Genomic DNA, 243,793 nt, shown 5'->3' on the forward strand with positions numbered 1-243,793 from the left:
AAAAATGCATTTTGCTTTTAGTCCCTTTCTTTTCAGAAAGACACACTGCAAAGGGAAGCTGTATTCTTCTTTCATTTATTATTGCTACGTGAGACTGAATATGGATTAGCACAAATTCACGTGAAGGAATTTCTCAGAAGGAAGTTATCCCACGCACTGACAGTTGTCTGATAAATTTATCTTGATTTAGACAGTTTGACACTGGCTCTTAAAATATCGCAGTTTTAGAGTGCCAGGTTTTTTTATCAGCACAGCTCTGGGACTTCACTATTCTAATCTCTATTCACCAACCTTTTTCAGTTATACTCTTTCAAATCCTACAATTTAGTGCACAGAGTCATCAGTATACTCTGCCTGGCATAATCCTGCCTAAGCAACCAACTTTCTGGCTAGCACAGTGCAGAAAAGAAAAGAAAACTTTTCATAGTGTAAATTGGATTTAAATCAGCCATAAAGTTTTCAAAAAAGTAGTGAGTTTACGAAGCATGTGTTGCACCTTCCATCACAAGGTTTATTTTTCGTATCAAGTAATCTCCTATACAAAGTTCCATGTATTATTGAAAGGTAGAAAGGAACATCTCTGCACACAATTTCAAAACAGCAGATTATGTCACTAGCATATTCAGCACAGAGCCAACAGAGCTGCATTTCAATACCCCAGCTGGCTGTGCTGGTCAGCTGGAAAACAGCAGCTTTGAAGCACTGCACTTGTACATGCTAGAAAAACTATTAATAGTAAATGGCAGCAGTCTGCACTGGTAACATCACCTAAAGGTGAAAAAGCAAAGCAAAAGGGAGAGATTTAGAGGAAATAGAGGGGAGTGGTACAAGTAAGAACGAAAAAGGCATCAGAGAAAAAAAAAAACAGAAAAAAGAAACTGAAAAAAAGACTAAAAATACAGTCCAGTATAAGCAGCCACATTTACAGTCAAGCTGCGGTGCCTCGAGAGAAATCCCAGTTGCAAGGGACGTGATCAAAGCTACAGAACTACAGACTGACAATGAGCTCAAAACCAGATCGTTTTTAGACAGGCTGTCTCAAAGCAGTGTGCGAGGCACCCAAAGGTCACATGACAAATCCCGAGACATTGTTTAGGGACATGAGGAATCTATACTGAGGTGAACATTATATTTAAAAGGGCAAAGGATACACAGGATCTTCTGTGCCACATCACATGAATCGTTTAACTCCAATATCCTTTTCCAGCAATGAAAGATGTGTCAAAAAGGGTTGTAATAAACCTCAAAATACCCATTTATGGTAAAGCTACCAAAGGCAGATTTATTCCTAATCCCCTGTACAGACCAAAACAGCTGATGTGTTGGTAACATAAGCTTCCTTGTGTAAATATCAGTATCTCAGGAAACAATGGCATAAATAACTGATTCCAAAAAAATGTTACTAAAAATAATATTAAAAGAAAATTAAAAGACCATTATCTCTGTTAATATGAGCCGCTAGAGTAGCTGTATACACAGCAGCTTGGGGGTCTGACCCAAAAATCTAAATGAATAAAATCATACAGATGGATCTGTATACAAACTCATCTGAAATGTTTCAAATCTCAAGGTCAAGGGTTTGAGTCTGCTGCCAGGCTCTCCGGAGGCAGAGCAGCCTCCTGCAATACAAGGCTGCAGGATCAGACTCTGCAATGCCTTCATTCAGTTTTACAAAACGCTGACATTGAGAAACTTCTGAGTCAGAGTGATCCAAGGAAAAAGGTTCTTGCTTTGACTTATAGCCCATCTATTGGAAAGCTTCTCCTCTAGAAAGTTCTCTTTAAATAATACTTTTAATCTCATCAAGGGCAGGCAGGTCTATCATCACCTGTGTCCATGCCTGCAGTGTCACTCAGTGAAGGAGCCGTGCTTTGACGCTGCGGTCGCTATCTGGGATCGCTACGTTAGTCCCCTGCCACCAGGAAGATACAGCCTGAGTACATGAATCATCAGCAGACAGCTGAGGCCATTCAACATCCTCCAACAGCAGCATGTCATGCATCGATCCATCCCAGGATACTGGGAGTACAAACTACATCCTTCACCTTACTCCTCAAGAATCACTCACTGGTTTCTCTGTGGCATTGTAACATTATCCCTTTAGTAAGTTACTAATCTGTGTTGTCAGTCCCTTTGAGTAATTTAATACCTATGCAGACTGCTTAAATTGCATGCTAAAATTAACAACTGTTTCTGATCCTGCTGAAAGTCGTTAAAAGTTTGGTCATACACTTCAAAAGCCAGGATCATGCAGTCTGGCTTAAAGTTTAAGGTTCATGAAAGAAACAAAACAAAAAACCCCAAACCAGGCATCCAGAAACCATAACATATAAAGGAAACTGAGTAATTACAGACCAAGCACAAACTTTGAAAATCCACTCATTAATAACAACCATATAAGCCTGTTTCTCCATCTATGATTTCCATACTCTTACACTTGACTTTAAAATCTTTGCTTTACAAGTCAAATCCTAGTTGGTAACCAGAACTTTTCCCCTTCCTCCATCAATGCATGCTCACCCAGCAGTGGATCATGAACATACCTGTATTCTTCTTCTTCTTTGGAGTTCTTTTTGGGTTGGTATTTCTTTGAAAGATTCCTAAAATTAAAAATACATATATATAAAATTAAATTTAACATCTCCTTTAAATTAAGTGGATAATCTTTGCATGCACACACATTCTGCGGGGCTTCAGTTTTTATTTGCAGTGACTAGACACCTTGTCAGAGTACAAAGGTAATTAGGCTTTGATTGCATTGTAGTAGCACTCAAAGAATGGGCCACACAGTGCTTCAGTCTCTATAACTGTGATAAAGTAGCAGATTCTGAACCCAAGAAGCTTATAAATTAAGGTCATGAAGTCGTTAGGCTTGAGTTCTGGTTCTGCTGATGCACAAGTCTCCTTCACCTGATCCAAGGGAGAGACCCTTTTACAGTAAAACCACTCATCCTTAGATACAGGAACATACTTTACAAACGCCACCCAGTAGCAGGTGCTACTCCATACCCAAAGGTCAGCCAGCCCGTTAAAGTGCCATTTGCTGCAGCAGATGACACTCATGGCCAGGCAAGTTTGCCTGCCTTTAGCAGGATGCTTCCAAGGAAAATAAAAATCTTCATAAAACTATGGGAAGCTGCAGTGAGATGACAAAAGGAGGATCACTTTATGATTATCAACTGATGCTGGGAGAAACGTGAAATTTGATTATCCCAATTAGCACAGATGATTGCATCTCTCATTAGTCCACATCCTACTAATGATTTGATTTTAAAATATTGATATGCTCTTCAAGTGATCATGTCTTGAATAAGAAAACTGTTAGCACATTTGACAGTGATTATATAGTTTTCATTGTCCTGAAAGCACTGACTGCAAGCCCCTAGCCAGCAGCAAACCAAGGTTTAATGAACATGTGCTGTCCACCTGACACCCAGTGCACCTTGCTGATACCTAAAGCTCAGCATTATGATGCATACTGCACATTACAACACCGTGCATCCTTTAAACAATGCAAACCAGAAAGCTGACAAATTTAATTTAGTAATTTCAAGACCTTTTCAGTGCTGCAGTACTAGGATGTCCTCGGCTCTAAACTCAGCCCTATTACTCTATGCCTCCCTGCAGTCTCTGTTACCCTACTGTGAAATGGAAGCCATTTGTTTTAGCCTTACAAGGTTGTTTCAGTGATAAAAATAACAGACAAGTGGTATTGATGGAATCCTTGTCTGAAGGACTACCAGGTGTCATTGACCTATCTGTGCCAAGCTCTTTGGGGGATTCCCAGAATGAAAAAAACCCTGCTTTTTCAGAGGTGTAACCCACTCCCTGTTGCATGCTGGTTTTACTGCAGGGCCTCGTCTCACATTTCTTATTCTTTTTGTTCTCCTTAAGGAATTAAGAAGCATCTGCCCAAACAGAGTGGTAGCCAGAACCCTGGCAGATTTGCACAGACAAACATGTGTTTCTCAAAATGTAAGTATCCCTACTGGAAGGGATCCAAGTGAGCATCTCCCTTCCAGTCTCTGCCTTCTCTGAAAAGAGCATGCTCTGAAACAATGAACTCTTCTCTAGTTCTGCATACAGCAGCTTGAACCAAAGAATAGCAGCATGGGAAGAATTCTGCAAACTGTTCTGAATGATTACAGTAAGTCTTACAGCACTCTTCTTGTGCCATGGGAATGCCTCCTTCCATACACCTGCTTAGAGGAAAGGAAAAACCACAAGAAAACATGCACAGAAGGCTACACTAATAAGGCATTTTCACACACACTCTAAATGCACATCTCCCTGCACTGTCATGCTGCCCAATTAATTCTGACATACACAGCTACTGCCTTCTTAGGAATCTTTAAAGGTGTAGAAATGCTACAGAGCTGGCATTTCAAAATCCAAACAGTATGTGTTCACAGAAAAAAAAAATATTCTGAGAGCATGTAACAAGGATTAGCATTTGGGTTAAGTGTTTTATTATTTTTCTATGTACTTTATAAAACACATAAAATATAGAGTCTATATATTCGAGTTCTTTGATTGTTTCCCCCCCTTTTTTTAAAATCAAAAACATACATAGGGTTTTAACCAGGATACACACAAAAATACCAGAAGTGATACTGAACCCAGAAGTGTTGCTGAAGTTCAGCTTTCAGTCATGCAGTGTCATGACCAGAACACCAGCACTTCCCAGGTTCAAGCTCATGAAGCAGTGACATCTTCAGAGCTAACAGTGATTAAAGAGGGAACTAACACATAAGAACAAAGACCATCAGTAAAATGGCAATTCTGGAAAGATCCTGTGCACCTGTTTCCAATTCATGCTTCTATTTGCTTTTCACTCTATCATTTTTTCTGTCTTTATAGCTTGCTTCTTTGCTCCCTTATTTTCACTTCTTTAACATCTTGCTCTTTCTCTCACATTTATCATCTACCAGAGGTTCCAGATTCTCAGATTATTCTGTTATCTTAAGCATTTTTTTTTTCCAGTGTCTTCCTCAAGGCTGTCTATCCATCACCACATTAGGCAAGGCTTTTGACACACTTTGTGATCAGAAGTAAGCAGTGACTAGAGAAGGACAACAACGAAACACTGCTTCAGCACCCAGAGCACAGCATCCAGCATGTCAACATCCCAGGGAAGTTCAAAACAAAATGCAGGATCAAGTAAACACTCGACCATAGTTTCTGCATCCCTTCCTTCCCAGCCTAGCCTAATGACCAAACAATGATAATGTAAAACAACTAAGAAAACAATCATGTCAAATCTGAATTAGACTCTCAAACCAGGACTGATTGTAAATGGTACAAACAGGACTCAAATAGCACAGGCACCATGTGTAAGGTAGGGGACACTGGGGAGTTTCTTCCACTGGTGTAACCAGATAAATTTGATACTTCCTCCAAGTATGTAGATCTAACTTAACACTATTTAAAAAAAAACCCTACATGATATATCTGCAGAATTATAAAGAGGAAGGACAGAAACATTTGTAACTAGAAGCCAATTAAGCTTCAACAGATGACCAAGCTGAGATGTAGATAAGTCAGACAGGAAGAATAGCTAGCAAGGGGCCCCAAGACCAAGCGGAAAACACAAGTTTCACAGAAGAAAATAAAGTTCAGCAGCTTTAGTTACACTATAAATAAAACTCAGTTAAATCCACAGGAGTATCTTGTGTTAACTTGTCCCCTTTTTCTAGTACGTCTGCATGTTATGACATGCAGTGATGTGCTGCAGCCCTTTTACACCAAATGGATGTGATACAAGAAAGGTTTGAACCAGGCTTGAGGAGATTTATTAAAAGCAGATGCATGATTTTTTTTTTTTTTTTTTTTTTTAATGTCCAGCACTGCTTTATCTCAACATTTGACAAGCCTACATTTTTGGTTTTACTTTTATACCTCTAATTTCTTATATGACTCCAGCCATCATTGTGTTTAAGAGCTCCCCGTGGATGAATGTATTTGTCCTCAAATCACACCCGGGGGCGGGGGGGGGGGGGACGACATGGACAAATGCAGCTATGTGTGGGGAACTAAAATACAGAGAGAAGAAACAAATTGACTAAGTTTGTTTTGGAAGTCTAGGACAGAATAAGAACTAAAACTCTACATAGTTTTACCTGTGACTATCACCCACTTTCTTTAAACATTTTGTTTGTGTGTTTATTTTCATAATTACGCTCTTTACACCTGAAATTTGTCATCATAAGAAATTCACTGAGTCTAGCGTGTGATTCTTTGTAAGACTGGCCTGCCTACACAGATACTCTGCTCTGGTTTCCCAGTCCAGTCATACTCTTTCTTCCGGCTCGTTTTGCCTCTGTAATTCAATCTCTTCTCATCTCCATAGGATGTGAGCAATTTGTTCCTGCACAAGTCATTTTCTATTTCCTGCTTGTCTATAGCAGAAACCCTGGGGAATCCTTGTGGCATTCCCCTGAGAAAGCACATAACCATAAAGGCAGGGTTTGATCAACTACCAGCTCCTTGTAGAGAACAGGCTGTTGTGCATCTCCAATCCATTCTAACACAAGCATCAAGAATTTTGGGTGATTTTTTTTTTTTTTTTTAAATAGACACTGTGCTTTAGATGCATACAGATCAACTAGAACCTCAGATCTCAATGTCTATAAATACTAAGATGAAAGGAGTTCTAATATGTATTATATAGTCATGCAAAAAAAGTTACGGATTTACTAGAGGGGTTATGAAGCCCTGCACTCCCTTCCCAGTTAGCTCCAGCACCTCCAGTTTATGACCCTGGACACTAGTGGCTGCCAACACCAGTGCACCACAGCCTCTCTGGGCAGCACAGGACTGTCTGTGTGTTGTACTCCCTTCTAACACCTGTTCACCTCTCATTTTTTCTACCCTACTGGGAACAGCAGGGTAAGAGCTACTCGTTGTGGGAGGGTTCTTTGTACTCCTCCCCCATTCACACCGGATCTGACCTCAGGGAATATGTTTTCTGGGTCTGGTTCACATACACTCATCTCTATGTACAACCTGATGGTCAAACCAGACATGTAGAAAGTACCTAGCAGGAATTTCCAGTAATTTAGCTATTTGAGACAAATTCACAGGGTCTCTGCTCTGCTCAGGAGACACAACACAAGAACAGTGGCAAGTTTATAATACTGTCAAAACTCAAATGTCACGCTGCAACCTGTCTAACTACATAGATAAAATTTCCAAGGGCTGAGACTTTCTGACCTGCAGTTTCTCCAACTCGCATTCAAAAAGAGCCTATCTTATGAAAAGAAACCCTAAACTTTGCCCTACAACAAATGATCATTATTCTGCTGAATTCTTCAGCATTTACACACAGCAGTCCTAATTTCATGGAAAACATTACAATGCTATCCTCAAAGCCTGAGACATTAATCATGCATAAATTGTGAGTAAGCGCTAGTGTGCTACTCGGTCACGTAAATAACCTTTCTTTTTGCAAAGCATATGACTTTCAGCAGAGATAATGAAACAGTATCTTAAATTTTTAGCCTTCCATTCCCTAAATTAAAGCTATTCTCAAAAAGCCATTATTACAAACCAAATTACCACCACCAAAACAGTAATCATCTGTTAGTTTACAGGCTCTGAACAGATGCAACGCAAAGTCCAGAACTTTATGCATCAACTTACCTAAGCTGCTTTGCATAGCTGAGTTCAATCTCTGTTCTTTCTTTTACAAACTTGATGTACTTTTCCAGAACATCAATACCCCATTGCGTGTGTTTTTCTAAGTTGTCAAACTGGTCCTGCAATGAATCAAAAAAATAGTTTAGTCCCGTTAAACATAGAGATAACTAAAAATAATTTCCAAAGTGCATACCACCATAAAGAAAGTGTTATGAATATTTTCCATTACCACAATTAGACATTTTTGTAGCGACACAGGTTTTTAATCAACGGAAATCTGTCTTTTAACATGAGACCAATTCAGTAACATTCTTCATTCCTGATTTCTGAATCACTTGCATTTCAGAAATCCTGGCAATTCTACTGAAAACAATCTTCTAATATAAAGACACACTTAGACAAAGGGTAAGAAATATATTTTACTCTGAAGAATTAAATAGAAGTTCCATGAATTTGAAGTATATTCCTAATTAATAATTCTGATTTTCATCTGAAAAATATAGATTTAGACGCCAGCTTTGTCAGTTATGAATTTAAAGGATCATTTAGAAGTTAATCTTTTTACAGAACAGAATTTACTTCCCCTATAGCGAGCTCTGTTCTAAAACAGAAGACATGCTAACAAATGATGCGACAAAAAAATTTCATTAGCTACGTTTACGGTAAATTTTCTTGTCTACCTCCATTTATATAACAGATGCTACTTTGTTCTTCAAATATTGTTGCCCTCAAAAACAGTCACACATGTTTTCAATAAAATCAGTTCCAATCAAGAACATTCCACAAGTCAGTTTGGGATTTTCAAATGCCAATAGAAATTAAGCAACTCTAAATCCAAATTCATTATCCAAGCCAGCTTATTACTATCTGCGGATTTAACCTAAAATTAACTTATTTTTAAAAATTTGGTTGCTTCAGCAATACTCACATTCCATAATCATCCATTCCACACAGTATTTCAGAAGTTAATGTTTCTACAAGACTGGAAAAATACTTTTAAAAACTGTGATACACTGAATACTTATCCTGACAGAAACACAGTGTAAACAAGGTCTTTACTATCAGCCTGACTTACATGGCACCAGGTTCTATTATGGTTTACATGAGAAATAGAGAAAAAGTTTGTACGTCTGCAGTAGAAAGGTTAGATTTACAACATTTAAAAAAAAGAAACCTGTACACAGCAATAGATTTGGGTCAGATGCTTAAGCTGCCACAATTAAAGCTTCTGATAGAAATAATCTGCCAAAGATTTGGTCTTGTGACTTTCCGTTTGTAGAGCTATCATCAAATGTTATCAAAGCAATACAAGCCCGCTTCCTTAGGTGCACAGACTAGAAAAATAACATAAAACTACTATAGAACCTAGTTTATGAATATGTCGCTTTTAAGCAAATACCACTTTCTGCTTCGTAGCATATCTGCTTCTGACAGTAAATTAGATCACCATCAGAAGAGATTCTTCCAGCATTGAACAAAACAGTCACGTACACAGAAGCTGCTATAAAACTGTTTTAACCGTATTTTGAAGGGGAGAAATAGAAACTATGTTAGAGGAGGAAATTTTCAAAACCCTCACAAGAAGCTAGTTAAGAGACCAGGTAATATGCATGGAAGAGGACACACGGGGTTTGTGCATCTGCATACTTGCTCTGGTTTAGCATAAGGTACTACTTTGAACCAATTCAGCCAAATTAGACTAGGCTTCAATTTAAATTACATCAGTTTTAGTCAATTAGATGCACTGGGGGCAAAACAGCAAAAGGGCAATAGTATAAAGTTACGAAAATAGTAAAGAACTTCTAGGCCCCGTTCTCCAGGAACTAAGAAAAAGTAGTTAAGGGCAACTGAAAAAAAATTAGTTTCAAACTACAAAGAATAAAAGCCTAATTTGCAGCAATATAAATCACCCTTAAGCCAATGTAACATCATTCACTCAAAAAGAGGATGTATGTATTCTGCAGAAACGTAAGATGTGGACTAAGCCAGTACATATTTGCATATAGAAAAATCCTTATTTCAGACAATTTCACAGCTGGGAGAACACAAAGATGACACGGGTAACATCACAGACCTCTCCTCCTCCCAGAGGGCTCAGATCAGGAAAGAACAAGGTGTGCTGCCTGGAGCACGACACCAGCATAACCAGGCACCTTCTGCTTTGCTGCAAATATCCACCCTCTGAAGCTCCCAGATTATGCTGGCATCAAGAAAGTAGTGCAAACATAGCCTTTTTAAGGTTTCTGATAAAGATGTCTTATAGCTATCCCACACCCTACTCTTCCACAACTTACATTATTTAACATAAACACATGCATAGAAAATAAATACCCTACAAGGCAGCCCATTACTCACAAGTTTACAGGCATCCACACACACTCCCAACTTTGAGAGGAGAAATCTCAGGGAGGGAAATCCCCTAATCCCTGTAAGCAAATTAAACCAACTTTATCAGATAGACCATCCTAGTAGCAAGAAACTAACTTAGCAACCTACTGCAACCCCATCCAAAGAGGAAAGGTCATGGTTTCCCACAGGAAAGAATGCCTTTCAAGGAGATCCTGCCCTCCAAGATAATTCAGACTGCTAACAGCACAGAAAGATAAGGTTCACCCTGGAAAGGCAGTCTTGACAGTGGCTTGTCCAAACCTCTTCCACCACCATCATGACTCAATTCTCAGTGTCATTTAGATCAGAGTATGAATAAAAACCTGAAAATGGCTCCAGGTAGCTACCTCAGTCTGGTCTATCATCCCATAGATGGATCTGCTGGACTGTTTCAGTGGCCTCACTATGTCAAGTTTGGCGAAAGAAAACTCCATGATGTGCAGTGCAAAGGCGACTACACTGCTGTGCAGCTGTCAGACAGACCAACTGTGTGAAGATGCTAACCTTCTATTTATAAAGTGAGCAGGAACACTTCTACGCTGAGCTGTAACCAGAAGAACCTCAACCAGATAAACTACAAGCACTGACCTCCGCCATCAAGAAGCTTTCTGGAGACTTTGCTAAAGAGAAGAGTTTCTGTCCTTTTCTGGGCATGGAACAGTTTTGGCCCCAGTGTCATTTCACTAAGCAGCCAACGCCCCACAACAGCGTGTTACACTGGGATCATGTATTCCATTATCCGTTCTCTTTTCTGTTTTCCTTAAGGATGAAAAAAAGTCAGTAAAATTGGCAGCACCATCGCTTGCTGAGAATGAGTCCCAAGGAAAGGCAGTGCAGCTAGAGGGACCCAACACTGATAGTCCTCCTTGTCTCATGGATCTGCTCAGCAAGCTGAAGGTAAGCAAAGGCTCTGTGTTAAAGCTAGTGAATCGTAGGGATGACAGAGTACAGAGAATGCTTTGATCATAAAGCATAACCTTTAATTCATGGAAACCCAAAGTCTGGGGATACATGCGATCAATGCAAAAACAACTTATAAAAAGCAGATTTTTGAGAGTAGTTAACAGCATCATGCATTCAAACAATCAATATTGATTTTTTTTAAAAATTTGATTTAGTATTTCCAAAGTTCATTACAAAAATGCATTATCACATGGAATCTGAAGAGTTAAAAAATCTCAACTATTCTGCAGCAAATTTGGTCTAGTTTTAATATCCTTAACAATGAGATTTTTCACCCTTCTCCATTATAGACTGCCTCCCACAAAAGATTTCCCAGAAGCAGACTACTAGAAAAGTAAACTCTTCAAAAGACTCCCAAACTCCAGTATTATGTTTCATTTCAGTTTGCACTGAACTCCAGAATCATTTTATAGCTTAAAAATAAAAGCTCTTCAGAGTCATTAATCCCAGCAAAAAAAAGTTCTCATGAAGGAGGCAATGTAAATTAGTTGTACTAATATTAGGCAGTACTTTGGTTAACTTAAGCACTCGTAGCACTGGCTGTAAGCAGCTTCTCGTATCCAAACAGTAAAACTCAGCGAGGATTTTCAAACACAGAGATCAATAAATGTATCAGTGTCTCACTGAAACCAGTAAGAAACTGGTGGCTGGGAAAGCATCTACCTTACAAAAAGAAGCAGGAGTGCAGCTTGGGAGGATTTATCTATCTTGGCTCTGAAGGAACTTGACTCCACAACCAGGAGCAGTTTAATGAAAGCAGCACACGGTTTCAGCACAAAGGGCACCATCCCTGCCAGAGATGGATCCAGGTTTAGCAGGTGAAGTGTGCCACTACAGCTGTGGAGCTTCAGTCATCAGCTGGAAGACGGCTCAGGTACCTCCATGAGCTTCTGTTTCAGCTTTCAACTTCAATATACAGACTCTTCTGGTTTTGCAGTCTCCTCACCCTTCCAGTTAGGGATAACATTGGAAAACAATAAATTCCACAAGGCTTTAGCATTCTTCAAGAAAAGCAAGAAAACAACACAAGAAGCATGACTCAGTGGTCAGTGAGAACGCTCCCACTGGACCACAATGCGGGGGGGGGGGGGCGGCACAAAAGATCACTTTGCACCTGTTTTCTCTGAAAAAGAAACACCAAAATATTTTCTAGAAGCATTCACTACTTTCCTCTGACTCAGCCTGGTGTCCATCTAAGAACACTCCTGAGCAAAATACTGCACTGACGAGTTGTGTAACACAGCATGCTGCCACCACAGCCTTCACGTTATTGTCTACGTCCTTTGGCCTTTCAACCTGACAAATCTCATGTTCTCCCATTTCAAGTCCCTATACTTATTGTGACATCAACAGCTTAACAAAAAGAATAGACTTTTGCTTAACAATCAAGATGTGCATGTAATTAACCTACTCATACAGTTGTAACTTACTTCTCTTCAACAGATTCCACCAGCTTCCCAGTGACAGCAACCTGTGCCAGTATAAACACTTCATGCCTTCCCCGAGTGACGGAGAAGTTTGAATATACGAGCTGACCCACTTGACTTCACATGAGTGGGAAGACAGAGCCTCTGCTGCAAGCTGCTTGAAACAGCATCTTTATATTTGTTCTGAGCTTAACACATTCTTGAGCATGCACACAAAAATCACAGCTCAAAAGAGGAAAGAACTTTAGTCATTAACTTCAATGGGAATTGGACATCCAAGTACCCAGAATGCTTTGAAATTTTTATCCCTAAGGCAAAGTGTGGTTCTAACTTCATTTCTGTTTCCATTAATTCTCTCCCGGCATTTTTACCACTGCCCAAATAACCTCACATTCAGGCATTCTTTCTGAAACTCGCCTGCATGCTTGCTACACTGACAATGCTTAAAATGGAAATATAGTGCTGCCTATTTGCTTTTCTTCATTTTAACGGATACTTTAAGCTGTCAAATCCCCTCACTTCTCAACTGTTCTCTCCTGAAGTCACATTCCCCAGCTATGCAAAATATTTTGGGAAGAAGAAAGTTAGCCATTAAAAAAACAAAAGAAAGAAAAACTTTCTTCCCATTTCTAAGCCACATAACATGGAGTACAACCAATTATTGAGCAATAAAGAAAGTGTTATTCATGTGGTCTTTGAAGATCAGCTCAGTAAGATATTCCTTCCTCTTTCAAGAGTGCTTCCACCTATTGCAAAATAGTTCAACAAAAGGCTAGTTCAGACCCAGCGATGGATCGGACCTTAATTTGCCACCAAGGGGCTTCAGCATTAACATCTACTGAAATAAAGGGGCTGTCCTCACTCTTCTCTTGAGTTACAGTCTCATCTCTCTGCAGCCAGACAACACTCACTCAGGTCACTGTACTGCATGTGCCTGGTAAGCACTTGTCACAAACAGAAAGGCTGATGACATGGAGCCCAACTCCACCATACCGCTAGGCCACAAGTCCTGGGATTTCTATTTGGTTTCCAGTGTGAACAAAACATTAGATTCTGGGAGACCTGACCAGTTAATTCTGCAATTTTAATCATTGTGTCAAACCTGCTCAGCTTAGATTTACGTGGCACCGTTTACTACACCAGTAACTAGACTGAGCTGTCACACTCTGTCACTCCTTCTGTTGTTTTCAGAGATAGTGGTGCAGGGGTGTGAAATTAAGAAGAATGCTAATACAGAGACAAGTAGTGAAGAAAGAGTATGCTGAAAATTCAGATGCTAATAACAGAAAAACAAAGCCTTTATATTTAGCATATTCCTCCTATAATTCTAATCCGGCAGCATGATAAAAGACCTGTGATTCTTAAACCTCAAGAATATTTGAAGACTTTCTACTGCCTCATTCTCCAGAGATTTCAATTCAGTTTCATCCCAAAATTACTTGTTTATCCACTGTCCTAAAAACTTAAGTAGGAATAGGGGAATTAAACACTGATTTTCATCTCTGGTTCATACCTTCTCCTCCCACATCCCTCTTTTTTTTTTTAAACACTCACCCATTTCCATAGGCAAAAAGGAATTAAAACGAAGATCAAGAGTACATTACATTGTTCAAATCCTAAATTACATTTTTAGATTCCATGGTTTAACAATTTCAAATTATAAAAATAATTAACAAGATGATGAGAGCTTCATAGGCTTGGTTAAGTCCCATATGGCACTACAGTGCTAGCAGAATAGTACAGAATTCAGATCACAGATCCTCAGAGACCTACAATAAAGCTACATGCAAATGTTAATAGTATTCAGGCAAATTAATAATGAAAGAAAATGCATAAAGTACAAGCTACCACTGCAAGAGCCTTCCAGAAGAGATGAGAAGAAATTATGAAAGCGCCTCAGCATCTGTTGACTCAGCCACTACTGATGAGAGACAACTTCCCCCACAGAACTTGTCACTACAGTCAGTGAAATCCTCACTTAATGACAACTAAACAAACATCCATGTTTATACACATTAAGTACAAAACAGAGTACAGGACACTAACCTTTTGCTTCACGCAGCACAGACAAGGAGGACTAAGAGCACCATGGAAGACATACCGATGGGACAGGGAAACCATCTTGTTCTGGTTTACATTCAAATGATGCTGTGGCTTTACCAGTTGTATGAATCTACCCTTCCATTACCCCTGTATACGCGGTTCTCGGTCACAAAACTGTTTATCATCATGCACATTTTTCATGTGGATCTCCTATTCATCCATATGTTTAATTCCATTTTACCCTTTAAGTATTAAAAAAATTCTTCCTGACCTTTCACCTTAAATAGGCATATTTCCACTTGAGCTGAATAATAAATACCCCAGGAAAAAAAAATGCATCTTACTTTCTCACTTTCATTTTCCATTCATAGCCATCCCCTAAACTCATTTTTCCATAAAGCCCTAAAGGTTTTTAACTATTCTTTTACCTCTGATTCACCTCAGAACTTGATCTAGTTAGGAGAAAATAAACACAAAAATAAGATTCTTTGCTGCATCATTAGGCAACTGAGTGCGTTTCAAACTTGGGGGGGGGAATCCCAGAAATCAGGAGTGGAAACAGACTATGTTTTATGTTGAAATATCTTTTATGTTGCTAGATAAACTCACCTCTAGTTGTCCTACTTGTTCCAATAAACATTATGAATTAAGCAGTTTCTGGTCTATATTTCAGCCTTGAAATGCTTACTCTCTTCAGCATCTTGCTGAAGCTGTAAAGCAAAATAAGTTCTAATGCTATGCCAATTTTAATTTGGATTTAAAATAATGTTGCCCCAGTATAATAGCAAGGCCCTTTGCACAACAGGGAGTAATCCTCTTAATTGCTCCTGAGACCAACCACACTCATCCCCACCCAGAAAACCACTTTCCACAAACTCAAGAGTGACCCCTCCTGCTAATTAAGCAGAAGTGCTGTCTCATAGGCAGGTTTCGGCCATACCCTAACCCTACCTTAATGGAAACCTGACTGGAGTCAAACAAGAAGCACTTCTGAAAAAAGCCACCTAAGCAGAGGCCGGCACCTGGAGAGCAAAGCGAATATTACTGCCACCCTGAGGCAAGGCCAGTTCTGGGAGTACAACCAGCTCGTCAGGGTTCACCAGGAACAAATTCAATTGCAACACCTAACAAAAAGACCCATCTACAGTAAAGCTGCATAGGTACATCCCCCACTAACAAAAATGCTGAGTTCGTCTTCATACTCGTGTAGCTTATGGCCTCGTTGTACAGAAGATGATGCACAACACGAGACTCTAAACCACAGTAGCAGGTTACAGAGACCACAAGGAGCAGCAGTGCAAAGCCAACCAGCGAGCTCTGAAAGCAGGGAGGGAGAGAGAGCGGCTCCTCAGCAGCAGCACAGAGCATCAGGTCGGCAGCAAGACTCCTCCGCCTTCCTGACGGGTCACCGGGAGCACTCGTGTTGGTGACCCACTTTAACACCTATTATGGAAGCCTTGCAAAACCTGACACGTGGTTCACAGGAGGACGCTTCCTTGTGTGAGTACAACCAGTGTCATCAACGGCCAAGACATTCACACACACACACACTCTTAATGTCTAGTTGTCTCTGCTGACAGCTTAAACTGTGAACTGAAACTGCTCCTTCCTGCAGCAGCCAGAAGCCTCTGAGTCACTGCTGCTGCCCAGCCATGGGTGCAGGGGTGGTGGAATTCCAGGAGAAGCAGGTGCTCCTGCAAGAAACCTCCTGGTCTCGGCTCCAGGGGCTGCTCTTACCAGCACAGCAAACAGCCTTCCTCACCAGAGTCCAAACCTTTTGGAGTCCAAACCCTCCACCTCTGCCATCCTGGTGGCAACCCAAGCCATCTCCTCCCCCTTAGCCTATTGTATCCTCCAAAGGATGTGGTAAAGCAGAACTTGTGGTGCCTCTATAGCAACAGGGCAAGTAACAGTGCTAACACAGCAGCCAGGAAGGGAGACGAGAGAGGACGTGCCACACGAGAGAGGATGTGGTTGCTGGTACTGCAGCAGCTTAGAAAGATGCTGCAAGAGGTAAGACAACAGGGAGGAATGATTAATTCTGGGGAGTGGGAAGGCAGGAGGATGTGAACAGCTCAACTGAAGCAAGGCAGAGATGATGAGCAATAGGTGATTAAAAGAAACAGCAACTGAATCAAAGGATACTGGATAGTTAGGGACAATAAGACAGTTCTTTTGCAGGCAAAAGGCTAACAGGAAGCCTGGTTCTCTTGGAACAAGGGAGATTTTGATGTGAAATTATGTAGGTTACATGCCGTGGATGGCATACGTGGAAGAACATAAGTCCATCTAGTATAGAGCATTATATAGGCCTGTTTCTTTTTTATTCAAGCCATTACCTGAAAAGGCCATAAAGAGGCGTTAGAGACTTGACAAGTCACCTGCTGTTATAAGCGGGAGATGCTTCTAAGAAAGTTGTGTTACATCTATTGAAAGAGGAAATGTGCATCTTAGAGGTATCAAAATTTCATGCTCTTGAAAATGAATTATCGTCATCTTCAAATAAGGAAAAGGTAAGGCTCAAAAAACACTGCAGTGTCCAAGGATACCTTTCATAGATGGCCATGCTGCAGCAGCAATTCATTTCCTTCCAATAAGTTTATACATTTTGAGGTTTGAGGCACTGCATGACTTTGCCACAATGAAAACCATCTGTCATAAGCAGATCATTCAGAAATGAACACTTCTTTTCAAGCATACAATTCTGCTTATAAAATACATGCAAGAAACCCCAGAATGGGACATAGTTTTGTTTCAAAATACATTATAATGTGCAAATTACAACCCAGGATATAAGAAAGCTCTTAAAGAACAAGATAATAAGAGAGAAACCTCAACTAATGCCAGATGTAAGGTCAGAAATACCAACTTTTTTTTGTTTTTTTAAGGACTGAGTGCATTTCAATCTTTTTCTGTACGTGTTCAGTTGTTTAAACTGAAGACAAACATGCACATGCTGCTTCTCCTTTTGGTGATACTAGCACAATTCAACCTATTTAAGGAACTTATTCCTACTAGGTATGGGGATAAGCAGCAGAACCTAGACCTTAAAATCCAGACTCATTAGCTAAGCAAAGGCTCATAACTACTAAATTCTATGGGGGCCTAGAGAGATGATGCATCTCTACCATTAGCATTAATGATACCCACAGAACTCATTTAAAAAAAACACCAAAGAAACAAAACAAAGCAATCCTAACCTCTTCCTTCTGCTCATCCTGGGGAAACTGGAATAGGACAAGGATTTGGGGTTTGCTGACAGTATCCAGAGCTGCAGACTGAAAGCTGCAACGACCCACAGGGATTCACTGTTCTGTTCTGTGTGTTATAAACAAAAGCTCGGAAAATGAGCAGATTTTCTGGTGTGTATCACTCTGCTGCTGGGATAGTATAAATCATGAGCCACAGCAGAGCTCCAGATCCGAGCTGCCTCCCTCAGGAGTTGCAGCATGGTAACAATGCTAAATATATGTTGTTGCTGTTCCAGTAAGGTTTTTCAGTTGACAGTGTTGCAACTTTTCACTGTTCCCCAGCACCATCCCACTTCCCTGATTTAATACACACCCATTCTTTTACTCTGAAATAATTTGAACAAATGCAATTCTAGAACTAATTCCCAGTAAATCTTTTGGTGCCCGTTGACATCTTTGGATTAACTGTTGACTGATTTTCATCCTCTTTTTTTCCATTCTGCAATGCTCTCTCCTAATAATACCAGCTGTTTAAACAAAGATCAACAAGATCTCTTGCCCACACAGTTTCCCCTTTGGGCAGCTGTGTACTAATTATTAAAAATGAACCATACAATGTTCCTGCTTATTGCATGGATAACTACAATAGAAAAACAAACAAGCCTGCTGATCCATTTAAAAGAAGACACACACAAAAAGGCAATTCTGCCCTCTTATCCAAAACCATACCGATTACAATAGTAGAATCTTAGCCACAAGAACAATACTTCAAACTGTAGTAGTCTGTGGGAATGTATTTTGGGGAAACTAGCTTTTTGTCCAACTTCTTTGTAAGCCAACACCATACTGGATTCATCATGTAGAATATCCAAGCAGTCCTACGCATCCTCAAAGTGCATGATTTTGTTGTTAATATCAAACCTTTCCAATACGATACTGCTCTAAGCACACAGCTGGAGTTTAGGAACTCCTGAATTTCAATCCTATTCTGTTGAATTCTTTGGGGGAGTAATATTTGGGTGAGTGATTTTTTTGGTTTGGTTTGGGGAGGGATTTGATTATTTTTATATAACCACTTAAAAAAAAAATCAGCAACATTGTTAAACTTTACAAAACTTACAAAATAAGAGTCCTTGATTCCCCCTCTATGTAGCCCATATGGGCTACATTAAAAAAGGCCTCGCCAGGTATGCCTGGTATTCTCAATAGCAAAACTTCTGATCTTCTAACCTCCATTAAATACATCAGATGTAGAATTGAGCATGTGTGCAAATCTCCTTTCTACATAGATGCTAATGCAAAGATGTATGTATTTATTAAACAGAAGAGAACAGCCCTTCCTCCTCTGACTCATTTTCGCCCCCTCCTCTGGCTGTGAAGCACTGAGAGTTGACTACCAAACTCCACTGCAGGCATGGTGTCCTTATGGGATGTTCATGCACACACTTGGAAAAGGAAAATGCTGTAAAAGTCACTGTAATTCTGCTTAGCTGGAAGCTGCCTCCTAGAATCACTGGAGCAACAGCAATACCTAGGGTCAAAAAATAGCCACCCCCCAAGCATGTCCAAAGCCCTGCCCTAAAGTTCAAACAAAAAGTGAAAATCTGTAAATTGACTGTTCCCTCCTCTTTTCCAAATTAAATGAAACTAACAGCTGAAAAAGACTAAAGTACTCCTTTGCACTTGGGGTTCAAAAACCATTTAATATCTTAAATACCATGACACTACAAATACAGTCCTAGATTTTTCAAGGGTCACTTCACACTCAGGGCCAAATAAGATTACTGCTATGCCTTAAGTATTTCTACCTGCCATTGCATTCCATTTTTAACCCAGAAATTAGATTTGGTGCTTCTGCTCTGATCCAAGAAATAGTTATGTTTCAGAAACAGGAGACTTCTCAGAGATTTATACAATTCAGGAAATCTAATGCAATAAATAGAACAACACTGTGGTTCTGAGTACGTAGCATTTTAAATGTCTGCAAACGTAGGCATAAAGTCAACTTAAATTTTAAACACAAAGTTGATCACTGCAAAATTGGTTAACAAACTCTGTTTGAAGTGCATTTCATAATTCAGTATTATCCACTCATACACTCCACTCTGTGGAGTCAAGCAACGCTGGAAAAAAAAATAGATTAGTTCTGGAACTAGGCCAGAAATAGTAAATAAGCAAAGAGCTGAAGAAAAGCTGAAGAGACACTATTCCTTAAATCCATCTATTGTGGTTTGTCACACTGCTTTTTTTACTACAATAAGACCCAACTTTTCCTAGAGCTATGAAAATGGAAACCAAGACACTCAGCTAACAGCCTGTTAAATATTGTCTTATTACCTTTCTCATCTCCACTTCTCAGCTGATAAACGTTTCAGAAAATGGGCTAACACTAACCCCTTTGCACACACTGTCCTACTTGGTAGAGTCAGGCCATTTGTCTCAATTTTGACAACCTTGTTTCAGACTGACCCCACTTGCATAAAATGCTCAAACTTTAAGCTGAATCTTGCCATGCCCCTTCTCATCATGCAAAAGATGAGATCACCTGTATGGCACAAAACTAATCTACGATTAACAAACTAAATTATGGTCAAACCAAAATATTGTGGCAACTGTATCACTGACACAGCTTGCTCATGATCTGAAACATCCACCTGTGCATCAAGGATTCTCCGAAACTTGTTTCTTTTCCCTTGGAGGGAGAGAGCATATACTCATGTTCTCACATGCTCAGTTCTATTTCATGTCTATAAAGTTTATCCTCAGGTAACAACTCCCATTAATTATAGTGTGAGCTTGTGTTAAATCAAAGTTTAAATCTGAGGAAAAGTAATCGCATTTCCCTTCATCAAATAATCACTGTATAAAGCCTCTCTGAAACTCCACTGGGTCTCCCCCCTCCTCCCAACAGAAGCCTCTCTCAGTTCTCAGTAGTAAGATCGCAGCAAAAATAAATGAATGCATTAAAGTAGGTGGAATAAAGAAGGGGAAATATTGTGCAAAATGCTGACCCATCAAAAGCACACAAAGCATTTGTTCAGCAGTGACAACGAATAATTTAATCTGAGGCAAATTACCAAACAAACATCAATTAAATTACATGCTAGAATACAAGAGAAAGTTCTCCCACACACATTTCAGGTTCGCAGAGTCAACGGAGCAGCACACACAGCCAAGCACAACTCTCACACAACTGTGCTGGAGCCATCCAAGCTACTCACTCAAGGATACTTAAGATTCTCCACAGAACACAAGACAAGTACAAGCATCTAAAAAGAAAGAGGTAAATTTAACTCCGTAACACTAAACATACATTCATACAAGAAGAATAGAGATCATGTGTCACTAAGCATTGTAAAATGGGAGGAAATCAGTGTTTCTGACCCTGTAAACATGACATTCATGAACACACAGAACTTAAGTTTTATAACACAATTATCTCTACTACCCATAAATTTTAAGTGCCCAACCACCTGACTGGAGAGCATTTGAAGCAAGTTGTAGCAGCAGCAAAGATCCTCCAGCTCTAACAGCAGCCCCGTTGTGCTAAGTGCTGCCTATGTACCCGACAAATCTGAAATAGGTACCAGTTCACAGAGAAATCAGAGACAAGTGGGGAACCACAGCACAGCGAGCCAGACACAGTGGTTTGCTGACTGTCCCACAAAGATGCTGTAGCAAGGCCACACTCTGAGCCCCAGCCAACAAAGCTCAAGTTCAGTGTGCTAACCATACCGTGTCAACCAAGATAACCTAACATTATAGTTTCTAGAAAGTAGGGCATGTACTGACTGTACAAACCTTCTAAGCCTGGCTCCCTACAAAGCCTCCGGCCTCTCAAAATAAAATAGTCAGAACATTTTATGGAAATAAATCAACAATTACACTCGCTTTTGACCAATATGACTTGGAAACCTAAGCATGAGGAATAAATAATGTTTCACCATCCTGAGCAAGAGAAGCAACATCCTTTGATCCTTTAAGTAAGGACTGCTTCCCTCCGCAAGGGTATTGTGCTCATAAACTGGATAGGTGAGTCTAGCTGAGCAAAAGAGGTAATGCTGTTTTCTTGCAACAACAGTCTTATGTCCTTGGGTTCCAAAAAACACATGAGTATTTTATAACTCGTGCTATAACAATGATGATGGCCCCATGATATAGATTTTAAGCCTTCACAATGCTTGAATAAGAGTGAATCTTCACAACTCTAATAGGAATTACATCAGTAAACATTCTTCTATTAATCTAGTTTTTAAACAGTTCTGAAGAAAAGCACTACCTAACTTAAAACAGTGCTTATCATAGCTAAGATTAAAAGCCACACATAGTCATACCAGTCTGTAGTTTTAAAACTCCATTCATATCCCTCTTCCCCAAGAAGTGCCAGACAGACTACTGTATTGGGGGGAAGAGGATGTTGGTTTACTACACAAAGAAAAATGGTTTGATGTCATATCAGTTCTACTCTGGCATTTAAGTACCAACTTACGAATCTAAGATGGAACACACATGAAAAAATCAGGTTGACTCCATCCAGCCTCATTAAAGCCACATTTACTTAACTGTAAAGGCAACTATTTTTTCAACATAACTCCTAGACTGCTCATTGAGATTAAACGCATACCAAAACATGCAATAAATGTATCCATTGGCATCTAGATAAAAGCACTAATAGGAGCCTCATATAATAATGAGCTACACAGTAAAACCTAGAGGACAATGAAACTCCAAGACAATTAATACTACCAGAGAAAGATTCTTACTAACTTTGCTAAGGCCAGGACACACAACATTTTTCAGAGACAGACCTCGTAATTCTTTATAAAGCTGGTAAGGCTACGGCAAGCAGACAAGAATTTAAAACTCTCTTTTAAGGAGTTTAGAGCCAACAAAGCTCCTGGTATTTTAGTGACATTGCAGGCTCTTGTAACACTGCAGGCATTTAGAAGTGCTAGCAAATTAATATGCTGCACGGACTCATTTGGTGAACAATCTCATTCAGATCTTAAGCTGCTTGTCTTGTGTTCTGAATGTGTTAGCAGGCTGAAAAAAATCTGAGGTGCCAAAGATATTTTCTGAAAGGGTGCTACAGTTTTTCCAAGCGTAAAGCTGCTTGCTGTACTTTGGACTCATTACTGGGACAGCGATAAAAAGAATTCTGTCTTGAAGACAAACAAAACCAAGACCACCACACCACATAAATCATGCCATTATTAGTTAAAGGACTAACACAAACTATGGTTCAATGTTATTAAAATGTTCATAATAGAAGTAATGGAGAGCAGCTGGTCAAGTTTTGAGTCAGTATTACAGCACAGTGTGTTTTACAGGAATATTTCTTAACTAATCCCTTTCCTAAGACTATGTCACAGAAAAGTGTGCTGTGCACAGAGCACATGCAGTGAAATTTTGTGAATAAAACTACACAGCTACACGATCCCAATTTCCACTCTTCTCACGTTCTTGGAAGATCAAGTCGAAGGCTACCACAACAAAAAAAAAAACAAACAGAGGGAATGCTTACATTATAACGTGCTACTTGTGTTTTCCTATCACAGCAATAACAAACTATGAAGTATCAAAAGAGGATGGCAAGCACAGTGCTGTGCTTTTCTACCACTATTGTGGGAGGAAATCTAGCAAATGTTGCTTTGCTTCCAGAAAATAATGGATTCCCCGACTCTACAGGTCTATTTGGAATAAACAGTGCCCACAAATTGTATGAAAATCTGTTACAAATTCACTTCTCCATAAGCCTGTCATCCAAAATAAGCAGCTGATAACGTAGCAATAGCAATGAATACAGCCAGTTAAGAGTATAAAAGTACTGCAAACAGCTCAAAAGTAGACTGGCGTCTCGCAAGAGAACCACAAATTTAGGTCAGCTTGTAGCTGTGCTGTTCCGCAGCAGAACAGGAAACAATGTGATGTGCAGAATGAGATGTCGGCCACTTGAGCTCACTCTTTCCTGACGCAAGAGAAAAATTGCAGCCCACTTTCAGTATTAGTTCTGCACACTTGCTTCAACTGGAGGAGTCTACCTGCTGAGAGGTGGAGACCAGCTCATCCCACTGGGGCAACAGAAACTCTCTTCGTGGTAACATCCAAATGGGTATTCACAGTGCAAGGGTCTACAAAGAGAGATGAAGCCTACGACCCATTATTTTTGAGCAGGGCCATGTAAGGCATCTCACAATTACATCTTTAACGAGTAAATAATTAACTCCTTAAATGAAAAGAAAATAGACACACACATTCCATCCTCTCTTTATCAGGGATGTGTGAATATCACCCCCACGCAACTTCAAAAGTCTAGACCGGGAGTGTTTTAAGCAGATGCCATTAAATATTGATGATGTTGCATTTCATTCTTTGCGTGACTATTTAAAGGGAATTAATACATATATTGGAAAAATAATCCCTTGAAATGTGGCTGTCTGACTTCTTATAGCATCCAGTGAACACTGCAATTCTAGTATAGAGAATCTATTTTGGGTATCTATCAGCATACTATATTGATTTTTCAATGTAAGAAGATGCAATAAAATAGATACCCTTTATGTTGCTTTTTAACTTTGTCTCAGATTACAGTAACTATTCGGTAGATAACAATTTCACAACACAGAAACTTTCATAACAAACATGGGTGCAAGAGAAATTACTATCTTTTTCCCCAGGCCGGAAGAGTCATGAGATAGGGGAGGTTTGAGACCTGCGTACAGTTTTCACATCCCTGAGTGACATGTGCCCCATCCTTCCAATCTTGCTCGTCTTTGATTCACATTACACAATTTGCAAGACGGGGCCCATCAATGCCTGGATTACACAACGCCTACCTAGCCCGATGGGGATGGGATTTCCAGCAACAGCTGCTATGACAACAACCCCTAGGTTCATAAAATTAAAAAGTGGGACTTCTGGGACAGCACAAAACTTTAAGCAATGCACTTATTAAAACAGCATCTGTCTATGCGCTGCAAGGGTTGACATCCTATAAATTACACTGAGGCACTCCTCAAAAGCCTTGCTAGATGCACTTCTAATTTATTTATTACTGGAATGAGGCAGTATTAGAGCATTTACTTTCAAAGCTGAAGATATTAAAGGCAAAGTTCATATTTTTTGTGGAAGAGATGTTTGGCTTTGGATATTACAGTTCATCAGAGCAAGTATAACCTGGGAAAACTCCCCACCTCAAAACACTTTTTTTTTGGTCCCCAAACTCTTGCCATTTTATTAAATTACCAAGTCACTATCAGCAAGTCTCCTTCCAGTGCTCTAGTGTCTTATACTCAGAGTAAGTTATTTGCTATTTTCTACGACACTTGGTGTATTCAATTGATCTAAGACACCTTCCTTCATTAAACATGACACTTCCTGACTTGGCACTCAGGCCTGCAAGGGGTTATCACACTACACTTTTGTCAACATTTTTGGAAACGTATGTTGCAAATTCTAAAGTACATGGTGATATGAGTTAATCTTATGGGTAAGGCAAGAGACAAACAAAGAACAGTGTCTTTCAGTATAAATAATCTACTCATGGAAAGTAAGACACATGGGGGGCAGAAGAAGATAATGGGATATTAAAACAACTTGTCCTGCTGGACAACATCAGAAAAGAGAAAATTTACTTTACCAGAGCTGAAGACTGAAGTGCAAGGCACCTGCATGTATTGGAGAAGAATTTCTTAGTTGGGATGCTAGAGACACAAATGTTTTAGAAAAACACGTGCCTGAAATGAGACCGAAGGTTCTTTGCACAGACATTGATGCAAACCGAGTGACAAGACATTTGCAGAGTCAGCATTACTAAATTAAGCACAATGATCTAAATTTCTTATTAACCTCAAAAAAAAAAGCCAAATACCTATAATGCAGACAGACACAATGGATGCATAGACAGAAAGTCCAGGGCTTCAGTTCTTATTTGCACTGAAATAACTGAAATTACTTATAAGGGTAAGGGCTGAAGAATAAAATTCAGTCTTACAAAATGTGAATTAGTTGAACAATGGTACAAAATACAAGCAATTTCTAAAATAACTGATACACTAATAAAGATAAGTAGTCTAAGCAACATTTTACAGCAGTGCAAGAGCTTTGCAAGATGAAGCTTGTCATAAGGACTTCATATTGGAAGTTACAGTGGGGGCAAGGTAAAAATAAATCTCATGAGTTTATCCTCTAATTAAAAAGCTGTACTTTAAGCAAAAATAATCAATTTCACTACAGATAAAAATCCCTGAAGTTATATAAACTTCATATCTTTGCTTTCTTGCATCTTTATAATTCCTATTCCATTGTACTTTTCTGCCTAGGCTGAAGAAAATCACATGATTTACACTTTAAATCGAGTATTTTGAAACACAGCTGTTAAGCTACCATACACCATCTCGTTTATACAACAGTAATTAACATTTTACCTTGGGACGGGAAGATGGAAAAAATACTCCTTGTTCTATTTTCTTTTTAATGTGAATGCAAAATATAGGGTAAATATAATCTTCAAAATCTGGACTTAAATACAATTCTTAGGCGAACTGAACTGCCTTAGAAAAAGAGACCAAAAAATCCAAACCCAAATCTTCAAAATACTCATGCTCAGAAATGCTTACCCAGAAAGCAATTTCAAGAAATAAGAGCATCCTCCATACCCAAAATAAATAAATCATTATCATAAGCATCCAGCAAGATCATCACAAGCAATTCAGAGCAGTCACATAGATTAAACTGCTCTGCAGGACTGACAAACAGGAGCTCGGATCTTTGTAAACCTTGCGAGAGGAAAAGCACACAGCTGGAGGGTGACTGCTGCAGCAATCCCACACGACCAAGGATCCCCAAGTGCACCTAGAGACTCTAATCTCAATACACAGCTGCTCCTTCTGACAGAAAGTCTACCAGTCCCTTGGCAATCTGTATTAACTCCTGCTATTAAAAATAACAACGTGCCGGCCTTCCTCCCCTTCCCCTTTTACTCTTCCTCGTACCTATGCTCTGCTTACTTCAGCTTTCATCCATTACATTGCTGCAGTTTTGTCTGCTGGATTAAAGAGCACTCAAACACAAAAGAAATGCCTTTGAATAAGAACAAACAGGAACCTCCTGTCCAACCTTCGACTTGGATGGATCTGAGCTACTGATCTTTATACAGCAACTGGAGCTTCTGGGCACAGCTCCCTGAACATCCCATGACTCCCCAACTATTTTATAACACAGGGATAGACCATTTGCTTGATGAGCAGTTGAATCATCTAAAAAAATATGAAAAAGGATATTGACTTGAATCTACTAGATGCTTTATGTGCCAAGCAGGGAAAACAAGCTTGGCCTCTGAACCAGACTGATATAGAGGAGGGGAAAGAGGAAAACAAATGTGTGCTTCCCCATGTACACAGAGGATGAGGGAAAGAAAAAGAATTTCTCATAATTTGACAAGAACATCCCCTCCCACAGCAAGGGCAACGAGGTCATTCAGTGCTCTTCAGTTGTCATAATGACAATAACTTCCACTTAAAAATAGTTTTTGGAAGCTAAGTCTGGTCCAAAGGTTGACTGAAACTGCTACTGTCCTCAGCCAAAAAAGTGAAAGCAAAGACTTCATTTTTCACAAACCCTAAAGTTTAAACCCATCTCCCCATATAATGGAGTTTTGGCTGCTAACACAGACTGGTGGGCCATGAACCAGTAGGAGCAAGGAAGTTTATGTTACGGAGTAGGATACTCTGGCAAAGCGTCTCTGAAGCCAGAGGTCTTTAAAACAAGAGCATCTGCCAACTTCTACAAGGGACATTCACAGACATTGTTACGACGAGTCACCCTAAAACATTCCAGCTTTTATAAAGTCCTCAAGCCTTCTGGATAGATTTGTCCTCTTATGGGAAGGACCCCAGTGTTCTGTAAGAGGAAGATTCCTGTTTACCTGACTCAGTGTGCAGGCTGAGGGGGAACAAGACAAAGTAGCTAAGAACTAAGAGCAAGACTGAACAAACCTTATGTGGTCTACGCCACCGTTTTTGTGTTTGCTTAGTACTCCTGTGAGTGACATCCGTAACCATCAGTAAGCGTATCCAACAAGGTTACTGACGCATCATAGCTAGTTCTTGCTTACAAGCACTTGATATACAGACTAAAGCTCAGTCAATGTTTCATTCCTTGTCCAAGTTAATGAAAGGATTTCCAGAAAAGCTGAATGCAGCCACATTTTTATCCTCAAGAAACTAATGTGTAATTGTAGACTCTGTAAATACACACAAGTAAACAGAATCTTAAAATTTTGCAAAATTAACACATAATACAGTATGCATAGGAACCAACATTTCCTCAGTAGTGACTGTTAAAAAATGGTGTATTTCCTGGCTTTAAGATGCTTAATTCTACCAATTTAATATTTGTGACCATATCTATTTTCAGAACGGCTATGGAACACATACATAAAGGAGAGAAAACAAGTTATAAATGCAATGCCATGAATAGAGCTATATGGTCCATGCATTTTTTCTTTCCTTCCCTAAGAGAATCTAAGCATTAAGCACTGTACCACACAAAAAAGATGTATTATAGGCTCCCTTTTTAAGGGTGACTTGTGCCTGCAGCTTTTTTTCTTTCAGTTTTGGGTTCATCTTCCCATTATTTTCAAAATTCTCCCTATCCAAGAAAGCCTCCTGAACTGCATTAGGGCTTACACATTAGTCCCAGACTGTTTAATTTAGCCCTAATACCTTGAGGAAGCTTCAGGATGGATTGTTGCTATTCTGATTAAGGAATCAATCTCACCCCCTGCTGGGAAGGTTAGATGAATGCTTTGTCCCCAGAGGGAAATCAGTATTGCTCCACTGACCAGCAACTTCCAAACACTGCATGCGTCAATGTATCATGAAGAAAAAAGCATTTAATTCTTGCATTCTAATTATAAAATAAGTTCTGAATTTCCACTATTTTGACACCTGTTTACTTGTTCAAGTCTTGAAGTATGAATTCTAGATTTTTACTACTCTGTCAACATTTCAGATTTTCTTTGTTCCCAGAGATTAATCCCCAGGCAAACCACAAAAAATAACTATACCAAGCCAACAATAGATTCATCATTCCAGTCAATACAAATTGTTATACTCATATGCATGAAAACCACACATATCACATGAAAGGAAAGACCTTCTGATCTTTGTATGGACTACACTAACTTTGTGATGTTGTTCCTAACCATCAAGTACTTCAACTCAACTGCTGGTAACCAAGTGAAATATTTATATTTGTACTGTTTAGCTCGGCTAAGGCTTTTGTTAGCTGGAACGATTCAATGCACTCCCACAAACACGAAATGCTGGCACTATGGTACACAAGCTTTCTGTTCAAGACTAAGTATTTTTGAAGAGCGTCAACAAGTATGAAGAACCAGTCTCCAAAGATGCCTAAATTAGGTGCATGTGTTTCACAACAGCACATTTCTTGCAAAAATTGTCATCTTCAACGATTACAGCTTTCCCATTTCAAGATTGCTTCATGTGTATCATACTGAACCTCTGGAAAAGGAGCTTTCAACAATTTTATACATAATACAAGTATAAGGATGATGCAGGTAAGAATCAGAGCAAAAACCACAATGCAGAAAGACAAAACAGCCCACAGTGATCCAGAAGAGGAGGTGTAGAGGTGCTCACAGTTCACACTGTGCATTACCAGGAGGGATGCACGCTTCTACCCTCCCAGGGTTGTTTCCTGGGCTACTTTGCTGCATGTCAGAAGACTGGATGTAGCCACACAGCCAGAGGAACATTACTTTGCCTTTATAAATAGAGTTGGAACCTAGCTACCCCCCCCTCCTCCATTCCAAAAATAAGGCTGTAAATCCCCAGGGCACTGATGTAAATAGGAACCGAGTCACACATGTCATGTGATACGCATTCTCATTACCTAAAGGATAGGCTGTGCATTTGCCTAGGTTACAATGTCGGTTTTCAGGTAAAGCATGTAACAATAATCTTTAAGCATCAAATGCCTTGATCACTGCGGGTAGGCTGTCTGTCCTTCAGGAGATTGTAGCCTCTCTGGTCAGCTGATGACAGTGCCTTTGAGCAAAGTAACAAAGTGGCTACCACACAACATGTACAGTACTGAAATGCTTGCTTTGGTTTTTTACAGACCAAAAATGGAAGTAAAGCCATGCTACACAGTTTTTCAGCTTTTCCATGCTAAGTTATGAACCTATGTCAGAAAGCATCCTCTGTGAAACACAGATGTTTCACAACTCCAAAGAGTTGTAAGGAAATAAAGGTTCTTGACCAGCACATACAACCCTTTCCTCTCATCCTTTATTTTTAGGCTTTTCCAGTGACAGCACACGAGCAAAAGTATCCTGGACAATTAGAATTGGGAGAGAGGGGCAGGATAGGTGAACAATATTTATTTAGTTCTCTATCACAGCTCTCCCGGTTCATCCACTGCGTTTTTCTTCTACTACAGCAAAACCTTAGTTACACATTCTTAATGAATGCCACTCCTGTAAGACCCACATTTGACAGATCAACAGCCCTCAAGAGGGCAAGAATATTTCCCTTCCCCATTTAACTTTTGTTTGAGAAAACACACTTCCCATTCACTCACTACTGCGTGCCAGTAATTTTTTTCCTTTTGTAAATACAAGATAGTAGTGTTAAAGCATGTACCTCTGCATAAGAAAAAGCATCATGCAGAGTGAAAAATATTATCTAAAAGCATTTTAAACCTATTTGCTAAACAACTCCTCAAGGCTTTCTCCACAGAACGAGTGGATGAAAAACAGCAGTGCACACACTTCTGGATAAAGCTGTCATTTGGGGATGTGGTCAAATATTCTTCCACAGTGAGTAAAGATGCAAAATGCAACCACAAAAACAACATACATACATTCAAACCAGTAAATCAACTCTACTTAAATATTACATGGAAAAAGCCACATAAAAATAGCAATGCTACAAAGCCAAGCATGCAAAAGAGGACTGCTAGGTCCCTTCACTGCTTTTCTGTTTCACTTATCTAATCCTCGTCCTTTGCTCCATGCTTCTTCCTTCCCCTTGTGCACCCACTATACTTTCTCCCGATCCCATCAAACTCTTGACTTGCCATTCCTAATGCACTAATCCCATTGCACATCCTGTCTGACCACAAGTCACAGTCCCACCTGTCCTACCCAGAGTCCAACCCTGCTCTTCCCCTATGCTCTTTATCCAAGCTGGTTCCTTGCTTTTTTTGTTGAAACTCCCTTTCTCCTCCTGAGCTCATTTTCACCGTTTCCTTTTCGCAGTTAGTCCCATAGTCTCCTTCTCCCCAAGTTCGCTATCAGAACTGCCAATCTGAGTTGTCTCTCCTCCAATGACCCCATTGCCATAATTCTTGGCACTCCAATCACATGAACAGGTCCTAGTTTCTGTAACTGGATCCTACTCTGATCTCTACTCCTTCTTCCCCACCACATTTGGTCTCTGGAATCAGCTAGTTCCTCTCTAACCACAGCCTCTCTTCCCCCATTCCTCACTTTCGGGTGAGTAATAACAAGAGAAGAACCAGTTTGCTACCATCAAGGAAGTGTAAGTGCTCAGATGGACCTTTAGCATGACTTGGTGCAACCATGCTTTTCATCCCCTCTCCCTCCTAGCTCTAAGTCCACTTTCTGCCAACTCCCTGACCCACACTATTCTTCCTTAATCCAGTCCCGACCCCACTTGTGCAGGACTGTCTTCCAGCCGGCTTCTTCCTCCGCACCACTGGGTGCCTACAAAGGAGTCCGAGAGCAGAAGCGGCTGCCTGACTCCACCCTGGCCTTGAGCAGCTGTGACACGGAAAGTCTGGCTGCACTTTTGCAAGGACCCGACTGAAGCACATTCAATTATTCTGTGGGTGACTGCATCATCTTGCCCCACAAAAACCCCTCCAAGGCCAAAATGTACTCAGCACACATTGGAACTTCTGAAGACTTCAGCACTAATATCTTCACTGAGTACTTCCAAAGTGGTATTTTTCCAAAAACTTACAAGTTTGCCTAATTTGGGCAGATTTTCTCAAGAACAGCAGAAGGCATATCCCTGTTCAACAGCTATTGTCTGCCAAATTTCAAAACCTTGCTCCAATGACTGGCAGCACTACAGCCTTCCAAAACTGAAGAGGCATCGTGTTTAGTATGTGCAAGACGCCAGCCCTGGTAACAACTGAATAATCCTGCCTAATCTGAAATAGAAAAAAATGTGAGACAGGCATGGAAAAAAACAAAACTGCAGTGTGAGCACACTCACTTGGAAAAAAAAAAAATAAAATCAAGCGGCAGCAAATAGATAACTTCAACAGAAAGTGTTAAATAATCTTCATAATAAGAGATAACAACTCAGTCTACAGTATAGGCTGAAACAGAGAAAACTGTCCAAGGCACCCAATAAGCAATTTCTCAGAGTTAATCGGAGCTGAACTGAACTGATTCCAGGAGTCCAGTTAGTCAAAAGCAGTATTCTCAATATCTCTGCAGGATGACCATTCTGCTGTCACATTGGTAATACTACTTTATCTGCATATCCACAGACTCAGTTCAATAAAAATTAAATTTTTGAACTATACAATGAATAACTTACGAGATAAATTGTACTTGCTGTTCACAGAGAAGTAAATCTAAACACTATAAACTACCCTTCCCCTTCAGGTACACAAACGCTACCAGCAGCACTGATACCAGCCTCACTAAAATAGTAGAAATCAAGGATCTTTTAGGTACCAAGCAGAAGCACTTGAAAAATACTGAGCAAGAGACAGTCAAGTGACACATTTAAGATAAGAAACCCATGTTAATTCAGCTACAACAAGAAGAATTTCTTCAGGATTAGGGACTATCTGGATGACTTGGCAGCTCGTTGGGGACCATCTTTCTAAAGCAGGCATTAATTCCCGAGAGACTCCGTTTCAAGTTTTATTGCTTTACTGGGTTTCTGAGGGTGTCTGGGAGATTGCTGTTGTTCTTTTGGTTGTTCTTCCAATTAGGTTGACTCTTCCCCAAATAAATGAAGGACAACATTGCAGCAGAACTGCTTCTTTACGTGCTTTACAGCATGAATGTCTGCTTCAGTGATCAGCAATGAACACTGGGCAATCAACATTTCATTCTTGCACTTTAACTGCACTGTTCTGTGCTGTAAGAAATCTAGAAACCCCATCTGCATTTTTTCCATTTTTAGATGCAAAAAGAAATATTTTATTTAATAATTCCAACAAGCCATCCTTAATAAACTGAGCTAAAAGAAATTATGTACCAGCTTAATAAAGTAAATCCAGCCAACACAGAGGCAAGGCAATCATGTAAAAATTCCAAAGGGATCCAAATCACCCCTACCAGACCTGCTTGAGAACTAAAACCATCATATGCTGTATGTACATGTGTGCATACAACACACATACTACTTTTTCCTATTTTGTATTTTGGAGCCAAAGCCATTGTTTGAAAAGGACAGACTGCACTATGCCAAGAGACAACTGTTTTTTCCTCTCACCAACTGTTTAAAAAAAGTGAAACAGAAAAGCAGAGTTTCTAGGGGTGGAAGGAAGAAGACAAGTTTCATCTGAAAAGCACACGATTATACTGAAGGGGGAAGTTATTTTAAAACGTTTATATGAACACTAAGGAAACTCAACAGAGCACTGGGTTTTGACAGCTGGATTGGATTCAATGCATAACCGATCTCAGAAGCATTATTTCAAACAGGATGAAAGTGAATTTCAAAAATTCATTAGCAGGTTACCTTTCCAGCAATCAACAAAGGCAATAACGTAAAGCATCTTATTAAGTTACAGTGCAGTTGTGGCTCCTACTCTTCATGTGGAATATGGCTTTTGAAATTCCGCTTTAAAAGAATGTTTCACAACATGAGTAACACTAATGAGCTGCAAAGAGTCCAGCAAAACAGAGTCTCCTGTTTGACTGCCTTCCCATATGGTTCAAGAAAGCGGGGGATCCTGAGCAGCCACAATACAAATGGGGAGAGTCTGCGACTGAAAGTGAAAAAAAGATTTTCTGCAGTCTTGACTCACACTGAAAGATCGTAAATCCCCCATTCTTTAATGAATAGGTAGGAAATACAAGAATGGGTCGGTGACAATGTTACAGAAAATCTCTTTAGTAAAGCAAAGCAGAATTGTAAACAAAATTACTCAGACATTCATACACTGAATACCCAGCAACTCCTTCAGAAACTAGAACGGAGTCTTTCTACTCCTGGAAGAGGAGTGCCTGGAAGTACCAAGGAGTGTACGCAGGGACCTCGCACATAACCCCATTCTCCTACCAACCAGCTCCTGGGAGCAGCAGAGGAGTTCCCACACAGCACATCTGAAGGTTTAAAAAACAGCTACTTTCCAACTAATGAAAAGGACTACGATAGCATCAATTTTAAAACATAACATCCTTACAGGCTGCAGCAGCCTGAACCACCATCATGGGATGGGCGAATGCACAGAGGTGTGCGCTGCAGAATTAAGATACTGTGTAATGATTCAACTTCTATAAACAATTTCTCACTCGGTAATCTGCATATACAGGCTGACCACTTAAAACAGCGAGAGATCCACTCTGAAATAAGGAGAAGATATTAACGTCAGACAATTTTGCTACCTCAAAACTGTCCAAATAATTATGCAGAATAATTAACTAATGAAAAGCGTATTTTGCTTTGAAGTGCCCATCTCCAGCACTCTGTATACAACTTTTACTAAGAGCCTTAGAACAACCAAGCCAAAATTATGAATATGATGCCTTTATTCCCTCACCTTAGCTTCCCCCCCCCCCCCCCCCAATCTCTCACTGTATTTGCTTTTAGGCTGCCTTACTCTGGGAGTGTATTTTTGTGCGTGAAATTCCAACCTTTCGGAAATATACAGAAGTTGTAACATGCTACTAAATAGAAACCAAGATTCTACTAAATACAAAGAGGCAGGGCTCAGAGATACACAGCTCTGCCTCTCAGAGGCATTCTGTCTGAATGATGCCAAGTAGGTTTCAACAATTCACAGCCAATTTACAATAAAACACACTTTTCAGAAGAGCATTTGCCATCACTACAAAAGATTTTCTAAGCTGCAAACAATTCATCCACCCACCTTTGAAGGCCAGGCCCATTACCTTATATAATGGAAACTCTAACTCATAATCAGAGTTAACTTGTGATTTAGCATGCAAGACTAAATACTTATCTGTGTCCTTGTCCCATCAGAAACCAGCTCCTTTCTTTACAGTCTTGGAGAGTAACAGTTAACACCCAAAACCAAAGAATTGTCAGGGGGTAGGAGGTGTGAAAATGGGATGGGTGGGATGACACACAGATTTCTATTGTGCTCAACTACAGTGGTGCATACACTCAAACTAGATGTTGGCTTAAGAAAAGAATCAATATATCAAACCTAGATTCAGCTCTGCAGATCCTCTGACAGGGAACAAGCTGACAAGAACAGAGCCCTCATTTAAGATCACATTTGACTACTGTGCCCAGATAACACCACTATGTAATGCCACCAAGGTCAAAAGCACCTAGGTACTCCAGAGGGTTTCCAAATGTGAGTCACCACTATATGCAACACCCATACATTATGCATACTCTTGAAGAACAATCCTGCTGCCAAACAAATTTAAGAAACGCAGGATTACAGCTGTTTAAACACAAATTCTGCTGATGAGATAGACCTAAGTACCGAAGGAGGAAATGATTTATTAGTTACAGACAGCAAGGGGAGCTTTCCTGTTCTGAGTTGCACCTATGTTTCATCCTCTGACAATGAGGATGTAGTTAAGATAACATGGTCTACAAGAATCCCACCTGCTTTAATACTGTGAAACAAGAAATTACTATTACTGAAAATAGTAATTTTCTAAATCATAACAGGTTTAGAGACAATTCGCATTTACAAGTGGAATTAACTTTATACGGCAAATATAACACAAATGGTATTTTTTCATACTAAAGCATACTGGAACACACTACAAAAGGCGCTGTCCCCAAAGTATCAGTCACATGAGGCGTTGGTCAACAGAGCCCCTTGCGTAAGGATGGCAAATTAAGTTCTTTGGAAATACACAATATTGACCTTCTCACAGGCTAAAAGGACAGTGACAGCTGTTAGCAGACATCCAGCTTTTCACAAAGGTCAAAGAAAAATTTGGTTAAACCACCTTCCTCCCCAGTCTTTTTTTAAAATTTTTTACATTGAACATGAAAAAGATACAACAACAAACCCACTGTGTCTGCACCTCCGAAACAGTCATAACAAAAAGATGAATCTTCCCACATTTAATCGCTGTACCACTTGCACTTGCCATGTGGTGACAGTGTTCTGAAGAGACAGTTTTTCCTGGACCACTTAACCACAAATTTATACGTAGCTCCCCCAAACTACATACTGTACCAAAACTCATTACCAAGAAACTTAATTCCCTTCAATACACCAACCATGCAGCCGCAGCCTTTTCCACTCAAAAGACAAGGACCAAAAGTCAGTTTTAACTCTGTTTGCTATGTAATTCCTACCACTTGCTTCAAGGGCTTCATACCACACAAAAGGACATTGGTGGGAAGAGTAGCACACACTAACATTTTACTCACTAAAGCACCCTCCAGAATAGCTCTATGTGCCATGCTCTATGTTCTTCTCCATTACACAAGAGAGGAGAAGAGTGAAAGAGATCTGAGTATACTTTTACAGCCTATTGTACCCAAATTGTAGTTGACTGAAAGTACAAGCTGGGTCTGTACACCAGTACACATAATCTTTCCTCGCCACTTACATTGTATTTAGAACAATGCCAAGTATTTAGAAAACATTGCCAATTTCAAGAATTGGACATGAAATAAGTATCTCTTACACCCTCCTACCTGCTAGCTCTTAATACCACTCTTAAACTGGGGTGAAAACCAAAACGGTTTGGTCCTATGATTCTACTTTATCCTTTAGCCACTGCTTCTTCCTCCAGCTCCTGAATGTTTCAAGTATAATGAGCAGAAAGACCTCTGCTGGGGTTGGGTAGACTGACAAACCGCAGAGCAGCCGCTGCCCTGTACAGCGTGCTTACACACAGGGAACTCGCAGATGGTTACAGGAGACCTTCAGGTTTTCCTCTAATGCTGGATTGCTTAGAGGCCCCAAATGATCTCATTATCCCAACCATTTAGCCTCATACATGATAGAAATGCTGCATTAGTACCCCTAATAATTCTGCTGGTTATGGGTCCATTCACACTCACAGGGCCGATCTTAAGATTAAACTCAAAAGTCTAGAATCCAGTGAAATATCAACAGCAACTTCGCAATAGGATTTGCACAGAATACACTCACATCACAGCACAACGCTGAAGTCTGTCTTGGGAATAACTTACATGTTGCCGAAGGGATTTTATTGCTTCTGAAGTATAAAGCTTTCTGCAAGCGGCTTTTTTTTTTTTTTTTTCAGGAATGAGCAGAAATTCTACATATATCGATGCACATTAATATTCTACATGCTCTAAAGAACAAGCTCGATTTTACTTCTCCTTTGCTACATTTAAAGGGGTGAATCACGAACACGCATTCAGTCTGGTAGATCAGCACATCAGAGGTGCAGGGTGCAAGTCAAGCCTGATCAAACAACACCGTATCTTCCTAGCAATTTCAAATTTCCAAACTACGTTGAAAACACTTGCCTCAACTTTTCAGTCCATCAAATGGTTGCATCCAATCATACACAAGTCACATCAAAAACCAAGTATTTATTGCTTACAACACCTGTTCCTAAATACCCATTCCCTTACTACTAAAAAACAAAGTTCTAAGGTAAATTGAAGTTTAATTTTGTTTAAACAAAAAGCATGCTATAATCAACAAAAGGAGGTAGCATATATTAAATACAGGTTGTTTGTGTAGCTTCCTTTCCCAGTGAAAGGGAGAACATGGAGAGATAAATCAGTGTTTTGGCCTAAATACCCAGAGCACTAGAAACCAATGCATTTCCAAAGCTCTGCCCAATTTAAAATAAAGCAACTCCTACCAATTTTGTATCTAGAATCATTTAATCTGTTGGTCCAACCCTTTTCCTTGGTAACCTGCCACACTTCTCAGAGTTACTACATTGAAGACATGAAAAATAATACTTTGATCCTGCTGAACCCAATAATTTCACCAACAAAATTTTCAGGGGAAAAAAAAAATGTTACAAAAGCAGTTCGTAACTGTTACAGAAGACAAATATATGACTGCACAACACCTGCAAAATTACACAGAACAGAAATAACTATTTATAAGCACTACTCCGCTACTACTGTTCTTGTCCAGAATCATCTCAGTATCACTTGCACACTTTTAAGAATGCAAAAATAACTAAGTCCATCTCGAGAATTCAGAATTTTCCTGTGTCTTAACTTACTTTAACTCCACTCAAACTATTTCATCTCCCCCCAAAGCATCCAAGATGCAGAAAAAGAAGGCAACTGCAGATTTTCCCAGAAACAGTCCCATGCAGCAGAGCTGTTTATATATTGATGAATCAATACAGCATCACTACAATATTTCATCAGTATGTACCACCTTTCTTTCTCTGGAATATACAAACATACCATAATAACCTCTCAGTAAGCATTTGCTCCCTAATTTACTGTCTAGTTCTAACCAGATCTAGCTATATGCGACTACAATGTCACAGCAAAATGGGATGCTTACTTAACTGTCTGCCAGAACAGGCCAGCATTGCATCCAGAAAGGACAATTAGCACCTCTAAAATAACTAATTCGATACAGAGACAGTTGAAAAGCTTAGATATGTTTACTCGCGCTGGTTACTAGCCACAACCCAATGAATACAGGAGCGAAAACCTGCAGTGCTTTGCAATCCCGATGACCCTCTGCCACTCATTCTTGACTTCTCCATTCAAAACACTATTTCCGTTTTCCTCTTCCCCCCCCTCCCGAGCACAGATTTGTCCAAAGATGTTTCATGTCCCACCATTAAATTACCAACCGCTTGCACCGTCTCCTGTCCACTCCTACAAGCCCTCAATAACAGGTTTTGCTCCATGCTCCACCATCACGCTGCAAACATGGCTGCATCATGTCCTCTTTGTGACTGAATATGTATATCTCTTCTGCCTTTCAAGACTTCTTTTATCTGCCTACCCTTATTTTCCCAGATGAGCAAGGGACCATTTCAAATCGCTATTACCCACTTCTCCTTCCTTTTAGCAGTTTGATATTTTCCAGTAATGTTCCACCGTAAACCAAATGCATTTATACTTTCCAGGTTCACTTCAAAAACAATCAAGGAGGCTTTATACATTGAAACCCTCCTCACCATTACAACGTACTTATTCACGAACAGAAAACTCTTCTAATAAAAACCTCCGTCCTTCAAAACAAGCGTGGAAAGAAACCCCTTAGCAGCAGCGAAAGGAAATTTTATCATCTGGCTTTTCTTCCCTGCAGCTCCCTCTCCTGAAATTGGACCCCTTGTATATAAATCCACCTCGGAGCCTCTCCCCCAGCCTCCTGCAGAAGCCACACAAACACCCACCCCAGTCTTTGCCTGAAAACCTCCCTCCGCTCTAGAACCGCCGTCGCTTTTTGTGCTCTTGAGCGGGTTTTTTTGGGGTTTTTTTCCATTTTACTGAAGAAAATAAATAAAACTGTTAAGTCTCCCCTGGGATTTCCCTGCGGGCTACATGTAAAAGTTTGGAGAAGGAGGCGGGGGGAGACCCCCCGGAGAGAGCAGCCCGCGGCCAGAGCTCCCCCGCCGTGCCCCGCACAGCGGAGCCCCGGCCCCTCCGCACGGACCGTTATGACACGGGGCGGGCGCGGCGCCCCGCGGTAACCGCCGCAACGGCGGCCCCGCTGCCTCCCTCGCCCCCCCCCCCCCGCCTCACTCACCCACAGCTCCGTGCCCCAGCTCATGGCTCCGCCGCGCCGCCGAGGGCCGGCGCTGAGGGGCGGGCGGGGGGCGCTCGGGGTCTCTCTGTCCCCTAGCTGGGCTTCCTTCCCCTTCGCTCTCCGCACGCGGCGGGGCGAGGCGGGGGCAAGCGGTGCGGAGAGGAGCGGGACGGGGCCAAGCGCTGCTCACCGCCGCTCCCGCCTCATCGCGCCGCAAAATGGCCCGAGCGGCGCCGCGCGGGGAGGCGGTGGCGGAGCCGGGGGGGGGGGGGGCGAGTGACAGCTCCGGCGCACTGCGCAGGCGCGGCGCGGGGGGGGGGGGGGGGGGGGGGGCGGCACTGCGCAGGCGCAGCCGCCGGACAGCGCGGACACGGTCCCTGCTGGCACCGACCCCGGCCCCCCCAACACCCCCGGGGGTCCCCGCACGCAAAGCGGCGCGGCAGGCGGCCCCCAGGCCGTTGCGAGCACCCGGCAGGGCGAGGAGGGCGCTCCCCGCCCGGAGGGCAGCGCTGGCCGTGATCTCCCCCCCCCCCCCCCTCAGGTGTCCCTTCCCCATCTCTTACCGTCCTCTCCCCGAGCGAGGTGAGGCAGTTCTTTGGGTTTTTTTAAAGCAAATGTTCCGATTTCGAGCATTTGGAAGGGGGGCAACCGCCCTAGAGAAAAAGGACACCCACACCCTTAAAGCTGACTGCAAGGGCTGACTTCTTCAAACTCAGCTACCCAAATATATATAGATGTACACACACCCAAAAAACTACCCAAATCCAGGAGTATTAATACCACCATCTGTCACGCTCAACGAGCAAGCAGAAGAATAACCAAATTATCTGCTTTTGCATAAATGTGGGTTATTGTAGCAATTATGCAGGCCTTGCAGAAAATGGCTCATTTCCTTGCCAGAGAGAAATAAGATTTATTTTGTGCTTGTCTTCCTCTACAACAGCGTTTATTTGAGCTGTGCAATCTGACTTTACATTTCTGCTTTTCAGCTACAAGAAACGTAAAAAGAGCTTTGGAGTGATATTTTGTATTTATCCCTGCAACTGTTGGTGAAAGGTTTACATGGGGGAAGAAAAAGGGAAGCACATTTATTCACCTGAGGAAAAGGTATCTGCTTATAGAGGGTGGGGATCCCTTTGATGTCAGAAGATAAAAATTGATCAGCTGCTACAAGCGTTATCTCCTTTAGATTAATGCACTTCTTTCACCGATGCTTGGCTATTAACATACATGAGAAAGGACAAGAATAACTTATTAAGCAATCCAACATTTAGAACAACAATGAAGACAAGTGTTATGTTAATAACTGAATGGCATTTATTTTTATCCTAGTTCAATTGATTTGAACCTTAGAACGCTGCTCCTCACACAGCTGTCTTTGAAGACAGACAGAGAACAGGCCACACTTTTAATGATGAACAAAAGTTATTACTTTTAAGGACTTTGTAACAACTAAGAAACACACTGTTCAACTCATTTTACAGAGTACTTCTTCCTGCTCCTGCCAATGTATTTAAATATCTGAGCCTGCCATGCTGCCTAAAGCACAACCACAATCTTCCAAGGGTTTGTACTTCCACCGACTCTCAGAGAAGGGACACCAAAGCATTGACCTCTGTCCACCCAGAACGCGTTGCAAAACCAGACAACGTGGTTGCATCACGACTTTTTGAGAGTTTAATCCATAAATACTTGAGTTAAAAAAAATGTATAGAGACCAAACAGAAAGCAGCACTAGTATCATCTGAGGTAAATTTGCTGTGGAATTTCCTTTTGCACAAAGAGCTGGGAGGGGAACAAGGCAAACCTGTTACACCAGCACAGGCAGGGAAACCTGTCCACACTGAAAGACAGAAATGCTTAACCAGTTACAGAAAGATAAAGGCCAGAAATGCAAGTTTTGTATTATGATAGTACATTAGAATCAACCATGCCAAAACCTATGAAAAGGTATTAAAATTCGTGTGGACAGATGTTCAAGGCAAACACTACACAAAATTAATTCCAGATATTTCTGGAAGGGGACTTTTTCCTATTTTTGATTGCCTTTATTATTTAGCCTGAAACTCTTTAAGACGGGGACTGCTTTGACATTATTGCTTTCAGTTGTACAATGCCCAAAACAGCAGGGCCTGCAGCTTGGTTGTTCCCTAATTACTAATGTAATTAACAATGGCTCATTAAGAGCCATTTATACTGAAGCATGATGCTGGAAAGCTCAGTCCGTCCCAGCCTCAAAAGAATAATTCTAAACACTGCTTAGAAATTATTTTATCTATCACTTCATTACTTAATTTGTACAATCCAAATCTGAACAACACAGAAGCTGATGGGAGTTTTTCTTTAGCCACACTGAGAACAAAACCATGCAGAGCTGTTATCTAGATTTGGGCCTATTCCTGTAAATTCTCTGTGTTTTCCTCTCCCCTTGTTATGATGCAGAGCACTCCCAGAGATAGATCCTAAACCCAAGTAGAAGCAATTCGCTTTTAAGAAGGCTAGGACTTTGTTTAGGAGACCCCAATCCCATGTGAAAACAGCCAGATTAGCTGCTGAATGATTCAGAAGGTATCTAAAGAAGAAAAATAAACTACATTTCAATCTAAACCCTTTTCTCTAGGCTTGTTTATTCAGGCAAAGCAAGGAAAATCACAACTTTCAGAATGCATACAAGCATTTCTGGCTTCCAGCATACAAGAGGAAGAGGACCCACCTTTCCCCCTGGATTTATCACCCTTGCAGCTGCTTCCCTTTTATTTTTATAATTCTACCCAGATCATCCACATCCAAGACAAGGAACATAGATATTGCTTCTAACCTCTCATACACTGGGACTAAAACAGCACCAGGAAAGCAAGAGGACACACCTTTCCCTAAGGCCATCACAGCTGTTTCCTCTCTGCTATTACAACACTACACAGATCATTCAGACACACAGCAAGGGCCCTTGGTTCTCTTCAAATGCCCTATCAGGGCCCAGAGGGGTCTAATTAAGGCCTGATTAAAACCTGATAAACCTTAATGGCCCTGACCAGCCTCACCTGTGGCTTCCCACCCCGTCTACCCATGGAGTCGAGGGGCCCCATTTAAGCTTTGGCCTGAGTATTCAGTCTGTTGGAGTAGTGTTGTGGGGGCATTGGTCTCTGGCTTAGCTGTAGCTATGCCTAGCTAGAAACCCTGTTGATATGGAGCCAGGCCCATCCCTGTGGACCTGTCCATCCATTGCTCGACTGTGTCTGACCTTGGTTACCATCACCTAAGTTGATTTCTCAACTCACCCTTGCCCCTGTCTCATTGCTACAAGCTCATCTGATGACACAGACTCTTGGCTGCTCCCAGCTGCCACTCCTGGGCCTGCTCTGCTTGTCTCACTCAGGGAGTGTGGGACTGGACTGTGAATGGTGAGGCTTCTGCTCTGCTGTCCATGTTATCCTGCTTATCTCTCAGCTCTGCGTCCCTCAGGGAAAAGCCAGCCCTTGCTACTCCTCAGCATGCCTGTACCTCAGCTCATGGAGTATGTTAACAAATGGACACTTCACCAGTGGATATCTGCCTTGCTCTGTATCTGTAGGCTCTCCCTATGCTAAGATTTTTCTGACACTGCTGATACTTTCCATCTAATCTCAATAGTTGCCCATGATACACTTCAAAAAAAACACGGAAGAAAAATCTGTGAGGAGTTCTAACTAGGTGTTTGGGTACAAGGAAGGAATAAAGGAAAGAGATATCCAGGCTAAATATGGTTAACCACAGCTGATAATAACTGTACTTGCTAGGAACAGCACATTTAGAGAAAAGCGAATCTTGTCTGGAAGCTACAGTAAAACATATCAACGTAATGATGAGAGTTGCTGTTCTAGCATATTCACTACAGACAGCAGCCAGTTTGCATATTGATAGGAATGTAAATTTAAGTATAGACATCTTTTAACATACACATTCTTAGAAAAATGCATAGCCAAAGTAAACATGTTATAAATTCTAACTTTGATATTATTTAGTCTAGGTAAGTGGGAAACTTAAGAGTTACTACAATATCCTAATAGTTGGTAGAGAGTTACACAGAAAAAAAATATTCAGTCAGTTTCTAGTTTGTGGCATAGAAATCCCTGATTGCTATTAGGAAACATCTTCAGACTAAGAGAGGCTCTTCAGCTGAACCACTCCCCAGAATTGGAGGGGAAAGCCTCGAGCTATTTGACCACTGAGGTCACATAGTTAAAGTGTGCCTGATACTCAGTAGTGGAGCAAGGCGTGAAAGCCTGTGCTGCAGCTGTGGTTTCTCAGGAGTCAAAAGTCTCTAGGTGTCCCAGGTGGTCCATGACAGAAATTATAATAATCACAACATAAAAAAAATACTAATTCCAAGAAAATTTCTGGACCAGAGTTATCTTTTCAGAATAAATTATCTGATTGTAGTGATGCAGGCTTCTTACACACTGTGGGGTGTAGCTACGGGCACTACAAGGCCTGATGCTCCCAGGACATCTAGCGGCATGTACAAGTTACTGCCCAGAGAATGAACCCTACTAGAAAAACAGACTGATTTTTTTTTCATGCTTCCAGATATTTTCTGGTACCAGTCCAGGTTTCTTTGGCTGATGGCGAGATTATTGTGTTTATTTTATTACCTAAGAATATAAAAGAAAAAGAGGGAAATTAAACTATAAGAAGAAACGTACAGTAACATCTGAATCACCTCTGTACGAAGACGGGGCATTCTACATAATCTTGTTAATATAAAGGTCAAGACTATTGATTTTTCTCTGCCTTTTCACCCTCACTTGCATTTTACTACTCACCTGGTCAAATCCAGCTGTTTATCTGGCTCTAGGTGAAGAAACTTGCACAGCTGTTACTCCATACACTGAAAGGGAAGATCAGAATGTTTGAGTGCCAAGAGCTGACAGCACAGGACTCCTCACTGAAGAATTAACATTCATATACATTGATGGCTTCCCTTTGCATAGTCTTTCAATTATTTTTTTAGCAATGTGTCGGTCTAAAAGCCATTTTAATTGCCACTATTCATGCTCATTTTGCTTCTTGTCTTACTCTCAGTTTGAGCAACAAAGAAGTCATGGAAGCCAAGCCCAATCTGCTTATCATTTCACTTTTAAGTGGGACTACAGCTACCAGTTTCAAATAGTTCAATAGCTGCAAAAATAATTCAGTAAGAAAGCAGAAAGCCCTTTGGTTTGTTACATATTTCTTTGGTGATACTTAAAATTAATACTCTAAACCCTGCTTTAGACAGAGAGGCAGTTTTTCAGCAGTTTGGGCTACTTCATACTCAGACATCTGCTCTCACTATAACTCCCAAGAAGAAGCTGAAACCTGCTGGCTGATCCACGGCTGAGCTGGAAGCACCAACCCGAAACCTCCCTACGAACTCTGCTGTGTGGCTGAGGGCTGAGGCGGGAAGAGCTCTGGCCTTTTTCTGTGGGTAGAGCAGCTCCGTGTCACCTCACCCCAAACCAGGGCCTGGCTAAGTACAGAGGCCGGTCTGGGGAAGGGTCAGGGGGTTCGCTTTGCCCAGTGTCCCCCCTGTGAGAGCGGCGGGGCCACCAGCCAGGTTGCCCACCACAGGTCCCCGGCCACTGCCATGGCCCTTACTGAGGGGCCCGGGCCAACCCGGAGGGCAGCATCCGGGCGGGGGGCAGCCCGGCAGAGCCCGAAAAGGCCCTAGAGGGAGAGAAAAAGGCCGTGAAGCCACAAACCCCCTGATGACAGGAGACGAGCGTCTGTGACAGGGGACACCCAGCGGGGACGGGCGTGAGGGGCAGCCCCGCCCCGCCCCGCCCCGCCCCGCCCCGCCGCGGTCACGTGCCCCGCCCCGCCCTTTGACCCCGGAAGTGGCTCGGGAAGAGGATGCTGATGCTGGAATAAACATGGCGGCCCGCGGCGCTGGGGCTGCGCTGTCGCGGGCCGCGGTCGTGCTGGGGTTGGTGCTGCTCTGGGTGGGCCCGGCCGGTGCCCGCGTCCATCATCTCACCCTCAAAGTAAGGTCTGCGCCGCCCTCGTCCCTGCTGACTCGCTCTCTGGGTCGCCTGAGGGGAGCGGCGGGGCCGGCCTGGCCCTGTCTGCCTCCCGTGGGCCGGGGCTGTTCTCCCCGCGCCTCCAGCTTTGTCTTGCCTTCTGCTTTTGACTTTTTTCTTCTTCGTTTCTTTCTGAGCTCTTCCCCTACGCTTCAGCCTTCCCGGTCCTCGCTGTGTTCTGATTTTCCTGTTTATTTTCTCCTCCCCGCATCCCTATAACCCGCATCCCTGCTTTTTTGGCCGTCTGTTTCTTAATCGTGGGGAAAACGTGTGAAGGGGCCTCAGAACCGTGGTGGCTTGAAAGCGCAGGTGCTGCGTGTCCTGTTAAAAGCGAGGTAGAAAGCTGTGGGTGATAAGACAGGGCTGAACATGAGCTCAGGGGAGGTTTTTGAAGGGTGGTTGGGGTTGCTTTGGCTTTTAATCTGCACTCTGCAATAGTTTTCTTGTCCTGATCAGCAGTCGCTTGACTCTGAAAGGCAGCGTGGCTGTCTTACTGGCCTTCCAGATGTAGTTTCTTTGTGCTAATCAAGTGATCAATAGAGGTAGAAGAAAGCATTGATGCTGACTGCTCTCTAGTTTGGTTTCATAGGCTGCTGGTTGTGAGTGTTGAAAAGAGTGTTGTTTCATCCTGTGACTATATTTGCGAAAAGCTAGTCATTCAGGGCCGTTGATGGGAAGTTGTGCAGATTGTGGCAAAGATCTGTAGCTCCAGAGTCCTGTTGTCTGTTGTGTTTCAAATGACAGGCTGCACAGCTGTTCAGTGTTAGAGGAACTGTGCATTTGGTGTGATGTTTTTTAAGGGCTTCTATATAGTTCGTGAAGTGCTCTGTAAATCTTCAGAATGATGTTAATTTTTTGTTGTCAACAACATGCAATATTTTCCCATTAGAAACAGTGGAGAAAGTTTATAAAGTGGTATATGACTAGGACCAGCATTACTGCATTCTAGTAGAAGTTTAGGGAGAATGCCAAAACTTTGCAGGAGCTCCCCTTCAGCCTTTGGGATACAGTGAATGCTACGGGGACACTAACGACTTATTTGTAGGGAATTGTGCAGATTATGTAGTTGTCTAATGTGCAACTGTATCACTATTGTTCTGCTTCAGGAAAAGTAAACTTTTCTCTGAAGCAATGAATTAGGAGGTTTGTGCTGGTTACATTATTGTTTTGAGGAATTTGTGACCAAAAATTGAGTGCTGGAAGAATTTTTCCTAGGCTGGTACTCTTCTGTTACATAGAAAACTTTCAAACTGGCCTCAAGCAGATGTTCTCAGCAGCAAACGTTATGGCTTCTAGTTCCCATTAGGGTGTGTCTTAACCACCTGGATCAATTACTAAACTGTGTTTGCTGATTTTTATTTTTTTTTTTAATGGTCAAAGTGGGGTATGGTTTTAGTTTTGTAGGTATTTTGTGTGAATTGCAACACTGACCTACCAAGCACCATGGAAAGTAGAAGTGTGTTAATGCCTTTGTCCACCTCCTGTATAAACATGAGCTTTATTGTTAGAGCAGTCTCTCCCTTTCTACTTCAGCCACTGTTTTACAGCATATCTGTAAACATCAGGCTCCAATAACTGTACCCTTTCACAATGAAATTTCCCTTCTAGTGTTCTTGCCCTTGGCGCCTTGCTTGTAAGTGTGCTTTGACACTGTGCCAATCTAGAGGCTGCAGCTTTGTGTGAGTGTTTGATATTAGGTTTCCTCAAACAAGCTGTTATTGCTTAAGTTAGAATAGCCTCATTCTTGTATCTTTGTAATTAGCATGTTAAGGTGAAACTCTTCTTGTTGTCAGAAAAACAAACCACAGTCTGAGCAGTTTCCTGTTCTGAAAATAACCTTTTATCTTTATTAAAGCATACAAAATGATTTATTTCCTCAGAGTTAGAAAAATTATTTGTTTGAATCTTGCTGTTAGACTAGCCTCGTCAAAGGAGACTCTCTTCCTTAGTAGCAATTGTTACTAGCTTTATTAGGTTAATGGGATATGTTAAAAACCTGCAAAAATTGAAGTTATAGGAGACTGATGGAAACAACTTTCAGAGGTTTCCAGAAGTAGCTGGTAGCTGGAATGTTTCTCTTGACCAAAGATAAGATTTTTGTTGTCTTAAAAGTTGAATGCTATAGTATTGAAGCTTTATGTTTTGCATAATGCAATGGCAAGCTGAGAGAATGAGGAAGTTGGTCTAAACAAGGCCTTTGTCAGGTACGTGGTTAAGTTTAACGCAGCGAATGGCCAAACGTACGGGTTTCAAGAGGAACCATCGAACTGACAAGGCTGTGTAGCAGCTGTGGTGTTAGTTTCTGATTAAAGCGAGTTATCTTTCCAATTAACTGGCTCCCAAAAGGGAAGTAAAACCTCTCCTATTTTATGATATTGTCAAGATTGAAGTTTCATGTTAAATTATTATTTGGAAGATGTTATTTTTCAGTGGTTGTTTGTAAATGCTTGTGGACTTATAATGTTGGTACGTCTCAGACTTCAGTTGCTCAAGTTGAAAATACCTTTTACAACAATTCATTTAGTCTTACACAAATTATAAGTCTTGCTATTAGTTTCACACCAATAATAAAATTCCTTCCACATAAGGGTAAGCACTCTAATGAAACTTCCACTGTGTGATCCCAATTAGATTTTGGGCAAAATGTTAAAGAATATTTTTCTGCCTGTTCTAGGCTACAGGATCTCGGATACCACTTTCATGTAATCTTATTCAACTGTTGCAGGATCAATTTTTATCCTAGAGGAGTGGAAGAAGTCAGGAAGATTTTTATGGAAATAAGCTGAGAACTTACTGTATTGGTTTGACTGTAACCTCTTGGTCATTAGTCCCAGATCATCTCTTCTCAAAGGGGCAGGCTTAACCGTTAAATGCATCCTATGTAAATTAAAATAATGTGTATGCTAACAACTCAGTTGCTTAAGTGTTCACTTGTATGGGTTCACACCTTTGTTGTAAATTTACAATTGAACATTTCTGAAGTCAGCAGCTGATTAATTATAAATAAAAGCTGGGTTCTTCCAACCTGTTAAACCTCCTGTGAGAGGTGAGGCAATTGTTAGTAACCCAGTATCTTTAAGCTGTCAATATGTGGAGCAGTAGATGCTCTCAGAGAGCGTGCCGTTGCTTGGTGGCAACTGGTGACAGAGCGTGTGGGATCACGTAAAGCTGAAGGATTTGTGAACTAAATCTGTAAACTCTAAGCACTCAACACAGATAAAATCAGAGAGGAAAGTGTGTGTGTATTAATTATCTTTTGTTGGTGTGGAACATATTAATGAACTAGCAGAGTAAATAAACTGAAGTTGAACTGAACAGCTTTTGCAAGTACTCTGAATTAAGCAGCTGTCTCTGGTCATGTTTACAAGGCATAAAACACCTTGTGGCTGGATGACACTATCCCCCTTCATACTCCCCTCTACCCGATCACCCAAACGCTTATGTGTCCAGATGTGGTTAAATACGCATGATGTGCCATGTGAAGAGCTAGTATTCATCTTCCAGTCTGACTGGGAAATTATATTGAAAGCGGTGTTAAATGAACCAGATGGGCTCTTGTTCAAGCCTGTTAAGTGACCTAGAACCCGAAGACGGCACAGCTATAATGCTCTGTTGAACAAAGCATCTGCTGTGAGGCATGTGTCACTAACTTTTTTCCTCTTCTGAGCATTAAGGGAACCATCTGGTTATTTGCCAGGTTAACTTGATTCTATTAGAGCAATCTTGTTACAGACAGATTACAAGTTAGCTGCGTCAGGATTAGTGTCCTGCTATTACAGGGAGTGATATTTATGTGTCGGGACTGTTAAAGAGATATCAACATTAATACTGGGAGTAAAGAAAGAGAGAGAATGTATTGTGCTTCTATATTTCTTAGCTCAGTCTTCCAGTACCTTGTCCAGAACAGTTTGTTTCGCGTTAGCAGGTGACTTCTCTGCTTAGAGTATTCTGCAATGATTGTCTTTTCCTAGAAGAAACAGAAAGAAGAAACAATTTTCTTATTTTTAGTGACAACTTGTAGAAGTGGTTTAAATCACATTTTAAACTTTCTTTTTAATTTTTGTGGCTCTGTTTCTGCTTTTTGTTGAATTAATGATCCTGTAGGGTTGAGGGTCCAACTGCATATCTATTTATTGATTTGTGAATGCAAGGTGACAGGGATAGGACCTTTCCTCATCTGATGGGGCAACTGTGTGTAATGTTTACTACTTTTCATGTAAGGTCCTTCATGACCTCCTTATTTAAAAAAACATGACCACTGTACTTGAACACTTATCAGCTGAGCAAGGCATGGAAAAGGAACAATTTCTACAGTTTCCTTGACAGACTGAGAGGAAGTAAACTGGTCTGCAGCTAAGACTGGAAGCAGAGGAGGGGACTGGAGTTTTCCTGTTAGAGAAACTAAGCCAAGTGATTCCGTTTGAACCCACATACCCAGTTTTCTGTATTTATCCTACTTATTAGATGCAAGGCCTTGCTAAAAATCACTTGTAGGAATGGGACTACACAAGAAATATTCTTATCTATACCATACACATAGTTTTCCAGTGTGTTAGGTGTTTGCCTGTCCAAACAGTGACCCTGCCTAACATAGGAGATCTGATGGGATGACAGTACACTGTGATACTTATTAAACACTTGGCCAAAACCCAGCTCTCGGTTAGGTAAGATCACTATAGTCAACTAATTCCTCTTCAGTCTGTTGCAATGGCAGTAGCTAGTGTTCAAACAATAGTTGTCTTGATTTGTGTACAGTATTTTTTTTTTCCTAGCAATATTTTGTTTAATCAGTGATGCCAGGTATTTAATTTCTTCCAGACCTTTTCCTTGCATATTTCTCAGTCGTATAGCCAGGTAATTAGCAAAGACACATTTATTTAAAGTTCTTACTCTTCAGGTTATTGGAAGAGTTGGCCGATTCCAGTGAAATTGTTTATGTCTGAACGTATCCTAAAGAAATTTGCATTTGGTATGATCAGATAGATGTTGTGCATGAATACTTGTGTCTGTCTCTGTCACCCTTCTTCCTATTTGCTCCTGTAGACGACTGTGTATGTGATTTGTAAACTCACTTTCCTTTCTTACAGGATGATGTGAGGCAGAAAGTACACCTGAATACCTTTGGCTTCTTCAAGGATGGTTTCATGAAAGTCAATGTCAGCAACCTTTCATTAAAGCCACCGGTGGGCTCTGATGACAAGAGTAGCTTATCAGTAAGTTACTTTGAGTCCAATTACTGTATTGAGCTCCCTGTGAATTGCCATTGCCCTGAATGCCTTAACTTATGTGAGGTGTCAGATCCTACCTGGTGGTGCTCTTGGCTTTGCTCCCCACTCTGAGCCGTTTATGAGGATATGTATTTGTGGGACTTAGCCTTGACCTCTATCAGTTCTGCTTTAAGGATAAACTTTAACTTATTGGATCCTCTACTGAACTCAATGCACACATCTATAGCCTCTATTGAACACAGGTTTCCTAAGCAGTCGTCTGATGTGAGGTTTTCACAGTTGTCCTGTTACTTTGCAAGGCATTTTGTAATCATTATATCAGTAGGTTTCCAGAGCAGCAACTGTCTTATTTTTAGAGGACTCTAACATTAAATGCTGTATAGCACATTATATTAGTGACTTTAATAGACTGAAATACTAGGGTAGAAAGCACACCTGTGTTCTTACTCTTCTGTTACTAAAAGTATTAAATGTCTTCCTCAAGAATATATGGAAAAATACTGAAATAAGTTAAAAGGTTCAGGGACAGAAGGTACTCTGATTAGTTTGGGGTTGAATCGGTATATCTTGTATTCTTGGTGGATATGGATGAAGCAGCAGGTTTATTATATTTGAACAATTTTTCTGTCTAATTAGATAATGTGAAAAATACCTGGATTCTTCCTTAAACATAGGTTAATTTATTTAGAGAGCAGTACCTTTGACTCTTTCAGTGGTGGTTTGGCTTCTGATACTTAGGGGAACCCGAGCTGTTTTAATTTGACAGATTCTTCTAAATTGTCTCATAGGTGGGGTTCAGTTTGGATCGAACAAGGAATGATGGGTTCTCCACTTACCTGGTAAGAGATGCGAACTTACTTTTCTAAGCTGGGGATATCTCAGTCCTACCTTACTGCAGGAATAGTCAGAAGAAATAATTTTAAAAAAAAGGGGGGGGTGGTGCTTTAGACATGGGCAGGTTGTTAAGGGCAATTCAGTTTTACAGCTTGCTGAACTAAGAGTCATAACCTCTACCTGGTGGGGAACATGTCCCATTTCTTGTAAACAGGGGGGCATTTCAAAGATGTTTTGCTTCTATTACCAGGATGAAGAAATGGATTACTGTATCTTGAAAAAGAAACCAGAGCAAGATGTCTCTGTTGTAATCTTACTTCTGGACTTCAAAACTGAAGTGTGAGTAAATAGCGTACACTGCATTTTGAAGTTATTTCTCTAGTTGAAGCTAACATAACACTTGTGAAAATTATTTGAGGGCTTGGAAAGCTGCTGTGCATGTAGTTTATTTTTTAACGGGTTACATGAGAATTGAGGGGAGGTGAGAGAAGAAAAAAAAATCTGTCATGTAAAATGGTCCAAGAATTCTTGCTGTATGTTGGAGGGATAAGGGGACATGGGGCAAAAGAATCATACCTTAATTGTGCTGAAGGCACGAACCTGAAGTCTTGAGTCACTTTTTCAGCCATTTTATTGTTTGTCTTATGTATTTTATAGAAGTACCTTCAAGGATGCATTGCTTTCTTTTGCAAGAACAGCTGTAACTGGTTTTGTGGAAATGTACTTTCTAATGAGACTCTGGTTATCAAAACTGAATAAACTTATTTTTCTACAGCTGCTCTTGGTTTTGATGTAAATGTAGTGTGACTTCTCCCATGGTGATCAGTTCAGTGCCAGGCTTGCCTGTTCTCTGTGGTAAAAAAAACAAGACAAGTTGATTTTCCTTTACTACATATATGTAGGCTATGACAGACTCTTTATGAATGTTGATTTGATTTCATTTTGTATAAAAACTCTTTGTTTATTTAGTGTGAAAGTACGGTTCTCTGCAGAAGCTGCTTCTTTGTTACCTAAAATTTCATTCATGTCCGAGGAAAATGTTACTGCCTTAAGTACAAAGCCGCTAAAAACTTCCCAACAGAGCAGTGATTCTAGTAAAAATCCTACAAAGACCAACCAAAATACAGACAGCAAAGGTAAGCCTGCTAAGCCTGACCTATACAACCTCTTGCTGCTAGTTCTGTGTTGATATGCATCCAGCAGGGTGTTGTGGTCACAATCTGGGGTCCGCTTCGGCTAGAACTTGATACAGTCTTGTGTAAACAAACCTGTGTGTAGAGCTGCCTGCTGGGCTGGAGTCTGTCCTGCTCAGTGATTTGTGTTAACCAGCTCCGTCAGAGACCCAGCAGGACTGTTGGAGACCAACAATACCTCTGAGGAGGGGTTGAGGTACTTGGTTGTGTTGTCTGGCAAAAAGAAGGCTAAGGGGGAATTTGGTAGCCACCAGCAACTGGTTGAAGAAAGGTTAGAAGGACAGTGATGCCAAGCTATTCTTGGTAGTGGCACACAATGCAACCTGTGGCTGTTCCCCCTTACTAAGTCTTGGGTGTCTCAGATTGGAAGTTGGGAGGGAAAATAAGGCTTTCCTACGTAGGTATTCCAGTATTGTAGCAGATCATTTGTGGAAGCTGTAGAACCTCCATCCTTTGAGGTTTGAAACACTGGAACTAAACAAACACTTGACTAACCAGGGCCAATGTGATACAGTGTTGACACTAGGCATGGTTTGAGTCAGAAGCTGGATAAATACTTCCACAGGTCCTTTCCAGTCAATGTTTGTATGAGTTTGTATGTATCTACAGAGTTGAAATCTAGTCTGTCACTTAGAAGCTATGGGATGGAAAACTGACTATACCAGTAATCTTTCTTGGAGGCACAAATCTTTCTCTGACTTCCAGGCCAGCAGATGAAACAATTTTGTAATCTCAGCTCTGATGGGATTAGCTCTAGACAGTTTGTTATCCCTTCCTGGAAGACTTCAGATCAGACTACTCAGCAGTCTGATCTGAAGTAGTCTGAGTCTGTTTTGGCATGTCAAGTTCACAAGCTTTGATATTGTTGAAAATTTTGCACAGCTGTTCTAACAAGTCAAGAACTAAAGCTGGATGGTGCTGAAGAGAATTGATCTGACAGCTCTAGTCTTGCTTTTTCCTCACATTGAAAAGTGTGGCATGTACATTGACAGTGCACTGAGGTGTGGAAGCTGAAAGCAAAGCTTAAGTGTTGAACTCTTACTTCCTGGTAGAATAGGATGACCTTATGTTTGAAAAGCTTCTTGTAGGAGTGGAATGAAACTGTGAATTTGACATGCCGCTCTATTGAGGTCTCCTGCCAATTTAAGTTTCTCAAGTTCAGAACAGATATTTACTTGGCAGATCACCTATGCTTTTGGGTTTTGTTTGGTTTTTGTTTGTTTGCGTTTTTACTGGGGCCTTGCTTAGTAGAGAGCTGAGAACTTTTTCCTTCCCAAGAGCTAAATAGGACTTCCATATGTTTGTCAGGCCCTATAGTAATGTCCAGATTAAGATTAGTCAGCAAGATTAACAGTACTCAATCAGAACATTAAAAGTCATAGCTGTATACTGTATGAAACAAGGCTGTAGCCTGCATCTGGTATAGGTCACCTGCCTCCTGCATCACTGTAATTGGAGGGGTTGGAAGGACTTCTTGGGTAGGCTTTTGTAGAAGGTATAATAGTAGAGAAGCCTATCCCAGCATTTGAGGATGCACTCAGAATGAATGCTAGCTGTAGGAAGAGTCCTGGGAGAGTAAGGAGGAACTGGGAATGAATCTCTGTTAATGATTATTTAGGCAACTGCCACACAGGCGAGTGTAGGAAGACTTGAGTAAGGTATTGGCAATGTGCAAAAGGTGGTAGTCTGTGAGGATGTCTAAATGCAAACACTCTAAATGTACTATTAATACTTTTATCTCTAGATAAGAAGTCCAAACGAAGTACAACATCCTCCCAGGTAAGAAACTATCTGCTGTTCTGTTTCAGAAAGAACCCAGGGGAATATTCCAGTATAAGCATAGCCAGAAAGTGGAGAGTGTTATTTTCTGTTGCTCTCACCTTCCACTGTAAATGTACAGAATGCAGTTTTGATTGTCTGGATGATGTAGCCAAATGTCATAATTATCTGCTTAAAAAAATAAATCTAATAGTCTCTTTTCCTTTTCCCAGAGCATAGTAGAACAAGAACATCCTGTTCACAATGACAGAGGAACTTTCTCATTTCAGGTAGGGTGTCTGTCAGTGTCTAGTCTTAATGTGTGCAGACAGTTCCTTCACTGTACTACTCTGTGAAAAGTAAAAGTCTGGTGTAGATGCCTCTCTGATAGCTCAGTAAGTTTTTGAGTGGACTCTTGTTAAGAATAAGTGCTGGAAATCTCTTTCTTCATAAGGCGTGGCAGCTGTTTTAAACGGTCTTTGGTATGATGCAGTTCTCAGTATCTTAGTCTGTGAGCCTCAGCACAGTAAAGTTTACGGTGGTGTAACTAGTGCATACAGATTTCTAACAGCAAATAGCTATGACCTGACTGACTCACCTAAGAGGAAGATATTCTGTATGAAACCAGATTAATGCTTTGTTTCAGCACCCTGATTCACTTGTGGTTGTTGGTTACTATAAACCAAACACATTTTATATTCTATTATGACACAAATCTTATTTCCATAGCTATCATGATTTGTACAGTTGGGGGAGAAACAGACTAGCTGCTTATGCTTTAGAGCAAGTATGATCCAAATTTTAAGCTTTACCACATTAAATATATGACACCTCTTGTTATGTTTTCTCTGTCATGAAGTAAGTTGAACACTGATACCTAAAGGTCTTCGATTAGCGGAGTGCATAATCATAGATAGGTGCAGTGATTTTGCATCTGGAATTCTGTTGAAAGTTGCAGGTGTGCTCGTGTCCTCAGAACAGTATGCTTGCTGAAAGGAGCCAGCTTGACCCTAAAGGAGTGACATTTTTCCTGCTTCAGTAGAGATAGCTTCTTACCAGGGCAACCCTGTTAATGAGAAGAATACTGACTATCTTATTCCTTGTTTTCAGTTTTTTTTTAACATCAGCTCTGATAATCAAGAAGGTCTCTACAGCCTTTATTTCCATAAATGTGTTGGCAGTGATGGGCCGACCAATGATCAGCGGCTATTCAGTCTCGATGTGAGTATAGCTTCTAAATTATAATTAACTCATTCACTTAGACTGAAACATACAGCTTCCAATTCTAACTTGTGTACCAGGCACACACTGTACAGAGTGTATAGATGGGGTGGGAAGTGATTCAGAGTTGTGCATTTAATCTTTGTAGTGCCATTCCTGAAGGAAGCAACTACAGTAAGAAGAACTAAAATACTAGTTTTGGGGAAATGTCTGGAAATCTGGAGGCTGCGTGTGGGCTGGGTTCAGTCTACACAGTTGTGACTAGATGCTGTAATGAGATGGGAGCTAAAACAGCTGTTTGTGTTTTGCTGTGCTCAAAAATCACCTTTTTTTTTCTTTACACAATTAAAGATATTAAGGCTGTTGCTGCAATCTAAATTGTTGGTATTTGTGATTTCAGTGGTTTTGCTTTTTCTGGCCTAATTAAAGATGCGTTTTTACAGTGTTAGATGCACATCTTAAAGGCAATATGTTATAGGAAATGTCTTATCTCCTTTAACATCCAAGGGTTCAGTCCTATGCTCTTTTAAGCCAGAGTGCATTATCACAGCTCAGGCTTTCCCTTTTTTCTCTTTCTTGTGCTCATGCTGGCATCCACGCTGGTGTATGTAACAAAACTGTTCTGTAATGAATCCTTCACTGACTGAGGTAATGCTCAGCCAGGTCAGACCCCTGAACTGCTTTTTACATGGTTGTGCTGATGCTACAGCAAGGAAAAAGCACGGGAGCATGTAGGTGATAAAACTTAGCAGCCCTAACTCAGACTAGACTACTTTAAAACTGCTTCTGAAGTTGTATGTTTAGAAACCAAGTTGTTGAATTGCTGTTTGTTGCTTTGACCCACTGAAGAAGTTGGAAGGAGAAGAAAACCAGCATAACTAACCTGCTTGGTTGTATTTAGAGATGCAGAACAGTTTCAGTACTGCAAACTAGTTGTGATATGTTATTTTAATAAAGTCCTAGCACATATAACCAAGTTGTTTAGGGGCATAAATAGGATGTTAAAGCTTCTGTTTTCTCAGTCACAGGGTAATAGGCTTGCAGCAGAGTGCTTCCTTTCTCTTGGCAGGTGAAGAAATCCACTGTAGTAAACCTAAGAGTGAGTTTTTCAGCTGTGTATGACTCTCCCCACACCTAAAATCGGGACTGTGCTAAAAAACCTGCTTGTTTATGCAAGGTTGTAGATACTGTTTCTGAATCAAAGGTGGGCAAACTCTATGAAGTTTGGTATAGAGAACAACTATTCTTTGGGAAAATTACTTTGCCTTTCTGAATTACATTGCATAATTGAAGCATTGGAAGGAACCTCTGTCGTCTTCTGCTTTTCAAGGAAATTACGTGGGTGTAATTTTGCAAAATGTTTTGAGATTCTTGGGGATGAAGAGTTGCTTTTATTTTTTTCTTTAAGAGTTATAACAGTCACCGCTTCAGAAAAGCTGCTTTTAACTGCACAAATTTGATTGTGAACTGTAATTGTTAACTCAGTGCTTTAACAAAATGTGTTTTCAACTGTACACATAACGCACTTTTAATATTCAGATAGAAATTACGGAGAAGAATCCTGAAAGCTACCTCTCAGCGGGTGAGATCCCACTGCCAAAACTTTACATTTCCATGGCTATCTTTTTCTTCCTGTCTGGGACTGCATGGATTCACATACTTCGTAAACGCAGGTAAGCGGATCAGCTTGGTGTCAGTGACAAGTATAGGCCTATCTTGTTTGACTTTTATTTTTTTATTCCTTCTCTTAATGACCAATTCACAGTCAGATTAATCACTTGAAACTCCAGATTTGACTCAATATTGTATTCCCAGTACATACAGTTTATAGTTGAAAACAGCTGCTTCCGTCAGTATAATTTTTGCAGACTGTTGTTCTAAAGTTATCTAGTCTTATGTTAAGAAATTCTTTGTGTAGTGTGCATATTAAAATATATTGTGGCAACAAATAAACAGGAAATTCCTGTAGTTTATGACAAAAGGTGAATGCCATTTGAAAATAAATAACAAGAAAAACATGATCAAATTTTTTTCATGTGGGGAATGGCAGCTTACGACAGTGGAGAGCCATAAACATTTTGATTATAGTTGAAAGCGGTAGGAATTCCTAATTGAAAAGCGTGCTTCTTAATATTTAAAGCATAGCAACAGAAGCCAGGAGCACCTGTTATTCCATCTTGGCTTTACCTTTGGCTTAGTCTGAAGTTCACTTGGTAATCAGGTTATTTGGTAGTCTGGAGTTCACTTGGTGATGTGGTGTAGTGACTTGGAGGTGGAGGGTGATGTAACACATGTTTGAATCAGGTTTAGCAAATTTTCTAACAGTTATGGTCTATATATGCAAGATGTTCCTATGAATTACTGTTTTTAATTAAACCAAGTATTAAAAATCAGAGTTGTAGAACATGTAGTTGAAATGTTCAGGATGTTGCAAAAACCTGGGCTGCAGCATTAAGGGGTATCCTTTTACACTGGTAATCAGCTCAGCCTGGGAGTTACTGTTTGACATTTGTAGGTTTTAAAGGAATACCCTTGGGAACTGAAATTTTTACTGCTGACTTTTAATTGATGCTCTTCCTTCTTTTTTTTTTTTTCTTCCCAGAAATGATGTCTTTAAGATTCACTGGCTAATGGCAGCCCTGCCTTTCACAAAATCTCTGTCCTTAGTCTTCCACGCGGTACGGATGATGTCTCTGCCTGAAGTTGTTTAGCTAGGAAGTAGAAACATGGATCCAGAGCATGCTGTTAGAGAAATCTGCTTTGAGGGGGGAGAATGGGGGAGAGAGAGAGAAGTGTCTTTCATATTGAAGCACTGGAACTGAACTGCAGCTGTTTGGTGGAAGTGATTCAGTTTTCATCAGCAAATTCTGACTTGAGATCGTGGCCTGAAGTGGTGAAGCAGCAAGCGTATAGGAGGGTTGAATGAGTTCTGTGAATCCTAATGTTTTGGCCATCTGTGGCTGGCCTGAAAATTTGAGCTGTGGTGCTGCTTTGGCTACACAGCTTGCAATAAATGTTAATAAATGGAACCCTTGATGAATGTTTGTAAAATTCAAGGGCACTACTTTAGATGAAGTATTATGGTGTACTGTAACAGACCTAACATTATAAGCTTTAACACTTTCAATACATAAAGTCCCTGCTGAATTGTATTGACTTTGCCTTTCTACTGGAAAGATTTCATAAACAAAGGTAATGAGAAGCATTTAATCCTTCAATGTTTGTGCCAGCTGTGATTTTTCACCTTCATGTTCATGATAGGATAACTGCTACAAGTGTTTTTGGGGTCTAATGAATCTGGTTTCCACTGAAATTAGAAAGCCTGTAGTAACCTAATGCAACTGAACTTGAACAAGGAATGAATAAATAGGTTACAAATGCAGTTGTTTATCTATAGTTAAGTGTGGGAAGGATGTAGATTGCATGAGATATATCCACTAACACTTAGGAAATACGGCAAATGGAAATGATGTCACTGTTGCTGAACAAAACTAGAACACATTGGGAGGGAGTGTTCTCTAAGATATAGCAGAGCTGAGTTTGTACCCGCTGATTGGAAAATGAATCTTGAAGTGGCTGTCAAGCAGACCTATTTTATAGACATGGGCGGGGTGCTGATGAGCAGCTTGTAATACGTACTGTGTTTTCTGCTTCCAGATCGACTATCACTACATTTCTTCTCAGGGGTTTCCTATTGAAGGCTGGGCTGTTGTTTATTACATCACTCACCTGTAAGTATGTCAGAAGATTCATGTGATAGATTCAGACAATGAAACTGAATTCCCTTGGGGGGCTGCCCACCTCCCTTCCTCCTGAGCAAACTGGAAAATTGCTGATTCTTTGGTACTACAGCCTGAATGACAGGACAACAATCAGCCCTGTGTGAAGGGGAAAGCTCTACTTATAGAGAGCAGCTGCAGAGAATTGGTACTTATCTGGGTGGAGGAGTAAAAGGAGAAATGCTTTGCTTTTCTTTGTTCATACTAATATTCAAGTATCTAATTTGCTCTTGGTGTGAATGGTAAGAGGGTACAGCTGCCAGTGTTTTCTCCTGTTCACTGTGGTGAATGGATGACTCCCCCAGGAAAAGACTGTGTATATTGACAATTGTGAATGAAGTGTAATATTGCTATGTGATACACAGTTGTAAGCAAGTACATCTGCTTCACTGTTGTAGGATAAGCACTTGCCAAAATTATGAATAGCAAGGCATTTGTTTGGGTTTGTGACTTTGCTGACTGTAGGAGAGAACCTGGGCAGAAGAGGAAGTGTGATAAAGTCTCTCACTGCAGTATCTGTTTCTCTTTCAGACTGAAGGGTGCTCTTCTGTTCATCACTATTGCCCTTATTGGCACAGGCTGGGCTTTCATTAAACATATCCTGTCGGATAAAGACAAAAAAATTTTCATGATTGTCATCCCACTTCAGGTGAGGACTGAGCTCTGTCAATACTTACTATCTTGTGGGAGAGCTGCTTGTGGAGAGTGTAAAAGACTGAATTCTGCACAAAAATACTATGTAGTTACTGCTTGTATAAGCCTATTGGTTACAATTTCAATTGAGCTGGAATATCCTGGGCCAGAAGTTACTTCTGTAATTTTCCCCACTTCTCCCTATACTGAGTATGAGGTAATGATAATCAAATAGCATCAGCAAATGAACAACTAGCTATAGAGTAGGTATATTCATGCTGGGACAAAGCTTGGGCTGCAAAACAGCACTAAACTGTTAAGCAGAGAAGGTAAATGAAAGTTTTCATTTCTGAAATGCTTGCTGAACGGGCTTAAGAAAAAAAAAATAAGGAGAAAACAGAGACTTGTAGGTTCATTGGGTCTGAGGGAAATTTTCCCAGTGTGTTTGAAGCGATCAGTGCTTGTCTCCTGCTCTAGGAACTGAAGTAAATAGGAAGGCAGCACTTCTATTTGTTGTAGATAGAACAGCTTTTCTGCCTTTCCAGACAGAATCCCTTACCCAGACAGAATCCCTTACCCAGCTGCAAAACCAGAAGTATATAGTTAGTGTCTGAGGCTCTTCTAGAGCTCAGGTATGGAGTACAAAACATAGTCGATGACCAGTCTGAATTATTGGTTTAATTTAGAATAATGCATTTAAACTGTTTGCTATCTGTCTGTATGTGAAGTCCTGTTTCTGTATTTTTATAATTTTGCTATTTTTATCTCTGCTGATACAGTAGATTCAGCATAGTATATAACAAAAAGGACTACTTTCTGAATGCCAGCAGAAATAAGTTCCAGTTAGTTTTATTTCTGTAAATCCTGTGAAGATGCTGCTGAACGTGTGACTCTCTTGACATACAGCTGCAGAAGAATTGTTGATGTTACTGAATGGGCTGTTTCTGTAACCATGGGACAGCTTTTGCTGAATTGGCAGCCCACATCTAGTACCTCCTTGGAAAGCTTCTGAAACCATTAAGCATATTTTGTCCTGTAGGTACTGGCAAATGTGGCGTACATCATCATAGAGTCAACAGAAGAGGGCACAACTGAATATGGACTGTGGAAAGAAATCCTTTTCCTGGTGGACTTGCTATGTTGTGGAGCCATCCTATTTCCAGTGGTATGGTGAGTCACTGCATGTGTTGTGTGGTTTCTATGATAGTTTGAGCAGTTTCTGAACTAATGGGTATTGACTGCTGATTAGAGCTAAAGATACTGCCAAAGCAAAAAAATGTCAGTCCTTTGGAGTCAAATGTTCTGTTACTTTTTTTAAACTGTCAGTCTTAACACTTCAGTCTTGTGTTGTGGAAGATACCTTATCCCCAAAACAAGTAAGGTGGGTGGCGATTTAAGTGTGGCCAGCACATTGCAGACTAGATGCTTTTGAAACTTGGAATTTTGCAGATGTGCTGATTCTTACATAGAGAAACAGGGTTTTGCTTTACTGCCTTAGGTTGGAAACTAGGCTGCTAAATTCTAAAACAATAGTGCTGTCTAAGATCAGTGCTGCCTTCGACCAGAGTAGCTGCATTTTTACTTGACTGTTTAGAAGAAATAATCCCACAGGGAGCATTTCCCTGCCCTTCCTTCCACTCTACTTGGCAAGGAATAATGTTGGTTATATAAAACTCAGCCAAAACACAGATAATTCAGTTAAACACTATTGTTGCTTCTTGCCAGTTAGAACATTTATCTTCTAAATTAATCTTAATTGAATAAACAGATGGATTTAAAGGAGGAGCTTCTGGCTCCTTGCTTAGTAAACACAGAATATTCTTATTTTTCTCCAGCATCTCCAGTATATTCTGAAATGCAGAGTGAATATAAATGTCTGTCTAGTAAGCATGTCATCACTCTAGAGCATCTAACTCCTGAGCTTGAGAACTGTTTTGTAATGTATATGTATGTGTGTAAAGTCACACATCCATGTTGCTCAGTAGATGGGCGTAAGCTTCAGCTTGGCCTGTGAGGGTGGGTTTCAGCTGTCCTTACCTTCCCAGTCATCTTCCGTGTAAGGGAAAAACCCTACACGGTCTTAGTGGCCGTCTGCCAAGGCTGGGAGATGTTTTCCAATAAATTTGCAATACCCATTTGTCCCTTCCCCTATTCTGTTCAAATGCTGCACCTCTTCTGAGGTGAGAGCGTTTGGGTGTGGCAAATAAAAGTGCAGGAACATTAGCCTTAATTGTAGAGAAACTCTGATTTCCTGCATTAAAGGTGACTTTGACAGTCACAGCCCTTAATACCTAATGCCAGAATCCATATGTCCTATGAAGTGATATGCTGGTACCAAACTTGCTTTCCATAAAGGAACTGTATCTGAAGAACAAATGCTTTTGGCTGAACTGCCCTGTAACTGTTTAGAGCGTGCAACCAGTTTTCCTGCATTGTCATGGTATCAACACAAACTGGCAGTGGAGCCCAGGACACAAAATCCTGCCTCTTTTTCATCTGGGTAGTGTCACTGCAGCTGGTGGGATGATTCATGCGAGCAAGGTGACTAAGACTTGGCCCTTGGGTTTACATTCCTGCAGGGTAGCTTCTGTTACATAAGTTGCCTATGTAGACATGTAAGCTGTAATCAACTATTTAAATGAAAAGGGCTTAAAAGAGCAGTAAGATGCCAGATGCTTGGCACTAGTCTCAGTAGTAGCTCAGTTTAATTGTTCAAGTGGAAAGCATTATTCTGGAAAATGCCCCAGTTTCTTACTCTGCTCCTTCCCTCCCACAAAGTTTTCTGTAGGCTGAAGTAGGCTTTAGCAATCGGCTTTCTTAATCACAAGGAGATACAGATACTTGAACTAACTGCCTGAGCTGGGGAGATGGGGGTGAAGTGAAATACATGCAGTGCTAAGCACAGTTAATTACGAACGTAGCTCAGCCATAAAGAGCTAAGGAAACTTGTCGGAGTTCTAGAGGGCTGCAGTAAAAAGGGAGTGCAAAAATTACAGCTAATCTATTTTATTTTTCAGGTCAATAAGACATTTACAGGAGGCTTCAGCAACAGATGGGAAAGGCAAGTAATCTGTAACTTTTCTGTTTTATGCTATATGCCATAAGATAATGCCAGAATTTCAAACACATGATGCTAATTTAAAGTATGTAAACTACGACTATAAATCTATACTATGTTATTGTCACACTGCTGCTTTTCCTCAGTGGGTTTGTGGGAATAACTTTTGGAAAATTACTTTTTTTCGTGTTGCTTTGACTATCAGAACTCATATGTGGAACTCATTCTCTGGTACTTGCGCAGCTCTGAGCTAGACACGACATCTAGAGGAAAAAATCTTGATGGATTTGCTGCCTTTTCTCAGACTCAAGTGTTCAGAAGCAGAACTAGAAACAAATTTCAGAATTGCTGACTATTAGTCAAAATAGACCCCCTTATTTCCTTATCTTGATTTTTGCAGAAACCTGTTCCTGCCAGAATAGAGGCAAACAAACCTCATTATGAAATTGTCCATAAATTGGCATTCGATGTAACCCAGTTCGTGCCTTGTCCATGTTTGTACAGCAGCTTAAAGGACTGCTTGTGTGAAGTTGAGTTATGTCTATTGTAGCAGTGAAAATGAGATGATGGATGGAAAGCCAACCCAAATATATCTACTGTAGTGTGTGCTTTTCCTGCCTTATCCACTCACTACTTCTGCATTAGTTCCTCAGTTGGCTGCAGATGCAAGCCACGGAGCATAGTGCTGGCTTCCTTGGAAGCAGGCAGCCATTTCAATATTCTGTCATTTGATGGCTTACTCTTCTTGAAAGCTGGATTTGCGGAAGGTCCTTTGGGCTGAAAGGACGTTGCCAACAGTCTTATCCCTTAACTCCTGTCTCTCCCTTCTGCAGATGGCCTCTTAGGTCTGGGTATGTCTTCCAGCCATTTCCTTGCTTCCATGGAGACACTTGCATTTCAGTGCAGATTGCCTCTAGTCTAGTAGGTGAAGTGTAAAGCTGGGTTCTGAACTCAGCTCTGCAGACCACAGATTAGGTCTTGTCTTGCCATCTGTTAGACTGAAACAATACTTAAGATGAGCCCATCTTTTTTTTTTTTTGAGATTCCAAGCTGTTTAAAAAAACCAAACAACCATACACACACAGAGGAAAAAACCCAAACCTAAAGGGGGGGAAAATATTAATTTCTAATATAAACCAATGTGAAAGAGGTTAGTGTTGATAATGTAACATGAATGTTATTAGGGTAGCTTTCTCATCAGTGTGTTCACATGGGTTTAGTAACATTCACTGATTAATTTGCTTTACCTTGCCCAGTGAGCATATGTTCTGGAGTATTCTTACTGTTAAAGTCTGCTTAAATTTAGATACTCCTTGAAGCAGTCTCTTCTGAACTAAGGACTTCATGTATGTAAGGCCTGGTTCTTAGCTGAAGCCACCGTGTGTGACTGCAAATAGGTCAGCTTTCCTGTAACTAAGACGGAACTGCTGGGTGGCAGCGCAGTCTGTGACTGTTCCTACACTGAGCACTCAGCAGCTAGTGCCTGAAACTGAGACACAAAACCTCTAGATCTGTGTGGCCTCGGGTGATCACCCCGTGCCTACCTTGCACTTAATGGTTCTTATCACAAGATGGTGCTATGGAGTTTGCTTGACATTGAGTGAGGGAGAGAAGTGGCCAACATCAAGGATGTTCAGCATAAAGGCTGGACCTGTCCAGTCATCATTGTGATGGGTGGAATCTGGATCTGAGTAAAACCAAGCAGTTCTGAAGGATGAGCTCTAGTGTATAATAGAGGGAAAAGAAAATGGTGATCTGGAAAAAACTGGTTGTGTCTTTATAGCTAGTCAGTACTAGGCACAATAGTCCCTAAGGACTGTCTTTAGTCCTGTTTCTCTTTGTGGTGTTCTCCACAGGTAATGGCACTCTTTATCTTGAATGTTGCTTGTGGATCACCTACTGCTGCTACCACACTTTACCTACTGATGTTACCATCTGGTTGTGCAGATCCTGCAAATTCAATAATTGTGTGTTGAGAGGAACATAGCAGCTGTGTTATGCTACACTAGTAATAAAAGAAGCTAAGGGAAAAAAATTTCAGAGGAAACGGGCACCAGATTGTGACCAGGATGGCCACAGTGCTGGGACTCACTTGTGAAATACGATGGGATTAGAGTGTTTAGAGGCTGTTGATAGGAGCCCATGGGGAGCAAGAGAATGGCAATGTGATGCCAGAAGCAGAATGTTGCCTAACGATGTCGTGCTACTAGTGTGCCTGGTTGAGAAAACCAAAAGTGATATGGTTGCACTGTAATAAGGTAAAACCATTCATATTAGACCTATATAGTTTTGTCTAGCACCACATGCTCTTAACTCTGTAGGCTTCCCTTGGAGGTCCTGTTCTGCAGAGGTGCTGTGCAGTGTCTTAGCTTCTCACGAGAAAAAGCGGACCAGTGTTAACTCTAAAATCACCAGCATTTTTTTTCCACAGATGAAGATAGTTTTCTCCTGAAGTGATGAAAAATACTGAATCCTTTCCTAAGCAGTTTAACTGCTGCACTGCCTGTCTTGTGGTTAGAGCTGACTGAATCTTGTGCAGACAGTTCTGGTTGGACTGCCTATTGCTTGCTAGGATTTATTGTCTAGTATTACCTCAAAGGCTGCTTTTCCTATTCTCTCACACAGACTTCATTAACTTGTAGGGTGTCTTGGGGAATTATATGCTATAAATTCAATAGCTGTTTTTCTTGGTGCTGAGTTTTCTGGTCACCTTCCGGCTGGTGAGAAAGATCTAAGGTAATTTTTGCTTCCTTGTATGTTTTGGAACTAACAACTCTAGGACTTCATGGCTTGTTATCCCAGTGGTGTTTCCTGACTGTCTGTCTGTCCTTGTCCTTTTCCAGCTACTTCACAACCTGTTTATTAGATAGCACTCCCTTGGGTCAAGTGCAGCCATGACTGCAGCGTGACTAGACTAGAAATGAAGCAGAAGGCTGGTTGGACTACCAGTCTTTGAGTCTGTTACAACTGTGCCTGCTGTAGGCCTTTGTATTAGCAATGTACAGTTATTAAGAAGGCTTTTTTTTTACCAGCAATGATTTGGAGTCACTAGCTAATGGTCATTTAAACTTGATTTTTTTTTTTTTAAAGATGATTTTCTAGAGTGGGAAAGCTAGAGGAATGGGTCTAAAGCCATAATTATCCTGGGAGACCTTATATGCACAGATGCTGTGGATTGTTAGTGAAGAGTAGGCATGGTACAGTGATACAGCTGACTTTGAGCTGTCTGGTTGTTTTCTTTTTACCCTTGAAGGTGATCCTTAAAGCAAAATATCTGACCTACACAGGCTTCTTACCTTGCACAGCAGTGGGTGTAGACATCCCATTTTTAGAAGCTTTTCTCTTGCCCTTTTAAAATCGCCACCTCCAGACTTAAGCAAGCACATAGCTGCAGCTCTTTGGTCTGTCGCTGTATCTTCTGTCAGGTGGGAGCCTGTGCTCTCTGTCCGTTTCTAGATTTGCATAACAAATATCTGCAGATTTAAGGAAATGAGCCTTGCAAACTGAGCTAGAATTGTTTGTGCTGCACAGCTGCTCAACTACCACTACCTTGTTTACAGGTATCATGAGAAAAGGCAGAGAGGGAGTATGTTGCAGTAAACTTGCTTATTTTTGCTTGAAACTCAGAAGTTCTTGGTCACTGGACCTCTCAAGTCTCATAACTCACTCTTGTGTATCATGTCATCTGTTGTTTGAGGGAGGAATGGAGGGCTGGAAACACCACTGCAGTTTTTGTTCTGCTTGTACCTGTGTGTGTGTGTGTGACGAGAGATGTGAAACTCGGTGCAGTCTGATCACGAACGGTTAGCAATTTTCCTGAAGCAATGCAGCATGTCATAGTTGGCAGCAGAATTAGGGGAAATACGTTGCAGCGTGTAGCTCCCAGGCAACATTCCCTGTGTGCCGTGCAGTGGGCAAATGATGATTAATGCTCTCATGCTTGCCCCCATGTCAGGAAAAACCATTTGCCGTATTCAGTGTCTTCCTGCTTCTGTACCATGAAAATGCTGTGAACAAAGAGGCTCCTGGGTGGTGCAGAACACCCTCTGCTTAGCTGAGCTCAGCAGACGCTGGAGGCGATGGCTCTGTGGAGACCCGTGCTAAAACACCTCCGCAGCTCTCCAGCGAGGAGGGCGTAGAGCAGGGGTAAACATGTTCCAGGCAGTACATGGGCATCTCAAACCTTGAGATAAAGCTTAGTGATCTAAGTGTCGAGACCTCAGTGGATAACACTGATGAGCTGGGAAATGTTGAGCAATGAAATAGGCCTATTCTGTGCCAGTGTACCACTTCCAGGCACCCTGGATAGCTGTCAGGGTTGATGTAGCAATTACGTGTTGGAGATACATTGCATATCCTGTACTTTGGACTTCCTTCTGACCCTGGTGGGCAACTCTTGTGCCAAATGGCTAATACGTTTCAGAATATTCAAGATTAACTAGTCTGTGCTGCCTTCTCTTGTGTGACACTGAGAGTTGTAGCTGTTTGCTTGACCTCTTTCTAGCATAGGAATGCTTTTAAGCAGAGTGCTGTAGAGATTATAGGGCCATGCTCCTCAGAGTTACTCCTGGAGTTGCTTTCTGAGGTCTAGATCTACATGCGTGCCTTCATTCTGGGGGAGAACAGAAAACTTCCATTTACTATTTGGTAATGGCACAGATTGCATCTCAAATGCACCAGAGTTAGTACAGCACACAAAGCACTGTAGAAATATTCTTAACTGTACTTCAGCGTGATCACTTAAGATGCATTATAGTTTGCCCTTGCGTACCATATTGTCTGGACTTGAGCTCCCTATGCCCTCAGCTTCAGTCCTCTTATTGTTATTGCATACATATTCTAAAAAGGTCAGATTTATTCATCAAAAAGCTATTGTCTGATGGTGTGCAAGGCTGTAGTGGATGGTCTGACTTTTTAGTCTTATAGGCTGTCTTAGCATTTGAAATGAGCACAGGGAGCAATCAGAGAGACTGATTATCAAAATACCGTGGTATGCTATGTTTTAATTGATGCAGATCAGGCTATTGCAGGCACAAGCTGTTGAAGTAAATGGTGATAGAGAGGCGAAACTGAGGGAAGCAAGGTATAGATGTTATAAACCTTTCTTAGAGGATGGCTTTTATCTTTTTAATTACTCTATGAAAGAGATGGAACGCAAGTATGAATTCATTTGTAAAACCTTTGGTAGAAAGTCTCTACTTCCCCCCCCCTGCCCCCCCTTCTCTGCAGTTAAGTACTGTTGCTTGAAGAATGGTTATCATACTTGAAACATAAATTTACCCAGCCTTTACTGCATGCTGTGATTGCTGCTGTGTTATCACAGCTTTACAGGTTGGGGCTGCAAGTGATTCAGGTTGTAAGCGACAGCTGCTGGCCTCGCCTCTCTCCGTGCAAGTGTTGCTGCCAGTGTCTGGACTGCCAAGCGAAGGTGAATCGAAGTCTTAGTGTCCAGCATAACAAGACTCAAGTGTTACTGCTTGGAGCACATTCAGCCTGTGAAAAAGCAATTCACAGGCTGCTGATGCCAAGCAATGATGATTTTAGACTTTCTCCAGAACAGTGTGTGCTGTAACTTTGAGCTGTTTAAAAAAACTGGCAGAATTTCGTAGACGTGCATTAATACTGACTTTAGTGTCTCATAGTGGAGAGAAGTATTCCTGAAGTTGAGGCAGGTAGAGGAGAGCACCTAGTTGTGATAAATGAGCAAGCCAACTTCCAGAGGTGGCTCTTCAGTCCTTCTGTGGTTGTCTCTTTTACCTTCCCTCACCCTTCTTTCCCACGCTCAGCCGTTCTAGATATCGGGATGTGCCAACCCATGACTCTTTGGTATTGATTATCATGATGAGTAAGTGAGATCTTGAGCTGTGCTCTGTCAGCTGGGAGAGGTGGCATTGTGACATTTCAGTTGGCAGCCAGATCTTTGGCTTCACTGTCCTTTCCTCTTATGCACTGCATGAATCCAACAGAAATGACTCCCCAGCTCACTCAGTTGTTGACTGTAAAGCACTGATGGACTGGCAGTTTGAATCACAGCTGTTGAGTTGGTGTTCCTTTAACTACAAAGCCTGGTAATTCTCATGGCCTGTCATTGCACCAGTTGGTGGCAGTTCTTGAAGATGAATGCATTGAGTTCAAAATAGATCCTTCTGTGTACAAACCGGTATGTGGTAAATCACAAGATCTTCATGGTCACACTTAATGTAGCTCTAATTTAAATAAGACAATATTGCTTCTCTGCTTCATGATTTAATGAACTTGCCCTGCATATTTACATGCTTTAATCTTTTTCCAACTGTGTTATGAAAAGCTTTTAACATTAGGTTATCTGGTAGAGCACTAGACCAATGAAAATCCATAAGTTTTTGCTATTTAAATGTGGGGAAACTAGCTTTTGTGAGGGATGGAAATGAGGGAGAAGTAGCTAAGCCAATGTCTCAGGGCTGATTTAGCTACCAAGGATTTAGTTAGATTCTTGTTCTAACAGTTCCAAGTCTTGCCATCTGTTGCCCAGTGAAGTGCTCTGTGCTTCACTGCTGGTACTCTACAGATGCAAGTCTAGAGCTTGGGCATTGCTTTCTGGAGTCCAGAACTGTGTATTGTGAAGTAGATGCTATTCTGTGTTTGGTGTTTCATATTGCAGTCTGGAAAGGAGCATCCTCCCAAAACTGAGAGCAAGTGTTCCTCTGACAGACTGTGCTGTAAGATTGCCCCCATGAGCATAGTCCTGCCCAAAGCCAGCCCTGTCTGACCACCAGTCAGATGAGTGTTGCACAGTACGAGCTTTAGTTGCATGGAAACAAGCTTGGTGTTCCTTCACAAATAAGGTTTGCTTTTTTCTTCCTGAGCTCTGGCTCTGTTTTCTCTTACTGACATGCCCTGTGCTCTGTCAAAAGTTACACATACCATCTGGAAATGTGTAGAAACCACTAGTCAGCACTAAATCAAAACTGCTCTTAGCTTAGTTTTATCTACCTGTCAGTCAGTTTATGCCTTGTGTAAGTCAGGTACTGTTGTCATAGTATGTCTGCTGGAGGAGGGTTTATATCTGTCTCAAAGTGTCCATAGCTTTCAGTGGTTCTCCTGGAACACTAAAGGTAAGTTTTGCAAAGTGAGTCTTGATCTCTAGATTATACAAAGTAGGTTTATATAGAACATTGGCTGTCTTTACTGTAGCTTACGTAGTGGGAACCCAGAACAGTTTACTTTGGGTGATGCATTTGACATTTACCTTTTCATAAGAAAAGCTGCTTTTTTTTTTTTTGGGCACAGGAAGTGAAACAGTTCTTTGGTAGCTGTTAGCCCTCTTCTTCCTGATGTATAATACTGTATTTTGTGCTGTTGTGAACCTAGGAAATATGAAGTGCAAATACATGCAACCTTTAATAAATCAGCTTTTTGCAGTGGATGATTTCTGTGAGGGAGTGTAGGTGTGAACTTAAGCACATGATAAGGAGGGCTTGGAGGGAATACCAGTATATAGGTGGCACTACTTTTCTAACTGTCAACTTGTGTTCATTTGCTCTAAATTTCATCTCTGTATGCTGTCAACATATCTTGGACTCTTTGCCTCTGCTGTTGTCACAAAAGCATCAGGAGTCTGTATTTGTAATCCTGCTGCACCTATAAAACCTGACTCTCAAACCAGAGTTGACAGCTCTTCCATCTGTTGGTGACCTCTGCTCGTTCACATGAATATCTGCTGTGTTCCTCAAGAGCTGATGAAATCTGTCCAATAAGCACAGGTTAGCCTGGGGCCTTCGCTTACACAGTTTGTGACTGAAACGCACACATTTGCTATGAGAACTAGTCAGTATGACTTCCTGTTTCACTTGTAAGTTGTGACTGAGCCATGAATGATAGAGGATACTACTTAGATGTTAAAATACTTCTGCTGTTCAACAAGATGCAGTGGTTCCTAGAGCTGCAATTACCTCGAAGTTGCTCAGGTCAGCTGAAGGCACAGAGCAGGTCAGGAAGTACTTGAGAAAAGATATAAATTTTCTAGGACGTGTTGTCAAGTCTCACGTGGCCCTTCTGACAGGATTGAGGTGACAGTAGTTGGCTACATACAGGTAAGTATTAAAAGAAGGTTCTATATTGTTGAGGGTGCGCATACAAAATTTAGCGTAAAAGGGATCTCTCTGAGTTGCCTTTAGAGAGCATTCACCCCAGCCTAGGAGTTGTCCAGTGCACAGCAAACCAGACTGGCACTCCTCAGAGTGCCCACTGGGCGGTGGGACAAACCCTTCTAGTCTGGGATTACCCTAGTTCTTGACTACTTGCCCCTTGCAGACAAGCATCAAAAGAAACTGTCTCATTTTAACGCTTTTCTGATGGACTTTTGTGTTCTCTTGATAGCTGCCATTAACCTAGCAAAGCTGAAGCTTTTCAGACATTACTATGTTATGGTAAGTAAAACCCTGTACCCATGCATACAGAGCACTTAGAAGCCATTCAAGCCTTTTGATGGATTACTTGTTGGAAGCTACTAGAGCTGGTAGATGTGGTGGAGATGTTCCTGTGGCAATGCTGTGCTTTGGCATCTTGGTCAGTTGGATTACAATCTTCAAAACAACTTCCTTTCTTTTCCTAGGGGTTGAATCCTTCTGTCTATCTTTAAATTGGTTCCAGCTATTTGTAACACTTAGTGATTTTCTCTGGAGACAGCTTGAGCTGCCAGTTGAATTGATGGGCTTGAATAACGTACTGTAAACTTGCTAAAAATTAAACTTGGGACCAAATGGTGCCTTAAGATGCATGTGTGCAGTTTCTGATTAAGTCAGTGGGAGCCATGAGCATACCTCCCAAGAGAGCATAGGCTTCTTAATGATTTCCAACAGCCTCATTTCAAACTCTTAAGTGGTAAGACTAATAAATTACAGTCGTGATTGTTCAAGTTCTACAAAATCCTAATACTTAAAGTATTTCCTTCTGTAACTTAAATATGTTAGCAATAGCTCAAGTCATTTGGATGTTCAACAAGCAGTAGAGCCCTCAGCCTATATCTTCCATGTTTATTGAGGAGCAAGATAAGGCTAGTCTGACATAATGAGTTGTCTGGGAACTGCTTGAGCTAGTTCTCTGGAAAAAGAGTCCTATAAGGATTGTGCTATTGTTCTCATCGTGCTTTCTCTTCTTCCTTCCCAGATTGTGTGTTACATTTACTTCACACGGATCATTGCAATTCTCATAAAGATTGCTGTTCCATTCCAGTGGAAATGGCTGTACCAGGTATTTGCCACGGAAGGAAAATACATCTGTTCCTTGATTACTTTTTTCTTTTTCCTTAAATATGACTGCACCAAAAAAAAATTCCGTAAGTTTTTCCCCATGTTGTAGACATCTCGAAGCACAGTGCTGCACCCTGTCTCCTCCTGATTTTTATCACTGATCTGCTTAAGGTGGCAGGAATATATTTTTAGTTTTATGTTTGTCCAGCAAGGCTGCTGGATTATACATGAGATGTCTGAAAGTAATTGCATTATTGATTTTTAGTCTTTCAATTTAAAAATGTCTGAAGGAAATTAATCAAGAACATACAAAGGAGAAAAAAGCGAGTCAGGTTTGCCCTGTGTAATTGAGGCCCCAGGGAGCCAGTGAAATAGGCTTTTGCTCTTCCATCTACAGGTTTTATTTGCCTAGTGACTTTTAAATACTTGGTTTCTTAACATATAATCCAAGTAACTGTGCAGGGAGTCTTTGGAATACATTAACTGTTGAAAATATCAAACAATGTATGGATGATTTTTTTTCCCCCATCATTTAAAAGCCAAGTCTTGCCATAGTTATTTAAAAGCACTGGAGTGATGGCTAGAACTGTAACTGTATTTAAAGTGACAGAGAGAGATGAAAGAACAAAGGGCTTGACAGCCTTTAGCCTGGGATTAATGATAACAGAACAGGAATTGCTTTGTTATTTCTCCTATGGCACAGGCTTCTTGGCCATTAAACCTTGAACCTTATGAATGAGGATAAATGTTTCATGACCATGTGAAGCCTTACAAGACTGAACTTCCAATTTTGTGTTTTCACTTGCAGCTGCTGGATGAAATGGCCACACTTGTGTTCTTTGTCCTCACTGGGTACAAGTTCCGTCCAGCATCAGACAACCCTTACCTACAGCTTTCTCAAGACGATGAGGATGACTTGGAGATGGAAGCTGTGTAAGAACACCTCCCCCACTTTTTTACCTCTACACTTGATTTGAGAAAAGTAATGTTTAAAAACAGTTTACTTTAATCTCTCTAAATCCTCTTTTGAGACAGATTAGGATCTGCCCACACGTTTCAAGATGAGGTGTCTACTTGGTGTGTGTTAAACTAACAGAGATTTGTGATACTCATAGGAGCCTCTGAGCTGCATGTTGCAGTAGTGTGGAATAAGCTGGTAAAGCTTTTCATGGGGCAAGAAGACACCCGTGAAAATACCAAGTGAAAAAGCTTTTGTGTTTAATCTATGTTGCTGAACACCAACAAACTTTACAGTTTGTCATTAATGCTTCATATTTAAAAAAAACCCAAGCAACTAAACCAATAACAAAAATGAACTACCAATCTAGAGAATGTAAATGAGCATGGTGTTAAGGTCCCTTCTACCTTATCCAGCCTGTAGCTTTGCAGAAATTTATCCTGAGTAGCACTGAGCTAAGGAGATGGATTTTTACCAATACTCTTCCCTGGTTTATTCCTTGTTGCTAAACCATGAGGCACCACAAAGGCAGCAGGACCTGAGTTAGCCTGGAGAAATTATCGAGTAGGTCTGCGGGGGGCTGACCCTGGCTGCATGGCAGGTGCCCACCAAAGCTGCTCTATCACTCCCCTTCCTCAGCCGGACAGGGGAGAGAAAACAAAAGGCTCCTGGGTACAAGGACAGGGAGCAAATCACTCACCAGTTACCATCGTGGGCAGGACAGACTCAACGGGGAAGAATTTGTTTTAATTTATTACCAATCAAATTGGAGTTAGCATAATGAGAAATAAAACCAAATTTTAAAAACGCCTTCCCCCCACCATTCCCTTCTTCCTAGGTTTAACTTCACTCCTCCCTGGGCTTCAGGTGGGTATCTGCTCCACCGTTACCCTCCTTGGGCTGCAGGGGACTACCTGCCTCACCATGGTCATCTTCACGGGCTGCAGGGGAATCTCTCTGCTCCAGCGCCTGGAGCACCTCCTCCCCTCCTTCACTGACCTGGCTGTCTGCAGGGTTGTTTCTCTCTCATATTCTCACTCCTCTCTCCGGCTCCAATTGCCATTGTGCAGCAACTTTTTCCCCTTCTTAGATAGGTGCTACCACTGTTGCTGATGGGCTCAGCCTTGGCCAGTGGCGGCTCTTGGAGCAGACTGGTTGGCTCTGTTGCACATAGGGGAAGCTTCTAGCAGCTTCTCACAGAAGCCACCCCTGTAACCCCTCTGCTACCAAAACCTTGCCACACAAACCCAATACAAGGGCTCAGCCTAAGTCCCTGTCACTTCCTTTGCAGTGGTTTTCTGAGGACTTCAAAAATGAGTGGCATTTTTGGAATCTATAATAGAAACTGCCCTAAGAAATTCAGCATTCTGGAAGTGTTGGATACAGCTCTAATTGCCACAGATTCTCTTGCCTTAATAGGAGCAGAGCAAACCTAATGTCTTTAGTAGTTACACATTTCATGCATAATTGCAATTCAGGTGCAGGCTCAGAAGCCTGCTCCTTAGAGTTTTTTCATTTTGGCAAATCTCCTTTACCTGATCTTGGGTGAAACAAATCAACACTTAAATTTTTATTGAGGGGGCAAAAAAGGTCAGAATATGTTTGCCCTCAGTTATCTCAAAGAAATGGATCTTAATGGGGAATTTCTACAAGGAGGCTTGAGATAAAATCCAGCTTGAAATGTCATGCAAGGAGTTTAATTTGTCAGAAATACCTCTTGTAACAAAGATCTTCTTTCCAAATGCTTAGCTATTTTTGCTTTGGGTCCATAAAATCTGTCATTGTTGTAAGTGGAATCCAACTAGTGGGTAGTGACCTTAAAATCAGTATCGCTTAGAAGTGTTTAAACCGTTTAGGAAAGAAGCTGGTTTCAGTTCGGAAGCTGAACATCCACGTTAGGAAGGCACTGTCTGAACTGGAAGATGTTGCAGGATTTGTGTACAGAAATGAGCTTTTTTCCTTTTTGCCTGTCAGAGTGGATTTTAACTTTTAATTACATGTTTAATGAATTTTTACTTGGGTTTTTTTAGGACTAATAATATGGCACCTTTTCATATTTAGTGTTTTTAATAAATTGGAGAAGCAGCTAAATTTAGGAGAATCTGCTAGAAATAAGCTGGAGAAAGTTTAATGAACTAATTCAGTGATTTACATCTCGCCATAGCGAAACACGCATTACTAGCGACTCGAGGATCGGAATTCCTTGTGAGCCTTTTCCTAGTAAGGCATTTTCCTCTTTGCCTTGGGAGTTTCCATTGTTGTGCTTTGTGGGTTGTTCCTCTTAGCCTTGCTTGAATTTTTCTCATCTGATTCACCAGAAGACTTACTCCATTTGGGCACTTGGCAGGGCATAATCTGTAAGTGTCTTGTTCTCCCTTCCCCAGCTGCATCAGGGAGGTTAAGTTTGCACGTATTTGAAAAGCAGGGTGTATACATATTCTGTGACAGGTGAAGCACTGCAATGCAAGTGTATTAAATTTCTTGTTGACTTGGTCTTGCTGGTCCTATTTTTGCTTTTATAAATATTAAATGTTGTTTCTGTGGGGGAAAAATACCAAGGCTTATTTGAGCAAGTGACTAAGTGCCTGACAGCATCCTGACTAACCACTGCATGAGTGTGTTTTGTCTTTCATGTGATGAATACCCACTTGTCTTCAGAGGCTATGGCAGAAGTTAAAAGCCTGCAAACTTCAAACTTCACAGTATTCTGCCATGTCTTATTGCCAGGTTTTACAGTTACTTCCTTCTCCCAAAGGGGTTTTGTTAAAATCAGGCTCTTTAAAACATTTGCTGCAGAAGCATTCAGTTTCTTCAGACTCAACATTTCTATGAGCCAGCGGAGGGGAGGGCCATGAGGTCATCAAACCTATTTTCCAGGCTTGATTGTCTTCCAACAGAAAATAGGACATTTTAAGTGCAGTGCTCTAGCTTATGCATGTTTTCATGCAGTGCAAACTATACAAAGCTCAGTGTGGCAGTAAATGTAAATATCGCTAAGGACTGTGGAAATCTGCAAAGCTTCAAGAAAAATCCAAAGACTAGGTGTCTGATAAAAGCAACATAAGGCACAAATCCTCCCTTTGTAAATTCTTGTAACTCAACAATAAAATATAAATCAAGAACAGCAAAGGTAACTTGTAATAAGTCTTTTCAACTAGCATGCCTCTATCTTGGGAGAAAGCATCCACAAATGTTATAGGACTTTCTCTTCAATTATACCAGGCTCAACAGAAGTTGTCCCGGTGAAGAGGAGAGTGTGACTAAACCTGAACTAAGGACCAGTCTGTTCTTTTTCAAGTAGGGTCGATAGCCATTCATCATCAACAAAGTGGCTTTCTGTGTATTCCGTGCTGGGCAGGCTCTTGAGCCCGTTCTGTCAGTATGTGGGCTTGTCGCTGACAGTTCGTTAGATTAAAGTACTCTGTTTGAAAAGGTGCAGCCACACTTGGCAGAAGGAGTTGTCAGGCTTCCAGTCCTGATGCCATTTCTGGGGCATGAACACAAAAATATAAACAGTACAGTAGACAGGGTGGGGGTGCAGAAGGGGAAAAGAAGCTGTTTTGGTGTATTTTACTCTTGCAGTAAGTTATTTCATTAGCTCTGTAAGTTTGCTTTAGATGTTAAGTACCAAAGGGCTCTTCTGCAGATCTTGGTGGAGAATGATGTTCATAGATGCACGTGGGGTTAAGGTATTTCCACTGGAGGAGGAATTGCAGGAAAAGCCATGAATGGCTTTGTTATCAATTTGGTAAATCCATTTTAGTGTGTGGAGACTAACTGTTTTTCCTTAACACCCAAAACAACCTCAACATAATGAACTGTTGTGGTAACACTGACCTACCTTTGCTTATACCTAATGATCTGGAGTTTCTCACTGTATCATGAAGCGACCTATTCTATGCTGAGACTTGGAAGTTCTGGTTGGTTGCTTTTTTCTGCTTTCTCTCAGGTTGTGCTTCATGGCAGACTGATTCATGATGTTCTCCAATTAGAGGTGATTTTCTTCACCTAACCCATCTTTCCCATGCAGAGATCAGCTTTTTGCTCAATGGCTGATCAGTTTTCACCCTGGTTTGCAATAGCTTGTAAAAGCTGGCTGCTGCCATTATTGCAGTGTTTCTTGTTTGACTATAAAACAAAAAAACCAGGAGAAAAGACAGCTGAGATCTGCTACTGTGAAGGGCTGAAGATGCTTCTGAATGTTTAGCCATTCCTTGATGCCTTGGATACAATGCAGGGCGGGGGGGGGAAATGAAAACTGAAATTTCCACAGCACGTACCAGTGTGCAGTGAAGTGTTCAGGGAACTCCCTTAGTGCCTCATTTGTGACGGGCATCCCTCTGACAGCCGCAAAAATTCTCTCTGGAGAGAGACGGTTTAGTGAGAAGGATCTGTTGCATTTTAACTGCTGCTAGTTTGTGGGCTAGAAATGCAGTTCAGCAAACTTAGGTGAGGAACATTTACTTGTAGTATTGCAGGTCAGAGCTGAAGTCCTGAGACTGCTCAGAGGACTAGATTGAGAATTGCAGTGTGCTTGGTCTTAGTGCTGATACCCTTATTTTATTGGGCACTAAAACGTGTTGACTGAACTGATTTTGAGAGGGAAAGGAATTGCCCATTGTACACAAACAGTCTGAGAAAATGAGGGCTCAAGAGCTACGCCATACACTTGTTGTAAGACAAGGACAGTGCTCATCAGATGGTCTTTAGCTTTTGCTATTGAGGAAGGCACCCCAAAATCTCTCCTAGTTCTTTGCTGTCATTGCAAAGGGGGAGACAATAAATGGCCTCTGTGGTAATAAATGATGTGATGTGACGTGACCCAGTTGCAATTTCTGTATATAGCTGTTTGTCCTGTCCCTCCATGAATGTGAGAAGTGGCTCATTCCCTCTTAGCCGTAACTTCTCATCGCTTTTGTCATCATCTTAGTGTGCAGTGGGTTTGTAATTGTGTTAGAGTGCAGTGCTAAAATCTGGGCTGTGCGCCAGGTGGGATCTTACTAGCTGTGAGTCAAGTGTTAGGACCACTTGGGTGTCATGTATGTGTAAAACACCTATTTATATATCCCAGTAAGTCTGCTGTTGCATTGCTATGTTAGTTGCTCATTTTTGGTTTGTAGTCTGTTGTCCAGCTCCTCCCTGAAGAATTGATACTCCTTATTCTGTAATTGCAAACTTTATTATTTCTGAAAAGTAAACTTTGTAGCTGTCTTGCTGCATTGTCCCATATTTTTCAGACCATTACTTCAATTTGCCAGAATCTTTCTGCATTCTAGTTCTGTTCTCAAATATGTAGCTCTTAGTGTCTTCTGCAGATTTAATGAGCAAATTCTCTGTTCCATTACTCAGGTAATTACTGAAAATACTGAATAGAAGTGAGGCCAGAACAGACCTCTCTGGAACCACACTCAATATTCTGTCATTTTTGACAGGAAACCATTAAGTACATCTCAGTGCATGCTTTTCCAATTAGTTATGCATCTATTTTGGTTTTGCCTAGCTCATGTTTCCCCAGATTTTGTCATATGTGACTGTGGGAAAACCTTTGTCAACAGGGAGAGCTTAGGAGATCTACATGTTCTCTGTGCTGATAAGCTTGATGTGATCTCTTCCAGGCAAATGTTTACTAATTCCATCTTTCTCCTTTAAGCATCCTGCTTACTTTTCTCCCTTCTTTTTTTATTTAAATAGGGAATAAAGTTGCTATTTGATCTGTACTCTTCTGATCTTTTCCCTATTCCCTTAAACAGAAGCTCATCTAGGCCCACTTTAAAGTGGCTGAACCACTGACCATCCCAGTACTGCCACTGCTAGAGAGTCACTGAACACACCAGTTCGAGTAAATTATTTTTACAGTACATGAACAGAAGCTGATATCTAATGTGGAACTAAGGGCATCATCAGAAGACTGTATCTGAAGATTACTTCTCTTGAGTGATACTGTGAAAATGTTGTTGGCTAGCCTGATCAAATAAAGAATTCATCTATGGTAAACAGGAGGTGAAAGCATACAAAGGCTGAAGTGGCACCTTTGAACAGGACAGGTTTATGTATGCTTCCAGGCATCCCTTGTGAATGCATTGAGCTATGGCACTCGTACTTTCAGCATCCAAAATAACCTTTGTAGCACAGTCGTGGGGAAAAAATACCTGCATTGAATGAGAATCGTGTTGTGCAAAAGAATAAAGCAAATGTCTTGTGCATGTGAATAGCCTGGTTTGTATAGTGAGAGAAAGCTGCTGGGCTGAAGAGCTTGTTGGATAGCGAAGGTAGTTGTGAGAGGAGTGGTGCTGTTCTGGCTGGACAAACAGTACAGTCTGCCTGATGTTTGAACGGTATTATGAGGCTTTGCAGTTCAATGGTGAGATTGCTGTGACAAATCCAGACTTGGATGGTATAAAAAGGATGACCTCTCTTCGGTTTTGTTGCTGTTCATAGAGTAATTTTGATATTAACAGGAGTTGGTGTGCATTAAGCTGATAAGGTTCATCTAGGGCACTGTCCACTCTGTGCATTTGTATAATACGTTGTGCCTATTAAGAGCATTGCAAGTGCAGAAGAAAGTCTTTAATGCACAGAATTAAGAGTATTCAGCTGTATAGCAAAATGTTTTTTAAGCAAGCTGCTCAAACTTTAGCAAATAAACACCTGGTTTAACTGTTTAACCACCTCTGTTACCTTCTTTCAAGTACGAGCAAGTATTATTTGCTGGCTTAGTTTAATGATAGATGAGGAGGGCCTTGAGGCTCTCAAGGACAGTGGCCTTGCTCCCAACGCCCATCAGTGTTGGGTCCGAGATGATACCTGGCCTGCAAAATGGTAGCAACAGGAGAGACTGAACATCAAGACTGCTAGGTCTTGGTAAAGAGACCCTTGAGAAATGTTGTTTGATATGCACAGGAAGACAAACATGGGCTGTTGGGGAAATGGATGTTACAGTTCCAGTTCTGTTCTCTGATGTTTCTCCCTTCTCTTCCAGGGTGACGACTTCTGGAGTAATGGAGGGCATGAAGAAGGTCAAGAAAGTGGTGAATGGTTCAGCAGAGCCACAGGGCGAGTGGGAAAGCACGGCATGATGGACTGGACTAAGGCAGCACTTTCCGAGAAACTTTTTTAATTTATTAATATTACTCTCAGTGGAAAGGGAGCAACTAGCACTTCCCAACACTGAAACTGCAGAGTGGGGTGTGCCTAGGGGGAGCAAAAGCAGTGCAGAAATATAACTATTCCTCTGATCATAAGAAAATGGGATCTCTTGGTACCTGCAAGGAGTGTGAAGCTTTCCTAGGGATTTTGGGTAGCTTATTCTTTTTTCCCCTTTCTGGATCGGTTAGGTATTCAGAATTGTTTGCAGTTGCGTTCTTCAGAATGTATAATGCTAAGGTGGAGAGAGACCTTTAGTGTGTATGTAAAGTATATATTTTACATAATGCATATATATATATATACACACTTGCTATGTAACATGTATGCTGGGAATTACAAAGCGTGTCAGAAGGTGGGAAAAGAAGATAAGAGATGTAAGTATTGGTTTTTTTCTTTTTATAAACTTTTCTTTTGGCTTGGACAAAACATTGCAAAACAGATGAATAGAAGCAACTGCAGTTATTTGAGAGACTAAATGGGGTACTGCATCAGATGACTTCTGCCACTACTCACATCAGTGGGAAAGCTGATGAGTATCTTCTTGTCTTATCCATGCAGGTATCCACTTGAACATGTCAGGTTTTCAGATATATTGCTATACAGGAAGCAAGTGAGTGTTCTCCATCAAAAGCACTAGCCCGTAGTGCAATAAGCATTAATGTAAATTCTCCACTGTTCATGGAGTTGCTCTTGATTCACACCCACCTGGCAAGAAGTACACAAGAGGTGTAAGACTGACGCTTGCTTTTTAGGGATCTGCCATGCTATCTTAAACATTTAATGTCATGCTGTGACCCAGAGCACTCTGATCTGCTTTATCAAATATTTTCAAGGTATTTCAAAAGAGACTCCTTTCTGGCACAGTATAAACAGTACCAGAATCTCCAGGGGAAATCTGTCCAGCAGACGTAATGCAGCACAAATCTGTGGTTCACCATTATCCTGAGTTCCTTAGTCTCTCTGGATGGCTACTTGTACCTCTCTGGCTATGTAGGATCAATGATAACTGCTGCTTGAGATGAGCTGAACTGCTCAAAATGGTATTGCCACCAAAACCAGACAACTGCAGCTCCCAGTCCTAAATGGTTTTTGTCAGGAACGATGACGATTACTGGAACCTCAGTGCAGGGGAACATGGGAAGTCTTGACTGTTAGCTGCAAACTTGCAGTGGAGTCTTTAGAGACATGTTACAAATGCCATGTGCGTTTTATCTGTAGTACTCTTGTTAGTAAGGCGAGCTGGTGCCCGTAGTTGTAGTAGTAAGGCATAGCAAATGATTGTTAATTTGGGGGAGGACAGAAGTGGTTCACTGATGTAATGAGGATAAGCTTTAAGAAAAATAAATTGAGTATAACTCACTGACCCATTGAAGCCTTAATATTCATGTAGAGACATTGACATATGGTGCTGTTGAGCAAAGTGCTTCTGTCAGGGTGACAGGGACAGGCATCATCGCAGAGCTTTGGATGTGCCAGCATCTTTCTACAAACTCATTTAGGAATTACTTTTTGACTGAAGGGACTACATCTCTGGGTGCACAGCTGATGAGAGAACTACTAGCCACTAGGTTTTTTTATCCTTTACGTTTAGAAGGGGGATTTTCTTTGGAACCTGGAACCACTTTTTCCTCAGTCTTGAACAGGGATTGTAAAACTCCTAATTAAATGAGCAGTCCGTACCAAGACTTGCAGTTTGAAGAGCAGCATTGTTTTCTCTGGTTGCCACTTCTTTTCCCAGGTGTTGGTTCTATGCATCTTGAAAATGGTAGAAATGAATCCACCTGCTTTGATACCTGCAGCTGGTTTCTCTTCTGCTAAAGCATGAGAATTGCCCTCTTCTCTGGGTACAGAGTCCTCTTCTGTGTTTCCCTCCTCAGCTTTAACTACATAGTAATCACAGCAGTGATAGTTTGACTTCTGCTGTCGTTGTCTTGCAGTGATACAATTTTAGTGGAAACAGAGCCTACACAACTAGAAAGGCTGTTGGGTGATCCATGAGCCTCTTAGACCTTCTGTATCTTAAGGATCTTTTTAGACCTTCTGGATCTTTTAGACCTTCTGGATCTTAAATCTGCATACGAAGTAGCTGAGGTGTGGGAAATTGGACTATAAACAAACATAGGCAGTGCCAGCTCATCATACACTTACATACAGTACTCAAAATTCATCCTCTCACTCTGCACAGTTACTCTGTCCCTGTGGAAGTGTCACTGTCTGTATCCAAAGGGCTACTCAAACAGGCTTTTACTTTGTTCAGAGTAGTCACTCACTGGAGCCTTGAAGTCTGTCGGTGCTGAAGTATGTAAGGGATGAGGGTTTGCTGTCAGGAACACAAGTGCAAGAACAGTGTTAATCCGGACATGATGCTATTTTAGAACCTGTTAATACCTTTTGCGAATGAGATGTGGAATTCTGCTGGGTGTGGCATTTCACCCAAAAACATGAGGGGCTGTGCTGGGATCCAGCATGTGCTGAGCGGGCTCCAGACAGCTGCCTGATCCATACCTCAGCGTCAGTGGAGCTGCCGATTTGGCAAGTGCTTTCACCTTAGTCTCAGGTTTCTTTTTTTATATGCACTTTTGCGCTGAAGTTGCGTATAGTGTAGGTTTATCTGCCAAGTCCCAGGCTTACTAGTCAAAGTCCAAAAAACGGGTGATTTTGTCTTGGCATGAAAAGGCACAACAGTACTCTGAAAGTGTTTTTAGAAGGGCTTTTTCCGAGTTCAGACCTGAGCTTCAGCAGTCGGCTATACAACCAACTTCAGCTGGCACTTAATGCAGGGTGCTAAACCCCAGGACATCAGTGACTAGTCAGACTGAAGCATTAGTAAAGAAAACGTGAATGTAGAAGTCAAAAAGCAGAGTGATAGAAGGCTCTTACTGCAGCCATTTACAAAGTGAATTTCCCCTTTCTCTGGTGGAGTTCTTGGAACAGGTCAAAAAATTTGTCCTGTGGGGTTGTGTGATGGATTGGACGGTGGCTGGGGTGTTGGAGGATGAGGAGGTGGCTGCAGTTGTGCTCCCCTCGCAGCACGAAAGGCATCAAAGGGAGGGCTACCCCCTCCCCTGCCTTCCAGGGGAGCCCACATCTGCAGGACTGGCAAGTGCGCGACTGTTGCTAGTGAAATGCAGCAGCTTAGAGCTCACCAGGCAGGATAATCGCAGTGCTTGCCTTTCACATGCTGACGGCTGGCTGGCTGGGAGGAAGCTCTGTCTTTCACAGGGAGGCAAAGCAGAAGAGCTGTTTGTGGCTTACAGGTCATTTTGGTATACAGCCTTACTCTCCTGTCTCTGCCTTTTACTGAAGTGAGCAACTAAAGCAATCACCCTGCGAGTACACCACGGTGTAAGGACAGGAGTCCTGAAAAAGCAGGTCTGGTGCAATTCAGAATGAACAGTTTTGAATGCATTCACATTCGTTGCTGCAGCGGAGTACTCGGCACCCTCTGCAGACAAAAATGAGGTTGGTTCAGTCCTCAGTTGTAATGCAGGTTATGCCCCAATAAATCCCTGTTGATGATGACATGCAAATGCCACCAGTGCACTCCTTCCAGCTGTAACTGTTCAGCAAGCTGTCTTCCAGAGGAAACCTTGCAATGCAACTGCCAGACTCTTGCATTCTTCAGGCTTGGAAATGTTTTCCTTGATGGCTCATCAAGACACATACTAAAAGAAAGCAAGACATAATGGGGTCATCTGGAACGTTGCTGCTGCTTGCTCAGAATGTAGCAGTTCGACTTGAAGAAGCCACATGCTGTCCTATTAAGATGCTCTTTCATGTTGTCATCTAGCTCAGCATGTCATGATCTGTGCAGTGCATTGTTCAGTGTTTCTCTCCAGCTGAGTGCCCTGTTCCTGGATTTCCATGCTGGCATACCCTGGGAGCATGTTGTAAAAATTTGCTGCATTGCAGTATTTTGTCTTGGAGCTAGTAATGTGGAAGAAGTATTTTTCTAAGCTAAGTGGACTCTCTCTAGCATGAGCGTGCATCCACCATGTATCCTTAAGCACTGTAACATTCCTTCTGGCCATGAAAGGGCATGTCCTAACCACTCCAGTGAGCACACTTGGTGAAAGTCCAATGGAAGATTTTTAGCGTGTTAAGTCTTTTTTTTCCTTACAGTACACACCTCTTCTCTAAGAGAAATGCAGTCTGGCCAGTGACAATCACATTGGCAAGGAAGGGGGGTTTTTTTGTTGTCTGTCTGAAAATTACCCGGCTGCATTTGAAGCAAATATTGGATATTTGTATGTTCGGTTGAGCTCTGAGAACTGAAGTTGTTTAGCTATTAAAAAAAACCAAACAAACAAAAAAACCCCAGAAAACTGGATGGTAGAGCAGCTATTGAAGGGAAGGAAATCCTTCCTCCTTCAGTCTGCCTGGTTTGTCTCCTTCAGTTTGACCTGTCATGATTGCTAACAGGCTACTGTTTCTTTAAAGCAAATGTGTTTTATTGATTCTGTGTTATGACCTCTGATTCAATCACAAAACATTTCCCCATTTTTCACCTGTGTAAAAAGAGCATGGAGCTGTGGTCTGCAGTAGATGGAAGGTACAGTGATATTTGAAATGGGACTTACACTGTCTAAAACCAGTGACCTTGTGTGTAACTTCAGTAACCTGAATGTTTCATGAAAACTGAGGTGGTGCTGCCCAGAGGCACTTGACCAATGTTTCCTTATGTTCCCTGGGGTTGATTTGCTGGAAAACATTGTTCTAAATTGGATTAATTTTCTTGTAGCCGCTGGGTATGATGCTGTTCTCAGCTTATTAATCACTTCACTTAGCAATATTGGGAAGCTGTGTATTTTTCCCCTTGTTTCTCACTTGGATATAGCAATGATCCTGTAAGAACTGCACGTGGTATGTACTTGCAAGTGGCTGGAGTGGGATTTAAGAAAAAATACTGAGATACTTAAGTGTAAAGTGCCGCTACTGGAAGAAAGTGGCTGAGAAAAGAGTCACTCCTTGTAGGTTGACTGGCTCAAGAACCCATTTATGTTTTGACTGCAGCAATCCTGTAGAAAGGACAATTCTTAATAAATATTTCCCTGTGGGATTTCACTCAGTGTTCTGCTCTCTGTGTAATAAAGTAGAGCCCAACCTCCACATTATCAGAAGCACTTCGTCTTGTAGCTAGGATACTGGAGCACTGGGCTGGTACCTGTTCTATCAAAACAGAGTATGGGTCTGAATAGCTTCCCTTTCCCTTTAGTAACTATTAATAATTAATTCTAGATCCTCTTGTGTCATTAAGCAGCTTTAGGGCACCTTGTACAATGTCGCTTCGAATTCGTTTAGTAACTGGCCTCCAAAAGAACTCAAAGACTTGCCTGGGTACAGCAAGGTCCAGTTCAAGGGGTTTTGGTGGCCTGTAAATATCCTATTCCTCAGTTCATGTTCAGATGTACAAATAGATTTTTTCAGTATTTTTTTAAACTTTATTAAAAGAACAACAAAAGTATTTGAAGAGAAGCAAGGTACATACAAATCAGGATGGTCTGTGTAACTTGGTTTTCCTGCTGTCACGCAAATGTGTAAAATAAAGATTGACCAGAAAGAAGTTTTAATGCATCTCATTTTCTGCTTCGGAACTGCTACCAACCAAGCTGCTTCCTAAGTCTGCATTTCCCCATGCCTGACTTCTATTTGCAGCTGTTAACATCTACATCATGGATACTGGGCCAAATCACAAAAACCTGGTGTGGAAAAACTTTTCTAGGGGAAAAGCTTTCCTGTCAGTGGCCCACGTTGGGGTTCACTGAGGTGCCTTGCCTTCCCCGTACTGCAGCTGTGCTTGTACGTGCCCAGCTCCTTGTTCAGTTTTGTAAGCTGAATTTCTGTGGTAGTTTGTGGACCAAGTCTCCAGTGACTGGAAGTGAAGGGTCTGGAGCACATGTCATACGAGGAGCGGCTGAGGGAACTGGGGGGGTTTAGTCTGGAGAAGAGGAGGCTGAGGGGAGACCTCATGGCCCTCTACAACTCCCTGAAAGGAGGGTGCAGAGAGGGGGGATGAGCCTCTTTAACCAAGTAACAAGCGATAGGACAAGAGGGAATGGCCTCAAGTTGTGCCAGGGAAGGTTTAGACTAGATGTCAGGAAGTATTTCTTTACAGAATGGGTTATTAGGCAGTGGAATGGGCTGCCCAGGGAGGAGATGGTGTCCCCATCCCTGGAGGTGTTTAAGAGCAGGGTCCACATAGCGCTGAGAGATATGGTGTAGATAGGAACTGGCAGTGTTAGGTTGATGGTTGGACTAGATGATCTTCAAGGTCCTTTCCAACCTAGTTAATTCTGTGATTCTGTGAAGCATTTCTCGTAGCCCTGGGTCTTCTGGCCTTGCAGTCTCGGGCAGGAAAGCAGGCACAGCCAGGGCTTGTTGCTCCTAGCCAGCGTGGTGGCTGCCTCCTTCCACAGTCCTTGGTGTCCGCTTGCTGTGTGAGGGAGGACAAGGAGCTGGTGCTTTGAACCATCATGACCAGATACAATTTGAGGGTGGAAACCTGTATTTTAAGTAATATCCTTTGTGGATCTGGCCACATGATCTCAAAGGGGCACGTCCTTGACCGGTTTGTTTTAGGCTGGACTGAGGGTGATTTAGGACTTTTGTAGCTGTTCTCTTCCTGAGATGTCAGGGTCTAACCATGCATTTCGGTTCTGCAAACTGGTTGGGTTGGGGAGGGATGAGGAGGGCAAAGTATTTCTGTGAAGTGCTCTTCCTGATAATCCCCAGCCCCTCAAAAACGTATGTCCTTCGTCACAAAATGTAGGTCTTAAAGGTGTTTATTACAGTTTAGCCTGTAGTTCTCATCCTACCACAGAGGGGTAATGCCAAAAATAGCCTGTGTTCTCTACCCTGCAAATCCCAAGCAGCCAGTTCTGCATTGCCTCAAGCCTTTGGGTGGGTGGTGTTTTGCCAGGAAACTAAACTATAAAAAGTACACGGGCTTTGGACTTACTAATACCCTGCTGTAGAGTAAAACTAATTTCATGTGATGAAGGTGATGGCTGATTGTTGCACTGGGGTAGCCTACATGTCTTTCAAGCAGGTAGTTCTTGGCTGTTGGGTTTCTCCAAAGTGAACATCCTCTGCATTTTCTGTCTGTTGTATATTTGGCCTTAAAACATTCCCCCTTAAAGTGACAGCAGCTGAACTCATCCCTGCTTTAATTGCCTGGCACTTCAGTGGAGTGAGCTGCCCTGGGCTGAAAAACGGCTCAGCAACAATGAAAGGTGAAATGTTGGGGGTGAGGTGTGTAGCGTGGGACTAAATTGTGGGAAGACTCACTTGAGATTGAGACCTCGTGTAGGTTAGGTGGGAAAAAATCTTGATTTCTGATTATGTTCTCTGAGGAGAAACAAAAAGCCCTTAGTTGTAACAGAGTACTTAGTTTACTGCAAGCAGAGATGGTCTGGTAGATTTACATAGGGGGGACAATAAACAAAACCAGAGCCCTAAAAAAGCTTTCCTCAATGTCCTGTGTTTGGATGCAAGTTTGTAGCATTTTCCTGTCCAGGGGAGGTAAATGGCTCTACCTGCTTTAAGGATTTTTCTTCTAGTGTCTGAAATTCTGAGTGGTCTTGATCATTTGCTGCTCCTTGTTGCAGTCCAAGCTGCCTGCTGTCAGTGCTCTTGCTCTAGCAAGATTATCTTCATGACTGCAGAGAGCTGCCTTCTCTTTAAATCTTGCTTTCACCTTCCTTTGCCTTCTGACTGACAGACTCTAATGAGCAGGAGCGTGTTGTAGTGCCCTGTATAGTGAATGGTCAATAAAAACAAATTGCTTCGTACAGAAGAGGTAATAACACAGCTTGTATTGGCACAGCTGATCCTGATATCGGGGTCCTCTGTAAGAAGACAAGGGCTTCTATGTGTCTTAAGTAATAACAAATGCATGTCATCCCTTTCTTCTCTCTCATCCGTGGAAAATAATGTAACTTGGGGTGACACTGCTTTCTCCTGACTCTTTTCGCCCGTGGAATATTTTTAGTGGAGTGGCTGAGGTATAATGCATGAGAGAGCTCTTATTTTACTGGGAAAAATAAACAGGCGTGCAAGGTGAGGCTGTTGCGGTGGTGGTGGGTGGCATAGGTGGGGATCAAAATGGAGGGGATGGCTTAAAACTCCTTTTACCGCTCCCTCTTGGAATGATCATGCTGAGCTTAGCAAGACTTCCAGCATCCTCCACGAGAGGAGCTGTTAACAACATGGGTCTCCTGCAGCAAGGATAAATATATTAAGGTGTGTTTTTTTGTCCCTGAGGACACTGTTCTGGGGCACTGATCTTCTATACTGTCTCCAGTCCTGAGTCATTTTTGTAGGGTGGCACGATATCCCGTTGGCAGCCTATTGCCCTAAGAATGCCACTTACTGCGGGGAGTAGAAGAGCAATTGTTAGTGCCTCAGCTGCCTCTTCCCCGAGCTGCTCGGGGTACTTTGTTCTGCAGGAGCTCTGTGAAGCGGGAAGGAATCCCACAGCCGCCATGGCTGTGAAGGTATTCATCTACACCTCCTGGGAGAAGCCAAACTTGTTCGTTTTGGGATGGATCTCATACCAGGAGGTGGTAGCCAAATTGGAGGGGCTACAAAGAACAGCTGCAGTGACTGAGACGAGAGAATTGGGCACAGACAGAAGATTACAAGAATTAAAGCTGTAAGCCTGACTAAGTGATGATTAGAGAGAGCCAAGGCCAAGAAGATGTAGCACGCTACGATATGGCTGCATGGGGGGAAACTGCAGAAACGGGTGGGGAATTAATTAGTGTAGCTTAAGGCTTGAGCTGGGGAGAGGTGAGATGAAATGAAAGCAGAGGAAAACAAGATGTCAGGAGAAACCTTTTGCCAATGAGATGGGGTTGGCTGCAAACGATCTCCTTGGAGGAATGGAGGCAGTTCTGTGTTGTTTTAGATGATCAACACTAGACTGGACAAATCACTGCTAAATGTACTGCAGGGAATAACCCCTTATTGGCTGTGAGATGGACTAAATGCCTGACTCGGTCTTTTTCCATTTGCTTATCTCTGTGTGAAGTATATTGTGTGCGTAATTTCTGGTTTGGGGGTTCCTTTTTGTTTTACTGTTAAACCTTGTATATGCCTTGAGTGAGCTCGGCTGCTCCATAGGAGGAACATGATACAACAACGTTAAAAGGAAGCTGGTATGTGTGTGCCCTAATCTGTATTCCTGGTAAATCAGGGTTTTTAACTGTTGTTGCAAAAACTGAGCAGAAATATCTGCTGGGATTTACCAAGCACACAATGCCTGTGTGTTGCCATGAATCAGAGCAGCCTTGTGGGAGGCAACGGTTCAACCTCTTACGGCAATGAAATTGGAAAAATAGGTACAGGTCGATTTTGTATGTTTGAAGGTTTTGGTGTTTTGGGGTTTTTTTCCTGTAACGATTGCAGGGTGGGGTTTGGGTGGACAGACATCACTGCTGACAGTGCTGTTTGCTTACAAAGAGCAAGAGGCTCAAAACCAGGCCAGGTCAGTGGTGCCCAGCCCCGGCCGCTGCTCCTTGAGCGGCTCCGTGGCAGCGCCGTGGCGGGGTGGTGTGTGCAGCAGACAGGCTCCACGCACCGAGAGGCTGACGATCTAACACGACTCATGAGTAATCTTTGAAAGAAGCTGACTTCTGGCTGGCTCGTGGCGTGAAAACCACCACCGCAACTGTTCCCCTGTGCCCGCTGCGAGTGCTCGCAGCTCAGCATCGAACGGACAAGAACACCGAGCTGCCTTCAGAGAGAAGGCTTGGGCAGGAAAGCAGACAGCTGGCAGCCGCATTCCTTCCTTTTATTTTGAAGGTTCTTGCGTATATATATTTTGTAAAAAAGGCTTTGTTCTGCTCCCAGCCCCAGTCCTGCAGTTTTAGGTACACTTGTCTTAGAGCTTTGGGGGTTTTTTTGAGTAAAAACAGCTGCTGAAGGTGGGCAGCAGAACTGGTGAATGGTGCTCAAACAACCTTGGACAGTGCATCTCACAGCACGGAGAACAGCCTCTCCAACCCCTCGTTCAGCCCTGACAGCGCTGGGGCATGCTGCGGGGCGTCTTTGCTGCAAAAAGCTGCTGCTACCTCTGCGACTGTGATCTTATCTCACGCAGACACAACTGCGCCGCACTTGCTTGGTTGTCGTTATGAGGAGTCTTTTATTTTCTGTCCCTGAACAAATGTGCTGCCTGTTTCTTGTATCAAGCCTCGTTTGAAGGCACAAAGCGGCTGGGCTGAGCTCTGCGGTTCCTGTACTGCAGGATGAGTGTGGCAGGAGCAGAAAAAGAAGGTGGTTTCCCAGTTGCCAGCTGTGATTTGTGATGTGCCACGAAGGAAGATCGCAACACCTCCTCCAGCTTGGCTTTGTCTCAGCCAACTGCTGCCTGCACACGGCAGGCAATGGGAGAACAGCTGACAGTTCACCACAGCCACCCTTTCCAGGTTCCCACATTAGCACAACAATTACAGCCCCAGAGGCTGTAAAGAGAATAGTCTTTTAAAAAATACACTAGAATTTAAGGGAGAAATTAATAGCCTAGCAAATTGTAACGCTCAGCACGTCGGCTGCGTGTCGGTCTTGAACGACAGCTGTACGTGCAGCCTTGGCACAGTTGTGCTGATTTCCAGACCTTCCTCTGCATTTAGCCATCATTTCGACATCAATTCTGTTTCCTGCTGCCATTTGCCCAAAAACCTGGTATGTTTTGTTCCTGTTGTGTTTTCTCTAAAGCCGCGCTATGTATTGGCACTAAAACGCCATGCTATCTGAAATTAATGTATAATGGGCATAGCCAGTAGGGCTGCTAGAGTTCAAGTCTCGGAGTGTTTTGGGTTATAAATCTTGATTTCTGAAGGCTTTCTTATTTAGTTGTATATAGCTCAGCTATCAAAACAGTTACAGTGGTAACTGCCAGCGCTTGGTGCTTGCTGTGGCCCGCAGTGAAACCAGGGGCGAAGCATGAGCAGCACCACTTGCATCTTGTCAAGCTTAAAAGAGCTTCAGGAACGCTCTGGTTGATGAGCTCGAAGCTGTGGAGTCCTATTTAAAGCTGCCCGCAGTCTTGAAGTCATACATGTATGTAAAATTGTCAGCCCTGGGAAGCCGAGGCGCGGGCGAGGATGTCCCCAGGACTAGCTGATGCATTCCTGTGTTCCCTGTTTGTGACTGTGGCACCAGGATGTTGAACTCACTCTGCTTTTTTCAAAACCCCTCAAAAAGCAACTATTTTGGTGGCTCTCCGTGCCAGCAGTGACCGTGGCTTGCCTAGTAGAGCAGCCAGCACCGATGCCAATAATTTCTTTGGCTCTTTTTCTGACTGTCAGATCACTTAGGCATTAACCTTAAAATAGCCACTACTTTTGTAGTTGATATAATTAATCTCATGCGTGCATATTTATGTTCCTTTCCCCTCCTAGGCTTTGAGGCTTCACCACTCCCCTGTTGACCAACTCCTCGCTTTGGCACAAGAAAGCTCTTAGCAAAACTTGGCTTTTTCACAAAAAAGCACAAAGTGCGGGCTGCGTGCGCTCTGCTCGGTGAGTTCACTGCTGGGCAAAGGCTGTTTGCTGCTGCCGTCTCCAGCGACAGCTTCCTCGCTCGCATGGGCGGTTGTTTTTGGAGCACCTTCTCAATCTGCTTTTGCATGGGTGGATGTGGAAGGGGGATGTTCACAAGTCGACAGGTCTTGAGGGTAATGCTGGCCACAAAGACGGCAGGAACAGATGGATGGATGTGTGGGTTTAGCGATGCACTAGGAAAAAGGGGGTTGGTGAAGCTTGAAGCATAAGTGGACTCTGTGTGGGGCCTCAACCAGCCCTGGGAAGGGGAGGAGAGAAGATCCACTGCCCGGCTCAGCTCAGCCCATCCCCTGCCTCTCTCCTCCCCTTCCCCGGGCAGCTCCTGCATCAGTGCAAGTGGGGGGTACTGGGTACCACCCCACCCCTGATTTCCAGCCCCACTCATGGCTCCAGCCATGCCCGAGGTGGGGGCCAGAGGGTGCTGTGCTTTGGCCGCCTTATACCACTGATTTTTCAGGTCTGAGCACAGCAGCAGCGGGGAGAAAGGGAGGAAAGAAAAGACCTTTTGCGATGAAGTAAAGCGGGCGAGCGCCCGGGAGTGGGGGGACCGAACCTCACTGCTTGCACGCAGCGCTATTCCCACGAGGTGCCTGTAATCCTGACAGTTAAATCAACGAGGACACGCTGGGGAAAACCCCCGTGATGGCGTCTGAGGATGCTTTATTAAATGCACGCAGCGTGGCGAGCCCACGTGGAACAAAAGGCTGCGTGGCTCAGCCTGACAGACTTGCTGTGTCCTGGGGAAAAAGAGCTCAGTGGTTTTATTAAACAATTTTAAGTAAATACCCAAGGAAGGAACAGCTTTCTCGTGACACAGACTCGGCTGCACAGCCCACAGCTCCCAGCTTTTGCAGTCAGAGCATGGAGCATCCTCACATCCCACCCCAACCTCCGGCGCTGGCGTGGCAGGAGGGGTAGCGGCTTCCTTATAAGCAAGACCCCCGCTCCAACCGTGGCGGCGACAGCAAATATCGCCCAGGGAATGATCATTTCCATGGCAGCACGTCGCAATATGGTGAACAGACGGCGGATGCACGGCGAGCAGCACACGCAGTGGCTTAATAAAAAAGCCAGCCCGGGCTGGGGCTGGGCAGGCTGCAACCTCCTGCTGCAATTGCTGGCGGCAGGGAGCTGTGAGCGCTGCCCGGGCTGCTGAGATCTGCCTTGGAAGAGAGACGCAGGGGGATTTGCAAAGTAAAACTGCTCTCAAGGGCTGGCCCTGCCTTGGATTTTCCTCTCTGAGCAAACAACCCGGCTCCTTCCCTGGCGCACTGACCACATTCAGCTGGACAGGATTGTTTTGTGCCCCAGTCACTGTTCAGATTTCAATCCCGTCGGCCCCAGGAGTTTTTCCGGGCTGGGGCTGTGTTCCTCTGGCTGTAGAAATGTCACTGCATCCCAAAAAATGCCACTAGTGTTGTTATTTAAGCAATAATAGGGTTTAAGCTAATAATTAGGAAGAGAAAGTGACTGGCTTGCACAGTTTCCGATTACTTTTCTCCTCTTGTCTGTGTGATCTGAGCTCTCTCTTCAGCGTTCCCTGTGGTGGAGGCAGGGTAGAGTTTTAAATAGAATTAAATCCCTTTAACATCGGTTTTGCATCAGCAGAGCTTGTGCTAAAATGCCTGTGCTGTTCAGGGAAGCCTTGCTCATCCCCCCAGCCAGGCGTGGGACAGGTCGTGCTCTGCACGCAGCAGGACCCCCCTGCTGCAACGCCGTTACAGCCCCGGGACCACAGATGGAGGGAAATACTGCAAAAATTGGTGTTTTGCTGATGGGCAGCAAAGGAAGGGGCTGCACAGGCCATTTTGCATCAGATTTGAGGACCAAACTGAAATCTGGTGGGGCTTGTGCCTACGTTGCAGGCAGGCCTTTGTCCCTAAAAGCTGTACAAATACTGGCAGCGCCTGGGAGGGATGTTGGAGGGAAGACACCGGCCGTGTGCTGCAAATCCCCCGCTGCCCAGTGCTGTTCCTCCTGTTTGTCCCCCGGGGTGTGCCGCTGCTGGGTGCTTGAGCTGGGACGTGGTGATGGTGTTTTTTATACTCTTCTGCCTTAATGAGCTCATTTCTGGAAGGCTGGGTAATAGAGGACTATGCATTTTAGAAACATCTACCTGGGGAATGTCTCCCTGGAGAAGTGTCAGGCAACCTTTTCCTGGTAAAAATAAAAAAAAAGGGGCAGAGACCAGTGTCGTATCAGCATCCCCTTTGCCAATACCCGGTGCTTTGCGTTGGGCTCCCTGCAGCCTTGCAGACAGGTTTTACTGTATCCAAGTGTGAGATTTTTTTCCCTCCCTGGCTGCTACCACAGAAGTCCAGGCAAGCCTGGGCAGCTCCGGCGGGGCCTTCGTTGCAACACAGGCGGGAAGAAAACTGTATTTATCGTGTGCATCGGTACAGCTAATGAATGTGTGCAGACATACACAGGAGCTTTTGTAGAGGCATAAAGCCCTGCCTGGTTTTGAGGTGGAGAAGAGCCGAGTGCCACTGCTTTTAGCACTCGTATGGTTTCCTGCCGGTGCCGCAAACCCGCCGTAGGTTGAATCCGTGGGGTTTTTGAAGGGATTGAACTTGGTTTCTATGTGCGCGTGGCAGAGAGTGGAGGAAGGATCCCGGGGTGAGAGGCTGGGACCTGCCTTCAGCTGGGGGCAGCCCGCAGCGGGAAGATGCTTTTCCCAGGGAAGGTGTTGGTGTCCCACCAAGGTCACCCCGGTCCCCCCAGGCCCTGAGCTCAGCTTTGCTCCGGGCTGCGTCTTCTCACGGCCAGTTTCCCTCTGTCCCCACCCTCCAGCTGCCCACCGGCCCCACGCAGGACCGCGACCCCCAGCCCCGGGCTGAGCATCCCCCCCTTTTCCTCCTCCCGCCATTTCGCCCCGGTTTTCCCCGCTGATCCGGGGCGGGGGGGGGGGAAACATCCCCACGGCGGAGGCCGGTCTGGAATCCCCCTCCCACCGGGGGCCCCCCACGATTTGGGGCGGCAGGGCCGTGCCGGAGCCCTCCTCCCCCCCCCCCCCCCCCCCCCCCCCATCCCGCAGCGCGGGGCGGGGCGCGTCTCCCTTCCGCGCCTCCGCAGCGCGGCCGCGGCCGCTCCGCGCTTGGCGGCGGAGGGCGGGGAGGGTGCGTGTAACCAGGGACACGCACACACACACACACTCACACACACACACACACACACTCCCGCACACGCAGGGCCGCCCTGCAGCGCCGCGCCGCTCGCCTCTGCGGCCAAACCCCGGCAACAAAGACACCCCCCCCTTCCCTTTTGTCCCCTCCGCGGGATGTAGCCCGGCCGGGAGCGGCCACCGAGGCACCGCGGGGTCCCCCCCCGTGTCCCCCCCCCCGTCCCTCCATGCCCCCGCAGTGAGGCCGGGAGGCGGCGGGCGAGCCGGCGCTGGGCGCTGTGCCGGGGCTGCCGGCCACCATGGGGAAATCCAACAGCAAGTTGAAGCCTGAAGTTGTGGAGGAGCTGACCAGGAAAACGTACTGTGAGTAAACGGGGGGGGACTGGGGGGGCTGCGCGGCGGGGATGCTGCCGGGGCGGCCCCCGGGGCTGGGGGAGGCGATGGGGCCGTGGCCGGGGAGCGGGGCGGGGGGGGGTTTGCTGGGTTCCGCGGCCACCCCGGAGATGCGGTGCCGGCCCCGGCCTCCTCCTCTTCCTCCTCCTGCCCCCGGCTCGTCCCTGCGTTTGCAGCGGGGAGCTGGGATTTCTGCGGGCGTCGGCGCTGCCGGGGCCGGTCCCCAGGGGAGGGCGCAGGCTCGGCCGGGCTTTGTTGCAAGAATTCAGAGATTAGCCTGGGAGGATAAAAAAAACCCAAACCACAAGGCAGCAGAGACGAGGAGAGGGGTAGGGAGCCAGAGAAACACTCTGTTTTCTTACCAAAACAATCCTCCGGGGCCTATTCCTAAGCCTCCAGTAACTGTGGGACAAGGGCCGCGTCCTGCCCTCCCGGAGCGATGCGGTTGCCTTTTCCTGACCCCCCCCTGCCCCCGCCCGGAGCATCCTTTCTCCCAGGGCTGCCTGGCCCTGGGGTTTCGCTGCCAGGCCGGTACCCAGGGACTGGCCGTGCTGGTTGTCCTCCCCTCGCTGCCTCCCTGCAGCCAGGCAGCTGCTCCCTGAACGGCGAGCCAAACCGTCTGGGTGGCTTTCAAAGTTTGGGTGCGTTAGTTGGAGGGGGTTCCTTTGTTATTATGCTCTGAAGTAGAGAGAAGAGCCCGACACCAGGGAGTTTGGTATTTTTCTACGAGTATCTCAGTATCAGTTTAATAACCTGATTTTCTAAGTGAGTGGCTTTCCTGTCTGAATCTCCACCGTAATCTTATTAATGTGGCTAGTGGCTGAGCCATCCAGTTTTAGCGAAATCAGGGTTTTTTTCCTGAATGATGCACAAAGGGAACAAAGGCTTTGGTGGTTCAAGTTTGCTTCCTCGCTCGCAGGTCGGAGATATTCCCCTAACATGCAGCAGACCTGTGAGCTCTCCCCACTGTCATTGCTGCAGTCCCACGGCAGCGCTTACCCAAAAAGGCAATAGATTAGGATGCAGCAAGTTCTCCCATATGGAGAAGAGGCAATACTGGTGCATTGCACAACCCTACACGCGGGGTTGCTCTCTCTCGTCGTGGCACAGCCGGCAGCAGGCAGGTTGTGGGGGGCATGTCTGCATAGCTGAACCGTGAGCCATGGTAGGAGAGGTTGGGGTACCCGGGCTGGGCTTCCTTGAAGTGGCTGGGGAGAAGAAATAGTGAGAACGTGGCAGTGCTGGCTGGGCACAGACCCTGGCTGCAGCTGAGCCCTGGGTTTTGGCGTCCTCGCTGCAGCTGTGATCCACGGTGGGTGCAGCCAGGTCCGGTTATTGCCGTGCTGCAATCGCCCGCTCGGTTTGTAGCCGCCGTGACCATCCGATCTCCGATGGAGAGGGATCTGGGAAGAGCCGGCCCCGGTGCAGCCTCATCTGCTGGTGATCTCCTGCGTGCCGGGCTTTCTGCACCCCTGGGGTGGCTCCTTTCTGCGTGGGGAAGGTGCCAACCCCAGTGGGGCCGACGGCGGGACACACAGGCAGCCATGCCCCGTGTCTTACTGGCAGCTGATGCCAAACAAACACAGCGCTGGTGAAACCATCGTCTGTGGGCACGGGGATGTCTCTTTTGCTAGATGAGGCCATCAGAGGGTCATTGCCTTCCGAATCACTTTATTCCAAACTTTCTGTTCCTTTCTCATGGGTGCCCTCCCCTTTCCACTGCACCCCCTCCAAGAAAGACTCTGGTCCTCCGATCACTCCCTCCATCAGTTCCCGGCCTGCCTGGGGTTTGCCTGCCCACTCCAGGCCTCTTGCTGCCTCTTTTTCAAGGCGCACCAGACCCATGTACCTGTGCAGGTGAGGCAGCAGTGCCTGGGCAGCCACGTCATGGGGCAGCACGTGGCCCTTCGCGTGGCCGGAGCCCGGTGCAGCATCCCAACATGCCCCGGCAGCGTGCGACCGGCGGTGCGATGCCTGTCAGGGAGAGCCGTCGCTAATACCAGGCTCTGTTTGTTGAGCTCTGCTCGTTCCACCTCTCGTCTCTGGGATTAATTACTTTTGCTGAGTGTTTCTGCCCCTTTTCTGCAGCTGTCAAGGCGAGCGCGCGTTCCCTTGTCTGGCGAAGCACTTCACAGGGCCCTCCCAGGCACGTCTGAAAGCCTCTGATTTATCTTCAGACCCTGGGAGATTGGAAAGATATTAATTGCCTTCTGCATTTCGGGGAATCCAGGCAGAGGAGATGCAGGTAGGAGGGCAGGGTTGCACTGACTACAGGGGGAGGCACTGATCCACATCCCTGTGCCGTGGCTAGTGGCCAGCTTGAGCAGGGGATAGTCATATCCACAAATCCATGGCAAACTCAAGAATTGCTTGGGGTCTGCTTAGGAAAGGTTTTACTCCACAGCACTGTGGTATTTTGGCACCTTTTTTCTGGGCTAGCGGTGTCCATCCTTCTCAGAGCATCCCCAGGACGTGGTGCCCTTCCCATGTGCTGGCTGCCACGAGCGGGCGCTGGCCCTGCCTCCTGCGTTTCTGCTGCTGTTACAGCACATCTGGGGAGATGTTTCCAGGAGCCTGTAACTGGCAGCTAATGATGGGGACCCTGCTTTTGTCCCGGGGAGGTTCCTGTGGCTGCGTGAGCCGTGGCTGCGGTGCGTGAAGAGTTTCTCCCACGATGGGATTTCCTTCCATTGCATCATTTTCTGTTTGTGTGATTTCCAGCCAAAACAAAGCAAATAACAAAAAGCCCCTTCTCATTTCTGCAGGATCAGAGGGATGGGGACACGTCTCCCTCTTTCCCTGCCCCACGCTGCTTTTCTGCAGATTCACCTCATCCGTGGGACACAGAGGACCTGCAGCCCATGCTGTGTCCCCTCAGTGCTCTTCCAGTGCCTGGTGGCTTCTTGTGTCCCCTGGCCACCGTCCCCTGTCCTGTCTGGTCTCTCCATTTCCTATTTGTGGCGTTTTTCTGCTCGTACCTCGGTCACAGCAATCTTGGGGCAAGCAGGCACTGGGAGCAGCTGGGTGAGGGGCGTGGGACTGCTCACGTGCCAGGCAGGCGTGGGCACGGTGGTCGTGCCGAGGATGCCGCGGGGTTGCCGTCAGCAGCCTCCGTGAGATGCGACAATTATTTTACTGTGGGCATTCAGAGCAGGTTGTCCTGGACCCTGCTGGGAACCGGACACGGAAGGGCAGGAGCCTGGAAACCTCGTCGCTTGGCTCCCCTCCCCACTCCGCTCCTGCCTTACGGTGCGTGGGGCCAGATTTTAATGGCACTTGGACACCTAAAGGCGCAGAAGGACATCCGAGGGCTTCTTCGAAGTGCTGGCTGCCCAATTCCTGTTGATTTGGACCCATCACCGTGTGCCTTTCAGCATCTCCGGGCACCTGAGTGCCCAGGAATATCTGGCAGTGCCAAGCTCACCCATCTGCCAGGCACTGGAGCAGTGCTGGCAGGGAGACCCCGGCTGTGGGGCGAGGGTTTAACCTTCCTCAGAGGCCAGGCTGGTGCCATATAGGAGCATGTGGGAGAAGCCAACACTGAGTGATAATAATAATGAATAATAAATTATGTAATTCTTTGTACTTCCATAGAGCCTTTCATCCAAAAGCTCCTAAAGTGCTTTATAATCATTAATTTATTAATCTTCCTGATGCGTCGTTGAGGTAGTTTGGAGACGCAGTTTTGGCTCCTGTGTGTTTTGTCCCAGGAGGTGATAACACCCGAGGCTTGAAGGATCCACCGTCCTCCCTGGGTCGCGTCTGCCGGCCCCTCTTTGGCAGGGATTTAAGCCTGGGCTTAACTTGGGCCAGGTGCTTGCGGCTCAGGGCCGCAGTGGGATTTGGGATGGTGCTTAAGAGCTTTGTGGGGCCACGGTCAAAGGGTTCTGCTAAGCTGGAGATTTATGAAGGTCCTGGGGTATTGCTGCTCCCTGCAGCTTGCATAAAGTCGTGCGAAGTGCCCGTGTGCAGTTGTGGGCGCAGAATATGTGTTGTGGGTGCAAATGGTTCGATGTGGACTCCAGGTAGAGGAACTGGGAGAGGAATGCAGTGCCGAGTATCCCTACTTGTAGCAGCACTTCACGCTGGCCAGCCTGGCCACAGCATTGGCAACCCTTAAAATCATGAAACAGGCTTAAAAATATGAGGTTGTTTCAGAAGTGCACATTTTAGCTCTTGTTTTTAGTCATTTTGGGGGGGATTGGATTTCAGGGCTCGCTTTTCATAGCTATTGCCCATGTCCAGAACTACTAACGCTGTGTTTTTCTTAATGCCAGCTGCAATAGCCGTGCAATCCGACGTGCTTGGAGCCATGTAGGTGCAGGGGCATCGCTGCTGGGACCGGGCGCGGGGTCGGGATGATGGTCCCGGTGCTCCAGAGGCCGCGGCGAGGCTCCGGTGAAGGTGTGGGCGCCGCCGTGAGGGTGCCAAAACGACGCCCGCGGCGCTGGGAGGCCCCGGCTGCGGAGTGGGTGCGGGGAGAGGAAGATGCTCTTTTTCCAAGAACCGTGTCCCACCCACTGTGATCTATTTCGTGGATTTCAAACTCACTCTGGCATCATCATTTTCTGCTCTTTTACAATAAGCCACAAAATTGGCTCTGTTGCTCGACAGTAATGCATTGAATTAATGGGCATTAATTTAAGAGCAAACTACAAACATATTGATTTGTAGTTACAGGGGTACGTCGTGGCGGGTTGAATTCTGCGGGAAAGGAAAGAAAATTCTCCGATTGCAGCAGTTTTCAGCCAGGAAAATGGGTTGGTTCCTTGCTGGGAGAACCAGGTTGGGGCTTTGCTCCCCGGTGCTGGGGAATCGTGTCAGTCGAGGCGGTGGGCAGGAGGGGGAACCTCGGGTTTCTCTGCCAGGTTGGTTTGTGTTGAAATCCCTCCTGTTGCTCATCGGGCAGAAAGCAGGGCAAGCCAGCCAGGCAGGGCAGCCGTTATCCCTCGGCAGCAGACGCTGGGTGAAATAAATACCTGAAGTGTGGAGCACCCTGGAGATGTGCTGGAGCGGGGAGCAGAGCGGGTCCACTGTCCCAGGGGGGCCCCAGGGGAGGGCGATGGGCAGGACGTGCCGGAGGGATCCCAGGGGCTGGCTTTTGTTTGGGGCCTGTTTTTATTGCAGCCACGTGTAAGCCAGAGCTGCGGAGGTGGCAGCTGCGGTGCAGGGTCACTGCGAGCTCCGTGGGGACCTGACATGCTGCCTCTGGAGGGCTGTGGTGGTCTGGAGGCATCTCCAGCCCCTTCCCCAAGGAGATCCCCACCTGCTCCCAGCAAATCTCATGACTGGGCATTCCACGTGCACATGGACCTGGGGCTCCATGGGTAGATGCAAGCGAAGCAAGTTTTGAGGTGTCAGAAGCAAGCTTTGAGGTCCCTGGGAGGTGCTTGGAGTGCTGGGGTGGGAAGGGGAGGACATGACCGAGGGCTCCCTCTGCGGCAGAGCGGAGCAGCCGTCCCTGCCAGCCACGCTCGCGCTGCTGCCGGCTACTGCTCAGGCATCAGAAGAATCACATTTCATTTATCCCCTGACATGTTAATGGATCTGCTTAACCACTCTTCTGACCTTCGCTGCTGCCGCTATAATTAAGGGTGTGAAACAAGAAGCTCTGAAGACATCAAAGGAAGCGGCTGCTTCAGGGAGGAGCCTGCGGACGCGCTCGTGCCGTTATCGGGGTGACATTTGTGGGGTTGCTTTGTTCCTCCCTCCCCTCCTTGTCCTCCCAGGTCATCTAGGGAGGAAAGAGAGCCAGGATCCATGCCCTGCACCCCTGCCTGCCCTCCGGAGGGCAGGAGGGCCGTGGGGGTGTTCAGCCCCAGGGTATGAGTGTGCTGCTGCCATCACCACCGCTCCTGTGGGTTCCCCAGCCTGGTGGTGCCGGCACGGGACACGCTTCCCACACCTCCTGCACGTTGTTCTCCCTTCAAGGCACGTTTTTGGTTTCTGTATGGAAGGAGGGCTGCCTGTGCTTTGTCTACCTGTGTTTCTCCAGCATCTCCTGATGGGTGGCCGGGCCCTGTGGAGATACCCTGGGTTACTGTGTTATCCCCTGTGGAGGAGCGGGTGTTCTGCACCTCCAGCACCCTCCGCTGTGGCAGCCCTGGGTGCAGTGTGGTCCCTGTGTGGTGCGGCCGACATGCTGGAGGGAAGGGATGTGCCATCCAGAGGGACCTGGACAGGCTGGAGAGGTGGCCTGTGTGAACCTCATGGAGTTCAACAAGGCCAAGTGCAAGGTCCTGCCCATCGGTCAGGGCAATCCCAAGCACAAATCCAGGCTGGATGATGAGTGAATTGAGAGCAGCCCTGCAGAGAAGGACTTGGGGGTATTAGTGGATGGAAAACTGACTGTGAGCCAGCAACATGTGCTCGCAGACCAGAAAGCCAACCGTGTCCTGGGCTGCATCAGGAGAAGTGTGGCCAGCAGGTCGAGGGAGGGGATTCTCCCCCTCTGCTCCGCTCTCGGGAGACCCCCTGCAGTGTGTGTCCAGCTCTGGGGGCACCAACATCAGAAGGATGTGGATCTGCTCGAGTGAGTCCAGAGGAGGCCATGAAGATGTTCGGGGGGCTGGAGCACCTTCCCTGTGAGGACAGGCTGAGAGAGTTGGGGGGGTTCAGCTGGAGAAGAGAAGGCTCCGGGAAGACCTTAGAGTGGCCTCCCAGGACTTAAAGGGGCTACAGGAAAGGTGGGGAGGGACTCTGGATCAGGGGTGTGGGGATAGAACAGGGGGGAGCCGTTGTAAACTGAAAGAGGGTAGATTTAGATTAGATCCAAGGAAGAAATTGTTCCCTGTGAGGGTGGTGAGGCCCTGGCACAGGTTGCCCAGAGAAGCTGTGGCTGCCCCCTCCCTGGAAGGGTTCAAGGCCAGGTTGGACGGGGCTTTGGGCAACCTGGGCTAGTGGAAGTGTCCCTGCCCATGGCAGGGGGGTGGGACTGGATGATCTTTAAGGTCCCTCCCAACCCAAACCATTCTGTGATTCTATGAGACGGGGAGGGTGGCAGAGGCAGCCCCGCTGCCAGCGAGGCTTTGCCCTGTAGCATCCTATGACCTTCCCTTGGCTCCAGAGTCCAATGGCCGAGTCAGAGACACTTCCCTTCCCCTGCCAGCGCTGTGTGCGGAGGAGAGTTTCCTCCTCTGCCCAGGGCAAGAATCACTCCATGGGTTGGGGACAGCACCTTGGAGTGCCAGGCCATGCTGAAATCCCTGTAGCCAAGGGCAGGATTGAGCAGGAGGCTGAACAGAGCTGCCCCCCGCCCAGCCAAGGCAGGGGGCTGCTCCATCCCTGCTCCTGGCAGCACTGGGGATGCTGCCTCGGCTCGGGGGGAAGCCAGGATTAAATCCAGCCCAGGATAGACCTGCTGCAGCCACCGACTCCTGCTGTGGATGTGTTTCAGTCTGATTCATTAATTTCCAAATGAAGGCACTGTTCTTTGCCCTTCCTCTGCTGCCTTTGCTGCAAAGAGCGACTGCTGCTTCTTCCCCGAACCCAGTTTCCAAAGCTTAATGTCGGGCCCTTAAATATTTAATAAAGTCTAAAAAGGATTTTAACTGCATATTGGCTTTCCTGTTGGTATCAGCCCCGGGGGAGATGAGAACAGAGCTGCTCATGGACCTGTTTATCCAGTCTGGGAGCAAGACAGACCACTAATGGCAACCGCCAGCCAGAAGAGTGCCAAACGCACATGCAGTTCTCTCCGCATATTGCTTTGAATCTCAGCAGTAACAAATGACACCAATAACATTGTCAGGCTTGTGCTCTGAATGTCTCGGAGGCTCCTGGACCCGCCGTGATGCTGGTGATGTCTGTGTCTGATGGGGAGAGAAGCCAGATTGGGCAAGCGCACGGGGAGATGGGCGAGCTGGGATGGGGATGCCCTGCTCCGACAGGTAGGCAGCTCCGGCTCTGTGGGTGAGGCTGCTCTGACATCCCTTTGTGATGGGATGTTGCAGGGATGGGTGCCTGCATGGGGACGACCCCGGCATGGGGACACCCCCAGCGTGTGGGTGATGTGGCCGGGATTGGGGCACGGGGCTGAGATGGGGGCACAGTGCTTCGGGCGAGCTGCTGCCGGTCATCTCCAGGAGCTAAAGAAAATGTCATCGCGCAGGCTCTTGCCGTGGTTCTTTCCATGGGGGTGACCCGGTGCTGCAGCTGGGTTTTACGGGGGTCGTGTTTTAACGCTGCTTCCCCAAAGCGAGTGGGAGCAAACCCCAGCCCCGGGGTGTTCTGGTAGCCCCGGGGTGTTCTGGTAGCCCCGGGGTGGGGGCTGAGCCCTGACGGAGGGCAGGAGGACCCTGTGCTCTGTAATGTTTAACCAGGACTTTGGTTACGTAGTTAAATCTGAATTTTAATGAGACTGCATTGTCAGGGCCAAACAACCTGAATTTTCAAAGTGCTGACATGTGCCGTATCTTAAAAGATACCATCATCGAATGGGACCCGGGTGAGCTCTGTGGTGCCCCAAGGTGGGGTGATGGATGGCCCCGGGGGAGGACTGAGCCCGTGGCAGCCTGGGGGGTGTTTTCACCCCTTCCCCCCACCCCACAGTGCAGCTCCTGCAGGCTCTGGGCTCCGTGCCGGGGCTCTGTGCTGGGCTTGGGGAGTGTGTTGCTGGGGAGTCTCATGGCCACACTCCAGCCGTCCCCGGGGGCCAGTGGGTCCTTCCCCCCCACCCACGGCCTGCACAAAGCCACCCAACAGCCCAGGCTGCTGGAGATGATCCCGGAGAGCCCCGGCATGCAGCAGGTCCTGCCCATGGGGCAGCCTTCCTCTCCCTGCATGTGCTGCACCAAGCAGATGCTGCCCAGTGCCAGTCTGGGGGCTGGATGAAGCCCCCCCATCAGTACCTCCAACAGCTTGAGCTGCTGCCGTGCTCTTGGCTATGTGTTTTCTAGGGAGGAGGCCTGAAATTGGTAATGACTGCTCACGTTATGATGCAGTTACCCCGGGGTAAGGTGCTCTGCAGGGCCAGGGGCTGGCGATGGGTCCATCTGTGCCGACTGAGGGGACCTTCTCGGGTCTGTGTTTGCAGGAGCGAGATGTGAAGTCTGCACCAAGTATCCATTTGGACAGCTGTACCAAGCCCTGTGGTCGCTCAGAAGGGACCAAGGGCTAATTCTGTGGTGGGTGTTGGTTCGGGCTGTGATGCTGACCCCCAAATCTGGGTTCCAGGGGCAAGGACTGAAATCTGAGCAAGAACATGCACACACTGCTGAGCCCCTGGCGCCCGCTCGGCGGGGAGGGAGGGGGGAGCCCGTAATTGGTGAATATTAACGTTGTGATGATGTTGAAAGTGGAGTTTGTAACAGATTTATGTTCAGCCAGTTCTTAAATATGTGTTTCACAGAGGCGAGGGGTGGAGTGTGTTGGGCATAAATTGCAGGGTGTGCGGGGTTCACCCCGGAGCACCGTGGTGTTTTATGCACAAGGGACCGATTAGCTCATGCATGAGCACCCCAGTCATTTCCGCATCAGCACCCAATAAGTTCACGCATGAGCACCCAATTAATACACAGACAAGTGCACAATTAATTTACATATGAGCACCCGGTTGGTTTATGCATGGGTGCCCAGTTAATTTGCGCTGGATCGCACACCAGTCCGTGTGTGAGCACCCTGTTAGTTGATGCATGGGTGCCCAATTAATGGGTGTATGTGCTCCCAATCAGTTCATGCCCGCGTGTCCAATTAATTTATGCATGAGCACCTGATCTGTTCACACCTGAGTGCCCAATTAGTACACACACAAGTGTGTTATCTACTAATTACACTAATTTACACATGAGTGCCCAATTAGTTCGCGCAGGAGTGCCCAGTGAATTTACGCTTGAGTGCTCAATTAGTCCATGCATGAGCGCCCCGATAAATTAACGAGTGCCCAAAAAATTTATGCATGAGCACCCAGCTGGTTCATGCATGAGCGCCCATTTCATTCACGCCTGAGCACCCAGGTAGTTCATGCATGAGCACCCGATGAAATCATGCATGAGCACCCAATTAGTTCACCTAAAAGCACCCAAATAATTTATGCACGAGTGCCCAATGAGTCCATGCATGATCACCCGATTTATCTTTGCATGAGTGCCCATCTCGCTCAGGCATGGGTGCCCAGCTAGTGCGTGCATGAGTGCCCCATTAAGTTGTGCCTGAGCACCCACTTTGCATACACGTAGGTGCCCAATTTGCCCTCATCTGGGTCTGCGCTGAGCATCCGCAGCCCCAAACCTGGATGGGAGCCCCAGTACGGGGTGATGTGCCGGGTCCCCCCACCTGGGATGTGTGGGGACCTGTGGGGACCCCGGGAAGGAGCCGCGGCGAGTCCCTGGAGGAGATCAATGCTGCGGGGCCAACACTGCCACACCTCGGCGGGTGATGCTGGACCAGTTGCCTGTGGGTTGGCCACGACCTGGCAGAGCTGGAGAGCCCTGCAGCAGCGAGGGGAGCCGCTTTGTGCCTGGAAATCATTAACCCTGGTTTCCCTGCGAAGGCGGCGGTGGCCGTGGGATCAAGGTGCTGTGGGAGCAGCTGGAGCGAGGGGGGACGTGCGGGGGTCAGTGGGGACGGTGCTTGCTGAGCCTTTGGGAGCCTGAGCCCACACGAGGACAGAGCTGTGGCAGACGGGGCCAGGCTGAGTGTGTGTGCTCCTGCTCAGGATCCGGCCCTGCGGCGGTGGCTGAACCCCTGCTCTTGCTCAGACCGGTGAGGGGACAGCAGCACAAAAAAAGCCCTGTGGGGCTGGAACATCATGTCATCTCACACATCCCACCGTGGCCAGGGGGTCCCCAAACCGTTCTGAATCCGGCCACCTCTCCTGCACTCCTTCCTGTCCCCGCTGCAGTCCAGCCAGCAGTGAGCTCCCCCGCGGGCAGAGCGATGGATGGGGATTCGCAGTCCTGGGTCCCTCCTCTCCTCACTGCCTGGCAAACACAAATTAACGGGCTTGAGCACTGATTAACCAGAGCTGTTTCTTGCTGCAGTGGCAGCTGGGTGGTGGGAAGAGAGGGGGCACACGAAGGGCGGGTGGTGACAGCGCTGTCAGTCCTGGTGGGGAGTGATGGAAAGGTGGGGGTAGAGGCTTGGGGGTTTTTGGGTACTGGTAGCTGGGAGGAGGGGGCTGGGGGCTGCTTGCAGTGCAGCCCCACCACACAGTCTCTGTCCCTCAGTGCTGCATGAGATGCGTGGCCCAAACCCTCCTCCCAGCTGAGGTGGGAGCGGGGATGGACCGACCAGCGCTGTGAAGGGGCAGCGAGGGCCCGTGGCTGCGGCTTGGCCGTGTGGGGCAGCTCCTGCGCAGCTCCGGGGTGACTGCCCCTGCTGCCTGCCCCTGCTGCCTGCCCTTGCTGCCTGCTCCTGCCCGCGGTGCGAGCCCTGCGCTCGGCGTTTCCCCGCGCTTTGCTAAGAGCAGTGGAAACAAAGATGCTGCCGCGCGCACGGCGTTGTGCATACGGGAGGGCGTCTGCGGCGCGTCGCCGGGGCTCCCAGCTCGGCGATGCCTCTTCCAGCGTTGCGGTTCATAACGAATGCTAATACTCTGCCTTTATTTAGCGCCTTTCATCCCCAAGGATCCCGGGGCACACTGCATCCGCTAACAAGCTGCTACATGCGCTATTTATAGGCATCCCCATAGCGGCTGCGGGAACGGTGGTCCCTGGAGAGGGTGGCTCAGTGGGGGCACGGCGAGGGAGCCGGCCCTGCTCTGGTGGGATGCTACAGTGGGGCTGCTGGGGGTCATCCCCTTGTCCTTGAGCGCTGGGGGTCAAACCTGGCTGAGGTTCGTACCGCTGCGAATTGATCTGCATCGGCTCAGCATCGCGCCGTAATCGATGCCCGGGGGAGGGAAATGCAGCAGCCGCCGCCGCACAGGTACTTTCTGTGAGCTCGGCAGGGCTGTGCATGCTGGGGAGCTGCAGAGGATGGAGTGGGGGGAGCAGAGGGACAGCCCTGCCCTTGTGTGTGTCCCCTGTTCCCAGCCCTAGGATGGGTGGCTCAGCCTAGCCAGGAGAGTGGCATGTCCCCAAAGCTTCCATGGCTGTGGGTCCCTGCTGAGGGGACAGGCAGTAGCATCCCTAATCAGTGCCACTCGGAGCATCGACACCCGGCGAGGTCGGAGCAGCTGGGAAGTGGCAGCTGCGAAGTCATCGTCTGTCTCGGATCCGTAACTGCAGATACGGGGAGGCAGGTACCCGCTCAGCCCTGGCTTGCCTGGCCGCAGTGACGCTGGGCACGGGGCCGTGGTGCTTCCCTGCTCTGGGAACACTCTGCCCCAGGGAGAGGGAGGAGGTGGTGGCAGCGGAGGGATTCACCCAGAGCTGGGTGGTTTTTCCAAGGGCTGGGAGATGGGGCCGTGTTCCCACACCCGGGCAAACCCCGCAGCTCCCCCTCGCGCCCAGTGCCAGTGCGCTGGAGGAGGGATGGGCCTTTGTGTGGCCCCATTCCAGGGATGCACATTAACAAATCCCACCTCGGGAGCCCTGTGCTGGTTTTCAAGCTGGCACCTGAGCGGTCCCCTGGGTCGGAAAAGCCTCTCCCAGGAGCATCACGCGTCCTTCCTGTGGGCATGAGGGGAGCTGGCTCCATCCCTCGCTCCCCACTCCAGCCCAAGCGTGTCATTACCAGCGTTTCTCCTGTACTAAAAAAAGCACAAATTTCTTAATTGTTTCCTGCTGGAGTTGAAAGGCAGCTCCCGGGCCTGAAATAGCACATTGGGGGAAACACAGCCGAAGGAGAGAGAGCGGGAGGCGACTTGCCTGGAGGGGCTGAGCCGAGCCCTGACCACAGCCCCAGGCTGCTGCCACTGTTGCCCCTTTCACCTGCCCTGAAGGCTGCCCAAAGTCTTGCTCTTCCCCCTCCTCCTCCTCCTCCTCCTCCTCCTCCTCCTTCCACCCACCTTCATCAGTGCCTGTGGACAATTGGGGCTTCAGAGCTGGTGCCTGGAGCATCCCCTGGGCATCCTCGAGGTGGGGGTCATGGCTGGTGTCTGGATGCTCGTGGGGAGTGCGTGCAGGGAAGCCTGTTTCTGTTAGAGACATCACTCAGCATCTCCCGTGTGGAAGGATGCTTCTGTGCAACCCTTTTTTGGGGAATGGGGAATCCTTTGGGACTGGCACGACTGTTGTTTTGGCCTGCCCCAGCTCAGCTGCTGGATGCGGCATGTCCTTCCCAGCTCCCTCCTGCCAGGAGACCTCAGTCCTTTCCCCTGTCTGCTCTTCTCCTGCCAGACAGCCCTGCCAAAACAACCCTCTGGAATCCCTCCTGCGGCATGGCCGAAGCCCTCGGTGTCCTTCAGCCCAGGTGCTGAGCATCCCCACGCCTTCCTCTCCTCTCCCGGGGTGCCACCATCCAGACACCCCATGTCGGGACAGTGGGTGCTGCTGCCCTCCCGGCACGGCCACCGCAGGGGAGGCTGGAGGAGAGGCTGCCCCATGCCGAGCCCTTCCTTGGGGGGTTTGCAGGCTCCATCCCTCCAGTGGTCCCCGAGCTGGGGTGGAGGGACCCCCCATATGCACAGGGACAGCCTTGGTGCAGCAATTCCTGCCCACAGGAGCCAGCGCCCAGCTGGCTGCGAGGTCGGGGCCGGCGTGTGCCCCCCCGGCTGCCCCACTGCTGCCGCCTGCCAGCCCTCGCCTTCTGCGGTCTGCACCTTCTGCCAGGCATGTTATAAATCTTTCTGATGGAAAATTGCTTTCTTTTTTTTGCCATCCAAGGTAATTGGCATCTGTTGATGTGTCTTGGTTCTCTATTTTTATCAGCCGTTTGCACATTGACACATCTCCACTCTGCCTCATTATCCCAGCGCGTTTCAGACCTATTGCTTTTTTATTATTATTTAGATGTACGATGCAAAGGAAATGACTAATGAGGCTGTTACCCCCCCCCCCCCACTCCCCGTGCCTGCCTGCTGGCACCGGGCTCCCCGCTGGTGTGCCGGCCAGGCACCGCTCCTGCAGCGGGACGCATGGGGACAGGTGCCAGCCCCCCACCCATTCAGGCTCCCCGGCATCCCGCATCCCATCGGGGCCTTTCCTCTGCTGAGGACATTTGCGATCTCAGCAGCTGTCCCCGGGCTGGGGACACTCAGGATTGCTAATGCTTGCTATTTTCTAGCTTGTCACGTTTTTGGGGTTTCTCCAGAGCCAGGTAAAGCTCCCCGGGGCCCTGGGATGGGTTTGGTGATGTTTGTCTGTGTAGTACCTGGGGGATGCCAGCCCCGGGGCTGTGTCCGTGCCCACAGTCAGTGTGTCGATGTCGGAGCTGGGCAGGTGCCTTCCCTGAGCCACGTCCAGGCAGATGTTTTGGCAGATGTTCCCAGGGATGTTTTGGCTCTGGGGAGGCGAGAGGGCAGGGCCGGATCCTCCCCAGACACGAACCAGCCTGGCCCCTGCGTGGTCCATTGCATCTTGCAGCGATGGTGCTGCACTCCACTGGCAAAACATCTTGGTGGTCTCCCCAGTTCTGGAGCCGGAGGGACCCCAGTGCCTCCATCCCCAACCCCATCGACCTCCTGGGCTGGTGGAGGACTCCTGGGCCATGCCTCGAAGGCAGCTGCCTGCGTGTGGTAACACGTAACATGTAGCAGCGAGCGAGCCCTGCAGCATCCCCCCAGGGAAGTCACTTATGTGAAGTGCAAAACACCAGCCGTAGCAGGGAAAGTGCTAAATTCCTTTTCCTTTTCTTTCTCTCTTTTCTCCTTGCAGTTACTGAGAAGGAGGTGCAGCAGTGGTGAGTGTCCAGCGCAGCGGTGTGGCGGTGAGCTGCCGGGGCGAGGGGGTGGGAGCCAGCGATGCTCTGCAACCCCGCCAGCCATGCAGAGCAAGGGGGTGCAGGAGGGTGTGCCTGTTTTGGGGTGCGGGTGTTAGCTCATAGAGGGGAGACCAGAAAATAGAGGGCTTTTTCCTTGCACACCTCGTGAGCCGTGCGTGGTGGGGTTTGGCTCTGGCTGCTCTCGACCACCCATGTGGGACGGTGCCCTCTCCCTCTCATCTCTTCCCTCCCTGTATGGGTGGCCTAGGGGAGCGGGGACATGGGGACTGTCCAGCTGGTGGCCGTGGCCTTGGCTGCAGGAGGTTGGTGCCATCCCAGCATGTCCCCATTTGCAGTGGGGCCCGCAGAGGCTGGCAGGGGCTGTGGCCATCCCTTCCGCCCCACCGAACACGGTGCCCTAGAAAAGCCACTGTTTCCCTTTCATCTTCCTATCCCACCAGTCAAGGTTTGCTTTCTTTATCTCTTTCTCTCATCCTTCCCCCCTCCCCGATGAGTCATAGCTGCAGCAGCGTGAAAAAGATGTCACCGGCACTTCGGTTTCCCACCTCGCCACCCCCTTCCCCTCCTCCTCCAGCCCTCGGCCCGCTGCAGCGAGTGCCTGACAGATCTGGGCGACGTGTTGCATAACGCTGACGCTCCCTGCGTGGTCCCCGCGTGGTCCCCACGTGGTCCCTGCACCCACGGAGCCGGCAAGCCCCTTCCCCTGCATCCTCTGAGGTGGCACTTTGCAGCATCCAGGTCCAGCCCAGAGCTGGGCCCGGGGGCTTTTGGGGGTGTTTAAGTACCGATGGGTTTTGGGAGATGCCCTGGGCTGTGCCACCCCAAGGACGCAGTAACCCCGCTGTGCCCCCCAGCTCCTCTGAGCAGCTTTCACTTGGGGTCGTGCAAAAGACGCCCCAGATGCTTTCAGGCCGCCGTGGTGTTGGTTTTCCCAGGGCATGGCTGCAGGACGCGCGTTCCCAGCGGTGGGTTGCAGATTGCCTGTGGGGTTGCTGCCGATCACCAGCCCCTCCCCTGCAGTGGTGCAGCAGCTCTGGGGGAGCTTTCCCGGCCGCCTCCGTACTGGAGAGCCGGTTGGATGCGCCTGATGTATCAGGGCCAAGCCGCAGTGGTGGAGGGGAAGGGGAGCTCCAGCCCTCGGGTGAAGCTTTCCATTTGCAGCTTCTTGCTCGGGAGCCGTGTGCATCCAGAGATCTGAGCGAGGGATATAAATCCTCTCCTGCACTCCCCATGACAGCCTCAGGGCTGAGCCAGGCATCGCCTGCCCCGACACCTCTGCCTGCAGCGTGGCCGTGCTGGCGGGAGGCAACTCTGTGTAGAGGCCTTTTTATTTTAAAGGAGGTTTAAAAGACTCTCCCGGGTGCTCCCGGCTGGGCGGTGGGTCCCTGTCCCCTCCCAGCTCCTGGACAATGTTCAGCATGAGCCTGGCTGTGCTCGGTTGCCAGTTCTGGGCTCGCAGCGGGGTTGGAGCGGTGGGCTCGGTGTCACCGGTGCCACTCGCTGCTTCCCCAGACTCTCCCCGCTGCCACCCTCACCGCGGTGCCCACAGGGACCTCGTCCCACGGGGCTGGGAGCTTTTGGGCGGGCGATGGGAGCGACACGGGGAGCACCCAGGGACCTGCCCGGCTCCAGCCCAGCTCCCCAGGGCCTGGGGGACTGTGTTCAGTGGGGAGACCCACCCGGTGCCCATCCTCTGCCCTTCCTCCACAGGTACAAGGGCTTTATCAAGGACTGCCCCAGCGGGCAGCTCGATGCCGCCGGCTTTCAGAAGATCTATAAGCAGTTCTTCCCTTTTGGTGACCCAACCAAATTCGCCACCTTTGTTTTCAATGTCTTTGACGAGAATAAAGTAAGTCTGCGAGCCAGGGGCATGGTCTGGGGGGTCGGGGCTGGGCCTGTGGCGATGGTGGGACGGGTTCGGTACGCGGCTGCGCGGCGCTGGAGGAGCAAAATATTCCAGCGCTTCCTGGGGCGTGAAATTAAAGCGGCGCAGCTGCAGCGAGCGAGCCCCTGCGCTTATTTTAGTCAGTGAGAGTCACACAGGAAAAGGCGATGAAGTGACAAAGCGAGAGAGGAGAAACGTGATGTTTTGGTGCCGCTGACAAAAGCCCACCTGTGCAGTGCCCCCCCCCAGCGCTCCGGTGTCGCTCCCGCCGGGATGCTCGCTGTCGGGCTGGGCACTGGCGGCTGGATCACGCTGCTGGAGATAAATGTGCATCACTCCTCCCTCCCTGCTGCCTTTTCGGATGTGTCCCCTACGAGGGCACGCGTGGGCAGGGAGGAGTTTGCATGGCGGGGGTGGCAGCAGCACCCTCACCCCCTCCTTCCCTCCCCCAGGACGGGAGGATCGAGTTTTCGGAGTTCATCCAAGCGCTGTCGGTCACCTCCCGGGGGACGCTGGACGAGAAGCTGAGGTGTAAGTGCTCCCTGCATGGTGGGCTCAGCCCTGCAGCCTCTGGCACGGCGAGGGGGCGGGGGGGGTGACACAGGGGTGGCGATGGGGTGCGTGTGCGGTGTGTCGGGAGGCTGCACTCCCCAGCCTCTCGGTGTTGCTGTGGCTTGCAGGGGCGTTTAAACTGTACGACTTGGACAACGACGGGTACATCACGAGGAACGAGATGCTGGACATTGTGGATGCGATTTATCAGATGGTGGTAAGTGTGGGGGGTGTGGGGTGTTCTTGCTGGGCTGGAGCCCGGCTCTACGGGCAGGAGGGCTGCAGGGAGTATGCTGAAACACCCCTGATTCCCTTCCTGGGCTCTTTTGGTGGGGGGCAGGGTCCGAATCTGGCACAAATGCCAGCCCCCTGCGCCATCCTGGTGCGGGGAGGGGCAGGGGCGAAGCGTGTGTCCTCGCCTGGGGACACTCTCTGGGCAGGGCACAAACGGGTGCGTGACTGGGTCCCGTCCTGCCACTGCAGGGAAACACGGTGGAGCTTCCTGAGGAGGAGAACACACCGGAGAAGAGAGTGGATCGGATTTTTGCCATGATGGACAAGGTGAGCTCAAGTGTTTTTTTTCCCTGGGGCTAAGGGATTTAGGAGGCGGTTGTGGGCCCTCTTGCCACGTCTCGGCTCTTGCAGGTGCCTCCTTCCTCTGCCAATACACGGTGTCAGCTGCCACTGGGCTCGCTCCAGACCCTCCCATCCCTCCGGGATCCCCATATCCATTTCAGGGTCCCTGAGATGTCCTTGCATCCTCTGTGGCACCTCTCCCTGGCTGCAGGCGTGGGTGGTTTGATGGGGAAACCGAGGCTGCGGCGGTGAGGGCAACCCGGGTGGCTGTGTGGGATGGTGCGGGTGCTGCCGGGGCCCTGGGGTGCTCAGTCCCGGGGTGCTCGGTGTCTCTGGGCAAAACAGTGCTGCCACGAGAGTGTTTTGCAGAACGCAGACGGGAAGCTGACGCTGCAGGAGTTTCAGGAGGGCTCCAAGGCCGACCCCTCCATCGTGCAGGCGCTCTCCCTCTACGACGGGCTCGTATAGTCCCGGGGCCGAGCGGCGGTGAGTGCTCACGGATGTCAAAGCATGGACATCCCCCCCAAATCCAGCTGGGGGGGGATATTACCCCCGTCCTGATGGGTTTCTCCCCGTCCCACAGAGCACCCCAGGACCGCAGCCCACGAGGATGCAGTACAAGCTGCCCAGCTGGCAGGCGTTTGCCTGCGACACAACTCATGCTCTTTCCTGCAGATGCAGCTGCAGAGGAGGCAGGGAGGCAGCTGGCGTGCTGGGGGCATGGGGATGCTCTGGAGAGAGATTATATTAAATGTTTTATTTATATTATATCTTATTATATTATGCCCCAGAGCTGGCAGCGTTTGGCAGGGTGGTGTCAGGGACGCTGTGGTTCACAGCATCCTGGGGGTGCTGGGCTGAGCACCCCGTGGTCCTCGCCATGCCCCATGGGGCTATGCAGAGATGTCTCTTGGAATGATTTTGGTCGTCGCAGTCCAGGCAGCATCCAGCCATGGATGATGGTTTTATTTTTTTAACCCTGCTGGAGTTCTGGGCTATTTCAAAATCTTTATTGTGTTTCCAGCTTTGCCCTTCCAGCTGCACTAGTGTCACGCGAGACGGCTGCAGGGTTTTCTGCCCATCCTTCTCACCCGATTTTCCTTCTCCCCACCCTCTCCTGCAGATGCCTGGGGGAAGATGTTCTCCGTGCCATCCGACCACCGCCGCGCGAAGCTTGCCTGTCCCTCTCGGCCTTCCTTTCTGTTCTGCAAGCAAAGGATGCCCTCGAAGCGCGAGCTCACTCCCCCTCTCTGCACTCTGAACCAGCCGCTGCCATTTGCCAACTTCTGCTTTTTCCAAAAAAAAAACCCGCGACAGACCCCGGTCTGAGCGGCAGCGATCGCCCGAGACTTCAGGGCCGGGGGAACAGGTCGAGCATCGCCAAAGGCAGAGCCCCACCCCGGCCTCCTCACCCTCTTTGCTCCTCTTTGCTACATTTTCGGATGGGACTGCGGATGCGCCGGCGCTGGCATGGTCCTCTCCAGGGAACCGGCCGGCTGGAGATGGAGCCCAAAGGTACCGGGGGGCCGTGCACCCCAGGGTGCTGCCTGTGCGGGGCAGCCGGGGAGCCGAGGCACCGACAGCGATTGGGAACACAGTCCTGGTGTCACCTGCGATGCCACTGGCAGCCTGGCCCGGCTCACTAGGGATATATATTATTATAATTTCTTTTTTTTTTGGTGAGACAGTATTGTGCTTTTTTTTTTTTTTTTTCCCTTCAGTGGAAAAAAGTGAGGCTTTTTTTATATGCCTGTCTCGTCGATCGATATCCTTATTTATTTGTTGTAAATGTTGCTGCCGTGTTTAGTCTCTTGTGTGTGTGTCCAACCACCTAGGTGATGATATGTAAGGTTTACATGCTCGTACACTATTGCGGGGCACCGGGAGCCTGCAATAACAATGAAGCCAAAAATCTGCCTTCCTCCCTCTCCTCCCACCCCCTGTATCCCAAGCTCCGTGGGCTGGCTGCTGTTTTAAGGGGATGCTGTAGCTTCTTTTCCTCTTCTCATTCCCCTGTTCCCTGCATTTTTCTGTTCACCCCTCTCTTTGCAAGCTCAGCCAAGGCTCACTCAGCCCCAGCTCCAAGCAGATCGAGCCCACTCCATCTCTCAGTCGGGCAGGGCAAAGAAGCCACAGGGCACCAGAACATCCTTATTTCCTTTTTTTTTTCTTTCATTTTCTCTCTGCATGAAAAAGTATTAATGGAGCTGAGAGTTGGATTTTGCTTTCAAGTCGATATTCCTTTAATATTTTCTGTTTTGCAAACAGTGGGAAAGTCTGTTTGCACCCCAGGGCGGTGGCTGGGGTTTAGCCCGTGTGCCGGCGGGGCCAGGGGAGCGGAGGGGACGCCGGCGGGGACGGCTCGCTCTGTCCCCCCCATCCCGGTTGGGGCGATGTGGCAGCTCCTGCCTTGGGAGTGCTGGGCTGGGAGACGCACAGCTCGGGGTGTCTCCTTATCCCCTTGCTCCTCGTTTAGGACGTGGCAGGTTTTGCTCTAAGCCAAGAGCACGGCCCCAAAGTGGAGCCACTTGTGCCCGCCCTGGGGGAGGCAGAGGGCTGGGGAAACGCCCCTGGAGACCCCCGAGTGTGGGGCTTGGAAATGGCCCCCCCGGCCACAAGCAGTGTCTGCACGGCCGCTCCATCAGCCGCCGTGGCACTGGGATGTGCCCAAGCAGGGCTCAGCCCCGCCGGGACATGCACCGCGGGACACAGCGGCGTCTCTGCGGGAGGATGAGCGTTGGGCGGATGCTGCTGCAGCTCAGTTTCCATCTGCCTTGGCCCCTGCCCTGGGGAAGGAGAGATTTGTACCTCCTCGGAGGCAAAGCGCAAGATGCCCCCTGGACCCCTAATGCCAGTGGGGATGCAAACCCCTCCTGCTCTGGTGCAGATTGTTCCTGGCCCAGTAAGCACCCGTGCTGCTCTGCCAGGCTCACCCCTCCATCCCCGTTCCGCCCGGCTCTCCGCTGGGACACCCGCGGCTCCCGCGGCTGAGCCTGGCCAGTGCCCACAGCCCTCGGCCACAGGGACCGTCCCCACGGCAGCAGGAGGTGACGGCTGGACGTGGAGGACACTCTCACAGGTGTCCCGCGATGCAGGAGACAGGACGATGACCCAGTGGGGTCTGAGTCGTCCCCCCGTGGCAGGGGCAGACTCTCTGGCCAAATGGTGCTGGTCCTTTGCTGCGCGGCCCCGCTTCCCAGTTTCAGGGCCGTGTGCTGGTGGCACTTTCTGATGTCCATAAAAAACTGCCCTTCCCCATCCCCAAGGAGACCAACTTCAGGTCCACGTGCAATATTTCTGCCTCTTCTGTGGTTTCTGCCCCTGAGGGTGCCTGTGGTTCATTGTGGGGGGCTCCTGTGGGGTGTCACCTCGCTCCCTCCCATGGAAACTCCCATTTCCTTGATGCTTTGTGGCCAAAATGCAACTCTCTTGGGTAGATCTTTGCAGTGCCTCCAACTTCTCTAATGCTTGTCTGCCAGACTGGGCCCTTCCCAGTGCCAATCGATGTTCCCAATGAATGTGACGCTGCTGTAATCACCTCCGCTGATAAATGATGGACCCTGCGACGTTTGACACAATTCCCAGGCAAAGGCAAACCTCATTTGCTCTGACACTTCCCCCTGAAAGGCTTTTAATTTTCAGAGGACCTGCCATGCTTTGAGCTCCATCAGTGCTCGCTGACATCTCACCAGGGAGGCAGCCCTGCAGCAGCAGCGGGGTGTGCAGCCCCCGTCACGGGTGGGGTGAGGGACCAGCATCAGCTTGAGAGAGCTTCAGACCCCAGAAATCCCAAAATTCAGTGTCAGGTGCTGTTGTCATCGCCAGCAACCCCCTGCTGCCGCTGATGCTGGCGGGCTCAGGGGTGGAGCCCCATGCCTCATCCTCCCTTGCCCCTTGTTAAATATTTGCACACTACAGAAAAAGGAGCAAAAAGGACAAAAGGTTTTGGCCTGTGTTCGAGAGCTGTGTGCCAGCTCTGAGGACTCTGTTTGGTGACAACGATGTCTTTTCCTGGGCAGAAGCCCCTCCTGTGGGTTCGGGGCTGGCTCTTGTCCTGGGTCCTGGCTCCAGCCCCGTGGCAGGTCCCAGCATGGGGTCTGTCCTGCCCTGCTCTTGGCCATGCTGAGTGTCCCCAAGCAAATAATTTTGGCCCCGGTATTCCCCCCTTACTGTGGATTTGGGACCCTGGCTTGGATGCTTGTAGCCTCCCTTTGGGGAGCACCGAGGGCCCCCGACTCCTCCTGAACATCACCAGGATCTGCAGCTTCTTGGTACCGCTGAAAATCAGGCTTGAAGCATCTCGCGCTTGGAAGCGTTGGCCTTAACCTCCTCGTGCCTCAGTTTCCCCATCAGTGAAATGGCCTGGGTGAGCCATCCCCTCTCCGGAGAGCGATTCGACACCTGTGCCCAGGGGAGCACGAGCGCTGGGTCCGGCTCATGGCTGTGACCATGAGGGTTTGGCAGGACCCACCGAACATCGGGCACGTGTGGAGCACCGGGAGCGGTGCATGAACCGCCGGGTCGGAGTTTACATCGGAGAATAATTAATTTCAGTCTTCTTTATACACCTGCTCATTATTAAAAGCCAACAGCTGACAAGACCTGATTTGTTTCTGTTTATATTCGGGTTCCTCATGCCTGTCTGAAATAAAGGCGGCTGCAGCCCTGGCGATGGGAAGGGGATGGAAGCGCAGCCAGGCAGAGGCGAGGGTCCGGCCCCGGCGGCTGCGGCGTGTGTCCCCCCCCCCTCATTTGTCCCCGTCGGTGTTGCCCCATTAAAATGCCATGTCTGTGCTTTCCTTTCTTTTCATTTTTCTGTTCGTGCGTTGACTGTTGCTGCTTTGTAACCGTCTTTCCTTGAGCTCTGGGGCTGGGCTGGGCTGAGCTGCTTCCCCTGGAGAGCAAGGACGTGGGAGAAGGCTCTGGGGGCAGATTCTGCCCCCCCTCTCATCACGGCACAAACCAGGACCCGAGAGAGAGAAAAGCAAAGTGAGTTTTTCCTCCAGAGCATCCCTTTAATTGCTGCGATTTGTAATGAGACCAGGCAGCCCCTGGGAGTGCTCCCCGCCAGATTCATGGGGGGGCTGTTTGCTTATGGGGGACCCCAGCCCCCATTTGTGCCGGGTACCAGCTGCATCCTGACAGCGCAGAAGCGGGTGCCTGTCGGTGCCTGCCCCCCGTGCCATCAGGACACTGCAAACCAGTTGGATGGGAGAGGGCTGAGGCGGTGGGACCGCCATCCCAGAGGCACTGCTCCCCCTGAGCGGGCAGGTCTGCCACTGGCTGTGCTAACCTGGAGAGTGGAAGGGTCTGGGGGTCTGGGGCTGAGCCCCCTTGGAGCAGGGCTGGTTTTGAAGCAGGGCCAGGCGCAGCATGGGGGCAGCTGAAATCGCTGGCAGAGTTGCCCTCTTTCCATAAATTTAGGGTTGGGGGGGTCTGGTGGGGGTGGGTGGGTGTCCCGCAGCCTGCTCACTGTCCGATCGTCCCCAGCCCCAGGGCAAAGGGGGAGATGTGGGGCGCTTTGGGAGGGCATCAGCCGCCCCACCTTCATGGGGGTGTTGGAGGGGAGGGGGCCGGCTGGGGCAGGAGCAAGGGCTGGGGGCGAAGGAGGGAGCCGCTGACCCCAGTCTCAGTGCAGCAGCTTGGGGGTCTCTTTGCAGAGCAGTTTTGGGGTCTCAGTCACACTCTGGTCCAGCGACGCTGTCCTTCCCTTCTCTCTCTCTGCTCCTGCGGCCTCCAGCCCCGGGTTGGGTGCCATGTCCCACGGAACCCCTGTCCGGGGGGGGCAGCTGAGCCCCGGGCTGTGAAACAGCAGGTCCAGCAAAGAGCCTTGTTTGTAAAGATGAAGCCTGTTTGTGCGTCCGTGCCGGTGTCTCGGCTTGCATGCCCTGCTGCCTTGTCTTGAGATGAATTCAAGAGCAAACCAAGCAAGCGAAACAGTTTAAAACCAGAAGAAAACGAAACAAAACCCAGGAACTTTGTGACTGTGGAAATAAAAGCTTAATGACAGTAACGAAGCACCTATGGTCTGTGATGCGCTGCGGGGTGAGCGGGGGGAAGGCAGGCAGGCTCGGGGGTGGGGGGGGCACACAGATCATGCTTGTCACCTCCTGAGGCCCCCAAATCTGTCCCTGGACTCAGTGGGGCTGGGAGCTGGGCTTGGGGCGGGGGGGTGTGAGCGCCTGGGGCGGTGTGCCCTGAGCACGGGGAGCAAGCAGGGCCTGGGCTATGCCAGCGTGGCTGCAAACGGGGACGCGCTGAGCTACGTTGGCAGGCGGTCGGTGAGGCACCATGCCCACATGCTGTGATGAGCTGTCAGGTCTCAGCTCCAGACTGGGGGCACGTCAGGGACCGTTCACCCCTGTAACACAGCTCCTTCCACCTCCTTTTACCCAGACACAGCTTTTTGTCTGCCAGGTCCTATCCCCGCCAGCACCCACATCCTTTCTACTATTCCTCTTTCACAGCAAAGCCGTTTACAGCCGCGCCGTGCCCGCCTGTGCCCTCCCCGTCTCCTCCGAGCCCCCTTGTTGATGCAGCAGGCTGAGAGCCGTCGGGTCGCTTTTGGCACGCAACAGCTGCCGAGGAAGCTTGATATTAATATCTCATAATTGTGCCTCACAGCCCGTAACGGAGGTGCCCCTCGGCAGCCCCCGCTGCAGCTGACAGGGCAAGCGTGGAGGGTCACAGCCTGGATTAGGCTTTTCACGTGCAGCAGGGTCGCGTTTGCCGTTCTGCCCTGCCAAGTCTTCTGGAAACGAACGCCGCGAGGCCTCCCTGCCAGCCCATCTTTATTTGTTTGCTCTCCTAACGAGGCTGACTAATTATTTTTGGGCGGCCAGAGGAGATGCCCTAACGGTCTAAACAAGGAGGCTGTGTTTGCACAGGGGGTTTTGTTTGGAGTGCCAGCACACAACAGGGACACCCGGGGATTTATCCCCCGTGCCGGGGAGTGGGTGAGGACAGGCACAGCCTCCAAACCACAGCAGTTACCCTCGTTTTGCTGTGCTTTAACCCCCAGCAAGGAAGGGGTTAAAGCCCAGCTAGGGCAGGTGTTCTTGGAATTGGGAGCACTGGTGGGTGTGGGAAGGGCTGGGCAGGATTAATTTGATGGGAAGAAGCTGTTGGGGTTTCTTGGTGCCCGTAGTGTTGGGGAGAGGTTCTCCCTGCTGGGGTGCAGGATGGTGTTGGGGTGCAGGGTTAGTGGCTGGGGGTGTTCTGTGGTAGGTTTGGTGGCACTGTGGAGTGGGAGAACCCTCCCCAAGCTTGAGTGAGTGTGGGGCTGGGGATGCAAAGCCTGGAGAGGACGAGAGGCTGTAGGTGAGTGGCTGTGTGCAAGCCCACAGCCCTGACTGGGGATGGGATGGGGACAGGCCACCGGCACAGCTCACGGCTCAGCCCTGTGGGGCAGAGGTGCCATCTGGGTGCCCCCTCTGCCCTTCTGAAAGGGGGGGGCCTTGCCCACCCTGGGACTGTGCTGGGCTGAGCCCAGACTTGCAGGGATCCCCAAGAGGGTCCCACTGTCCCACGTGTGGGGATGGGGGGTGAGTGTGGTCCCTAATCTCCCCCAGCCCCTGTGTCTGGGACAAGTGGGGCTGATGCCAGTGAGGCACTGGGGGCTGGAGGGGATGCTCAGCCCAAGGCAGGATTCGGCCCTCGGTGCGCAGCTTCACCTGGAGCCGGCCCTTGGCCGCAGCCTCTCCCCGGGTCCCGCTGGGGGGGAGTTGAGCAAGAGCGGAGCATCCCTGCGGAGCGGCCATGAGCTCAGCGCTGCGCTTCGAGGGGAGCCAGGAAAAGCTCCGCTGCCCCCAGCCAGCGCTCCCGGCCAAGGGCTGCTGCTCCCGGCCAAGGGCTCTGTTTCGCAGCCCTTGTCCTGGCTCTGGCTTTGTCTGCACTTTGCGTGGCTGTTTGCTCCCTGTTCCCAGGGCGGCTGCGCTGGGGACCCCCCCCCCCCCCCCAGAGCCTCTTGTCGTCCCCCCCAGCCCCACTGCAGACCCCTATTCCTGGGAGAGCCCTTTGCCTGGCGAAGGGGAGGTTGCATCCTCGGGGTCCCTTTCGCAGCTGGTTCTCCTCCCCCCCGCTGTGGGTTTGGCAGGGTTTCCCCCCAGGCGCTCAGCTGCGAGCCCCCATGTCCTCCCCTGACCCCCAGCTCCCCCCAGCTGAGCAGGGGGCTCTCTGACCTGGGGGGGGGTGGGGTGGGGTGTGTCAGAGCCAAGGAGGGGGCCTGAGCGGTGTTTCTGACAGTTCTGTGGGCTGCAGGACCTGCTTCCTAACCTCCGCATCCCCATCCCGGCTTCCTCCAGCTCCCACCCACCTCCCTGCCGCGCCTCTGGCTCCAAAAGTCCTGTTTTCCCTCCCTCCCTCCTTCCCTCCCAGAAGTTGAACGCTGGAGGAGCAGGTCCGCAGCTGCGGGCGACTGGGCGTCCCCCAGCCAGGGTCCCTGCTCTGTCCCCACTGCGTGTGGCCCCTCGCACCCTGTGTCCCTCCCCGGTGCGGGGACGGTGCCCAGGGGGTCTGGGGGAAGGAGCAGGGGGAGGACAGAAGGGGTGTCCCCAGCACCTGAGGGTCTCCCCCACGATGCCACCCCACGGAGGGGTGTTTGTGGGTCTCTGGCTGCTGCTGGCCCCCAGTCTCGCCGAGTCCCCCCCCAGCACAGGGGGGGCCACCCTCGCCTTTGTCTTTGACGTCACTGGCTCCATGTACGACGACCTGGTGCAGGTGATGGACGGGGCCTCGCGCATCCTGGAGCGGACGCTCAGCAGGAGCATGAAGCCCATCAGCAACTACGTGCTGGTCCCCTTCCACGACCCAGGTACGGCTGGGACAGGGCAAGGACACGTGTCCTGCTGGGGACGGGGCTGAGGGGAGCTGGGCTGCGGTTCTGGCCGGGTTTGGGGCTGAAGCATGCGCTTCCCAAGCGCCTGCACTGTCCTTTCTCCCTGTTTTTAATGTCCTGGTGACTGCTGCGAGGGGGATGGCAGCGCAGGATGAGCCGCAACTCGAGGGCATGGTGCTGGGCAGGGCATCCCATCCCCAAGCCTCCCTGTGGGCACAGGGCAAGCTGTTTCCCACCCGATTTAATCCCAGTGATGCTGGCAGCCACCTTTGGGTGGCTATTCTACTTCCAGCCAGTTCATCTCCTCAGTCTAATCATGGGGGGGCATTTCTGTACAGGTCACCTCAATAAAAGCACCACTCACTAAGAGGTTTTGGTAATTTACTGCAATACCAGAATCATTTCTTTCCGTCCCAGACTTGGGATTTTTGGGCACACCCATAAATATCAGCTGCTCTGCAGAAGAGCACCGACCCCCTACAAGGAGAGTGGGACTGAGGCTTTATTTTCAGTAGAAACACTGAGTTTGAATGAAAATCGTTGGAGCTGGAGAGGGAAGGAGGCAGAGGCAGTAAATGGGTTTCTGCATTGCTTTGCTGGGAGCCTCCCCAGCAGAAAAGGGTGCTGGGTTTGCGGCTCACCCTGACTGGGACAAGCTGGGGTGTTGGGGACAGCTTTCCCAGGGCAGGAAAAGACCTGGACACGGAGCTGGGCTGCCCAAATCCACATCTCGCTGGGTGCCAAGCCAGGGTAGATGCTTAACCCTGAGTCTTGCAGGTCCCATAAGGGTGCTTGAGCCGGGGCGGGTGCTGGGGAGCGCCGGCAGCGTGGCGATGGTGGAGGCTGGTGCCGGTGGTCGGGAGGGCTGAGGCAGTGGTGTCGGTGTACTTGCAGAGGTGGGACCCGCCACCCTCACTGCCGACCCCCGGCTCTTCCAGCGGCGCCTGCGGGAGCTCCACGTCCAGGTAAAGCGTCCTCAGCCCCGCGGTGCTGTGCCAGGGGTGGCTTCGTGCGTGGCCCTTGGTGGGAAGCCCGTTCCCGCATGGTGGTGGGTCCCAGCTGCGATCCCTGCTCCCCTCCGGACCTTGGTCCCCCGGGAGTGTGGTGGGGGCTTGGGGCTGAGCTGGGCTTGCTGGGGGCTGACCACACCGTGGTGGGAGCAGAGAGGGTGGGTAACGCTGGCGCTGTGCCCCAGGCTCCTGCAGCGGGGCAGAGTGCTCTCAGTTCACAGCTCTTGTCCCAGAGTGGGAATGCTTTCCAAAAATCTCTTCAAGAAGTGCTGTTTGAAAATTGTTTGAGGTTCTTTGGTTTTTTTGGGTTTTTTTTGGTTTTTTTTGTTTTTTTTTTAAAACTATTTCAGCTGCATTCTGCCAGCTGAAACGCTCTTCGGGAGTTTAATCATGCTTTATCCATCACCACTCCTGCCCTGGCTCCCGTGCATTGCTAAATCCCTGTGGCGTTTCCCTTCAGATGCAGCTGTGTTTTGGCTGGAGGTGTAAAGCTGCGGCTGCAAATCGTTTCACAGCCCTTTGGGGGTGCAAAGCCCTGTGGAAGCAGGAGCTGGCCCTCGCTGTGCCTCTGCGCTTGCCTGCAGTGGCCAGTTCTGCTGCCATGTAGGGGGTGACAGGCTGGGGTGGGCACAAATGTGCCCGCTGAAGGTGTTCATGGGAAGCCAGTGGCTTCTGTGAGTCTGGATCCCCAAATGGGTGGTTTAATCATCATTAGCGGTGAGACAGGGACAGGTCCTTGTCATCCTGCGTATTCCCGCGACACCATCACGCTGCTCTGGCTGCGCTTGGCCTGACTCCAGCAAAGGGGTGCGATTCCTCCCCATGAGCAGACCCTGGGTGGGATCCTGCCAGGAGCTCAGCAGGGAAGGGCTGAGCTTGGTGCCTGTGCCACATCCCTCGCTGTGTGCTGCAGGGCGGAGGGGACTGCCCGGAGATGAGTGTGGGAGCCATCAGGCTGGCCGTGGAGGTCTCACACCCTGGCTCCTTCATCTACGTCTTCTCGGATGCTCGGGCCAAGGACTACGAGCAGCAGGAGGAGCTGCTGCGGCTGCTGCAGCACAAGCAGGCCCAGGTGAGCGGTGCTGCCCACCGGCCTCCTGCCACAGCTGGCTCGGGTGGGCGCTGCAGCAGCACAGCAGCAGCTCCTGGCAATGAGCTGCAGCAAGAAACCCCCCTACGTTGCCCCTTAGTGGGGTGAATTTTGCTTCCCCTGGGCTGGCTTCGAGGCACTGGGGGCTGGTGGATGCTGGCTGCATCCCTTCCCTGGGATGGACAGACACCCCGGGGCTGTGCGTGATGCTATGGGGAGCGTTGCCGTGGCAGGTGGTGTTTGTGCTGACGGGGGACTGCGGGGACAGGAGCCACCCTGGGTACCTCGTGTATGAGCGCATCGCTGCCACCAGCTCCGGGCAGATCTTCCACCTGGACAAGCAGCAGGTGACCGAGGTGAGAGGGGAGACCTGCGGGAACAGGGATGGGGTGGCCAAGGTGTGTGTGATCCAGTCTGTCTCGGCTGCTCTTATATTCTCCCCGGGGTTAAATCCTCATGCCCAAGGCTCTGGGAGCCCTGCTTTAGCTTGAAGCAAGGGCTGGAGAAGGCTGGTTGCTCTCAAGCTTGCTGCGGGGCTGCTTGTGTGATCCTTGGGATGAGCGGACTTGCCTTTCCTCATGGAGGGGATGCCTCTGCTTGAAGCTGGGGTGCTCCTGTTGCTCTGAGCACCCCTGGAATTAGGCGGGTGGTCTGGCCGTGGGGGGAGGAGCCTCTCTGCCTGTTCTTGAAGCTCTTGACTGGCACAAAATCTCAGAGACCTGAGGAAGATCAAAGTGCTTTTCTGCTCATTACTGGGCAGCATTTCCCAGCAGACCCCAGCCCCTGCCCAGCCTCTGGCAGTTGTGCATTTTAATGATTTCTGTTCCCATGAGTGAGCTGGGGGGTAATAACATGCCTGCTCTGAGCAGCTGAGCAGGAGCCATGTGGCAATAACAATTAAATCAAATTACCCAATTCCTTTTGCACCTGCTTGTAGCAAGGGGCTCAGCCAGGGCTGTCACCTCCTGCCCACCCGTCCCTGTGCCACGCTCATGCTGGCACCCACCGGACCTGGCTGGGGCTGGTCCCTCACCTGGGCACTGTTTTGCAGTCACACCTGAGATTTTGACCCAGTGCAGTACAGCCCTGCTCCCAAAATGGCCCCAAAATGGCTGCACCTGGTGGTGAGGGGGATCTGGGCTAATCCTCCCCTGCATGCCCCCAGGTGTTGAAGTGGGTGGAAGAGGCCATCCAGGCCTCCAAAGTCCACTTACTGTCCACGGACCATGAGGATGGCGGGGAGCACACGTGGCCCGTCCCGTTCGACCCTAGCCTGAAGGAGGTCACCATCTCCCTGAGCGGCCCTGCCCCAGGGATCGAGGTCCGGGATCCGGCAGGTAGGAGCTCAGGGGAGGGGAATGGGCAGAGGGTGATGCTTTGCCTCTGGAGAGCCCTCGCGTCAGGACAAACGGGAGGCTGCAGGCATGGGGATCGCCAAACCTTGTGCTGAAAACATAAATAACAAAACGAGCTGCAAAGCCCTCATTAAGCACCAAGTGCTTCTGCTCTGCTCCCCTGCCGGGTTGGCTTTGCCTCTGGTTTTAGGAGGGTTTTCTCTGCTGCCCAGGCTGTGAGAACTATGTGATGGGCTCTGCACCACGGTGAGCCCTGAGGGAGGGGGCTTCTGGCTGGCTGCAGAGACCTGGGGCTGGACCCAGGTTGCCCATCCCAGAGGCTCACTCGCTGTTTCAGGAAAGGTCCTTGAGAAAGGCCAAGGCCTGAAGGAACTGCTCAGCATCCCCAACTCAGCCATGGTGGTGGCCGTGGAGCCCCACGAGCCAGGGACGTGGTTGGTCACGGTAGGCTGGTGGAAGACCCTGAACATCCCCTACCCATCCTTGATGGATATTTAGCTGGCCAGGCTTTGCCAGGCGTGGGCTTTCCCCATCCGCCTCCAGCCAGGCAGAGGACGCTGGAAGGGACCAGCAGCCACCTCCTCCCTTCCCCATGGCTTCTTCCTTCCCCTGCCCTCAACATGCACCTCTTGCTCCGCTTCCAGACCCAGAGCAGTGGCCGCCACTCACTGAGGATCACGGGCATCAGCAACGTTAATTTTCAAGCCAGCTTCTCCACCCAGCCAGACTTTGATGCCAGCCAGCCTGGGGAGAGGCCGGTGCAGGGTGAGGCTGGTGCTGCCCAGGGGCATGGATGCTACATCTGGGCTTCTTGCAGCTGGGAATGTGCCTGGGTTGTTTTTTCCCTTCCCTCTTTCCAGGTCTGCCCATCGCTGTGGTGGTGAACTGCACCGGTCTGAAGCCGCCTGGGCGCTTGCAGGAGATCGAGCTCTTCAACACCTCCGGCCATGCCCTCCTCTCGCTGCCCGCGCGGCCTCTCTCCAACACCTCCTTGGGGCAGCTCTGGGTGGGCTCGCCGCTCCGTGTCCCCCCGGGTGACTTTCTGTTGAAGGTGAAGGGTGAAGATGCCCAGGGCCACACCCTGCACCGCCTCTCCGGGGTAACCTACACCAGCGTGATCCCCGGTGAGTGGTCCCCACACTCCCCAAAGGTGCTGAGAAGGGACCAGAGGCTCCAGCACTGCCTCAGCTTTAGTTTCTGCTTGGGTATTTTTTTATCCTGCTTCCCAGCGCAGCTTTTGGTGAGCTCCCAAGGAGAGTTACATGTGTGCGTGTCCCCAACTGTGTGCATGTCCCCAACTACTTTCAGGTCTACCCAAAGTGAACATCTCCAGCAAGATCCAGGCTTACAGCCGTGAGCCACAGCTGATCTCCTGCTCCGCACGGAGTGAGGTCCCTTTCCACCTGCAGCTCAGCCGTGGTAGGATAAGGCTTGGGGAAGAGCAGCTCTTCAGGTGAGCCTCTGGTTTGGCCCAGTGGGCTCCATAATGGACCCATGTGGGCAGCAACAGCCCCCTGAGCTGGCTGTGTGCCTGCAAGCTGTGAGCATCCCAAGGCAGCCAAGGAAAATCCCAGAGGATGTGTGTCTGCAAGGGGTGGGGGTGCATCCCTTTGCATGACTCAGTTGGAAAAAAAAGTCCCAGGGGTTTGGAGCAGGGTGGTGGCATGGCAGCCCCAGGGTGGGGGTGACCCTGTAGTCTCTCCCTTTTCGTAGGAGTTCAGGGAACATCAGCTGGTTGATCCCTGTCGTGTCCAAGAGTGACGAAGGGTTTTATGAGTGCACAGCCACGAGCAAGGTCGGGGTGACACGGGCTCGTGCCCACGTCTCTGTCTCAGGTGGGGACTGCTCAGGCCAAGCCTCGGTGCCCATGAGTCTGAGGTCTGTGACTGGGCAGGGACTCATTTCACCCCGGCGTGCCATGTTTGCAGAGCCACCGCCACGTCTCATAGCCCCGGGCAACATCACGGCTTCACCGGGCCAAGACGTGGTCATGTCCTGCCTGGTTCTGGGCGACATGCCCTACAACCTGACGTGGAGCTGGGACGGGAAGGCAGCAGGGTCGGGGGACGGCCGGACCAGGCTGCTGCAGAACCATTCACTGGAGATCAGCCCCGTGCAGCTGGGGGACGGGGGCCTGTACGAGTGTGTGGCCCGCAGCGCCCACGGCACTGCCACCGCCTCCCTCTGGCTCTTCGTCCAGGGTAGGCTCTGTCCCCATGGGACCCTGGCCTGGGTGATCCCTTGCCCTCTGGGCGGGCAGTGGATGGCACTGGGGGGCTGAGCTCTTCTCCAATCCCATGCAGAGGTGCCGTGGGTGAAGGTCGATGCCAGCCCCCAGCGTTTCAGCAGGGGCCAGGAGCTGCAGCTGAACTGCACGGCCGGGGGCCACCCCCCGCCCCACACCTCCTGGAAGCGCTGGGGCTGGGCGCTGGAGCAGGACGAGAGGTAACCCCTGGGGACCTGGGGGCCTTCATCCTCCCTGTCCCACTGGGGATGGCGCTCCCCTTGCAGGGGTGCACGGGCTGAGGGAGAGGGGCTTCCACCTCCCTGTCCATGTCAAGCTGTGAGTGCTGGAATGGACTTTGGGGAAGGACCTGATGAAGCTGGCTTTAAGTGCTAACCCGCATCTATCAAATGCCCAGCACTTGCCACACGTGTGGGATGGCCTTAAGCCCGCTCACTTATTTCAACACATTTTACATCAGCTCTGGTTTTACCGGGCTTGTTTCTCTCCCTCTCTCTCCCCGTTTGCTGCAGGGTTTTCACAGATGCTCAGGGCACCCTGCACATCAAGGCCGCAGTCCCAGAGGATGCGGGGAATTACAGCTGCTACGCCGGCAGCGTGCTGGGCTGGGCTGAGCAAGTCGTCACCCTGGAGTTCACTGGTACCTGCTCCCCGCCTGCCGGCGCCATCCTGGGAAGGGCCCTGGCTCAGCGCTGCCACAGGAAGGATTTATTATCCCTCCTTGCTGTCCCTTGGCTGCCGTCTGGGATCTTGCGGCACACGAGCTATGGGATGGGGCTGTCTGTGATGGAGGGTGTTGGGGGGCAACTCCCAGGGCCCCGGGGTCCCCTTGGGGTGAATGACATGACACCCAGCGCTGCAGGGAGTCACCGAAGCTGTGTCTCTCCCCACGGCACAGAGCCTCCTGCCATCCTGGTGGTGACGCCCAGCCTGAAGGCGCTGGTGGGAGAAGACGTGACCTTGGAGTGCTGGGTTTTGGGGGTGCCCCCTCCCCACATCGCATGGTACAAAGGTGAGACTGGGACAGACCCAGGGAGCAAACTCCCTCTGTGCACTGGTGGCCCTCTGCCACCTTGCAGGAATCTCACACATGGGGTTCCCTGGACCGATGGCGGGAGGGACGCCCAGAGGCACTTGGGGTGCTGATGTGGGGGGTCTCTGGGCAGGCGAGCAGGCGGTGGCGACGTTCCCACCCGGCACCCAGCGTGCTGTCCTGCGGCTGCAGGCGGTGCAGGAGGAGGATGCGGGGCGGTACGTCTGCGAGGCTCTCGGTGAGGCTGGCGTTGCCTTCGACAGCACCGTGCTGGAAGTGGGGTGTAAGTCTCCGCCTCTTCTTTTGGGTGACACTGAGCATGTGACCTTACCTCCACCGCTCTCGGTCCCGGCTCAGCTCCCACTTGCTGCTTCCCAGGGTTCCTCTTGCCCCCAGCTCCCGCGTTTCCCAACATTGGGGTGTCAGTGCTCAGTACAAGCAGACTGAAGCCTGGTGGGATTTCCAAGGGTCAGGAGGAGGGAAGAGGCTCAAGAAGAGGCAGAAGATGATGCTATGGCATGGGACATGATAGCATGGGGCAAGACTGGGGGTGTAAGTTGCAATTAGAGGGCAGAGGTGGGGGCTGGCTTCTGTGTGTCTGAAAATCCAGGTACCTCAGCAGTGCTCAGGGCTTCCCACTGGAGTCAGAAGGGATGGAAGAGCCTGGGGAGGAGGAGGAGAGGTGGTGCTGAGCTGAGGGCAGTGAGGCTTGAAGCAGTTAAAGGTGGAAAAGTGCAAGAGGTTTTGCTGAGCCGGGGTGGTGCTGAGTGTAACTGGAAGGGATGGAAACTGCAGCAGCTGTAACAGCTTCGGAAAAACACCAAACGCTTTAAGTCAGTCTCATAGCTTCTCAGGGCACCTGGCTTGTGGGTTTTGCAGCCCCGTCTCTTCTCTGGGCTTGACTGGCACAGAGCCTGTTGTGGGGAAGCCGGGCTGTTGGACCTACCTGAGCCCCTTCTCCGCTGGTCTCTCCTCCAGTGGCCCCTCACTTCCTCGAGCCCCTGGGGGATGTGGCGGTCCAGGTTGGGGAGAGCGTGAGCCTGCTGTGCCGCGTCGAGGGCTCTCCCCCACCATGGGTTGCCTGGTCCCGGCAGGACGGAGAGCCTGTGCCGGGCTGGCACGAGCCACGGGGTGTTTCCAGCCAGCTGGAGGCTGCCGAGCTCCTCATTGACAGTAAGAGCCGAGCGTGCAATCGTGTGTGTTGGGCATCGCAGTGTCACCCTTGGGTGCTCTCCCCCCGCCTGCTGCAGGCTGGTGGGATTAGCCCCTGTGCCCACTCTTTTTGCAGTAGTAAAACATTGACATAGTGGGTTTATTTGCACTTTTTACGTGTCAAGCTTAGCTGAGCTGTAACAACCCTCAAGCCTTCAGTGCTGTGCGGTCTCTCCCCTGTCTGAGGTGGTGGTGGGGGCAGGGGAGGGTGGTGTCACCCCCATCCCGGAGCTTGCTCAGGGCTCTCCAGCCCCACCAGCCTCAGGCTTCTTCCATCCACGCTCCAGGTGCCTCGCTGGATGACCAAGCCATCTACATCTGTGAAGCCCAGAATGAGTTTGGGAAAATCCAAGCGGAGGTCAAGCTCACGGTCACTGGACACGGTTTGCTTTTACATGCTTTTGTTGGTATATTGATCCTGGCTGCTGCCAGCGCCGGCTGTGCTGGCGGTGAGTGAGCGGCTGACCTGTGCAGCCACATCTGCTCCCAAGCTTGCCGCGGTGAATGCTCAGCAAAACCACCCCCCAGCTCAGGGTTTGGATAATGCCTTTCCACCATTTTGGCTTAATGCACTGACACGCGCTTGAACCCAAACTGTAGATAAATATCCCCATATTCTTGGGGGAGCTTGATGTTAGAGCCGGCTTGTGCTGAGCCAAGGTCTGGACCTTGGAAGAAAGGCAATCTAGATCTGTTCTTCTGAGTGTTCCTGGCCAGTTTATCTCCAACTAATACTGTTTCCCTTTCCCATCTTCCAAGCAGCCCCAGAAATAGCTCTTGCATCCCCCGTGGTCCGTGCGCTCCCAGGCCAGCCCGTGTTGTTGCCCTGTGTGATCCTGGCCGGGAGGCCGTTCCCAACCCGCCGCTGGCTGAAGGACGGGCAGCCGGTGAGGCTTCCACGCCCGCCGGGATGGTGGGTGGGTGGGTTGGCAGATGCGAGCACGGCCCTGCAGCGGAGCCTTTGCTGCAGGATGGGTGCCCCAACCTCCTGGGGCCAAAGCTGCTGGTGAAAGATGCCAAGGGAGCATTTAGGTTGGGAAGGCACTGTGGGTTTATCACCACATGAGGATGTTCCTACTGCTCAAGGATCGGTTTCTAGATATGCCTCAAAGACACAGCAATATGGCAATGTTTGACCCTCAGTCTGTCCTGCTTTCTGCTCTCTGCCTGTGCCCAGGTGGCCCCAAGCAGCCGCTACTCCGTCCAGGCTGACGGGAGCCTGCACGTGGACCAGGCGTCAGAGGGGGATGCAGGGAGGTACACCTGTGAGGTGACCAACGTCCTTGGCTCACACAGGCAGGACGTATCCCTGATCATCCACGGTGAGTGGTGGGGTGCTGGGTGTCCCCACTCTGCCTGTGCCCTCCGCACTTCCTAAGCTGCAAAACCCTGCTCTCTTTGGTGGACGTTGCCCTGGCCATGCAGTATGAGGTGCTTCTCTTCCTTCCCAGTTCCTCCCAGCATTGAGCTTGGCCCTGTCCTCGTCACTGCCACTGAGGGAGTGGCTGTCACCCTGTGGTGCAATGCCACTGGCGTGCCCCCCCCTACTGTCACCTGGGCAAAGGTAGGTGACAGGGACTGGCAGGCTGCTGCCCCCATGCCAGCCAGGCTGTGGGTCACCCTCATGAGCGGGGTAACGTGTTTGGAGGGGACATAGCTCTCCAGTGTGGCCGTGGGAGGTGGCACAAAGTGCCCTGGGATGCTGGGACCTGGAGGCGGCTTGCTCTGATGGGTCCAGAGCCCTCTTCTTGCCCTTGGGACGCTCAGCTTGTGGGAGACTCTGCTGTCTTCCTTCCTCCCTTCCCTTTCCTCTGCAGGGCACAGAGCCCATCTCACTGAGCCCACGCTACCACCTCAACCCCGATGGGACCCTCCTGATCCCTTCGCCCTCCCCTGGGGATGCTGGGACTTACTTCTGCACAGCTACCAACGTGGCAGGCTTCTCCAGCCGGGAGATGCAGCTCTCAGTCAGCAGTGAGTGCCTGGGACTGGCCCTGGTGCCAGCTCCCAGTAAAGCAGCTCCAGGGGGTGACTGGCTGGGAAAGCATGACCTGGGGACTTTCCTAGCTTCCTTGGGCCACCTAGTCAGGAGCCAGATGGGTTTGTGGGATGGGAAGAGCAGCCATGAGGGCTGTGGGGCACCTGAAGTGTTTCTGTACTAGTGGTGCTCCCTCTCCACCCAGCAAAGCCCAGGATCAGCATGAACGGATCGCAGGCATCAGACCCTGTAACCATCCTGGCTGTACTTGGGCAGGAGACCACCCTGCCCTGCGAGGTTCAAGGCTATCCCCCTCCCTTGGTGGTGTGGACCCAGGAGTCCCAGCCGCTGCCTTTTGCCACTGCCAGGTAAGAAGCATTGCGGGTGCTGGGGCCATGATCTCTTGGGATTATGTGTCTCCCCAGAGGGATGTTGGGCCCAGGAAGGGACTCAGCTGCTTGGTAGGGAGGTGTGAAGGGCATCCCTGGCACCAAGTGGCCAATACTCAATGCCCTAGCAAGACCTAAGGCAGCTGAGCGGTGTGGCACTAGCTCTGCTCTTCAAGGAGAGCATAGCAAGAACCACCAGGCTTTTTTTCCATCATACAAACATCTGCTGGAACAGAACAGCTGCTCCTGACCCTCCACGCGCCTGCCCTGGACACAGGGCTGGGGTTGGGAAGGGAAGGCAGCTCCAGCACAGCTCCTCACCCCCACTCACCCATCCGCCTTCATGCACATTCCTGCCTTGTGCCGTCACGGTGCTGGAGGCGGCGAGGTCAAGGATGTGCCTGGGGATGGCGGATCCCTGTGGGAGGTGTTGGACTGGGTCTTGTTGCTGCTCCACAGCCAGGTGGCTGCAGGGCACTGAGGAGGAGTAGTTTTGAGGTCTGGAGGAAGAGAAGCGCTGTGTGGCAAGGAGAATGGGCAGCCAGGGAGACTGGGGGTGCTGCAGCCTCTGCTGCCCCTCACATCCCATGTGTTGGGGTGACTTAATGGGCTTTAGGCATTGAAATGCTCCTGGGCCAAAGTTTATCAGAAACACAGTTGTGAGCCCAGCGGTGGCTTTGTCTGCACTGGGACATGGGTTTAAAGGCCAGTTCTGTTCCAGTGGGTGACTTCTGGAGGGTCAAATTCACTTGTTGATGACGTTGATGCTGATGACAGCCACGGGACAGTCATTTGGTGTAATTTGACAAGAGAAGATAACCTGGAGGGTGGTTGGATATGTGTTTATTGAGTGTCTTGGTCTTCCCCCTTGGAAGATGGACGTGCTTTCTCAGTATGTTAGCACTATGCTGGAAGGGCCTTCCTAAAATCATGGGCCCTGGTCTTGGGGTTAATCAGTTCTTTCCCTGCACCTGAGCATTGCTGTAACCTGGGGAAGCAGGAAGGCATCTTGGTTTTGCTCCTCTTGAGGGACTGTGTTACCTTGTTATTTTAGTCTGGTTTCCCATGGCTGCTCCTGCTTGACCTGTGCTGCTCCCCACATCTCAGCTGGCTTGCCCTCACGTGCCCGGGTGATTTATGGGAGCACATGGGAGGAATCTGCAGCCGTGGGCTGAGATGATGTTATGTCTGTGGAGCACAGACAGTGCTGGGAGCAAGAGCATGGCCAGCTCCAGCTGCAGGGGTTGTGCTCCCTTGTCCCCCTGGGTGGGTGGCTCACACTGCTGCCTCATGCTGAGCTCATGCAGGAGCTGAAAAAGGGGATTTTGCACCCGTGGACAGTTCTGCTGCCCATCATGTGCATGAGGTGGCTCTGGGGACCTTCTCCTGGCTGTCTCAAGGTGATGTTGAGCTCTCAGCCCTTATCTCCTACCCAAGGGTAGATGACAGAGGACATGGCTGTTCCTCCCATCCAGCTTTTCTGTTCCCTCTCTCCCAAGGTACAGTGTCCTCCCCTCAGGGTCCCTCTGGCTGGCTGAGCCCCAGGTGACGGACACCGGCCTCTACACCTGCACAGCCACAAACGCCGCGGGGAACGCCTCGCTCAGCTACAGCCTGCGTGTCCAAGGTTCACATCTGCTGGTTAAAATGCTCCGCCGGTGGGCTGCGGGTCTTAACGTACCGCCAGAGTCCTGCACCCTTCAAGCCCTTGGCTGCTCCCACTTTGCTGTGTCAGGGTCTGAGGGTGGTCCCAGCCTGAGGTCCCCTCTCTCCCCAGTTCCCCCCCAGCTGCTGATCGGCGATGGGGAAAGTCACCTCACGGCTGTCGCCAACAACTCCCTGAGGATTCACTGTCGTGCCATGGGCATCCCCTCCCCCCGGATCCAGTGAGTACTGCAGAGTTGGGGGTCCTGCCCATGTCCCCCTGAGCTCCCTTATGGACTGCATAACTCCCTGGGGTGCTCCACAGCCCAGTGTGCAAAGCTGCCGCGGAGATCAGGATGGGAACTCAGGATGGGTGATGGGGACCTCCAGCTTGGGGTGTCCCTTAGGATGGGAGGCATCCATTCCCACTCCTTGCCCCTGGGATCCTGCTCTACCCAATGATCTGGGCACTGCCAGCCCCCTTCCAGATGACAAGGGGACAGTTCTTGCTGCCAGGTTCACTCCTTTGGTGGGCAGAAATGGGTGGTGGGTGGTGGCAGGACAGACCAAGGACTTTCCTCCTGTCCCGTTCCTCACAGGTGGCTGAAGGATGGGCATCCACTGGGAGAACGGGACAGGGTGGTGGTGTCCGAGGATGGTGGGACCCTGCTGATCACTCGTGTGGGGCTCAGCCATGAAGGGCTCTATGTCTGCCAGGGCAGCAACCATGCAGGGGTGGCCCAGGCAGAGGTGCAGGTTTCGGTGCAAGGTGAGTGCAGCATCTGGGGCAAGAACTACTATACATCCCACGTGTCAGGGAGGACATGGCTAGCTGAAGGAGTGGGTGTTCCTGGCCCTACTTTTTGGGAGGTGTAGGGTCACTAGCTTGATCCATTGGGATCTTGCCCTTCGTCAGTCTCAACTTGAGGTTGAGAGCTGATGGCTGCTGACACCTTGATGGGTGCTTCCCAATGGAGGGTCTACCCCCAGCCCCTCTGGCCAGAGCACCCCTCGGTCGGCGTCACAGGATGTGATGCTGAAGGTGCTGGGTGAGAAACCAGGCAGGGAGCAGAGATCCCTGCCTGGAAAGGATGGATATCTCATTGGGGCGGGGAACAAATCTCTTAGCTGACTTAGGGAGCAGCAGTGGAAACACATGGTGACGTGGTCCCCTCCCAGAGCGGGAGGCGAGTCCTGACCCCTGGCTGCTGCTCTCCCAGGACTCGGTGTGTGCCGAGAGCCCTTGGTGAGCCCGGCTGTGCCCTGTGGCACTGCACTATGCAGCTGTAGCTGGCTTGGGCCATGCAGAGTCGATGACTGTCCATGCTGGGTTGCAGTGCCTCCGAACATCGAACCCAGTGAGGTGGACCTGGCCGTCCTGGAGAATGGCACGGTGTCCCTGGAGTGCCTGGCCTCGGGGCTGCCTGCTCCCAGTGAGTGGCTCCTCTCCTTGGGCTCTTGCTCATGTGTCCCTGGGGCCTTCCCTGGGTCCCCTTGGTGAGAGGGGCAGCAGCATTGCCCCTTACAGCTTGGCTCCGTGCTTCCCTCCAGACATTGCCTGGTACAAGGGGCACGAGCAGCTCTCGGCTGGGCCGGGCCGGACCCTGTCCAGGGATGGGAAGCGTCTGGAGATCCAGCGTGCCCGGCTTTCTGACACTGGCAGCTACCGCTGCGTGGTCTCCAATGTGGCTGGTGTCACTGAGCTCTGGTACAGCCTGAAGGTGACTGGTGAGTCCCTGGTGAGCAGGGGAAGGACTGCAGCTGCCCAAGAGCTGGGTGCTTCCCCACCGGGAACCTCTTGTGTGTGCACGGGACCAACAGGGCTGTTCCAGACCTCAGGATATGTTCCTGGAATATGGGTTTAGCAGAGCCCCTGTCCTCTGCCCTGTATGCAATTCCAGCCATGCAATCCGCTGTGTTCATCCCAAATAATGTCCTAAAAAAACATGGCCCCATGGATGGGTATTGCCAGCTCCACACTGTGGTGTCTCCTACCCACCCTGTCCTTTTTGCACCCTGTGGCTCCTGGTGATGTTTCTCTGCCTCCCCAGTGCCTCCACAGATCACAGCTGGCCCCAGCCCCCTCGTGGTGGTGGTGAATGAGCCGGTGACACTGGAGTGTGATGCCACGGGGACCCCAGCTCCGGTGCTGCTGTGGCTGAAGGATGGCAATCCGGTGCCCAGCGTGGTGGCCGGGGGCCCGCAGGTGAGACAGCTGCTGATGGAGGAGGGGGGCTTACCAGGGACATCCCTCTAGGAAGATGATTCTTTTCCTTGTTCTGTCTTTTAAAAAAACAATTGCTGGAGCTGAGCAGATGCAATGTTGCTCAGACCTGCCCTATGTTTGATCCATGGGAGCATGGACCTGCTCAGCCCTGCCCTGGGCTTACCTGCCCCACGAGGGTCATGGATGGGCAGAAGGTCCCTGGATGTGATGAGGACAGGCTCGAGGCAGGCTTATGCTCACCCATCACTTCTCCTGCATGCTGGCTTGTAGTCCAGCTGTGAGTTTCTCTGGTTTCATGCTCATTTAGACTCTTTTTTTGTCTTGGGGAATCACAGATTCTCTCTGGTGGACATATGCTGTCCCTGCCCACCGCTCGCCTCCAGGACTCGGGGACATACACGTGTGTAGCCAGCAACGCCGTGGGGGAGGACAGACATGAGGCCACTCTCGAGGTGTGGTGTAAGTACCCCCGTGCATCCGTGGCCCCTTCGCACCAGTGTGGCTGTGGGGTTGGAGGTGATGCTTGGGGCTATGGGGCTGCTCCACAGTCCCCTTGCGAGCACACAGGGCTGTGGGGGACCAGCCCTGGGGGGGAAGGCTACCAAAGGGGGTGGCTTGGGTGAGGTGTTGCCCTGTTGATCTGTTTTCCAGTGCCCTCCACCACCCTGGGTGAGGAGGAGAACGTCTCTGTCATCGCCAACCAGCCGGTGACCCTGGAGTGCCTGGCCCCCGGGGTCCCCCCTCAGGGGTTCCGCTGGCTGAAGGACGGGAATTTGCTCATGCCAAAGCAGGGCGTGCAGCTGTCTGTGGAGGGGACCGTGCTCCAGGTGATGTTTCGGAGTATTGTAGAGGATGGGAGAGGAAACAGGGCTGTGAAGACCCCCATCTCCTCCTCCCCACCCTTGAGAGAGAGTGGGTGCAGAGGGAGGGGGTCTCCATCCCTGCTGCCCATGGCTCAGAACTGTTCCCACCCCTCACATTGATCCCATCCCCGTGGCTTCAGCTGGCACAAAATCCCCCCATGGAGGGGCTGCATGGATCCAGCTCTGCTGCAGAGCATCTTAGTGTCTCTGCTTGCTCCGGCAGATCGGGCAAGCCACTGCACAGGACGCGGGCAGGTACACGTGCCAGGTGTCCGGTCACCCGGAGAGACACTACAACCTCGATGTGTGGGGTAAGGGCCATTGCAGCTGAAATAGCCCGCCAGGGGCAAATATATACTGTGTGTATGTGTATACATAGATATACTATATGCTATACCACTTGTTTATATATAAAATATGTAGCTGGGATAGCTGACTGGCTTGGAAAACACTCTAAGCCCAAAATATTAAAGTTCTGCAAAATGATGGAGCTGGAGGTGTTAGGGAATCCCCATCAGACCGGGTGTTAGAAGGGAAAAAGCTGGTGTTTGCATGACTCTTGGGGGGAGATTTCAGTGGAGATGCAGAAGAAGTGTCTTTCCAAAATTTCGACAGGAGAGGGAAGGGATTTCCTTGCCACTGTCAGGGCTTCTCTGTCCCTTTTTTGCACTTAGTGTGGCAGTCACTGCAGGTATTGTCCCCCTTCTCTCCCCCTGCCCGAGTCGGGAGGATGCCAGTGGTGGTTCCTCCCAGACAGGCACCATCCGCTTTCCCTCACTCAATTCGAGCATCCTTGCAGCCTCCTGGTCTGCTCAGCATGTCCGTAGAGCTGGGGGCTGAGCCAGGGTCTGGCTTTTCTCAGGGATGATCTAGGCCAGTTGGTGGAAGTCCTGCAGGCAGGTAGCCAGGGAGTGGAGAAAATCCAGTTCTCCTGATCCGGGCTTGTTCCTGCGATCCCTTCCCAGGGAAACGTTTGCACGTCTGGCGTCCTGGCTCGGGTGGATTGTTTGGGTTCTGCTGTTTTTGTTTTTCAGGGGTTTCTGGGTGTTGGGGTTTTTCTTCTACAAACTGATATCCCTCATGGGAAGGAGTTACTGTTTTTCAGCCAGCTGTATTTATGAGCAACTGAGAACAGCATCCGATAATGGAAAGAGTTAGGTAACCTTTCCAGCAAGCAGTGCTACCTAATAAGGCTGTGTCTGGCCAACCTGGGCTTGGCCTGCCTGTGTGGCTGGCGCAGGATGCTTGGTCATCCTCTGCTGTAGGCCACGTGCAATTAAAAGCATCGCTCGCTTAATAGCTGGAGAGTCAAGATTATTATTTCCACATGGAGCCAGTGCAGGGGAGGCTTGATGGTTCCTTGTGCAATGCTCAGCAGAGCTGTGGATGATGTGTAGCCAGGAGGACGGAGCTCCGGCGGGGAGCTGCCCCTCTCCTCTCATCCAGTGCCATCACTGACCTGCTCCTCTCCTCTCGTCCCCTGCAGTGCCCCCGTCCTTCTCCTCAGCAGAGCCTGCCAACGTGTCCATGCTGGAGGGACAGTCCCTCAGGCTGGCCTGCGAGTGCCATGGGATCCCCTTCCCCACGTTGAGCTGGCAGAAGGACGGTAGGGTCCTGCTGCTCAGCCTCATACCTCCCCACACGTGTGTTGATCCCCCCAGACAGATGTTGGTCTCCTTGGAGAAAGGAGTGCTTTGTGTTGAGCAGTATCCAGCTTCTGGGTGGGAACTGGTCCTGCTGGGAACCTGAGAGGAGGCCGCTGTCCCCTTCTCCGGGCAGGTGAGCCCCTCTCCACCCAGCCCGGGAGCCCAAAGCTGGTGTCCATGGGAGGGAGCATGCTATACATCGAGAAGGTACAGCTGGTGGACAAGGGGACGTATACCTGTGAGTGCAGGAATGCCGCCGGCAGCAGCAGCAAGGAGCATCGCCTGGAGGTGCATGGTGAGCTGGAGGGCCCCAGAGACACAGAGGACCTGTGGGGGTGGCTGAAGGTGCCATGATCTCTTTCAATGCAAGGTCCAGCTGGACAAAAAAGCTCACAGCCGCTACCTGCTGCCTTGGGTGTTTTGGAAAGGATGCTGCTAGCAGGGCTAGCTTTGCCCCTCCAGCTTTCCTCTTAGCTCCAAGCTGCTTGCAGCTGGTTTTCACTCCAGCAGCCCAATTGCACTAGTTGCACCCACTCACATTTGCTTCGCCCTCCTGCCATCCAGACCAATGGCGTTGGTATTTCCCCTTGCATATGTCCAAGGGAGTTGCTACAGCATCCCCTCCACCCTGTGTCCCTCTGCCTGCAGCGCTGCCGAGGATCCAGGGCAGCAGCAAAGCCCTGAGGAAGGTTTCTGTCATCAAGGCTGGCGAGACGGTTTTGGAGTGCGAGACCGTGGGGACGCCACCACCCATGGTGACGTGGGTGAAGGACGGGCAGCCCGTGGCCGGTGGGGATGGGCTCCTGATTATGGAGCAAGGGAGGCGGCTGCGCATCCCCAAGGCGGAGGTGGCCCACGCGGGACGCTACGCTTGCCTGGTGGCAAATGCAGTGGGGCAGGAGCAGAGGGAGTTTGATGTTGCAGTGCATGGTAAGGGTGTGGGATGAGGCTGTGGCTGGGGGTATGGATGGAGGCAGGCTTAGGAAGGTGGTGATGTCCCACCACATGTTTGATGCAGCATAAGCACAGAGAGCAACCTGGCGTGGAGTAGATCTTGGGTGACCCAGCACATAGAAGGTCTTGGGTCAGAAGGGGTATGCTCCAGGCGTAGCTATAGAACTGGCTCCATCAGGCAGGAGTTTCTTTCCAGGGTCATCAGAACAGACCATCTCTTTTATAAAAAGTCATCTACTTCCCAAGGAGTTGGGGAAACCTCATCGGACAAGGTACCAAGCCCTTGAGCTGAAAAACGCCTGAGGTGGCTCAGGGTGTGTGGCCAGCTTGGTGTCACCCCTGTAAGAGTGGGCTTGGGGGTGCAGGTAAGTGGCACATACTTCCTGTGGGTCATCTGTCCCATAAAACCTGCAAAGTCGACAACTTCAGATGATGCTAATGGTCCTTCTGGGCTTGTGTCCTCAAACTGTACAAAGCAGAAGGGTGGAAACAAGCTGCATTTACCCTGTTTCCCCCTTTGCCTTTCTCCTTTGCTGTCTTGGCTGCTTTGTAAATGGATGCCCATCTTTTTCTGCGTCCCCAGTTCCTCCTGAGTTCATTCAAGGATCAGGATCAACAACAAACGTCAGCATCTCTCTGCAAGGATCCCTGACACTGACCTGTGAGGCCACTGGTGTTCCTCTGCCCACAGTCACCTGGTCCTGGAACGGCTCTCCTGTCACCCCCAGTGAGCACACTCATGTGCTTTCAGGTCAGGGACAAGGCAAGGATGCTGTGAGAGACAAGCACTTCGGGAACACTTTTGCCCCAATTCTGATGGGTTTAAACATGGTAGAGCTCCAGTCCTTCGAGAGCACTGCTGGGATGGGCTGGTGCCTGGATTCGGGCCCTGAGACCTCGCCGCTCCATGCTTTCAGGCGGCTGGCTGCTGAGGCTCACCCATGCACGAGTCCAGGATGGTGGCTACTATTCCTGCCTGGCCAGCAACGTAGCTGGGGAGGCCAGGAGGCATTTCTACGTGGAGGTCCTAGGTAAGAAAGGGCCCTCCATCTGCTGCAGGAGTCATGGTGGGATTTCAGAGATTCATCCTTGCAGGAAGAGGCATGAGTTAAGACTGGGCATAGTGGGAGCTGCAGTGCTGGAGTCCTTCGTGCCTTAGCATGTGAGCTCAGAGACTCAGCGAAACTGGCCAGCTGCTGAGGTCCCTGGTGGCTTGTGTTCCTAGTTCCTCCCCACATCGAGAATGCAGGTGAAGAAGAGACCGTCAAAGTGCCCGAGGGTCACCCTGTCACCTGGTCCTGTCTGGTTGCGGGTGAGCATCACACAGGGAGCGGAGCAGGTGGGAGATGGAGCTCGGGACAGCCGGCCTGAGTCTCCCTTTGGGGTGTGGAGCAAATGGATGGCTCCAATTGATGACGTGAGAATAGCTGAAATCGACTGAAGAGCTTTTTTGGGATAGTTCCTGGCTTTGCAGTTGGGCTGTCTGGGAAGCGCTGGGGAGGGGGCGCCCACGCAGGGAACTTGTTCCACAACGTAAGATCCAATCTTTCCCAAATGGAGCTAAAACTCCTCTAATCTGGTTTCTCCTTTAGTGATGGGAATAATTAATCACCTCCTACTCAGGACAGTTTTCTTTCTTCTTGCTGGCTCATCCAGCAGCCTCTAAAAATCTGATCCAGATCATGATAATTTTGGATTTGGGCTCATGTCCCTGCTTCCCAGAAAAGCTCCGGCACAGTGACCCCGGTCAGGTTGTGCTCATGCATGGAAAAACTTTTGCGTGAAGGCCAAAACCTGCTTTCCACCCCACACAGGCAACCCCCAACCGAAGATCACCTGGCTGAAAGACGGCCACCTTCTGCCCAGTGGAGACACCTTCTCCATCTCCCCTGACGGCTCCGTGCTCCACATTCCCCGAGCCTCCCTGTCTGATGCTGGCCGCTACTCCTGCATGGCCTCCAGCTCTGTGGCAAACCAAACCAAGTACTACCTGCTAGATGTTTTAGGTACGGTGATGTCTTTGGATGGAGGCAGAGTCTCAAGTGTGAGCAGGGGATGTGGACTTAGAGGGCTTTTGAATTGCCTGCCCCAGGTAGGTGGTGAGGATCCCTTAGTCCTGCAGCCAGCAGCATGGCATGAGGTCCTGGACCTGCCCCAAAACCATTGTGAGACCTCGTGGAGGAATATAAAGGGTCCGTCTAGTGCAGGATCCATCTCTGATGGTGGTTTGTGGGAAGGGGGAGTGTGTCTTCTGTGTCCCCTGTGTTTTTCAAGGGCAGCAAGACAAAGCAGAATCTGAAGCTGGGCTTGTGCTGTATGTGTTGTGCATTTCACATGCTGCGGTCAAGTCCAACTCCCTGAACTTGGATCATACTCTCTGGTGGGGGGAAGAAGCACTGGGAAGCCTAAGTGGGTGCTAATGCTCATCTGCCACACAAACACCTCTCTGCAGCCAGTCCTGCCTTTGCTGGAGATGTCCAAGATGCTGCCGCAGAAGAAGTCACAGTGATCATCAACAACCCCATCTCCCTGGTCTGTGAGGCTCTGTCATATCCATCTCCCAACATCACCTGGCTCAAGGATGAGGTTCCCCTCAAAGCATCTAGAAATGTCCTCCTGCTCCCTGGTACTGTGCTGGTCTCCAGTGGTTTTGCATGACCATGGTGGCCCCTTGCTGCATGCCTGGGGGAGTGGGAGTGGGGCCTTTTCTTGGTCTGGCTGCGGTCCAGGGCAGTGGGATGGTGAGAAGTCATCATCCTGCAGGACCCAAGGGGCTCAGGCCATCAGGTGGATGCTGTTCTTCCATGTGCTCCATCAACTGATAATAGCAAGAGCCTCCTCGGCAGCATCAGTGAGACAGTGATGGTTTTTACAAACCTGGAAACTGGGCTCTAGCAGAGCATTAGATCCCCTCAAGTCAGGCTTGCAGATGATCAGCAGGTCCCATAAGATGCCTTCTTGTGCTGCATGGGGATAGACAGCTGTGGCTGTGAGCGGTGACCCTCTCAGGAGACCCCCTTTGCCCAGGTGGCCACGAGCTGCAGATCCTGAATGCCCAGGAAGAGGACGCAGGCACGTACAGCTGCATCGTCGCCAATGAAGCCGGGGAGGCCATGAAGAACTACTCCGTGAAGGTCCTGGGTGCGGGAGCTCTTCGTGTCCTTTCTAATTCCTGCAGTGAATCCACTGCTGTGACCGGGCCATGCCTTCCTCCTGGGGAGCTGCACCTCATGCAGCTGGTGCTCGGTCACACACATATCAGCACGTGGCCCCAGAAAGCCTCTGGTCTACCCTGGGGAGGGAAAAGGAGTCATAGAATAGTTTGGGTTGGAAGAGACCTTTAAAGGTCATCTAGTCCAACCCCCTGCAATGAGCAGGAGCATCTTCAACCAGATCAGGTTCCTCAGGTTGGATGGGGCTCTGAACTTGTATGTTTCTAGGGATGGGACATCTTCCACATCTTTGGGCAACCTGTTACAGTGTTACACCACCCTTATAATATTTTTTTTTCCCCTTATATCTAGTATAAATCCTACACTCTTTCAGTTTAAAACCATTACCCCTTGTCCAATTGCAACAGGCTCTGCTAAAAAGTCTGTCCCCATCTTTCTTATAAGCCCCTTTAAGTACTGAAAGGCTGCAATAAGGTCTCCCCGGAGCCTTCTCTTCTCCAGTCTGAACCACTCCAACTCTCTCAGCCTGTCCTCACAGGAGAGGTGTCCCAGCCCTCTGATCATTTTTGTGGTCTCCTCTGGGCCCAATCCAACAAGCCCATATCTCTCCTGTGCTGGGGGCCCCAGAGTTGGACACAACTCCAAGTGAGGTCTCACCAGAGCGGGTCAGCGGGGCAGAATCACCTCCCTGGACCTGGTGGCCACGCTGCTTTTGATGTAGCTTAGGATATGGTTGGCCTTCTGGGCGCACATTGCCAGCTCATGTCCGGTTTTCATCCACCAGTACCCCCAAGTCCTCCTCAGCAGAGCTGCTCTCAATCCCTTCATCCCCCAGCCTGTACTGATACCAGGGTTTGCCCCGACCCAGGTGCAGGACCTTGCACTTGGCCTTGTTGAATCTCATGAGGCTCACATGGACCCACTTCTTGAGCTTGTCCAGGTCCCTCTGGATGGCATCACAGCCCTCAGGCATGTCAACCACACCACTCAGCTTGGTGTCATCTGCAAACTTGCTGAGGGTGTGCTTGATCCCACTGCCTGTCGTTGTTGAAGATATTAAACAGTACTGGTCCCAGTACGGACCTCTGAGGGATGCCACTTGTCAAGGGTTCTTCTGGGGGTGCCAGCGGTACCCCAAGATGCTGCCTGTTGCTGATTAGGGCAGAGCAAGGCTGTTGAGGGCTCTTCTCTCATCACAGCTGTGGTGTTTCTCCCTGCTAGTTCCTCCTTGGATTGCCAGAGATGACCCTTTGGGGGAATTTGCCGTGAAAGAGGTGAAAACCAGAGTCAACAGCACAGTGGTGCTGGAGTGCGAGACCTGGGCTGTGCCTGAGCCAACCATCCAGTGGTACAAGGACAAGCAGGTGAGGTTCTAACAGTGACCAGGGAGGAGTTGCTGGGTTTGGGGTCCCTCCCAGGTGGACGGAAGTGGGAAGATATGAGCTCTGTCCCACTCCTGGGTGTGTAATCCTCCTCCTGACTGTGCCTTGGGGCTGCGGCTCCCGTGCAGCTCCTGGCAAGTGCCGGCCACCTCCAGATCCTCCACAAGGGGCAGGTCCTTCAGATCAAACCAGCCAGCGTCTCGGATTCGGGGCACTACACCTGTGTGGCCACCAATGTTGTGGGTGAAGATGACAGGGACTTCATTGTACATGTCCAAGGTGAGCCCTGGGTGGCCAGCCAGTGCCCAGAGCAGTGGGTGTCTTGGCAAGAGGAGAGTCCCTGGTGGGGTCCCTTATGGGATCAGAGCAGGGTGAGCAGAAAGAGAATTTGTATCTGCTGGAAAACAAGTATCCCCTTGGCCCTCGTCAGGCCTGGGCAGATGCTCTGGTTGCATGTGAGGGTGCAAGTCCCCATTCCCCACAGCTGACCGCAGCTTGTCCCCGCAGTGCCACCCCTCTTCCAGCAGCAGACAAGCCCCAGTGAAGCCCTTGAGATCTTCTACCGGGAGGAAGACCAGGATGGGGAGGTGACAGAGCACCGTCAAGTTGTCCTCGACCAGCCCACCGCGCTCTACTGCGACACCAATGCCATTCCACCCCCCCAGCTCACCTGGTACAAGGATGGGGAGCCCCTCTCTCCTGGCCCAGGGGTGCTGATGCTCCTAGGTAATGGCCATGGACCCTCACTGTGGGGTCTGGGTGGGTTTCCTGCAGCAGCTTTGTGGGCTGAGAGCATCCATAGCATGGAGGAGGTTGGATCCTGTCCCCTTGCTCCTGCCAGCGTGCACAGCACTCTTGGGACCTGCAGGGTCACTGGGGCTGCATAGGGGTCTGTGCACAGCGAGATCGGAGGGGAGCCCCTCATAGAGCCCAACCCTGCCCTGTGCTGCAGGGGGCCGGGTGCTGCAGCTGCCCGTGGTGCGGGAGGAGGACGCGGGCAGGTACACCTGTGAGGCAGCCAATGCAGCGGGACAGGACCGCCTGCACTATGAGCTGGAGGTGCTGAGTGAGTACAGGACCAGGGCTGGGGGGGAGACAGTGACACGTGGCAGCCCCATAACTGCCTGCTTCCAGCCACCCCAGCCATCCGCGGTGGCACAGATGACCTGGCTGAGGAGGTGGCAGCCACCATCAACAGCACTGTCCGCTTCAAGTGCGAAGCCACTGGGCACCCGGTGCCCACGGTGTCCTGGCTCTGGAACGATGTCCCCGTTGTGGTTGGTCCACGGCACCAGCTCCTGGAGGGTGGCACAGTTCTGCAGGTTGGTGTCCCCCTGGGCAGGGTGACTCTGCTGCGGGGAGGGGGGGGGGCGGGGGACACATGGGAGATGTGGAGGGGATGGGACACTCTTCCCTCCCCAAGGAGGAGGCTGCCCTGGTCTTGCCAGGTGCTGAGGGCTCCATGTGAGCTCCAGCAGCTCCGTGGCTCAGGGAAACCCTCAGCGGGGCTCTGCTCCTCCTTTGCAGGTGGCCGCGGTGGAGGTGGGTGACACTGGCAGCTACACATGTGTGGCTGAGAACCCAGCCGGGTCAGCTGAGAAGTACTTTGCCCTCACCGTGCAGGGTAAGGCATCCCCAGCAACCCTACCTGGGTTGATGATTTACCCTCGTCCTCCTCCCCCTCCTCTTCCTTCTCCTCCTCTGCTAGCTGGAGTCTCCCACGGCTCCTGAACAGCATGACTGCCTCTGTCCCCTCTACTTGTCACACCCCATGCGAGGAGGTCAAGCTGCCGGCATGCTCCGAGCGGGCGAGATGCTCAGTGCACATTTCCCCCTGGGGAGAGTTCGACCTCTGCAGTGACGGTTCCCCTTTGGGACTCTCTTTTGGGGTGTGCTAGAGCAGAAGCTCCCTGGTTTGTGGGCACAAACCCCGAAAGCATCGATGGTGTCATCAACGGCAGCATCTCTCTGGTGTGCGATGTCCAATCCCACCCTGCTGCGGAGATCGCCTGGTACAAGGATGGCCACGTCCTGCGACTCAGTGAGGAGGTGACCGTCACCCCAGGTACGTTGGGATGAGGAAGGATGACAGTCTGTCCCCGAGGCTTGGCACTGCTGCCAGCTCTTGATGGCAGGCTCTAACGTCCCCTGATCAACCCTTCTGGATGCCACACGTGGGACTCAAGCTCAGACTTTTGGCCAGACTTTTGTGCTAACAACTTGTTGCCAAGTGATGTCCTCTGAGACTGCCAAGGGTTGCATCCCACAAACTCTGTGCTGCCACTCCCCAGGAGCTCATCACCTTTTCTGCTGTGCACAGTGAGGTCTCGGACCTCAGAGAGAGACTCTGATGGTCAGACACCTCTTGCATGGAGCTTGGCTGGCTGCTGGAGGATGGGTCAGCTTGCTGGCGTGGTGGCCCAGACCTGGTCCTGCTCCAGCCTGCTCTGACCCCCCACTCCCTGCTTCTTTCAGGCTCACGGGTGCTGCAGCTCCCTCGTCTGCAGCTTTCCAGCTCGGGCACGTACACGTGTGTGGCGCTGAATGAGGCCGGCCGGGACGAGAAGAGCTTCATCCTCACTGTCCACAGTAAGCGAAGAGGGCTGGGTCCAGAGCTCTGCCCCCCGAACACACACCGAGGACCTGATGGCAAACACCGGTCTGTGTGTTCCTGCTCCCACACCCCATCCCGGTTCCTCCTCCTCAGACCCCCCGGGCATCCAGGACCCACAGCAGGAGGTGCTGGACGCTGACGTGGGGACCCCCCTCATTCTAACCTGCCAAGGCACCGGCGTGCCCGCAGCTGCCGTCACCTGGCTGAAGGACGGGAGCCCCCTGGGTATGTGTGCAGGGGGACGCTGTGACGGGCTGCCATCCCGTGCCTCGCTGCTGCCTGGCCTGAAGAAGTCTTGCCTCAGTTTCGCTGCTGCAAGAGACCCCACAAGGCCTCACAGGGGAGGAGGCAGAGCATGAAAGGGCTGGCATTTTCCCTGCATGATTTGAAGAGGCCTCAGTTTTGTTTCTGAGGCTGAAGCAATGGGATGTGGACATGAGATGGGACACAGGGTGTGGGGGTGAGCTCTCTGGGTACCAGCCCTTGGGGTACCGGCTGGGGCAGGGGGTTGCCCCCAAACCAGCAGCTCTTTTCTCCTGCAAATCTCCAGCAATGCACAGTGCAAACGCCCTGCTCTGCAGAGCCGAGACCTCTGCTTTAACAATGTCCCCAGACCTGGGTGCTGGGGGTGGGAAGGGGGGAGCATAACAAGGCACCTGGGAAGGGCTTGGTGCAGGAGTGCTGCTGCAGCCCTCTTCATCCCATCTCCTTGCAGAGAGCAGCCTGGAGTGGGGCCTGGTGTCCGGGGGGGGCCAGCTCCAGCTCAGCCCCCTGCAGCCCTCCCACCAGGGCCGATACACTTGCCTGGTGCGGGGCCCGGGCTCTGAGATGCGGAAGGACTTTGTGGTGCTGGTGCGAGGTAAGGCTTCCCCGAGGTGGTGGGAGATCCCACAGGCTCTTCCTCGGAGGGGAGCCTTCCTCCCCCTTCTCTTCCTCAGCCTTCCTCTCTTCTCGGTGCAGTGGCACCCCGGATCACCAGCGCTGGGGTACCCAGTGAACACAGTGTGCTGGAGGGCAGAGGGGTGAGGCTGGAGTGCCGGGCGGAGGGGCAGCCCACCCCCCAGATCTCCTGGCTGAAGGACGGGCAGCCCCTGCGGCTGCAGACCCCTTCGCACGCCCGGTGAGTCTCCGTGCCTCAGTTTCCCCATGTGCAAAAGCAGGCTGAGCTCTGCTGCTTCTCCTCTGTCTCCCTACTTGGGCTGGGATGAGCATATCCCAGCTGTTTGTTGAGGAACAGCATCCTGGGTTAAGCCCTGGTGTCCTGGATGGTGCTGCAGCCTGCTATGGTCACTGTCACCCTGCCAAGGGTCCCAGCTGCTGCCCTGGCCTTGCAGTGCACCCCAAAACATAGCACAGAGCACCTCTGCCCCATGGGCATGTTAAGGATGCACACACAGGTCACTGCACCATCCTTCCCATGCAGGATGTCCCCGGACGGCAGCTCCCTGCTCCTCGAGGGACTCCAAGCCGCCGATTCGGGGGCCTACACCTGCCTGGCCCGAAACAGCGCGGGCGAAGACGCACGGCTGCACACCCTGAGCGTGCTGGGTGAGTGGGGCTGGAGCCCACGGGGCAGTGTCTGGGCCACCCACCCCTGACAGACCCGTCAGCCCCTCTGTCCTCTCACCCAGTCCCTCCCGCCATTGAGAGAGGCACCGACAATTCAGAGGTGGTTCGTGGTGTCCTGTCCGCGGCGGTGACACTGGAGTGCCGGGCACGGGGGTCCCCTCCACTGCACATGAGCTGGCTGAAGGATGGGCTGCCCCTGCGTCTGTCCCACCGTGTCACCCTGCTCTCAGCTGGGCACGTCCTCCGGTAAGAAACAACCCTGGAGTGATGCTCAGCCGCAGGCTTTGGGGCTGGTACCCAGGTTTGTACACCAGGGTGGCCATGGCTGCACCCCAAGGTGGCTGTGTGTCAGTTTGGGGGGCAGGGAGGGGACCTGGAGCTGAAGTTTCCTCCCCATCCCCATGCCCCACTCTATGGGGTAGGATCTCCCAGGCACAGGTCTCCGACGCCGGGCTCTACACCTGCATCGCCTCCAGCCGGGCAGGGGTGGCCGATCGCAGCTTCGTCCTGCAGATACAGGGTACGGGGCACCCAGGGGTTTGGGGAGAGTGGAGGGGGAGCACCCAGGCACCAATTTTGCTGTCAGAGCACATGTTGTGCTTTGCAGCTCTGTTTCCAAGCGGGGTCCTGAGCCATCCCGTGGCTGCTGGGGTGGGCTCGGAGAGGATGGAGTGAGGATTAAAGCAGCCCCAGAGCACCCTGCAGGGAGGCTGAGCCACCCCTGGGTGGTCGCAGGACACCAAGGAACTGCCAAACCTGTCCCCAGAGCCTGGGGACCCGACTTTGCTCCCACGGCTCACTCCCCTAAAGGGACTCCACTTCCCCAGTGCCCCCCATCCTGGAGAACCCCGAGAACAACGAGGAGAAGATGGTGGCTGAAGGCTCCAATATCACATTCACCTGTGAAGCCACCGGGTCCCCAGCACCAGCGGTGACCTGGCTGAAGGATGGCGAGCCTCTGGGGCGACAGAGCAACCTGGTGCCTGGCAGCCCACGGCTGAGCCTGGTGGCCGTGGGGCCAGCCGACGCAGGGGTGTACTCCTGCCTGGCAGCGAATGAGGTGGGGGAGGCCAGCAAAGTCTTCCACCTCCTGGTGATGGGTGCGTGTCTTCCCCCGGGGATTTGGGAAAGGCAGCTTAGCCAATTTTTTGGGAACAATGAGGGGAAGAGCCCACCTGCCTCACTGGGCGTCTTGCAGAGCCACCCCGCATCGAGGCTGCGTCCCATCCCACTGAGATGTCCATCACTGTGGGCACCCCGCTAGAGCTGACCTGTGTGGTGATGGGTGTCCCCATGCCCACCGTCACCTGGGAGAAGGACGGACAGCTGCTGGCAGGGCCCTGGCTTGTGTTGGGGAATCAGAGCACCCTCCACATCGAGAGCACAAAGGTAGAGGCTCCTTTTTTCTTTTCTCCACCTGGATTTTCTTTTCGTGCCTCAATTTTTCTATCTCTTGGCTTTGTGTAGGTGACTGATGCTGGCTTGTATACCTGCCTGGCCACTAGCCCAGCTGGGGAGGACAGCAGGAGCTTCCACATCAGCATCCAAGGTAGTATAGCCCCAGCGGTGCAGTGAGGAGGGTGCTAGCAGGGGGTGCTGGGGGGGTGTCAGAGCTCTGGGGGACCAGAGAGCCAGAGCATCCCCTGCACCCCTCCTTGGGATTGTTGGGGGGTGGATGGATGGGGAGAGTGGTCGGGGCTGGAGCACAGCATGATGGTCCTGTAGCATGGGGGCCTGTGCATGATTTACAGGGACAGGTATGGGGGTACCCAACCCACGTGGCACCCCCTGACTCACCTGGCATGTGTCCCACAGCACCTCTCAGCATCACGAGCATTGGAGAGACCCCCAGCATCACCACTGTGGCAGGGGGGCTGCTCATCTTGGAGTGCCCTGAGGTTGCTGTGCCACCGCCCTACATTGAGTGGCACCGGGAGGGCTCCCCGCTGCGGGTACGTGTGATGGGACCAGGGACGGTGCATGGGCAGGGGCTGGGGTGCACCTTCACCAGCCCTGTTAGGCCCCTGACAAGGATGAGCCACTGATGGGGGCTCCTGGGGGTGTTAGGAGGATGCCCGGAGGCAGGTCCTGGCCCAGGGGCGCTTCCTGCAGATCCGGGATGTGGAGGTGGCCGACGGCGGGGAGTACAGCTGCAGTGCCACTAACGCGCTGGGGGACACCAGCCTGCGCACCCAGGTGGAGGTTCACGGTGAGTGCCACCCCGCCATGGGGCTTTGCTGGTGGTGCCAGCTCCTTCCCTGTTAGTTCAGGGATGTGCAATATTATGGGATGTCCTACAGTTGGGGGAATGGGAAGGCAGGGTTGGACAGTGCCCAGCCTCTAGTGCTGGTCTGGGATGACATTCTCCATCCCCTGAGCCCTGTCTCTGACTTTGTGTGCTGGCTGGGCGCTGCTGCAGTGGCCCCAGAGATCCAGCCAGGCCCTGAGGAGGCGAGGGCACTGCTGAACGGCTCGGTGGTGCTGCCATGCCGGGCGGAAGGGTGGCCTGTGCCCCGGGTGACGTGGCAGAAGGACGGCTGGCTCCTTCCCCTGCGCGGGAGCAACAGGTACGAGGCTCTGTGGGTTGGCGGCACCAAGAGCTGGCTCTTGGATTGTGCCACCCTCCACGTCAGTAGATGTTTGGGTATGCCTGGAGCAGGCGCAGCACTGTCACCCTGTGAAGAACTGTGCTCTGTCCCCACACCAGCTCAGTGGACATGTGCCACATGGCTGCAGTGGCACTTGCCACCTTCTCAGCTGCCTGGCCCTCCGTGTTGCAGCCCGGCCATGCAGAACCCTCCCAGGACTCCCCTGCTCTCCCTCCCCAGGCTGCAGCTCCTGCCAGATGGTTCCTTGCAAATTGACCCCGTTCAGGTCCAGGATTCGGGCTATTACCTCTGCATGGCATCCAGCCCTGCTGGCTCCGACCGGCGAGGCCTGGACCTCCACATCCTGGGTAAGAAGAAGTGTTAGATGGATCCCTCCTGGGCTCACCCCCTACAACCCTGCAACGATGTGCTGCTGTCCTCTGCTCATCACCACCATGCCCTTCCACAGTCCCTCCCACCATCGCCCCCGGGCCCTCCAACCTCACGCTGCTGGCTCAGCAGCCAGCCATGCTGGACTGCGACTCTTGGGGATCCCCTGAGCCCCATGTCAGGTGGGAGAAGGATGGCCACCCCCTGAACCCACATCTCCGGCCCGGTGCCTACAGGTACTTGCAACACCAGTCACCTCGCCCACTGAAGGGTTCCATCGTAGGGTGGGGTTTTCTCTCTCTCACTGCTCCCCACAGGACAGGGGCTGACCCCGGTGCGTGCTCTGCCCACACAGCTTGCAATCCTCGGGGTCACTGCTCATTGCCAGCCCTGGTCCCCGGGACGAGGGGTGGTTCGAGTGCATCGCCACCAACGCCGCCGGAGAGGCACGCAAGGTGTTCCTTGTGTCTGTCAGCGGTGAGATTCCAGGGGCTGTGAGTCTTGCCGAGAGCGGCTTTCCTGGGGTCTGTCACCACCTCGGGGGTGATGTGGGTGCACTCCAGCCCCCTGCAGGGTTGGGTCCCCTCTCAAGGACTGGGACATGGGGGTGGGCAAGAGGGGAAATAGAAATACCTCTGTCCATGTGCATGTGGATGGAATTCCCTTCAGCATTTGCATGCAGCCCTGCTCACCTCCCTCCCTCACCTCTCCAGTGGCCCCCACCATTGCTAATGACCTTACGGATGTGGTTGTCACCCGGCTGTCCCCCGCAGTCCTCACCTGCTACGCCTCCGGCGTGCCCCCACCCACGGTGTCGTGGAGCAAAGAGGGGGCTCAGCTGGGCAGCCGAGGAGTGGGGTACCGTGTCCTACCCACAGGTACAGACACAGGGCAGTGCAGCCCTGGCGGGGCAGTGGGTCCCTGCCAGCCCTCCTGCTGCCTCCCCTCTGCCTACTCTCTTACCAGGGGCCCTGGAAATCAGGCAGGCACTGCCTGCACATGCTGGCCGCTACACCTGCACGGCGAGGAGCACTGCTGGCACAGCCCGAAAACACCTCCAGCTCACCGTGCATGGTATGCATGGCTCCCAGGGGTCCTGCTCCCTGTGCCTTGGCCCAGTTTGGGGGACCCCTCATCGGTAACACTCCCCTGCCATTCACAGAGCCCCCCGCCTTGAAGCCCCTGCCTGCCATGGTGATGGTGATGGTCAACACCAGCACGGTGCTGTCCTGTGAGGTGACAGGCATCCCCCGGCCTGAGGTCACCTGGCAGAAGGATGGTGTTGGCATCACCAGAGGTGAGTAGGAGCCTGCTGGAGGCTGGCAGAGGCCATGCTGCCTGCTAGCCTTTGCCTGGGGGGAGATTTGGGTGCCCAGGGGTTGTAGGTGTCCCAGCAGGGTGCTGGGTGGCACCGTGCATGGGTCCTCCTGGCTGCTATCCAAGGTGGGTACAGCGGCCACTGCCACTGAAGCCATTCCCTGGAGAGTCCCCAGGAAGGGGCACTTCTGCAGGGGAAGTTGTCCCTTCCCACTGTCTATCCATGCCCTGGCATGGTTGTGCTGCTCAATCCTGCCCTTCACTCCTGCCCATCCCCGCAGGGCCTGGGCTGAAGGTGCTCCCCAATGGGCAGCTGCATCTCCTCCGAGCCTCCCCAGGGGACGCGGGCACCTACCTGTGCGTGGCTCGCAACCCCTCGGGCACTGCTGCAGGGAGGACCAGGCTGATTGTGCAAGGTAAGGCTGTGACCGGGGCCCCAGTGCTCATCCCCTCCTCTGCTTGGCTCCTTCCCTGGCACCTCACAGTGGAATGTGGCTGTCAAGGTGTGAGCAAGTCCCTGCCCTCCTGCCCCATCCAGTGCCACCTGTCATCGCGGCCGGCCCGGTGGAGCTGGCTGTCCTGGAGGGGCTGGAGGTGCTGCTGCCCTGCGCTGCCCATGGTGTCCCCGAGCCTCGTGTGTCCTGGAGCCGGGAGGGAACCATGATGCGGGGTGGTGAGAGGAAGGCCACCGTCCTGCCCTCTGGGGACCTGCTGCTCCGGGATGCCCAGGTGAGCACCATCCCCTCCTGCAGCCGAGCTGGCTGTAAGGTCTGAGGAATAAGTGTCTTTTGCTGCTGAAAAGAAAGCCCGGGTTGTTCTGCACCCTGCCATGTCCCAGGCTGCTTTCAAAAATATTTGGCAGCGGGAGAGCCCTGTGCATCCCTTTGCAACAGGCTGGCAGATCGGGGCAGAGTGGTTTTGCTAACTTGGGCTGGAAAAAAGTGGCTGTGACCAAGTCGTGGCTTTTTGGGTGCACAACAGCCAGCAGAGCCCTAGCCCAGTGAGCCAGGGCTGCAGCTGGACCCCAGACCCCAGCTGACCCACTCTCATCCTTCCCTTTCTCCGTGCAGGAAGGGGATGCCGGGAGCTATTCCTGCACCGCGGTGAACTCGGCTGGGAGGGCCGTCCGCCAGCTCTCCCTCTCTGTCCACACCCTGCCCACCTTCACCCGCCTGCCCGGAGATGTCACCCTGAGCCAGGGCGAGAGGCTGGAGCTGGTGTGTGCTGCCACAGGCAGCCCCCAGCCCCACGTCTCCTGGACGACCAACGGGCAGCTCGTCACTGGTATGTGGGCAGGGGCAGAGGATGCTGAGCATGGGGGCAGGATGTGATCCTGGTGCTGTCCCCAGTCCTTGTTCCACCTTTTGGGGTTCCTGGGGTGCTGGCATGTCTGTCTGTGTGAGGTTATAACCAGTTGGTCCCCAACTGTACTTTTTGGGGGATTTGTGCCCCGCAGATGGTGTGTCCGGGCAGAGTGGCCAGAGTGCCCTGCGGCGGGAGGCAGCCAGCCATGCTGACAGCGGGACCTACGTCTGCCACGCCGAGAACAGCGTTGGCGCCATCATGGCCACCGCCTTCGTCTCCATCAGAGGTAGGTGTTGGCAGGGAAACCGGGGTGCCCAGCCAACCCCCCCTCCTCTGCCACCCCTCTCCCTTTCCCAGAGGCACCCATCATACAGGGGGACCCCAGCACCTACCAGGCAGAGCACCCTGGGGGCAATGCCCTCCTCGACTGCGATGCCCGGGGCCACCCCGTGCCCCTCGTCCGCTGGAGTAAGGACGGGGTGCCGGTGGCTGCCAGCGGGCGCCTGCACCAGCTGCAGAACGGCTCCCTGGCCATCCACGCCGTGGGGGTGAGTGGGGCCTGGGGGATGCCGGAGCATTTTGGGAGCTTTCACAGCAAAGCCAAGTGCTGTGCTAATGCTATTGGTACTGTTAGAGCACCGACACGGGGCTTTACCAGTGCGTGGCGGAGAATGACGCAGGCACGGCAGCCAAGGTTGTCACCCTGGCCCTGCAAAGTGAGTGCTGCCCCACTTTGCACCCTCCTTTTGAGGGACTGCAAATCAAGTCACCCCCCAGCCCACCCCTGACCCCTGGGGAAAGGCCCTGGGGTAGCACTGGGATGCTGCGGCGCTGCCCACCTTCCTCTCCCTGCCCAGGTGACCCCGTGGTGGCGGTGACACCCCGAGCGGTGGTGGTGCGTGCCGGGCAGCGGGTGCTGCTGCACTGTGCCGTGTCAGGGGAGCCCACCCCCTCTGTGGAGTGGCAGTGGGATGGGGAACCGCTGCCCGAGGGTCCCCGTGCCCGCGTCCTGCCCAACGCCACGCTGCTCCTGCCTGCCGTCAGCCGCCGTGACGCCGGCAGCTACTCCTGCCTCGCTCGCAACACCCTGGGGTCCGCTGTCGCCCATGCCTCCCTGGCCGTCCAAGGTGGGTGTCTGCCCCGGGGGGCTTCTGGGGGGGTGGGGCTTCCCACAGCACCATTACACCCTGGGGTAAGACTCCTACACGGTGGTTTGGAGGGATATCACCTTTCCTTGCTTACTTGATTCATACTCTGGTTTGCTCTCTCCCCTCTTCCACTGCTCTTCAGAAGGTCTGAGCCCAGACAAACTCTTACCCGTGCAGCCGCCACGTGCCAGCTTTCACCCCCGCTCTCCTCTCCTCAGCCTTCCTGCATTTGCTGCCTGTGATTAAATTCCCATTTCCCAGGGGCTCTGCTAAACGCACAGGCACATCCTCTCAGGGAGCAGAGGGCGAGGCTGGCTGGCAGCACGGAGGAAGCGCCAGGTGCCCTGTGTGCCCCCTGCGTGGTTGCTGGCATTTTGCTGCCAGGCACGCTGGAGGAAAAGCAAATAAATCTTGGGGCTGCGGCGAGGACCGTGGGGGTTGATACTGTGCAGTGTTTGGGGTGTGTTGGTGCACATCGGTGTGAGCAAGGCACGGGGCCACGCTCGCAGCATCCCCTGTCAACATGGCACCGTGCTGCCCAGACCCATGGGGTCTTTGGGGGCTATGCTCGCAGCCAGGTAGGGATGCTGCCCACCTTGCTCTGGCTGCCTTTGCCTCCAGAAAATCAGATTTTCTTGATGCACAAATTAGTCCACGCTTTCCCATGGGAGAGCAGCCCCAACATTGCTGCCCTTGTCTCTTTTGCCCCAGGGGAGCCACAGCGGGCACGGGGCAGTCTGGTTGGTGTCATCAATGCCCACGGGCTTGGTGTTGCCACCCTTGATGCCAACGTGCTGGATGACCTGCGCTCCGGCACCACCACCATCCGGAGCAACATCGGCAGCATCCCACCCGCCATCGGTAGGTGGTTGCCCCCGTCCTCACCCCAGGGAGGATTTTGACCTGTATCAGGTGAAAAGCCTGGGGGAAAGGACCCTTGGGAGGGTGTTGGCTCTGTGGTGGCATCTTTTCTCCCTCACCCCCAGGGCCACTGATGCGGGTGCTGGTTGCCATCATCTCCCCTGTTTACTGGTCCTTGGCACACGCCGGCAGGGAGGCCCGGAGTGGGTTCCTGCTCACCCAGGGCACCTTTCGGCACGAGTCACAGCTGGAGTTTGCCACAGGTGAGGAATGTCAGGAGCCCCAGGTGTTTTGGGGGGCTGCAGTGCCTTGTCCTGCCCAGCTCAGCCTCCCTCAGCCCATGCACCCTCCTCGGGGGCTCAGCCCGCTGCTGGGCTGAGCTCACAGCCAGAGATGGAGCTGCATTTGGGGGTGCCCCGGGCTGCTGCTCACTGCTCCCCCCTGGCAGGGGAGCTCCTGCGGGTCACCCACCTCGCCCGGGGCACGGATGCAGCCGGTGCTCTGCTGCTGGACAGCGTGATCAGCGGCTCTGTGCCAGAGAGCATCGGCAAGGCCACGGTGCTGCTGCAGGTGCCAGAGCTGCCCGTCCTGCCTGCTGGGCCATGACTCCCATGCTGGGAGCCCAAGAGGGGGGTTCTGTGGCCTGACCCCCCTCCCCTCCCTGCCTCTCCCCAGGACTTCAGCGAGCGCTATGTGCAGACGGGCGTGGGGCGACTCTCAGGGGGCTCGGTGCAGAGCTTCCTGCGGGATGGGCGCATCATCCGTGCCCGCTGCAATCACACCATCATCTATGACCCCGCCACGGACCCACAGCCGCCCTTGGTGCAGCACGTCCGGGCCAGCGCCGTCAAAGCCTCCTACGACCCGGCCTCCGAGGAGCTGCGCTTCCAGCTCCGTGCCTCGCTTGGTGCAGGTAACGAGGGGATTCCCAGGGATGGGGATGGAGATGTGGGATCCCTTGTCGGTCCTGGGTGGCTGTGAGGGTGCAAAGAGCCACGTCTCTGCAGTGACATGTCCCGTCTCATCATCTCTGCTTGATTCCCAGGGGCCGATGGAGACCAGTGCCCACCAGGATTCATCCTGAGCCCTGGGCAGCCGTACTGCATCGGTATGGACCTTCCTGAGGGTACATGAGGATGGCGAGCGGCACCTGCTGTGTGGTGCCACCTCCCTGTCCCCCCAACCCTGTCCTCCCAACCCTGTGCCCTCTCTGCTCCCCAGATATCGACGAATGTGCCGAGGGGTCCCACGCCTGCCACTACAACCAGCTCTGCCAGAATGTGGCAGGGACCTATCACTGTGACTGCCCTCCTGGCTACCACTCGCTGGGTGCTGGCTGGCCGTGCTTGGGTAGGGCTGGGGCCTCAGGGGACACATCCTTGGGCACAGAGCACAGGGTCACTCTCCTGCCCTCTCCAGCCTCAGTTTCCCCATCCAGCTGCAACACCCCATTTCTTTCCTCCACCAGACATAAACGAGTGCCTGCGGTTTCCTCCGCCGTGCGCCTTTGAGTGCCGCAACCTGCGGGGCTCCTATGAGTGCCTGTGCCCCCCTGGCAGGACCCTGCTGCCGGGCGGAGAGTGTGATGCAGCAGGGGTGGATGGAGGGAGCACAACGGGCAGCACCCCTCGGGACCCCCCTGTGCGCCGGCTGGGGCCAAGCAGCCGCCCCTGGGGACGGTCCTTCTACACTCAGCTCGCCCTCCGTCGCGTGGCGAAGGCTGCAGGGCTGGGTGCCCACGGCCCCCCCTGCCCCACAGGCTTTGTCAAGAGGAATGGCACCTGCACCGGTGAGTGTGTGTCAGGGAATGGCTTTGCAGGGCGTTTGGAGGCGACTTTGTGCCCAAAAGGCAGCCCCTGTGCCCGTTGCTGCCCTGTCTCCCATTTTGTTTGCGCCCACGTTCATGTGGTTGGGGTCTCCCTGGGCTTGGCTGTGCCAGGAAGGGGAGGTGAGAGCTGCGTGGCAGCAGGCACCGGAGGGGACCGACACTTCCCCACTTGCCTTCGCCCCTCTCACCCTGCAGACCTTGATGAGTGTCAGATGCTGAACCAGTGCCAGCACCAGTGCAGGAACAGCCCAGGCAGCTACCGCTGCGTCTGTCCCCCTGGCTACCGGCTGCTGCCCAACGGAAGGACCTGCCACGGTCAGTGCCAGGGTGCCAGGGGATGCTCCTGCCCTGGAGGGATGCCCGTGTCCCTTGGGGTGTGAACCCAGTCCCCACGGCACCCTGGATGTCATCCCCTTGGGGCTGCAAGTCTTTCTTCTTCCAGGGGAGTGTTGTTCTCAGGCTCAGCACCTCTCCAAGGCTGGGTGTCAGCTACCCCAGTGTGTGAAACCCCAGGCAGGGGTGGGAAGGGGTAGGAGCTGGGGTTTGAATCCCCATCTCAGCCTGGGGCACATGGGCACCCCAGCACCCTCAGACCTGTCTGCTCTCTGCCCACAGACGTGGATGAGTGTGGGGAGGGCACGATCCAGTGTGGCTCAAGCCAGATGTGCTTCAACACCCGTGGAGGTGCCCAGTGCGTGGATGTGCTGTGCCCAGCTGGGTACCAGAGAGGCTCCAGCCCCGGGTGAGTTGTGCTGCAGGGCTTGGGGGTGTCTGTCCCACACTCCACGTGGCCCTGTGGACCCAGATGTCCTGGCCACTCCTGACACCCCGCTGCATCCCGTATCCCCCCCCGCCCCTGGCTCTCATGCAGGCTGTGTGTCGGTCGCTGCACCCCAGACTGTGGCTCGGCTGGTCCCCCCACTCTGCAGTACCAGCTGCTCACCCTGCCCCTAGGCATCGCTGCTGGCCGGGACGTGGTGCACCTCGCCCCTGGCCCTGCCCTCCGCCGCCGCCCCAAATTCACGCTGCTGGAGTGGGAGCCCAGCAGCCCCTTCACCCTCCGCACCGAGCGGGGCCGTGGCATCATCTCCACCCTGCGCCCACTGAGGGACCCTGGCACCCACCGCCTCAAGGTGCAGGCGCTGGCCCCGGGCGGGCAGCGGGCACCCAGCACCTTCCTCCTCCTCATCTCTGTCTCACCCTACCCCTACTGATACAGCCGAGGGACAGGAGGGGATGCAGGGCCATATCTCCTCCTGTCCCTTACCACCACACTGGTGGGGACACGTGGCTCAGGGAGAGCTGAGCTTGCACCGTTGCACTCCCCCCTGGACACCCCCTTGCCCCCCAGCAGCCCCTGCCTGCGTTGCCTTCACCCGGGGCCAGTCCCTGACTCAGCAGAGCCCTGGGGGGACAAGATGTCCCGCCAGCCTCTCGCAATCAGGTTTTGTTGCAACCCCGCAATTCCCACCGGCAGCCCCGGAGCAAACACAGCTCTGAACGGCCTTGGCCGCAATCAGCCCCCAGATGGGGGGGGGTGGGGGGATGAGCTGCGTGACAGCGGCCAGCAAGGGCCCTGCTGGGGTGCAGGGTGTGAACCCCTGGGCTGGGAAGGGCACAGGGCCCCCTGGCATTAACCATGTATTAAATTGAAATAGCCTTGTGTTCAATTTTTATTTTTTTTAATCCACTTGGTTTCTCTGTACACTTATTTATTTATGGTTTTGTTCCAAATAAAGGTGTTTTGTGGCTAAGTATCAGCCATGCCTGAAGAAAACAACTTCCTTCAGTGTGCAGGAGGGGGCTGCCCTAGCAGCAGCCCTGACTTCCCAGGGCTTTGGGCACCTCCCTGCGTGGCCTTGGACCATAGAAGGGAGATTGTCTGGATGTGGCAACGCTGGAGGGCCAATGTCCAGCATCTGAAGGTCCAATCCTGCCCCAGTGTCAGGTTCCTCAGTCAGCAAGAGCAGGATCTGGCCTCTCTGCATATGGTGCTGGTGGAGGCTGTTCCCAAAAACCTGTTTCAGTCCTACTCCTTGGCACTGACCCCAGGGACTGAGCCCACACTTCCCCACGTTCGGGCCGTTGGCTCTGGTGATGGCTGTGCACCCAGGTGAGGGTGCCACGGTTGGAGCCCATCACTGGAGCTTGCTCTTGCTGCACCCATGGAGGGGCACTGAGCTGCCCCCAAAAGGTGCTGTCCTTTGGGCTAGGGGCTTCCCCTCCCCCAAGGCCAGGTCTGCTGCTGGTCTGGGGTCCCCTGGGCATATGTGAGGGGGAAAGGTGGTTTTGCCCCATCTTCTCCTGCCCACCTGGGCTCCCTGGGAGCTGCAGCTCCCAAATTTGCCTCCTTAGGGTGTTTCTAATAAATTCAACCTTCCCCTGTCACTGTGCTGGGGAAGAAAGCCAGGCGGTCGCAGAGCAGCCAGGCACCAGCTCCCCTCTGCCCCCCATTTTCCCACAGCTCAGGGCAGATGGCTCTGTGGGGTGGGGGGGCACCCCCTCAGTGTTCTGTGGAGGCTGACGAAGAAGTCAGGAGTGGGGTGACACGGGTGACAGCACCTAGGGCAGCCATGCAGCAGGCTAGCGCCAGGCACAATCTCCATCTGGGATCGGGGTACAAGCTGCACCCTTCTGCCCGTGTGTCCTGTGGGCAGGCACAGGGCAGGGCCTTGCCTGGGGACAGTGCCCACAGAGGGGACAGTCCTGCGGCGGCTCCGCCTGCCCACACCCGGCTATAAGGGAGGAGGAGGAGGAGGAGGAGGATGCTCCAGGCACCGGACCAGAGCGTTGAGGGCAGCCGGAGAGCGGGTGAGTGCAGACAGGGCATGGGAGGGGGTGCGAGGGGAAAGGGGGCCCTTTGCCTCGGGGGGCCTGACCTCTTGTCCCTGGCTGTCCCCTCTCCACCCACCCATGGGTCTCCCTCACCCCTGGGTGCCAGAGAAGGGCTCGCTGGTCCCTGCAGGAGCCAGGCAGTGGGGTCCCAGACCCTTCCCAGCGCTGGGAGGTGCAGGATGCAGTCAAGCCCCTTCTACCTCAGTCTGGGGGGGGGGGTGGGGGGGGGTGTCCAAGTGAGTTCCATCTCCCTCAGGGGTCCCCTTGGCCACCCCCAGGGAGGGGAGCTGGGACTTCGGCTGATACCACCCCGTGCCCTCCCTGCTCTGCTCTGGGGCTCTTGGGGGGCAGGATGGGACCCCCAAGACGTTGAGGAGCGATGCTGAGGCAAACCCCAGCACCAGCGAGTGCATCCCCACATGCCCCTGCTGCAGGCACCCCTGGGGAGCCTGCCTGCGCTGCCTGCCCCATCCCTGCCCGCAGGCAGTACTCGCTGGAGCAGAGGCAGCTCTTCCAGCCCGGCTAGCGAAGGCAGTTCCTCTCCTTAGCAAAGTTTCAAACTTTTTATTCCCCTCCCCTTTTATTTTTTTTTCCCCTTGGTTTTAAAAACAAAAACACAATGTTCCTGCGGAGCAGAGCTGCTGGAGTCGCTCTGGTAAAAACCCTGCCCCAACTCACACGGAAATTGCTGCAGAATAATAATCAGGGCTGAGAAAGTCCCACCACGTTCCTCTTCACTGAGCTTTGTTTGCTCTGATTTATTACCACCTAATGCCAAAACTTCGGGGCTCTCCCTTCCTGGGCAGACAGGCTTGGCCCAAGCCCCATTTCCGGAGCTGGAAATGCTGGTGGCCCCGCACTGTTCCTGGGGTGCAGGATGCGTCCCCCAGGTCCCTGGGGCATCACGTGGGCAGCATAACATGGCTGAGCAGGCAGAAGTTGGAGGTGTTTCCTCTAACCTGCTGCTGGGCCACTCATGAAGCGAGTGTGCCCAGTCTCAGAGGCGCTTAGTCAGGCTGGCAGCTGTAACAGCGATGCTGGCGGCCGCAGCGGGGACGGGTTTTGAGGGTAAAGGAAGGAATTTGCCCAACAAGGAGCTGCAGGTGCAGCGTCATGCTTGGGCTGGGCCCTTTCGGGAACTGCGACTGCCTTCCTGTAAACGCTCCAGTGAGGAAGGGAACGGCTGAGCGTCCCCAGCTCGGCACACCCGTGGGGCCCCGAGGGTAGGGAAACGGTGGTTGCACAAGCCGGGGTGCTGCCTGCACTGCGCGCGCAGGCAGCCCGACGGGCACAGGCAGGCGCAGGGAGCCCAGTGGGGCTGCCAGAGCCTTTTGCTCTTCAGCAAGAAACCAGCAGCGGCAGGCCGGATCCTGTACCCGGGCCGGCTGCAAGCCATGCCCCATGGGACGCTGGCCACACACCGCGCTGGCAGGACCAGGGTGCTGGGGCGCACCGCGGCATAACTGCAGCCGGGTGCGAGAGGGGCCGGTGGGCCAGCCCGGCAGCGCCTTCCCTGCCTGCAAAAGCAGGAGCAGGATTGTGCTGACTTGGCAGCAGCAGGATGAAAGTTGCTCAGGACGGGATTTGGCCGGCTCTGCTGTCCACCTTCCCCGGCCAAGGGTCAGCTGGCATCGCCTCCTCACGGTGCCCTGGGATTTACAGCCCAGCCCCGGGGGCTGTGGGGCAGCCCTGAGCCCCTTCCCGCAGCGGGACCCCCATCCCTCCCCCTGAGCTCCGGGCTGCCGCGTCCTTCGCCATCTCCTGCTGTTGGCTGAAGTCCTTGATATCCTCGTCTGAAGGGTGAGGGGCGTCCACACGTAGGTGTTTCGCACTGGCAGAAAACATGGGGCAGTGTAATTAGGACAAACACCCAATAAGCGTTAATTAGACTTGGGGCTGGTCTGTGGGGGGTGCTGCCAAGCCCCCAGCCCTGCAGCTATCGCACACCCAGCAGTGCCGGTGGGTGCTCGGGGTTGAGCCGGTGTGTGGCTGCACCCATCTGGCGCAGGGTCGCGACGTGCCGGGTCGTGCCCGAGTGAGGCATCAGGCTGCATCTCCGCCATGGCCGGGTGCCTGCATCTGAGTCCCGGCCCCTTGGCGTTGCAGGGTGCTTGCAGATCGTGGGCTAGGCTGTGCCAGGGCTGCCAGAGCGAGAGCCGCGTGGAGCAAAGGTAAGAGCAAAGTGGCCGCGATGGCTGCCCTGGCCTCCTCCATTGCCCGGCTGCCACTGGCTGCACTGGCCAGCACATGGGCAGGGTGCCCATCCTGGCTGGGAGCCACACCCTGCATGTGGCCATGGTGCCGTGGCTTTTTCTCCTGCCCCCAGCCCTCTCCTTGCAGCCCTGGGAAGGGCCTGACTCTGGGTGCTGCCCATGGCCCTGGTCCCAGGGAGCACCCAGCACCTGATGGCAGCAGCTCTCGCTGCCCGTGAACGAGAGGAGTTCTGGGAGCCTGTGTTTTACTCAGAGAGCTTGTCCTGGCACCGGCAGCTCCACCACATGCTCCTCTACCTACTCAAGCCGCTGCCGGCCCCGAGTGTTTAGTTTGCCCCTGGCTTTGCTTCTTGCCTCCTGGTTATTCATTCCCAGGATAATCTTTGTGTTGCCCAGAATATCCCATCCCCCGGAAGAGCTCTCGCCCCTGGCTGCCCTCAGCACCAGGCTGGACCGTGACGGCCCCATGGCCAGTTCAGGGACACTGGAGGGTTTCACAGCTGATGGCTGCAGCATCCCTGCGCCGAGCAGGGGCTGGGGCCATCGTGAACCCCTTTCCTTTTGCTTTGCCAGTGACATGGCTCAGCCCAAGAGCACAGTGGTCCTTGCCTACAGTGGGGGCCTCGACACCTCTTGCATCCTGGTGTGGCTGAAGGAGCAGGGCTACGATGTTGTCACCTACCTGGTGAGCTCCGAGCCCTGCCGTGTCTGTGGGGGCTGGGGGTGAAGGGAGCCCTGGGTCTGGGGACCTGGGTGGGTGACGGGGGTCCCGGTGTGTGTGTGGCCATGGTGGTGACTCTGCTCTCACTGGATAACCATCGCCCAGCCTGGGTGCTGCTCTGCTGAGCTGCCAGCCCTGTGCGGCACAGCCTGTCCCTGCCAGCAAATGATCCTCCACTAATGAGGGCAGCACGTCGGGGCAAAGCCAAGGGGCCTGGCAGAGGGAGGTACGGCCCTGAGGTATGCCATCTTGGGGAGGGGGGGGGAACCCCGCTCCTGCCTGTCCTGGGTGACCTTAAGCCTGGCCAACACAGGCTCTGTCATGCCTTGCATGATGCCTTGTGCTGGGCTGGACTTGTGCTGAGTTTTGTGGTCTCCTTTCAAACCATCCTGTTTGGGTTTTTTTTTTTCCCTCTTCCAGGCCAACATTGGGCAGAAGGAAGATTTTGAGGCAGCACGAAAGAAAGCACTGGCGCTGGGGGCCAAGAAGGTAACAGCATCCCTCCCTCTGGGTGCCCAGGGGACTCTGAGCTCCCCCTGTTTCCCACCATGGGGCTGAGCCCGGGGGTCTCACACACCCCATGGCTGGGGACACTGCAGGGGAGGGGACAGTGCCAGCAAGAAATCCCTTTTCCAGAGGTTTTGCACCAAAGCCTTTTAGCAGCATCTAGGGAAGGGGAGATGAAGGGACCCTTCACTGCACCGTCCCCAAACCCCAGAGGAGTGGGATCCCCCTCCAGGCACCCTCCCATCACAAGGCTCCCTCCATGCTGGCAGGTTTACATCGAGGACATCAGCAAGGAGTTCGTGGAGGAGTTCATCTGGCCGGCGGTGCAGGCCAACGCTCTCTACGAGGACCGGTACCTGCTGGGCACGGCGCTGGCACGGCCCTGCATCGCCCGCAAGCTGGTGGAGATCGCCCAGCGGGAGAGTGCCCAGTATGTTGCCCATGGGGCCACTGGCAAGGTGAGGGAGGACGGAGGCTCCACGGTGGGGATGACACAGGGTTCTTGGTGGGGGGATCAGGTCAGTCCCTTGGCCAAGCTGCGGGTGCCAGGAGGGGCGTGCAGGGTGTTTTGTGGGTGCTCTGTGGGGCTGCGCAAAGCCCAACCACGTGTTGACACTTCCTTCTTGCTTCTGGGATTTCTATACCAAATTTCGGTTCCTTCTCCCTGTCGGGAAGGCTCGAGTCACAGCCAAACCCCCACTTTCGGCTTCAACTTTCTAAAAGCTGTTACGGACAGGGGCTGCCCGGGCCAGGACCTGGCTGGGGGTGAGCCAGCACCTCCCGGGGTGTTTCGGGGCACCCCGGGCAGAGTGCGACTGTCCCCATTCTTGTCTCCATCCCTGTCCCCATCCCTGCCGGTCGCAGGGAGGACACTTTGCCACTAGAGGCAGCCAGAGACCGTGGAAAGGATGCCCAGGGCCAGTCCCTGCCCGGAGAGAGGGAATCCTCCACGGGGAGCGTGGGACCTGCTACGACGTGACCATGGGCCACCCTCTGGCACCTCCAGCCCCTGCCCATATGCTGCCCAGCCATGTGGGGGGACACTTGGGGCAGGGTGACACTGTCACCAGAGGCCTCTGTGGGGCCCTTGGGTGCTGTGCATGCACCCAGGACCTACCCAATGTCCCCTTTTCCCTGTCCCACAGGGACTCGAGGTGTGGATTGTGCCCATCTTGGTTTAGGGGTAAAGACGAGGTGCCCACCTGGAGGGGTCTCAGTGGAAGGGGCTGGGTTTGGGAGGGGTGGGTTTGGGTGTCCCCAGCTATGGCAGAGGACCCTGTGGTGAGGGGGATGTTAGATCCAGCCCGGAGACAGCCAAGGGACATGCCAGCACCAGGGAGACGGGGCAGAGGGGCAGCCAGGGGGCTTTGTGCCTGGAATAACTCTTGCTCCTGCTGCCATGAGTTTCCCACACCCCTTCCCTGTTCATCTCATCCATCCTCAGCAGCCCCTTCTTGAAAGCCCCAGCCCCAAGGTGCCCTGGAGCAACACACCCCCAGTGCTGCCATGTCCCCTCCACTCCTGGGTACCACCAGCACCAGCCGGCCCCGCTCACAGGGGCACCCTCAGCTGCTCCCCAGGCTCTGCCCGCTCCCCAAGCCATTAAGCCGCGGGCGCAGGCAGGGACCGACTGTGGGTAACTCGAGCCGGCTGCGCCCCGTCCCCGGCTGAGGCCGCGGCGTCTTAAAAGTGGGCCATCTGCGGTGTCCCCGCTGCCGGAGCAGATGGACTTGTTTTGGGCCTGTAAGGGAAATGAGTGCTTTGGTGGATGTACTCGCCTCTGTGTAATAGTCCTCAGGGATTTCCCAGCCCAGGTTGTAAATGTATCCTGCAGGCTGGGGCCAAGAAGAGGCGAGGGGGGGTCCTTACACCCCTTGGCGCTGGTGGAATATAGGCTTTGGTGAGCGCTGTTCCCTTGGAAGTGCTAATAACTCCCAGGCTCGCTCCTCGCCCCTTCCCAACTACCTGGTCTCATTAGTGGGACCTTGTCAGCATGGTCCAATTAAGATAAAGGGATGTTCAGAGCTATTTATTTATGAGTGCTGCATCCTCCTGGTCACCATGGTCTTCCCCTCCACCTTGCCTTCTCCCTCCATGTGTCCTTTGATGCTTGTAGGGGAAAAAAATCCCCAAATCTGGGTTTCTGCTGGTTCAGGTTTTAGGAGTGTCAGCCCAGGGGAGAGCACAGTTCTTGGGGGACCCCAGGGTCAGCCAGGCTCCCTCGGAGCCAGGCAAATGAGCTGCATTGGGGTTTTGCATCAGGAGCATCAGGAAGGTAGTTTGGGGTTCAAGCCAGCCATGGAGAGGGACTATGAGTGACCCCGTGGGACAGAGCCGGACCAGGTCCTGGCATCCTGCCACACTCCATGCTGAGGAATGGAGGAGGGAGATGGGTCCTCAGCCTCAGGCCTTGTTTTTCCAGTGAAAATTGCCAGCAATCCCGTCCCAGTGGCATTACTGGGAGAATAGGTATCACACCCTCCTCAGTCTATGAAGTCCTGGGTAGCATCAGCCGGACCATCCCTCCTGGCTGGTGGCTCTCACAGGGATTTACAAATGCTCCGCTCATCCGAGGGTCCCCCGCGCCGCGGGCTGGGATGCTTTTCCCCATGGACACAGGACAAGTGGCTGTCCTGTGCTGGCTGGAGCTGAGGCCCTGAGACGTGTCCCCTCCAGATCTCTGCTGAGGGGATTTCAATCCCGTCCTTGTGCAGGGAGAGCAGACGGGAGCAGGGAAACGGTGGCTCCTTGCTCGCCGTGCCTGAAGTCTCCAGCGCTACAAGGGGAGCTGCTGCTGCAGCCAAGCAGCGCCTCAAAGGCTGCACACGTGTGTGCTGTCACACACAGCCAAGCAGTGTCTCAAAGGCTGTCACACACGTGTGTACCGCCACACACATGCTCGCCCAGCAGCCCGGAGTCTCCCAGCTCCCTGGGTGAAGCCGTGGGGCTGTAGCACAGCCAGGAACTGCTGTTTTGTCACCTGCACTTTTAACGCTCCTTCCACTTTTTTAACATTTCCCACCGATTTTGCAGTTTCTTTTCCCAAATCCAAACCTGCAGTGCTGCCAGGTCACGTTCCTCTCCTGAGAGTGCTGCATGGCCCTGGGCGAGCTGGTCCAGGGAGGAGGCTCTGTCCCCCATCAGTGGGATTGGGGTGGGGGGCACCCATCTCCCAGCCCGCCCCAATGTGGGGTTGACCCCTCAGCATCACCCATTTGTGTTTCAGGGCAACGACCAGGTTCGGTTCGAGCTCACCTGCTATGCCCTGTGTCCTAAGATCAAGGTAAGGCACCCAAAATTGTTCCCTGGGGCCTCACTGCCAGGGTCCTGGCCCCCTCCCCAGCTGATGGGGAATTTTGTTTTAACACCGATGCAAGTAGCCGTGCCTCGCTTTAACAAGCTGCCAGCTGCACAGTGGCGTTTTGGCATTTGAGGGGGCTGTAATGATCCTTAATTGACCTATTTTTACCCCAAACACCACGAGGCCATGGAGGAAACAGTACCAAGGCAGCTGCTGGATAATCAATGCTGCCTGTTTTGGCCTTGCATCCAGTGCCTTGTTAGGGTCAGGGGTTTGAGTTACTCCCCCCTTGCGCAGGGAGATTAAATTTCGGCTGGGGAACCAACACCCCATGGGTCCCGACTCCCCAGGGCTGCCAGGAGCCCTCTCGTGTGGGGAGCTCATGGGGGTGCTGAGGGGAAAAGGGAGCCCAGGGGCTGCAAGGGAGCTGGGGGCTTCTGGTCTCATGCTCTTGCCCTCCTGCCAGGTCATTGCGCCATGGAGGCTGCCCGAGTTTTATCAGCGCTTCCCTGGGCGCCGCGAGCTGATGGACTACGCCAAGGTAGGAGCTGGTGTGGGGCGGCCGTGGGATGCTCAGGTGGCTGGGGGGTGCTCACCATGGCTTGGCAGGTGACAGCAGCGAGCCCTGCACAACATCCCTGCAGCACCACGCTGGAGCCTTCTGGTTGGGGGGGGGTTTCCCCCTATTTTTTTTTTTCTCCTTCCTTTCTAAAAGCCCCATAATTACCTGGCTATTAATGGTAACCTGCTTTCCAAGGAAACGGGTCCCAGCTCCCTGATTTGCGTAACAGACAAAGCAAATACGTTCGCCTTTGTTGTCCCTTCCTTTTTGAAGTACAAGTTGCAATAAAACATATTAGAAGTTTTGCATCAGGTTTTTACATGCCCACCAGGGTACCTTTCTTTTTTAGCAACTTCATGGAAATGCTTGACAACTCGGCTCAATCAATCAAAAGGGAAAAGACAGCTCTGTGCATAAACCAGAAAATTGCTTCAGTTTTTAAATAGCTGCCGCCGAGGCTGCCTGGGTAATCTCTGGGAAGGCGAGGTGTGGAGCCGGAGGGATGCGGCGTGGGGTGAGGAGCCCTCCGAGCCCATTAGGGCTGCCGAGAGCAGCGTGTTGAGGATTGTGTTTGCCATCTGCCGTTGTATTATGAAGGGGCGAGTTTACGAGAGCTTTCCATATGTTGCCAAACAAATTGTCAAATAGGGGAGTTATTAAGAGCGCCACGGTTTTATTATATGGAAAATGGAACATGTGTTTTGGGTTTGGGGGTTTTGTTTGGGGTTGGGTTTTTTTGTTTGGAAGGGGGGGAAAAAGGGAAATTAAATGGGTTGGGGCCCCGCTCAAAGAGAAAAGGTTGGGATTGAGGGTTTGTAGTACCTCTTGGTCTCTCGTTATGTTCAATGTTTAAAAAAAAGGAGAGGTTCCTTTCCTTTTCACTCTCAGGAGAGGGAGATGTGTGGCCAGGTCTTTTCAGCACCGGGATGCAGTTACTCGGCGCTTGGGGAGTTATAACGCATTGACATTTGGGGCTCCGTTGTGCCGGGGGAAGCTGGGATCCGTGCCACCGTGGCACAGCTCTTGCGTAGATCTGCTGCTCAGGGGCTGGAGCCAACCTTGCTCTGGCAGCAAGCCGCTTTGGCGGCCACTTCATCCCCACAAGCAGCTGAGGCTGAAACACCTTAATGAGAAAGGTGAAGCTCTCCTGGAGGCTGCTCCAGGATGAGCCATTGCTGCAGGCAGAGCTGGGAGGAACAGAGCTCGTGGAGTCTGTGCCCTGAAAATGAGATCTCTCCTTGGTTGTGGCATGTTTCACCCCAACCAAGGCTGCCTGGGCTTGGCAGATGGTACGTGGGTCTGGACTTGGAGGATCCCCTCTGAAGCAATAATATGGGGCGAGGATGGGCTGGGGAGCATGGGCTTCCCCAGCTGCCAGGAGGAGGCAGAGGAAGGAGAGTGCTGGCTGAGAAAATAAATCAGCTGGGGCTTGTGGCTTGCGACTGGTGGGTATTTGGGTCTGAAAGATGCGTTTATGCATCCTGAGTGAGATGGGTATGACTGATGGCATGGAGAGAGCCCATCAGAGGGCATGGCCTCCCCCAAGCCCTGTGTGGCTGAGTGCGGCCCCTCAGGGTAAACAGCCCTCTGCATTAATTGCTCGGCTTTAATTAAGGTGAAATGTCCTCTGTCAACATCCATGAGGGTGATGGGATGAAGATGAGAATGAGGAGGCAGGTGCCAATGGGAGCATGGTCTGACCTCAGGCAGGGTTGAGGTCTGTCCCCCAGCCTTTGGTCTCCCCTAGCATTATTTGGTGGACTTTGGGGGGTTCAGAGGCACCTGTAGCTCCATCCGTTCAAGGGGTGGGACAGGGAGAGGAGGCATCTTCTTGCTCTTTCCTGGAGAAGCCAGGAGATCCCCTGCACTCACACCCAACAGGCAGCATTTTGCCCTTCCAGCAAGCCCAAGATTGTGTTTTGAAGCCTGTGTGAAGCGCTGATGTGCCCTGCCTGCTCTCCTCTGTGGGCAAGGTCTGCAGGCAGGAGAGCAGCTCTGCAGAGGGGCCTGGGTCAAGAAGATGAACACTGCCCAGCACCCACCTCCAAAGCCTGGGATGGGGGTACCAGGGTGTCCCACACCAGGTGTACAGTGTGGGACCAGCAAACCAGGACCCATGAGCCCGGGACAACAGTGCCCCAGGAGCAGGGTTGAGCTCATCCTTCTGCAGCCTTAGGAGGTATCTCAGAACCTTGCTTCCATCTCAGTGATGGGTTGAGGACCATGATTTAACAACCACAAGCATTTCCCTTCCCTCTTCCTGGCAAACAAGGAGCTTCTGCTCAGCCCCTGCTCCTCTGTTTCTGGCCAAGCCCTTAGCTGACATCCCTGCTGAGGTGACACTGAAATGGCAGAGCTGCCCAATGATGTACAGCCTGTCCAGATGCGCCGAGGCATGGTGAGAACCCGCAGCCGCTGCTGTCTCCAGCCCTGACTCACCGTGGCCATCCCACAGCCGGGACATCGCGTCTCAGCATGCTGGCAGGGTGGGCGACGTCCCTGCTGGCTCTGGTTGTTAGCTCGCCGCCGTCGCCTATCCCACTAATTCCCCCATGTATTCACCTCGTCTTCACAGGCAATTTCCCCCATTGAAATGTCAGTGGATAATTGAGCACGCTGGTGACCTTGTTAGGGAGCTGGGCTCGGCGCTGTGCGCTGTGCCGGGAGGCAGCCGGTGCGGGGCCATGCGTCCCTGGGCACGGCATGCTCGTGGTGCCTGGGCTTGGGGGAGTGCCTGCTGCTTGTGTGCCGTGTGTCTGCATCGCCACGTGTTTGCACGAGGCTGTGGGGACACGTGTGTTGTTCCCTCGCGGCAGAGCATCAGTCCTGTTTAGGCTGGAGAGCATCTTGTGGGTTTGGGGACTTCTGTCCCTGTGTCACCTCCCCTTGATGAGGCACTAAGCTGGGGGAATGCACCATCCTGGACCTGGACCGAGAAAAAGCACACAACGTCCATGCTGACGTCTCCATCGCTTGGGTTCATGGGGTGCTCTGGAGCTCCTTCTCAGCTTGTGGCAGGGCTGGGGTGGCTGTTCTCCCAGCCACAATGTGTCCCTAATGTCCCCATCGAGGTGGCCCTCATGGTGGGAGATGATGTTGCCCAGGGTCAGGGACACAGATGTCCACCTCTCTCCGTGCTGCCTTGCTGGTGGCCCTGAGTTGTGCCTTTGTGCTTTTTGGGATGATCCCGGCAGGAACCGGTGCCAGTGGGGGCTGGCTCTCCCCGCGGGCTGGCTCAGCCCCACTCCCCTTCTCTCTGCAGAAACACGGGATCCCGGTGCCTGTGACGCCTCAGACGCCCTGGAGCATGGATGAAAACCTCATGCACATCAGGTGAGAAGCCGGGTGGGTGGGAGCTCCTGTGGGGTGAGGACCCAGAGCCTGGGGCCCCAATCCCCCTCATCCTGCATGGCCAGGACAGCTCACACCTCCAGAGTCCCAGGCTGCCCTACCGCGTGCTGGCCAAGGGTGACCCCAAAACCTCCAGCCTCCCTTTCTGCCTGCTTGTCCACATCCCACATGGCACCATCCATCTCCTGGGCTCTCCCAAACCTGGCGCTCCTTGCAGGGCTGCTGCTAAAAGCCCGTGGAGATCCATGACACGTGTTTACGCCCATCCTCATGGGGTGGTGAGAGTTGGGGGGTCATCCCAGTGGGTTTTGGGGTTGCAGGTTACAGGTGCTGCAGTGACATCTCTCTCCTTCCCTGCCTGCTGCAGCTACGAAGCCGGGATCCTGGAGAACCCCAAGGTAATCGATCATGGCCACCCGGCCAGCATGGCAGCCACAGAGCTGAGGGCGTCTCGTGTATTTGCAGCCTAATTGGAAATTTCACGGCGGGCCGTGTGTGGTGGGGAGGCCCTGCCGCCCGCCCCAGCCCCTCCGCCTCTCCCGGCACATTAATTGCCGCCGGCGTGAATAGGGGAAGGGCCCGTTTCAGGGTGACACTAGAGGGGACAATGTCACGGGGCAGCAATAAAGGAGCAATTAGACAGATGAGGCGCTGGTGGGAGAGTGGGGGCTGGTGGTGGGTAACGGGGGTCTGGGCTGGCCCCTGCAGCTTGGGTCCCCTGCCCGTGCCTGCAGCTCGCCCAGCCCTCCTCACTTTCCCATCCCCACTATCCGGTGGCACCCATGGGACCACCAGCTCCCGGGCAGCTCTGGCTACTGATGGGACCTAGAGCCCGGTGGCGGTGGGTGCTGCAGCCGGGCACTGCGGTGAGCGTGGCACATCACTCCGGGAGGTGTGGGTCTGGCCCCGACTGCCTCCGAATAGTGCTCGTGGTCCGGCTGCCTGCTGGCCCCTGCCCACACTGTTCATGCTCCAGTGGGTCGCCAGGCTTAGCTACTTAAACTATCCATCAGCGCTAATTAGACAATCTGGGGAGAGGAGGGGGAGGCAGGCGGAGAGGGAGAGGAGCTGGCTGGAGCTCAGCGCCCGCAGCCGGCTCACCGTGGCTGGGCTGGCGCGTGCCTCTGGTGAGGAAGAGGAAGGTGGAGAGGGGGTCCTGCTCCCCCTTTGGCGCCCTCCGGAGGGGTGTCTGCGGGTCGGGCTTTGCAAAGCTGGGCCCTCGGGGGGTCTCCTCCTCCAGGAGAGCAGTTGGCACAGGGATGGATTTTCATGCTGGAGCCAGCAAGGGGCTGACCTGCGCCCTTCCTGGTGCATCCATCCTGATCCACCCCTCCGCACCCAGCACCTCTCCTCTTGGGGAAGACCCCAGTCTCAAGGCTCTGCCAAATCCAACTCCTTCCCAAACCCAGCTCGGAAAATGGGGCTGACCAGTGCCCTGACCCCATCCCTGCGCATCCTCCGCTTGGGCACCTCTCCCTCTGCCAGCGCCGGGGGCTGGTTCCCCGGAGCGTGATGTCACCACCATCTCCTTCCCCAGCCCGGAAAGCAGCGCTGGGCACCGGGGCGGCCGCGGCAGGATCCGGGGTGCTAGGCACGGCGGGCTCCCCTCCCCAAACCCCCGGGACCTGCCAAACGCAGGGATTTGAAAGCAGATGGTTGAGCTATTTTCTGCCTCTGTGAGGCCCGATTGAAGGGCAATGAGGCAGCTAATGCGGAGAAAGATAGAAATTTACTTGCTTTAACTTCATATGGCACTCTGAAAGAGTTCATTCAGTCCCGGGCACAACAATATCAGCCGGATGAATAAACCATTTGCGGCATCGATAGCTCTGCATCATGGTTTACTTCATGGACCATTTGCTTCCAATTTCTTCTCTTCTTGCCCCGTTTTTCTTGCTTCTTTCTTCCCCCCTCCCTCTCTCCCTGTCCACACACTCTTCCTTTTTTTTTTTTTTCCCTTTTTTTTTTTCTCCCTTTTTTTTCCTCTCTCCCCTTTAAAGATGACATTGCAGGACTAGCCCCCCTGCGGGGAGGGATAAATAGAAGGCATTGATACACTGCAACAAACTATTTGTCATTTGAACTGTGCTTTTAGGAGAGAGAATAAAAAGAGGACAGACTCGCACCGTAATGATGGAATGCAAGCCAAATGTCACTTTTATTTCTATTTAGTTATTTTATTTAATAGGGGTTTTCATAGTTGGCTCGGAAAATTGGAAACTACCTGACTTTGACTTCCAATGTTTAGTAAAGAGTTTTTAATACTTTCCGGTATTTTTTCCCCTCCCACCCCCCCATCTTTCCTTTTGAACTCAAAGTTTTTCATCATCTCTCATGGGTTTGTCTAGTTAATAAGTGTGATCAGGGCTAGGAAAGGCCAGACGATGTAAAATTGAAATCCGCAGCCCGTGTAATTTGTGCGTGTGCACGCGCGGGGGGCATGGGGGAGATGCGCTTGCGAGCACCTCTTGTTTAAAACGAGGGAAAGGGGCAAAAATGAGGTAAAATCGAAACCTGAGGGTGGTTTTGCTGGAGTGTGTGCTGGGGTAGTTATGTCTGTATTCCCAGGATTCGGCTGCGGTGGGTGCCGGGACATGCGCCGCAGGGTTTGGGGTGAGGGGGATCCCCGGTGCAGAGGCGGTGGCAGGGATGCTCGCAGCTGGGCAGGCTGCCCTCACGTGCTGGCAGTGATTGGGCTTTGCTATTTATTGTACCAAAAAAAAAGGGGAAGTTTTCACTAAAAGACTTATTGCCCATCTTTAAAAATTTTAGATGAAAACTACTTCTGCAGAGAAATTAATTTTCCCTTAAAAAAGCTTAAATTTTTTTTTTAAAGCAATCACTTTTGCTTTCTTTTTTTTTTTTTTTTTTCCTAACTTGCTTTCTACCTTGTTCTTTTTTTTTCCTTGCTGGAAAGGAGAAGGGAGGAAAAATGAGCAGATGAAGAGTTGTGCTTTAAAAAGGAGAGGAGAAACGGGGGGGGGTGGGTGCAGGCAGAGCCCCGACTGCAGGCAGAGCCCTGCTGCCCAGGGATACCCAGAGCTCCAGCTCTCACCAGCTGGGGTTTGTGGGGAAATACTAGTTTATCACTGCTTAAAATGTTTGCAGGAGCAGCTCTGTTTGGAGAAACTCCACCCGAGCGGCTTGCAAGGGGGTTTTAGGTCACTGGGACCCCTCCGCTGGAGGCTCCTTGGCGATGTTCCCTCGATGCTGGCCACGGCCAGCTTTGGCCCAGCCCGGCTCTGCCCTTGGCTTGCTCGGCACTACCTGCCTTTCCACCGCGTTGCACAGGCCCTGGGTGCTCCGTGCCTCAGTTTCCCTCCCCTTTGCCTCCCAGAGCTGTGGCTGGCTGGAGGGTCCTTTTAGAGACAGGAGTTTGCAAACGCTGGTCCAAAAGTGTTTTGGGGGTCCGCATGTGCAGTCACGTCACGCATGAGTGCCGAGGGGACACGCGAAATTGCAAAGCATTTGCTCTCTGGGACGGAAAGCTTTTTTTTTTTATTATATATTTCCCCCCCTGTTCTGACATGTGCTCCAATTGCTGCAATTCATCGTTGGCGCCCAAGCCTCTGCTGGCCCGGCTCTGATGGAGATAAGATGCCTCTTTCCTATAAATCTAGAAAAAAAAATATACATAAAGGTTGATGTGCTCTGAAATGGGTTTTTGCTTTGTTCCTCTATTTTCCCCCGTGTGTATTAACCCCGGGGACACCATGAAAGAGCCGGTGCGCCTGGAGCACCTGCTGGGGTCAGGCCTCCTCATTAGTTTTTTCGGTCAGTGCCGAATAAGCCCGGCCGCGGCGTGGGGACGTGCGGGCGCCCGCCCTGCCGCTCGCTGCCATCGTCCCGCTTTTCCCTGCCTGACTTGCTTCTCCACAGCCATCCCGCCTCCAGCTGTGGGGGCGTCGGAGGAAAAGATGAGATCAAGTTGAGGGGAAAAATTGGCTGATTCCTCCAACCCCTTTGTTCCCAGGGCCCCGGTAAGCGCCGGTGCTGTGCCGTGCCGGCCCTGCGCTTTGGGATGGGGGATGCGTGCCAGGGTGGGGGCTGCCGGCAGCCTTGGCCATGTCAATGCCACTGACTGTCCTTCTTCTCTCCCCGCCACCCCCCCGGCAGAATCAGGCCCCCCCTGGGCTCTACACGAAGACCCGTGATCCGGCCACCTCTCCCGACACCCCGGACGTGCTGGAGATCGAGTTTGAGCGGGGTAAGCGTCTCCTCGCAGCCGGCCCCTCGCGCCTCTGCCTCTTGAAGCTGAACCCCACTTCCTGGCCAGGACCAGGGGCTGCAGACAGCCAGGAGCATCCTCGGGGTGGGGGCCCATGGGTGAGCCCCAACTCGTGGTGTCAGGGCTTGGGATGGTGCTTGCAGCACATTGGGACTCTTTGAGGTGCGCAGAGGGTCGGGGTACATCTTGGGGGGCTTGCTGGGACCCCCTAGAGAGCAGAGAGTGGGCCCCCTCCTCAGCCATCGAGGGGCAGTGGGCACAGGGTCCCTCTTCTTCAGGGTGGCACACAGGTGGCCCTGGGAACACACAGGTAGGCCAGTGTCACAGCTGGGGAGATGCTCCAGCAGGATTTGGCCGGCGATGCTACCAGCGTTGCACCAAGGAGACAGGGACACCCCCATTCCATCCCCAGGGATGCACGGTGGGGCCCAGCCCCGGAGCCGTCACCCGGAGAGGGGACACAGGGCAGCATCTCCCACCTCCACCAGCCACAGGCATCCCCGGGGCCACCATCCATCCTGGCAGCAGCAGCGAGCCCAGCCTGCGCTGGGGACACCCCACTCCGAGGGGGCACCCCCTCCCCACCGCCCCTGCTGCTTCCAGCATCCCTGCTCCATTATAATGATCCCCCTGCAAGGAGCAGCCCCCCTCTCCCAGCAGCCCATTCAGCCCCTAGTTAATTTATTTGAAGTTTTAATCTAATTATTAACTATTTTAAAGGCTAAGCAGCTTTTGCCAACAACGGCCCCAACAACGTCGGCTCTCCGCCGAGCGGACCCCGGCCAATACCCCGGCGGAGGATGCGAATAGAAAGAGCCGGGGCGAGGGGAGGGCGCGGAGGGGGGGGAAACCGCGCCGAGAAGCAGCTTAAGGTTCATTATTGCCGCGAGTTACATTTAATAGCAATTTACAACTGAGTTTATAAACCCCTGCAAAATAGGGGGTTTAGGGGGGGCGGGGGGGAGGGATCTGACAGCCCCCGTCACTAGACAGGGCTCTCGCGGGCGCCTCAATAATAAAGACTAGAAAGGGAGGCATTGAGGCTGATTGGCAACTGATAGTGCGTTAAATGGTAATGAGGAGGGCAGATGGAGGGGGGATTAGCCTCCAACTCCACACCGCTTTTCTTTGTGGGCCCCGCAGCCCCCTTGTCAGCTTCCTAATACATTTATTGCTCATTTCACACCGCTAAAGAAAAATGCCTCTTTCTATTCAGCATCCCCCCCCCCCGCCTTGCTCTTGCCCAGCACCCTTAAAAAAAAAATTTAAGGGAAAAAAGAGGAGAGGGGAAGAGAAAAAAAAAAAAAAAAGTGCAATAATTAATTCATGGCGGGGAGCACCCCGCCGCGGGGTGCGTGTGTGTGCGTGTGCGAGCAGCCGTGTCCCGGGGTGGGGGTCCCCCCCAGACGCCCCCCATGCTGGCAGGGGAGGGGGGGACACATTTGTCAGCACACACACGCACCCCCCCGCCCCGGCAGGGGCTGGTGGGACAGAAGGTGCTGCGACGTAAGACAATTGCCGAGCGTGAAATTCAATTAGTTAAGGGCCTGGTTGCAATTTCACAGGCCCTAAAAAAGAGAGAGGGAGAGGAGAGGGGAGAAAGCGGGTGGGGGGGGCGACATTTTTATGGCCTTTTTTATTTATTTATTTCGCCTCTCTCCCGAGGTGGCTCCCCCTCCCCTTGCCTCCCCCCGGCACCAGCTTGGATATGCCTTTTTAAGAAGTTATTTAGAGTTCATATCTGTCACATCTATTTAACGCCCGCGGGGTGATGTTCCGGGGGGATCCTGACACCGGCTGATCCTGCCCGTCCTCCCTCCCCGCCTCCGCAGGTGTCCCCGTGAAGGTCACCAACGCCGGGGATGGAGCCACTCGTTGCTCGGCCTTGGAGCTCTTCGTGTACCTGAACGACATCGCGTGAGTGCCATGCTGGCCCCTGTCACCTGCCCGCCAGCTGGCAGCGGGGACACGGGCAGCGTCCCCGGGGTCCCCAGTGCCGGGCGGAAGCGGGATGCTCGCAGCAGGCACGTCCCAATGAGCCCAGGGGTAGTGGTCAGGATGGAATGGTCCCAGTTGGGTCCCAGTTGAGTCCCAGTTGTGCCATTCATGCCAGCAAGCAGAGCTGGGCACTGAGGCCAGGAGCACGGGGGTATTTAGGGTTTTGCTCCCTGTGCATGAGGAGGGCTAAAAAGTCTTATTAGCACCCTCTGCATTTACCGTGTGCCCCAGCTGCATGGTGTTACCCCCCTCCCTGGGGGGCATTGCCTCACCCTGCCTGCCTGGAGGGGCTCAGTGTTCCTTTTGGGTGGAGAGTCAAATTTTTTGGTGCATGGAGACATGTTGGCCAGGCCCATCGATCGCCCTGCCCTCTCCCTGCCTCTGCAGCAGCAGCTCCTTTGGGGTTTTCTGCCCTGTGCCACCCCGTGCCCGGTTTCTGCTGCCACCAGGGTAGAGCCATCCCCAGGGTCTTGCCCAAAAATATGGCAGCGCCCATGACAGCGCTCACTCCTCCCACCCCGTGCCAAGTGCCACCCAGTCCCCGGCCCGTCCTCCTTTGTGCCTCTGCCTTTATTCCCCTGGCACTGAATGGGAATGAACTTTTCCATGTAGTTCACTTTTTAAATGTTAATCAAGTGGTTTTAAAATGACTTAGGCCATCGGGAATACAGCTGCAGCATGGCCTGTCCCCTTGCCCGGTTTTTTTTCCAGTGGCCCAAGTGTGACGGCTTCCTGTGGCTGCCAGTCCCTGCAGCGAGTGAGGATGGAGAGGCTGGTGGCACAGCAAGGAGGAGGAAAAAAGGAGAGAAAATCCATCTCCTTGCACCTGTCTTATCTGGGGGTCACTACTGAGGGTCACCAGTGCTGCTCAGGGGCTGGCCACGCTGTCATTTGGGGTTTGTCCCCCATTTTCCCCTGCTCCGACCCACCTCTGGCAGCCGCCCGTGTCCTACTGCGGCTGCTGCAACCTCCCTTCTCCTCGGCAGGGGCAAGCACGGCGTCGGGCGCATCGACATCGTGGAGAACCGCTTCGTCGGGATGAAGTCCAGAGGTGAGCAGTCACCTGGCAGCAGTGCCGTCCCTGCCCTAAAAATAACAAAAGAAGTGAAAACCCTGGCGGGATGCGGCGGGTGCTCAGCATCGCTGGGGTGCTCTGGCTCGGGTGGCAGCACCAGCCCTCAACCGCTCCCTCCCCATTAGCTTTTGACAGAGATTTCCCTGTGACAGGGACTTCTCATGGCTCTCCAATGAAGGCAGCTGCCTGCTCGCTGCCCGTGCCACTGTTTGCACCAGCCCTGGGGTCCCAGTGCCACCAGAGACCCCAGGTCTCGGGTGAGACTTGTCTCCAGTGGGAAAAACACCAAGCTGTGGGCTCACGTGGGAGGATGCTCATGGGAGGTCCTGGAGGGTGCAAGGCTCTATGACAGGTACAAAGCACAGGCTGATGCAAGTCACTGAAGGTTTTTTTAAGTCAATTCTTTGATTTATCTATGTGTTTTTGAGGCTGTGACTCTTAATATTGATCATCCATTAGGATCAGCTTCATTGGAAATCTCTGGAGGCAGCAAGCTGCCCCCTGCAGAACTAAGTAACAAGATGGCTCATCATCATTTCCCATTTCCTTGCCCCTGCTCTTTTGTTTTAAATCTCATTAATACCTAATTAGATGCTCCTTTTCTTTAAACTTGCCCTCTGCACAGGGCATCAGCAAACATTTTGATAAGACTCAGTCCACAGTCTCCCTCCCCAGCGCAGGACACCAGCCCCTTTGCAGGACCATCAGCCACAAAAGGCGAGAAACAAAACCCCAAATCATTTGATCCAAGTTTGAATAATCAAATTAAAACCGAAAGAAAGAAGAAAAAACAATAAAACAACCCCAAACCACATACACCAGCCTGTGCATTTGCATGCAGGATGCTGAGTAATTTGTCAAAATCTATTTTATTTTTTTAAGAGCCACTGACACGCTCTAGTGACCCTTCCAGCATTTAATAATTTCTCTAAACCCCATTTAACTGTCATGTCTGTCTCCTGCGTGACATTGCCAAGCGATCGCTGCCGTGTTTGTGCGCCAGCAGACGCGGGAGGACCGGGCTTTCTGGGGACAGCGGGGGTGCGCGTGCCTTGGGGACGAGACCTTGGTGGAGGGTTTTCCCCCTTGTTTTGAGCAGGATCCCGTCCCCAGTTTTGCTCCTTGGGATTAGCAGGAATCGCCCAGAAATCTGCTTTAAGAGATGCTCTGCAGGAGAGCTGGGATGGGAGGGGGCTGGAGCAGGAAGGTGCTACCAGTATCTGCCTCCCCTGGGGGTTTTGGGGTGCAGGGCAGCTCAAGGTGGCCCCACCACCACAATGCCAGGAACATTTTGGACCCCAAATGGGGTTAGGGTCACCGAGGCAGGAGAGAGGCCCTCGGCTCGCAGGTGGGAGGAGATGATCCCTTAAACCCCAGCGGTGTGCGATGGCCTCGATGGCTTGGGGCTCTGCAGGTCCTTGGGGTGGCACAGGGACCCCTTGTCCCCAGGGAGCCCCGCTCTGCAGGGGAAACTGAGGCACGGGCAGCCAGCAGCACAGCAAGAGCCCTCCATGGCCGCAGAGGTGGCAGCGAAGGCTCCCACCAGGTGCCTCCTCTCCCTCACCTCCCAGACCCGGGGAGTCGGAGAAGAGAAAAATTCATTTGCATTGATTTTTACTAAGCTCCTAATTGAACTTCGTTAAGGCCTAATGGGCGAGGGTCGAGCTGAGCGTGCCCGCACCAGCCTTTTAAGACCTATTAACTCGATTTTTCCGTATTTGTTTTAGTGGGAGGAGGGTGGCTAATTATGGGGTGCTGGGGAGCAGCGCTGCAGCCAGCCGGGGGGGCCATGGCTCAGCCGGGGGCTCTTGGCTGCAAGCACGAGCGTGGCCCTGCCTCTCCCGCCTTTTCACATCCTCATTATCAAATTATCTTTTTAACTCCGAAGGGGGGCTAATTAAGTGAAGTAAATGAAATCAGTGGGGAGGAAGCAGGAAGGAGGGGACAGCCGCTGTCAAAAGAGCCGAGCGCTGCCTTCGGCTGGGGCTTTTCCTCCCCTCGGCTCTCTCCTTCCTTTTCCCTTTTCCTCCCCTCAATGCGCTGAGCAGATGGAGGAGGAAAGTGGAAAACCTCTTCCCTGCGATGAACCCATCAGGCCATGCTCAGTCTCAGCCCTGGACCAGTGGTAGAAATTTGGGCAGCATCTTCCCACAGGCAGCATCGCCCTCCCCTTCCCCTCGGGAAGCCACCGCATCCCATCCTGTCCCACGGATGCCGTCAGGAGTGACAGCCCGCACTCAGCACAGCAAAATTGCTCAGATGAAGGTGAACTGACAGCTGAGGTTACAAATTAGAAAATTTTAAGCAGCGGCAGCTGTCTCCTTGGCTGCCCCCCTCCATGTCCCCCCCCTGCTCCAGTCCCCCCCTCTTCCCCAGCAGTAATTACGGGGTGATTGAAGCTTCACCAGGCTGCAGCGCTGACACCTCTGTCTTTTTCCTGTAAACACGGGGAGATGAAAATAGACACTTGGAGCCGCTGCGAGTGTCACTTTGAAGGTGTCTCTTGTCTCCTCGGCGGCAAGGCTGGAGCATGGCTGTCAGCTCCCCTCCCCTCCACCCTGGCTGTCACGCTCCGGTCCCCGATCCTCTTGCATCAGGTTGAATGGGATGGGCAGGGGCACAGGCAGATGGGCAAAATGTGGAGGTCAAGACATGGGCCCAAACCTTTGGTCAGCCTAAACTGGCTTTAACACCTTCTAAAGGAAGGGAAGGGAATATTAATTGTGTTAGTGGTGGGTTTGGTGTCGAGGGGGCATACAGCAGCCCTCTGTGCCCCTGTGCCACTGCCGTGCCCATGGGGACAGCTGGATTTTGGTGTTAACTCAGCTGCCTCCTCCCACAGCCCTGTGAGGACGGGTGCTCAGTGAGCACCCCGTGAGCTGCCCTCGAAGACTGGGCTGCAACATTGCTGGGGTGGCCTGAGAGGAGGGGGGTGGCTCTCCTTCGGGACAGAGACCCATCCCGTCCCTGTAGGATGCTGAAATCGTGGACCCTGGTAGGGATGAGGCTTGATGGAAGTGGCTTGGGCTGCCATGGTAGACAGGGCTCTTGCCGTGTCCGTGGGACCGTGGCCACTGCGGGACAGGCCATGTTTGAGCCTGTGCCACTCTCCAGGGCACCGAGCAGGCAGAGCCCGGTGTGGGTTTAAGCCCCCCTGACAGCCCCATGGGCTCCCCTCACCCCTCTCGGGGCTGGGGCTGGCTGGGGACAGGTCCCCTTTGGCGGGGACAGTTTTCTATGGCATTTCTTTGTGTGCCAGCAAACTCCAACGTGTGGGTGCCCTTTGCCATTCCTATGGCCGTGCTATAGCACAGATGCCCGACCTTGGGAGGGGACCGTCCCCATGGGCGGGCAGGGGACAGGGACGTGCTGGTGGAGCAGCCCCAGCCACAGGCAGGTTACAGCCATGCCCGCTGCGTGTTCGTTACTGGACTAGCTCAGCATTTCCCCTACCGGTTCTCCACGCACATCTGACCTGGAGCGGAGCACCGCATGGCCACCCTCAGATTTAAACACCAAGTAAACACGTTATGCAGCAAATAAGCCCCAAGCGGCTGGAACAAAGGGAGCAGCTCGCCCGTTGCGTTAGCCCCCATCGCTGAAATAATTAAGCATCCCTTCATCTCCAGGCATCGTGCAATGGTGGGGGCAGGAGGGAAGGGACTGGGGGGGGCCCTGCCAGCCCCAAATGAGGTTGCCCTCCCAGCCCCCAGGTAGCCTCATTGCTTCACAGTGGACGCACGGGGCTCTTTCTCGCCAGCCGAGGGGAGAGGAGAGTGTTTCAGGCCCTGCGCTCCCCGTGCCTGTGCCCCGCGTCGTTCCTTTAATTACAGGTTTTCAGCCGCAGACCGTTGGGCACGGATCGGCGGGGGGATCGGTTCCCAAACCCTGTCATTTAGCCTCGTCAGAGTGCCTCTTCAAAGAGGGGAATCTAGAAATTTTCTCCGCAAGGTGCGGAGTGGACTGTCTCGGCCCCAGCATGAATATAATGACAGATGCATTTTACAGCGAGCTGGGACTGAATGCGCTCGACCACGGCTCCTTCTGTCAGCCAAGTCATTATTTTTTGTCATTTGCTGACAGTTTTGGTCTCATTTGTTTCTCTCTCTTTTTCTGCTTTTCCCCCTGCCTGGAAAAATGGCTAGGTATCTATGAGACCCCAGCGGGAACGATCCTATACCATGCGCATTTAGATATTGAGGCCTTCACCATGGACCGGGAAGTACGGAAAATCAAGCAGGGTCTCGCCTTGAAATTCTCCGAGCTGGTGTACAATGGTACGTACGGTCCTTCGGCCCGGCCCTGCTGCTGCAGCATCCTCCCAGCCTTCCTCCTCCTCCTCCCTCGTTGCTACTGGAGGCTGCAGGTCCCACTGGTACATGCGCTCAGGGATGTAAAATTTAGGTGTGGATTTTGAGGCTACTCACGGAGGAAAAGATGGCTTTGCTCATGCTGAGGGCTGAGCTCAATCCTGCACCTGGCCTGCTTTTGTGCCGAAGTGGCTCCCTGCCTGCCTTTGGGAGACAACGCCACCTTCCACGAGGGCTTGATGGTGGGGGATGCATCTCTCCCAGCATCTCTCCCAGCCCGGTGCCACCACTTCATCCCATCCACCACATTCGGGCGGCGCTCAGGCTGTAATTCACTGTCTCCTTGTCCCCCTCACATCGCCTTTCCCCAGCTCTTCCCTCTGACCCCCTCCATCCCTCCGCCTGCCCTCGCCCCACGGGGACTGCGGCACGTGGGGATATGGGGCACACGAGCACCCACATTCCCGGCACGGGCGCCCCTTCGGTGGGATTTGAAGCCAGTGACCTCTCCCTGTGCCCTGGGAGGGAGAAGCGCCGGGGTGCGTGACACAGGGGGTCTCTCGAGGTGCCGTGGGCCTGGCTGCTGCGCTCCGGGGGGCTGCGGGAGGGGACGGGAGGGTCCCGGCCGTGCTATGCGGTGTGCAGCCCACACAGGGGCACTGCGGGTTGTGGCTTTGCCGGGGGCTGCAGGAGGGGCTTCCAGCTGCTCCCAGCACAGCCCGGACTGGGCTGGCAGCCATAAGGGACAAGGGGACGCTGGCTCGCACCGTAGTTAGGGACAGAAATGAAGCCTCTTGCCTTTCTTCCTGTGATGCACCCAGCAGCTCCAGCTCGGATCTGCTCAGCCACCCATGTGGGTTGAGTTTGAGGGGTCTCAGCCCTCTGTGCTGCTGGGGCCGGGGCTGGAGGGAACAGCCCACTGGGCCAGGAGGCTGTCAGGCCTGGGGGGGGCCGGGAGTGGCACCGCCGGGGGGACACATCAGCACTGCCCTGGGGTCTGCTCCGTGGATCAACCCCAACTCGGTTTCTGGTGCTAAGCAGAAGCAGGATCAGGCTGAAATGCCGTAGGTGGGCTCAAAACCCCGCTGCCCACAGCTGGGTGCCCACTACACGGCTCCAAGCACAGCGGTGTGTCCCCGTGCCCCGGCTTTTCCTCCGTCCCCTGCCTGGTTCAGAGCTGACATCCCTGGAGGCCCCACACCAGGGAGATTTCCTGCCCCTCAGCCAAACACCACTTTTATCTTTCACATGCCCTGATTTCTCAGCCTCCCTGTTCCTCCTCCCAGTACTTTTTTCAGGCATTTTTCTCTAACCACAAAGGCTGGGAAGATTCCCATATGGAATCTTCCATGGGAAGATCCTCTGGAAATAACCTGACTCCAGGAGCTCAGGTTTTGGGCAGCAGCACATCCATCAGGACTGGGTCAGGCTCTCTTCTTCCCTGCAGTTTCTGATGACTGTGCTCATCCTCAGCACCTTCCCCTCCAAGGACGTTCCCTCCTGTGTCTTCCTCAACAACCGGCATTTAACGTCCGAGCCCCTTTGCTGCTTAAACCATATTTTAGGGCCCCGGCAGGGTGAGGGCTTCTCAGGCTGCCGAAGTCTCAGTTACCTTCCTCTTGAATCACAACCCTTGCCTTAATTCACTCTCTGATGCTGCTCCTGCCTCTGGCTATTTTTATTAGGCTTTGTCCTGGGCTGCCTTTATTTTTACTTTTTTTTTTTTTTTTTTAAGCATAAACCTGTTTGTTTATTTCTAACCACTTGCTTGTTGTGAAGCCACCAGACTAAAGAGCCACCTGGGGAAGCGTGATTTCGCTTCTCCCTCCCCACCTCTGCCAGGCGAAGGCTGCTGCTTCCCTGGCTCCAGATGCTGAATCCCCAGGGATATTCAGCGCGGTCCTAGACTTTCCTGGCAGCTGAGCCTGAATCCAAGGAACAACCCCAACCGGGTGCAAACAGCACCAGTGGGTCCCCATGCCGGAGGCCAGGCTTTCAATCTCACCTTCCTTTAACACCTCATTATTTTAACTAGTCCCTGATTTTAGGAGAATTAGTGTTTATCTTCTCCCTGTCCCCATTGATCCCATTGTGGAGGGGTGGCTTTGAAGCCAGTTCCCCATCCCGGCAGGTACAGCCAGGTGTGGAAATGCCATTGTCCCCCTTCCCGCGCGCGATTAGGGCAGGATGATGGTTACCAGGCAGGAAGGTCATTAAGGGGGATTGCTTCCAGTGGGGAATGTGTCTGCGGTGGGGGGTGAAGTGGGGAGGGGGGGATGCTTCCTCGCACCTGGAGCTGTCAGAGCCAGGATTTAAGTAGCTGGTTATTATTTTAATGTGTCTTGGGTTTATTTTTACGGGGATGCAACAGCCCGACATCAATCCTGATGTTTGAAGAGTTGTACTTGGAGGGTGGTTACCAAAAAGAGGGGTGTGTTTGCCCTGAGCCGGGATCCCTGCCTGCATGGCAGTGCCGATTGTGGGGAGGGGATCCCCGAACCCCTGGGCCGTGCTGTGGTGGGGTGGCCAAGGCGGGGGTCTGGGTCAAGGAGGTGGTTTTGGTGGTGAGGGGTTGCAGGGTTTGACTCTGTGCCTCGGAGCAGGGCTGCACAGATCCCGGGGACAAGGCTGCAGGATACGGCCCCGCTCAGGGGCTGGTGAGGCCAAACAACAAAAGAAATTGTTTGTTTCTTTAATGGCTTCAGCCCCAGAGCCCAGGTGGGAAGGGAAAGGTGAGAGGGCACCGGTGTGCGAGCCAAGCGGGACGGCGATGGGAGAGATAAAACCTGGGGATGACCAGAGGGTGGTGAATGGGCTCTTTCTCTCTCTGCCTCTATCTCCTTCTCCATCTCCCAGGCTTTATTCCAAGTCTCCGAGGGCTCCCTGGCTAATTACTGTGCTTAGGGACAGGAGGGGGAACGGGGGCAGCAGGCAGGGCCACAGCCCCTCCGTGTGCCCACGATGGCCTCAGCGGATGGCAACACCGATGGCTGCTCCCACAGGATGCATTTTGGGGGGCCATGGTGTGACCACACATCACCCCAACACCCAGCCCAGCTGCCTGGGGCTTGGGGTGCTGGGGGGCTGCCGTGTCATCCAGAGCTGGGGCAGGAAGGGGAGCCACTTGCTGTGGTCATGGTTAGATGGAGCTTCCCGTGGGCACCGGTTCCCTGCACCCCGCCAGCCCCTTACTTGGGGGTGCAGGGGAAGAAGTCAAACTTTGGTGATGGGGGGAGCGTGGTGGTGGGGGAAAGGGCCGGGAAGGTGAAGCCCACCCGGGGCTGCCGTGATGTCTGTGCCCCAATGGGCAGCCCGATACAGCTCTGGGGTCAGCCCGGTCTGTGTTAGCTGGAGGGAGCGCTCTGCTCCGCATTCCTCCGGGACGGGTTGTGGGAGCGGGCTGGGGGGGCTGCCCCTCTGGGACCCCCATTGCTGGGGGATTTCCCTTCCCAGGGCTGCCTGGGGGCCTGCCCTGCCCATCCCAGGGGAGAACAGCTCATTGCCTTCCCAGGGGGCTGGAAGCTGATCCGCCCTCACCCCAATTCTGTGTCTGTCTCTCTCCACCTGCCCTTCCCGAGATGGTGGTTTTTGAGTGGCAGTTTCATACTAACTTAACAAAACTTTTAATTTCTGTGGTCACCCCCACCCAGTGGAGCGGGAAGGAGAATGGCCCCACTGCCTCTTCTCCACCAGCTGGTTCCAGCCTCCTCTCCTGGGTGGGAACCCGAGGGCCACCAAGGAGAAGGGACACATGTGAGGTCTCCATCCCTCAGAGCCGAACCTGGGTGTTCTGGCACCTCTCCCAGTCCCGTGATCAAATCCCTTCCTTGTAAATTATTAGGGTCTGCCTCGAAGGACTTAGCCTGGGGCAACCACCCTGAATGGGCACCCTGGGGCACCCCAGCCCTCCCGGTGCCCCCACTGACACTGCCTCCTGCCTGCAGGCTTCTGGCACAGCCCCGAGTGCGAGTTCCTGCGGCAGTGCATCGGGCGCTCGCAGGAGGCGGTGGTGGGCACCGTCCGCCTCTCCGTCTTCAAGGGCCAGGTCTACATCCTGGGCAGGGAGTCCCCGCGGTCGCTGTACAACGAGGAGCTGGTGAGGTGAGTGGGGTTTGAGGGGCCGGGGCGGGCAGGGGTGGTGGCAGCGAGTATCCCATCCCATCCCACTCCATCCCACTCCATCCCATCCCATCCCGTCCCACTCCATCCCATCCCATCCTGTCCTGTTCCCAGTGACACTGGTGACACCATCCTCCCAGCCAAGCGCCTGGCCAAAACACGAGCCGTGTTTTCAAGTCAATGGTTTTTTTTCTTCTGGCTTTTTGCTTTTCTTCACGTTGTTTTCTCTCTCGCTCGCTCACTCCCCCCCCAGCCCTCCCTCAACCCCTTTCAATCTCTCTAAACACTTTATAAGCCATAAATACACCCGAATGAGTTTAGATCAGTCGGAGTAAATGTCAAATTATCTTCTCTCTTTCTCTTCTCTGGCTTTTTTTCCCCCTTTCCCTCCCCCTCAAAATCAACAGCTCCTAATAATCCGTCCCAACCCTTCATTATGCTTCGCGCTCTCACTTGGAGAGATTAAATGAATAAAGTATTAAAAAAAAAAAAAAAAAAAAAGAGGGAAGAAAAAAAAGGAGGATGGAGGGGGGTGGGACGGAGGAAAAAGAGAGAGGGAGAGAAAAGCAGGGGCACTTATTCTCCCTGCGTCTCCAACCATTTTCCTTTTCTTTTTGATTTCTACATCGCTGGTTTGAAAGCCTTTGAGTGACGGCGTCACAGGAACCCGAGAGAAAGCTGTGAGAGGCAGAGCTGTGTGGAAATGCCTCTGCACAGTAGGTAGAAAGTAACGTAATTATAGAGCAGGTCAGAACCACTCGAATGAGCAAAAATAAAAGCACAGAGGTTTTTCTGTAGCCCGTCAGGGGAGGTAAAATCATTGTAAACTCTTTCTTTTTTTTTTCTTTATTTCCCCCCCCTTTCCTTCTTTAAGGTTTGCAGTTTCTGGGAAATGAGCCGTGTGTTTGGGGGATGTAGGAAACCATCAGAGTTGGGATTTGGTGGGTGGCTGCTGCCTTTGAGGAGGGGGATGCGCTCGGTGTTGCACCGAGGCACTGGCTGCCGCAGCCACAAACCCCATTGGTGCCGGGGGTGTCCTCCAGCCCCAGGGCAATGTCCCCTTCTCGGGACCCCATCCTCTGCTCAGGACAATGTCCCTGCCTGGCATGGGACAGCTCCAGGACAGGGCGAGCATCCCTGCTTGATGCAAGAGCATGGGGAGGAAGAGTGATGATGCACATGAGGGACCACAGAGGGAAATTTGGGGCTGTGTCTTGTAGCAGGGCCTGGGGAGCCTGGGGACAGCCATCGGGGTGCTCCCGAGGCCACTTGTCCCTTCCCAGGGTGGGGACCCTGCCCCTGAGCCCCCCACACCCACCAGCAACTGATGTGAGGGGGCAGCAGTGGGCACTGGTCCTGGGGAGCAGCCAGCTCCGGGGTCACCCATGTCCTCGCCCTCCCCAAAAGGCAGCCCCACACCCCCCCCGGGTTCTCCCATCCTGGTGACGGTGCCTTTGTCTCCACAGCATGAACGTGCAAGGGGACTACGAGCCCGCCGACGCCACTGGCTTCATCAACATCAACTCGCTGAGGTCTGTGGGGTCGAGGCGGGACCCTGCCCAAGTGGGGGAAGAAGCCCCTGGTACCCCCAGGGCTCTTCCCCTTCCTGGCTCAGGCTCTGGGGGTGCACCGAGGCCTCCCCCCAAGCCCCCACCAACCACTGGGGTGCGACCACCCCCACCCAGCACCAGCTCTGCCTAATTATAGCTTTCCCCAGCACAGCCAGTCTTGTTATTTTACTTATTTCTCAGAGCCCACCATACTCCCCACCCCGCCCCAACTCCAGGGCTGTAAAACACGCCACATTTACATAATGGGCTCTTAATTTTTCCATTGCCTGTTAACTGCTTTGTTCTCCCCATCCGCCATGTCCCCCCACCCCTTTAAGATAAATTAATTACATTATCTCATGGAAAAAAAAAAAAAATAATTAAACTGTACAGGCCTTAACAAATGCCTGCTCTTCACGCCCCCTCATTTTGCTTAAATTAATTGAAAGGAAATGTGTGTTATTACTGTTAATTTACAATTAATTTTTTTTTTTTAATCCGGTTTCCAGGCTGAAGGAATATCATCGTCTCCAGAGCAAGGTCACCGTAAAGCAGGATGAATAGCAATCAATCGCCCGTGAGCCTCCCGCTCCCCTTTCTAATTTCTCTAAGAACTAGCACTAATTGTGGTGGTAATTTGTAATTGTAACTCGTCTCCCCGGAGTCACGGCGGAGGTGATGGCTTTGTTATGGGGCGGCAAGTGAAATGCAATCATTAAAAAAGGTGGTTGGCCAGAGGAGAAGTGGGAAAAGAAATAAAAACCCAGCCACGCGCTGGGTCCGCTCATTGAGAGCTGGGCTTTATTCCTGCCTTGTTTGTTTGCTCTTCTGGCCCAGCGCTTCCCCAAGCCAGGCTTTGTGAAATTTGTAATGGATTAAGTGCCTCTGAAGGACGTGGGGGGGTTTGGTGGTACCGTGTTGTGAAGGTGGGGAGCGGGGCACATCACCCCACACAGTGGCAGTCCGGAGGGGCGAGCTGGGTGGCAGGGATGGGGTAAGAGGGTTTGATCCTTTCTCTTTTGTCTTTATTTTAGTGCATTTTAAGTGTAGACTTGGGGCTTGTTGAAAAGGAAAAAACAGGGGAAATATCTTCTGATGGTGTTGAGGGAGGCAAGGAGGAGAGGAGTGCTCGCTCCGGGCCGGGCAGGGGGTTTCTCTCCCATCGTGCCTGGGCGGGTTGTGGGTCCCTCCGTCCCCAGGGCTCAGGCTGCAGCGCTTGGCTGTGATGCAGGGATGGGTCAGTGAGGGAGACCTGCTCCAAAACTACGGTGGAAGCAGGAGGAAAGAAAGAAAACACTTTCTAACCCATGCAAATACCCGGGGGTTCTTCTGCTCCACGCTGCTGAGGATGGGGAAGGACCCAGTTTGGGATGTCCCCATGGTGAGTGTCCCCAGCCAGGAGCAGAGACACTCTCCGGGGCTGGGAGCGATGTGCTCGCCGTGCTCCATCCTGCGGTGCCCGGCACGGCTGCAGGGCACTGGGCAGCCCCATCCCCACAGCAGGGACGTGCTCCTTTCCAACGCTTTTGAGGAGAAAAAGCAGAGCTGCCACCAAAAAAGGGAATATTTTAGTAGCCCCCGGGGGGACAGCCAGGCCCAGTGGCCATTTGGGGACATACAGGCGTGCCCTGCCCGCTCCACTGCCGAGCCGACAAGTGTGACAAGCTCTGACATCACAGCTGGGAAAATAACATGTTATTTTCCCAGCTTGGATGTGACTTTCCCTGCTATTACTGGCAGCGACCATCTTGGGAGGAGAAAGCAGCAGAGGGCTGTCAGGCGAGGGGAGAGAAATGTTTTTCTGGGCTGGTGGAGCCTGTCCAATCCCCGTGGGGTGTGGGGAGTGCCGATGCTGCACGGGGCGGCCCCGTTCCCTACATCCCATTGCTTTTGGTAACAAGTCCATGCTGAAAGTGCACCTTCATGTGGGGGTCCCACACGAGCAGTGTCCTGGAGCGATGGTGGGCAGCAGGGGGATGCTGCGGAGCCCACCCCACATGGGGGCTCGGCGTCAAGCCAGCCCTCTTCCTCCCACAGCAGCCTCTTCCCAGGCAGGGGAAAGGGCTTGAAACATCATCAGGAGCCACCTCCTGGGGGGGTCATCCAAAAAGCAGGATGAGAACAGAGTTGCTGCCCTCCCGCACACCGGGGAAGGATGCTGTGCTGGCCCATGGAACAAGGGGCAGCCCTGTAAGCTGTGAGTGTTGCCTCCCCTGCCCGTCCTTGGCAGCGACATGGCTTGGCCATGGCAGAGGTCTCCACTGGCAAAGTGGAGTTTGAAAGAATTTGGTGCAACGATGAGCTGAAGTCTTTTTGGGCGGGGGAGAAAGCATAAAAAAAGTGTCACAGCAGAAGTGTCTTGTGCCCCAATGCTTGAGAAATGCCAGACATGCTCCGGGAGGGTTCATCACACCAGCTGGGCCACCTCTCCCCAGGGGGCTTAAATCATCTGCTGGAAAAAAACATTTAACTCCGAGGCCTCGAATCTCCTCCAGCACTCGTGCTGCAGCACTTTGGAGCCCAGACCCAAGGGTTCCCCGGTCACTCCTGCCTCACCGCACCCACTGGGATGTGCAAGGGGGTTTTTGGCTGAGGGTAGAGGATGCTGCATACCACGGCGGCTCCAGCTCCTCGGGCAGCGCAGGGCTGCTCTTGGAGGTGGTGTTGGACGTGGCTTGGAGGAGCAGCCTGTGTTGGCTTCCAGCTGATGCTTCCAACTGGGCTGAAAGCACATCGTGCTGGTAAAGGAGAGCTCAGGGTATTCAAAAAGCCAAGTCAAACCCAGAGCGAGTCTTGCAGGAGGAAAAAGAATTCTTGAAATTCATGGAAGTGCAGGATAGAGGAGACCCAGCAAGTGCCTGCTCTTTCCCCTTGGTGCAGCTACTGGGGGCTGCAGCAGCAGGATGCTGTGAGTCAAACACCACATGTTTAATTACTTTACTACTCTAATTAACATCAGCCCTTCCAGTTTCCATGATTTGGTGGTGTTTCATTGCCCCCCCTTGCAGTTTCCCAGCACCCTTCCACCTCTGGCGTGTCTCAGGGAGGTATTTCAGGGGCTGGGGCTGTCGGCCTCATGTCACAGCAGGAGGAAAAAGCAGCGGGTGAGTGCCACGGTGTGAGCAGTTCCTGAACCACCTGGTAACTCCCCGGCAGAGACATTTCAGGGATAACATTTTGGGCTTTCAAGGTAGCAGGCTTGTTTCTGCAACACCCGCCTGGCTGTAAGGACAATGAGTGTTGGATGGGGGTCCCTGTCCCCAGGGCAGAACATGTGTCTGAGAGGAGCCTGGAGGGCCCCCAGGAAGGGACCTGGGTCACTGCTGGGCTTCGAAGCTCCTCTGCGCATCCCCCCACAGCGTCGCCCATTGCTCAAGCTCCCGCCTGCTTCAAGGCAGCCCCCTGGTGCCCTGGGGCTGGGGGTCCCTGGGGATGCCCTTGGGAAGCTGCACCCCCTCTTTGCACGGTGGGCTGTGCTGTGGGGGTGCTCTGCCACCCTCCCAGGCTCCGGGGAAGGGCTTGTCCGGGGTCACTGCAATCGATATCTCATCTGCAGGCTCTCCTAGCGGAAGTGATGGTATATTGGAACATGGTAATGGGACTTGTCTAGTGGAAAAGGCTAATCTTCCCCAGCTGTACAGGATCTCCGCAGGTGTCCTCCGGCTCTCCCCGCTGCCACCAGCCCCGAAGCCAGCCAAGGAGCAGACATGCTTCTTTAAAGCTGCAGCAGTCCAATTTAGTGCTGGTTCTGGCAAGGGAGAGTCGCCTCCAGCCCAGCCCTGTGGGGTGTAGAGCCATGGCCAGGGCTTCCCAGCGAAGGGCCAGCACTCAGGGTGGCACCACGCAGCACGGGCAGCCGTGGCAGCTCAGATTTGCTGCCTCAAAGCAGAGAAGGTGACGTGTCCTCCAGCCTTGCTTGCCTGGGGATGGCATTTCCTCCAGGGAGAGGAGGAGGAGGAGGATGTGGGGATGATGCCAGGAGAGATGTGAACCCTCCAGAGTGCCACCTGCAAGTGTAGGTGGCAGGCAAGCATGTGCCACAGGGAGAAACAGGGGTTAAAGCTCCTTGCTCTTAATTTGGCTTTTTTGGGAAACGTGGGGGTCACCGCAGGGGGCTCAGCCTGTTTTTCCTGTCCCTAGGGATTGCTAGCAGGGGCAGATCTCCCCTTCCCCTGCCCAGCCTGCACCCATCCAGGCTTTGTACATCCCGGGGGGGGTCCCGCTTTTTATAAGCTGACCAGCCAGCTCTGGCTACCGCAGCCTGCTGCATCACTATGGCAAAATCAATTTTCCCGTTTCTCTGGAGGTAGAGGTAATTACTGGGTTTAAGGTTTAATATGCATGTGGATTTTAGCGCAAGCGTTGCCAGGAACAACCTGGAACAATGTGCAGGTTTGGGCAACGCATCCTGGGCGCTCAGATGTGGCCATGGTGTGTGGACCCTCCAGATGTGGTCTGTAAAATGGGGGGCCCACTGGCTTTGGGGTGCCCATCAGAGGTTGAGCCACCATCAGATCCCACAAAAGTCATGCCAAAGATCCCGCTGACCTTGTTCAGGGCAGGGATTTTTTCCTGCAAAAGACAGTAAGAATAGATGGGTGTTAAGAGAAAATTCCCAGCGGGACAGAGCAGCTGTGGGGCTGCTGCGTTTTTGCTTAAACTTTATTTTATTGGGAAGAGAGAGGGATCACAGGTCTGTGCAGGCAAAAGGGATGACATTTTGCAGGAGGGAAGCAGGGAGGTCTTGTGTGGCTGTGTCCTGTGGGACTGTGTCCCCATCACATCCCCTTCTGGGGCTCCATCTCCCCATCTGTGGGGTGTGTGGGAGGGGACCCCGGCCCACCTCTCCCACAGGAGGGACAGAAAATCCTCTTGTGCTACCCAATATCAGGTAATTTTGTGCAGGCGGTGGTCCCTGGGCCATGGTGCTGAGGATGGCATCCCCTTGGCAGGGACACCGGTAGTGATGGCACACTCACAGGAAAACCACGGGAACCCTCGCGATGAGCATTTGGTTCCCGTTTTCCTTCAGAGACTTTCTCCGAGCGGATCATGGGAGCGGGGAGGATGCCCTGGGCCCCGCACACAGGTCACAGGGCTGCAGCACAGCACGGCTATTAAGTGTTTCTATCTTTCTGAGGGAAAGCCATCCCCCCGGTGAGGTTGGGAGTCGCCGGTCGCGAGCTTCCCAGGCAAGGGGGGAGATGGTCGCCTTTGTAAACCCCTTAACAAGGTGGCTTTGTCTCCCCGTTTAACAAGAAGCTCCCTTGCCTCTTCCCTGGGAGTTTCCCAACGCGGGGTCCCTGAAAGCCAGCTTTATGCTCTGGCCGGGGACGCGCTGCCGTGGGGCCGGCGGGGATCAGAGGGACACAGGGGCCCTTCTGCACGCCCCTGACAAAAGGCTGCCCCGGGGGGACAGAGCGTCAAAGCTCAGCCGGCTCGGGGAGGGGGGACAAGGGACCCACAGAGGAGGCTGTGGCGCGAGCCCGCCGTCCATCTGGTCACTCGATCGTGGCAGGCAGCGACCCGGCGATGCTCGGGGAGGGCCAGGGGGGTCCTTCTGGTACGTCCCCCAGGAGAGGGGGCAGGGAGAGCAGCCGGGAAGGGACAGGTAGGTTTTGTTGGCTGCAGGTAACTGGATCCACGGCCGTTGGTGCCTTCCTGCCCTCTCCTCTGGCTTTGGCGGGGCGTGAGAGATTGGAGGTGGGAGTGAGGAGCTATGGGCTGGAAACTGAGACCTCCGTTCGGAGGGGATGCTTCCCCTCGGCTGGATGGAAGTGGGTTTGGAGAAAGCATTGGGGTGTCTCTGCTCCAGCACCCCGCAGCCCTCCCGGCCGGACCCGGGCACGTGCAGCAGCAGGAAGGACCACCTGGGAGTGATGCTCGGCTGCAAGGGGCATCCTGGTCATGGCAGAGGCATCACCCATCCCCATGTCAGTGTCCAAGTTGCCCTCTCCCACCTCCTCTCCCTTCTCCAGAGGCTCTGCTGGCCTCTGCTCGGTTTGGGAGCTCTTGTCTTTCCCTCATCCCACCAGCAAGTGCCCCGTCTCGCCTCCCCCCCTCCAGCCATCTGCCTCCAAGCCCCCCGCCCAGATTTACTGTCACGTGTTAAAACCACGGCTCAGCGCCAGGGTCAGCGTGTCACAGTGGCCCCTCATCGATTTGTTTTACCTCCCCTTGGCAAAAGCACTTTGGCCCCGGCCCCCTTGGTGGTGTAAGGGACTTCCCAAGGCCCCCGGTGCTCCCCTTGCCCATCCTGGCGCTGTGTAGCCGGACCCCATGGGCACGGGCCAGCGGGTGTCCAGCTGAGCCACTGATCTCCTGACCCCCCCGGGGCACCTAATGTGTCTCCCTGGTTTATCTGGATCAATATTTCTGCAAGAGCAAGGAAGACCCCTCTGGGGAGGGGAGAGGATATGGGGTCCTGCTTGTTTGCACAGCCTCATGGCTGGTTTAGTGCTTGGCCAGGCTGGTTCCCTGCTAGGGGCTGGGAGGGAAGGGAGACCCCAAACTGGGGGTGCCAGCTCAGACTGGGCACATTCGGGGTCTCTTCTTTCCAGTTTGTGGATCTCAAGCTCTGCACTGGGGTGCGATGGCCAGGATGCCTCAAGCCTCCCACCCATCAGACGTGGGGCTGCTGTGGGCAAGGGGGGGTGGCAGTGGGTGAGGGCACAGGGTGCTCACGGGGCTCTGGATGAACGACAGAGGAACCGAGGGATGCTGGCGGCTGTAGGGAGAGCGTTCAGTGGGGTTTGCTTCTGACTCCCCGATATTCGGGGCTGGGTGAGGGATTTTTGAACTGTTTTATTTGGTGCTGGGGGGTGTTTTTACCAGAGCCTGGAAGTGAAGGTAAAGGATGCACGCTGGCTTAATAAACCCAAGCTGTGGGCTGCCGGGAGACACAGCCAGGACGGCAGCCTTCAGCCCTTCCCAGTGGCGCTGGGGGATGCCCAAGGCACGGGGGCTGTTGTTCTTATGGCTTGGCAAAGGGAATCAAGGCAGAAAGAACATGACGAAGGCCACACAGGCTGCAACCACCCCTGCTGAAGGCACCATGACTCCAAAACCCCTCCTGCCCCAGCCCTGCCATGGCCATGCCCACGGGTCCCCACGCCGGCGGCCAGGGCAGATGCACAGCAGCGCGGGCAGCCCGAGGAGAAAGCGGGAGCTCTTGGCAACTCTGCCTTTTGCTTTCAGCCTCACCCTCTCGCTATTTATCGGTGACTTTTGTCCTTGGCCAGCTTAGCGGCTGAAAGGGGCTGTATTATATCACATGTAGGCAGCTCCTGGGGGGAGAGGGCCGCGCTTTCTGCTGGAACAAAGCGCGGGTTGGCTAATTCCCCTCTCCTCCCGCAGCACCCGGGTCCCATCTGGTTGACACAGTTTGCTCCAGTGTCTCCTGCTATTAAGCCCTCACTTGCCTGCTTGAATCGTTCATGCTCCCCCCGCCCCTGTACCCTCAGCCCCTTTTTCTTGCTTTATTTTTCATTTTCCCCAAAGCCGGGCAGAACTTGCTCCGTGGAGTGATGTCAGATGTGTGCGAAGCAGACCAATAAAACCTAATGCATCCCCCTCTTTGTCTGCCGGCCTCTCCAGCGCCTCACAATTTCCACTCAGAAAGCCACTTAAAACACATCAGCAACAATCCCTCACAAAACAGCCACTTGTTGGCTAATTGTGCTGAGGACCTGCGTGCACCGCATTGCGCTTTCCTGCCAAGGAGGGTCTGACGCTGCCGGGGGGCTGGGGGTCCCTTCTGAGCAGAGGGTGATGGGGACCCTCAGCATCCTCCAGGATTGGGCCTGGGGTCTCAGCTGCTCCCCAGAGTTTAGTGGGGCAGGGATATGGGATGGGGATGCTTCTATTCCCCACAGCCTCGGGTAGGTCTGGACTGGCCGGTGAGGATGGTCATAGAGCTGGGAGTGGGGCTCAGTTCAGGACCCCCCTTTTCAGCAGGATGGATGAGCAGATGGACCCAGCAGAGCTGCCTGGATCTCTGTCCTACCTGCTAACTTCTGCCTGGGCAGGAAAGCAGGCAGGCACACTGCTGGTGGGATGCAAGCTCCAGGGGCAGATGAGGAGGGTGCTGGGACCCCGCTGGGCCGGTGACTTTTTGCTCGGTGCCTGTGATCCCGGGGTGATGGCCCTGTGTCTGAAGGGTGAGAAGAGCTGGCTGCCCCGTGCCAACAGAAGCTTGGAAGGATGTCGGTGGGTTTCACCAGAGGGGATGGAGACCCAGACGTGTGTTGGAGGGCAGATAGGGTGAAAGTGAGAGATGCTCCGTGCTGGGAAGGAGGCTGAGGGGCTTGGACCTTTGCCTAATGGAGGAGCATCCAAAAATGCCTCCCCAGGCATCCTTTGGGCCCTTTGGGATGGAGGAGAAGAGACCAGCAGGTGGTTAATCTACCCTTTTTCATCCCCAGGGGTGAGAGCATACCTCTGCCCATCCCTCTGCTGCAGAGAGTCCCCCAGCACGCCTGGCCTTCCCTCCCAGCAGACAGAGAAGCGTGTGGAGTAGCTGCATTTATTTTTCTGCAGAAAAGCTCTGGCAGCTTTTCCTTTTGCCACTCCCGGCTTCCTGGGGAGCAGGACTGGAGCTGCATGTAGTCAAGTCAGCCTGGTCTTGGGGGGGGAACCGTCACATCTTTTAGCTTAAAACTCTCTAATCTACTCTGGCTTGGGGCTAATTTGAGGCAGGTAAGGAGGTTCAGTGCCAGAGCCGGCTGGCAGCGGTAGTGGGAGGCTCCTGGCGGGTGCTGTGCCGGGCAGGCAGCCCAGAGCCCTCCCGGTGGGCACGGTGCCGCAGAGCACACCTGCCTGCACTCACCTGCCTGCACTCACCTGCCTGCACTCACCTGCCCACTTAAATGTCACACAGGCAGAGCAGCACAGGGAACCTGGCCAGAGTGGGCTCTGGCTTTTTGCTTTCCCCACAGGGAACGGTGCTGCCGCCTGCTCGGGCTCCGTTTGGTGACAGAGCTGAGACTTTGCTGCGCTGCCTCAGCCAGAAGCAGCCAAGCGACGTGGAGGGAGCTGCAGGCAGCTGCCTCGTCTTCCCAGTGCCTTGCTTTGCTGCCAGACCCGGCACACTGCAGTGGATGGGGGACCCTGGGGGCAGGTTGGACCCCACGCCGGCCACACACCTGGGCAGTGGGTGGGTGCTGGGGGAAGAAGGGGTTAAGCTGAGCCAGCGCCAGCAGAAATCAGAGGATTACAGGTTTGTGGCCGGACTGTCCCATCTGTCACCAGCACAAAGACGAGCCCTGTCTCAGGCTGGGCTGACAGCGAAGAGCCCACCACTACATTAGGACTCCATTAGGGGAGACTGGCGATGGGAAATGGCAGCTGTCAGGGCACTATCATTTCTCCTGTAATTCCTCCTGCTTGCTTCTCAACTGCACTTAAATAGCAGGTCTACCCACTGGGCCAATTTTGCATTTTCTTCCTCCCGCTGCTCCTCTTCTTTCTTTAAAGCTGCAGCTCCCTGGGCCCCTTCGCTAGCAGCCTGTCGTGGCCTGTGCCAGTGCTGCCCGTGCCTGCCCATGGCATCTCCGTAAGGAAAGGGCTCATGAGTTTTGGCAGCATCTCGACTGCCGGGGCAGCCGTGGAGCTGCAGCGATGCCAGCCTGGCCTGCAACGGCACTGGTGGGCTCAGCAATGGGACTCGCTGACTCCTGACCCTGGCACAGGGAGGAGGGGAGGTGGGTTATGACCTCCAAGGACAGGCAATATCCTTTGCATCGTCTGGCACCACCTCTGAGCTGGTGAATGTTTCCTGGTCTCCGCTGCCCTTGCCCAAAGGCCCGGCTGCCCGTGCAAGGCTGGTACCGCTCTGCGAAGGGGGTTGGGGGGGGACAGGACAGCAGACAGTGAGTGGGACCAAGGACTGTGTCTGGTGACAGTGGTCTGGTGCAGGTTTTTTTTTCCTCCAGCTGTCAAATCTACCCAGTCTTACAGCACCTCCTGGGTTGCACTCCCTGGTGCAGTCATGGCCACCTTGGGGTGGGATGCTCCCCTGGAGCCATGCGGTCTTGGGATCCATCTCACCATGGCATGCCTGCCCTAAGGACAAAACCAAGGACAATCAGGTTTCCTGACAGGACAACATCACCTGGAAACTCTCAGGACCTGCAGAGAGCATCTGCTTCAGGAGGAGCCTCGGGGAAGCATCTCAGCATGGTGAAGACCCCTCCATGAGCCACGTGTCTGCTGGGGGTCTCCATGCTCACACCTCTCCTGGGACACCCCAGGGGCTGCCCACACCCTGCCCTGCCCTCACCGCATCTCCTGCCGGACCCGGCGCTGCCGGCATGCCGGCACTCCCCGCGGAGCCTCCTTTTCCAGTGGGGGATCAAAACAAACACTTCTGCGGGGAAGTACACTGCAGTGGTGCTTGAAATAAATAACTAATTTCTCCCTACATGATCTCAAGGAGCAGGAGAGGCGTGAATAGCAGGGCCTGGTGTCGGGCTGACTGGACTCCCCGGTGCGGTAATTCAGAGGATGACAAACATAAGCCAAAGAAAAATGTTGAAAAATGGGCACTTCCCGCAGCCCTGAGCAAAGGAGCTATTGCAGGGTTTGGAAATAACGAAGGCAAAAAGAGGGAGAGGGGGGAATTTTCTCATTGAGACCAAGTGAAGTGCCAAACAAGCTGCTATTATGGTGGCTTTGAGAGGCACAGGGAGGGGGTGATGGGGAGGAGAGCAGGGGGAAGGAAAGGAGGGAGGTGGGAGAAAAGAGAGGGAGAGAGGGCTGGAGGAAGGGAGAAGGGTGGGGGACATGGGGATGAGGGGGATGTGAGGATCCAAAGGTGCGAGGTGACGTGGGGGAGATGGAGGGAGGACCAAGATGTGGGATGGTGGCAGGGCCACCATGTGTCAGTGCCCCGTCCCTTGCCCTGAGTCCCCCCTCATCTCTCCATCCATCCCCCGTCCTGGTCCCCAGCCACCTTCCACCTCCCGCAGCCACCACCACCAAAAGGGAAAGAAAAAAAAAAAAAAAAAGAGATGGAAAGAAGGAAAACAAAATATCTACAGTTGTCGAGACAAGGGGAGAAAAATAGAGGCAAACATCCATAATTTTCTCTGTGGGGCTTTGCAGTAATTGAGCCATTTGGATAAAAATAAAGGCAGCAGGCCCTTTAGGTAAGAGGAGCTTTTGCAATCCAAGAAGCCTGAATTATGCGCCTTGTATCACTTGAAACCCCCCACCCCATCACCCCCCTCTGCCTCCCCCATGCGACACCAAACCACTTTCCCTTTTCTTCTTCTCTTTTTTTTTTTTTTCTCCTCCTTTTTTAAGTACCCTGTCAAACAGCGTCCGACAAGAGGAGAATTTCAGCTGTCACAACTAATTTCAGCGCGTGTGTGTGTGAAGGTGTGTGTGTCTCGGGTAGGGGGAGGCGGGTGATGGAGGCGTAGAATCACTCCTTTCTTTTTTTTTTTCCCTTTTTTTTTACCCTCAAAAGGAAGATTTACATCAGAAATTTGTTTCTGGAAGTGTTTAAGGCCTGTAATTTCCTTCTTTTCAAATGCTGCCTGATGTCTTCGTCTCACTGGGCTCCCTCCCGGTCGTCCCTGCTCATCCAGCGCCAGGGCTCACTGTCACCCACCTGGCAGCCTGGTCCCTCAGCCCAGTCCTGCCCAGCACCCAGGAGGCTCCTCCTCTCTTGCCGGGGTTGAGACTGCCAAAACTCAGCTCTCACAGCCCCGAGAGTCACCCTGGCTCTGGCAGCAGAGGCTATGGCTTCTCTCTGCTGGCATCCGAGCACTGGGGGCTTTAAGCTTCAGATTTGGTCACCTTTTTGGCAGCCACTTTGAGGTTGGCGTTAGCTGGAGGGTCACAGGGCAAATCCTGCTCAGGGCAGGGCACCCCTGAGAGCTGAATGGGGATGTTGGGGTGATCCCCCCACCTGCCTGGGGAAAGGGGCAGCTGGGGAAAGGCTGGTGCTGAGCCTGTTGGATCTTCCCAGCCAGGGCTAGGAGGGGAAAAAGACCCTGAATCCAGTAAAGTAGCTGGGCTGTTTGCAAGAGAGGAAGACGCAAAGCCCTGGGCATGGCTGGAGAAATTTCCTCCACCCTGGTCAGGAGATGATGGGGTGGCCGCGGTGATATAGATCATCTTAAAATTCTTCCCCCATGGACTGTGTTTCTTTCTCCTAAAATAAATAGGCATTTTGCTTAAGAAAATTATATCAACTTATGAAAGGAGGATAGGCTGGTCATCAGCAAGCCCACTGGTGTAACGCAGGTGACTGGCAGCAGACTGCGCATCCCAGTGAAGAAGCGTGTTCACTGCTCTTGGAAAGCCACCAGATAATTCCATGGGCCTCAGCAATTCCTGCCTACTCATGTAGGCGCAAATGAGATGCATAAAACTGGAAAGAGCAAGAAACAGCTGAGAAGGAACGCAACACAACTTGGGTCATAGTTTGAATTTTGAATTTAATACTCAGTGGCTTTGGGAAACAGGGTCTGGGATCAGTGAAACTTGGACTATTCCAGGCTCAGCGTGCAAACCCAGCCACGCCAGGAGCTGGCTGCAGGCTGCAATTTGGGAGATAACATCTCTCACCCACTCATGCAGCTGCATCTGGGTGTGGGGGGGTTTAGATCAAGGCTCCCCTGTGCTGCCAGGCTGGGGCGGGGGGGCCTGATCACCAGACCTGGGCTCCCACCACTGAGCCTCTCCTATGGGGACCCCGCCGGCAGAGCTGACACCCGCTGTCCCTGGTCCCCTCCCCGTGCCATGAGCCGTGCCACCCTCCCACAGCGAGGCATTGCCCGCATAGCCTTGAGCATACACGGACGCTCAACCCCGTAGCAGCCAGGCGTGCACCCCCACCCGAGAGGGTCTGCACCCAGGCAGCGGGTTGGGTGGCAGCCCTCATGGGACACCCCCAAAAAGCACCGCCATCGCCCTGATGTCCGGGACGTCAGGGCTGGGTAGGGGCCGTGCGGCAGCGCCCTGCTCCAGGAATAAATAAGCTTTGCATGTTCTTTGCATTAATTCTCGACTAACTGGTCCTTGTCCTGCGGCTCCGCTGTGGTGGGAGGGTGACTGAGGGGCTCCGGCCCAGGGGTTGGGGGGTGCCCAGGCACCCCCGGGGGGTTCAGTTGTTGGCAGAGCCAGGCAGAGCACTCCAGAGCGTGCCGGCACCCCGTGTCTGGGAGCTTCGTGCAACGTGTCACCAAGGCCATGGCAGCGTCCAGCCACGGCCACGTGGGTCAAAAACGTCCTCACACACGTGCATGGAAACAGGCAGGAAACGGGCACTGCGGGAGGGTGCGTGTCCACCGAGGGTGTTCACTGGTGGGTGCTGGTGGGGCACCTCTGCGGCCACCACCGCAGCAGGGACGGAGCGGGGGCACAACCTGGTACGGGATGGCCCAGGCAGGGACGGTCTGGCAGGGGCTGGCAGGGGCAAGCACAGGCAGGGACAGTCTGGCAGGGGCTGGCAGGGGCAAGCACAGGCAGGGACAGTCTGGCAGGGGCTGGCAGGGGCTGGCAGGGGCAGGCAGGGACGGGATGGCCCAGGCAGGGACAGTCTGGCAGGGGCTGGCAGGGGCTGGCAGGGGCTGGCAGGGGCAGGCAGGGACGGGATGGCCCAGGCAGGGACGGTCTGGCAGGGGAAGGGGCAGGCGGTCCCCTGCGGGCACTGGGGTTCCCGAGCGCCCCCGACCCCGTGGGCGCCCCGTCACGGGCGGGGGGGTCTGTGGGGGTCCCGTGGGGCGGGCCAGCGCCTCGCCCCGCCCCCCGCCCCCCCCCGGCACGTGAGCGGCCGTGACGCGCGGCGCGAGCCCCCCCCGAGGCCCCGCCCCCCCGCCCGGGCCCACTTCCGGCGGAAGCGGGGGGCTCTTTCCCTTTCCGGGTGCGGGTCCCCGGGCGGAGCGGCGGGACGGCGCGGCGGCGGCGGCGGGCGGGCGCGGGGCGCGTGTCATGGCGGAGCTGGCGCAGGGGCAGAGCGCAGCGCCCGTGGGGATCAAGCCCGAGGGGTTCGTGGACGCTCTGCACCGCGTCCGGCAGGTAGGCGCCGGCTTGGCGGGCCGGGGGCGGGAGGAGGCCGCGGGGCGCCGCTAGGCCGCGGGGCTGAGGCGGGGCGCGGAGCCGCCCTGAGGGGCAGGGCCGCGGCCCCGCTGCCCCTCTCCCGGCAGGCCGGAGCCGGCGGCCCCGGGGCTGTCCCCGGCGGGGAGGGGGGGCGGCGGCGGCGCTGGGGGTCCGGGGGCAGAGAGGTGGGCGGCGGCGGCGGCGGGGCTCTATGACAGTCCCCTGCACACGGCGGGGCTTGTGACACGGCAGAAGCGCTGCTGTGCGCGGGGAAGGAGGCGGTGTGCAGCCTGCGGGAGCTCTCGTCTGCGAAGCTGTCGTCTTGCACTTTGCAGTGGGTGGGTGTGAGCTTAATGTTAATTCGGATTTTAAGCGAGTGCTTCGTTGTGTGTTAGGCTAGTCAATAGAAGCCCTGGCAGAGGGGGAGCTTTGCATTCCCCCCTGGGAGGGAGGGAGAGAGGGGGCGATGTGAAGTGCTCCCCAAAGGGATCTCTGAGCTTACATGGCACTAAAATGGAAACTTTCAGTGAAAGCGCCCAGACCTGCAGGAATCAGCACCCTTGTCTTCAGTACAGGATATTCCAAGTGTTTGTGTGCTGCTCAGTTTGTGGAAGGTGACTCCAGAAACAAGAGGCTTCTGCTCACACACAGTTTTTTGCGACTGTTCATCGCATCTCTTGTTCCATGTCTGTTGCAGGTGTTCATTCCACCTCTGAACAGGTTGCACTTTACTCGTGCTTAGTAACTGCACCTTAAGGAGATGTAGTACAGCCAAATAACTGGACCACAGCCCAGCTGGCGCTTAAAGACCCTGACTTTATTCTTCCCAATGTTGCAGACCAGGTGGGAGAAATCTCCTCCTGTTGCTCAGACTTGCTTTTCTCATTTTGCTGAGAAACTTCTGAAGCTGGACCCTAAGATCTCTCAAGCCATCGCTCTAATGGAACTTAAGTGGCTTACCGTCGTCACGGCTCACTCCTGAATCAGTATGGCAGCAAGTCCCCGTTCTGTGGGGTCTTCAGCGACCCGTACAGAGTCACTCGCTGTTCTAGATGAACACCCTGTGCCTTCCCAGAGGAGATCACGAGCTAGTCTGCTCTTCGGTCGTTGATTTCTTTCTCAGCATAAATATTGCAGTAGGCAAGTTGTGTGTTAGCTGCCTCCTGGATGAGGCCACGCGTCACTTTTTTCAGTGGCTGACAAAGCGCTGTGGCCTTGGTGGTATGGGATGTCTGAAAGCTTTGCTGTTAGCCCAGAGTTATCTGCTTGGTGCAGTTAAATTGAGAGGTGCTGCAGCTGTGTTTGTCTTGACCTGGTTGTCTGTTTCTGAAGGCCTCTCACTGCAAAAACATCTCGTGGAATATCTGGTAATATTATCGCCTGCTAGCAGTTGAATAATCTTTGAATAACCTGTTTATGTAGAAGAAAATAATTATTTGCTGGTAAGTTGCAGCTTGTTGAAATTATTTTGTGAGCGTTGAAAGTGCAACAGTATGTAGCACTGATCTAATCAGTAACAGGTTAAATGTGAAGGTGAGGTGCCTTGGACGGTATTAGGCTAAAACAGCACTAACTAAAAATTGATGTGGATCAGTGTTGCGTGGTTGTTATCGTGTTTGGAGGGTGAATCTGTGCGGCCCCCTAACCCACATGTGAAGGAGATGGAATATTAAATGATTCTGTAACCTAGCTGTGCTCACTCCAATTTTGCTGTTAAGTTCGTTATACTTGAAAGAATGTGTTGGGTTTCTGTGAACCTATGACTTGAGTCAGTTTGAACTGAAAGATTTCAAAATCTTCCAAGTTGCCAACTTCAGGTCAGGTGCTGCAGAGTAGCAACCTTCCTGCTATCTTTCCACGCTGAAAGCAAGCGTGTTGAGAAATGCGTGCTTTGCACGTGTTCATGGGAGTGCAGCGGCCTACATTTTTGTGCAGTGAGTTGTGTGCTGCCTGTTGAATGTGATTTTTTTTTTTTTTTTCCCATTAGTGTTTATAGGATGAAAAGAATTGTTGGCAAGTGCTAGAATATTTCCCCCCCCCCCCCGCAAAAGTACGTGATTTAATCTAGTTCCATAGAGGCTTTGTAAGGGAGTAGGTAGTCTGTTCCTGCCCAGAACAGCAGGACTACATTGTCACTAGTGGCTCGTTACCACACGTGAGTGGAGGTGGTCTTAACTGCTCAGCGGAGGGGTATTTACCTCAGCACCCAAGCAGTCTGTGATGGAACTTCCTGGCTGAGGATGGGGCGGGATATAAATGTGGTTACACCTAACGCTTTTCTGGAGGTGATGGCAGAGCTTTCACCGAGCACGTTTAATGTTGTATTTGCCTGAACTGTACTGATCTGGTACTTAGATGTCAGCTTTTGGACTGCTTCTGGCCAATGCTGTAGCCTTTTCTGAGTATTACTTTTGCTTTAAGGGGGGGAGGAAGCAGAAGAAAAAAGTTTGGTTGTAGTTCTTGCCTTGTGGGTTGGTATGGCATCCCTGGCTTGACATTTGAACTCTTTTGAAGTTTAATCTTACACTTAAGACTAGTAATCAAATTTACTAAATTCAGCTCTCATGAGAGCTGTAACACTAAAGTCGTGCTGTGGAATACAGTGCTTAGTTATTAATAACTAAATGATTCAGGACAGGGAAGACTTTCCTGATCAATCACAGCAACATCATGTAACACTTTGCATTCCTCAAAGTCACTGGGATGTGAGATGACATAAGAGCAAGAAATCTGGAATACCTTTGAAAGAAATGACTCGTACTTTGCTTCCAGCAGTGTCTGTGCTAGACTTGCTTGGATTTTTCATGGACTCTGAAGTATTTGAGGTGTATGAAAAATTACTTTTTAAAGTGAATGCTGGGTCTTTGAGGTTGTTTGTCCTGCACCTTCTGCACCACGGCTCAAGAGGGTGGATTAGTTTGTGGATCATCCGGCAGCTCCTAGGCAGGGTGACTTTTCTTCTGTGGCATTTTGGGGGGAGGCCAGAGAGAGAAGATATTTGTTCCCCTTTTGAGTAATGGGATCAGAAAATAAGCAGAGCTGCCTGTACTTTGGACAAAAATGGCTTTCTTTCGGACTGTCCTTGAGTCTTGTTCTTATTGACAAAACAGTGTCTTGCTTGGTTCTCACCCTCTCCTGTTCTCCTTGGCAGTCTCATTTTCAGTACAACACGTGCATTTGCAGCACTTACAGATTCCCTCTTCTCACATGTGCTGTTCTCCTTGTAACCTGCCATATGTACTGCCCAAATCTTGACTTTCTGGGAATGTTGTGAAGAGGAAAGGCTGTGGCTTGATAAACCTGTAGTGTGCCATCTTGGGTACCTTGAAAGTGGGTGAATATCCTGAGACTTCCTGACAGCCAGCAAGCTGTATGTTTAAAATTCCTTTCTATTATCAGGCTCTTACTTCTAATTTCCATGGGGATGGAGGGCTCTTACTTTTCTTTATCCCCTTGCAGAGTACTTTTTCAAATCATCCTCAAATAGATCTAGGGCTTTGCAATTTCTCTACTATTTAGGAAAACCACCTGTGACATGAAACTTAAATGGTTGTGAATGGTTTCACTACTACTTACAGAACTCTGGAGAAACGTCTGTCATACGAACTTGAGTATTCTGCTGAACGAATGGGAAGAGTACAGAAGCACTAGAATTGTCTGAAGGGTCAGATGACAGCGCCTTATTGTTTTATATCCTACTAATACCTAGGACTGGTGACTTTATCAGTTGCTGGTCTCTTGCAGGACAGCATGGAGAGATTCTTCCCAGAAGCTCTTGAAAGCTGAATTCTGGAGATATTGGTGTTTTGAGTCCTGTGCCTAGCAAAGGAGCTTCATGTTTAAAAGTGGTTTGGTATTACACCATTTTTAAAGGGTGTTAAAAGTACAGGAGGACAGAAGTGCAAGGTATAGGAAAGCATGTATCCTTCACACAACTTTGTGGGGTTTTGTTTTTCTTGGCTTTACCGTTGCAATTTGTAGCTGAGGCTTGTGCTGTGTCCTTTAAAGTGTTTGTGGAGAACTTTATTTGGGGGAAATTAGGTGCAGAAACAGTTCTGTGGTAGTGATGCTTTTTTCTGGTGTATTCTAGAGTTTATTAAAATAGATGTTTTGGGTTTAGGGAAGAAAAAAGAAAAAAATGAAGACTGACATACGGCAGGACAAAAGCAGTGGCTAGCAGTACATTACTCAAGGTCATTTAGTCAGATAAGGACTAGGTCTGCTTGCTTTTGCTCTGTTCTAACTTTTGTGCTTATCTCCCTGCTGAACCTATAGTAAAAACTGAGGTTCCCATTTTAAGTTGAACATAAGAAGTTAAAATGTATTTTAACTGGTACGTCTACTTAAAAAGCTCAACTTTTAATTTTCCGGGGTATTTTTTCATGCTGTGGTGAGGTGGCATGTTGTCTGCTGTAATCCAGTGGCAGCTGGGAAGCTTTGGAGATAAGGGTACGAGTTTAAATAAAGGAGGGGGGGGAAAAAAAAAAAGAGGAAAATATCCCAAAAGCTGATAATGTAAAAATTGCTTTGACTCTTATTTTGCTCTTTACTTGGAGGGTTCTGTGCCAGGGTGATAATTGTGTGCTAAGCATGAGTAGGGGTTTGCAAAGCTTTCCTGCTCTGGGGGCAGACAGCCTTAGTGCTGGTGACCTGTTCATGCACACCTTTGTGCTTCCTGCTAGCTTCCTTTTGTAGGCCAGCTTCTGCTATCCACAGACTATTTTTTTTCTTTCCCTTGAGCCTGTGGTGTGTGATTCCAGCTCCAAACTATCAGCTCACGGTTTCCACAACTTACAGATTTTAATTTTTTTCAAGTAAATAAATACTAACAGAAAGAGGGTTCATAAAGGGCATGTTAAAATCAAATGTGCCAAAACATGCCAAGGTATGTTATACCTGACACAGTTCCTTTTGACATACGTTTGTAAGTTATTATGTGAAAGCTGTTAATAGATTGTTATAAAATAAAGCTTTAACTTTATTTTTCAGCATTGAAGTAGTCAGGAAATATCTATGCTCTTTGTACCTTCATTGAAACCCTCCGCGTCCCAAACGTAAGGGGAAAGCACGTGGGCAAAGGGCTGGAACCATGGATGCAGTACAGTGTCCAACAAAAAAGCAAGGCATCACCTGGCACTCCCTAGTATGGAGTGGACAAGGGGTAGTCTGTGCTTTCGGAATCAGATTTCCATGGGTTTATTAGGTTTTAGAGATGTTGATATATAAGGTGCTTGTCATCACAGCTTTGCTACGTGATCACTGTGCTGGTCCTGCAGGAGGACTTTATTCTCTAGCTCCTGGCATTTCTGACACAACAAAGTTGTTGACTTTCTAAAAGATGACAGAAGGGGATGGACTATGAGAAGAAAATGGTCAAAACTTGGAGCCCTTTTCATGCAAGGCATTGAAGAGAACGTTTTCTATTCTTTTTCTAAAAGCCCTCAATCTCTCAAGATTATTTCAAATAGCTTTTTTTCAGTAACCTGTAGTTCTGAATCTTGGGCAGTTGTTTATTCCAGTGCAGCATCTGATAGTGTCAACAACCAGAGTTACTGTAGATGTCTTTCTGTTGCAGTAAAACTCAAATTTTAGGGACACCTTTAGTTATATTTGTCACTTGCCCTTGTCTTCATTTAAAAATGTATCTCTGTAAAATGCTCTTTCATCTGTTCCTGTTGCTTATTCTCCGGTGAAATGCCACTTATAATAGAGTGAGATCAGAGTCCTAGTAAAGATCCTATTCAGTTATTTTCTTTTTGCTGGAAAAGGAAGCAAACACTGTAGAATACACCGTGCTGTATATTTGTTCTGTAACTACTTTGTTCTGCACTGGCTCGTAACAGCCAAGTACTTTGTGTAGGCAAGGGGTGCTGTGAGACTGCAGTTTGCTGTCCCTGCAGCGGGTGTTTAACCCCGGGGCAGCACTGAAGTGATGTACCTCTACGTTTCTAGAGTGGGCTTGCCTCAGTTAGCTTGGAGAGCGGGTGGAAGGGCTCGCTTTTCTCAGCATCCCTCCGCTTGGATGTCTCCCAAATATCATTAGACATGAGCTTAACTTTTTCACTTTTATGCAGTGGTGGTTAGGTGTCTCTCGCCTAGTTCATTTGCTTACCTTAGTCCCATTACTGTGATACCTGACTGACTCCTCTTTCCTGTAAATGTCCAACTTGAATCCCAGCTTGGCAGGGAGTGGCTGTTATCCCTCTGTAAGGGATGGAAGCAGAGGTACAGGCAGCGTTAGTCGTGTTTGTGCTGTATTGACCGCTGCAGGAAATTGAAACTTAATTCTGGGCTAATAGTTTGTTCACTGGCTTATTCTTTGTACAGTAAATACAGGGTGATCCATTCTCTTTGACGGGGAGTTCCCAAACCTGTCCGTGTGCTGGGTATTTTCACATTCTTCTTCCTCCGCTCCCCGCACCGATGTGCGAGTATGCATTTCTATATGTCTGGATATGCACGGATGCAGGAGGAAGTATGTGTCCTCCTACATGGCTGTGATGGTGGCAGCTTCTCCAGGACAAAGTTGATGAGCTAGTTTGAACTCTCTTCTTTGCAAGATTTAGCTTGTCAGCTGTCCATTGAGTGAACAAACCTGAATATAATGTTCCAGGGAGTAAATACCTACTTATGGTCCGGAAGAGGAACTGGGTGAATGTGATCTTGATTAAACAAATATTAAAAGCAAGCAGAAGATTGTTTACTTTACAAATTAAGAACTACTGTCTTGGAACTGTTATAAAGCTACCTATATAGTAAATAGCTGAGAGAAGATTGGCCTGGGCTAAATGCTTTATTGGAAGAAAGAGTGTTTAGCTGTGGTGGCTGAAACTTCATGTATGTGAATCATGCTTTTATCCCCTGTTTTTATAGATTGCTGCTAAAATTGGAGATATTCCTCACTTGAATAATTCTACAACGCTTGTGGACCCATCCGTCTACGGTTATGGAGTGCAGAAACGGCCCCTGGATGATGGAGGTAAGCAGGCTACGATTAGTCAGACTTGTGGATGCAGCTCCTGAAATTCATCTATAGAGGCAGTTGTCTGCTTTAAGGACACAAATCAATGCTTCTTTCTGTGTATAGAAATTTTATACAAGATTCCCTGTGCTGTTTAGTCTTATCTAGATAGTACAGGGCTCCTAGGTGTTAGTATTATTAATGTGAAGCAATTCTTTCTTTGTTCATGAACTTTGGGAATTAGCAAACCAACTCTATAATTTAAATCTTGTTCTGTGGTAGCTGGGAAGGGAGGGAGGAGGATGTGCTGATTGGAACTGTGCTGGAGCCCATGTTTAGAGTACCAGATGTGCAGAGTAAAGCTGTTCTTCCCTGATGGTCCTGATTTTCTGAGAGCAGGCAGTGTATAGGGACAGTATTACAGGTACTCCTTTCCACATGTAGCAGTGGTCACAGAACAGTAGTTTAGTCGCTGTGGAGTTCTGATTGGTTTGTACATGAATTTTAAGGAGAAAAGCTATTGATGTAAGTTGATGCAAGGATACTTTCCATATTAGGCTTATCTTTTTTCATAGTTATTCTTTGAGAATTCTTAAATCTCTGGAGCATTTAACATTGGCCACAGCCAAAGAATCATTTACTGGGTGGACTGTATCTGGTAACTGTAATGCGTTAATATTGTATGAAGTGTTACAATTTTAACATAAGTTATTAGTTTCTTATCTTTGGTTGGAGCAACAAAAATGTTAGAACAGGTGTTTTATTTTTTACAACTCTAATGATTTGCACTGTTACAAGAAGTGTTTAAACTGTATTATTTGCTGCTGTATAGATGCAAAGAGCTCGCCTTTGCCTGTGGTTGATTATAAAAAAAAAAAATGTGGCTATGTCTTCCTATTTCCTCTAGTATTTGTACTGCCACAGGTAGCCCTCCAGGGTGATTCTCTCCCTCACAGATACATTCAGGAGTGCTGAGGAGATAAGCAAAGCTTCTGCCTAGCACTTCATTTTGAATTTTTTTTTTTTGTCTGATACAAAGGCTGAAAATACTGCACGTCTGCTTCTCATTCTGAAAAAAACGTGCTGAAGCACAGGGAGAAGTTTCTTTCATGTGAACCTCTGGCTTGCTAACATTACTGTTTTCTGAACACATGCCACAGCCCACTTTGTTCTCTGGTGTTGGTTCTGAGGTTGCTGCTCCTTTGGTTTGGTGTTTTAGGAAAAAATGGATTTATCTGGGTGAGCCTCTGTGCCTTGTATCTGAGCCTATGTCTGTGAGAAGCCGGGGGCCTGGTATTACTGGTATGTGCTGGTTTCTGTACGGGACGGTGCTCGGCTGTCAGGCAGGCTGTGCAACAGTGAGGAGTGCTGAACCACTTCGAGCTCTGTCTGAATAGCTTAGGTAAGTGGCTATATGGGAAAAAGAATAAAAGTAGCTTTCGAGGAAGTAGTCATTCATAACATAAGTCCTGCCTGTTTCTTTCATTGATTCATCAGACTGAACTGAGAAATCTGACCTCTTAACAAAATGTTTTTATGAACGTTTAACATGTAAAATGGTTCTAGCGCTTAATGACAGCGCAAGTTAGACTTTGTACTTAAACTTTTACTGGTGAGCACTGTTCCTTGCTGAGCCTTGTTTGTGTTGACACAAACCACGTCAATACAGTTGCAGTCTGGACTATAAATGCATGTTACTGCTGGTTTCTTGTGTTGTGACAGATAACTCCATGAGCAGGTTTCGTTCCTGGGAGAGCCTTCCAGAGTGGCTGTACTCCTGACTCCTGTGTTGGCAGTTCTGCTGCTGTGTGGAGACCTACGGGTGTTTGCCCACCCTGTAGTTCAGCACTGGGCCTTGTCTGTTTTTAAAGTAGCTCCAATGCTGTATTTGCCCTTGGGTTGTTCATATGCATCTGTAGGTTTCATAACTTTGTCCAACTCCCTTACCAAAAATCTGCTCTGTGAGATCTTAGAGAAGAGAAATGATGGAAGTAATATTTTAAAGGGCTGGAATTTTATGAAGAAACAGGAATTGTCAGGGTAGGAGCAAGGGTTGTACCACTTCTTTCAGCTTAGGTCATCTTGGGTTTTATTTCTGATGGCATCAGAAATACAGTTGGCGATGAGTTCCCCACCTAACTGCGTAATCCTCCTGTGCCACTCTTTAATGTCATACCCAGAACAGTGGCCTGGCAGAGGAGCTCCTGAAGCTGCGAGTGCTTTGTGGTATGATCCATACTTGAGTCAGCTCTTTCTGCCATGGCACGGAAAGTCTGTAATGCAGCTTTAGCTTTCAGCAGGTGGCATTTGGTTTTAACAAGACACTTATATTAGGAAAGCGCTTCCCGTTTGGATGATCTTTTAGTTCTCTGTTAGCTGTGAACAAGGGGTGTCAGGATTGTGTGCCCACACTTTTCTCCATTTTCTGCTTGTTTGTGAACCACAGTTTGGAGACATTGTTGTCAAGAAGTGATTATTTATGTTGTTACGCATGCTCTAGAAATTTTATAGTGCGGGGGTTTGGATACATTCTGCTGCTCTGGGTGGCTTGGAAACAAATCTGGTGGTAAATCTTTTGATTGTTTACTTCTGTATACTGTGTGTTCACAGCTGGGTGCAGGTCTCACTGCTTCATTATCCCCCTGTAGCTGTTAGAAAATTACTTCTGTTCCTAATACTCCTGGAAAAAATTGGGTTGGGGGGAAGTGCTTAGGGTGACAAGAAAACTGTCTGTCTTTCCTGAAAATCTAATTCTGCCTCTCCATTTTTGTAAGCAGCTGCTGGCGTGGCTGATTGATGTCAGCTTAGGAAGTGGTCTTAAGACAGGGTGACAGCATGCTGGTCAAAACAAATCCAGCTGCTTTTAGGGCATTTCCAGGAAAAATAGAGTTGTCATAGTATTGGAAACCAGAATGTGTGAGTGCCTTTTGCACTTCCCTTAATATAACCTTCATCTGAAACGAAGAGCTTGGCCGTGGTGACCTGGCCTGTTTGTATCAGATAGACCTTGAAATTGATTATTTCTCTTTTTCCCTGGCTGCTTTATTTCCCCTTTCTGGAAACAACTTTAAAGTAATCCTGCAAATAGCTACAGTGCAGGGAGGAGATCGGGTTTATCTGTACTGCTTGCAGTAAGTCGTAGTCGGCATCTCGATGGCCACTTGCCGCAGTTAATGTTTCCCAGTGGCGGTGAGCACTAGAGATGGGGTTAGCCTGAGCTGCAGAGAGACCTGGTGGCATCTTGCTTGTGGCTCCTTGCTGTGGATAGACCTCAGCTCTCCAGTTAATGGCCACCGACTGCTCCTGGCCTCCCTTCTAATTATCAGCACAATTTAATAAGTTTGTTTATTGCTAAATAATCCTTAAAGAAACAGCCTCCTTTTGTTCAGAGGAAGCAGGGATCTAGTCTGCTGCAAAGAGTCTGATTGCCAGAGTGTTAGCCTCTATTTGCCCTGTTTTGGACTGCTTTGAAGAAGTTTCCAGTGATATATGTGGAGCTAAACAGCCGTGTTGCAGCTGAAGGCTGGGGCATCCTTTGAGATTGGGGAAACAAAGATGGGAGACCTTGGGGAAGCCTCACACCCCTCCTCTCTCCACCCCCTGCCTTCCCCAAGCTTCTGTGATGCATCCAGATATGAAGATGGCCTGTTTTGCTGTAATAAAACTTGATTGTAGTAGAGCTGAGAGGCTCAAACACAACATGATCCTGGTGTACGGAATGCTTTATTCTTTTGCCTCAACATGTTTTCAATGAAAATAGCGATGGGCAAAAGGAAATCTTATCCCTGTCTTACTGCTGATGAAAGTTAGTTAGCCCCTTGACACATCTGTAGCAGCAGGAGGACCAGGGCAAAAGTCCAGATCTCTCGGCAAAAGGTTTAGTGTAATACACAAAATGCCAGTGTTCTTCAAAATTGCAACTTTACAGATCACCATTTTTTAAAATAAGGCAGTTTGAGGTGAAAAAAACCTATGAAGATTTGCAGTGAAGGCAGTCATGAAAATTATTAGGTTTTGACCACTTAATTAAAAAAAACCCTAGCAATATTTAATGATGAAGAATTAGGGTAACTAATGTCTTCCTTGTAGCTTTCTGAAATTTAGTGTGATCCCACTTTGGTTCAGAAATGCAGGCCTGTTCCACTGCTCTCCAGGAGATGCATCGCTCTGATTTTATTCTAGCCATGAAGATATTCTTGACAAGATTGTATATTCCCACCATGCACATTAATTTAGTGGGAGGCACTGCTTTGTTTTATGGGGTGGAAAAAAAATCCACATTTGTTTTGAGTGTCTGTTAGGTAGAATTCAGTTAAGGTGAAGCCCAAAGCAGAGTGAAGAGTTATCTACCAGCAGGTGCCATTAATAGGAAATGGTGCTGATTTTATTCAGTATTTTTCCTTATTTGCAGTAAAATGACTGCAGTTACGGTTAAATTGTACTCAACAGATGTAAAAGAGGGAAATAGGTATGTGGCTTGTCAGAGTTCAGCCCCCTCCCTGGTGTGAAGAGGGAGATGGTGGAACAGTACATCAGCTTTCAGTACTGCAGCGATTGCGGCCTGCCCCAGCCCTGACTCTCTATTAGTGTCTGTCTTTCAGAGCAAAATGGGCACGTTGGAGAAGGAATGGACCTTTAGGTTGTTGGAACCGGGAGCCACATCAATTCTTTTTTCCCCCAAAACCAGAAATTTTAACTGACCTCAAGTAAATCCCTCTCAGTTCTCTCGAGCCCATCTCAGCTCTTGGAGAGGTTATCTGTGAAACGTGGAAGAAATGATCTTGCGCATAAGTTATTGTGGCTTAATTTTTTTTAACTAATTTGTACAATAAATACACACTAAGGCTGATATCTCTGGGGTGGTGCATGGCTTACTATGTTTGTATAGTACTTGGAATGGGTTGGAGACATTGTTACACACATCTGAAGCATTATTTCCCTGACTGATTTAACTTGTTGTGCTCGTACAGTTTTCCCTTAAGAAATTATCTTCTTCAAGTGTAGGATTGTGTTACAAAATGAAGGTTCTTCTGTTCCTTGTGTGAACTTCAGGAGTTGATTATAGGATGTGTGTCTGTCTCGTAATTTGTGGGCAGTGGCTGCAGTGGAACAGACTGCTAAGAGAGCTGTTACGGTGAATTGAAATGCGAAGTGGATATTTAAATACAGCCTTGTAGTGTTAAGACCACTCTTTCTGGCATCTTGGGATAATGAGTGGCCTGGTCTGTGGCAAGGGCAATCCCATACCACAACAGTAGCCACCAGACCTATTGCGTGTAGTAAAACTATTCAGAGCACAGTTTGGGGCAAGATGGCGAGATTCTGAATTTGGTCGTATTTGCTCAGCTCGACGGTAGTGGCTTATCAGCTAGAGCAAATATTCCCCATTACATCACCCACGTTTTTCAACTGCAGTATTGATAGTTATCAAATCAGAGCTTTTTATATTCAGGGTGAGAATATGCAAAGACAAATCTAACTGAGTCAATAACACAGCAGTTGTCTTATCACGGAGCTGGGGAGAGTAATAAAATACATATGCTGTCGATATTTTGGTCCTGAACTATTATGAAGGTATTGACATGCAGCAGAAATACAGTATTGACTCTCTTTTGTCTATTTTATTTGAGTAAAGTGTTTGGTCACAAACTTTATGCATTTTTCTACCGGATTTAGAGAGTGTGGGATGCATCCGCTTTCTAACCCCACCAGCTGATTGCCAATTTATTTCAGGTCAAAGAATGTGCAGGTTGCTGCAAGGTAGTTTGAAACAGCATCTTTATTATCACAGCTCACACGTTGGCCGGTTTCATTTGTTTCCCTACTTGTGCCCTCCAGGCATGCAATATAATCTTTCAAGTGGTTGTTAGGACCAAATGGTCTGGTTTTTAGCTGGTTTGCTGCAGGCAAAGTCCAGTAGGAAGCCCAGCAGGGCATGTGTTCCCACTTTGCATGAGCTGGTCTAATGATATTTTCTCCATTAACATTTGGAAGAAAGATCTAATCTGTTGGGGTTGGGGGGGCAGAAATCTGTTTGAGGGTTGTCAGCTGGGGAGATAACTGCTAATCATAAATGGACCACCAGCTAACATTGCAGATATGCCTGGAATGTGTGCATTCAGTAAAATGTGTTGTGGGTTTTTTTTTAAAAAAAATACTGTTTGGGTGCCACAAGGTTACTTAACAGCCCTATTCCTTTAACAGGTCTCCGTGTAAGTGGGCTCCATGGAGCACCGATAAGAGACACAGAGAGAAGTATGTGCAAGCGCTCCTTAATGCTTTTCGCTTAGCCTAAATCTTTGAGTCTGATCAGCTTTTATTTTTGTTTTTTTAATACGTACCAGTCTGCCTGAAATTTCTCATCTCCTTCCCCCCCTTTTTTTCCTTTTTTTTTTTTTTTTTTACTACCTTGGGCTTAATTTGGGAAGGGGGGAGGTTAGTTGCAGGGATTTGGATTTGGGCAGGCAGGATTTTCTCCCATGACTCTCAGCATGGGGAGACGTGGATCAATTCCCTATCCTGTGTTCAGCTGGACACTGGGTTATGGTGTGTGTTGACCAAGAAATCCCCTCCTGTTTTGTACCACAACGCATTCATTTCAGCCACTGAACCTAAATTACTGTTTTGCTTTTCTTTCTTTTTTGATGAAATGGTAAGAACTCCTTTTCTATAGGGATGAAGTTAGTTTATCCGTGCTAATGCTTTGATTTTTTTCCTTTTTTCTCTCTCTGCCACAGTAGGTAACCAGTTAGGGGCCCTGGTACATCAAAGGTAAGCAGTGGGTTATGTTTTATTATTTATTGATCAATTCTAATTGTTTATTGATCCACCATCTGTAGTAGTGTTAGGAAGTCAGAGGTTGAGAATATGGAGAAACTGTCAGCTTGAGTTTTCTCCAGGCTGGGGTTTCTGCTAACACTTTTAAGGTTTTTTGTTGTGATGAAGAAAGAAGAGTTGATATGAAACTTGCATTTGGTTCCTGTAAATCTTCAGGACCAAGAAGAATAAATTCTCTCTCTTCTCCCTTACCCTGCTGTGATGGGAGGGAAGAAAGAAAAAGTGAAAAAAGCTCTGGCATTTTGACAAAAGTTGGAAGTATTAAATGGGCAGGTAGATTTTTTTTTTTAATTATTATTATTATTTTTTAGTTTTGTTGGTGTAATATGACCTGGGATGACTCCTTTGTCAAAGATGGTTTTGGGAGTCTGAAGCAAGTGTGAGTTGTCATGCAGCATGTCTTAGGATCTAATACAAAAGCAAAATGCTCAGTTTTTTTTCAAATCCCGGTCTTAAGGAGTTATCTGTCTTGTTTTGAGTAGGAAGGGGAGAGCATTTCTAAAGCTGGATTCACCTTCGGGCTAATAATACTGCATTTCCATCATAACCATGTTTGGGAGCCTCAGCAGAAAGGACAAATGAGATGTATTTCTGAAGACTCTAGAGCTTTCAATTTTTAATGGTTAGATTAAAGCTAATGTCCAGCTAGGGCAGCACAGAAAGGGGTGGGCAGCTCTGCTGCTACCTGCCACCTGCTGCTACCTGCCACCTCTCTTCTGCCAGGAGTGATGTTCATGCAGGGAACTGATTAGGCTGCAAAGCCTGAATTGGTTTCTTTCTGATTTTGGTGGTTGGTTTTGTGCTAGGTTAGTTGCTTTGTCCAGCTGCAACCGTTCCTCCAACACAGGGTGGTTAACAAATGCAGGATAGGACATTTTGGCAAGAGGCTGGGTTTATTGCAGGTTAAACAACTGTAATTCTGAATCTCTCTGTAGCAGGTGAGTCTGTTCTGTTGCAGGTACGGACGGCACTGTTTGGTTTTGCATCGCTGCTAGGGAGTCTCAGGACAGTGGAGAGTACTTTACCTGCAGCATAGCAGTCCAATATGTGAAGTCTAATGTGGATTTTATACCTTCCCTAACTGATCTAAAGCAAAAAATGAGAATATTTTAATATACCTCACCACAAAACCTGGATTGAATTTATGCAGGTTTTGAGTTGCTGAACAAATTGTATATAATGCTTATCTAAATACATAGAGTTTGAAAATTCCATATTCATTGTGTTGTATTTTCTACAAGTTAGAAATGACTAAGCAAAAAAACAATCCAAGTTAATTCCTTTCTACTTGACTATGGTCAGGTCTTAGGAAATTGCTTTGGGTGCTGTGGTTTGAGGCAGAGACACATTGAAAAAGTCCAAAGAGCAATAGATATGGAAGTCTCAAGATAATAAGACTTCAAAGGATAATTGAAGACAGCATTTATAAATTCCAAGGAAAAGAATGATAAGGACACACAGGCAAAAAAAAAAATATCTGTGAATATCGGAGGGGTCGTTTATATTGGGATTGGCTTTGGTAAGTGTCTCTTGGCAGGAGCGTAACCAAAAGTAATAGTCAGAGATTGCGGCTTGGAAGGTCTAGGCTAAATATTAAAGAAACTTTGCCACTGTTCTGTTAAATCTGTCTGGAGAAAGAATGACAAAACGAGGTTCTTCCATCATCTCCATTGAAGATAGTGGAGAGTAGACTGGAAATACATCCAGCATAGGAGAAATTAGGTGACCACGAGAGGTCCCTTCCAAAACAAATGATTTTGACTCTGATGTGGTGTTTATCTGTGTGTGCAAAAGCCTTATGCTGTGCCTGGTTTCCATGGCAGGGACATAGTTGTCTTCCAAATTGTTCTTTGTAATGACTATTTGATTTTTTTTTCCCTTCCTTTTTTTTTTTTTTAGGGCTGTAATAACAGAAGAGTTCAAAGTGCCTGATAAAATGGTTGGATTTAGTAAGTACCTTGGATGCTTTTGATGTTTCTTGATGTGTTTTCTGTGCAGGAATGCTGTTTATTCTGACATGCCAACGAGTTTTTGTGCTTACTAGCCTTGGATAAGCCTTGTCTAATGCTGTCTTCATGGGGACCAGATGATCTGTGTTTAAAATCCAGGTGCAAACTGCATGGAGAAGCTTGGTGTCCCAGTAATAAGACTGTGTGGTACAAGTCACTGAAGAGTGTTAGTGATTCTCTCCTTTAAATTCCCACTAGCATAGTACATAAACAAGTCAAAAGTGAATTTATTTCCTCTCACTGAAACGTTTTGCTTCCTTTGAGTATGCAAAACTGTGAGAGTTGAGGGAGGAAAACAACATTTAAATGTTAAAATAAGAGTTGACTCAAGGCAAATTAAACAGAATTTTAAATCTCTCATAAATTTGCTGCAGGGAAACGCAACCAATATGCATTGCTGAGATGAGAATTTTTCCTAGATTTGCATTCCTGATACTGTTCTCTTTCAAGCTTGATTCTAATTTCTCTCTTCCTCTTGACAATCATTACTCTTCCTTTCAATGGCACCTCCTGCTGATGTGTTACTACAGTGATTGCATAGACTCTTCCACTGCTAGATCTCTGTGTATCTCTTTCAATTTGATATATGGGGAGTAAAACAGAAAATAACAAGCGATGATAATTACCCCTTAGTGCGTGAAGTTTTGTCCTGACTCTAAAGACACTATAAAACTGTAACTCAAATTCCTGCAAAGGAAACGCTCACGCTTCTCCTGTCAGACCTCTTCATTTATCAGTCCTGGTACCACATGTGGGGGAGCACTGAGAGGGGAGCTTGCGTGCTCTGTTAGTGCATCATCTCTGTGTTAAATCGAATCCTGGTTCAGGAGCGGGCAGATGCATGAGGGTGGCAACCCCACAGCTGAGACACTTCTGCAGGAGCATCTTGAGCCAGGCATACCTGTTTGACTTGACAGTTTTGCTGTTTTTGCAGTCTGGGAAGGACATGAATGGTGATTGGCACATAGTCGCTCCTCAGTATGTCTCATTGTGAAACAGTGATGTGCTGACTCCAGGAGTTAAGGGAGATGAGTATTTGTTTTCACTTAAGGTTGATAGAGCATTTCAGTATGTAGCAGTTCTGAGTGCAGACCAGCCACATAGCATGTCCATTGAAAAGAGGCAGTAAAATATGAATATTAAAGAAATAAAAGCAAAAGTCTTTGCCTTTTTTAGTACCCCAAATAACTGGTTTATTGCTTCAGGCTGAACAAGATATACTTAAAATGACTCTTCTAGCAGCACGCAAACTAGTGCCTTATTTCTTGCATACTGTGTATTTCCATTCCAGTGCAAGACAGGCTTTCCTGTTTTGTTTTGCTTTTCCAAGCAAATAGAATAACTTTTGGCAGTATTTTAATGTTTTTCTGCTATGATAAATTTGGTCATGCTGTGGATGCCTCATCTGCAATCCTGGAGTCAAACCATTCCTTCATAGATAGCTGCAGTGGAGTAAAAGGGGGAAGGTGCTCTGCAGTTACTTAGAAAAATGGTATGTTCTGATGCTTGTTGAACTCATTTCAGTAATCGGCAGGGGAGGAGAACAGATCTCACGGATTCAGGCAGAGTCTGGCTGCAAAATTCAAATTGCTCCAGGTAAGAGCCTCTTTGTATGGCGGGTGAACAGGTTTTAATGTTGAAGGATGTGCCGCCATTAGATCAGGCCACGCTCCTGGCATGTCATCACCGTTAACAGCTGATCTATACTAGGCTGTTGTGCGTGGGAGAGCTGTCGCGGGACTGACCTGCCAACTAGCATAGAAAATGGGCTTGTCAGGTGGTTTGGGGAATGAAACGATGAAGGAACTGTCTTTAACCAACGGATGGGTACAGTGCAAATGGACAATCCATGTTGTACTTAGACCTGAAATTGCAGCTGTTCAGTTTTCCTCTGGTGGTACTACTTTGCTCAGCTCTGCGATTTGTCTCTGATTAGTCTGGTCAGCTCCAACTCCTGGCAAAGATATTTCAGGAGGGTGGCAGCAGCTCTTTGTACAAATCGCCTTGCACTGAAAAAAGGGGACCAACCATTTGTTCTGTGCTAGTGCCTGTTTGCTTTGGGGAAGACTGTACTACAGAGCTGTTTGGGAAACAGTGGATGAATGTAATCTAAGTTCTTACCCCTCCCGTTAGTTGGTGGGGATGGCTTTAAAAGAATGCAGACATCCAGCAAATCATTTAAAATATGTTGACCCTGGATGTCTTTGAATTCATTGATGTGCTCTGTGTACAGGGGGACGGTGCTTCTGTTAGTGCTTGATAGTTACTGAAACAGCTGCCTTTTTTTTTAATCCCATGTATTAAAAGTTTCCTCCTTGTTTCCTTTGCAGACAGCGGTGGGATGCCCGAGAGGCCCTGTGTACTCACCGGGACGCCAGAGAGCATTGAGTGAGTTCTGATTTCATTTCTCTCCTTTCTCCTCCTCTCTCTTCTCCCTAATGCTGTGCTCTGTCAGTGGTGCTACTTCGTTAGCCGTACCAGCAAATGTTGGCCTAGAGAAACTTGAGGGTCTCTGGAGCATAGAACCTCTTGGTCTGATGCTTTAAACTGTGCACCTCAAAGGCTTTTTTCCAGTTGCAGTTTGAAGCCTCTGCAGAAATTTCCGTGGAATTCCCCTCCGCAGGGCAAGGTTGCTCTTAGGGCACCTAGGATGCAGTTTTCTAACTGCAGCTTTCCAGGATACTGAGCTAAGCTGTGGAAGGGCACTTCTCTTCTCCCCTTCGCTTCCCTACTCCTATTGAGATGACCATCCTTCCAGCTGAAGAAGGGCTGCATGAGGCCTCCAAAGCCTGTCGGTGCCACTCCAGAATAATCTGGAGGTGTTGGTGTTGTTGCAGAGCAGCATGAGGCCCATGGGTGTGCTTGGCTCTGCATCGCTGCCAACCAGAAGCAAAGGACTGAACCAAAGTCTTGAATTCTGATCCCTGCATGGTAGAGACACGTGGCCGGCCAGCCAGCAGGGATTTCTACTCTTTAGGCCTATAGAAACTTTAGGGACAGTGTTTCCTCCCTCCCCCTTCCCAGGAGCTGAGTTTGAGACTCTCACAAACCAGTTGAGGACCTCCTGCTGGAACTGGATCCAGGATCCTCAGGCTTACAGGAACACACTTAACATATGGAGCTGCTCTTTCTCTCCCCAGCCTTTGGGTAGGTGGGTTTTTTAAAATCCATCTGGAAATCTTTGAGTTGCATTTGATAGTGAAAATACATGGGCGCAAAGACTGTCTCTCTAAAGAGAAGACACTCATCATTCTTCCATTCCTAAGAGATCTAAAGGTACTTAAATCTCCTTATTCTACCATAATACTGCAAGCAGTGAGCCAGAATAAATATAATTGGCAAGCTCACGTTAAAGGGCAGGCAGTGTATTCTTGCCGATATTGAAGTGCTTTTCCCCCTGTAGCAAAGGATATTTCAGAACAAGAGCAAAATATTAAAAAGCTGGGATGCCTGATGAGATGCAGTTGGGGGAAAATGGGGGAGAGCTATAGTTAAGACTTCATGGTTCTGAAATAAGCAGTTAAATGTAGTCATGTCTTAAAATATAAATAAATAAAAAAAAAAGAAAACTGAGAATACTCAATGTGTGAAGCAGAACAAGGTGTTGAGGACATGGAATTAGGTGAAATTTGATTTACTTTTGTGCTAAAATTCTTATCAAATTGGTTGTTTGAACTATTTTTTTCAGGCTACGTGTAGAAAAGGAAAATGAAGTAAGGAAACCAGTGAAGATGTCAGACTTTTTTGGGAAGGGTTTTGTGAGGAGTGTTTCCATTAGTTATATCCAGTGGCAAACTAATAAGGTTAATTTCCAGGTGACCCCTCCTCATCTGAAATACGTTGTGTATTAACTGTTGTAGTCTCTATATTGTTACTAAAAGAACTCTATGCAAAATATGAAGGTAGATGAATAAAAACTCTTAAGACTCTTCCAGAGTATTTGAAGTGGGCTTCCAGAAATGCCACCTTTTGCCTTTTGTGAGAGAGTCAGGAGGACGCAATGCTCTGATCTGTGTGCAGCCTCAGATCACCACCCCCTGAGCTGTCTCGGGTGAATGTCTGCTTGCGAGGGATGACCTTCTGCTGTTTCTTCAAACTGCCAGAGAGAAGCCAGCCCTCCCAGGGTGCCTGATAGGGCTTGGTATGAAGTGGAGAGAGGGGAAGATGCTGCTTTAGGCTGAATAGGGAACAGGTGACTTTCTTCTACCTGCTTTGAGAAGGGTTGTGCGAGAAGGGCAGGAAAGGGATGTGTTGGTACTAGGAGTCTTCAAGCTGAAGGGAGACCCTGCTGGTTACCTCTGACATGCTAAAGATTTTTAGAGAAGAGATATTTAATCTCCCAAATGCTTCTTTGTGTGTCTCTTCTCACCAGGAGTAGAAGAACCCAGTCTTTCACTGGTTGTGAAGTATCCTTGGCTGCAGTATCCTTGCCTCGCTTCGCAGTGTAGCTTTGGCACCTGCTGCTTGGGGCAGAGGCTGTGTTAGAGCAGTGTTCTGGTGCTGCTGGCAAGAGCAGGCAGAGCAGAGCAAGGCACTTGCCTGTGCCTGATCAGAGAGTGGTTAACCAGTGTGCTGTGGTAGTATCAGAGCAGAGTGTGGTTTTTGTCTTGACCGAGAAGAACAGAGCTTGAGTTTTACCAAATATTGTATGTATGTTAAAAAAAGTGTAGAAAAGCGTAGAACCTAGAGCATCTTCATTCAAATTAAGCACCCCAAATGCTATAGCTCAACTATTATCCTTAACTTCCAAAGAGGTCAGAGCATGCTGCTGCTCTTCCTTCTCTCTTCCCCTTTCAAAAATCAAACTGCTTATAAGTAATCATGATAGGGGAAAATATACATCAAAGAGGTTTTTTTTTTAAAAAAAAGCAAACATTGTGCTAACTGTGGTTTCCTCCATCTTTTCACTACTTCTCCTCTCCCCAATCGCTTCCCATTCCGACGGTTCCTGGTCTCTTGGTCACATGGAACAATGTTGTCTAATGGTTGTTTCCCTCGATTCTTTTCCAAAGACAAGCAAAACGGCTACTGGGGCAGATTGTAGATCGCTGTCGGAACGGACCTGGTTTTCACAACGATGTTGATGGCAACAGTACGATTCAGGAGATTTTGATCCCGGCATCCAAAGTGGGTCTAGTCATCGGCAAAGGAGGTGAAACAATAAAACAGTTGCAGGTGCGCAAGATGCATTTACTTTAGGGCTCTCTTCCCTACTGCAGCTTCTCTAGATCAACAAGAGCGTGCTGAAATGGAGAGCCTTAAATGCTCTAACCTTCTACAGCAGGGACTACTCTTCTGCCTTCGGAGAGCTGGACTCAAATCCAATCTTGTGTTACAAACAAAATCAGTTTGTCCCCAGCTACGCACGTAGTGGAGTTTTGCCAGAACTGTGAAAGAAACTAGTGTGCTTTAGATGATAACGTTTGGTGCGTGCTGATTAGGAGGGGATCCTTGCAGCCAAGAAAAAGCCCTGTCTAGTCTGCTGCTGCAATAGTTTTTAATGCCAGCCATGCTGTTGTAGAGTGCTGTGCTTCTCTTTTGTTGCTGATCTGTGATAAAGCTGGCGTGTGTCTTCTTTTTTTTTTTCCCTCATCCCACCCCTTTCTAACTAAAAATGTTATGTATAAAACTACATTCCTAGACATTCTTTATTCCTCCATCTGGTACAAGATTTTTAAAGACTAGAGGGTTTCAGAAAAGCACCTAGGTCAAAAATGTAGGTGTTTTTGAGTGCCCTGATTAGGCCTCTGTCATCCAGTAGTTTTAAGGCTCATCACTTAATAACTATTATATGCAGACAGTTACAGATTTTTGGAAATCAGTTGTTGAGGTAGAGGGTTTCTCTCTGCAAAGGATTCAGCTATTTGAGAACTTCAGGAGTAGCACACTTTCTGGCAGTTCTTTACCCTCTAGGACTGATACTGAGTTTGTGCTATAATTACCCGTGAAGAGCTAAAGTAGCGTTCTGTGAAGCTGCTGAATTGACCTGCGTAATGTTTAGTAACCGAAATATAGTCCCTTGTTTTAGGGACTCTGCTTAGCAAAGTGCTCTGTGCTTTTTCTTCAGGAGCGAACAGGTGTGAAAATGATTATGATCCAAGATGGTCCGTTGCCTACTGGAGCCGATAAACCTCTCCGTATTACAGGAGATGCATATAAAGTACAGGTATGTAATAAAAGTAAGCAGTTGCCCCAGAGAAGAAATTTAAACTTTAGTGTATTTGTGAGCATCTAATGAAGTTGAATCCAACTGTAACGATCCTTGCTGGTTTTGTTTGTTCTGTAAGGTTGATGAGGTTTGAGTAAGTTAAAACACAAGACTAGCAAGTGTTGGCTTGTTCACAGGGTAACCTAGGGGCTCTCACTCCCCATAGATATTAGACGTGGGTAGGAGAAGAGCTGAGGAGGGTTTGGAGAAAGTCGCTTTGAAACGCTTTGCAGTCCATGTAGCAAAAAATTTACGTTACTTGAAATGGGTTCTTAGTGACTAACTTCATCACACCTTTGAGAAAGTTTTGTGGGGAGGTTCACATCTCAGACAGCCAATTGACGCAGGTAATTAAACAAACTAATCCCATGACAACTCCTGAAACCAAGGGGTTTGCTTAGTGTTGGTACCTCAGTCTCCTTGTGTCAGGGTCCTACAGATATGTTCATACCTGCGGTTCAAAGCAGAAACCCATGATCAGCCGGAGACTGGAAGGTTGCAGCATGATGGAAGCGCTTGAATTAAAGAATTAAAGTTTAACTGTGGCATGTTCCACTTCTCAGCAAGTGCTTTTCATACCTTGCTAAGTACTTTAAATCTAGCTTAGCATTCCTGTCTCTAATAAAAATAGTTCTGTTTCATAGGATCTCCCTAATCATAAATTGCTGCAACAGTTGATGTTGCTCAGGGATAGTATGTTTGGGTTGTATTTTTCAAACATCTTATTGCAAGTGGGCTTTTAGATTTAATTTTTTCAAAATTCTTATTGTGGAGGCACAGATGTGCAAAAAGGAGTTCAATGGCAGTCTTGCTACTTTTAACCAAATCATACTTTTAAGTACTGCTGCTTTCCAGGTGGCAGCTTCTGCCCTGTAAGATTTGCTGTTGTCACATTTTCCATGCCATAAATTGTGCCAAGCAATTGTGGAGACTGCATAGGGTGGAAGATCTTTGAGGCATTTAGGAAAGTTCAGCACGCTTAGAAAGCACTTAAGAAGCTTGATGAATCCTTGGGTTAGGTGGGATTCTCTAGATGCTGCAAGAGTGTTTCTTAACTCTCTCAAATCCCTGTGAAATCTCTCCATTGTCCTTATTTCTGTCTTGGCATCTCTTAAATGTCTTTGAGTTGTTTCCTTCTGTAAAAAGTACTGCAGGGGGATGGAAAATATGGAAAATATGTAAAAACGTGGAAGGAGTCAGATCCACCAGTGTCCCTCAAACTTGGAAATAGAACCAAAATGTCAAAAGCTTGACTGGTAATATATAGAAGCAAAGGCTTTGGTTTCAACGTGTAGGCGCTTTTTTTTTTTTTTAATGGTGACTACTGTTGATTTATTTCCAAGGTACACTTCTACTAGCTGGGCTACATGGAAGCTTGTGAACGGCCTTGAGGGCTACAAGTAGCTAGGAATAATATTCATTTGTCTCAGAAAATGTCTTGCTGGATTACTGCAGACATGGGCTTAATTTTTCTAAGTGTCCATAAGCTCACTACTGCCCACCTGCCTCCTTGTTACGTTCTCTCTAGCTCTTAATGGACGTGATCTCTGCTATGCTACCACAGTTTCTACCTGACTATATTGGTTTCAGTTCTGTCCAGTAGGAAAGGGCCTTTGCTTCCTTTAATTTAAAAACAAAAATAGAAAAACAATCAAAGATACTTTGAAAGGTAAAGGGCCTTTTTTTGAAAGACTGAGGGAAGCAATTCCACACAAGAAACTGCCACCTTGCACACTTGGCAGGTTTTGTCAGACGTGGAAGATGCCATCAAGAACAGATCTCCATTGCTATGGTAAAAGAAACTCTAAATCAGAATGCTGTTTCCCTTAAGCAGATGGAGATCGCTTTGTCTGAAGCCTGACCATTAGCCACTGTTGAGGCCCTAACACCAAAATGGCAAGCAGAATAATTTTAAGCTAACTGTAACTTCTTTCCCCATGTAGCAAGCGAGGGAAATGGTACTGGAGATCATCCGAGAGAAAGATCAGGCAGACTTCCGAGGCGTACGCAATGATTTCAGTTCTAGAATGGGAGGAGGCAGCATAGAGGTATGTTTTCTTCACGAGTACTCTGCTAACCTCCCTGTGGGATGGGTAGTGGGTGGAAGTCATCAAATTGCACATGTAACCTGTAAGCATATTTCTAAATGTATTGTGTTTTGTTGCCAGAAGAGTGAGTCTGGCTGCAAAGAAGAGGAGTTCTCATGGACTCCCAGATGGCACTTTTCTAATTGTCTTTTTAAGCTGCATTCTTGTAGTGCAGAGTTCATTTAGCGGGGAAGGAATTTGTGGCCACATGTTTGTTTTTCTTAAGGGATGTGTTCTGTAGCCTGGAGCTGCTTAACGTGACCTGTCCTCATAGTTAAGAGCATCTCGTTGTAAAATCAGAGTAATTCAGTCTAGTTCTCTGAGCTTTCATACTGCTTTGCCTTTCCCATCAGGTCTCTGTGCCCAGGTTTGCTGTTGGAATTGTGATAGGAAGAAATGGAGAAATGATCAAAAAGATTCAGAATGATGCTGGAGTTAGGATTCAATTTAAACCAGGTTTGTGTGAGGATGGAGAGCCATTACTTTCTGACCAGTGTTCCAGCTTGGGATTGCTAAAGTGAATCTGATCTGAGGTTACAGCAGCTAGGCCTTCCTAACTTAGAGGTGGATTGTGTCTCTTTCTGAAACCATTTTAAATATGATGTGCTGCTTCCTTGTGCACTTTCTGTTTTTCAGAGAATAAGATTATATACAGCTCATTTGCAAACATTAGATGTCACAACAGTCATGTCTTGAGTGGTAATTATATGGATAAACAAAATAACAATAACAAAAAACCTTTTATTTCCTGTTAAAGGATTCTCCTTCAGGACATTAAAGCCTTTGGGGATCAGGAGTTGATTAATTCTAAGTAACTTTCTCTGGGTCCTTGGCTGTCTGATCACCTATCAAAGCTGCCTTTGTCCTCTTAAAATTATATCGGTCTCTTTCATGGCTTTTTGACATTTGAAAGTGGTGCCTTTTAAATGTTGTTCCCTCTGCAGTGTGGGTTGGGATTTGGTTTCTTTCAGTCCATGGAAGAGGGGCTGAAGGTGGAGGGAAGAGGTAGCTCTTGGGGTAGTTATGGTATGTGAAAATGCTGATAGCAGTGGTGGTGCTAGAAGGAAGCTTTCGTTGGTGGGTGGATGTTTTCTGCTTTTAATTTAGGCTTTGCAACCTCTCTTCACAGATGATGGGATTAGTTCTGAAAGAGTCGCACAGGTCATGGGCCTTCCCGATAGGTGTCAACACGCAGCACACATCATCAGTGAGCTCATTCTCACAGCACAGGTGGGTTCTGGAGGCTCTTGGGAGGAAGGTGCTTATATGGGAATGTAGTCTGCATGCATGTGGCTGTGTGGATAGATGCCACCATCTGAAGAACAGCAGTGTTAAATTTTCCCCCCGGTAGGCCACACATGCTGCTGCCCAGGACAGAGCTGCTAGGTTTGTGGTTTTGTTTATTTGGGTTTTTTAATGTAATATGGGCTAACTGAACTATGGGAAGTCCCCTGTTCTCAGGCAGTATTATGAGACCTCATTGTAGCTTCATGTTTACCCCACGTTTAGTTGTTCTTAAGTTATTTGGAAACAGCGGCCTGATGGAATGGAGTCCAGCAGCAGTGTGAGGCAGTGACGGGAGGCTGGGTAACGTGTGGACAGCAGAGCATTAACAGTGCTCCATGGTGCCTCCTCTTCAGGCTCTGGTCCGCTGGTCTAGTGGCCAGGGAAGGCAGCGAGTGCTCACGTATGTGGTCACTGTGCTCTAAGAAAGAAACCAACATAACTGTATTTGCCAAGGACAAGAAGAACAAAAATGGGTGGACTCATGAAGGGGGTTGTATATTCCCTTTGTATTATGAGAAGTAAAGATGTTAGGTCATTCCAGACTGGAAACCTGAGCATGATTTGTCCATCAAGGGTAGGTCTTGATATCTCTTCTTGCCCTGAGATCTGGTTTGAATACTTGATTCCCTATTTTTTTTTTTTTAAATAATCCACTTAAGTTTTGAGGTCTGTCATGATAGCCTCTGGCTGCCTGTGGTCTTTTGGAGAAATCAGTTACCCGAAATAGGTATGTCCTTTAAGTGTCTTTGAACTTAAAAGCTTCCTTTGGAAGTTTTGGAAAATGTGCATTTCAGCTGAGTAATTCCAGCAGTTCTTTAAAGAAGACACTTGAAAGGGTTTGGAAGCAACTTCTGTGTGTGTCAGTACCAAGATCTATTGGTTGTTCTAAGGGAAAGCCCCCATCATAAACTAAAAGTCCTTTAGTAGTTGATGCTTATTTATAGGTTTATTTCAGCAGATATAAAGGCATGCATTTAAAATATATAAATATCTTCCTGAGTCAGGAAGGCAACTGTAACCTACGTTACTTGGCATTTCTTTAAAGTGCTTCAAAATCTTGAATGTGAAACTGAAGTCCAAGAATATCTTAACTCAGTGCCATTGATTATAATGCAGTTTAACTTACCTTGCTTTATTTTGTTTTTAATGTGCATTGGGGCCAGCAGAAAACCACTGATGCAAATTTTTTGCCTTCCAAGGAACGAGATGGCTTTGGAAGCTTGGCTGTTGCCCGAGGAAGAGGTCGTGGCCGTGGGGACTGGAGTGTTGGAACACCTGGGGGCATGCAGGAGATAACCTACACGGTGCCAGCCGATAAGTGTGGTCTCGTTATAGGCAAAGGTAGGTCCAGTGACACTAAATACTCAAGCTTGCAATCTTTCTCAGGTTGGTTGCGTTCTTGTTGCCTGACAGTGAGGCTTTGGAGTCTTCTGTAATTGCAGGTATTTAGTGACTGGTGAATGCAGCATAGGAATAAGCTATAAGCGCTTGTGGTTGTTTTCTTTGTGGTGCTCTCACTCATAATTGTACTCTCCAGGCCCTTGTTCACAATCTGTAAGAGAGGCTCTTCATGCAGAGCTGTCAAGTAAGCTTGTTATAACAAGCAGCTGCCTGAGAAAAGGCAGGTTCATTTGTGGATTCTTTTTATAGAGAATTCGTTTAAAGGACAGTTTATCAGGGACAAGCAGAACAGTCATTTCGTCATGCTGGATTTCTGTGAGTGCCATGTGATAAAATGGAAGGTCTCTGAATGTGGTAATGACAGTAGCTGCACACAGCCACGTACCTGAAATGTGTGATGAATAAAGTGAAGCAGCGGGATTTGTCTGTATCTGAGCCTGTCACAGAGCAGGCTGGCGCACCTTGTCTTGCTCAGACAAGCATGTTCACTGCCGTGCAGGCCCCTTGGCTGCCTGAACTGTTGAATCTCTCGTGCTAGGGAGATGGACAAGGAGTCATCTGGCCTTCCTGTCAAGAACCAGTACAACCCCAAGACAGTTATGAAAGGAGAGCATCAGCAGCAGTCTCAATGTGTCATAGAGCATGAGCTATGCGTCGGGTAGTGGCAGTACTTGGGTTACAGCCAAGAGCAGAAGAGCGCTCTCACTCTGAATTGTTGTGATGCTTCTGAGTTAATACACCAATGTATCAAAGGAGTTGTATTTAATTTTTCTGTCTGCTTGGTTCAGAAAGAATGACATATGTCTTAACTGGTATTTAAGTAATCACAGTTGGCTTTTAGCCTCAGCAGAGGTGAGGTGAATAGAGTAGGAACAGATTAGCCGCAGCGGTAGAGGAGGCAGAGACTTGAGGGCGTTGTGCCATGTTTCAGTGGCATTTAGTTTCCTGCTGTCCTGCTGGGCTGGAGTGAGCTTGTGATGAAACGTGTTGTGGCCTCTTTCCCCTGCTGCACAACCCTGCTGTATCTCGTTTGTTCCCTTCCATGTGTCTGGCCCCTGTAGCACCCTGAACTCCTGCCTTATTGGACGACAAGGGACGCAGATACGGGACACAAGTGTGTCAGCAGGGTATCTGTGGTCGTTTTCAGATGACGTTCTTTGCCATAAACCTGTTCACAAACCTGAAAACTTCTTTAAATGTGAAAAAACACCTGTCCTTCCCATTATGCAGAAATTGCAGAGTTACTATGCTTGATCTCACTGAGCAGTCCAGTTGGGCAAAAGATCAAGCAAAGCAAATTTTAAGCCCATGGGTGAGAGTTATATGTATGGAAAAATCAAATTATAATGAAACTTTATTGCTGTATCCATTAGTCATCCTTAATAAAGGATCAGAAAAGGTCACTTGTTGTTCAGCAGTGCACTGAAGTGGAGCATTTGTGACTACAGAGAGCACTGTGTGCTGAAAAGATAAATGCAGGTAGTGGAGTTGGATGTCCTAGCATTCAAGTGCAAGGCCAGGCACAGGCTCGCTGTGGGGGTGAAGGGTAGCTTTTTACCTTTGTTTCCACAACAGCAAAATAGGGATTCTTACCCAGCCAGATCAGAAGCTTTCTGGAGTGACTAATTACTAGTTGTATGGTGATTTGAGTGCTTGTAGCTTTGTAATACTACCTTGTAATCGGTGTTCTTACAGTGCCTATGCTCTTAGTCTGTTGCAGCCTTCATTTTTGTCAAGTGAGTGATGGCTGTAGCACTGCCTGTCGGGGCCTGGCCCAGGGTGGATGCTCTACACTCTCTGTACGTTGATGCGAGACGCCTGATTCTTCTTATTTCCTCTCCCGCTGCCCGTGGGGTGGTGTAGGGGAGAGGGGATGTTAGTGGGGTTTTCTTAACAGTGACCAACTGTAAAACTTTTGCTCCCCTCTTTCAGTTTCTGAGCATTTTCCAGCTTTTGGGGGGGGCTGCTTTTTCCCCCCCCCCCCCTCACCGTGGTACAGGACTTGGCTGTTAGCCTTCTCTGTAAAATCTTGGCTGAGTCCTCCGGGCACACGTAGCTTGGTCTCTGAGGTTTGCACCCAAGCAGAGGGTATCCTGGGCCCCTGGGTGTAGTGTATGTGATGTGGCCAGGTGACTGCTGCTGTGCTTCCAGCTCCACGTCACCACGCAAAGGGGAGAAAAGAGGGAGATGAGGAAGTTTCTCAGCTCAGTTTCTGCAGCGTGTATGATAGAAGATCTAGGGCTCTTTTCTTGTGGCCATCACTTCTCAGCTTGGGAGCATGAGCCTGTATGAGCTGATAAGAAGTCTGCAGCTCCCTGCAAATCCTGTGCGTAGCTTTTTCCTCTAGAGGGTGGGTAGGTGCAGCTTTTCTTTTCTGAAAGACTCGAGGAAGGGTGGAGACGAGCGCCATACACATGTCAAGCGCTTTCTCTGTTTGGTAGTGCTTGGAAACAAACCACAGCCTCTCTGGGCCCCCGCTGGATTTCCATGATAAATACAGCAATATTGACAGATAACGTGGCCGGCCTGGCTCTTGTCAGCTCTGCCTTTTAGCAGGTTTGATTAATTGCTTTACGATTTCACGTCCAGCTGGGGGGCCACTCTTGGATCACTTCTGCCCCCCATCAGGTAGAAGAATGGAGCGGGCTGCTGAATGCATCTCTAGACAGCCACCATGTGCCGAGCGGGTCACCTCATTATGGGGGAAGATGAACTCCTTCCGGCACCGGGCAGCGTCGTGTTGACTGCGTCACTCCCTTTGCATGCTCTGGAGGCCAAATTGGGGTAGCTTGGGTGGGAAGGAGCACTTTGGCATGTACCAGACTGGAGGGTAAGGAGGAGAAGGCCACCAAGTCCTGGTACAGGAGGTGGGAGCGTGCAGCCTCTGACCAAACCAGGAGAGCCAACTAACTTGATCCTGCAGTGTCTAGGAGGGAGCTGATGTGGAAACAGCCCCAACAACTACCACCTTAGTGCTGAATGCTAAGTAGGGAAGTGATTTGAAATCTGTATTCTCCTCACTTTTAGTTTGATGAGACTGGTTCAAATTTTAACGCCCTTTTGGAAAGAGAAACCTAGTCTGCAGTGCAAGTAGCAAGCTACAGTTATGCCTCTCACCCAGTGAAGAAGTTCTCCCCCTCCTTGGTGATCCAAAGTGGTTGATAGGGCCCTATGTTTTCATTAAGCAGATGAAGTGGCTGTTCATTCAGATCTCACCTCAGTATGTAAAAACCAGAGCCTCAAACAAGTCTGCATCAGACAAAAATATTACATAAAAAAAAAAACTTCTTGGTTTTGAAACTTCATCTTCCCGCTTTCCCATGCTTGACTGAAAATAAGTGGCTTGGCTTTTGGCTGCACAGTACAATCGCTGTTGTCTGCCCAGGGATGTGACACGATTATCTTTTGTTAAATGCATCTTCAAAAATTCATTTAGAAAGAGTTAATTGCCCTTTGGCAACTTTTCCTCCTCCCTTCCCCAAGAAGGCTTTAAAATGTTAAAAAGGTCACGAGTCCATTACAATGAAATGAACAAGTGTCTGCAACATCCACGGTTTGTTTTGAAGTTGTGCTGGATGTATAGAGATGGAAATGTGAGCAAAATTGAGGAGATTATTTTTGGACACTCTTTTTAATTAAAACCAAACAAAAATCTCTGGTTTGTTTCCTTTGCTCTCTTTCCTGCTTGCTGTATGTTCTTTTGGCTGGTGATTTTTGGTTTGTGATTTAAAAGTTGTAAAACCCCTTCCTTCCCCATACCCTTTAATTTCTCCAGTTGAGTGGAGCTGGTCTGTAAGTTGTGTGAGCTTCCAAAGGAAGAATTGAACCATTGTAACATTGGCTGAGGCTTTTGTTAAGCAAATTTCATTAAGAGACCAGGACCTAGCAGGTCTTCAGGAAATCAGATCTACTTTGGCTGGCCCTGCCGTGTCCTGCTCGAAGCACTGCTGTGCTCTAGTGTATCCAGATGGCCAACGAGCCAGACATGTTCACTGTGTGCACAACTAACTCTGAAATAGCGGAAGGCTGCCTGGAATCCTGCACTGCTGGGGTGGTGTGGAGGGATGCGTACGCTGCGGTGGGAATGGGAAGCGTGGTAAGCGGAGACTGCTCTGAGGGAGTGAGCTATTGAACAGCACATGATTGTGAGAAAGCTTAAGCTTCGTTTTTAAGCTACAAGGTATGTGGCTGGTGGCTTTTTGCCTTAGTGGAATGAAATGTCTAGCAATGGAAAGAAAGCCTCATGGAAGAAAGAAAAAGCATGTTTTAGTTGCAGGTGACTTTCTTTTCTGGAGAATTGTGAACAGCTCTGCAAAACCACTGGAATTCAGTCAGTACAGTTTTTGCATCTGCTTTGTCAAAGTGTATCTCGGCCATGCTGCATTTTGTTGGGAGCCGAGCAATGCACACACAGGGGGACTGTGCACCATCCATGACCCCAGAAACTGTTGCAGTAGCTCACGGTTTCAGGTCATGCTGATGAGGTGGTGTAAAGCAGCAACACGAGCTCAGGTACTGTGGCTCCTTATGCTGTTGCCATCCTCTGCCCACCTCCCTTGAGGCACGCAGAAGGTAGTTAAAACTATATTCCATTACTAGAACCAGACTTAGGTGTGCTTTTATGTAAAGAGATGCTGAATATCCCTCCTTGTGTCTTGGTTTTCTTTTCTTCAGGTGGTGAGAACATCAAGAGCATAAATCAGCAGTCGGGAGCCCATGTGGAGCTGCAGAGAAACCCACCTCCAAACACGGACCCTGGTGTACGAATATTCACAATCAGAGGAGTTCCCCAGCAAATTGAACTTGCTAGACATCTCATAGATGAGAAAGTTGGTGTAAGTTCCATCTCTGTTGACATAGGTCTGTCTCTTTCAGGTGGGGTGTTTTCACTCTTAGGTACATGTAGGCCTGAACTTACAGGATGGCACAGAATATGCACGCTTATGTTATTTAGCTTCAAAACCATTTGCCTGTTAGCAGCTGCTTTGAACTTTGACGGCCCTCCAGCATCTATTGGAGTAATTTTTGCTATGGTCCCAGAAGGATCTGACTGTTTGCTGACATAATCAAGGGTAGTGTGCAGCAGTATGAGAGGGAAGGACAGCAATAATAAGGTATGAGAAGGCTGTCAAAGGAGATTTTTGAAGGAAAGACAATAGTGTCACTATGCGAGAATGACACAATCCTGGCATCATCATACTGAAAGTAACACTCAACTCCTTGCTCCAGTAAATCCAGGATGACTTTTATCTTCCACTTAATGCAGTGCTGTGGTATTGAAGCTTAATAATGTCAGGCTGGAGTACTACTGAAGGGGGTGACTTGGGTAAAAGAAAGTACAGAAAACAGTGAACTGAGGCATAGTAAAGCTGAAAAGCAACCTTTGTGCCAAATTGCCTGAGAGGAGAAGGCTTGATACCAACCTTGAGATCCAGGCTATTCAAAGGAAAACTTCCATCTGTGCCGTAGTCCCATTAGCCCCTTTGTGGGCTGGCTGGAGTTGCTTTTGAAGCTGGGCTCCTGGACTGTGCTGACAGTCCTGAGAACTTCATCCTTGGAGAACCAGTCACTTCTTTCACGTCTTGGGGTTTAGTGGAATGTGGCCCAGCCTGTTGTCTTCCCCTTTCTTACTGCTCGTGCTAGCTGCCTCTACGCTGCGCTTAGAGCTGGCATTAAATATTTGTGGCTTCTGTGACAGGGTACCAGCATGGGTGGACCTGGAGGATTTGGTCAAAGTCCGTTCAGCCAAGCACCCGCTACACCTCATCAAAAGTGAGTTTCTCTGTCTCTTCGTGGGCGGGCTGTGGGGAATGGCTGGGAGCTGTAAAAGCAATGGAGAAGGGTGGAGGGCCATGGAGGGGTGGTGTGTAAGCAGAGCCTTTGAAAGATTGAGCATTCAGAAGCAAGTGAGATTAATCCTTTAAGCTTGTCCACAGGAAAGATTTTTAGCTATTAAATTATAAACAAGGTGGGTATTGGCATCTCCAGAATTCCTGTCTCTAGTGCAGTGGGAGCATGGAAAGAAGCCTGAACTGCATACTGCACAAGGAGCGCTGTGCAGCACGATGTGTCTTCACCGTGGCTGCAGGAGCAGACCAGTATCAGTGCAGTTAGCAATCACACCTACACAGTTTCCTTTTGTTCCCGCGTTCACCTGCTTGCTCTGCAGTCGCTGACCATAAGTAACAATTTGGCTTCTGTAGGCAGCCTCATGTACACGGCCTGTTAAGTATTTTATTGTCTACCTCAACGTGCCTTTTTGTCCTCTGCAGTGGTCCTCAGGCGTTCATGACGCAGGGTTGGGGCAGTACCTACCAGACGTGGCAGCAGCCTGGACAACAAGTCCCAAGTAAGTGTCTAGGACCTGGGTTGGAGAAGGGTTGGTGTTCCCTTTGTAATTGCTGCTTCCTGCCTGCAAGACGCAGGTTCACCCGTGAGACCGCTTGTGTGAAAACAGCAAAAGAATTTCCTGAGCAGAAGAGGTGTGTGGAGGCATGCTGTGGTGTTTGAGCTCAGAATAAGCTGAAGCCCACTGAAAACTGTAACGCCTTTTGTGTGCTTAACCGCTTACTGCCTGTTTCTGCTCTCTTTGTGTAGAAACCTGGTCTTTGCTGTTCCTCTCTAACAAAAACAGTTCTGCCTTAGGCTGTCTTCCACCCGGATTCTCCAGGCAAGCACTTGCCAACCCCACTTCCCCCTGACAGACACACCGTGTCTCATGGAGAGCCCTCCCATCTCTTTGTTCTTGACCTTACCAGTTCTTGCTTATTTTCTTTTTAAATGTTCTGTATGAGCTCTTCTCACTGTTCAACTCCCAGTCTGATGGAGAGACTGGGAAAGGAGATGTAGAAAATGGAAGAACACATAGACAGGGCTCCTATACTCATTCATCCACACTGGCTGTAGTAGCATCCCCTTGTCTCCTTTTGGGAGTCGATGAGAACTACTCGGCCTCCACAGTGCTAAATGCTGTTTTCAAATAAACAATTAAAAAAAAAAACCCCAACCAATGTATACATATCCTTAGTCATGAGTTCAGAAACTGAACCCAGATCACTGCTGCTGCTGGGCTTTACACTTCAAGCCACGAGCACTGAGTCAGGCTGGCTGATACTCCTCAAACCTTGAAGTGTCATTTCTTCCTAAAAGCCTGTTTAGTCAAAATTCAGCAGATTGGAATGGGGAGTCCCCCTTTTCAGGATATTGGCAGTAGTAAACGCTGTGGTGATGTGGATAACTGCATCATCCTGTGTCTTCAACAGCCAGAGTAATTGTTTGCCTTAAACAGCAGATTTATAGTCTGCTTGGTAATCTCAAAGCTCACGCGATGGGCAGTAATGTCCAACAGACACTTTTCAATCACAATTGCTTAGGAAATAAGAGTGTTTTTAATGGCCTGGTCTTGTGAAGACTAAAGCTAAGCACCAAAAAACGTGTGTGTGGGTTTAATGACAAGTGCTTTTCAGTGCTAAGGCTGATTTAGCAATGAAGTAGATTATTAACTTCAGTATAAATTCCAACTCTTTGAGGTGCCTGAGGTAGAGGAACCATTGGAGGAGCAATGCCTGCAATTATACTTGTGATTCCCTGTAACACTAATGACATTTTAATGTTTATAAAATTGTGCATTTATGAAATTTGGAAATCCTCAATGCTGCATTGTTAACTTAACTTAGTGTACTTCTAAAATGTGTGCTACAGTAGGACATAGCAACCCTGCATGGGAAGTGTGTGTTAAACTCAAAAAAAAAAAAAAAAAAGAGCTTCTGGAAGTGTCTTGCTCCTTAGCAGTTACAGTCTAAAAATCATAACTTTTCCTTTGAGCTCTAGGGACTTGTAGTTAGTAGTTGTTCTGTTTTCAGGACAGCGAAATGCAGTGATGGGCTTGAAAGGACTTTTTTTTGTACAGGAGTGGAATAGTAGGATACTGAAGAAGAGTATTTTCCCATTAGCGTTTTTTACAGGAAAAATTTCCAATCCTTTCCTGTGCACCTCCAAGAGCACTGGACTTCCCTGAGCTTGGGGAAGCAGAGCAGTCAGTGCAGCAGGGAGAGCTCTACAAAAGATTTAATTTTTATATTCCTATAAAGCCTTTGAATAAATGCCTGTGAAATGCGTGTTGCTATTTGCCTTGCAAGATGCCTTTAGAAAATCACCTTAGTAACTTGTCTTCCTTCTCACCTCCCTGAAAAACCCTCTTATCCTGCCCACCAGCCACCGGGAAAGATAAAAATCTCCCTTCCTGCAACACGTAGCCATGTCTCAAGCTCACACCTTGTGGCTTTGGAGCCTGGTACAAGAAGCACAGACCCTTTGAGTCCCCCGATTACCGACAGTGCAGCTTGTACCCCAGTGGTGACTGTTTTGCCATGAGTGTGTCAGGCTTCTGGTGGCTCCCACGACCAGCGAAGCATCCTGCCTTGCCATCACCCTTCCCCTCTATGGGTTTAGGACCACAATGCTGTGTTTTGGGGGCAGATGTTTTATTTCTGCGTTGAACGTGATGGAAAATGTTGGCTCTCTAGTTCCATGTCTACTTAGGATCCTCCATGTTCCTGTTTGTAGCCAGGCATACTGAAGGCAGTCTTGGTAAGGAGAGAGGACAGACAAGATAATGCTGTGCTTTAAGCAGCCTCCACCGCTTTCTTCTGCCGCAGATCACAGTGGTTCCCAGTCAGGCCAGGTGGAGTTCACCAAGGCGTGGGAGGATTATTATAAGAAACTAGGTAAATACCTGCTTTTGCACTTTAAGTTTTCATTTGAAAACAGTCTCGTGAAGGGGCCCTTCCCCGAGTGCTGCAGCCTGTTTGTTGGCAGCTCTGCTGGCCCTGTCAAAGAGCCGGCTGAGTCGTTCTCCGAGCAGCCTTCCTAGGGACAGGCTCGAGAGTGCCCTCCTTGTGGGAGGAGGGGCAGACCCCCACCCCCTACACATGTATTTAGATTTTAATTACTTCCCCCCATCTTAAATAAATTAACTGGCTGGGGAAACATTTTGCTGTGAAATGCATTTAGCTGCGTGTCCTTTCAGCCTGCTGTGGACTGTAATTCTCCTAGAAGAAAAGGCATTGAAGGAGGTCCTTTGTTGGCATTAGCAGGTGGACAGTTGAGGCAGCCTTGACCTCTGCCAGAAAAGGTCCTGACTTGTAGCGTTGGTCAAGTCTTTTAACCCGCTTTTATGCCCCTGGACAGGACACTGCTGCCCTGTTCCCTCCACCCACTTCACACTCACAGTGTATTATTTTCCCCCTTCCCCCCACTTCAAAGCCCCCCTTCGGCCGGCGTCGCGGGGCAGGGCTGTGCGCAGAGCACAGGCGGTCGGATGGGCTGGGGAGAGCTCTCCTCCACGCGTGTCTCCTGTCCTTCCCTGCCGTCCCTCGCTGTGCCTGCCTCTCTCTGCTGTTTTCTAATTGCTGTGTTTTCTGTTCAGGGCTTTTTTTTTTTTGTTTGCTGTGTGTCTCGCTGAGGGCGCTTTGCTCTAACTCTAAGGGAGGCGTGGGCATCCCACCTCTGCACCCCGCTGGCTGGACCCTCCCCTGCAATAGCCCTTAGACGTGCTGGATTGAAGGTGTCTTAGTGCTTCAAAGAGGAGGAGTCTGTGCTAGGTGAAGACCAAGGTTTTGGGCTCTGCGAGGTCTCTCAGTGCAGGCATTGGCTTCTCTTAGCACAGTCTGGAGGCCGCGCCGCAGAGCCAGTCGTGGCTGTTAGGAGGGTGTCGTGGGTGCCTCTCGGGGTGGTGCTGGGGGCAGGTGGAGCTGCCTGTGCTTCCGTGCGGGGCTCCCGGCTCCCTGCGGACCCGAGGGCTGCAGCCAGTAGCAGTTTGGCTGCCCTGGAGCTGTCTGCTGGGGTGGATGTGCTGGAGGCTCGCGTGTGGGCACGGTGTACGGATAGGCACTGCCCACTGGGGCTCTGTCAGATGTTCTCCGCTGATGAGAGTCGGGGTGAAGGATGTAAACCCCTGAAAACCAAGTGAGATGACTCAAAACACGGCTGTTTCCTCGGCAGCTCCGTGGCTGGAGGTTGAGGTGACAGGTCTCGGTTCTGTCGGGGGTTTCAACCCTCCATCCCCGTGCTGGATGTGAGTGGACTGACAGCCTGGGGGGGTCGATGTGCAAACTGAGGAGCTCCCAGCCCCTGCTTTGACTTGAGCAGTTCCCAGCAGGGGGGAGACTTGGCTTAATGCCCTTTCACAGGGCCTAGGTGAGGTGAAATCAGGAACTTGAGCTTTTCCTCGGCTTTCCCCAAACTGAAGATGCCCAACACTGTAGAAAGGTGGAAGCTGAAGTGGGAAGTCTGGGCAACCAAGGCAGATCCAGGGCCTGTCTAGTGGAAAGGTAGATGTCACTGGCTGGAAACTGTCACCTGTTCCATACTGACGTGCCCCTTGTTGTCATCTTTGCACAGGCCAACAGAGCCAGCAGCAGAACAGCCATCCCGATTACAGCAAAGCATGGGAGGAGTATTTCAAAAAACAGAGTGAGTGAAACAGGGTTATTGGAGATGAATCAACTCTTGTTACAAACAGAGTTAACTCTAATCCGATGACTTGCGTCTCCATCCCCTGCCGTTATCAGCTTCCAGTCCTCTACAGAACCCCTCTCCTGTTGGTGGTGGTGCCTGTAGCTCTCCCGCTGCGGGCTCTCGGTTGTGCCGTCTGCTGTCGCGCCGCGGGAGAGCTGCTCCCGTTGAACCACGGTGGACCTCGTGCCCACGTTTGCAGTTAGCCTGCCTGGGGGAAGCGTAGAGCACACCAAGAACTGATGCTAACAGAAACCAGAGAGCTGAAGCCGGGTTGTCGAGAGGGCAGGAGAGCTCTGCGCACATGGGAAAACATGGGCCTGGCTTTCTCCACTCCCTTAAGTAGCATGTGATGCCGACTTCTGGGTTTGCTTTTGGCGCTGTGCTGCTGGAGCCTTCGGGCCGAGGAGGAAGGGTGCAGGCTGTCGGGCTGTCCCTGCGGCTGCAGGAACGGTCTCTTGATGCTTTGTGGCTGCTGTTGGCTTGTCACTTGCAAGCCAGCTCAAAGCCTGTCCTGTCTGAACAGCAGATAGCCGGTGTCGCTTTCGGATGTCTGCAGCTGTTGGAAGGGGGCTGGCTCTTTTTTAAGCTTTACAAAAGGAGATCCTAAGCCTGGGCTCGGTCTTACTGAATTGCTCATCTCTCCCTTTTTTCCCTCCTTTTCCTCCAGGTCATGCTGCCAGTGCTGCTTCTCAGGCAAGTTCCCAGCCGGACTACACGATGGCTTGGGCAGAGTATTACAGACAGCAGGCTGCCTACTACGGGCAGACACTAGGGCAGGCTCAGGCCCACAGCCAGGTCTGTATTCATGTTCCCTGAACCCTGCTGCTCTTTCCCATGGGGAATTGGGTACGTTGGCCTTGCCCTGGTGTGGGGACTCTGCTTTGGGTTCACATGGTGAAGCAGAGACATTCTGTGGCGGGGGAAGTGATACAGAAGTGTTGTCTCAGCATCAGAGTCTTATTTCCCTGTACGGGGTGAGGGTTTTTTGGGAGAGGACTGGGGGGTTATTTGTTTCTTCAGGGAGTCTTTCCTGATAATCTCCGGGCTGTTTTGGGGAATTAAAGTGAAAGGAATGGTGGAGCCAGGCTGGTGAGGCAGCACAACACTGGCATGTTGTGCGAGCTGGAACCGTTATGTGCAGGCTTTGCCTTTTTTCTTGCAAGCTTTGTGCTAGGGAAGAGCTGGGGAGGGAGCGCCCTGTCCTGAAAGGGAGAGGAAAGCAGTTGAAAAATAGATTAACCAGCTGCCAAGTAAAATCTCACCTCACCTGTCGCTCGGACCACCAGAGGGTCGCGTGGGATTTATCCCCATCGTACCCACGGGGCTTTCCCCAGCGCCGGGTTTGCAGAGCGAGCATCGTAGTATTTGGCAAAAAGTACGAGCGAAGCACACGTACACCTCCGAGCGATCAGACGCTTCTCCCCGCTGAGTGGTGTTTTGGCTGCGGCTCCTCGGAGCAGAGGCTGCTCTGGGTGCAGGTGGCGCGGGGAGCCAGCACCGGCCCAGGCAGCCGCAGCCTCTCCGGCAGCGCCGAGGTCGAGCGGGGCGAGCCGGGCGCAGGAACCGGCGCTTGCCGCGGGCGCTGGCCAAGTGTGACCTGGAAGTGGTGATAAAAGGCAGTTCTCTTCATTCCCCTCTCAAAGTCTGGCCCTCCAGAGAAGAGAGATCTTGTTCGATAAGAGGCACGAACTCCTGGAAGGAGAGCGCGGGGACGGCGGGCGTTAGGGCAGAGATCGCTTCGACAGCGGCTTGAAGCGTGTTCGAGGTCTATATCCTGCTCGGCTGGAACGGGGATGAGAGACCGGGCTGTGTCGGGGGAGGAGGGTTCAGCAGCTTCAAGAATTTGCTGCCGCTGAGTAACTTTTCCTTTTTCCCCCCCCTCTCTCTCTCTAGGAGCAGTAGAACAAGGTCCTCGTGGCAATTTTTTTTTTTTTCTTGGAATCATTGTGGAAGAAAACCTTTTTGTAACAGAGGTTTCTAGATTTGCAACATTTTGATGAAGACTTTTCTGTTTGTTTGTGAAACACTAGTTGTAGGATAATCTATACTGAACTTTTCTAAGAATCAGGAACAATTAGTAATGTACTAAACTTATGGACATGCTGGTAATTTTGTTTCCAAATTTGTAAAAAAAAAAAAAACAAAAAAACAACCTCCGGGATTCTTTTTGGAGAGAAGCCAGAGAATTTGCAGGCACCAAAATGCACCCCAGAGCTGTGACATTTCAACATGTGGTTTTTTGTGTGTTTTTTCCTTTTAATTTTTGATCTTTTCTGTTGCAACAGAAAGAGTGGCTTGGAAGTCTTAGGTGGTATGTAACAAATCCTAAAAAGAAAAAAAAATTTTAAACAGTATTTAAATATTCTTAAATATGTAAATTCATTAAATGTTTTACTTCTAATTTCTTGTTATCTTGGCTGTCTTTGATTTTATTGCATTTTTTAAAAACTGAACTATGATATGTATTGTAATTAATTATGTGAATTCTGTATTGAGACAGTTACTGTTTTGCTGTCAGGCAAGTTATGGGCGGGGGGGCATTTTGTAGGGTTTGTATAATTTCTAGAGTCTAAAGGGGTAATATAAAAACGTGTTAATTTTTTTAGCAATACATTTTTTCATGTCTCCATTGCTAGTTGCATTTATGTATCTAAGACCTCCAAGCTTGTTTAAAAAAAAAAAAAAAACAAAAACAAAAAAAGAAAAAAAACTTTCCTCTATGCTCTCAGAAATATAAATACTGTTATTTTTAATATTAAAATGAATCTGCTATTAGTACCTTTAACAAACACTGTGGAACATAAAACCATATAAAAGGTAGTAACTATTTTTTAATTCCAAGGTGTTTTTTGCTTTTTCATTTCTTTTAAATATTTTCTTATCTAATATTTGTCAAATTACCTAGAGAAATAAATGAATCTAGTATTAACCACAGTATGCGCTAAATAATTTTGATTTAATAAAAGGGATAATATGATTTCCAATGTTTACTGTAGTGTTTCTTGTACAGATAACAGTGTATTTTTAAAGGAAAAACGGAACTGAAGCTATTTTTTCTTGCATTTTTAATTGCCCTGCGGGACATTCCGTTTTGAAATGTACTGAAGTTACTGTTCTTGGGTTCTTTCCTTATTTTTCCTTATGCTTGAAATGTCTAACTATAAAGAAACGCAATTGGATAATGTTGAGCATGGTGTTTAAAAAAAGAAAAGTGTTCTTTTTATTTGACTGACAGTTGCATTTTACACTCTATATAATAAAATTTCCACAAGGTGTCTTGTGGGTGAAGTATTTCCCGTCTGGTTTGCTCAGTTCGCTCCCTCTCCCCCGCAGACCCCCGGCTGCTCTCGCCGTCGTGCTCGCGCTGTCGCCCGAGGAGTTTGGGACGATCAGTGAAGTCAGCTTGAGCCTTAATTCTAGTGAAACTCTCGTCATGTCATGTCAGAGCGTCTCCTGGCACCGTGACACGGAGGCTTTCCGCAGTAAGGTGCTGTAACGGTCGCTGTTTGGGCCAGAAGGATGTGTTTTA

At 50.2% G+C, this 243,793-nt stretch overlaps 7 protein-coding genes across 44 annotated transcripts in view; 6 read left to right on the forward strand and 1 right to left on the reverse strand.

The window, feature by feature from the left end:
• The window catches only part of FNBP1 (formin binding protein 1), a 102,778-nt gene extending 62,979 nt beyond the window's left edge, over positions 1-39,799 (reverse strand). For all 36 annotated transcript variants that reach the window (XM_074846736.1, XM_074846768.1, XM_074846767.1 and 33 more), the window contains exons 1-3: positions 39,545-39,799; positions 7,642-7,757; positions 2,544-2,600 (exon numbers count right to left, since the gene is read on the reverse strand). In XM_074846736.1, the coding sequence (XP_074702837.1) occupies positions 2,544-2,600; positions 7,642-7,757; positions 39,545-39,568 (197 nt within the window). In that variant the 5' untranslated portion in view covers positions 39,569-39,799. The remainder of the gene's footprint in view (positions 1-2,543; positions 2,601-7,641; positions 7,758-39,544) is intronic.
• A 5,610-nt stretch (positions 39,800-45,409) lies between these two features.
• GPR107 (G protein-coupled receptor 107) lies at positions 45,410-86,183 on the forward strand. The gene is made up of 18 exons (XM_074846604.1): positions 45,410-45,546; positions 50,670-50,795; positions 51,599-51,649; positions 51,895-51,983; positions 52,614-52,780; positions 54,582-54,616; positions 54,829-54,885; positions 55,706-55,816; positions 57,356-57,489; positions 58,419-58,494; positions 59,474-59,547; positions 60,127-60,244; positions 61,268-61,398; positions 63,246-63,289; positions 71,645-71,694; positions 72,434-72,517; positions 73,325-73,449; positions 80,454-86,183. Exons 1-18 carry the CDS (start codon positions 45,436-45,438, stop codon positions 80,548-80,550), a joined length of 1,680 nt encoding a protein of 559 aa, XP_074702705.1. The 5' UTR covers positions 45,410-45,435; the 3' UTR covers positions 80,551-86,183.
• A 9,090-nt stretch (positions 86,184-95,273) lies between these two features.
• Positions 95,274-118,289, forward strand: NCS1 (neuronal calcium sensor 1). The gene is made up of 8 exons (XM_074846267.1): positions 95,274-95,674; positions 110,401-110,425; positions 112,178-112,316; positions 112,805-112,883; positions 113,033-113,121; positions 113,388-113,465; positions 113,850-113,966; positions 114,604-118,289. Exons 1-7 carry the CDS (start codon positions 95,611-95,613, stop codon positions 113,946-113,948), a joined length of 573 nt encoding a protein of 190 aa, XP_074702368.1. The 5' UTR covers positions 95,274-95,610; the 3' UTR covers positions 113,949-113,966; positions 114,604-118,289.
• Positions 118,290-122,057: 3,768 nt separating this feature from the next.
• On the forward strand, positions 122,058-159,880 carry LOC141932435 (hemicentin-2-like). The gene is made up of 69 exons (XM_074846014.1): positions 122,058-122,292; positions 123,211-123,281; positions 124,240-124,398; positions 124,650-124,772; positions 125,582-125,753; positions 126,109-126,215; positions 126,416-126,536; positions 126,632-126,895; positions 127,080-127,224; positions 127,485-127,606; positions 127,700-127,972; positions 128,075-128,216; positions 128,529-128,656; positions 128,915-129,028; positions 129,183-129,332; positions 130,028-130,222; positions 130,549-130,644; positions 131,024-131,148; positions 131,439-131,583; positions 131,713-131,825; positions 132,079-132,235; positions 132,445-132,607; positions 134,128-134,255; positions 134,406-134,514; positions 134,872-135,041; positions 138,849-138,973; positions 139,147-139,303; positions 139,657-139,938; positions 140,546-140,713; positions 140,880-140,993; positions 141,188-141,274; positions 141,777-141,968; positions 142,415-142,588; positions 142,990-143,103; positions 144,357-144,499; positions 144,646-144,796; positions 145,025-145,243; positions 145,470-145,583; positions 145,652-145,839; positions 146,045-146,162; positions 149,762-149,800; positions 149,899-150,089; positions 150,168-150,249; positions 150,516-150,652; positions 150,768-150,909; positions 151,120-151,267; positions 151,529-151,656; positions 151,758-151,914; positions 152,034-152,155; positions 152,392-152,556; positions 152,645-152,752; positions 152,841-152,975; positions 153,277-153,411; positions 153,534-153,724; positions 154,066-154,279; positions 154,452-154,586; positions 154,658-154,848; positions 154,935-155,016; positions 155,158-155,427; positions 156,160-156,309; positions 156,435-156,572; positions 156,758-156,879; positions 156,985-157,222; positions 157,355-157,417; positions 157,531-157,659; positions 157,778-158,098; positions 158,333-158,452; positions 158,753-158,879; positions 159,009-159,880. The coding sequence occupies exons 1-69, from the start codon at positions 122,058-122,060 to the stop codon at positions 159,349-159,351; spliced, it is 10,596 nt and encodes a 3,531-aa protein (XP_074702115.1). The 3' UTR covers positions 159,352-159,880.
• LOC141932718 (hemicentin-2-like) lies at positions 135,212-138,297 on the forward strand. The gene is made up of 10 exons (XM_074846712.1): positions 135,212-135,250; positions 135,300-135,321; positions 135,610-135,705; positions 135,824-136,000; positions 136,324-136,478; positions 136,835-136,958; positions 137,151-137,326; positions 137,586-137,673; positions 138,037-138,053; positions 138,190-138,297. The coding sequence occupies exons 1-10, from the start codon at positions 135,212-135,214 to the stop codon at positions 138,295-138,297; spliced, it is 1,002 nt and encodes a 333-aa protein (XP_074702813.1).
• A 1,004-nt stretch (positions 159,881-160,884) lies between the features above and the next one.
• On the forward strand, positions 160,885-189,711 carry ASS1 (argininosuccinate synthase 1). Its single transcript, XM_074846428.1, has 16 exons — positions 160,885-160,948; positions 163,079-163,143; positions 163,759-163,870; positions 164,327-164,395; positions 164,683-164,871; positions 167,640-167,696; positions 168,181-168,255; positions 171,539-171,609; positions 171,995-172,025; positions 175,744-175,834; positions 177,688-177,772; positions 178,840-178,904; positions 183,074-183,205; positions 187,183-187,339; positions 188,824-188,889; positions 189,417-189,711. Exons 3-16 carry the CDS (start codon positions 163,763-163,765, stop codon positions 189,469-189,471), a joined length of 1,251 nt encoding a protein of 416 aa, XP_074702529.1. The 5' UTR covers positions 160,885-160,948; positions 163,079-163,143; positions 163,759-163,762; the 3' UTR covers positions 189,472-189,711.
• Positions 189,712-202,796: 13,085 nt separating this feature from the next.
• Positions 202,797-243,555, forward strand: FUBP3 (far upstream element binding protein 3). 3 transcript variants are annotated; one of them, XM_074846017.1, is made up of 19 exons: positions 202,797-202,935; positions 209,830-209,935; positions 216,122-216,172; positions 216,655-216,688; positions 218,654-218,703; positions 220,288-220,359; positions 221,094-221,151; positions 223,776-223,938; positions 224,831-224,929; positions 226,915-227,019; positions 227,412-227,514; positions 228,188-228,288; positions 229,545-229,686; positions 234,421-234,581; positions 235,445-235,518; positions 236,019-236,095; positions 240,148-240,219; positions 240,932-241,059; positions 242,158-243,555. In XM_074846017.1, exons 1-19 carry the CDS (start codon positions 202,849-202,851, stop codon positions 242,164-242,166), a joined length of 1,692 nt encoding a protein of 563 aa, XP_074702118.1. In that variant the 5' UTR covers positions 202,797-202,848; the 3' UTR covers positions 242,167-243,555. The 3 variants fall into 3 exon arrangements, with proteins under 3 accessions (XP_074702118.1, XP_074702119.1, XP_074702120.1); XM_074846018.1 differs by having other exon boundaries at positions 216,658-216,688; XM_074846019.1 differs by lacking the exon at positions 240,148-240,219.
• Positions 243,556-243,793: the final 238 nt, after the last annotated feature.

Source organism: Strix aluco, chromosome 20, assembly GCF_031877795.1.
Source record: "Strix aluco isolate bStrAlu1 chromosome 20, bStrAlu1.hap1, whole genome shotgun sequence".
In the NCBI taxonomy this organism is placed as follows: domain Eukaryota; kingdom Metazoa; phylum Chordata; class Aves; order Strigiformes; family Strigidae; genus Strix; species Strix aluco.

Bases quoted from the DNA above. Each gene is read 5' to 3' on its own strand.
- GPR107 (XM_074846604.1), top strand. From the start codon at position 45,436: ATGGCGGCCCGCGGCGCTGGGGCTGCGCTGTCGCGGGCCGCGGTCGTG. The intron at 51,984-52,613 runs GTGAGTAAATAG...TTGTTTATTTAG, and splicing joins CTGGACTTCAAAACTGAAGT to TGTGAAAGTACGGTTCTCTG. The intron at 60,245-61,267 runs GTGAGGACTGAG...TTTGTCCTGTAG, and splicing joins TGATTGTCATCCCACTTCAG to GTACTGGCAAATGTGGCGTA.
- NCS1 (XM_074846267.1), top strand. From the start codon at position 95,611: ATGGGGAAATCCAACAGCAAGTTGAAGCCTGAAGTTGTGGAGGAGCTG. The intron at 110,426-112,177 runs GTGAGTGTCCAG...CTTCCTCCACAG, and splicing joins GAGAAGGAGGTGCAGCAGTG to GTACAAGGGCTTTATCAAGG. The intron at 112,317-112,804 runs GTAAGTCTGCGA...TCCCTCCCCCAG, and splicing joins ATGTCTTTGACGAGAATAAA to GACGGGAGGATCGAGTTTTC.
- LOC141932435 (XM_074846014.1), top strand. From the start codon at position 122,058: ATGCCACCCCACGGAGGGGTGTTTGTGGGTCTCTGGCTGCTGCTGGCC. The intron at 150,250-150,515 runs GTAGTATAGCCC...TGTGTCCCACAG, and splicing joins CTTCCACATCAGCATCCAAG to CACCTCTCAGCATCACGAGC. The intron at 152,976-153,276 runs GTGAGTAGGAGC...CCATCCCCGCAG, and splicing joins TGGTGTTGGCATCACCAGAG to GGCCTGGGCTGAAGGTGCTC.
- LOC141932718 (XM_074846712.1), top strand. From the start codon at position 135,212: ATGGCTGCTGACACCTTGATGGGTGCTTCCCAATGGAGG. The intron at 135,251-135,299 runs GTCTACCCCCAG...TCGGCGTCACAG, and splicing joins TGGGTGCTTCCCAATGGAGG to GATGTGATGCTGAAGGTGCT. The intron at 137,327-137,585 runs GTGATGTTTCGG...TTGCTCCGGCAG, and splicing joins TGGAGGGGACCGTGCTCCAG to ATCGGGCAAGCCACTGCACA.
- ASS1 (XM_074846428.1), top strand. From the start codon at position 163,763: ATGGCTCAGCCCAAGAGCACAGTGGTCCTTGCCTACAGTGGGGGCCTC. The intron at 168,256-171,538 runs GTAGGAGCTGGT...TTCTCTCTGCAG, and splicing joins AGCTGATGGACTACGCCAAG to AAACACGGGATCCCGGTGCC. The intron at 183,206-187,182 runs GTACGTACGGTC...TCCTGCCTGCAG, and splicing joins CTCCGAGCTGGTGTACAATG to GCTTCTGGCACAGCCCCGAG.
- FUBP3 (XM_074846017.1), top strand. From the start codon at position 202,849: ATGGCGGAGCTGGCGCAGGGGCAGAGCGCAGCGCCCGTGGGGATCAAG. The intron at 216,173-216,654 runs GTATGTGCAAGC...TCTCTGCCACAG, and splicing joins GATAAGAGACACAGAGAGAA to TAGGTAACCAGTTAGGGGCC. The intron at 229,687-234,420 runs GTAGGTCCAGTG...TCTTTTCTTCAG, and splicing joins TGGTCTCGTTATAGGCAAAG to GTGGTGAGAACATCAAGAGC.